This window comes from Strongylocentrotus purpuratus, unplaced genomic scaffold (genome assembly GCF_000002235.5).
Source record: "Strongylocentrotus purpuratus isolate Spur 01 unplaced genomic scaffold, Spur_5.0 spur5_scaffold_11, whole genome shotgun sequence".
NCBI classification, from domain to species: Eukaryota; Metazoa; Echinodermata; class Echinoidea; order Camarodonta; family Strongylocentrotidae; genus Strongylocentrotus; species Strongylocentrotus purpuratus.
Window position 1 is genome coordinate 12,900,942 of NW_022145596.1, and position 274,207 is coordinate 13,175,148.

Consider the following 274,207-nt stretch of genomic DNA (forward strand, 5'->3'; position numbering starts at 1 on the left):
ACTCTTTCCTTTCCATCTTGTACTTGTGACAACACTCCTCCAATCCCATCCTTACTGGCGTCTGTGTCAAGAATGAATGCACCTTCCGTATTCGGGTATCCCAGAATAGGTGCAGTAATCAATCTTCTTTTCAACTCTTCAAACGCTTCCTGACAGACAGAGCTCCATTCGAACTGTCCGGCACGGCGCTTTTCCGTGAGTTGATGAAGAGGTTTGGCTATACTAGCAAAACCTTCAACAAAACGTCTGTAGTAGGATGCAAGACCAAGAAAACTTCTAACTTCCGTCACATTCTTCGGCGTCGGCCATGTTTTTACAGTCTCGACCTTCTCTGGCTGTGTTGAGACTCCCTTGCTTGATACTTCGTGTCCGAGATAGGACACCTTCTTCCTGAACAGAAAGCATTTCTTTGGTTTTAACTTTAAGTTGGCTTGTCGTAGTCTATAGAATACTTGACGTAACCGTGAAAGTTCCTCTGGTATCGATTTACCAAAGATAATCAAATCATCTAAGTAGACAAGTAATGTCTCCCAATGCAATCCGGTTAGTACTTTATCCATCAATCTCTCAAAAGTGGCTGGGGCGTTACAAAGTCCAAAAGGCATCACGTTCCATGAGTAGAGTCCACCATCAGCTACGAAAGCTGATTTTTCCTTAGCATCTTTGCTTAAGCCTACTTGCCAGTATCCACTTGCCAAGTCCAGGGTTGAAAACCACTGCGCTCCTGACAAAGCATCCAATGTTTCGTCTATACGAGGTAGGGGGTAGGCGTCCTTGATCGTGGCAGCATTCAGTTGCCGATAATCCACGCAAAATCTCTGAGTTCCGTCCTTTTTCTTTACGAGTACAATGTTTGAAGCCCATGGACTATCAGTTGGTTCAATAAGACCTTTCTGTAGTAGCCCTTCCACTTGCTCCTTGATTTCGTCTCTCTGCCCAAAAGGGTGCTTGCGTGGTCGTTGTCTAATTGGTCGCTGAGTTCCAGTATCTATCTTGTGTTGTACCAAATTAGTCCTTCCAATATCATCATCTCCTCTTGAGAATACATCCTGAAATTCCGTCAATAACTTTGCCACGTCTTGGCGATACTGATCTGGTATTCCTTCTGTACTTCTCTTTAGCAAATCCCTCAAATGTTCCGGAACTTTTCCATCACCAACAGTGGTGTACTTGGGGACTTCTTGTACTTCACTTGTATCTATTACGGTCATCATAGCGATTGGTGTGTTCTTCTTTATTACTTTGTTGGAAGTAGATGGGTTGAATACTCTAACAGGCACTAACTCCTCCCCTGTCTTGATTAGAGTTCTAGCTGTAATGAGTCCTTTCTTCACTAATTGTTGTTGAACATTTCCAGCCTCTATTAAACCTAGGGTGTTAGATTTAATTCGATCTCCTTCCTTCATTGATCCAAGTATTACAGCTTCATGTCCTGCGGGAATTGTAGTAGTTTCTGACGCAGTTATGCGGCAGGATAGTCTTTCTCCACTTTCATTCTTGCACTCTACTTTGCCCCATTTTGTGGTGAGTTGGAAATTAGTCAGATCAATGCTAGCCCCCATTCTTGTTAGATTGTCCAAGCCGAGGATTCCATCACTACTCACATCTGCTACCAAAACTGTAATTACTCCTTTATTTGGTCCTATCTTCATCTCATGAGTTATTGCTCCATAAATGGCTAATGGTGAACCATCTGCTAACTGTGCACTTATGCAACGATGTTGCAGAGGGGGTCTATCTTTTTCATCTAATTGTTCATATGATCGTCTAGAAATGTAAGAATCTGAAGCACCAGTATCAACTAGAAATTTGTATTCCTTGTCCTGAATGTGCACTGGAACATAAAGACCATCAACATTTTGATTTATACTGGGTATGAAACTTGTCTTTGTTTTGCTAGTTTGGGTCTCAATTAATTTTGGACGATTGGCCGCGCCACGACCCTTTGGGGCGACCACTTGTCGTTTGACTGACGCTGATATCTTTGTCTTGACCAGTTAGATTCACCACTTGGATAGTTCCTTCCTCTTCGATCCATTTGTTTCTCACGGCATTCCCTTGCGAAATGGCCAGGTTTCTCACAATAGAAACATGTTTGGGTTTTCACATCAAATCTTCCTTGCGCTGTTTGGCTTGGTCTTTGATTAGTTCCTGGTTTCTTCACATATCCCTGACATCTTTCCTTGTTAGGTTGACTTTCCATAGCTTGGCCTAGGACTTTGTTGACTTCATCTTTGATCATCTTCTCTAGATCCACTTCAGAGCCGATTCCTCTATTGTAAGGAGGCTTAACCTTCCATCCATTCCTCTCAGTCTCCGTCTGTAGAAATGTCTCAGTGGTTATTGCTGCTTGAATTACCTCATCTAAGCTTGTTGCCTTAGCATGAAATATTCCCATACGAATCTCACTACTACGAATAGCATCAGTAAAATGAATCCTAGCTAGTCTATCGACCCCTTGACTTTCAAAGTTTGGATATGCCTTATCAGTTAGTTCCCTAATATGACGTCCTAGTTCCTGAAGTGATTCTCCTTGACGTCGCTTACGATTCCTAAGTTCCAACAAATAGCTTTCCGCCTGTTTGGCAGAAGAGAACCTGAATGACAGTTTACTCTTTATTTCTTCAAAGTTCCACTTGGTGCCTCTTTGTTCTTCAAGTAACCTCAGAGCTTGACCTCTCAAGCTAGCAGCTAGATACTTGGCAGATTCCTCATCTTTCCAGTTGTTGATTCCGCAACAAGATTCAAAGTGCGAGGCGTATTCTTTCCAGTCGGTACTTCCATCATACTTGTCCGGCATGATCAGTGGTCGATGAGTAGTTTCCCGAATTCTATCTTCTTTGGCATGGCGAATATCATCATTCCTCTTTTGTGCTTTCATCTGGTTAGTTTCTTCCTTATGTTTCCTCGTCTTTGATTCATCGACATGAGATATTCCTTCCTCGTCTCTATTTTGGATTTCCATTCCTAATTCCGGTCGTCTATTTGGTTTGAAGTTGAATTCCACTTCATCATCTGAAGAATCAGATAGTTCTTCCGTGGAGGAGTCTGGGCCAACAGTCCTCTTCCTTGGTTTCTTTGTCAACTTCATCATTTGCCCCATTAACTTCGTTAGTTGACTTAATATCCGACTTTGTAATTTCTCTGACCTACTCTTCTTTTTCTTTGAACTTTTTGTACTAGACATTGTCTCATCTGAGGAGCAACTTAGCTCATCTATTTCTTTCTTAGACTCTGGTACCTCCGCCATATTAATAATCCCACTTCTGACACCAAATTTGTGGCGGCCGCCCCCGCCTCCGTCTCCAACCTCGACCTCTACGTCGGGATTATTCTCATTCCCAGCTGGGGAAACTGATTCTTTATATCTGTCAGGATATTCGTCAGCCGACATTATTTATAATGCATGTCCGAGCGGTTAGAGTAATTAGATCTTATCTTTTATTTGAGGAAAGACGGGGGAAGCTACAATACTTATTTACGTTCGTTTCGTCGAAATATACGACTTATGACGGAGTACCAGTCAAGAAGAAAGACAAAGTGTTTATAGACTCATAGTTTCAGTTTTAAGACAAAAGAAAATGGTCAATTTTTATTAATGCATGTACTTCAAATATTTACAACATCTTTATATCACCACTGTCACAAATACCTTGTGCTCATAGTTATACTTAATGAATTTATACGATTGTCGTTATTATATTCGGATACATGTAATAAAGTAAATTAAGGCAATGATTCATTGGGATTTATGGGACTTGGGAGTTTTCCTCTTAGTTTAATTCCATAGCGTCATAGGGGGAGAGGTGGACTTAGAATATTCCTGCATCTTAATAATAGTGGTTCATTAATTCCAGCATCTTAATTCCAGCGTAGACTTCCTTGTGTACCTTTATATTCCAGGGAGGGAGAGAGATCTTATGTGTGGTACCAGTTCCGACGAGCGCCCAATTCCAAGACAAGTCCTTAGGTGGGGGGGGGGGGGGGGGGGGGAATTTCCAGGGAGAGACTAATAGTTCTGATTCCGACGAGCGTCCAATTCCAACTCCTCGCGTTTTAGAAATGTTACGGGTTATAAAGGCATAATGCGGACGTGGGGGAAATCGGTGCGCTAAGCGATCTTGGAAAGTACGCGCGCAGCGAAAATGGACTTAACATGAAGACTGTGCTAGTTCAGAGCAAAATATCTAAGTAAATCTCTTATTTTACCATTAATTAAATACAACACTCTGAATGACCTAGTTGCAGTAAATATTAACAAGTTACATTGTCTAAACAACTTTCCATCCAAATTCATGTGATAGATTGATAAACAATTACAGTATAACATCTTAAAGCATCTCAATAATGGATCCAAATGTCAATCGCTCGTATGCAAATTATTAACGTAAACATTGTGCGTCGGTGTATGATGACGCGCTTGAAAACAACAATCATTTAAGTTAGGCCTCTTTGTTACGTCACGACCGCGGAGCGGATCGTTACAGTATAATCATAATGAATCCCAGTGATCACACTAATTCTGATTTAATTTTTTGTTGATGGAATGTGTTAAGTCCACACAGGTGCGTACGCTGGATTTTTTGAAGGGGGGGGGGGGTTTTAACAACATTTATAAATTGGGCTGAAAATTTCGCAACGACTCAGCCAGCCGCTGAATAAGCGGGGGGGGGGGTAAGAGGACACTTTTTTTTTGGTTTTTGGTCTCGAAATTTGAAAATTTGACATTTTGCTCCGTTGGGGGGGGGGGGGTGGGTAAGGTCACCTTTTTAGGTCAGCCAAAAAAAAAAAAAAAAAAAAATCCAAAGGGGGGGGGGGGTAGTTTGGGGGGGGGGTGATGGGGGGGTTTACACACATAAAAAATACCAAAGGGGGGGAGTCCACAGCAAATTTTTGAAGGGGTTCTTTTCTACCCTTACGTTTATAGATACACCAATGTATTTTATACTTAGCTTTAATTATAACAAAAAAACAAAAAATACAACTTTGTCCGTGATCGTTGCGATCAACACGCTTGTCAAATTGGCTATCAGCAAATAGCTGATAGGAACTGTCGTATAGGTTCGTTTTATTTGTTGACAGCTCAGACAGACTGCACTGTGGCTAAGTTCTAGTTCTAAATACTTCATTCAACTTCTTGTAATAGCTTGATGCTACCGAGCTGATCTACATATCAGATAAATCTGCCAGCTGACATACAACGTTTACACGGAGGTAATATTTCCCAAAACATATTAGAACCATTAGTATGATTACTATAATTCCTTTTGTTTGTTGTGACTTTGAAGTTCAGCTGTGATACTGCTCGCCGGGTACTTGCGATCGCGATCGTATGCGCGGAAGTGAGTAGCCGAATTGTCGTCTGCTAGATTCAAGTACTAATATAGAATTCAATATTCTTTGTTTTTAACGTGTCATAAGGATGAAAATCAAACGTGTCAGAGAAATTCAGTTAACATCAAATACATCCTCAGTGTTTTTAGAAATTGTATATGCCTGCCAATCTGGCAGCGCAGCACACAGCTGATATAAAAACTACAAAACTAAAAAAAGTAGAGACTCTAGTCTAAGTTAGACCTAGTCTCTAGATCTACGTCTAGATCTAGTAGTAGATTTCTAGTATACGTGTTGTTTTTTTTGTGCGTGTCCCTTAGGCTAAGGCCTTATTAAATTTTAACTTAAAGACTGATTAGTATTATGATCTTTTATAGCATTTTTTGTTTGTCATTTCTAATTTTTTGAAATAAATAATTACAAGAATATTGCATAGAAGTAAAACTTATCTAAATTAGATCTAGATTAGATCACCACAAGAATGTGTCTCAAAAAATGCAGTTTACTTTAGCCTTTACACATAGAACTTAAGCTTACCGGTACATTGATTTAGCGCATGCGCAAATCGTTCATCCGATCTCGGCGAATTGCAGTCTCATTTTACTAGATTGGCGCCGACAAGGACCCTTCTCTTTGGCTATCGTTTTCTTCCATTCACTCAATTTGTGCGAGGAGCAAGCCTGCGATTTTTCTTCTTTTTTTTATACCAAAATTATGATATTTCAGTCAAACCCTCTATTTGTTACAATTTTTTTCAGCATCCTTAAAAGGTTAAGTTTAAGTCTTACATAACTATTTGTAAAGTTTGAACAATTCTTTTCGTCATATTTAAGGTAGACTACAAACTGGAAATTTATTCAAACATGTTTGTTGATTTTTTTATTTTATGTGTGTGCAATTTCATGTGTGCGTCTGTTATGTGTGAAGTGCGTCACCTGTTTAAAGCATGATATGTCAAATAATAATACGTATTGACATTGCCATTGTACTTAAGTTGCGCTTAAGTTAAGTAGGCTCTCTCTCACTTAAATTCGAAGCCACTTGGGCGGATCTGCCAATGACAACGCGTAAACTCACAGAACAGCGCTCAATGCGCAAAGTTCTTTGTGCTTTAATAAGTTCTCTTGAATTAATGCATATAATTACGGTATGTAAAGATAAAGTGAGCTAAAAAATATCATATTTATCAGCAGATGAACTATCAAATGTAAGACTTTGTCAAGACAGACAGATTTGTTTGCTTCAAGGATTAAAAAAAAACATAAATGTGTCTTTTGATGCAGAGGAGTTCAGTGACGCCAGACATAGTCTGAGTGGAACATATTCCTGAATGAATTTTTTTTTTTTTTTTTTTTTTTTTTGGGGGGGGTCTAAGATTTTGTAATCAAGTTGAAAAAAGAGGTGTATCAATGCTTTTCTGCATTTATTTATCATGTAGGCAAACAAAGCAGGGGGTGGGGGATGCAACCCCTTCCCAGACACACACACATAACAATTTTTATATTACAAATATTCATCTAAGGAAAAGAATCATGAAAACTATGGTTTGGAGTTCGCTGTTCTATGGATTAGCTGAGGCTGGACTCTAAAAAAACAGCATGCAGACATAAAAATGATGAAGAGTTTTGAAATCTGGCTTTGGAAGAAGATGGTAAAGATAAGTTGGATGGATTGAGTGACAAATGATGTAGTTTTACAGAAAGTGGGGGAGGACGGAGGAGTGTAAGTTAGTAATAACATGGAAGGAGAGGAGACAGAAGATATGGATTGGGCATATACTACAGCATTATAGACTCCTGAGAGACATCATTGAGGGAAAGAAGGAAGAAAAATGATTATGATGTTGGATGGTATCTAAGCAAATGATACATACCAAAAGATGAAGAAAAGAGCTGGAGACAAAAAAGATTGGAGTGTTTTTCATACTTAAATCCTGCTAAACAGCATAGCATCAGAGAGAGCGAGAGTAAAAGAAGGAAAGATGAAGTAATTACAAGCAAGAAAGGATAAAGAGAAAATTCTTAAATAGGACCACAAAATGATAAGTCATAAGGGGGGGGGGGGTGTCTCTGCATGAAACAAAAAACAAAAACATGATTGAATGATCAGTCATGTTTGTATGATGATTTAAAATGAGAGTAGAAAGTATGACTCAGACTCGGGGAAGCAACCTCTATATCACGTTCAAGTGACCTTGACCATATCAGAAGGTCTTCCTGAAAGTAAGAGTATGACGCTCTGTCGATTTGAGCATGTCTGTAGAGTCTATGTTTGGAGGCAGGATGCTATTATTAGTGCATCGGGCATACATGTCTAGTAGCTTACAGGCAGTAAACCCTTTACAGTCTTTATGGGGGCTAGATTAAAAGTCAGTCAGCAGCACCCAATAATTGGCACAGGTTTATCCACAACGTATTCACGCCTGGCGGTACCTGTGCTATAGACTAACACAGTCAAATTTTGATATTTACCAAATTCCTATTTTCAAATCTGGACATAACACTTCACCTGACCCTAGACCTAAACTGCACCTCAAGCCCTATTGCATTCCTAACCATATATCTGTGACTTTGATGAATTGCTGGGAGAAACTGCGACCAGAGCAGTTGTCTTCAGTCAGTAATGGTCTGAATTAACTGTGCTCTAGATTACCCTAATAAGATCATATTTAGGCTGTATGAACTTGTTAAAGTCGCTATAAGTTAAATCTAGCCTGGACTCATGTTGCTATGGATTTTGTGTTGTAACAAAACTGGAGTCTGTTCCTGCAGACTATATCTCTACTTATGTAAGTGAGTCATATATATCATGTTCACGTGTAGACCTACGTAAATGCAAATTTTTAACTCATGGTAATGACTATTCATCCTTTACATAAATACCTATGGCATTGGGAGGTTAAAGAATCTGATGCTAGCGAGAACAAGCTTTGCAGTACATAATAACTTTCATAGCATTCGGATATTGTGACAGAGAGACAGTGGATGACTCTTTAGGACAGAGCGGGTGAAGTGCTCTTTGTTAACAAATATTTTAATTTTGATATCTCTTTATTCACTTTGATTTCTATAGTTAGGGAGATATCATATTACAGAGATTCAATGTTCTGTTGAAATATGTTCTGGAAAATCTAAATTTATCATGTTATGAATTTCATATTTTTTAAGACTGTTTCAGAAATCTGCTATTCATGGATTATAAATGTCAAATACTCCTGTTGTTCACTTAGTCTGTCATATCTGTACCCCATATTACATTTCTTTTACCCTCCTCTTCTGTTCTCCAATCAGACTCTTGTCATGCTATTTCATATCTTTATGCCTTCTTACATGCTCTTTCATGATCTTAACTCAATATGTTCTATCTTCATTACCGAATATGAGACTCAAATATCAATTAGAAATATACATGTTTATTATTTTTGTTTCTCTGATGTATGTTATTTTACCAATTCTACTTTCTATTCTCTAATTGGAAATGCAGGTTGTTGATCAGTGAAAGCTGAAAAGAACTTTGTCTTGATGTTAGCTGCTGCAAGAATCCAGCAAGATAAGCTTACCCTGAAGGAGAGTGCTTTACGTTATCTTGACCAAACTGGGCAGCTAGCTTCAATAAAGAACAAGTGTGTTGACATCCAGCAGAGCAATGAAGTAAGGAAACTACTTCTTTTTCGTCAAAATTTACGAATCTACCCGTATTCTAATGTGGAATTATTACTTGATGTAAATGTAAGTGCAGGTGATACACTTATAAGTTACAATAAAGTGTCTGTCTCACAATTATAAGAAAAAAAGTCTCAATGTTTACGCTATGCTCTAAAATGTTTTCTGAGTAGTATTATTATGGATTGATAATTCTTAGTTTATTTATGAAGAAAATTAATTGGTGCAACTGGTGTGTTAATAGATAAAGAGGATTTTATGTAACATGCATTTTGAATGTTTAATCATGGAGACATCTAGGCATTGTTTATCTTAAAATGAAAATAATATAATCATATGATTACATTCTGATAGAAGAGTTCACAGGTTTAATTGAATTTTTAAAAGTCATACCATGCAAGTTCTTTTCTATTTATTTATTTTTTCTTCACAGAAACAAGTCCAAATTTACAGCTTCCTTATCCTCATCGATATCCAAGAATTATGCCAGATTGATGGTGAGTAACCCATTGACTACTGAATTTTCTCATTCTCGTAGACATTGAGTTAAGATTGACTTAGATGTGGTTGAAATTTGAAAAGTACCTTGTGTGTAAAAAGAAGTATCCGCGGTACCACTAAAATTCTAAAGATTCTCTGATGAAATATCGGATAATGCGGCAAAATTGTGCTAAAAATATAATTCAAAGATGGACATTTTGCTGTTATGGCTCTATTAATAATGTATTGTTCCCATATTGCTAATTTAGAATTTGACTATCTATCAGAATTCAGACATGTTTACATTGATATGTGTCATATTATAGCTTTTCTCTCTAACCCCTGCAACAATATCATGAGCATTTCCCCCAAAAACCTAAACAGAAAGAGCCTGAAATTACCTTTAAGTTACAGTGTACATCGATATATTAATCTTTTGCTGCTCATAAATATGAGATTAAATCAGGGATTTATCTCTTATATTGGTACAAGTGTGATTTTGGGCCATCGTAGTTGCCAATCATTTGTAAAGGAGAAAAATTTAGGCAAGGTGACAGATAAAGATTTTTTTTAAATGAATATCAATTTTAAATTTTATTGATCAAACCATGAGCCGTTGTTTATTGATGCCATGTTTTTCATTTAATATCAGCGGAACTCACAAACATGGTTACATGCAAGCCATCAGATGCATACACACTGTTTCAAGAAGTAAGTACACCATTTAAAAGATGGTACCATTTTCTATGTTACAGAACATGATAGTTAAATTTGCATTGTTTGCTAACCTTCACTGCACAATATATGAAGTTGTATTTTCAATCTCCTTTAGATGTGAAGTAAGATCTGTATTATGGTAGACAGAGAATGTGCTGGTATACTTTCAGATTTATAAAAGATTATCCTTATTAAAACATGGGAATTTCCTACCAACTTTTTGATAAGTATGATTACTGTACTATTTTCAATGGGAAATGTCTCATTTTCAGAAACAAGTATCTTAAAAGAAAATGAAATTCATGCTTATATGTATGTTATTTGAATTTTTCTTAAATGAATTTACATTTGATTTGAGAGTACATGTTGATCTAATGTACATGTCAATGTAGTTGTCCTATGTATTTGTTTATATTGATGTTTTTGATCAATCATTAGGTATGTAATTTTTACCACATCAAGTTAATGTTTTTAATGTATCATTAGGTATGTTTCACCGCATCACACACACTTGGAGTCATTCCAAAGAGCATCAAACCAACTCAGATCCACTGTAATCTCAGGCTCAATGGCCTACCTACACTCCCTAGGTAAGTTATATCCATTCCCATTTTCCCTCCTCAATATTGCAAATTTCTCTGTTCCCTTCTTGTTCAGAATTACTTGTATTGCCTGCAGTTATTTTGTCAAGAGATTGGAATGTATCTAATAATAATAAATAATAATAACAATATTTATAAAGCGCAACATATCCATCTCTAGAGATGCTCAAGGCGCATACAAATAATTTAAATTAATATTTAACATACTTAAGATCTATCTGGTACTCTGCGAATGTCATTTACTCAGTCGGAGGGATTCAATCTTTTTTTCATCTCCAAATCTTGTTTCTCAATTCACTCTATTATTTTTAAAAAAATATAAATTTTCTAGGACCTTGACTAGAACTCTTAATTGTTCCTTTATCAATCATCTTCAGCTGCCAGTTCATTTCCTGCGTTACTGCCAATGAAAATGAAATGAGTGTACGTTTGAGAAGGTGTTATATTCCTAATAATAATCTGTTGGTATTTTTGGTAATATGTTCATCAGTGAAAAAGTATTTATATGAGACCTTATGCTCAGCAAAAGATATTGTTTAATTTTCTTTGAACACAGCTATGTACTGCGACCAAGAGATTTCTTTGCATCCAAGTTTGCATCCCGCTTTTACCAGTTTGTAGGTGTGGTGTGTAGTATGACTTCTCCTTCTAAATATACGTAAGTTATGTACTATTATTCATTCTTATATTGTTTTTGTATTAAGTATGCATTGCTTAAATTGTCGGTGTATATCTCAGTTATGTAAGTCATAGAAAGTATTTTCTCTCAAGTATCTCCTATATTATTTAGTGAAGGATTTGGGCATGACATCTAATTATTTGCTCTCAGTAAGAACAAGGATGCCAGTTGTTCAATATATTTGCTTTGAGCCTCGTTGATACTAAAAGGCAAAACTTTTCAATGTTAAAAATTGCCCTCCACAAAGATATAAATAGCTTGATTTCCTGCTTTTGTTTTGACTGTCATCAAGATAAATGTATCTCTCAATGCTTTCCATCAAATGTGTTGACTTTTTAAAGAAAGACATTCAACTTAACATTTAAAAAATCTTTAATTGAGACATAAATGGCTTGGCATCATATTTTTTTGTTTTGACAGTCAATGAGCCACATGTCAGTGTCCAACCTTTGAATGCTTCTGATCATATGTGCTGAAATTAAACAGAAAAACATTGAAATTAACATTTTATGGTAAAATCCTTGCCTCTGTGAAGACATAAATAGCTTGATATCCTGTTTTTGTTTTGACAATCCATGTACCAAATATAAATTTCCTATCTCTGATTGTTGTTTATGCAGATGTAAAAAGAACTATAAAATGAATTTTTAAAAACCTTACTTTAATGAAGACGTACATATTGAGATATTCCTTCTCTTTCTAACAGTCGATGTGCCAAATATAGATGTCCTATTTCTGAATGCTTTGGTTCTGATGAAAATACGTACGTTAGACTACACACTGCTGGGGCCAAGGAAGCACAGACTGTAAGGTGATTATAAGTTTATGGTTTTTAAAGAGGCATTGATCCACGTATCAGTCAGTGTTTTTTAAAAAATGTTAATACAAGTTTTTTCAGTAAAATATAACTTTGGGGATTAAAAAATACAGTTTTTGAATTGTGTTGTGACAATCATGTTCCTTAGACATTATTTTTCTGGTAATAGCTGAGCTGCCAAAATAACTAGTGCTCAAATATATCGGGTACCCATTTTGCATCTACATGGAGAGAGGCAAACGTAGATTAACGTCTTGCCAAAGGATGTTAGTGCTGGGCTGGGATTTGAACCTTGTACCTTGACCACAGCACTTCAGTCACACCAACAAGACTTACAAAAGAGCGAAATAAAAGGATATTGCCCTGGAAGGCCAAGAGTTGATCGAATTGAGGTTTTTGTAGAGTTGGTTTCGCAGTGTGACTGAGGCATTGATTAGTCCATTCCATGTGACTCCATGTGACAGGATGTGATGGTACTGTCACAGGATATATGTATGAGGTTAAAACCTCACTCAGTCACGACATGGTAAACTGCCTCAAAAACAAACAAGCAAGCTTGGTGCTGAAAAATAAAAACTAGTGTCATGTTATGATAATAGTACATTAGCATTTGACCTTGTAATCCAGAATTTATTTTATTGTCATGACATACAATGGATTTATTTCATAAATTTTGTAGAGTAATTTTACATGCAAAACTTTATACCAATTTTCAAGAGGAGGGGGAAGAGAATTTACTCTTTACCATGAGGTGGGGCTTTAGAATTTTAATATTTGGGGACATTTAAGAGGATTAATATGCACTGAAAACTCTGATTATTGTAGTTGACTAAGAAAAAACTGATAAACATATTGTTTCCTTTTTATTGCAGGAATGATTTTCATTGCTTCTACTGTGGTACCTTGCTTGTTGAAGATGTTAATGGCAGAATCATTGGAGGTAAGACTTGCTCTGAACTTAAAGCATTATCTATACAACTGTTCATATAAACCTGGTGAATTCAATGTAGTAATTGATTTTCAGTAGTGGATGGATTGATAGCTTATAATACATTGAATTACAAACTGTTCTTATAGTTTTACAAGGGGTTCAAATGTTGCTAGAGAAATGTATTTGCTGAATCAATTTGAGTACAATGTGGCCCCATTTTTGTAAGAGATGGTTAACCAATACATGTTTTACAAAATATATGAGGTCAACTATTATGTGTCTTGTCATGAGACAAGGGCTTGGGCGATTACAGTGATCTATGATGCACATATCAAGCTTTCTAGCTAGGCAGCTGTTTTATTTGAGGCGCCTGACATACATGTACCAATTTGAATTTAAGCCATACAGGAAATAATCCATACAGGAAATAATCCATTTAAGGCATGATTGCTCTGATTACTGTAACGTTGGATAACTACCATGCAGATTTCAGTGTAATATTCATGTAGTAGCATTCCTAGACCACAATCACAGTTACATTTTCCATGTTACCGGTAATTACTTACTGAACCATAGCTGTTATTTTGCACAAATACAACATAAAAAATCCCACTGAACATTTTTTAAAGTGGCATAATTACATAATTATTTATACCCTTACCAAGTTTTGTCATTTCTGTATGTTAAAAAGTTTTGTAATTTTTTTTGAGTATGTGATTTTCTTTTATTATAATGTAAAATATGAAAGCTTTAATAGCTTACATCTAAAAGTATTCAACAAAGGCCCTTATTCAACCAATCCATGTTTGATTCTTATGTTACAAAAATACAAAACCAAACAAATTTTACAACGGGTATCAATAATTTAATCAATAAGTGCCACGCCTTGATTTGTACATATATTTATGTCTGTGTTATTCTACACTCTAGAACGGCTTGTCCTAAAGATGGTATGCAAGGATGCATTTTACGAAGCTTCTTGTCCTCAGTATCACCAATCTATAACAGTGTATGTGAGAGGTAAGCATTGGTATTTTGCTATTAATATTTTTACAATTTAAGTTGGAGTTTCTCGTAACAAAATTCTACTTATTTGATAGTTACATGTAGATATTACAAAATGGCATGGAAAAAAATGATTTCACTAGCTTTTACTCAAGTTTACCCCTTAGAAATTCAAGTTGTATGTAGGATTTTTTTTAACTCACGATAGAAAAAATAGGATTTAAGTTGGAAAAATAAGTAGAATAGACTCTAGTTAGGAACTAGGTAATCATCCAATTATAACTGTTGTAAATTTCTTGGAATTTGATTTGGGGTAATTAAACCTTTCCTTTTTATATGATCGTGTCACGATTTTTGCATATTATTTGTCACTTTATTTTATACTTCATCATCTTTCTCTGTTCTTTGACCTTTCAGATGACCTCATGCCCACAGTCTTCCTTGGTGGGTGTTTCAATGTGATTGGAATCCCTACTATAGAAAACCGTGGTTCTAGAATGTCGCTAGCATTTGAGGTGGGTATCACTCATACAATCTTGTATTGCTTTTTTTATAATCAGATTAACGCTTCCCTAACCCTCAACTCCCTAAAAACAAAACAGAATTTAGCAAAGATAAATTAGTAAAATATAACTTTGTTATTTTATTAAATCGCTCAGTTTTAATGGGATAAATTTCTCTGTTTTTATCACTTTTATCTTAATAGAAGGTTATATCGTTCAAAAGTGGTAATGCTGAAAATAAAACAACTGAAAGTCACAGATGAAAATCACAAGAAGCAAAGTTTGGGTCTATCGATATACAGTCAAAACTAATTCATTCATTTAGTTTTGTAGTGATTTGAGTATGTGAAAAATTGATTTGTCCCAATTTACATTTATTGAGAATGACATATTAAAGCTTACATCAGAAAGCTTCCAACGAAGGCCCTAATTTAACCAGCCCAACTTTTACTTTTGAGTCACGAAAAAACATCAAATTTACAAGGGATATGAATACTTTATTTGTTAACTGTATGTAGCCTTTTCACTAGTTTGAAAATAAAAACCCCATATAAAAAATGACATTCCCAGTGTTCATTTTGTTCATTCTTCATTTTTATGTTAAAATCATTGAGAATCTGTTTACAAAATTGCAAGAAAGTATAATTGTTGCTTCTTTTTTAAATCTAATTATCTGTCCTTTGTCATTTTCTGTTTCATTGACAGGCAAACAACATATTGTTGGTAAGTGTGATTTTTTTTAATGGAGATATATACAGTCAAAATATTGTGTACTGTAGTTTAAACTCATTAAAAATATGTTCATGAATGATTTCTGAATGATGAATGAAAGATGATCAGATTCCAATGCCAGTGTCATTGTTTTATTAGTATTTTATGAATGACATTTATCAATATTTATTAATGCACTAAATTTGTTGCCATTTGTAATGATGATCAAATTAATGTTCAGCTTTGTTGGTTACATCTACATCAATCCTTTATTATATAGCATTTATTCTATCATGTCAGAATTTATAGTATCATGATCTACATTTATACCAATGAATATTACACTAAGAATATATTTTCTTCCGCTCCCCAAGGTTATTGATGAAGGTTCAACCTGTATGAGAAAAGTTTCTAAATTTATTCAAGCCTGATTGTTTATTATTTGATCATGCTTTGGATGTATACTTTAAATAATTTCATGGCATTATTTTTAGATTGACCAGCCATCAATACCACTGATACCAAAGACTATTCCACAGAGGATTCACACACTCTATGCAGGTATGGATGTTTGATCTGTATTATTTTCAAACTTTACATACGTATTTTGAAATGAGTATTGATGCAAGCAACGATTTGAACATGATTGTATCAGTGAACTTTTAATTTGATTTCATTTGAATGTTTTTACCATTGAAAACGTGAGTTTCTCATTGTTTCTGGGTTGTGTCGTTGTCCTTAGAACTAATTATGTGACATTTGTTTTTTTTACCCCATTCCTATATATCCTAAGAGGCAAAAGCTGGCTAAGAATTTGAGTGTTGAACAATGGTTTGGAAATAGAAATGACTTACTGTATCAGAATTTAGAAATAGGCATCTTCTTTTTAATCAATGGAATATATTTAATGCCCAATTTAGCAAGGAAACAAGAAATGCTGGTGAAAATATTATGTGTGAAAGTTCATTAATGACACTTATTATCTTGAACAATGATGCACTATATAACACATTATTTGAAAGTTTCCTGAAAAAATAAATCATGAATCTTTAATGCATGGTTTTCTAACAAATATTGTGAACTATTTGTATCATATCCGCATTTACCTTCACAGATCGTGCATCATCTCCATGGAGTTTCAGTTCAAGCCTTGCCTACTTGTTTGCCCCTGACATAGCACCACCTGGAACCTTCCACAAACTGAAACTCCATCTTCTGCTAAGCCTCATGCAGTCAACACAATCTGAAAATGTAAGACATATTGTAAATTGAAGAACTAAGCTCCTCACCTGTGAGGTTAGATAGAAGAATCTTGTTTATTTTTTCTGAGAATGAATATTTTAATTGCCAAGGAACGTTGCCATTTAGATGCATAGTCAATGTGAACTTGTTGAAAAAGATTGAAGGTTACAGCCATTATTTTGAGCAGAACTGTATTTTGAGAGAAACTGTCAAGATGTTCTTCAACTTTGTTGATGATACAATGAAACAGGAGTTCTTATCATCTTGTTTAAAACTTTGTTTAAAAATTCTCAAAAAGGGTCAGTCAAAATTGTATCCCTTATCTCAATCTTGTTGCTTCAGATTGAAATGTTTCAACTGAGTTTGGCGAGAAATTAAGTCAGCACTGGTTTAATCTGGAATACAATACATTTTGTTTTAAGTTAGTCAAATGGCCAACCCTCTATTAAAAAAAATTGTGCAATTCCTATCATTTCTCAGATCCTAGATGTACTAGCTGTTGGCAAGGACACCAATGTACTCCACAGACTAATGATGCATGCGGCATCATTTGCTAAGCAGCAAATATCACACGCCTCATCCACGCCCATATTTGGTCACATCCAAAAGGACGCACAGACTGGTGCATGTGTCATTGAAGGTAGGAAAGATTTAAAAGACTGGATTAAAGAACATATTCAAATTGAATGCATGCTTTTTATACCTGAAATCTTGCAAGAGGCTATCCCAACATAGCAACAAGTGATACTATGTTCCCACCAAAAGTACAACCACTGTAGGGTCAGGTTCTGAATTTACTAATGTGTGGACACTTTAGAAATGCCTTTTTTTGTGCCTCAGAGGTGAAAAGAAGGTGGAATTACTCAGATAATCTGTCATGTTTCCTGTTCCAACTTCAAAAGGAAAACATTCGTAACTTTTTAGCTACATAATAAAGTTATAGAAAAGTTATTGTGTTTTGCTATTCATGATGGATATCTTAGTTTCACAGAATATTATTTTTATTTAAGTTAAATCGATTGTAAAGAATAAGATTGTATGGATATTGCACATGTGAAATTGCCCTGTTGCTATATATTTCTTGATGATTATAGAATACAATTATGATATCAACTGATCAAAGATATGTGATTATACTGATTTCTATTCACACCTTTTTTGTATACAGCTGGATCTGTTGTACTGGCACACCAGGGAGTCTGTTTGCTTGGCTGCCTGGATACATGGAAGAAAGATGCTAAGGAAAGAATGAGAGCAGGTAAACTTTAACCAAATTCTTAAATTACATATACTTGTTTTAAATGTCATAATGCATATGTAGTCCAAAGTGTTAGGGCAGCAAGGTAGCAATTGTCAAGGGTAGTATTTCACCAATAAATGAAACTTTTACATAATTGTGGCAAGCATCACATCATTCTACTTTGTTGTTGTTCAATAAAAGAAATATGAAATGGTTTTCATTTATTGAAACACAAGAGAAAACTGCATGCATTCAATAATTTGTTTTGCCTTTTCTACATTTGTATGTATGTTTGTTGATTTTTTTTCTTTCTAATGAGTTACAATTTCAGTTATCCATTAGTAGTTTTCCTTTCCCTATACTACAGCAACTGACAGCAGAACCATTTCCCTTGCTCTTCCATGTCGATATATACGCTGGTCCTCTACATGTATACCATACCTCTTGAATCAGACATTATTTATCTTCTGCATTATTTTCTCCGTACTCATATACACTGTATCCTTAGCTTGACAAAGACATTTTTAGTAATCCCAAAGTGCTTTTCCCCCCCTCCCTCCTACATATACTACAGCAACTGACAGCAGGAGCATAACCCTGACTGTTCCCCATACTGTAGATGCTGGTCCTCTACAGATATACACCATGCCTCTTGAATCAACCTTGTGGGCCTATAGTAGTCCCAATGTTAGAAGGCCTAAAGCAGATCTCTTTGTGGCACAGGTAAGAGGGCAATTCCTCAGGAGTGGTAAATGGATTAGAGCTTTTTCATGAACATTTGTATGATTAAAAATATTACAGAGTGCTGCTGCTTGTATAGTGACCCTCTCCAACAAACACAGTCACTTCACACCAGTTCTCAAGGCACTACATTGGTTGCTCATGAGGGAACGCATTGTTTTCAAATTCACTTGGTTTTATTTTATTGTGTCGATGACTCTCCTCCACAGTTCAATAGTATTTAATGTAATTTACATTCTTTCCAGATCTCTATGCCCTCTCTTACATTCCCACTGATTGATTTAACTATGGTAGGGTTTGATGGTACACTGATGTTATATTACAATGTCAAAAGGATACTTTTTATATGGAAAGCTCCAATGTTAAAAGAATGATGATTAAACAATCAGAGAATTTGGCATAATTTTGTATATAACTTGCATATACCCCCGTTGTTACATTGTTTTTAAAATGTGTTTCTTTTTCTCAATTTCAGGATATTGATGACATTTCCGCAAAGATTCCAGAGTAAGTTATGCTGTTTTATCATCTGAGATGCACAACACCATGGAAGCTTTGTATCTAAAACTAGATGGAACTTCGACTGCGCGCAGTCGAAATGATGCCTCCGTCATAGAGCAATTTTACAAACCAAAACAGAAGAAATTGTTCAAATTCAAGTTCAATTGTAATCCATTAACAGGTTCTCAGAATATCGTGATTACAAGCAATTTCTCATATACATATATGACCCTTTGATCTTTGACCACATGACCCTAACATCTACTCAGTTCATTGGCTCTGCAAGATACATACATGATCTAAGTTTGGGAGGAATCCATCAATCTGTTCTAATGATAATGCGATCACAAGCTATTTTTCATGCATAATGAGCCGCATGACCTTTGACCTTGACCTCATGACCCCAAAATTGAATCAGTTCATCAGCTCTGCAAGTAACATACATGACCTAAGTTTGGCAGGAATCCATCAATCGGTTCTTGAGATAACGCGATCACGAGCTGTTTCAGCATATATAATGAGCCCTGTGACCTTTGACCTTTAACCTCGTGACCCCAAAATCTAATCAGTTCATCGTCTCTGCAAGATACATACATGACCTTAGTTTGGCAGGAATCCATCAATCGGTTCTTCAGATAACGCGATCACGAGCTTTTTTGCATACATAATGAGCCCTGTGACATTTGACCTTTGACCTCGTGACCCCAAAATCTAATCAGTTCATCGGCTCTGCAAGATACATACATGACCAAAGTTTGGCAGGAATCCATCAATCGGTTCTTCAGATAACGCGATCACGAGAACGGGACGTACGGACGGACGTACGTACGGAAAACATAATGCCTCCGGCTACTTTGTAACGGAGGCATAAAAAAATATTTTAGCTGATACGATAGTAATGTCCCAATACAGTTTAAGGTCCACTTTGATATAATAATTATATGTGTATACTCTGCTGCACTGATGCATAATCAAGTCATTCTTGCTCATTGTTTAAAATCATGAAATTTTATTGACTTTTTACCTTAAAAAACGGTCAGTTATCATTTTTTTTTTTTTTTTTTTTTTTTTTTTAGGGGCGGGGGGTCCAAATGTTAGCTTAGCAAACCTATTACTCACTGTATGTTCTTTTGCATTCCTCCTCATTAATTTCAGCATGGTTGTATTGTATAATAACTGTGACCATATACATGAGAGCTGATTCATTTACCTATTCATTGCTATTGATTCTTCCTTATTTTTTAACTCCCTACAGAGGCTTCAGCATGGTCGTGATGTGTGATAACAGCGACCATACATGGGATGAGTTCAAGGAAGCAAGTCTTATCCATCAAGCTCTGATTGGTGCTATGAATGTCAAACAGGAGCATCCTCATCAAGCCATTGCAAATGAAGACTTTAAACAGGTACAACCAAGGTCCTACCCTCAAGTAGAGATATATTTTAACCCCAGTATTACGCAGTCAAAATTTGAATATTTTTTTCCCTTGGGGTAGGGCAATTCTTCAATTATTTTAGTTTAAGTAAATGCTAATAATTTGAAATTATTTCTGTAACTAGTCCTCACAAATTGACCTGTGCTACTCTGAGATATGCAAGAGTCAATCAAGTTTTCTGTTGAGGATACAAGTTTCAGAATTGTAATATTATGTAGCCTTTGTACTAGCTGCAAAATGCACTGCATTCTTTTACTTTGTAATAAACCAAAAAGCAAGAATTCACTGGTATAGATAGAAAATGTCATGAATAAAATATTGAGTTGATATAGAATGCTGAAATTTATATGTGGAATGATAGCTAGTGATGATCAATGGACATATGTATATTGTAAAATAATAATGTGCAATGTTGTTGATACTGCTTACAATTATAATTATTGTCTGATTATTATTATTATTATTTTCTTGAAGTACTGTAATGTATGACATAAGAGCACATGCTTCAAATAATAATTCTTTGCCTCCTTTCACAGTTCATTGAGCTTGCCAGGCAGCAGCCTGCAGAACTGACGAAAGTAGCCCAGCAGCTTATCCAGGGGTACTTTGTGGGGAGTAGAAGGGTGCGATCATCTGGTGTGAGGGGTACACCATTTCCCCCTGCTGCCCTCAAGACCCTGTAAGTTCATTCATATGTTCTTGCATGTCGACTATTTTAGTGTATTTTAAATTATTGCCCAACATGTATACAGTATTGAGCGGCGTATTATCCAGAAAGTGATTGATCATTAGTTGAGAAAGAGAGAGATTGAGGGGGAGAGAAACAGATAAACACTTAAAAACAGATCATATTCATTTTTACAATGCTTGTAATGTTAGCTAGTACCCTTTGTCAGGATCATATTCAACATGACAAATTTGTGAACTTATAAAATGTATGTCATTTCCCCTCTCTGTCATGTTCCATGTATATCAGAACTAGTATGGCAGCTGCCCATGCCAAGCTGTGCCTTCGTAAAGATGTCAATGAGAATGATGCTACGCTTGCCATCATGCTTTATGAGGAGTCCATCACCGCCAGATTTGGTATGTTTTAATTTTGCATGATATTGAGCATGATAATGATAATATAAGTTTCCAGGAAGTCCAGAAAATCATTTGGAGACAGTTTATAAATTTCATTGAGCATGCAATTCCATGGGTTTCATCCATGCAAGTTATCATGGGATGTGTATTCAATGGTTTGGATACGGTACTACCATGGCTCTATATGTAGTGTACCGTAATAATTGTAATTGTTTATTTTTACCGCGGCTGAAATACCGTACCGTGGTATAGTAACTCGGTAAATTTTTATAAGGGTCAGGGACTTGGTAATGAGGATTAATGCATTAATTCCCAAAGGGGGCTAGTGCATCGAATGGGTTTTAAACTTGGGACCTTCCAGTTACAAGATTCCTACTGTACCACTGAGCCATCACAAAATGGTTAACAGTAATGGTAGTCTCAAGGTTTAGTAGTCTACTGTCCTAAAATATGAACATGCTTTCTGACGTTCAATGAATGAAAAAGGTCACAGATAGATTTCTGCCTAATAAATTCATTCAATTTAAAATTATTCCTAGCTTTGTAATGAACTCAATGAATGAATAAGACATTGATCTGGTAATTCTAACTACCGGTAATAGAACAGTTACCGGTAGTCCCATAGTTTACGGTAATTCACATTCATATAATCGTCTTTTTTAACTCACGTCATTTCCACTAGGATACAAAGATTTTAAAATATAACTTTGATTGTTCATTTCAGGTTATTCGACCCTCAATGTGCATCCCATCCCACACTTCAGAGACAGCAACATGACCACCTATCTAGGCCCAGAGGTAAGATTCAGTCTTGTTGCCTTCTGTGCTAGAAGCTGAAAGTTTTTGAAAATGACTGAAATTTGTTTGGTCTTTTGTTACTCTGTGTATTGAGTTTATCTTCTCATTTGGCTGGTATAAACCTGCATGCAATAGATTTCTGTAAAATGATTATGATTAAATACTAATAAGATAAAAAGGTGAGAATGTTTTTAATGGTATTTTTGTTTTTGGGGGGTATTATGTAACATGAAAACTTATTTAATTCTTGTAGTGGCCATCATGGTCCCACTCCCTATTTGGACCATTGCCTACAGGATTTTTTTTTTTAAAGCAAATGAAAAGAACTTGCAGCTATTGAAAAATTGTACCGTAAAGTTCAAATTTTGAAAAATCCATCACATTTGGTCATGTGTTTTATTTGCTGTGTCTGCTATAAATATTTCTTTCATTCATTTTATAAATTGTACTTTTTCTGGAATTAGCTTTTCTTGCATGCGATACTGCTATTCGTTCATGACCTTCCAAAATGTATGCTATGCCTTACAATTGATTAAATTAAATATAACTTGTGCTTATTCCTTAATCTTGTTATCAACCTTTTCAGAACGACCTTCGAATGCAGCAATTCCAGGAGCAGTTGCGTAGATTTTGTGCTAATCATGATCCCAACTTCAGCATCCATAGTGCAGAGGATTAGCTATTCAAAATACATGGGATTAGAACACAACAGAGGAGAGTTGAAGATAGATGGAGCTGGAGACTCTTTATCTCATGAAAAAGATCAGTTTATGATGCAGGATGTTTGAGTATTGTCACAATGGCTTGGTTATTTCTCTCCTTTGATATTCATCCGTATTAGATTTTGAATCTACCAATACTTAAGACTCATACATGCATGTGGAGTTCATACATGTAGTTATTATTTGGTGTAAAATTGATTGAAATGACAATGATTTTATGATTATACACATGCATTTAAATTCAAATTCTAGTTATATTCTAGTTATATATAAATTCATAAATATAACCGGTTCCAAATGACTTTTATATAGATACGATATATTCTTTAGCAAAGTCATTTAACTGTGATATATTTTACTTTGAAAATAGTTTATTCATGTGAATGTACATGTTTCCAAATGAATTTTTGGAAAAGGTTAAAAAATGTTGATATCAATATTTTTCTGAACAAATTATATATTTATTAGTATTGGGGTGTACTGGTATATACTCCTTTATTAGAGTTTAGAAAACTATGTTTATTCTGAAGGTACGTGTATGTATTTATATTACGTATATGCATATATTACTTATAGATGATTTATTAATATATCATATGATTTATCGCAATCTGAATGTTTGCTTATGCAAGATTGAACTCGGAGAAGAGTGCTAGTATATTTGTAAAAGATTTTATCTTATATTTTAATGCAAATTATATATTTATTAGAGTTGGGGAGTATTTAATTGGTATTGTAGGTTTATTCTTAAGGGGAAGTCCACACTAACATTAAGTTAATTTTGATAAAAGCAGAAAAATTAGAGAAATAGATTAGTGAAAGTTTGATCAAAATCCGATGAAGAGTGAGTAAGTTATGAATTTCTGTAATTGAATTCTATCAAACACAAATTGGCAACGTTGTGACGTATCTTGCGAGGTCCCAACCATTTTCTCTGAACAGGAAAGTTCATAAATGACTATTTTCTTAGATGCTGATAAAAGAATTTTGTTCATGCAGGGGTTGTGTAGAAACCATGATTATATCAAAGGTATAGACTTGTATGATAAAATTATTTCTTGAGAGAAAAGATAAATTTAGAATTTTTTAGTACAAAGCAAGATATGTTGCAGTGTTGCCAATTTGTGTTTGATTGATTAAAACTTAAAAATTCTCACCTTCCTAATTTTTTAATCTTGTACATGTGCTTTCACTGATCAGTTTCCCTAATTGTTCTGCTTCTATTGAAACCAACTTCAGATCAGGGTGGACTTTCCCTTGAAGGTATATTTCAGGTACATTTATTCTACATAGATGGTTTATTGCAATCAGATTGTTTTATGCTGGGTTACAATAGGATGAGAGTGTATTTATATAAAAAGTTTATTGACGAAAACTTATTTGTGGTAAATATTTATGCAACTTGTGTTTTACATGCTATTATTGCCTTCTCTTTATCAGCTCTACTTGCCAGCCTTTTTTATTAAAATGAATGCCTTTGAGATGTGTACCTATAGATATGTGTCACATATATCCTTGTTTATACCCGATGTATCATGCTGTTAAGTTGTGACCCTATGCAAAATCCTTTCAGAGGCACCTTCAGAAACTATTAATGGGAAATCCCACATTTTTGGGAAATATAATTACTCAATCCAAATTTTCATGTACATGTAGCATTGAGGCACTTGTTACTTTCACTCTAATGCAACCTCCATGCAAACGTAATGAAGAATATTCTGTTGCAAAGCTAAAATGAATATCTAGGCAGTGAAGGAAATAAGTAACTCAACATGAAAGTCATAATGACCCATCATAGTGTACTTTAAGATTCATTCTGAAACAATTTATGAATTGGATTTAGAATTTTGTATTTTGTTGATATTCAATTTGTATTCCATTATTTTATTTCCTTTATGATTATACTTGAAATATATGCAGTGAAATAATTATTTAGTATGTTACATCCACGATTATATTACAAATGTATGTTATTAATTTCCATTTCTGATTGTTTTACATTTTTATAGGATTGTTACTTTTTTAATTTATGAAACAAAAAACGTTCCAACCTATGTGTCGTGTTAAATCTTTGAAGTCTGTGGGTATTGACACCTTATAGATATGAAAGACATTCACAACTTATACAATATTTCACAAATTTGAATGACAGTTGCTCCAGGTAAGCTCAAAAGCTTGGTAGAGGTTCACCCAACTTACACCATGAATATGACGGACAAAGAAAGCGGACAAATTATACAGTTCCTCAGGTAGACAAAGGAACATCCCTTCACTGCTATTATGTAAAAAGGTGAATATGAATGTGACACCTGTTCTTCACATTTTTACATAATAGCAGTGATGGGATGTTCCTTTGTCTACCTGAGGAACTGTATATTTTGTCCGCTTTCTTTGACAGTCATGTTCATAGTGTTAGCAGTGAAAGTTGTAAGCAAACTAAGTTGTCTCGCAAAAGACCATCACATTGTTTGAAACGAAGTGTAGCGAGTGTCTATAAGTAGAAAAAGATAGGCCTTTGCTTCTGTGTTTGCAAACAAATTTGATTTACTCAGTCACAGAATTATCATTCAGCAGTCTCAGAAGAAAAAGAAAGGAAGACTTCATTGTTTTGTACAGAGGAATATTTAGTGTTCACAAATCAAAATTCATTAAATACCGTACTTTTGTATATGACAAATAATACAACTACTTGTAGATATAAATCCTGTCTAAAAATAACAATGTATGTGGATCCAATTAAATAACAATGTTCCAAATTACACCCTACACAGTCAATTGTACTGCTAAATATTATACACACAAGAAAAAGAAGTTGGTGCTGAAGGACACAAGGTATGTGGTTTGCGTTTAGCAGAGTTATTTTTGTACCAATTGATGAATGCAAGAAAAAAGGTTGGATATGATAAAATTGCAAGTGTATACAGCTAGTCCTGTTATTTTTATATGGTAAAGGGAGAAGATAGAGTAGCATTCTTTTTTATTTTATTCCTATTTATTTGTGATTGTTTTGTGCAATAATGTAGTAGGCATGCAGCCAGCATAGATCCTACAGGTAACATGTTTACAATGTCTCAGTCTTTGACAAAATAAACCTTGTTCAACGTTGAGTAAATTTCCTTTTGTATTTATTTATTTCTTGTGTGGTTGTGAACACATGTAGATGATGACAGGGTGATGTAAACATACCCATACGGACTGTCATGGACAGATACTAAAAGGTAGATAAAAGAAATGTAGGAACACACCCAGATGTGCCCAGAATGCAAAAGATAATATCTATAGTTCTGTCTTCACATCTATGAGCATATTCTACCTTGTATGAATGATATCAATATCACTTAGCCTTCATGTATGTCTAGACCAAAAATAGTACCGGTATGTGTAGGTTGTGTCTCGTGCTATATAATAACGAGATTTGATTATTATGCATTTGGCATTTCTTGCACATCTACATGTATGCATTCCAATACATTTCCTTCAGCTACCCACAGAGTAATACACTTTATTGAATAGAAGAGGAGATATGAATAGCAATATACAAATGATTACCAATTTTTCTCAGAGAATTAAAGTGTATGTAATACTTGAATGCAATGCAATGACAAAATGGGCTAAACCTTATACCGGTGTACATAAATGGTGAAATTATGGGTTTCTTCATATTTTTAACACTGAGAAAAACACTAAACACTAACCCCAACATAAAACATAATCACAGACCTAATCACAACCCTAATCATAACCCTACAAAAAAAAAAGCCCAGAGCATACATGTATGTTGGATCACCTAGACCAAACTTCTTACATATTCAATGACTAACATATGTTTCAAACACATCCTAAAACAGGAAAATGATTGCACTTTGTATACAAATTCAAACCCAAATCGAATCTCTAATAAATATCCATTTATATAAAGGAATTTTTACTACAGCTCTTTCCTTTTCTCTCTGTAACTCAGTTCCTAACAACATATAATCTTCCTTCAAAGGCAGCAGTTTATTAATTACTAATTTTGACCACTGAATCTTAAACTTTTTTTTCTTTCAATAATATTGGAGGTGCTGTACATTCCTTAAAATGCTTAAAATAAACGGACCTCTAATAAAAAATCACAGGATGATAGTCGTACATTGAGATTCTGCGTATGAAAATCCATATTAAAATATCAAAATTACAATTATTTGTACACAGTTACACACAAAATAATAATGAGTGTTACAAACTTGAACAACTCCCAGTCACCACACACTCTTATCTTATCCAACCTTGACCATTTTTTTTAAATAAAAAGAGAGCATAATTGCATTTTGAATTTAGAGAGTAATATTCCTGACAGATGCTGCTTATTTGTGTGACCAAGAAATAAAATATGCTGGATATTACAAGCCTGCCAGTATTAAAGAGAATAGGCCTATGAATCAGTGATAAATTGGGGACATCGAGTCATAGACATTTCATTGCTCTTTATACTCAAGGTCTGTGTTATAGCCAGATATTTCATTAGTTTCATGTCCAGACTGGACATTAAATAGACTATTTGAAAATTCTGATCTTTTCATTAACTATATGTAGATGCCATTTGACAATTCCCGAAATTTTTGTGTAGTCAGACCATACAGTGTGCAATGGGCTTAATATGTATACAATTTTTCACAATCACAAGAATAAAATTCATACATCTCTGCACATATACACACAACATGTTTCCCTATACAAATGTAATAATGAATGTCTGTAAAACACAACTGTAAAACCAGACACTCTTGCGCTCCTGAAACGTTAATGAACTTCAAGATTCACAAGTTTCATACTGCGAAAGTAAATGCATTACGAACTGAAAACAGCACTGAATATTTATAATTCACAACAGTTTCATGTTGCAAAAGTTTAAGGTTTTACAGTATAATATAATGACTAGCCTGGGCGTAATATAGCATTTAGTGACCCGACAAGAGGTCAAAAATTCCAAGAGAAATTCCAAAAGGAATTCCATTCGTTTTAATATCATAGAAACTGCAATACTGAGAGAAATATCATTGAGTGTGAAAGTTAAATATCCTAGGGATCATCAAATGCTATATTTCACCTATGGCCAGTTATTTTGGGTGTATTACATGGTCTCTCTAGATACAGATTCTTGGTGACAAGTGTCAAACTTTCTTGTCTAATCTAAGTCAAAATATCACTTGTGCCAACTATTACTGTGAAAAAAGTATATACGGAACTCATAAAATTAATCCAAAAACCATCTAGGGCGGTAGACTTCTGGAACAAAACCTTACAAACAAATGTTACTATAAAGTGGGACTCTTTATGGTTATTTAAATTGAAATATGCTCGTGATAATTATTTGATACAATTCAACTTTAAATTTATGTATAATATTTTACCAACACCTGATAATTTATTCAAATGGAAAATCAAAGAAAACAATTTGTGTTACTACTGTAATAAACCTGGTACTATTATACATGTATTTTTTGAATGCGAAAATATTTACCGATTTTGGAACGTTATCGAAATATTATTATGTAACTCCTTCTGTAAAGATTTTAAATTCTCACCCATTTGTGTTGTATATGGTTTTCATGACGCAAAAGAAAATGTTATAGATATTGACCTAATACTTCATTATGCTTTATTTGCAATCTATAAAGCGAGTGTTGGAAGTCAATTTAATAAAAATGTAGTGACGAGAATAATAAGCAAATATTTTTTGTTTATGTTAGAATACAAAATAGAAGTTGAGGAAAACAGAACTAAAACAACGAATCTGAATATTATTAAGTGGAAGGAAACTATAACTAATTTAAAATCTGCTATTAAGTAAATAGAAATATAATTTGATTTGACCTCATTTAGACATGTGATTCAGTGATTTGTTATGAATATTTATGTACTATGATGTTATCCATGATTTTACCTGAATAAAGATTTATTTCAACAACAAAAAAAAAATCACTTGTGCCAACCACCTTACCCTCCTTTGTGCATGTTTAACCAAGCTGCCTGCATCTAAAGAGGCCATGTTACACCAAAAAGTAATCAATCATCTACTACATGATAACAGAGTACAAAATGTTATTTCCGTTTGGCTTTAATAGCCTTGTCTTTGGATTTCTTTGGAGCCGATGATCCTCCACCAAAGAAGCTTGTGGCCATCTCAGATAAATCTGGTAAATCTTGCTTCTGGTTCATCAAATTCATGTTCGACATTTCCTGATGGTAATAGAAAAATACATGTTAGCAATCTTTTATCTCGAGAGATCTTATTTTGGAGCTTCTGCATTAATGCTCAAAAGGAGACTTTATTACTTTTTTTTGCATGCTCTCACAGATTAGGAATAGCATGGAGTTCATTTGCAATCCTAAAATCTTTAATACTGGGATTTAAAAAAAAAATCCTTTCTTCATTACCAGATTCGAACCAATACACTAAGGAAGAAAGTCATTACTACGACTGAAAAGAAAAAAGTAAGATGGGTTTTCCAGTTAGCGGTACAGAGCCTCATCATAAAGCTAGAGCTTTGATATGACCAGGTATCTGTCTTTTCAAGATAATTTTGCTGGTACCAGCTCTTTATATTCTTTTGATTTTACCCTGATGTAGCAGGTTAATTTTCATGGGCACTAGGACCTTGTTATAGTGAGGTTCAGCTGTATTTTCTTTCTGACTTACCTTTTGTAATTCTGGATCTTGTGTGTTGATTAGCTTGGGTAGTATGACAATAAAGACTACAGGCAAAACCATCATAAGCACCTGAAAATCAAAACAAACATGTAAAAATACAAGCCATTAACTTTGAGATAAATTTGTAGCTCTCTGTATGTGGTTTTAAAGGGATCCGGTAACTTTGTCTCAGATTCTGAAATAAAATTCTGGATTTAGCTCATGATGCAATGATAATTATAAACCTTTAGGTCAGTCAGGAACCCCATGACTTTAACAAGCCGATCGCCTGTCTGATTATCAAGATATTTATGATTGGAATTACAAATTTTGAAAACCGTTCGCCTGACGGTTTTCATAACACTACAGTCTATTGGGGAAAACGAGTATGGTAAAACCGGTCACTCAAAGATTTTTACTTTTTTGAGGCACTTCTTGATCATTTTGAAGCGCAATTTTTTTAGGGCTTCAATATTACACCATATCACAGACACTGATAACACGTAGGGCCGTGTATCTCAGATTTAAAAATGTTAAACGATCCCTTTAAAGGAAATTATAAACTTGCACAATTTAACCTTTTCCACACTGAACCAAAAATTCAACTTTCAAAACAAAATCTAAAATGATACGTGACCACACTGTTAGGGTTACAAAAATAAACATGTCAGATTATGTCTCAAAATAAAAACAACTTACATCAACTTGAAATAATAACATAATTGTCTACATTGTCAAAAGCAGCAATAAAAAAAAATATTAAGTGACCCCATTTGCTTAAGTTTTGCATCACTGGGTAAAAAAAAATACTCCTATTTGACTGAATAGTGGTTCAACATATGCTCCGAAGACAAGTGCATCGGGCATCATTTTATCCAAAATGTAGGATTAGGGTCAAGGTTGGGATTTTATGTTGGGTTTAGGGTTAGAGATAAGTACAGTGTTTAGTTCATTGTTGAAGCTGGGAATGTCACTGGTGTATACCATTGAGCATAGAGAAATCGTTGGCATAGCATATGTTGTACAATCAACTCACCATAGGGTTTTTTAGGACATCCACTATTTTAAACTCTTCTCTCTTCTGGAAATAACCTGCCAGCCCCTTACTCCTGACTTTCAGTGGGTAGGCAACCTGTACCACCGACTTGCTGTCGACGTTGTTCACTCTCCTAGCCCTGATCTTGCCCCTGGCAGAGATGTCTATTCTGGTGGCTTCAAACATATACTTAGGATGAGCGAACTCTACGATGTAGGATCCAGTAGGTACGTCGTGAACCTCGAAACTTCCATCCGATCTATTGATAGGAAAAGAAAGAAAACAATATTGCATATTCAGTAAAATGATAAGAAATATTGAGATTTGAGACTCTTAAAGTGCAAGGCAAGGTAAGTTAAACTGTAACTTAAAAATAAATCATCATAAAGTCACAGACTATTTTGCTATTTGCAGCAAGGCCCAGTACGCTCCAAGTCCGAGTTACATGTAGCTCGACTCCGTTTTCTGAAGTCATTGAGCACACAATATTCAATAAAGACAGTAAGGATCTAAATATCTTAAGCAGACTAGCATGAACATTTGCAAAATGATGATGTGTCCTCATTTTGGGTCACATAATATGCTGTAGATTACAGAAAAATGCTTTGTTCCCTCTAGCAGGAGAAATGCCGGTACCCCACGCCATAATAAAGGCTTCGCACTATGGCTATGCGCTCGCAATTGCGTACATTTCACGTCCCCTTTTCTGAAAATCATGGATGGATCCGCCGCTGGGCTGCTGATGATAGGGAGGCCAATGCCCGGGCGTAAGGCTTCTACACCTACGATTTGTGCGCTCGTCGTCCACTTCAAAAAATTAGCAGAGAGAAAAAAAATGATGTAAAAATAAAAATTGATGAAAATAAGAAAAGAAAATACAATGATACATTTCACAACATACCTATAATCACGGATCTGTAACTGTCTTTCACCATTTGTTGACGATCTTGCAGATTTTGACGTATTTGAATACAATAATTGGGCTAGCAGTAGACAATGACGGACGGGCACAACCGACTAAGAAAATCCTAGAGGGCGTAGAGATTTGCTCACTAAAAACCTTCTCATTGGCAGAAGGTAGACCCTAAAAATATGGGATCCGTTTTGAGTAAAGAACTTTTGATAGAGATCAACATTTCAGATGTTCACAATTGTCACTTCTAACAACTAGAAAATATAAAGAAAAAAGATTATATCTTTTTAAATACAGATTTATACAAACTGAACATTCGAAGGTAGATAGAGTACAATGTTTATGTCAATCTTGCGTTGGTTTGAGCCCCATAGCTACAGCCATCTCAAAATGAGAAGAAAAACAGTGAACAGTGATCTCATTGTTCTAGCCAAATACGGCGGTCTTGCGACATCATAATATGAATATGTATGAGCTCCAGTCATATCGCGCGCCAGACAAATCTCTCGTAGTCTCACAGCACTATAGACTCGAGTGTCGAGCTCGTGCAGTAAATCATGCATGAGAAATGTTTAAAAAAAAGATATTTTAGTAAAAAATGTCTACGTGAGCAGTCTATATTAACCCTGTAAACGATCATCGGATCGGCCGCCGATACCGATCCGATCAGGGGTGATCGGGGAAAAATTTCCGATCGCCGATCAATTAAAATGATCGGGAAAAAATCGGCAATTTTTTTTTTTTTATGACAAAAATTTTCAAGTTTTTAGCTGTCAAATGCTCAAAAAAAGTTCATGGCTGGGATTATTTTGTCATTTGGAGTTGTTGTAGACAATTATTGTTGATATTAAGTGCCTTTTCATGACTTTGAAATTAATAATATTGGTCTAAGAGCAGAGGCAAAACATGCGGGCCGCCATCTTGGATTATAATGTAGGTTTGTTTTTTTTTTTTAATGACGAAAATTTTCAAGTTTTGGCTATCAAATGCTCCAAAAAAGTTCATGGCTGGGATTATTTTGTCATTTGGAGTTGTTGTAGACCATGTTTGTTGATATTTAGTGCCTTTTCATGACTTTCAAATTAATAATATTGGTCTAAGAGCAGAGGCAAAACATGCGGGCCGCCAACTTGGATTATAATGCATACCTACATTATAATTCAAGATGGCGGCCTGTATGTTTTGCCTCTGCTCTTAGAGTTCTGGATCTGGATCTGGATCTGGATGTGTACGATGCAGGGCCCTACTGGGCATAAGCGCATCTGCAGGAAAGAAGTGGAGGTTTCTGCGAAGGAGGGATAGGACCCAGTTTGCCTTTTGGGTGGTCTTTGCAACATGTTTCTCCCACTTCAAATCCTCTGAGATTGTGACTCCCAGGTAACGGATGTCTTGGACATATTTCAGGATGTGGCCACTAAGTTGGTAGAAGAAGGAAGACTTGTTGCAGATGCTCATGGTGTAGCACTTCTTTGTGTTAAAACACATGCCCCACTTCTTTGCCCAGGCATCTAGGGCTGCAAGGTCATCTTGTAGGATGTGATGGTCTTGTTGCTTCTCGATTTGGCGGTAGAGGAGGCAGTCATCTGCAAACAGTCTAACTTGTGACTTCACAATTTCTGGTATGTCATTTACGTAGCACAGGAACATAAGGGGGCCTAGTACTGTCCCCTGAGGTACGCCTGAGTCAACATGAACATCATGGGAGGTCTCCCCTTCGACGACGACCCTCATGTGACGCTTAGTCAAAAAGTTCCTGAGCCATGTATGGATGGAGCCAGCGATTCCATATAATGAAGAGAGTTTGTGCATGAGCTTCTCATGGGGCACCTTATCAAACGCCTTTGAGAAGTCTAGCACTGCAATGTCTGTTTGTTTCCTTTGACCCTTTGATTTGAGTAGATCATGGAGGGCTGTTATCAGTTGCGTTTCTGTAGAGAATCCTGATCTAAAGCCATGGTTTAGGGAAGTGAGGATGTCATTGTCTTCCAGGTAGTCGAGGAGGTGTTTGCATATGATGTGTTCAAGGAGCTTGCAGGTGACAGAAGTCAATGAGATAGGGCGGTAATTTGCTGCTTGGTGTACATCACCACTTTTGAAGACTGGTGTGATGTTTGCTTGCAACCAGTCTGTTGGTAATTCACCAGTGTCCAGGGAAAGCTGGAATATCTCACTGAGGGCTGGTGCAAGCTGAGCGGCACACTCTCGAAGAATAATGTTATAATAATAGTTAGACCAATATTATTAATTTCAAAGTCATGAAAAGGCACTAAATATCAACAAACATGGTCTACAACAACTCAAAATGACAAAATAATCCCAGCCATAAACTTTTTTTTTAGCATTTGATAGCCAAAAACTTGAAAGTTTTCGTCATTAAAAAAAAAAAAAATACCTAAATTATAATCCAAGATGGCGGCCCGCATGTTTTGCCTCTGCTCTTAGACCAATATTATTAATTTCAAAGTCATGAAAAGGCACAAAATATCAACAAACATGGTCTACAACAACTCCAAATGACAAAATAATCCCAGCCGTGAACTTTTTTTGAGCATTTGATAGCCAAAAACTTGAAAAATTTTGTCATTTAAAAAAAAAAAAAAAAAAAAAAAAAAAAAAAAAAAAAAAAATTGGCCGATTTTTTTTTGTCGCTCTTCCGATCCGATACCGATCAAAGGTGCGAGAGTGTCGCTCCGATCTTCCGATCCTATCAGAGCCCCAACTTACAGGGTTAGTCTATACTCTAATTGAGAAGTTCGGTTGAAAAGACATGATTGGATGATGTGTTGTCAAGTATAGCCGGTCGGAGAAGAAGAAGGAGAGAGAGAGAGAGAGAGAGAGAGAGAGAGAGAGAGATATCCATGTAGCTAGGGTAGGGTACGTATGCGAGGTATAATGCATATCATTCCGGGGATTAAATAATGTGTTGTGCATTGTGCTGATTTTGGAGGTCGTTCTTGTTGGTTGTACAGTAGATCTCCGACTGAAATCATAAGGAATACTCATGAGGAAATCAAGTTATTGGAATACACATCTAAGGTAAATATCAATGAATTATATCTATTTCTTTCCTGCCAATTTTGATATCTCTTCTTCATTTTTGAACCATCGCCTTCGGCTCGTAGTAGTAGAAGATGTAATCGTTCTCACATTGATGGCTGGATTTCAGCCTGCATCGGGGCTTGCCTGTGTCGGTGTGTACGTGTGCGACCGATTCAAGGCTAGCCGCTGTTGAGTGATTGTACTTTTGCGCGAAGTTTTAAACATCATGAACTTTGTCCTGACAATGACACGCCCATTCCCTCGGACCTGTCCAATTATGAACATAATTTTGCGACATGAAATATAATTGTTTCAAGGCTCTTACGTACGGATAGGCGTAGAAGGAAATGCCTTCAAAAGAGCTGGATATCTCCTATTTTATGGAACTTATGGAGTCGGCAGATGGGTGAGTTGTCTTAGTGAAATAAAATGCTTTCTTTTAATCTTTGTTTTATTATAAACAAATTAGACCTAGGTCTAGTAATTAAAAAGTTAGATTTGGGCATTGGCCTCCCTACTGATGATACTGAGCGAACCAAAATGACAATAAAATTCAGGGCTTTAATTAGAATACCCAAATTCACAGCAAGAATCAACAAATAGTAAAATAAATTATAGGCCATTCAGTCCCATAGCATAGTCAACCACCGATCCAAAAATTCATTCACAAGTTCACGCTATTTACAGCTCAGCTCAGCTGCATTACCAGCGGATTCTCACCTGACAAAGCCGACGAACGCGCCGCCGTCCACCAGCACTTTCGTTAGCAGTACCCAGTCTGCGGGCTTGACACCCGGCACAGAAACCTTTCCTTCGATCTTAAAAGTCTCCATTTGTTTTTCATCATCAACTTCTTCTGAAGAACTATATGATATACTTATAAATAATATCATGAATAATGTCCACTTATCCATATTTCCTGTTGAAATCTATCAATAAATGTAGACCTAAGATTTGCTTTTTCCTACTGCTGTATGTAGTTGGACTAGACTGAACTAAACATTTTTGGGATAGAATGCATGAATGGACTTTATTTGAGATGGAGCAAGGTCCCAAAGTCCCAAACAAGGTTAATTTTCATTAATTTACCCACCAAATAAAGTAAGATACATTTAATTTTATTCAATTTCATTACTAGTAAGGGGTCATTTCAAATGAAACAGATATTTCTTCTTCACATTTGTAAGGATTCTATATAGCTATTATAATACCCCCTATAAAATCAATGGAATGATCATATCTCGATGAAGAACAAGATGGCAGCGCCCATGTTGATTTACAGACGAGGGGGTGGAGCTATCATTCCAGCCTTAATTTCGTCTTGTATGTATGATCTTCCATAAAATGATTATTTCCAATATATTCAAAAGTCATATGAGAAAAATGTAATAAAGTAGATATTCAGATTGCTCATATATTGATTTTTTATCTAAAGTTCTATGCTCTTAGCATTTTATGTAGACCCACTAACTGATTATGACTGTATGTAATGTTAATGAAAAGTTTTGGATTTTGAAAAAGGAGGGGGGGGGGGGTCGTTTAATAAGTGTCACTGATTTAGATCTACTGCATGTGTAATTGCTAATACTGTAATCTTACAAATCAATGTTGAAAGAACTGCTTCAGTGCTTGTTCGAAGTTTGAACAAAAATAATATTTTTTGTTACTATTGTCATTGTTAGAGAAGAATCTCGATGATGCCTGGCGTACATGATCAATGTAGATCTACATCTTTTAACTTTTGAGGGATTCGAAGGAGCCAGATGCAGTCTCAGTGGAACATATTCCCAACAAAATATATAGGCTGGCTATTTGGTCTAGGTAGGAATATTTGAGGGAACCCCACCAAAGCCTAGGCAGTGATGGAGCTTCCTTGACTTCGCGACTTGCTTCAATGGTCCATCCTCTACCAATATCATACTCCATTGACCTCTGTAGGCCTAGACTCCTCTAGATATTTTCTAGTGTCTTTTAACAATCATATAATTGAAACATTTTTTGTGTTTGTCAACGTGGATTTTTTTTCTCAGTGAAAGGACTGAACTGCAAAGAGACTTTGAGACCAAATCGGAAATTCATTCCCTTCAAGGCGGTGTACTTTTTGCTATGGTCAGGTAATTACAGTACGACATTACAGCTCACACCTGTTAGTAGACTGTACTCTTAGGAGGAGAAGAACTGAAGAAGCATACATACTTTGATCATATAGATTAAAGAAAAAAAATGAAAATGAATATATACCACATAGATTCAAAAGTATATGTTTCTCCTTTTTATTTTATTTTCAATTGTGTTAATTGTTAAATCTATCATTTCTCACCATCTATGAAACCTGTATAGTTTAGTATAGTAAATCCGTATTTTCTTTAGAAGAGTTTATTGATGGGAAGAAAAAAAGGTTTAGAAGAATTAAAATGTAAGAGGATTAGGAACTGATTATTGCCCAAGGATGTTTATCTCTCTGTCATGGGAATTCCATATTGATGTTGAGAAGAATAATATTTTAAATAACTTTGACATTAGCAACTTCATTCAAGAATGTAAAACTGTTCTCTAGATTTTGAAAACAACTTTGACTCTGCAGTATCATTTTTTCAAATTTGGCTCTAAGGGTTATTTCCATTTAACCCCCCCCCCCCCCCCCCCCCCCAAAAAAAAAAAAAAAAAAAAAAAAAAATCATTTTTATCTTTCACTCATATTCTTTTTGCAGGAACGGTGAGTCTTATACCCTTCCTGCCAGTCTACATGTCATATGTAGGTCTCAATCCTGTCCAAGTTGGTGTAGCACGTGGCATTGAACCATTCGTTGGGAGTTTTTCATCTCCTTTGTGTGGTAGCTTGGCAGATAAGTTTGGCATGCATAGATTCATCATGGTTAGCAGTATTATAGGGACAGGGCTCCTATATGGGAGCGGTGTTTTTGTGTCACTTATTAATACAGATCCAGCTGTGAATTGGACAAAGATTTCCAATGCTTCAGAAGAGGGATATCTTGGAGAGCTTCGAATTAGAAAGATATCAGTAGAACAGCAAGAGATGGACTCTACCTCAAGTCAAAAGCTAAAGAATCACACAACTTGTGACTTTTGTCATCACTGCCTTTCAAGTCATATGCAGGGTAAATTACCATGTAATATTATGAAGATAAATTTTGATTCAAAATTAATTGCTGGAACAAAGCATCAAAGCCTTGTAACCAATGAGTATAAATCTTTAGTTTCATGTTGCCTCTGCAGCTGTAGGTTAACAGATGAAACATTCAATGTATTAGTGCAAAAATTTGCCACAGACTACAATGTTGTAGAGAGAATCCATGAAATGTGCAGTACTGCCAATAAGTCCTCAAAAGCCATAAATCTTAGTTCACCTTCAGATACTTTGTTTTCTCAAAGTAAAGAAAAAACTGAAAAGAAAGACAGTACACTCACGTTTGTTCTGATGTTGGTGATTGTTCTCACTGGACAATTTGTGTCCAACCCTGCCGTCCCTTTACTGGATGCAGCCACCATGGCACTTGTGAAAGAATGCAACGACAGAGGGCGGAAGGTGGAGTACGGACATCAGAGATTATGGGGCGGATTCGCCTGGGGTGTCTTCGCACCCCTCTCAGGACTCGCTATTGACACCTACTCTGCAGCGTATCCTGAGTCTTTCAACAAGTATCTTCCAGCTTTCATTTTCTTTGTCGCACTTGTTTTCCTGTCCGTCGTACCTGCATTGTGCATCAGCTTTCTTCCGCACCAACCTCCAGAGTCACTCGCAAGTAACCTCGGCACCCTGATCCGAAAACCCAAGGTGCTCGTCTTCCTGTACGCTATGTTCATCACAGGGGTATCTGTGGGTGTCATCAGTACCTACCTCTTCTTGTTCCTTGCTGAACTCTCTGGAAGTCACACCCTCATGGGACTGACACTTACCCTGACAAGTGTGGCTGAAGTCCCTTTCATGTTCTTTGCTACCAAGCTCATTGAGAGACTTGGACACCGTGGGGTCTTTGTTCTGACCCTGTTTTGCTATACGGTGAGGTTTGCTGGCTACTCTCTCCTGCATAACCCGTGGCTTGTTTTGCCCATAGAGCTCCTCCATGGCATCACCTATGGTGCTCTCTGGCCAGCTTGTACCTCCTACATCAACCTCATCACCCCTGACAACATGCTGACTTCAATGCAATCTATCACATTTGGAATCAAATGTGGTTTAGGTAAGCATTAGTTAAATTGTACTCAGTGGTACGGCTACAGGGGGCAGTCAACCTTCAATGGCTTTCCCACCCACTCCTGCCCCCCTCCCTCAAACGGAAAAGACAGATAAAATTAGCAAAGATAAGAGGAAGAGAAATAATGTGATAAGAAGATTGGATGATAAATAATTTCTAATGTAGATCTGTTTCACATCTGATTCATTAATTGTATCAAATGAAATACAAAACTAGTCAGACCGATTTCCATGGCTTTAAACTGGGCTCACATTATGGCACTGTCTCTATGAGTTTCTTCTATATTGACAGTGTACTGAAGATGCTTTTAAATTCTTTCTTGACTTATGTGGGCATGGTTATTAATATCAATACAGTGAGCTGACAAGGAACTTTACGTGGGGTTTTGGAGCCAGTGTGCTACTTAAAGAAACAATTTTCTTCATGCCTGCACACTATCTGTCGGGGAATGATCACATGATTGATCTCTAAATTCAATCAGAATCTCAGAAAGGCATTTTGTTAAACACTTGATCAAAACAATCACTTCTTACGTTGTCTTCCATTCTAACCTCCAACACCCCAAATCCCCAATCCTGTCCTTTCCTCCACATCCAGGTAACGGTGTGGGGACATTGCTGGGTGGAGTCATCTACCACCTTTATGGAGCTAGGAACCTATTCCGAGGATCAGCCGTCTTATGTATGGCAACTATGATCTTCTACTGGCCAGTGAGTGCTTATCTCGATAGACTAGATGAAGTCAGAGAGCGTCAAATACAGTATGAATAAATATGATACGATTTGCCTATGCATTTGGGCGAGTCCAAGGTCTAAATTCATTTGGTGTTATTTCACATCATATTTAGTCTGATTCAAACTCTGAGTTAGGCTGTTATCTTAATACTTGTAACCATCATTAAAATCTTAGATGTTGATGGTAACGCATTGGACCAAATAAATTTGGCTGGGCCATTTTGATGAAATAGTATTCAATGGACATGATAGTGCCTTGATTTTTATGATTACTTGCCATTTGTAATTTGTTATCTATGCTTTCTTTCATGAAGCTTATACATGTATATTCAGCGTGACCTTGTTATTAAGACAAGGAGTTTGTAATAATGAGGTTCAACTGCAAAACCTTTAATATATTTTTGCATATTCATTTTCAGTGATGATTTAGAATAAGAAAGAACTGAGTATTGCCCATCATTATTTTACTCTTTCTGTTTGAATCTGTAGAAATCAGTATTACCCATCATTATTTTACTCTTGCTGTTTGAATCTGTAGAAATCAGTATTACCCATCATTATTTTACTCTTGCTGTTTGAATCTGTAGAAATCAGTATTACCCATCATTATTTTACTCTTGCTGTTTGAATCTGTAGAAATCAGTATTACCCATCATTATTTTACTCTTGCTGTTTGAATCTGTAGAAATCAGTATTACCCATCATTATTTTACTCTTGCTGTTTGAATCTGTAGAAATCAGTATTACCCATCATTATTTTACTCTTGCTGTTTGAATCTGTAGAAATCAGTATTACCCATCATTATTTTACTCTTGCTGTTTGAATCTGTAGAAATCAGTATTACCCATCATTATTTTACTCTTGCTGTTTGAATCTGTAGAAATCAGTATTATCCATTATTATTCTTCTCTTGTCGTTTGAATCTGTAAAAATCATATTGCACAAGGAATAATAAATTAGTCGTCCATGATGCCAAATTATTTCATTCAGTTCAGTTTAAGTTGTTGATATCACTCTTTTAGTAGTAGCTATACAAACTAATTCCTGACAATGTCATTTGGAAATGTGTGTCCATCAATGTTTGGGTTAAAATGACCTAGTAATTTGGTCATGTTGTTTTGGTCAAAATAATAAAATGAAATAGCAAGTTCGGTAAAGATCTTGATTGAACCCATCACAAGCAGAGTTTGATGTTTGGGGGGGGGGGGGGGCACATACATGTAATCAATCGAGGTCAAAAAAAGGGGTCTAAAAAAGTTCAACCGATCTTGGAAAAATGTTGGGGGCACGTGCCCCCCATGCCCCCCCCCCCATCCCCCCCCCCCCCCCCCCCAATGCCTGATCACAAGGACTTTCAAGAATTCAGCTCAGGAAATGTCAATACCCTGTTGACTTTTGAAATGCCTATAAAAATCAAGTTTAGATTGTATATTACATCATTGTAATGTTTGCATATTTCAATAGGAGTTGCACCAGGTTATTGAAATTGCCTTATGTTGATATTGTTTTTAATCATTGTAATCATGTTGTTAAATTACTATTAAATTATTATATTCATAAATAAAAGGTTATCAGCAGGGCACTTGAAGTGGGAAAGTATAAGTATAATTTATTTTCATACATATTTAAGAAGAAAAATATATGTAAATGCCAAATATTATTAGCTTGAATTGTAAACCTGTGTTTTTGTGCATTATTTCATGTGACAAATGTAATCAAGTTTGCCTTGAAAATGTTATGAATGTGAGACCTAGATTGGAAACTGTCAGGGAGTTAGTGAAAGTGAAAGAAATGTTTGTGAAGAGAATAAGAATGAGAGAAAGAAAAAGAAAGAGAAATAATAAGTGTGGAGAGAATAAGAATGAGAGATGGAGAAAGAAAGAGAAAGCTTAAGAGTGGAGGGAACAAGAATGAGAGATGGAGAAAGAAAGAGAAGCATATTAAGAGTGGAGAGAATAAGAATGAGAGATGGAGAAAGAAAGAGAAAGAATATAAGTGTGGGGGGGGGATAAGAATGAGAGATAGAGAAAGAAAGAGAAAGCATATAAGTGTGGAGAGAATAAGAATGAGAGATGGAGAAAGAAAGAGAAGCCTAAGTGTGGAGAGAATAAGAATGAGAAATGGAGAAAGAAAGAGAAAGCCTAAGAGTGGAGAGAATAAGAATGAGAGATAGAGAAAGAAAGAGAAAGCATATAAGTGTGGGGAGAATAAGAATGAGAGATAGAGAAAGAAAGAGAAGCATAAGTGTGGGAGAGAATAAGAATGAGAGATGGAGAAAGAAAGAGAAAGCCTAAGAGTGGGGAGAATAAGAATGAGAGGTAGAGAAAGAAAGAGAAAGCATATAAGTGTGGAGAGGATAAGAATGAGAGATAGAGAAAGAAAGAGAAAGCATATAAGTGTGGAGAGAATAAGAATGAGAGATAGAGAAAGAAAGAGAAAGCACATAAGTGTGGAGAGAATAAGAATTAGAGATAGAGAAAGAAAGAGAAAGCATATAAGTGTGGGGAGAATAAGAATGAGAGGTAGAGAAAGAAAGAGAAAGCATATAAGTGTGGAGAGAATAAGAATGAGAGATAGAGAAAGAAAGAGAAGCATAAGTGTGGAGAGAATAAGAATGAGAGATGGAGAAAGAAAGAGAAAGCCTAAGAGTGGAGAGAATAAGAATGAGAGATAGAGAAAGAAAGAGAAAGCATATAAGTGTGGGGAGAATAAGAATGAGAGATAGAGAAAGAAAGAGAAAGCATATAAGTGTGGAGAGAATAAGAATGAGAGATGGAGAAAGAAAGAGAAGCCTAAGTGTGGAGAGAATAAGAATGAGAAATGGAGAAAGAAAGAGAAAGCCTAAGAGTGGAGAGAATAAGAATGAGAGATAGAGAAAGAAAGAGAAAGCATATAAGTGTGGGGAGAATAAGAATGAGAGATAGAGAAAGAAAGAGAAGCATAAGTGTGGGAGAGAATAAGAATGAGAGATGGAGAAAGAAAGAGAAAGCCTAAGAGTGGGGAGAATAAGAATGAGAGGTAGAGAAAGAAAGAGAAAGCATATAAGTGTGGAGAGGATAAGAATGAGAGATAGAGAAAGAAAGAGAAAGCATATAAGTGTGGAGAGAATAAGAATGAGAGATAGAGAAAGAAAGAGAAAGCACATAAGTGTGGAGAGAATAAGAATTAGAGATAGAGAAAGAAAGAGAAAGCATATAAGTGTGGGGAGAATAAGAATGAGAGGTAGAGAAAGAAAGAGAAAGCATATAAGTGTGGAGAGAATAAGAATGAGAGATAGAGAAAGAAAGAGAAGCATAAGTGTGGAGAGAATAAGAATGAGAGATGGAGAAAGAAAGAGAAAGCCTAAGAGTGGAGAGAATAAGAATGAGAGATAGAGAAAGAAAGAGAAAGCATATAAGTGTGGGGAGAATAAGAATGAGAGATAGAGAAAGAAAGAGAAAGCATATAAGTGTGGAGAGAATAAGAATGAGAGATGGAGAAAGAAAGAGAAGCCTAAGTGTGGAGAGAATAAGAATGAGAGATGGAGAAAGAAAGAGAAAGCCTAAGAGTGGAGAGAATAAGAATGAGAGATAGAGAAAGAAAGAGAAAGCATATAAGTGTGGAGAGAATAAGAATGAGAGATAGAGAAAGAAAGAGAAAGCATATAAGTGTGGAGAGAATAAGAATGAGAGATGGAGAAAGAAAGAGAAAGCCTAAGTGTGGAGAGAATAAGAATGAGAGATGGAGAAAAAAAGAGAAAGCATATAAGTGTGAGGAGAATAAGAATGAGAGATAGAGAAAGAAAGAGAAAGCATATAAGTGTGGAGAGAATAAGAATGAGAGATGGAGAAAGAAAGAGAAGCCTAAGTGTGGAGAGAATAAGAATGAGAGATGGAGAAAGAAAGAGAAAGCCTAAGAGTGGAGAAAATAAGAATGCCAAATATTATTAGCTTGAATTGTAAACCTGTGTTTTTGTGCATTATTTCATGTGACAAATGTAATCAAGTTTGCCTTGAAAATGTTATGAATGTGAGACCTAGATTGGAAACTGTCAGGGAGTTAGTGAAAGTGAAAGAAATGTTTGTGAAGAGAATAAGAATGAGAGAAAGAAAAAGAAAGAGAAATAATAAGTGTGGAGAGAATAAGAATGAGAGATGGAGAAAGAAAGAGAAAGCTTAAGAGTGGAGGGAATAAGAATGAGAGATAGAGAAAGAAAGAGAAGCATAAGAGTGGAGAGAATAAGAATGAGAGATGGAGAAAGAAAGAGAAAGAATATAAGTGTGGGGGGGGGGGGATAAGAATGAGAGATAGAGAAAGAAAGAGAAAGCATATAAGTGTGGAGAGAATAAGAATGAGAGATGGAGAAAGAAAGAGAAGCCTAAGTGTGGAGAGAATAAGAATGAGAGATGGAGAAAGAAAGAGAAAGCCTAAGAGTGGAGAGAATAAGAATGAGAGATAGAGAAAGAAAGAGAAAGCATATAAGTGTGGGGAGAATAAGAATGAGAGGTAGAGAAAGAAAGAGAAAGCATATAAGTGTGGAGAGGATAAGAATGAGAGATAGAGAAAGAAAGAGAAAGCATATAAGTGTGGAGAGAATAAGAATGAGAGATAGAGAAAGAAAGAGAAAGCACATAAGTGTGGAGAGAATAAGAATTAGAGATAGAGAAAGAAAGAGAAAGCATATAAGTGTGGGGAGAATAAGAATGAGAGGTAGAGAAAGAAAGAGAAAGCATATAAGTGTGGAGAGAATAAGAATGAGAGATAGAGAAAGAAAGAGAAGCATAAGTGTGGAGAGAATAAGAATGAGAGATGGAGAAAGAAAGAGAAAGCCTAAGAGTGGAGAGAATAAGAATGAGAGATAGAGAAAGAAAGAGAAAGCATATAAGTGTGGAGAGAATAAGAATGAGAGATGGAGAAAGAAAGAGAAAGCCTAAGTGTGGAGAGAATAAGAATGAGAGATAGAGAAAGAAAGAGAAAGCATATAAGTGTGGAGAGAATAAGAATGAGAGATAGAGAAAGAAAGAGAAGCATAAGTGTGGAGAGAATAAGAATGAGAGATGGAGAAAGAAAGAGAAAGCTTAAGAGTGGAGGGAATAAGAATGAGAGATGGAGAAAGAAAGAGAAAGCATATAAGTGTGGGGGGGGGGATAAGAATGAGAGATAGAGAAAGAAAGAGAAAGCATATAAGTGTGGAGAGAATAAGAATGAGAGATGGAGAAAGAAAGAGAAGCCTAAGTGTGGAGAGAATAAGAATGAGAGATGGAGAAAGAAAGAGAAAGCCTAAGAGTGGAGAGAATAAGAATGAGAGATAGAGAAAGAAAGAGAAAGCATATAAGTGTGGGGAGAATAAGAATGAGAGGTAGAGAAAGAAAGAGAAAGCATATAAGTGTGGAGAGAATAAGAATGAGAGATAGAAAAAGAAAGAGAAAGCATATAAGTGTGGGGAGAATAAGAATGAGAGATAGAGAAAGAAAGAGAAGCATAAGTGTGGAGAGAATAAGAATGAGAGATGGAGAAAGAAAGAGAAAGCTTAAGAGTGGAGGGAATAAGAATGAGAGATGGAGAAAGAAAGAGAAAGCATATAAGTGTGGGGGGGGGGATAAGAATGAGAGATGGAGAAAGAAAGAGAAAGCCTAAGAGTGGAGAGAATAAGAATGAGAGATAGAGAAAGAAAGAGAAGCATAAGTGTGGGAGAGAATAAGAATGAGAGATGGAGAAAGAAAGAGAAAGCCTAAGAGTGGAGAGAATAAGAATGAGAGATAGAGAAAAAAAGAGAAAGCATATAAGTGTGAGGAGAATAAGAATGAGAGATAGAGAAAGAAAGAGAAAGCATATAAGTGTGGAGAGAATAAGAATGAGAGATGGAGAAAGAAAGAGAAGCCTAAGTGTGGAGAGAATAAGAATGAGAGATGGAGAAAGAAAGAGAAAGCCTAAGAGTGGAGAAAATAAGAATGAGAGATAGAGAAAGAAAGAGAAAGCATATAAGTGTGGAGAGAATAAGAATGAGAGATGGAGAAAGAAAGAGAAAGCCTAAGAGTGGAGAGAATAAGAATGAGAGATAGAGAAAAAAAGAGAAAGCATACAAGTGTGAGGAGAATAAGAATGAGAGATAGAGAAAGAAAGAGAAAGCATATAAGTGTGGAGAGAATAAGAATGAGAGATAGAGAAAGAAAGAGAAAGCATATAAGTGTGGAGAGAATAAGAATGAGAGATGGAGAAAGAAAGAGAAGCCTAAGTGTGGAGAGAATAAGAATGAGAGATGGAGAAAGAAAGAGAAAGCCTAAGAGTGGAGAGAATAAGAATGAGAGATAGAGAAAGAAAGAGAAAGAATATAAGTGTGGGGAGAATAAGAATGAGAGGTAGAGAAAGAAAGAGAAAGCATATAAGTGTGGAGAGAATAAGAATGAGAGATAGAGAAAGAAAGAGAAAGCATATAAGTGTGGAGAGAATAAGAATGAGAGATGGAGAAAGAAAGAGAAAGCCTAAGAGTGGAGAGAATAAGAATGAGAGATAGAGAAAAAAAGAGAAATAATAAGTGTGGAGAGAATAAGAATGAGAGATAGAGAAAGAAAGAGAAAGCATATAAGTGTGGAGAGAATAAGAATGAGAGATGGAGAAAGAAAGAGAAGCCTAAGTGTGGAGAGAATAAGAATGAGAGATAGAGAAAGAAAGAGAAAGCATATAAGTGTGAGGAGAATAAGAATGAGAGATGGAGAAAGAAAGAGAAGCCTAAGTGTGGAGAGAATAAGAATGAGAGATAGAGAAAAAAAGAGAAATAATAAGTGTGGAGAGTTTAAGAAAGAGAGATGGAGAAAGAAAGAGAAATAATAAGTGTGGAGAGAATAAGAATGAGAGATAGAGAAAGAAAGAGAAATAATAAGTGTGGAGAGTATAAGAATGAGAGATGGAGAAAGAAAGAGAAGCATAAGTGTGGAGAGAATAAGAATGAGAGATAGAGAAAAAAAGAGAAATAATAAGTGTGGAGAGTATAAGAATGAGAGATAGAGAAAGAAAGAGAAATAATAAGTGTGGAGAGAATAAGAATGAGAGATAGAGAAAAAAAGAGAAATAATAAGTGTGAGGAGAATAAGAATGAGAGGTAGAGAAAGAAAGAGAAAGCATATAAGTGTGGAGAGAATAAGAATGAGAGATAGAAAAAGAAAGAGAAAGCATATAAGTGTGGAGAGAATAAGAATGAGAGATAGAGAAAGAAAGAGAAATAATAAGTGTGGAGAGAATAAGAATGAGAGATGGAGAAAGAAAGAGAAGCATAAGTGTGGAGAGAATAAGAATGAGAGATGGAGAAAGAAAGAGAAATAATAAGTGTGGAGAGAATAAGAATGAGAGATGGAGAAAGAAAGAGAAAGCATATAAGTGTGAGGAGAATAAGAATGAGAGATGGAGAAAGAAAGAGAAGCCTAAGTGTGGAGAGAATAAGAATGAGAGATAGAGAAATAATGAGTATGGAGAGAAGAAGAATTTGAGATAGAAAAAGAAAGTCAAAGCATAGGCTTGAAAAAAAATATGAATGAGAGATAGAGAAAGAATGAACACAATCAAGCAAAAGCTTATTATAAGGCGAAAAAACAACTTTTGTATTCAAAATAATGTGTAGGAAATTAGTTGATTTATAGTTTATAGGGCCTTTCCTCATTTTTATAAAATATTCTAAAAAGTCCGTTTGCTATATCCTTTGAATTTGTTGATGCCATCGCATTAATAATAAAACATAGAAATTAGCAAACCTTAAAAAAAAAAATTTCATAAACTGCCATTTCATCTTTTGATTTACCAACAAAAATACAAAAACTCAGGTATACATTTTCAAACTTTTTAAAGGGATATAAACAGGATAGGAAAGAGAAGAAGAGGAAGGCAGAAGAGAAGATGGAGAGATGACATAACATCATATACATGGGAACGGCCGCTTGGACTATAGGACAGCTAGAGACAGAAGAGAATGAAAATGTTATGAGGAGGGCTTTGTCCATACCCCGGCCCCCCCACTCAGAGGTCGGAATGACCGCATGCGTGTTGCCAAAATGTCCGGTAAAGGGGTACTTTTCGTGCGACAAAGTCCGGCCCGAGAATTGTAAAAAAAGGGGTGTATTTGACTTTTCACCCGGAGATTTCTTTAAAAAGGGGGTGTTTTTCTTTTTTTCTCTCATCTCTTTGGACTCCTAAGAAATTATTCCGAATTTAGGGGGGTACATTGAGCATTTTTCCTGATTTAGGGGGGTCTCCAAGGCAGGAAAAGCACGCGAAAAGCCCGCGAAAGGGGGGTTCGGAAATGTTGGCAGTCCTCAGATAGGGGGTGCTTTCAAAAAAAGGGTACGAGCATATGCGTACCCTAAATAACACTGAGTGGGGGGGGGGGGGGGGGGCCGGGGTCCATACAACGTCTGGATGAACTATAGCCTGATAGATAGATAGATAGATCAAAAGGGAAATTAGGTGAAATATTCGGTTTCGATTTGATTGCGATTAATAACCTGATATGGATTGTGCATGAGTTGACTAGTTGACTGAGAATTACATGTTATTCAAGATCATGGATTCAGTAAAAATGTGTTTTATCTCGGTAAGCGTTGGTATAAGGCCAAAACATTTCTTGATTTTTGGTAAAATATATAGGCACATGTCAAGGGTTATCCCCATTTTTCTTGACTTTTAAAGTGATCAACATGAAATCAAGCATTTGAACTGTAAATTGGTATAGTTGCGATCAAGTTATATTGAGACATTCATCAACGACACAATGAAATGTTACGGATCATTATACAAAAATAAATGAATAAAAAACCCACTAAACGTAATTTCAAAATAAATACACATAAAATTCCTCTCAAATATATTGGAAATGCTGAGCAATGTCTGAGAAATGTCAGACAGGAAACTGCTGATGTCAATACGGGGGCTTCGGAGCGCCTTTGAAATAGTGGGGGTGTACCAAAAAAAAAACCCCAACTCATATCTGTACAGAGTGACCTCAAAGCAACAACAAAAAATACACATAGATACATTTTTATACATTGATAGGCCTATACCCTACATTGTAATTCATATATTATATGGGATGGTCTTCGAGATTTTCCCTCAATAAATTATGTGGTCCAAGCTTTTTTTTTAAATTAAAACAAAAAGATCTGTGAGGTCGTATTATTGGTGTTATTTAGATGAAATCACCAATCCTGACGTGGTTTTAAGCACAATCTCATAATAAAAGAATGAATAAAACCTTTAATGTGCTTAATTAGATATATAAATGCAAGTGAGCGATATTTGGTGAAATTGGTTTAAACAAATTGCTTTTGGGGCGGCTACGAGAAATCTATTGTTTCGGGGGAGATGAGGGGTATATAAAATCATCAGTATGCGGGTCAAGGGGGGGGGGGGGGGGGGTTGTGCCCCTTTTCCCCAGAGCGCCAACTCTATGTTAATTACAATAATACATAATTATGTCATGAAAGTCAGTGGTATAGTCAGAAATCTCGTGCAACCCCTTGAATGCGCGCAGATCCGTTGCACTATCTGACAAGGGAAATCCCCTAGTTTTACAGCAGACGGTATAGTCTTTTTGTTCCTATAAATTATTACATCGTAGTCTTCTTCCCCATTTGCACATGAAATCATAAGAAAAAAGAAAAAAGTCATTTTTGAATATGAAACGAATGCTGGTAGATATATGTAGTTAATAAATGATTGCCTGGTTGATTTATATGAGCAATTGTTATTTTCCCTCCCCTGGAAGATAGGCTTGTTGTTCTCATTCTGTTTCAGCAGACGACACCGGTCGACTCGACTGCAAGGCATAATTACTAATAATAGTACATAGGCCTACTGCAGACATTTTGTGTGCATTTGTTCCCAAGGTTAATGTGTTACCACGCAAGCTTCCAACAACGGCATCATGAAAATATGAATCAGCCATCTGAAATAAAGTTTTGTGCGGTATCAAATTGTGTTACGTTGAATATCTCTTGATGAATTAGGAGCAGATGTAGGCCAATAATAGGCATTACTCCATTGACTTGACCAAGTGCTATCGTGTCTGGTGTGGGCCAACATCGCCCCCGGAGTTGAACGCATCCGCTTGCCCAATATCCGCTAACGCAGCAGTCCGGCGAGTCTTTGATTGGCATTTTTTTATTATGGACTTCAACTTAGATAAAAACACGAGGTTATGGTAATTCATGAATCCAGTAATTCAACGCAAATACAACATGGTTGTTCCTAGTCTGATATATAAAACTGGTGGAGCAGCTGTCATTCCAGCCATTTCGGAAGCAGGTAAAAATAAAACTATAGAAATCCATTATTATGCTTGCATGTAGGTCTAGTGCACTGTTCTTTTGTCCTGTTCTATACTTTTTTAAATATTTATTTCAACATAGACCTTTGCTCTGAAATTGTTTGTGTGTCTTTTGAAGTTCTATAAACTACTTTACTTCATTGAAATATCATGAACTAAACTTATTTACATTAAACAGGATATCTATTTTTTTAAACAGGGAATCCAATTTGATTGTGCACATGCTTCTGGAGCATATTAACAAGTTTAGTCATCTATTAATTCCATGACTAAACAGTCTGCTCAGAAACGAACTAGATTCATGTCAGAATCATTTAAATCTTTGAGATTAAGTTTGCACAATAAAAGGTTTGTTGATGTTTTGAGAAATATTAGTATACTTAAACCGAAAACTTCAGTCTCTCTAGTCGTCGGTTGTTCCACTGAGACTACGTCTGGCTCCACTAGACCTCCGATTCAACAAATGTCAGTTTTATTAAAGAAATGACCCAAATCAGATGGTTATTTCTGTCTATAGTATACTATACATTTGTGTTTCATTTCACAGTTTCTTTTACTCAAGTTGCCTCTTAACTTTAAAAAAAAATTCTGACTGATGTTGCAATGTTCACAAATCACAATTCAAGTGATTTCTGATATAGAGCCAACATTTGGGCTTTTTTATGGTCAACCTTCAAGGATATCTGACCATTAGACTCTTTTTATTGCTTTTTATGATTATCCTATCTGACAAAGATGGGAAGAATTGATAAGATCTGACATATCGTCGCTGTTTTCACGAAGTGACGGTGGTGAAAAAAAATTGCATTCACTTTGCGTTACGATTTTCCTCACTACCGTCACTTCGTGAAAATAGGGACGATATAATGGACTTCTGGATCCTTACCCTTATGCCTGTTAATTGTCCAAATAGCAAAATTAAGGAGTTTTCAACATATTTTTTTCTGAAATAAGGAATTCATACGATTAAGTACATTGTATATTTTTTTTATGATGAAAGATATTGCACCTCTCTTCTTTATCATGTCAAGTTACTTTTAAAAATTCATCAGACATTTTTTTTTATAATACAGCGAGCAAGCTAGAGAAACCAAAGGTCAACAAACTGTTCTTGCCCATCAAAGCTGTTTACTTTTGGATATTTTCAGGTGAGTTAATTGGGTGTCATCAATTTTATGATGTAAGTTGAGAGCCAGAAGGATGTAAACCATGTGTTAAACTATATGAGTTAATGACCTCCTGGCACTAAGCAGGTGATTAGTCTGATGCTATCTGATAGAGTAGAGTAGTCTGGCATACATAGGGTCGTAGTTGAGTGGTTTTGTGTGCTCGATTCCCGACACGGCACTAATATCCTTTGGCAAGGCATTGATCTATATTTGCAACTCCATACCCAGGAGAGAACTGGGGACCTGGTAGGATGACAAAAGCCTCTGTGTTAGTTTACATATGCCCTCGTAGCGATCGTTATGGTAGGGAGTGGAGATGGTGCACATTGTGTGTAAATGAATTTGATGACCAGGGTAAAAATATCTGTACAGCGCTTAGAGAAGATAATTTGTATGAATTAAGCACCTTTTGCACAATTTTTTAGCAAAGTGTTAATTGTTTAAATACACTGAACACTGCACAAATGCATGAATTCAAATTCGGAACTATTCCAGCTAGAGAACTACCTGTTCTCTACTTTCTACTTCTCATAAATTAAAGAGATAACATTACTCTTTAAATTGGCAGTAACTCAAAACTTAATTACAACAAGTAACAAGCTCAACTTTGCACATTGTGAAACTTGATACTGTTTTTATTTGGAGCTAGTTTCATATCATATTGCATTAAAATTTCGAATAAGTTTCACTTCTTAATAATTAAAGACCATAGCACCTGTGCATATCTGTACGGTAATTAGTTCTGTACACAACAACACCAAAATGCATCACATATGTTATTCCAAAGCTATTTCAGACAAGAACATCTTGAAGTAATAGTGACTAAGGGGAGCAAAAGATGGAGACCCATGCACTGGCGTACTTGTGATGGGGGGGGGGGGGGGCACTTGCCCTCCTAAATAAGATTAAAATATGGTTTATTTCTAAATTGATACCAGTGATTAACACATGTTGCTGAAATTACATGATTTTCCGTTTTTTTTGTGCTCACTTTTGCCCATTATGCCACCTGACGTTGATGCAGATTTTGTCCCCCCCCCCCCCATTTTATTGTGCTCATTACGCCACTGGAACCGTGTTTGTTGTGTCCTGTAGTAATTTACTAGTGAATTAATTACTGATACAAGGTATTTCTTTTTGGCCAATTCCCAACAGAATGATGAAGATAATGATAAAAAATAACTGCATTGATGACAGGCCTTACTATTCATTTTTTAAATAAAAAGTGGTTGAATTATTCGCATTGAATATCTTGTGAATTGCTTACAAACTTATATAGGAAAGATTAAATGTAAGATAATGTCTTCTACCATGTGAAAAGAGAAATTTTGACTTTTTCTTAGAACATATTTCTGCTTTGTAAGCCATTATTTTTCCTTTATAAATATGATCTTGGATTATTTTTAATTACTGTGTTTTCTTTGTTTACTACCACCTAGGAAGTGCCTTTATCCTGCCTTTCTTTCCAGTCTACATGACATACATAGGACTCAGCACAATTCAGACGGGCCTCATTCAGGGCCTGGTCCCATTCATTAGGAGCGTCGCAGGGCCATTCTGGGGCAGCCTGGCTGACAAGTCCGGCAAGCACAAGACCATCATGCTCGCCAGTATGATCGTTTCAACCCTCATCTACGGAAGCTTGGTATTTCTGCCTCTTCTGAATCGTGACAGAACTACAGTCTGGACGAATGTAACTGATGCTGGGGATAGAGACATTCATCATTTAGAGTTGATTGACGATGTGGAGTCCTTGGCAAAATCGTTAGACTGCGAAGATGTTATTCATAATAGCAATGATTGCAATGAGCTTGATGAGAGTTTAAAGGTGGACTTAGGACAATGCTTTCGAATAATATCTTCTAGTAATATTTTCAGCAATGATATAGGTATTCAAAAGAACAGGACTCATATTCCTTGGGGTATTCAAGGGTGCAACATGTGTCTGATGTGCAATAATGTTAAAGTGGAATTTTTGGAAAAGGGTCATGGTCTAAACGAAAAGTGCCATCAAATATTCAATATGTTTATGTCAAAGTGCTCTTCAAAGTGGTATAAATCTAATAGTTTGCATCAATCAAGTCCTGTAATTCTTGGTGTCCTCTACCAGGATGATCCAGTGTCTCCAAATTCTCAGCCGTTTAACAAAAACACCACTGCTGTGTTTGCCACCATGATGGCACTGATCTTCACCGGTTGTTTCTTCAAGAGTCCCACTGCCCCGATCCTAGATGCCACCACCATGGTGCTAGTCAAGGAGCTCAAGGAGGTTGGTATTGAGGCGGACTACGGGAGGCAGAGGCTGTGGGGTGCGGTCGCCTGGGGTAGCGTGTCACCCCTGGCAGGAGTCCTCATAGACGTCTACGCTACCAATGTCTCTTCCTTCAACCAATACCTTCCAGGATTCTGTATGTACGTTCTTGTCTACTTCCTGGCCTTTGTCTGTGCCACCCGCATCAAGGTCCCAAAGCATGTTCCTCCTGCGAAATCCGTCTCCAGCAACATACGTGTGGTCCTCGGTAAGGCCAACATCCTTGTATTCTTCTTCGCCATCGCAGTCACAGGAATATCTGTTGGGTTGCTTTCCACGTACCTCTTCCTTTTCCTCGCTGAGCTGTCAGGGTCACACACACTAATGGGTCTCACGTTAACCTTGACCTGCATATCTGAAGTCCCCTTCATGTTCTTTGCCACCAAGCTCATCGAGAAACTTGGCCATCGTGGCGTCATAACGCTCACACTCTTCTGTTACGCTGTCCGCTTTGGCGGTTATTCCCTGATCCAAAACCCATGGCTGGTGCTGCCCATCGAGCTTCTCCATGGCGTGACCTTTGGTGCCTTGTGGCCTACGATCACATCCTACTGCATCCTGGCAGCCCCTGAGGGGATGACCACTACAATGCAGTCTCTTGCTTATTCTGCCAAAGTTGGAATTGGTAAGCATTTATAATTGCAGAAGCCTTTATAGCTTTCATTACTGTAAGTGACCCAGTCATATACATATTGAACAGGTTAAAAAAAAAGATGTATTAATGACACCAACGTTCACAATCATTCAGATGTAAATGAATGTAATATCACTTTTCTTATGTGAATTAAAAAATGCTTCATTAAATTTATTCAAACAAGATCCTTTAGATTTCTACATGTACATCTTTTATTTTTTGTTGCTTTTAAGCACTTTTAAATAGCTTTGCTATATGTGTGATAATGATACTCAGCGCTTTGCATCCTTGAGAAAAGGGCAGAGTGATCCAATTATTCTCTTCCTTCTCCTCCTGTTTGTACTTGTTGTTCTTCGTCCTCTTTTTTGTCTTCTTCTCCTCTCCTACTCATTGTCTTCCTCCCCTTAGCCTTAATACCAACAAAAGTTACCTTTAGTTGTAAAATGGAAATCTGAACCTTTAAGAGGTCAAAGGTCAAATGGTTTTAACTCGTTCCATAAACCTTTTCTCATTACAGGAATGGGAGTAGGGACAATAGCTGGGGGTGTCATCTACCATGCATATGGAGCCAGAAACCTGTTCAGAGGGGCGGCCATCTTGTGCCTAGTGACCATGGTCTTCTACTGGCCGACCAGTTTCTACCTCGACAGACGTGATGTACGAAGGGCTCGACAGATACAGTATGAAGAAATCTCATGAATTTATATGTTCTACTAGTTTGGTCTTAGATGAAACATGTAAATAAATATATATATGATATATCATTTAATGACTATAGAAAATCAGAAGTTTTGTTTACACTGTTAGTTGACAGAGTGTCAATATTTAGTGTCAACAGAAAACAGTTGTGCCAATAGTACATTAAAGATAAACTTGAGTACTGGTAATGCGATTGCATTGTGAAAGAAAAGGTGTGGAATGGATCAGAAAAGTTGATCATATAGCATGTAAGTAATGGTGTGTTATGCAAGGTTCTAGAGTCATCAAAATCATCATAAATTTGGCAGAGTCTTCGTAAAGTAACAATCATTTACACAGATAAATGTATATGGGACAACACACATGGTGTCGGGGCTAGTACTACCCTGATTTCCTTATCTTTCTATGCTCATTACTCAGCCAGTATACATTTTCTTCCAAAATTGTTTGGCACATGACATTTATTTGTAATCTTGAACATTCAGTGTAAGTTTCGTTAGATTCTGTGAGAATTCATTTTCTTTTTTTACCAGAACTCAAGTTTATCTTTAACTGTCGTTTTTCAATTGTAGGTTGGGTTTGAAATATTTGAGAACACTGTAGTAGACAATCAATTTGATCTGTGCAATTTTTGCTTGCCTAAACATCAATGATAAATGTCAAATTTCAAAGAGATATGGAACCAAAAGGTAACCAGATCTTCTTCTTTTTGGGGGGAGGGGGGGGGGGGGGAGGGGGTGGAGGGGGTTATGGAGATATTGACTCCACTTTGTATACATCATTATGCTCTGTAATATTACTGATTATTATCAATGTCATCTGTTTCGAGCCAGAAGGGTGTCACCTCCGTGTTAAACTATATGACTTATAGTGTGTGAGTTTTATGAATTTAATAAATAAAGTTTACTTATTTATTGTATTCATATTGTATATCAGACAGGCCTACATGTAGTATTAGGAGATGGAAAGCCTTGATTGTCAGTCTCTTGGACAGATAGAGCCCCTAGCAAGCAATGAATCAAATAAAATTACAATTTTATTACCATTTACTACCAGCACTTCAAAATAATATATGTATTAATTGACAACAGGTCTATTTAACCCATTGAATACTACCTTACTGAATCCATGACATTTGCTCCGGCGACAATTGCTCCGCTGTAAATTTCATACACTAATCGAATGGCTAACTTCAACCCTGGATTCAACACTATACCCTACCCTAAACCTAACCCTAAACCTAACATAAAACCCTATTGAAACCCTAACCCTAACCCTACATCTTAGACGAAATAAAGCCCGGAGCAATTGTCGCAGGAGCAAATGTCGTGTCACCACCTTACTACCTTTCAAAGATAACCTGGACTTGAGTCTATGGAAAATGTATGTTAAACCAGAATCAAATTTCATCCAAATGGGTGAACAAGAGTGTCTTTCTATTTTTTTTAAATTGTAGGCCTTGAATGCTTACAGTATCAAGGTAAGAAATAGATTATAATCAGTTTGACTCATGTTTATTCTGTATTTACTCACGGTATTGTGATATACATGGAGGCTGGTTAAAACTGCAAGCAACACAATATGCTACTGTAATACATTAGTCAAATGTGAGGTGATATGGAAGGCATTATTAAATGTAAAATGGGAGTACATGTTATTACTGATGGAGGATAGGTGATACTTGGACAGTAGGGGGGGGGGGGGGTATATTCATTATTTTTCAGGGAAATTATGAATTTTCAAAGTTTAATGAAATCTTGATTTTTGAACTAAATTGTGCATATGGCTGTTCAGTTCATTTCCTTTAGCTTTCAACACTCGAGGCTGTATAAATACATATCAGAGACAGATGCTTATATACTTGATTAATAAATTGATTTAAATCAAAGCAATTCTTTTCCAAAATGTTTGAACTCTCCCTTTGTTCAGTTTAGCTAACTTTCCTTCATATTAATTCAACATTACATTACAGAATTACTTCAACTCAAAGTCCAATCACACAGTCGTAGCCTGCGCAGTTCCACAGATCAATTATTGTTTCAGATTCCCCATGGCAAAACTAAAGTAACTCTTGGGGACCGTGCTTTTGCTGTTGCTGTCCCCAAACTATGGAATAGCTTGCCAATAGAAATACGAAGCACTCCATCTCTCAATGTTTTTAAATCCAATTTAAAAACTTATTTGTTCAACTGAGAGATCTTATTTTGTAGAATTTAGTAAAAAGGAGCTCTTAACCAGCGCAGCTGAATATATTTTGTAAAAAAAAAAACTATATAAATTTATTATTATTATTATTATTATTATTATTATTATTATTATTAATAACATTCCTCAATCTAGTCATTTCATTACCCCCTCCCCCTCTCTCTCTCTTTGCTCTTTTCTTCTCCCAGCAAGTACTCTACTCCTGTCTCACAACTCCCTCATTGATTTCCTTCATTAAATCAAATACCACAAACAAATACTAAACAAACGACCAGGCTTGCAATATTTTTAATCAAAAATGTTTTAAGAGAAAAGCAGCAAAAGATAGCTTCTAATTAGCAAAGTTAAACGACACTATGACAACTAGAGTGAGATCCAAGCGAGCTCAAAACAAGTTCATAAGTTTGGATTCGTCATCAAAAGTGCAGTGAACTATGGAGCACATATATGTACGTGAAACATATAACATTATATACCTTATGGCCCTGCACAATCATTCTACATTATTACACTTCTTGTTTCATCAGATAGATTCATTTTTCATTTGACACAAAATAAACATTTTTTCTGTCCAACGGTGAGGCTTCAAAATTGCAGGATGAGAGAATTTATAAATAAATATCATACCATCATACATACCATCATAGATAACATCACAGCTCCTTTTGTTAAATAGTGCACAAATATAAGCATGTACATGTGTGTATTTAAATCCCCTAATTTAAATGTCTCAATGTAGTTCTTCATATACTTTGTCCACACTGAGAAAAGTAGTTTCCATCTTTACACTACACACAATCATGTACGCAAATTTAATTTTACGTTTTTTGTTTTGTTGTTTTCTTCTGTAATGGAGCAGTATCCAGTTGACCGAGTTAAACATCAATCCACAATGATTTCTTCTTTTTCTTTACCTGCAATACTGAATGGTTAATTTGTTTACTTTTCTTAGAATTCTTCCAGATGACTTGAATGTGTAATATTGTAAAATCAGAAAAATCGTATTCATGAATCTTGTACAAAATTTGCAAATCGTCAAATTAAAAAAACTATGGAAAGCTCCCTTGTGTTTAAAGCTTGTGAATGTCATCCGTTTCAGCAGCCACTAATACACGGGGCACACAAAACAAAAGGTAGTGTCAAAGCTTTCATCAATTCTTTATGATAATTAGTCCAGCAGAAGAAACAAACAACTTTCTCTGACAAACATCCAGCGACAAAATGTAATATTCCATTCGAGGGCGATTCCTTGCTATGTGTGACATACGACTTACATGTTCACACGTATGTCTTTTTCCCACCTATTTCATCAATAAATGACAACTCTTTGGAAATTAGCACTGAATAACGTTAGTGGTAACAGAAACAACATTAGTTAATCGTCATAATCAGAGGTTATTGGATAAAATAAATGGATAAAAGTCATGTTGTAGAGGGCACATTCTAAGGAATCGCCTATTACCATCAATATAAAAAAAACTCTATCCACTGTTTGGAATACAAAGCATACACTAAATTTGGAATACATCTGTTTTAAGATTTATGAATACAAAACGAGGAATACAAAGCATTGAAACATGATCTCTGCATAAAACACATACATTGTATATCCAAATAAATCTGAATTCTTTGCCACATCAGATATCTAGCAGTAATATAATTTATGTAAAACTTGTGAGCAATGAAAATGTCCATCATAATTGTCCATAATATGTCGACAAGTCAGCAGGCTCCTGTTTCATGTTGAGAGCCAGAGGATTGTAAACTACATGTATGCGTTAAAGGATATTAGTTAAAACCCTTCTGGCTCTAGAGAGACAATAACTGTTGCCTTTGTGTCATGTTTAGTTAATTTTTATAAAAAAATTACATTTTGAAGGTAACAAATTGACATAACAATGGCAAGAAGAAAATCAGCCTCTGAAACCCAAATACTGGAACACATAAGAAAGCAATGCTGCCTCACTTTTACAAAAGGAAGCGACTATTAAAATATGAGATAAAAAAATGACAACATCTACATGTACAAATAAATAATAATATGATAAGAAGAAAATATTGATTATCTATTCAGAAATTCCTGTCCATCTTTTACACTGTTTGAATGTCATGTGTTTGAAAATATTTGTAATTAGAATGAGAATATATGACAGTGTGAGATACATGTACTGTACATAATAAGTTGGTTTCTTCCCAAAGTAGAACAGAAGTTGAGATGAAACATGACTAACTACAAATTAACAATCTCTGACGTAAAAATATGAGTAAATAAAGTCTAAAGTCAGCCCATAGACACTTTTCACTTCATTATGCTTCATACGGAAAATGATATATAAAGATGAGTAATTGCTTCCAATATTGGCCATTAAGGTTGCCATTCATATTCATGTCTGCCAGTCATCAACTTTTGTAAATCAAATATGACAATTAACAAGACCACATTAGGAAGTGAAAGTTAGTTTCGGAAACTCAAGTACCACTCAAGTACCATGTCAATTGGCAAGATACAAAAGTCTTTTTTTACAAAATGACACAAGGCTTTGTCTTGTGAAACTAAATCATTTGCGAAACTGCAAGTACGTGACTGTTTAAGCTCACTCTATTGAAAGAAAAATGTCAGTACATTCACCGACAGTGAATTTTTTAGTCAAATGCCATCATTTATTTTTTGGTCTACATCCACAAGGTGAAATTCATTAAAGGCCCGCATCCCAGCTGTAGGTGAATCAAGGGGTTTGAATTCCTTGCCGTTTCTACAAATGCATATATGAGTAGTTGATCAAAGAATGGTGAAAAGGACATTTATTAAATGAGATGAATGATTTAGCTATAACAATACTTGATTTGCATTTTTTCCGGGGCTACAGCTCAGTTGACCAGACATCCTGGTCTAGATGGTCATCGGTCTTTAAGCTTCGGACAACTTTAAACTGAGGATTTGTAAGTCCAACAGCCTGCCAGACTAACATGTCTATCTCGTGAGCCATCAGTAGAATGGGACGTCTCCTATCACTTTATCTAAATTCAAAATAATCAATGCCATTGCCTGGAATAGCAAAATCTATTTCAGTTTTCAAATTCATTTACATCTTGTTTAAAATGTCCATAATACTGTTGAACCTGCTGAAGTCTTCATGATTGTGACAAACAAAATTGGAAATTGTATTTTCCTATTATCAAAAGAAATTACGTATTTTAGAGAGAGACTGTCATGTATTTTTGAAAAGGTTTGTGCATGTTGATTTGGAAAGGGAAGAACTTAAGTTTCATAATATTAAGCAAATGTGATATGATTTTGTTTCAGCCTTTATTTCCGTCCAAAACCATGACCCAATCCTTTTCCACCCTGCAATATCAAAAGAATAAACACAATAAAACCTGCAAGTAAACAAGGAAGAGTTCTCTTTGAACAACAGTCTACTTTCAGCAAACATAACGTTAAACAACAAACCCAAGTTCCCGATCTGATGAATGACAACTCATTAATATATATGTACATGTACATCACATTTCAAGGTTTCCAACTACATTTCAACAAGGTACTGCAACAACATTTCAGGAAATGAATTCATTCATTCATATTTTCAGAAGTCAGCAAAAAGAAAACAATAAATCAAGACTTGTAAATTTCAAGTCAATTTCACATTAAGTATTTCTTTCAAGTTTCATCGTCAGTAAGAGAAGCATATTAGTACAAGCCTTTTACAATAATATACAGAATTATATTAAAAACACAAATGACAAATAGAAGTGTTCAGTTGTAACATGAATGGGTGGTCAATTCGACATCAAGTTCATTTTATGAAATAAAACAGAAGATAAATAAATAAATAAAGAGAAAGATTTTTTTTTAAAATAAAATAATTCACCGATTCTAGACATGATTGAATCCACTTTTGTTGAGAGTAGAGAAACCCTTTGATTGTGGGGAGATTGACTCAACCATCAGCGTTTGTGACATACCATCACATATCTGCAGAGAGCCAGAAAGGTGTGAAGTCTATGACAGAGTGACAACATTCTGACTCTCACCTAGTCCAGAATCTGGCCGATTTGATTTTAAATACCTTCCACCAAGGCAATGCAATCGCCCCCGACTTACTCACTGCCAGCTGAAGATGGCATGATCCTTGAATTAGGATGCCCGGCGTGTTTGCTGATAACGCCATCTTCGGCGGCTTGCAGCAAGTGTTGGGAACATTATACAGGTAAAATATAATAACCGACCAGATTCCGGACTAGCTGTCATCCACAGACGGGGAGCGGTATGTTGCACAAGTCAATCACAAACGCACACACACACATACACACACAATATTAGGTCAATATCCACAACTATCACATCTCAAATGGTGAATAAAATAATGAATACAAATACATTTCTAGAATACAGATAGAGTGTCAGTGAGGCAGTTATCTGAACCATGAATTGCACAAAAAATACAAAACATGGGTCATATCTGTCTGTCTTGTTTTTTTTTTTGCTTGACATTTTGTGACCCTTTGCTGTAGTTAAAGCATAATGAAAAGCCAGAGTACTGTCCCTTCTCAATACTAAACCTGAACCTTCATCTAATCACAGAAATTTCATCAGAGTGATCACAGTTTTAATTTTTTTCACAAAAAAGCTATTATTTACTTATGAAATGGAAAGTTGAAATATGAAGGGCATTCTTGTTTTTATTTCTATTTCATTTGCAATGCTCTCTTTTCAATAACTGAATTCTTTTTGACTTTCCGAATCCAAATCATTCTTCACTACAAAAATCAAATTACTTGTATATGGCGAGACATTTTATTTTCTCCTTGTCAGATTAAAACAAAAAGAAAGAAATATCAAATATCTACAATAAGTACAAACAGGTAGGGAAGGGGATTACAAAACATTTTTTTTGTACGGGAAATTGAAATGTATCAGAATATCATTTCCCTTGGCATGTTTTTTGTTCACGCGTATGTATTCAATTAATAAATTGAGAGTTTGAAATATGATGATGTAATATAACCCTAAAAATACTTCAACCACTAAAGAAATCACAAATTTTTGTTTATTCAATCTGAAATATATGTACAAATAAGTTAGAAAAATGCACATCAAATGCAAAAAGGAAATCAGTCTTTCAACATGTACATATGATTTATATAACGTATATAAAATTGCAATAAATAAATACAAGGAATAAATGGCTTGTCACCAAAATCCAAGATAAAGCCATCAATATTGAACAAAATGTTACAAATTTTAATCTTTCTACAGCAAATATTTCAAATTCTGTTATCTGTTGGTAAAAACATGTCATGTCATCTCACTACAGAGTCTCAGCAAAAATTGGCTACTTCGCGATCTAACTAAAGAGCCTCAACTCCAGATGGTACAAGTATGTGAATTTAACAATGTCACAATAGCTTGCCCAGTGAAAACAAAAAGGTCAAAGGTGGTTTTATCATGGTGTTATGGTGACAGGCCATCAAAGGTCAAGGGTCAGAGAGGTCAACCGTTATAAGCAGATGTCTGTCTGGGTGCAGCCCGTGGAGGGTGGGGCCAGGAACACCTTTCCATTCTCGCAGATGCAGAGTTCAAACACGCCTGCTGATGAGGAAGAGGAGGAGCTGGCATCAGCTACAGGGAGGTTCCTCATTTCTAGACTCTCTGATTGAAGCATTATCTGTCAAAGAGATCACAACACACATTTTTTCAAAGGGCTATCTCTATGATTAGTGTTTTATCTGTAATGATATCAAAGACATGGATACATTTAACAACTAAATTATTCATACCCTTACCAAGTTTGTTAAGTGTGACAAAATTGATTTGTTTCGATTTATGTTTCTTGAGAATGTGACATATCAAAGCTTACATCTAAACGTATTCAACAATTTTTTTTTTCTTACACATCACTTTGTAATATCTCCCTTGGACAGCAAGTTTTTACTTTTTACTTCTTAAAGTGACTCAGTAACATTGTTATAGGTTGATGAAAAACTGTGTAATTTTTGTATGAAATGTTACTTATTATATTCCTTCTACTGTACTAACCCTCTAACATGCAAAAAATCCTGAAAAATTCTCAAACCACAAAGAAAATTATGGTTTTCTTGGAAGGCGTCTAACAGTAAAATCTCCCAACCATTTTTTGAATTTTCCCAACCGTTTTTCCATGAAAATAAGACGTAAGACAGGTTTTTAAAAATCTTTCAACACTTAAATGTAAGGAATGGTATATAGAGCCAATTCAATGCTTTGTGATGATTTACATTCACCTAGATTGTAATTAAGTTGTAATAATATAGTTTGGAGAATTAAGGAATCGATCAGATCAGATCATTATAATGGTCTATTTTCTTTCAAACTTTCAGATTATCTTTTTGTACATCTAATATTGAAGTAACTACCTTAGCACCATTTTCTCTCATCTGAACAATGTTATTAAGTCCCTTTAATGATAGGATTACTCCACACAACAGGTACTGACCCTTCCATTTGTGGCTCTGAGTTTTAAATCCGCTAGGCACGATGCTGAGAGGTCACCTGACACGCCTCGTAGAAACATGCGTTCTCCAGCTTGCATGTGGATACTACTCGTTAATGCTTCTACACTGCAATGTGAAAACAAATCAGATAACCGTGTTGAAGCTAATGCAAAGCATTACAAATAAAAAGTGAATGAAAGGGGGAAAGGAAGTATACAAATAATGGCCGATGGCAGTTTGCCCGCAAACTCTACTAGAAACATTTAGGGTGTTATTTGGAGAATCACCGGACATATTCACTATAGCCAAGTCTAACCTGGTTGGATAGTACACATGTGCTGTTTTGCATAAATTCTAGACACCATCTTTTGAATAATGTAATCATTTAAAAAGTAACTTTATCAATTCCATGAAATCATCTTAAATTTGTTTTGGGAGAATGGTTTTGTGCTTGGTGATCTTTCTTGGTTCTTGAACTTACTCTAAGCTTTGGCCTGATGGTGCTGTTACTCTTGGTGTTTCTACAGGACCTTCAAATATAGTTCCCTCAGCACCTGCACAAATAAAATAATTATGATAATAATTAGATCAATCTAATATATTAAGGCACTGTCATGAAAACAAAACTCTCAACAGACACACAATACAAAAACTATTCCAAAGCAAATGCCTCTTCAAGAAAACTTTGAAGTCGCCAACAGATAAAACAACACATCTTAATAATAAATACAAACACTAGAAAGTTAATTTGTGTCCTATCTAAAATCCAGAAAAGGACTAGATACTTGAAATTATATTTTTGTGTTATAATCTCTGAGGTAAAAGTAAGGGATTGATATTTTAAGAATGCTTCATGAAAACAATGACCACAAATGTCAGAGTAAATCATGAAACCAGTAAACTCCAAATCATCCAACCAACTCACATACCCACATTATGAAGGTTATTTTTTTTTACATTTTTAAAATTGTAAACATGTGAATAATTTATTTGTCCCTATTTATCTTTATTAAGAATGTGACATAAATACAACAAAAAAAAATCTACAAAAAAAAGTATTCAATTAAGGCCCTAATTCAACCAGTCCACCTTTCATTCTTGAGTTATGAAAAACACAAAAAAATTTAATTTTACAATGGGTAAAGCTATGGTCACAAATCTGAGCAGCGACCGACCGATCAGTAGCCTGCTCGGTCACTGCTGGAATGTAGGCATCGCCCAGCAATTAGGTCGCTGCCTGGGCGGCGACCGCCCAGGCACGAGCGTATTTTGGGCGGCGAGTGAAAAGTGAGCAGGCGCCGCCCAAATTTTAACTCCGTGCTAAAACTTTAGTGGCGACCGAGCGATGCCCTAAAAACAAGCGGTGCCTGGGCGGCCGCCGCTCGGTGGCCGGGCAGCCGCCGGGCAGAATTGGTTAAAAACTCGCTGCTCGACCGCCGAGCAGGCTACTTTTGGGTAATGTGACCATAGCATTAGTTGGGTTTTAGTTGCTAACTATAAGTAGAAAACAATATTTTTGTTTCTTTTACTGTTATTATGGATTTTGCATATCTTCCTTGCTTTTCAAAAAATTGAATAATACTAAATTTCTGTAACAGAGTACCTTCTTTATATTTTAGTTTTGTATATATCACATTTGATCATTCTAACAAATCAAATAGCCTAATAGACTCAATTGCCCTTACCTGTGAATGTTAATTTATCTGTTCCAATTTTAACTTCTTCTGCATCTGCATAGAATACCATGTTATCTTGGGTGTCGTATATAACAAATCTCTCACTGTGAGATGTTAATGTTTTATCACCTGCAACAGGGAAAGAAAAAGATACAAAGGATTATGAATATATATCAAAGTTATACAGTAGTACAATACCTATATCATTAGGCATGTCCCTCTAATGACACATAGGTTTTACCAACCATCATGATAGATGTTATCATGGGTCCAGACATGGTTAGCACTTGTGTTGTTTCTAAATTAAAACCTTCCTTTCAATAGCAAATCATCAATATACACTGTAATACTTATCCCAATGTTGTTATTATTGAAGTGTTCTGGGATACCATTTACTAAATCATTTAGTTTTACTATACAGCCAGAATAAGATCATGCCCCACATGTGTTCTATAAAATATGAAGCCTAAAACAGAGAGATTACAAAGCCTGGAATCAGGGCAAGAGGAATAACCTGAAAACAGGCATCTATGTATATTAGCTGGATCCCACTTCAAAATAACAGACTGCTGATCTAAAGGTGGAGTCCCCCCTGATATTAAGTTGGTTTTTAATTTAATAGAAGCAGAAAATGAGAGGAACAGGTCAGTGGAAGTTTGAGCAAAATCTGATTACACATAAGAAAGTTATACATTTTTAAAGTTGTCATCAGTGAAACACAAATCGGTAACACTGCGATGTATCTTGTGAGACCCTCTCCAATGTATGATCGAAAATTTACTTTAGGGAAAACAGATATTTCTGTTTTTTTGTTAGAACAGAGCAAATGGGAGGGAACCTGATTAAACTCACCTACTACAAATCTGCCTGTTACATTTGTAAGTCCATTCCGAGCATTGATACTCACATTGTGCCCTGACTGGAAGACCAATGGTTTATTCTGGATTTGGCAACAACAAAAAAGAAGTAAAAAGAAGTAAAAACAGAGAGGGAAAAGAAAACAGGAGTAAAGAGAGAGTGAGAGAGGGGGGGGGGGGGGGGGGGGGTAGAAGGAAAATGAGTGATGGATGGAGACAGAGAGAAAGAAAAGAGCATAATGGAAAATGTTATTTGTACTGTGTGAATTAATGTAAATTGCATGAATATCATCTGCAAAGTCTCATTAACTGAAACCAATCTAACAACAGAATTTCCTTCATTAAAGTTCTCACAATATCACAGTGACAAAAGTTTCAAGAAAAAATAAAATATGGAGTGATAATTACATGTCCATTACTTCTAATGCTTCCTAAACAATAACGCAGTTACAAAAATTGACAGAATTTTTTATTTTTAGAATGCTTTCATCCAAACATTCTGTGTCATCACAGCTGACAGGCATTGTATGATAAATTAAGAAATGATTACAAGGATGAGCCACTTACCTTAAAAGATGTAATTTGTGCAGTATAAAAAGCCTTGAGGAATTCTACAGTACCTTCTAGACGAATACCATCTTTGGCTATCTTGAATTTACCCATGCCAATCTGTTTAATACAGAAAGAGAAAACAAAATATGTTAAAAATTAATCAAATCTTCTTATGCAAATTACTCTTTCTGTACAATTGATGTATGCACACTTATTTATATAAAGCATGTGGTTGTAATGAAACAAGGCAAAGTTTAGAGAAATATATGAAACCATAGTATAACACACTTCTTTTCCATCTTCCTTGAAAACAACTATTTATCATAACTTAAGGCATCACATACATTTCTCACTCATAATATCAATATTTAAAATGAAACGGACTAAATATTCTGCTTATATCCCTAGTAAAGTAAAAAGTAAAATTTTTCCTTTTAGCAGTCAGGTATCTCTTGAGCCAAAGAAAAATGATTGAAATCAATCTACTTCTCCTAATCCCCACAGGCAGATCAAAAGAGAAATGAGAAATGAGAAATGTACATGAAAGAGGATGACAGACAGCCATACAAGATAGGTGACAGAGATATAGATGTGGGGGGGGGGGGGGAGAGAACTGATAAAAAAGGGAGAAACATATTGCATTTAAGCAAGAGAGGGATAGAGGGAGAGAGGGAGAGAGGGAAAGAGGGAGTGTGTGTGTGAGAGAGAGAGAGAGAGAGAGAGAGAGAGAGAGAGAGAGAGAGAGAGAGAGAGAGGGGAGCGAGAGAGAGACAGGGAGAGAGAGAGAGAGAGAGAGAGAGAGAGGGGGGAGAGCAAGAGAGAGAGAGAGAGAGAGAGGAGAGCAAGAGAGAGAGAGAGGGGGGGGGGAGAGCAAGAGAGAGAGTGGGAGACGGGACATTGACTAATAGAGAGGAGAGAGAGAAGAACAGAAGAAGGAGAGAGAAGAAGGAAGAGGAAAGGAGAGGGAAGAGGAAAGGAGAGGGGAAGAAAGGAGAGGGAAGAGGGGGAGATAACAACATGTTTATGGAAGAAGCATACAGGAGCAGGAGGAAGTATAGAAGGGGGATTGAACAGGAAATTTGTTCTTTCCCCCCATCACACAAACAAAACTCCCTAAGCTGACAGTCATGGTGATGAATCGCCCCTGGTTCAACGATCCTCTCTACAATCCTCTCTAAGATTCAATTTCATGAGATCTGTCATAGCTCCTCTTGTACCAATCATTTATCGAGGAAAAAATCTATGACTGCCCTGCTAATTTGCACTCTAAATGCGCATGATGTGGAATTGCTGATGAGCTAGATAATCTACTAAATTATTCATAAAAATGGTATCCTAGTTTTCTTTACTTTTGTAAGGTAAAATCTTGAAATCTTTCTCTCTTGATCTAGAATAATTTTGGATCAGATAGATGATGTATCAAAATATTCATGAAACAAGATCTTATTTTTCTTTGCTGCTTGCTGTGAAAAATAATGTGAAAATACAATAATTTTGAAGGTGAAGCATAATTTTGTTGGTTCTTTTTTTGTGGACATCCTCTCCTGAAGATCTCCAGGTTTTTCAGCCTCTCACGTAGTACATACATTTATGCCACCCTGATAAAAGAACCTATTCATTACTGCATAAGTATAGATCTTTTACAGGGTCATTTTTCGAAAGATTGATTATTCTAATACATAAAATAGAGTATTTTTGTATCCTACTGGCTCAATAGTTATCACATGACAATCAACAAAGCTTGTCCGAGGCTTGCTGACATAGCAACAAGTACTGTTTGCAGACTGGATTCCAAGTATTGCAGTCCATTCATTAATAACAGGTTCGTGAAATAACTCGTCCCTAGGTCCCCTGGAAAGAAACATCCATAAATTTGAATATGTAAGTATAAAAACGGTCTACTGGCAGCTTACGAGTGAGAAGTCTAGGACCCTTAGTATCCAGACCGTCAGGGCCAGGTTGACTGTGATGACAGCCATCAGGACCAGGACCAGCAGGTAGAGACATCGCTTCCTCCAGCCGTAGATCCCCACCTTGTACACTATCTCCGGCTCTCTGTGGTTACTGCCATGGTGGTGGTGGTGGTGGTGCTGACGTAACGAACCCTGTGAGTAGCTCGGGTAGCTTCCCCCATCACCCCGATTCATGGTGGCTGGGTGGAGCCTAGACGAGACAGACTAGATGGCTGGTACCTGCAGAGGGGTAGAAAGTGGAGTGTAGAATGGTCAGATATAAAGATATATTTCATTTGGATTTAGGAAGAAATGAGATGTGACGGTAACAGGAGTCACAAGTATCATTTACTTCTACAATTATATGTAATTTATGAAGTAGTAGTGTTGGCAGTCTAAGTAGTATAATTAGTAAGAAGAGCAACTGACAGAGCGTTGGTGATGGTGGTGGTGGTGGTGATTATGTTTATGAAAGTGGTTGTGGTTATGGTGGTGATGGTAATGATGGTGGTAGTGGTGGTGACATTGGTGGTGGTGGTGATTATGAATATGAAAGTGATTGTGCCTGCAGCAGCACAAGAAATATCCAGGACAAGTGAGTCAGTAATCGCACAAGCATAAAATGATCAAAATTCAATGATGATATGAGCAGATGTAAACAAGAAAAAATGTGATAACAAAAAAGTAATGCATGAACATCAGATTTAGTGTGATTCTAGGAAAAGTATCCAGAACAAAAAATATTGCTGTAAATATCAATTCATAAATAATAAAATACTGCTCGTTTAAAAAAAAATCTTTTCTGGTATCAAAATATATGTTTAATGACTATGCAACTTGGTGTACAGCCAGTGAGCTAAATTTTTGTCCTTGTATATTTGTACATATCAAATGATGGTGTATCCATTTTCCGTCTTACACATTGCATTATGGAGCATACGTTATGGAAGACGTAATACATTCACTATTCCTCATAATTCAGGATCAAAATGTTTCAAATAACAGAATTCTGTCATGAGATCAAGATACAGGCCCATATGCATAGCAAACGATCTCTGCATCCATTTCAGACAGTTCTACATGTACTGTACGGAGCCCTGCTGTGGCTGCATATGAATACGATGCAGATGCACATCCCCAAGCATCCAACTGTTCGATCATCACAGTTCTCATTGTATCACCGTTGCTGTATAATCAACACCTTGGATAATACATGCAGAGCTATTTAATACACACACTTGGTGTAAAAGGCTACTTGTAGCGCTATGGAGTGTGAGAATTGTTTGTTGGTTTATCTCACCGGTACTGTCTTCTCTTTAATCAAATTTATGTGCACTTGTTACAGAGTTACAGGGTGTAGGGCAGATACACATATTTGAACGTGTAGATAATTTATCACCAGTAAATCTACTTGCATTTGCTAAACATGCAATTATCGAATAGAAGTGAAAGAATGCAAAGCCAAATTTCAACAATATTATCAAAATAGATTTGTCTCTCAATTTAATTAGGGAAATCTTGAGTTATGGCAATGACAGAAAATAAAAAATGCAATCAGCAACAAAAAATAAAAATTCCACAAGAAAGCAAATAAATACTGATTGATAACTTATCACCAAAGAAAGATTTATAATAAAATTGAGTCAGTTGACTGGACTACTAGCTGAGCAATAGATCATGTACATAATGTAGTTTCAGTGAATTTTAATTCTTACAATTTGTTAACAAATGTTTTTTGAGTGTTCTTTACTTGTTTGTTTGTTTACATTTTGCTGATTGAGATAACTGACCTACAGCATGATAACTTATGACTAGTACCCTACACAGGTTTTTCTCCACAAAAAAATCCATCAAAAAATCAAGGTCTTCTATAGTGATATCCATTTTGCTTAAAATTACCCGTTTTTTATCATTTTTTGAAGCATGTAATGTAAATATCAAGATTATTTTTTGAAAAAATACTTTTTCCATCATATCTACCGATAGGTTGAAATGCCTGATAGTACCAGTATATAATATTCCCCTTACTAGCAAGTAGCAACCCGTCAATTTCTATCCATCTCCTACACTGTCTGCACACAGATGTAATGTAACATATCCCTTTCCTTACCAAGCGTAATGCATGGACAACTCGGATGACTCAGACAAATTGAGATTAAAATGAGTCTGTTAATTACTATTATGCAGCTGGGGTGCATCGTCAATGGACGCCGGCAAAGAGCATAACCTTCAGAGAGTCCGCTCATAATTGTTAAATTGATAACCAGGTGTCCAATTTGTGAGAGATGAACAAAAGTGTGGACAAAACCATGGGAATATACCCCTTATATAGTTCTATATTATGGTGTACTTTGTGAAAATGAATGTGCAGTAACATAATACATTTAAAGCTATGATAGAATTGCTATTCATGAGGTAGTCCTGTTACTTTACAAAAATGCTAAATAATGTCTTTTCATTTCTCTCATGATGTACTTTGAGCTAGAATTTTTCTTTCTGAAAGTGAATGACTGCAAAAAATGAACTATATACATGTAGCAATGTTACCACCACTGCACATGAAATTCTAGCAAATTCAAGAGTAGAAATTGCCTATGCCCGATTGTAAAAACTTTTAATGACCTTAAAAGTGATGGCAAGGAATGATCATTTTCTGCATTAAATTTACTATAGAGGAATTCTTTCAAGTGATTATTAACTTAATCTCTAAAGTAGAATTTAGGAATATAAAATAGTCTCTTTTAAAACTTGGGTATCAACAAAAACTTTGTGTTCCCATTAAGATTCTTTCAAACTGAAAGTTCATGAGCTAACTTTCTTCAATCTTAAATACACCTTACAACAAGAGCTGACCTACATGTAGATGTCAGAGGACGCCTTGAGACAAGATAATTTCCCATGTCCTAACAAACAAGGAATACATCATGATGCGGATATCTACCCTTCTTCAAAGATCGCTACATGGATAATCCTCGACTATAATTAGACCAGTGAGAAGAGCCACTCTGAGATTGTAAATCTCCAACTACAACCATCCTAAGACTCCTGAAAGAAATCTTTGTCTGTCTGTCTGTCTGTCTCTGTCTCTCTGTCTCTCTCTCTCTCTCTCTGAGTATCTTTACTGTAAAAACAAAGCTATTTTTATCCATAGAATGTTCATGAATTAAAAATGTTATGCCATAATTGACATAACAGTAAACAGTTGCAATTCATGACTTTCTTAATCGCCTGACAGCAAAAAATGGTTTGCTGCTAGGGCAAACAATATCTAGCTCTGCGATAAACAACTCTAAAAATAATTGAACTTTCAAGTGATTCTTCTTTTTTTCCTCCACAATAACAAGTTTTAAATGATTTTATGTTATTGTTTTTTTTCTCTACAATTGAACTCCTTGGTTCAACGAGGGCTAAACAACATGTCCCTGGTAACACAAGAGTTACATACAGGTATCAGATAAGATCTTTCTGTCTTAATGCACCAGGGGCTCATTTTCAAATGTAAAAGGGGCACGTGGGGATCATTTCAGTCAATTAGGGGAGGGAGGGGGAGGGAGAGGGAATAAAACTATCCTGAACCATATGTGTTATATCCCAATATATGAACAGTATGATGAGGGGGAAGAAGAGAAATGTACATGAACAGGGCCCGAACGAACTCCAATACCTCACCGATCCTGCACCGGGGGGGGATGACGTGAAGAAGATGATACAAGCCCGCATCCAGCAAGCCTGATGGCTATGTGAAGATGGATGGATGTACACAATGGGCTCAGTGAATGTTTACACAGGAACGTTCAATGTGGTCTGTTTGCCGTACGGTCGGCCGGGTCAATGGATAGATTGGATGAGAATATATCCCCGGATTGTATGGTATACCTTTCACGCAACAGTTCACCCTGTGTCAACACAGATCGGCTGCTTCATTACGAAAGTGTTTTCACCTCTCAAAACTCAATTTTCATTCCAATGCACTATAATTTCCTCATATGATGTAGCTATTATTTGGCCGAGTCATACAACTTGACTTAATAAAACATTTTACAATAATTCAATGGGGAAAAAATGTAGCAAGACTACCAAAAAAGGATTATACTTATTTTATGTTCAATTTGTTAACATAAAATGTTTTTGTTTGATAGTTATAAGGAAATTCCTTTTTATTTGAAACAAAAAGGATGACATGACTACATAATAAGCGCATTAAAAATAGACTCCATACAGAAACCAATATTTTTCATAGGCCAAGGTGTCATTTAAACTCACCCAACGATTAATGATTCATGAATACCTTATGAAGCAACATGTACAAGTACACATGTACTACTTTAATAGCTTAATAGAGCAATTACAGACTTGCGAGATGTAAACATGCCTATTTGAGCAAATGGTGTGAGCATTTCCTTGCGTTATTCATTAACCCACTCATTTCTTTTTAAGGAGCACTTCTTTCATAAACTGCATACGCACGTCTGACTAAAACATTTCCAATGTAAAAATAATACTAATAAATCATGACTATTAACTTCTCCCAGGCTGTTAGCATAATTTCCAGCAACCGGCAGTTGCACATAAACAGACGCATACCAAATGAGCACACACTCGATATATAGCAGTCCAATATAAATACTACACTTTCATTCTCCAGTGCCGGCACTCATCTCTCTGTTAAAAGCAATCTAAATGGAGCAGTGCCTATCGCTTGTTTACAGTGAGCATCGGTCATATATCAACTTTTGAGGGATATAGTGGGCACGGCGAAGGAAGAATTCTCTTATAAATACACATACACATACTTATTTAGCACTCAAAATAGTTTTTACTACTGCAGAGGAGGTGCAAGCATTGTACCACTTTTACTACAAAATAAGTATACCACTGATAAAATGTTGTAAAGTACCGGTTTACCAACTCCTTTATCTAAAGTAGATATAAAACAACTGCTTTTCAAATTTGCTGTCCAAATCAATGTAATGGGTCTTCTCTTGAATGAAAAAACATTGAATTCCAACTCTCAAAAACTATGACTGGTTTCAACAAAAATAAAAAAATGAATGATTTAAATTCCTATTAATATTGTGCATACTAAATCTCTCATCTCCCTCTATGAGAAAAATACACACACAAAAACCATCAGGATTCCATTTTTGTTTAAATATTATAAAAAGGCTAATATTAAAAACAAGCTGCACTGAATGTTCATAAACAAGGTTTTGTTTTTGATTGTGTGTGTATTTTTTGTTTTTAAAAGGAGAGTATTATTTGGGGTTATTCACAGTCTAAACTACATGTACATCACACTTGCAAATGCACATGCAGTCTTTATAATATGAGTATACTCTGAAGCAATCTATGGCACTTGATTGATCAGTTCATGCCTAATGAAATAGTACAAAAGAGCAGCACAAACTATGAATAGATTGCAAATTATAGCAACAACTCTATAACGAGCAGCTGACGAATAATGAATTACAAAATTATACGAGATCGCTGTGTAATCAATAACTGTTATTCCAGTGATTATCTGAATGAATGGAAGGGGGATAGAGAGAGAGAGAGAGATAGTCTAGGCACATGTACATGTATGACCCAACCCTGCTTCATTTTTTTTTAAAGCTTAGAAGAACAATCATGCATTTCTAAAAGGTTTACGAAACATACGTACATGTATATGTACTATTTCGTCCTATACAAGTATCTCAAAACCTACAAGTTACTTCTTATATTCATTTTAAAGTATATTTGCATGTACTTCTTTTATTACACTTACTTGTACGTATAGCAACATATATTTGAGTCACATAATCTTACATGCATAGATTTGACTTTCCATGCATTTGCTGGTGTATAAAAAAAAATAATAAAAACTTGTTGAAGTTGTCGCCTGCATGTGGCTATACACGTAGGAGTACCTTACAAACAGCATATGTCAAATACAGAATAAAGAGAACACACATCGTTATAGACTAATTAAAATTCCATGAGTGATGTTTACATGCACTGCATGAATCAAACAGCTGACAGACATTAAGCCATTTTGACATATTATTTCCATATCTCCATCGCGGTAATCCCCTTAGCGTAGGGTTCTCGGCAAGCCTCACGTTCCTGCCCCAGGGCGATTGCAACCTGGAGTGGAAAAAGCTCAAGAAAATAGCTTACGTCTGTGCCGATCGACTCGGGTCGGAAGAAGATGCAACACATTAACTTACTAGAAATCCCGAATATAAAGGAAATTTCAGTCACATGAATAATGTCATGTACCCTGAAATTTGACATCTCCACTGCTTATCTTTAACAGATACTGTTTTGTTGCATTATAATAAATATTTGTTTGTGCACTGATCTACAAGTTGAATGCACATACACTTGTAAAGGGCAGAGTGTTTTTTGAATATCTTAATTTCAAGCTCAAACATGTCATCATTGCCTTTAATTCTGAAAATGATTCCCCCCCCCTTTTTTTTATGCAAATTCTAACTCAAGAGAAATTTTCATATCTACCCAAGATTACAAGTCATGACTTTATTTAGGTGTTATATAAAAACTATGCAAACCAAATTACTATCTAAGATACTGTAACAGGAACACCAGATGTAATTAACATCATCTTATACCAATGCCTATTTTTTGTTGGTGGAAATGAGAATTAAAGGAAATAAAATTAAAAATACTATGATACAAAAAATGCAAACATGGAGGCTATAATTATGTGTAGGTGACTGGGTATTATAAAGTACACAACAATACAAACCTTTTTTTTGTATTTATTCTTTACACAATATACCCAGAATTCAACTTAAATTTTTGCTAAACTTTGTGCTTCTAATAGATGTTGGAAGTTGCATGACTAAAATAAAAACTATTGAAGTGTTTCACATACCTTCAAATTTTGATGTATGGGAATCATAAACTAAAATACACAGTTGAATTGGTTTGAAACTCCAAATATAATCACAACAATCATACTCGCACATATATGTCAGATTATATGCACACAGTACATTACATACATTCTAAAAGCTGCATGCAGGAAGTGCGTACATTTGGAATATGAACGTTTATTTAAACAATGCATCACATTCACTTCAGCCCACAGACTACCAATCATCTTAACATAACCCCTCATTTAATGTGTGTAGCTGACACAGCCTCAGGGGGCCTGCTCATACTTACTGCCGACAACAAAATAAGAAACTGAGTCAGCTAAAGTTCAACAACTCATAAATTGGATTGTGGTACGTGAGCGTAAAGGGGTGCGTTCCATCAACCGTAGCCATCGTCCTGAAAACGACTTTCTGACAAGAGCAACGTCTTTTCTTTGTCTAAACACTTCACTTGGTACATCTGCAAGGAACTGGGCATTCTTTTGCAGTGAGTAAATTGGAATGAAAACAGCGAGAGGTCTGATGCTGCATAAAATTCATGAAGGCATTTATAAACAGGTACTTAACATAAACTGAGTACAGAATGCTAGGTTCATTCACACTTTTCTTAATTTATGTTTTACCCTAAATTTTCTACAAAGGTCATTCTACTGGTTTAACAAAGTATTGTAACACAAGAGGCAAATAAATTTTTAAAAAACATATCTTCAACAGTAAAAAAAACTTTATCATGTGGCTGGCTGCTGCATGATCATATTTTAAAAATATCATCAATCCTAAATAAAATCATTCTGAGTTCTGATTACCATTTTTTGAGAAAAGCACCCATGGTAATAAAAAGAATAGGTGCCTTAATTTTTTTTCTTCCCATGTATACTTGTATTGTAACTGATGTTGTATCTATTTCAAAGTATATTTTATAATCCATTTTAAATTAATCTACATCAACTCCTGATTAATCCCATTTTATACTTTTTCATAAAAAGTATCATTGGGATTACTTTGTTTGACTTTGAAAGCATATCATCGGCCTCAAACTGTTCACACTGACACCCTAACATGGATTATCACTATTTAAATACAGAGTAAATGTACTGCAATCATTATGGAATAATGAGATAATAGCAGTGTGAACTTGGTATGGAGTGTGGATTCGTTGACAGCCTGTGAAGTCACATGCTACCACAAGAAAACATTTGATTGTTGTTAGTGAAATTGAACCAGGCACTAACACACAGCAGGGGGCTGTAAATCGAGCAATTTGGTTTTGACTTTGTTAACCCTAAGCTTACTGGCGCATATACATGTACATCTAGACATGTACACATGTACATGTACATACAAAGATACATCATATTGTTCCCTTTGTCCTACACTCCTACTCTTCTCTTTTCTTCTTTCTCTTCCCTCGTAAATCTATTGCCTCTATTCCTTCCTCAAAATTGTGTTCTAATTTTAATGCAGGTCAACAAATATACATGATGCATATATCTGATATAGATTATTTTTGTTGTCACCTCTCTTTCAATACCCCGACTTGTGCAAAATTTGCTATGGTGTCTCTAAATCTTATTTTGAAATAGGCCTACCTGTATACAGATCATGATTCCTGATTTGAAATTTGTTGTCAGCAATCCTATCCTATTATTAATAATTGCTTTATTATTTTATTATATAGAGCCCTGTTGCAAAAACCTCATCAAGTCCTGAAATTTAATTACAAATTTGCTCTCAGCCCATCAAATACAATGATTTCAGTAGCTTATAACAGTTATATTAAATTGTCATTGATAACAAGTTTTATGAAACAGGATTTAGTTTGTACAGGCCCTGCTGAAAAACAGGCTTGTGGCGAAAGGCAGGCATTTTTATATCAATTTAGATAAATACATAAACAAATAAATTTCATACAGAAATCTACATTTATGTGTTAATGCTCTGTAATTCACCTACATGGATGGAAAACTAATAGCAATTGATGAATGACCAAAATGTCAGATCAAAATGCTTGCCTACATGTACGTACCTGTACTGCAAAAAGCAACAATAAAACAGTCCAAGCCGAGCCAGTATCAGACATGTCCACAAGTCATATTTAGAAGCTGGGCAATGAGCATGAAATTCTCTCAATCAATAATTCAAAAGCCTGTGGCTCGTTGATGATTCACAGAATTATTGATCTAAGGTCACAACTTGAGATGATGGCCTCACAGCGACGCAGACAATAAGAAAGAGAGTATTCTGATGCTGTTTAATGCTGATGCGAAGAGATTGAACCATAGATAAACTTGACAATGATGGGATTTCAAACAATATGCAAGGATGATAGAGCAACAAGAACACTGTGGCTACCTCTAGCTCGTTGATGATTCACATAATTATTGATCTTAGGTCATGACGTGAGATCGTGGCCTCACAGTGACTCAGACAATCAGCAAAAACAATTCCAGGTGTTGTTTAATGCTAGTACTAATCAATTAAAACATGACGAACTTGAGAAACCTGAGATTTCAAATAATACACATGAATGACAAGTGTATCATTTTAAGGTTTTGGCTCAAACACTAACTTTTGAAAAATATACGAAAGCATGAGGAGCAGAAACAGCAAAACATTCTGCATACTTCATGTATGTAAATGTTGGTTGCCTTTTCAATTTCATATGAATCCAAGAATTGCAGAAGTAAAAAAAAAGATACATAAACAGATAGTAATGATTTCATCTTAAATTTCTTCACCAAACACATCCGCCATTGAAACTTGTATCCAATCGGAATAAAAAGACATTATTTATCATAAACCTATACAAAAATAATAATAGTTGAAATTTATATAGCACCTTTTTCACCTTTCCCACTAGACAAAAAGTGCTTAATTGTACAAATATTGATTTTAATGTACATTTAGTTGAATTTTACACAGAATCTGTTTCCGATGCACCTGTTTCCCCCTAGACTCACAACTGTAACACACTGTGGCTATATCAATTTGATGCTGGGCAGGCCGTGCCCTTCTCAATCCCATTCAGATGCCATATGAATTGAATTCAACCATTATCACACCAGACCCATTACAGTAATCAAATTTGTCCCACTCTCTATCTCTCTCCCATCCTTACTCACTGTCTCTTCTTGCCTTGGACTTGCTGCGCTGGTGCCTTCATATTCTTGCTGCCTTCACTGTCTAATATACTTATTTTGTTCACTTATTTTTTTTTTCTTTTAGTGTTTCACACCTGCTTATGTCTACCACCCCCACCCCTTCTCACTCTATCTCTCTCTCTCTCTCTCTCTCTCTCTCCATTGATCCTAACTAACCTTGTACCTGGGTATGATTTTAAAATGCTTCTTTCTTCGCCACTTTACAAAAAACGACCCAGAATTTGCACCCAGGAGAGTTGCTGCAGGTGCTTTTGTCGAAAAGAAAAGATTAGCAACCCATTTAGATTTTAGATTTGCTTTAGGGTTAGGATTAGGTAGAGCGTTTCATCCCCAATCGAAATCAAGAATTCTGTAACTAGAAAATTGGCCAAGTGCAATTGTGTCTTAGAAGCATCTATAAAATATCTGCAGTACTAACTATTTCTACTTCTCTCTGCTTCTCTCTCTCTCTCTCTCTTTCTCTCTCTCTCTCTCTCTCTCTGTAAATATGTTTGTCTTTCTTTTCTCCTCTCATTATGTTTATCATTCACTCTCAATCTCTTTACATATCTCCCTCCCTCTCCATCTCTCTCTCTCTCTCCAGCCTTATGTACGTCCACCCTGGATAGCAAACACATGTAATCTAATTTCACCGCATCTCTTGGTATAGGGGCAAAATCCAACCAGGCAACGAATTGAGTGAGAAATGTCAATAGAGCTTGTCTTCCAAGCGCAACACAATTTGCTATTTCGAGCCATCATCCGGCTCAATAAACCATCAAATCACCCAAACAGACAAATAAATTGAACTTTCCACTTTCCAGACACCAGCCTGAAAGGGGTCTCCTGAGGGAGGGGGCTGCCATCTAAATGACTAGGTACAATTACCTCATATCTACTAAAGATGGACATACCTACGGAGATACGGATCAGATTTCAAAATAGAAATCCATCAAGAACATAGTTGGGGGGACATTTACGTCATACGTTCAACTCTTGTATATTATTTGAGACACGTTCTATCTATGATATCTTTCTATTCACAATCTAGTGTGATGTTTACATATCTATCTTTATGTACATTTAATATGCATCATTTTCACACAGCGTCTCTCCCTCTCTTCATCAAAATCCCCAAAAGAAAAAAACAATGCAATAACATCATCATCTATTAAAGCATAAAACAACTTCTTATCTTTTTATTTACTTTTTTTATTTATTTTTTGTTTTTGTTTTTCGGAGGGGGTGATTAAACCAATTAGATCTACACTGTACAAAATATACAAGTCTAGATTGTGGTTTAGCTATACTGAAGCAGTGTTCTTTCCTGATGGAAATCAATCTTTTGGGGTAAATACACGCAGCTAAAGTAGGTTTTCATTCAAAATATTTACTTGTAATATAAGCTTGTATTTTAGTAGTACGGTGTAATATAGCTGTCAGAAATCTAACAGGGATATAAGATCTCCTTAAAATTCCTCCACCTCCAGATCTCTTCTCTCACCTCACCATCATGGCTTGTTTAAACACCTACCATGCTTCATCACCCAATATGCTGATGATGCCTAAACATCTAGGCCACCGGATCCAACAAGATGCGATGTGCCTCACGCAACGAAAACATCTTCAACTCCTAGCTCAAAGCCGCGGTAGAAATGCACTGGAAAAGCTTACATTACGGCCTGTCACTTATTCATGTACTGTACATGTATATAGTGCAGTTAGTGGGATTATAATACTTTTCTTTTATATCATGATTTGCCATTTTTTTCTTCCATGCACATGTGCATGTATAAATACCACAAAATATTGAGATAATAGTATGAGACTGAATGTTTGCCGTGTTTATTGACTGTGATTAAGGTGAGATAAGAAATATTGTTTGTGTAATGAGATTAAATATAGTATTGTTTTTTGTGTGGTTTTTGTTGTTCCATGTATGGACAAACTGTATTATAAATTACAAATCCTCTTAACTGAGATTTAAATCCTAATCCCCAAAACTAAATTATTATATGTGAATAACTAACAATATTTTCTATTATTTTAGTTTGATCAAGACAATATAAACAACTTTTTTTCCTTCAAGATGTGTGAATAAGCACAAACAAACAACAAAATCATCATTCAAAACGCATCTTTTCTGTGTGTGTGAATATGTAAATTGTAATGTAATTTTCTCCAGATGGATTATGTACATCCTAATGGACTTGTTTGTGCAGGTGGCTATTGCCCCTCCGGCTGTTCTCATTATACTGCATCTGTAGACACATTTTCCATGTCCTTAAAATCATTGAACTGTTTTTCTTACATACATGTAGCATGGGTGTTCATATATGCCCTCATTTCGTTTTGCAACAGGTCACAGAAACGCTACCTGCATGAAATATTTACATATAAATTGCGTTTGTATAACAGATCTGTTTTACAATGCTCTTTCTATAGAATATATGTACATCGTAATAAGGCATTAGCATAGTTTTCCTAATACCTGCATAAGGAATTTACTTGCCAATACCCTGTTAATGAAGACACAACATAACAGCTTACAATGCAAAGACATACCATACTGCTTTTTGATGAATATGAAAATATAGCATGGTCTTATTCAGCCTGGGTACGTGCAGCCTCATTAGTAGTGCTTCTCCTGAGGGCCTTGAAATCAACTGTTTTCAAAATGTATTCAAATAAGATTTGCCGATTTACCTAGCGATGAGCTAGTACATTTACATGTATTATTGTATCTAAATAGTCAGAATGCAAATTGCATATATTGGACGCTGCTATGTTAGGCAGACAATGCTCGTCCAACCTTACAACACAAAACGTATGCAATTGCATTCTGATATTGAAATACAATTTGTTGTATATAAACAGAAGTTGCATTATATTTAAATACATTACGAATATGACCTCATTGGTATTATTTTTACACCAGTATTGCCAGGCTCCTATTTACTACACCTAGGTCAAGAGGGACACATGTGGGCCAAACACCTTGTCCAAGGATAAAAACAATGAGCAAGGATCAAACTACTAGATCAAACCAAGAGCCTCCCATATGATTGACAGTCAAGACAAGTGTCTTCACCAATACACCAGTGCTCCAAACAAAATAGCTTTCAATCAAAAACACATTGGCAACTATTTAAATGGTAAATGCAAATGAAAATAAACATCAGCACAGTACATTTCCTTCACTTGTTGCACTGATGGCTTCTTTATCTACAAAATGGCTGTTTTGTTATCTTCCAAAGCAAAAGCAATACTTACTCTTTGGCTTGTTGACTCAGGACACTCTCCTCACTCAACTGCACACATCAATCCCCGTGAAAGAAACAGCTCACTCACTGAGGGAGACAAGGAATCGACTATCTCGTCAGTTGAGGCATAAAACGAGGCAGGCTTGCGTCTCGATCCACGATCTATAATGGAGACGACGCTGCTCGGAAAAAGCAGCAAGCCTGGAAGGGCTTCTTACAGGTGCAACCTGCAAATTTGAAAATAAACCATCAAATTCATCAATATCCCACAGGACGAAGAAGAGGAATAATGTTTATAGTAAAAAGTCACCTAGGGCAATTTCTGTCTCATGCACCAGAATGTTTCTCAAACCAGGCAGCATTCGCAGGTAGGGAGAGAATTGGGAGAATGCTACGACACGTCTAGGGTTTGCTTAAATGGAAAATGCCTGGAATGGACAAGTGTGCTACTCACGTGCGTGTGTGTTTAGTGAAACTGGGTGAGAGTAAGAGAGTGGTGCGAGGAAAAGAGAAAGTAGGAGGACCTCAAAGTAAACAGATGTGAGAGTAAAAGATGCATAGCAATGATAACATGCAAGAGACAGAGTCAATAGTCTATTTGGGAAGGAAATCAAGGGTTTTATGCTGAGCAAAGATTAGTGGACTGCTGGCAGACTGCTTTTACACAGCTATAGACATGAAATTAATATACTGTACATGTAATCAAATTGCTTTTCTTCATATCAAATATATAAGTGTTTTAGATTATAGGGATTATAAGTATAATCTGGAAGACCTAAAGCTTGAACAAATATATAAATTCAAAATATAAGAACATAAGAAAAAGCTCCCTTTAAATACATTTCAAAGTTTTTCATACATTTGAAAAGAAAGCACAAATGCATGACATGTACATGTGCACACTAACATCATTCAGTTATAAACCTATTTATCATAAATAAATTCATCTTCTACAGCATGACTGCAATGCCTAAATATATGTGGCTTGAAGATTTGACAATAAACAACTTGTAATATAGAGTACCTGTAGGTCCCCATATCATGTAATTCCTATTTTTGTGCAGAGAAGTATTGCCAGTCAGCCCTACAGTGTCCTAACGCCGACAGAACTGAGTAAAATGCAAATCATATGTAAATTGCAGGAAGGAACAATCCAAGTTAGGAACCCTGATGTAATAAAATCGTCACGGCAACACATGTAATGTACATTAGACGCAATACCGCTCCGGGCCTCCCCGAGATAGAGTGAGGCATTCAACGCAACACGAGGGCAGCGTGGTTTTTTTTCTACGAGTATAAGATTCGGTTACAGGTTTAAGCACTGGACAGCCATCATACGATCCGCAGGTGTCAAGTCCGCATTACCATGAATTTAGCATCCGCACTGCTTTGTCCTTCCCCCCGGTGCCTAGCTTCCTCCCTCTCAACACCTTTCGCTGCAATTTTTCTATAGGTAGTGCTTCAATTATTGCTGGAATATACATGTATGAACCAAATTTGCATAGATGGAGAGAGGGGGAGGGAGAGGGAGAGAGGGAAAGAGGGAGAAAGAGAGAGAGAAAAGTTGGGAGAAGAGAGGAAAAATAGGGAGAAAGAGACCTAGCAGGAGTTAGAGAAAAGGAAGAGAGAGAGAGAGAGTGAGAGACAGAGGGTGAGGAAAGAGAAGGAGAGACAGCGAGGGAGAGCAGGGAGATAAAGGAGAAAGCCAAGGGACAGAGTGAGAGTGAGAGAGAGAGAAAGAGAGAGAGAGTGAGTCAACATCCGCCCTCTCAATACTCTTGAAATGCAACCCAACACTTTATTCATAATGTCAATTTGAACGGCTTCCTACGTGTACGTGTAACAGTTGCACATAATACACACTCATCCACACTTACTTTTCTTCTCTGTGTGGGAAGTGCTTGCAGAGGGATCAAACGGAGAATACGAGAATACAATTTGTAATTGGGAAATAATTTGCCCTTTTACACCTATCTATAAAGAAAAAGCCAACAATTTTCTCTCCGTTTTCAACATTCGATTTTGAGATCAATTTGTATGGAGTCAATACCGAGCCAACATGCACAGATAATGTAGGAAAGATGCTAGTTTTTCTATTTTCATATTTATCGAGTAATTATACCATACGTACAAATGGTACACAGCAAGAAGATTATGAGATGTATAGACCGGAAAATCAATGCATGAAAATATAAACAACATAAAAAACTAGATGAAATTTTGACTGCGCGCAGTCGAAAATGATGCCTCCGCCATAGAGCAATTTAAACAAGTTTGGAGTTTAAATCTCCAGTGGTTCTTGAGATATCATGATAACAATCTCAATGTATGGAATTTCATAAGTTGACCTCTGTGACCCTTGACCTTTGACCTACGTGCTCCAAAATCTAATCAGATTGTCTTCCTATGGTGATACACACTATCATTAAGTTTGAAGTTTAAATCTCCAGTGGTTCTTGAGATATTATGATATGGTGATACATACTATCATTAAGTTTAAAGTGAAAATTCTCCAGTGGTTCTTGAGATATCGCAATAACGATCTCAATGTATGGAATTTCATAAGTTGACCTCTGTGACCCTTGACCTTTGACCTACGTGCTCCAAAATCTAATCAGATTGTCTTCCTGTGGTGATACACACTATCATTAAGTTTGAAGTTTAAATCTCCAGTGGTTCTTGAGATATTATGATAACAATCTCAATGTATGGAATTTCATAAGTTGACCTCTGTGACCCTTGACCTTTGACCTACGTGCTCCAAAATCTAATCAGATCGTCTTCCTATGGTGATACATACTATCCTTAAGTTTGAAGTTTTTACATCTCCAGTGGTTCTTGAGATATCATGATAACAATCTCAATGTATGGAATTTCATAAGTTGACCTCTATGACCCTTGACCTTTGACCTACGTGCTCCAAAATGTAATCAGATTGTTTTCCTATAGTGATACACACTATCACCTTCGGTGGCGGAGGCATAAAAACAATATTCATAACATCCAGGGCTGATGCCTACATATCATTTTCAACAACTGGCCACGTCTGGTTTGCTTCACAATTAAAAATGCAAACTGTTATTGATCTGCAAATTATTTGCTTCCTTATAATTTCCTAAGATAACCTTAGAGTGTACAACAGAAGTATGACACAATCAAGCAAAACTAAAGTGTACAGTGCAGTATTGTCTATCTTGAAAAATACACAAAATTGTTTCTTTTTATTATTATTTTTGATGTTTTATAGAATAATTTCACATCTACTACGGATAACATTCTACATTCCTAATATTTCCTTTTTTTCAAATTCAATAAGCAGAAACTGAAATTTATTAAAAATATAAACCAATACTGATCATAAACACTTACATTATACTCTGCATGCTCTATGGAAGGAAGTAGGAACACATCTCTGAATAAAATACCCCATCAGTGCATTTTAATTCAGCATTCCTCACCGGGTAATTGAATTCTTCTACCTCACAAATATGCAATTGACCATCGTCAATATCAATATGCATTGCATACACGTCAACAAAATATTCCCTCTCATCCAATGTCACGCTCTAAAGAAAGGGCAAAGGGGCTCTGATAGATTTGACTATTCAGTCTGGCAGCTAATATTTTGACACCGGGCGGAAGTGAACCGTAAAATTACTATTAGCAACAAAGGCTCCTGAATTAAGCCATATAGTGTTTATTATGAGGCTAGCCTTGTGTTTCAGACCTCACACCTACATGATTACTTAAGTATATTACTGAGACACCAGTTGGTTTAACCAATCAGACTTTAAAAAAAACACTAGCATTTAATTGATACTTCTTTATGGATGCATGTACTATCTCCATAAATAGAACAAAAAGAACATGTCGTTTAAAGGAAAATGATCACCAAATAGTTTGCAAAAATACTCTTCTTTTGTTTCTCTAATTTTGTACACACAAGTGCTTTTATACCATAGTCACATGGATAAGGCCAATGCCAGAGCAACAAAAAGATCCCCCCCCCCCCCAAAAAAAAAAAAAATATATATATATATATAAATACATAAATACAATACAATACCCCAAATAGCAGGATTAGAGTCAGATGGTAGAGTGACTAAGATATAACGAAATGCTAAATTGAAACTAAAACTATCCACAAATTTCATTTTTTAGTCAGTTTCTATTTTTCTTTGCTATCTTGCCATTCATAACACTTTTGCGTCAGAGCCCCTAAAATTAAGTTACATGCAAACCATGCTTTGAAGATTTTCTGACCATCACCATTTAAATAGGAAAGGACCCAAGAGTAAAATTACCAAGTTTAAGTGGATGCCGACTCCAAGACCCCTGAAATTCTGATGTAGCAGCTGGAAAATGGATTTGAAAGCCATGGAGAATCTTCATTATAAATTGATGGTCATTCATGGAATGATGAAGGTTGGGGTGCATTCACACAAGAAATAAAATTGTAGAATGAAATGATGTTCAAGGAACTCACACTGAGCTTAAAGAGAATGGGGTGTCATATGATGAAACATGTGTCAGAAGGAAGAGTGTATATCACGTATTTCAGTATTTAGTGAAATTTCTTGTGGCTCACCAGCAAAAGACAGCAAGATACAAATCAAAAGTGAACTTTTCAATCTCACTAATTGTGCTTTGTGTGAATGGATCTAAACTGGAGAAGTGAGATGAGAGCAAAGAGAAATGGATGGAAGAAAGACAGGCAGAGATGGAGGAAGGGAAGAGAGAGATAGAGAGAGAGAGAGAGAGAGAGAGAGAGAGAGAGAGAGAAAGAGGGAGCAATTATCGATGAGTCTACCCTAGAGATTATCCCAAGGTGTGATGATAAGCCAGGGATTATTATCACAGATGAAAATGCTCATCAAGCAAATAAATGCCTAACGACGAAGCCTAATGATGATGCATTGCGATGGTCCCCAATGACGTTTTTTTTTTACTACCATCCCGGTATCGTGCCTGGCTGTGTGCACCTACTTTATTGTGTGGGACGGCTTCCAGGGTATGTTTGAAGCCTTGAAAAGTGATATTCAATTCATATTTCTGTTCCATTCAAAGAAAAATCCTGATTTGTGATGAAATACAGCTTATTGAAAAGGATATTTTAAAAGAGTGGATTTATGATACTGTATTATGATAGATTTTCAGGTGGGAAGTTTGTTTCTTTTAATCTGATAAGTGATACCATAGATAATAACTTCAAACAAACTTTCTGATTTGTAACATTTGCTCAATTTATGGAGATTTAAAAAAAAATACCCTCTACTTCTGATACCATAGAATTTCAGATTTAGAGATTAAAATTTAAACAAAAGTTGTGATGCTAGATTTTCAAGAATAGAGACAGTAAAGAAATACATAACTAGAGATTTTTACATTTCCATTTTTTTAGGAAGAGTTCCGTCCAATGTTTTCTGTTCATCAAATTTCTTATTATCAAGGAATTACACACGTTGATGGATTTGTAGAAAGCTTATATTATCCAAGAAACTATGGATTTGTAAATGTACAAGCACATTTGATGATCATAAAGAATAACTCATCATTACCCATGGAATATTTATGAGAGTTTTGGAGCTTTCCGTACTTATTCCTCATCAGTATGCATTGGAATATTAACTTCTTCATCCTTCCTAAATTGCTATTATAGTTTGTAACATATATATTTAGGTCAGCTTTATCCATTTCCGTAACTAGTGCAAGCAAAAGAATATAATAACAAAATCCTTCCAACTAACGAATGATAATATTCAAATTTTCAGAGCCTTGATATAACTTAAGTCCTTACCAAAATATAAACATATTTCCAGTTTGGATTTGCAGCCCTAATTCACTACAAATACTAGTAAGTTTACCCCCCAAAATGGTATATACAATATACATGTACAGACTACAGAGATTCTAAAAGAGGATTAAATTCTACCATATATCTTGATCAAATTCAGATTGTTTTCAAACATCTATTAATGAGACATGCATTTTTTTTTATAGTACAAATTTGAATCTTTTATGCATGCAGAGGTTAAAAAGTCGAGTGTCAATGTCTTTGCTGGATAGCTTACAATCTACAGTAGATCATGTGTATCACGGAACTAAAAGCAAAAGCAATATATTGAATGTTGAGAATTGGAAGGTATTTTTTTCGTATTGTATCTAACTTTAACCAGCAAGAGTATGCCAAAAATTGTTGTGGTTCAATGATCTTTCTAAAATATATTAGTTTACTCCTTCCATTCTCTCCATGGCCCTTTCATCAAATTTCAAGCCCCTTTTCAATTACCTCCAATACAATCAATATTGAGGCAGTGGTATTGGTTTATGCTATCAGATAGAACCATAACTATGTGACTGAAACGCACGACCAGCCCAAAATGTCAACTGAATTTGGACATCATTACTCATTCACTTCAATCTTGTGCATGGTGGGGAGTCTTATGAATGAAATTTCATCACATCATTTGAAAAACGCTGATTGTACTTCTAAAGGCCCATTTACATTACAGAAAATTTAATTTGAATTTTTTTTAAAACTACAATTAGAGGTGCCGTGGTCGAATGGTTAAGTTGCCGGTCTGTTGATCACAAGGTCCACGGTTCGAGACCCACCGCAGCACTAATGTCCTTTGGCAAGATATTGATCTACATTTGCCACACTCAACCCAGGTGATGTAAATGGGTACCTGGCAGGAATTCTTTGAAATGCTAGAGCGCCGTAATGGCAGCACAACTGAAGCCGGGGTAATAATCTCCAAGTTTTTAAGCGCTTGGTGATTGTAATAAGCGCTATATAAAAACTGAGTATTCTTATTACTATTATTTGGGAAAACCACTTTGTTTTGTTTTTTGTGAGTTGTGCACATGCGTCACTTGTTTGTCACTGCTCTGCATGCGTTAGCATGGAAGCAAGGAGAGTCACAAGCCCCCAAAATGGAATAGTTCATGGGTGTTTTCAGTGAGAGCATTCACACTGTAAAAACTGGTAGGGTTTTGGCTGGCATTCAAAATAAAAACACACTTCAGAGAATGACAGAGAGTGAGCCCTGTTGTGTTACCACAGAAATGGTACTTGCATTACTATGCTCTGACGAGTGACTAGTCTATCCTGAGGCTTAGTTATGACAACCTCATCGCCAGTATCATGAGGACTGCAGACTAAACAGACATAACATGTCCATTGTACGGCACCCTCAACCCAAGGTTGTGTGTATTTCCGACAAAACTCAAGAATGTGAGTAAAAACAGACAATTTTTGTTTGCTGTATGAATGCAGTCAATGTGTATACTGTTTCACCTCAAAGCCTGATCAACTACAATGTAAAATGTATGACTGGATGAGAGTAGTATTTGATGTCTTGATAATTCAATTTGTTAGCTGGGGTTCCTCTATAATTCAACTGATGAGAGAAGAGAGATAGTTAAAGAGAGAGAAGAGAGATAGTTAAAGCAAGAGAAAAAGAGAGAGAGAGAAAACAACACCTCCGTTTAGAAAAGGGAAAACATAATGTAGCTACACTACACGCAATAATAATAACAATAATAACAATAATGGGTAATAATAATAAATTTAATAATAATAATAAATGATAGTGGGTTCTAGTATAGCCCTTATATCAGTTGAAATTGACACTCCTGGCGCTTCACAATAAGTTAACCCTTTTCCTACCATGTTCGCTGTAGAGTGAAATATACTATTATTCAAAATGGACGTTTGTGCATTGTTCTTTACCAAAACTCTACAAGTACAAGAATCTTGGTTGACAAGGCCAAATGAATATTGCATCGAACAAAACATGAGTAACTGGTGCTTAGCATAAAGGGGGATTGAAACAAACATGACAAGACTTTGTTTCTTTGTTAAAAAGGATTACTGTATAAAAAGACATACCTGGTATTTTGTTCAGACCTGAGACCTGTTCACATTATACCTTGTGTACGCTTCTTTGATTTTTGATAATTGCATGTACATACATGTACAATGTATGTACAATGTATTTCAAACACGTTTCTTTTATGGATTTAATACAGTGTGAATGAACCCAAAAGAAGGTCAACAGTACAGTACAGGTGTAATCTAGTGTTATCTGAACCTTGACGTCTGTACGACTGCTGCAATCACAAGAAAATAACAGACAATGACATTGACCATGAGATGGAATCCAGGTGTTGCTCACAGGCAGCACCATAATATGGGAGTGGTTTCTTCTTCTAAGTCATTACATAAAAGGTGAGATTTCATAGAGGTTATTTGAAATCATTGTTTTAATTCAACAAATAGGAAATATGCATAAAATACATTTACAAGTACGTGTACATGCATTTGACACGGGGCGGAAGTGAACCGTAAAATCACTATTAGCAAGAAAGGCTCATGAATTAAACTATATACATGTACGTACATGTACCGGTAGATGTAATTACACATACATCGGCCTACAGAATGTACTGGTCAAGAGATAACAAAATGTCTAGCTACATGTAAGTTGCACAAGATCCCACAATGTATGTTGTTTATATTGCATGATTGCATCTCACTTATCTATGTAATTAGCCTCACATATTACACACCAACTAAGAGCATGAGGCGCATCATGAGGTATCAACCATTTTGCAAACTCCAAAATTTAAACTGACAATCTTTTTGCTGTGGAAATGAGAGGCATTTTACTGACAAAAGTTGATTGAAAAAGATAGAACATACAGCAGTTTGGGTCAAATTATTGCTGGTACTATGAAACTTTATTAAAATAAATGCATAATACAGGCAGGCAAATGAAATCAATATTTAAGCCATTTGTAGACCTATTTTAAAGCAGATTAAAATTGGAATGTTGACATAAATGTATATGGAATGAGACAAGTCACAAACTTGATACACAGTGTAGTAACATCAATCGTTCCATTATCAATGACGTTTCACTATGATTTTGCAGTCCTGTTCATGTAGTATGTATATGTAAATGTACATTACAGAAGAAAAGCAAAAAACAAAATTCAATTTCATGAAGATGTAAATCAGCAGAATCCAAATCAATATGACAAAGTTTGTAAACCAGCTTATCCATCCTTAGTACCTCGAGCAAATGAAATATTGGAGATCAAGAGATATTACAAGAGAGAGGGAGAGGGAGGAGAAGATAGTAAAGAGGGGGGGGAGAGAGAGAGAGAGAGAGAGAGGCAAATAGAAAGGGGGAAATGGAAGACTACATGTCAGAGGAAGAAGAGGAAGAGGAGGAAGAGAAGGGGAAGAAGAAGGAGAAGGAGGAGGAGGAGGAGAAGAAGAAGAAGAAGAAGAAGAAGAAGAAGAAGAAGAAGAAGAAGAAGAAGAAGAAGAAGAAGAAGAAGAAGAAGAAGAAGAAGAAGAAGAAGAAGAAGAAGAAGAAGAAGAAGAAGAAGAAGAAGAAGAAGAAGAAGAAGAAGAAGAAGAAGAAGAAGAAGAAGAAGAAGAAGAAGAAGAAGAAGAAGAAGAAGAAGAAGAAGAAGAAGAAGAAGAAGAAGAAGAAGAAGAAGAAGAAGAAGAAGAAGAAGAAGAAGAAGAAGAAGAAGAAGCAGAAGAAGAAGCAGAAGAAGAAGCAGAAGAAGAAGAAGCAGAAGAAGCAGAAGAAGAAGCAGAAGCAGAAGAAGAAGAAGAAGAAGAAGAAGCAGAAGAAGAAGAAGGGCTAATGAAAGAGAATAATAACAAAGAAATCAATGATGCAAGGGGATGGACCCTCCAGGCACATCAATTTATTGGAATTTTGAAATCAATTTACCTCATGGATAGAACATGAAGCTTCACAAGCAGTGTGATGTTTCGATTCCAAACACGAGCAGACATAACACAGCATGAATACTGATGAGACAGCTCTGTTTAAAGTGTCGGTCATGCATCTCTTATTGCTACAAATACATGTTCCTTAGGACATCTAATGTATTTCTTTCTTGGACTACATTTCACTCTTGAAAGCAATGCTCAGTGCACTCACAGTGATCAGGGAAATGTGCCACTCCCTCGTTCAAGAACAAATGAAATAGCCCCTGGCTGGCTCCAAGAACATGTACAGTGTACTTACAATTTGTACTAGAATTTTTTATTTATTTTTTTTTTTGGGGGGGGGGGTAAAATGGAGAGAAAAAATTAAAAAATTAACTTGAATGCGACTGTTTTCAATACTTTCTCCGTAAAAAATACTCCTCTAAAATTTTTCTCCTTACTCATATATTTTTTCTTCTTCATGGAAGCAACTTTGAAACAGAAATATTGACAAGTTATATAGAGTTATTATACTCTTTGTCAAAAGTTACATTTCTTACTTTAATTTGTAACAAATCATGTACAGAAATGTCTACAATTGGAGCAAGTTTCCATAAAAGCAGCTATGTTTGATCTGAAATCATCAAATCAATCACTTGATTAAAATGGTTTGAAGCATTGTAACCACAGGGAGCAGAATGTTTGCACTATCATGTGGAGATTAGCAACTGAATCTAATGCCTGGGGTAATAATAATTACAATGTTAAGCACTATGAAACGTAGTATTAAACGGTATACAAGTGTGACTATTATTATAGCATAGCATGTATACATCATGCAGCAATGCCATCAAATGAATGTTTCCAACACGTCAGAGGTTCACGATAGGGAGCCAAGTGGGGGATGTTTTAAGGAACATGTAAAGCACAATTTTAAAACTGGTTTAATGCCAAGTTGCCAACCATGTCCTATGTTAACAATTTTGGTAATAAATTAAAATCTTAATGAATTCAAACATATTTAACTGCGCATTGCAATATAATAAGAAAAGAGCAGAAATTATAGAGAGCAATTATATTCAATCAAACAAAGAGAAGGGAACCAGGCCTTTAAATTTGATAGCTCTAATGCAGTATAAAGTCACTTGGGTATTAAACATAAAAATAGTTTACATGTATGTAAAATATGATGTTCAATGTCACATTCCTTGCTCTGTCATTTTATTACATATGAATTTTGAATCAGAGCCAGGCACTTTTGGGTGGTATTCATATTCCTACACATCACAGAGACATGCTACCTTAAACATTCTGGCGTATTTCTTAAAGAAAACTAATCTATGTGTTAAGTGCTGCTGCTTCTTAGAATTACCAAACCGAATAAAGCTGCAGAAAAGAACAAATTAGACGACAATCTTCTCTATCCAACAGAAGTGTGACTCAAACACCCCAGCTCTGACACGCCTAAGTGACACTGACGTCACAAATATGAAGGGTTCCTCAGACCATAAAAAGCATTTATTATTGACTCTGTGAAAATGTTTATACACTTGGGATGTGAAGTAACTTCAGAGGATTGACAGATCTCAACAAGAAGGTGTTATCTTTCTAATCAGCCTGTCTACGACTACGAGAGTTCATTGCAACCATCCATCCATCCTGTCAAAACACTTTCATTTGCAACTTAGCATATGGCTAATTCGAAAGAAAAAATAACATTCTTACAAAATTTACAAGATTTATACAAAACCTTTTTGACATTTTAAGTGGATTTATCGTATAAAAATGTTTATATGACGGAAAATATAGGGAGGGGAGGGGGGGGGGGACACATAGGAAAATGTATCTGTCTGCCAAATCCTGTCATTTATGTTTCCATTTTTATTTGGTTTCTATCGATTTTGGATACTAAATATAAATATTCACTAAACAAATATCCATCCTTCACATTGTATCTTAATTTTACAAAAAATCTGTGGAAGGGTAATATATTGGGGATAAATCCACAATATATTGAGTAAGATTGTCACTGACAGTTGATCTTTTTTTCAAAAGAAGTGCCTACTATATTGCTAATCAAATTTGAGAGAGTAAACTAATCCCTTTCCATTTGCTGCTATCCTATTCATTACTATTCATATCAAACCTCATAACTACATTACATGTATCTCAAATTACTATGTGGCATCATTTCTTAATTTAGTCTTTTTACCTTTAACCCCCCCTCCTCCACATTTCTTTCTCTGACATACACTATAGTTTGCAGGCACAAACCCTTGTTAGTCGAAAAGCGTAACAGTGTCTGAAATGTAAGACTATATAGACTGCAAGGTCGCCTACACTCCATAGGACATGTACTATAGCCTCTCCTGACACAACCAGTGACAGATAAATCAGACTGGGCTCAAGGCATCATAGAATTTTGTTTCAAAAGTCAAAATAGAGTCTGTTTCTGCAGACTACACACAATGGGCAATGCATCCTTGAAAATTCTGCCAGACAACAGCATGACACATTGGGTAGGAGATGAGTTACCATGGAAACAACATCATTCCTACTGTGTCTAGATTGTGAGGAAGAGAAAGGCCCTTTGGGGGGAGTCCATCTATAGACCCAATTCCCAATCAACATGTAACAGGAGCAGAGTAACTGAAGTAGAAAGCAATGTCTTGTATCCAACTGAAATGTGATTTATGATAAATAGCTTTGTACTTGATGATCCTCTTTTGATCAAATGATTGTCATTTCTTAACAGTATTGAAAAAGATATACACTGTAGGCCTCCTGTACAAAAATAGGAAGCTACGTGTACATGGATTGGTAAAGTTGTATAAACTATAATTAGGAACATTCGTACGCAAAGATGATGTTGAAATTCAATAGTAAGAATAGATCATGCATATTTCAATGTTTATTTTGTACATTTGAGGTAATCCCTTCTACTTCTGTAGGATAGAGTCATCATGAACTACAAACAAAAAAATTAAGAGAAAAGTTTAATCAGGTATTTTATTCTTAGCATTTTGATACCTAAAATTGGATGAAAATATTGTCATACATGTTAGCAATCTGAAACGTGAACACACATTTAAAGAAGAATAAACACAAGGCCTACATGTACTTGTAATCACATTGCATAGGATCTGTTAAAGGTCAAATATATATTTATGTCCTGTCTGTTACCTCACTAAAATGTTATGATGATTTTATTGCTAATCTATATCTTACACATCTGTAGTTAGCTAACATGTAACTGATATTATTTGAACATTAACTGATACAGCTGGCTATCAAGAAGTAGGTTTCATGAACATCCTCCAAACATTACACTGCTACAATTCAGTACAACTACAATATATTATGTATTGTTTACTGGACATGAGAGGAATCAATTTAGAATGTAGCTTGACACAGATGTATTTTGGGAATTAAGTACTTTTTTGTATACTATAATTATATGTTGACCATTGATAAGGATTTTAGCTAAGTGATAATCTTGTAACATGTCAATGTATTAGACAATGTATGATAATATATGACACTGTAAGAGTCCACAATTTTTTAAATATTTTTTTTAAAAAGATGCATCTAACAACAACAAAATTAGATGAAAAAAATTCAAGCAAAAGTAATGACTACAGCATGGCCTGTTGAGCTGAGTTGTTTTTTATTCTGCATGCATGCAATCGTCTTTAATTTGTATAGATTAATTGCAGAGAATAATTACACAGCTGTTCTGACATCACTAGTTACTAAAATTATCATTAACATAACCAGTTCGTAACCTTTACTCAACAACTGACAAATATAAAGTACTGTCCAGACTCTCATCTACTGAAAAACGTTTTACAGTTGCTCAGTAATATGATTCACCAATTTTATGAGTTTTACGTTTCTCTTCACAATCTGTTATTTTGTAAGCGCTGTGGTACTTCTTGTTTGAAGCGGTTCTCAATAATCAATATTATTATTATCATCATCAACATAAAGTAATTAATGTCAGGTGCAAACAGACCTCATTTCTACATTTGCAGGACAAAAAGAATGAGCCATAAGGTCAGTCTGGTCAAGGCACAAAATGGTTTTAAATCTAAATCCATGAATTGTATCAAATTTGTTGTCTGTGATACATGGAATAGTACATGTACATCTAAGACAACATTCTTCCAGAGTTGTTAATAACATTTGTATTGAAGAATAGTCTTAGATGATCACTAAATTCATTATCAAAATTATAATTCTTTTCTCAAGAATACTTACTCTGATAATTGATACAATTTTTGTAATCAAATGACATTATTTTCTCTTACAAGAAATGAAAATATAAATAGGAAAGTACATCTATGGGGCTTTCCAATATATCACACACACACACTACAGCTTCTAAACACATCTACATGTAGTTCAACAAAATAGTTCAACTCATTTTTAGTTTTACCTCCAGTTCATTCTCCAATCTCAATGTTTAAACAATTTAAATCCAGAGTATGATATTGATGCTAACAAGATGCATTTGAATCAACACCAGCTTGATTAACGGTCAACACCAACATAAAAACATAGATCCACACACTGGTAAACATGTTACATGTTAATACACATACTATAGCATACACAATCTCTGAATACAACTTCATTAAATTTCAGCAGTAAAATTCATACAAGCAGCATAAGAATCTCAAAGCTTATGACACTTGTAACAAAATTGATGGATTCATGCTACTGTAGGACTTAAATTGCTAAATGCAAACATGTTTGTAAACCTGTTATGATTTGATACTTTAAACCTGTCTATCAAAAATGACACAATTATTTTCAAGATGGAATTTCTGTGGAGCACAATTTGCCAGTTGATTAGAAGGAGGATTGGAGGAGGGAGGGGTCAAAATCAAAAACTTTAATCTTCGAACCTTTTGAAATTTGTATCATCACCATCATCTGCTTTTTGGTTTTCTTATTTATTTATTTTCTTCTTCATTACCTTCTCACCTTCTTCCTGTTTACATGTACATCTCTTGTAATCTTCTCATGCTGACAATGCTTCTTCTTTTACTTCCACTTAATTCTCAATCTCCATGCTTTTCTTTCATGCAATTCAATTTTCCCTTCCCTTTTTCTCCATAATTTGTATTGTTATACAGTATCCTGCTTTCCCTCTTTTTCTATTATTTTGTTTCCATTTTGAGCTTTATCAAACTAATGCTCTCTCTCAGTCTTAGATGGATTCCTCTTCTGATTCATCCTTTTACCTCCATTCGCTCCTCAATTTCCTTTTCAATTTTTCACACTCTTATGGTTTCATATTATTCTCTTGCATTCTTTGTTTCATATCTCTTGCTTCTTCCTTTACTTCCATCTTTTTTCATTTTTGTCAATACTCTTCTTTTTCTCTTTTCTTTCTTTTCTTGCTGTTCAGAGCTGGATAGATTTTTATTGTCAAAATATGTGATCCTTTGATGATTTGATCATAAAAGTTTGATGTCATATGGAATGGTTACACTCAAACTAGCTTCCAAGTTCCACATCATTACAAGAATTTAGCAATATGATTCCTTGATATAGTTTAGGCATTTCGCTTTTTTCCTTCACCCAAAAGGCATCAATCATTATCTCTGCAGAGGGTGTGATAGCAGCTCAATTTGAGATAGAGACCTGACCCGTAGTGTAGCTGAAACATTCTAGTTTCGGCATCGAGGTGTCGTGGTCGAGTGGATACGTCGCCGGACTGTTGATCACAAGGTCCGCGATTCGAGTCCTGCTGCGGCACTAATGTCCTTTGGCAAGACATTGATCTACATTTGCCACACTCAACCCAGGTGACGTATATGGGTACCTGGCAGGAATTAATTCCTTGAAATGCTAGAGTGCCGCAGTAGCCGCCTTGCTAAAGCCAGGGTAATAATCGGGGCAGCGCCAGGAGCATCACAACATGACGGACATGTGCACTATATAAGAAGGCACCATTATTATTATCTACATGGCGTAGGCCTAGTGCAAAAGGCTTAAGTTCTACTAGACTTGCACCTTGGGGAGTCCTTTAGCATGTTTGGCCTTTGGCTTTTGCCTGTGGCCTGTGCCTGTGCTGTGACAGTACAACAGTACAACAACAACAACAAAATTCAACACTTCTAAAGTTCTTCTAGGTCTAAATATCCTACTATTTATTTGAGAAATCGTGAGTCTGCAATGAGAGTCTATAAATGCCATAATAAGGAAATGATGTAGACATTGGTTTAGTGAATACATAATTTTAAATCTCTTAAAAGACGAGCTACAAAGTACAAACAGTATAAGGGAAAGTCTTCGGACCTAGATCTACTGCCATTGCCACGGCTACTACTTGCTGTTCATGACCCTAGGCCTCCGCCCCGCGTCTCTCCCGCTGGCCTAGCCCTTAGCGGCGAAATGCGACGGGGCTCGCGATGACAGCAGCTGCTGTCCGCGCGCGGCGACCTACCTGCCTGTTGATAAACATATTTATCATCTACCAAAAAACAGTGAATACAAAATACAACAAGGATATTAGACATTAATCATACCTGAAATTGATGAACTGGAAACCTCTGATGACAGATAGAAAGCAAATCTTGCCAATGAATCCACAGCAAAAGACGTGAAAACGAGATGAAGACGGCGATCAAAATTTGACCTGGAGAAACTGTATGGTAATCAGCAGTAGAGGGCGTTTGACAACTTGAAAGTTGAGACCCGAAACAATACTACTGCTGCAGTATAGTTTTCTGAAAAATATTTTTATTTTCATTTCACAGATGTTTTTCCAGGCATGGTCGGATAGGGGGCGGGGGGATTTTTTTTTAACAGGGAAGGGGGATGTTCTGAACAGGGAAGTGACAAAATGAATCATTAAGTCCACTGATGTCAGGGGAAAGATATGAGAGGCGGTCTTCTCATGCTTCGTTATCATCCCCTTATCTTGATTTTTTTTCTTGCCAGTCCCCCTTTGCCCCTGTGTACTTGTGCCTCTGAATAGATATTCTGATCAATATATCAAATCTAATCTAGTGTCACTATATTGCTTGTTTACTGCACCACATTTTGGTGGCTGTGTAGGACTAGCTATGTACAAGATATCTGATGTGCAAACACTGGTAAACAATTGCATTTTTGTAATCATTTCAAACAAAAATACAGAGAGTGCCCTTTTATGTTATCCTGACAGAGTCCATGATATTACTTGGGCAAAGTAAAGAATAAGAAAATTTGCACAAACACATATTTGCTATTATTTCAGATACCTTATTTTTCAGGAAATAACAAAATGCAATTGTTTATTTGTGTTTGCACAGATATCTTCTACAATTTCACAACAAAACCTATTTCAACATATAAATATTACATTCATTAGTTTTGCGGTTAACCAAATGGATATTCCTGGAAAAGACTTTTGGGTAAGCATCTTTCTGTCTCATCATCACTTCTGATGACTACCAGTCAACCTGTTTGAAACATTGAGCCCTCTCTCCAAACACAAGAACATTTATACCTCACTCTCCTACTTTCTTTACCTCTCTCTCAACACAATATCAAGTAGTTCTCCCCAGGATAAAACCAAAAGAATACTTCTCTCTCACACTCTCTTTCCTTTTTTATCCCTTTTCAAACCCAACAGCCCTTTTCTGCTCAGTACTACCCACATGGTGTAATACACACCACGATGCACAACCTAACCTTAAAAGATCATCTACAACATTCCTCCTCGGAATACACATTACACCTCTGTTTACTTAATGTCTATCAGTCTACATTCATGCTACTAGTACTATATTAACAAAATCTCAACGTGTTATATTGCAGTTTCCTGTAATAATCAATAATTAACACACACATGACTGACACATATTCAATATTTCAATAGAACCTACTTCAACAAAATCAAACATAGAACTATAAAGCAGAAATATAATCTGTGGGTGTTCACACAATATAATGCTATGTCAAGGACAGGTATGAAATTTATTCATAAAAACCCTTTTTATGAATATTTATTCGTGTCACATTAAAAATTTGAAATAAGTTCACATAGATGTAAATGTACACATAATATACATATATAATATGTACCGAAGTGACAATAATTCCACACAAGTAATAAACAAAAGCAAACAATATTTTCCTGACTGCCACAGAAAACAAATTTGTATAAAGACTCATTTACATAACTTCTCACGTGAGATTGTCTTCACCTATTTAAACATTATTACAAAATATGCAGTCTACATGAATTTATCAACGTTAACATAACTGAAAGAAAACATTCCAAATTACAATAACATCATTTACTGAAACCAAAAGAAACAAAAAAAAAAACAAATCTTCACCATTATTTAAGAAAATAATCATACAATCAAAAATTAAATGAATAAATCTTAAAAAGATTACTCCATACCCCTATCATGATACAAACAAATAGGAAAAAATTGAAAATACAGATGTAACCACTTAACACTTTGGTAAACATTTTTTTAAGTGATGAATTATAAAAAGTCACTTGATATCTGGACTATAGCTAAACTTTTATGTACTAAATCAAGGCATAATGAAAATCCACATATCAAATGAAAATCATGTGTAATTTTATTTTTTCCTGCCTTACATTCACTTACACACTTATTTTAAGTCTATGATAGTTCAAAAGTTCAGGAAAAATTGGGCAACTTTAACAATTCTAGGTAACATATTCATATTTCCCATCTCAAATAAGTGCTACTATATTTCTTTTGTATTGCAAGGAGTGGATATATCACATAATAGTGATAGTGCGATACCAGTAAACAATAGAGCATTCTTTTTAAAAGAACATGTAGCTTTATGACACTTTTACATGAATTAAATAGTTCTACGTCAACTATAAATCCTAAAGTAATCGTTGAAATATTTCACCCTAAATAGAAGCTCAAGCATTCCCTGCTGCTTATGAAAGATACACTTCTATTCTAAACAATAGTATAACATGATGTGTCTCTGTTATACTTGTGCTAGCTCATTTCTCTTTACAATAGTGCGCATAAAACAACTTTGAAAACTACCTACACCTACGTGAAACAAAATTGACTAAAATTGAAAAAATTTGAGAAGAAAATGCTGCAAGCATGGCTCCGAAGCGAAGTGTTGCTGATAACACAGATCATTTTATAAGGAAGCTGAAAAAAAAAAAAAAAAGAGAAAGAAAGAACACATTACAAGATTTTCAGATACTCTCTACTTACAGGAAAATTGCAATCTAAAAGATACCGTCAAATAGTTATTTTCGATGAAAAGCAGGAAAGATAATCATGGTGTATACAAGAATGTGATAATATTGTGGGAATGTTTAAAGGTAAAGACCAGTATTGGAAATGCCCCAATTTCAAAAAATGAAATGGAAGCTCGCATTACCAATCATGTGAAAGAATATGTTTTGACTAATACATGATGATAAAAAATTTGCCGGGAAACCGCCTACTAATTCATATATTTGGTAAATTTGTTTCTCTCATGGTCTGTGAGAGATATAGGGTAGTCCCATATACATCTTTCTGTGTATAGTGCTTGTAACTTTACGAAGAATGGGCCAAATTTCTTATCATTTTGATGATTCCAGGACCTTGCAGATGCTAGATGCTAGATGATCAACCTTTTCTGATCGATTCCACAACGTTTCTTTCACAATGCAATCGCATGACCATAACTGGTCTTTACCTTTAAACAGGTCAATCAAAACACAAATTACCAATTCTTCCAGAATTGCATACAGAGATAGGTAAACAAAAATCAAAGTATCACCCCATTAATGTTCAAAGATAGCAGGATGGATGGACGGGTGGATGAACAGACAAAATATACCACATATTCCATACATGCCAACATTTGAAAATCAGAAATCTGTACAAATTATGCTATTTAAAAAAAAAAGAGGAACAATCCTAACTCTCCTATTCAATACTACAGACAAATTTGTACAGGAAGAGGAACACCTGCATTAAAATGATAATTATCTTCTCCCAAAAAGAGGAATGTTCCTCTTTAATCTGAACAGTTGGCATGTATGCATATTCAAAGGAGACCTTGTTATTCAGATGTGCAAAAGAAAATTCTTACACATGAAATATAGGACCGCATGTTATAATGAAATAATACATCTCTTTCACGTTTATCTTTATCTTTATTAGTCACAGCAATGACACTGTATTTTGATGTATTGAAAGATATTTAGAAGAGTCGTTCTCAATAGAACAGTTCAGAGATAGCACATGTACAAATGACCCCCAGACATCCACTGGGCTTTTAAACATGGAGAAGTCCCACTTCGTGAAATTTAGATTAATGTCTGCCAAAGTGATGGAGGTGCTTCAAGAATACCTTTTGTTTGCTCTTTTGAAAAGAATATTACTTCCACTCATGTATCATAGAATATACTTTCGGTGCATAAAGAAATGAAGATGAATTTCAGGAATCCATATATCCGGCATTCATCTTGATGAATTTTATTGTTTTGTTTTTTACAAATGCCCTGTAATGGCTCATGCGCAGATAAAATCTCAGAACTGGCCTTTTGTTTATCATCCAAATCATATAATAAATCATGACCCTTTCAAATGCAAGGGGAATTTGAATACATGCAGCATGCAATGAATGACTTATGATAACGTATTTACCTGTATGGATAACCTCTGTACTTGGCTCTGAATATCGAGAGTAGGAGACTGAAGAAGAACACAACCAGAGCCAATCCTATAACTGTCACAACTGAACGAAACAAAAAACAGAAAATCATTAGAAGGGTAATATGATTAAAAGATGCAGTCAGATAAGCCATACCAATAACCATGTAGGAAAACAAATGACTTTAACATTACCAACACAAGTAATTCACTCTTCTCCATAATGACTTCAGAGGATGCACTTCCTGACATCGCCATCAGTAACAGCCTATTTTATAGAGCAACAGGATCGCAGAAGAGAAAAAGGTATTACATGTAGCCCCCAAGCCCCCCCCCCCCCTCCCCCCCTCATAGCGGATACCAGCTTACCTCTACGCTTCCTGACATCACCATCTGTAATAGAGTTTTTATTGAGCAAGATGATGCCACAGGTCACAGCAGCATCTGATAAAGGTGTTAGTTAAAGGAATCAACTATCACATGCCATGGGAGAAAATGTGTAAAGCATAGGCTCATAAAATATACTGTCTATCAAGTTATCAACTGCATCTCAAATTCATATTCACATGTATAGAAAAAATACTTACAACACTTTCCTTGAAATATACATCTGATTATCTTCCATTTATAATGAAGACATTAACAGCGAAACCAACTACCTGTACACATCCAACCAAGATAGAATTTATCTACATGATACTTATTTTATTAATTCTTTCCTCTATCAGATTCTGCCAATCAAACATCAATACAATGCATGCTAAACAGCATCAACAAAATGATGAAGTAAGCTATATACAAATGCCATGGGAAAATATACTATATACGCATCCCTATTATTGCTTATCAAATCTGTTAAATTTTAGTCATCAAATCACCTTCGACATTCACATAATATGGAATCAAATCATCTTTTCTTCATTATCACAAATTGATATTTTTTGTCAATGACACTGTATCAAAAGCATCTACTCTCAAATTAAAGAACAACATTTTGGTTTAATAGTCGGTTGCTTATTGGTCATGTTCTGTACATATTCAGTAAGAATTTCAGGGGTCCCAACATCCCACAGGGTGATCCTCTCTAAAAATGGTCCCCCACATATAATGCACAGGGGACATGAATTAGTCCCTGAAATGAGAAAGCACCTGGATTATGCTATCAAAATAGTAATACAAATTGTCTGATGTAGTAGAAGTAGTAAAGTTTGTGTCAAAGGATACTGAGCAGAATGACGATGTGGGTCTCAGCGACAAACTGGCCCTGACTGCTGCCATGGATGTAACTCTGGAAAAGGAAAAGAATGAAACATATATTCATTGCATTAACATTTAAAAGAAAATGGAATTGTATTTCAATGAATGCTACCTATCGACTGATAATAATAAATAATAATAAAACAAAAAGCAAACAAACAAATCAAAAATACAAATAAAATTTTTAAAATTCACCTTTAACTGTGTCGAAATTGCAGGCAAACTTTCTCATGAAGAGCAGGCCCCCGTCTTATAAAGAGTTGCGATTGATCCAAATCGTTCGCACGTCCTCTCATTAATTGCAAGTTTGCACTCGCTATCTATTATGTACATAGTTAGGGTTATTATCAACTCCTCAAAAGGCATGGCATCACTGTGGTTCCCCTCTTTCTTAGAAAGTTTAATAAAAAAAACAATAGAAAATAAACCTTATATGTTTATCATAATTCTCTGCTTACTTACCACTTGTCCATTCTGTGGGTTGCGATGAGCATAAGGCGGACCACGGATATGATTCCACATCTGACCTGATGTCATGGCAAATACAATGCTCTGAAGATGGAAAAACAAAGTATTTCATAATTATATAGAAATATATTAAGGAGACCGAAATAGGGTATTGTTTATTTTCTAACTGAATATAAGTGAACCAGAAGACTGCAACAAGGGTTAATGAACTTGAAATAGAATGGGCACAATAAAAGAAGTTGAGATGTAAAAAAAACCTGCAAAAAGAGGGGGTAGCAGATTAATACCTCCATGTGGAAAAAGGAAGTAGGCCATCAGTTTAGGTCAAATTTTACATTAAGGAGCGGAAGTGATTTATAAAATCTAAGTTGTTTCTTTGGGAAAATCTGCTCCAGTTTTGGATCCAACCCATTTGGTAGAATATTTATAAAATAAATTATAATTTGATACTACGCTATAGTTGATCAAAATGTTCTATGCAGCAAACTCTTTCCACAGAAGTGGGCAGCACTTCCTCAATGTGGATACCCTCTTAACACTAACACTACACTCTGACAAATCATAAGTCGGAGTACTCCTAGAGCATCAACACTTCTCCGGTGTGGTTAATCCTTTAACAATAACGCTAACACTATGCTCTGCACATAAAAATGCGGCATAGCTCTGTGTATATACACAAACCATAACATCAACACTTCACCAATATGGGTACCCCCTTCAATACTAGCACTACGATCTGACACATCATAAGTCAGAGTATTCCTACAGCATCAACACTTTTTCTCCAGTGTGGCTGATCCGTTAACACTAACACTAACACTATGCTCCAACACCTAAAAGCATAGCTCTGTGTATATACACTAACCAATCAGGAAACACCCTTCAATACTAGCACTATGGTCTGACACCTAAAAATGTAACACCGCTCAGTGTACACTTACCAGAGCACCAACACCCCACATGGTCTTGTTGTAGAGGAACTCCAGGTTGTTACGTCTGAAGTACAAGAAGCCTGCCACCATAGCCAGGAGGATGCCAAGGGCGATGGTTCCAGAGTAGTTGGGTGGACGGAAGATACGGATCTGAAAGCACAAAATGAGACAAGTTAAAATCTTAATCGACAGACCAGAATTTAAATTTGTTTTAGCTAAAAGAGGAAGTTGAGTTCTGGGAAGAGGTGAAAAATAATTTGTGAGCGTTTTCATTGTATTATGCAAGTGTGGAAGAACATCAGAAATGTTCCCTGAAAAGCATGGCTCTTCAAATGCCTTAATATTCTAAATATGGCATGTAACAGCATAAAAATTGAGACAGATTTTAATGCCACATGTTTGTGTAGTCTTTCATCCATATACATCTTTCTGTGTACAGTGCGTGTAACTTAATCAAGACTGGGCCAAATTTCTTATCATTTTGATGATTCCAGAACCTTGCAGTACACAACAATACTTATATGCTAGATGATCAACCTTTTCTGAGCGATTCCAAACCGGTTCTTTCACAATGCAATCGCATGACCAGAACTCAACTTTATCTTTTATCTTTATTGTGCATTCTATGATACATGAATCTATCAATAATCGACTATTCCTAAAAAAAAAAAAAAAGGTAATTGACAAATCTCTGTGTACTTACATGTACATCTGTCCTCTCGGCAACCCACTTGGCCAAATTCTCAGCTTGAAATCCCAACCTGCAATTAGAAACACAAAGTTTATGATTATTAACTGCTGATTATATAACACATACCGGTATAAGGCTTGAAACACAGCACATACTGACACAATATCTAAAATTGATGGCCTTCTTTTTCTTCTTCAGTAGACGTACAGGTCACCCTATTGTCTTCGATCTTAGAAGAAAAAAAACATAGTGTGATGATGTATCCCGATTCTCTTGATTTGTCATTTTTGCCAGATACAAATGTTTTAGACTTATAAAAAGTACAACAACAAAAAAGTGTTATATTTGTCGAGTTAGGTGACTAACAACAACTACTAGAACATTTGAATATAGTTTAATAAAAACAACATAACACACAAATACCAAGTATTTTCTTTTGTCTTTGCATTAAACTAATATAAGCCCTTATGTTTCTTGAGAACATCTTAAATTTAATGAATATTTATCATGACGCTACATACAAATTGCCTAGCAAAACTTACAAATAACTTGCAAATTGTATGGAAATGATCGATGATCAATGATTTTTTTTTTAATAGACTGCTAGGAAAAATTGCATATGCTTGTATGTAAACAACCAGGGGGACTGACGGCTGTAAGTCTTCTCCGGGGACTTGGTGACACAGATTAATGCCTTACCAAAGGACACTAGCAAATTGACTTGGTTTCAAACCCAAGATTTCCAGTTACGAGACCACTGCTCTACCACTGAGCCGTCACGCTTCCTCTTTAAGACTATTCCCTAATATCTAAAACTGTTGATTGCATGACTACTAATTTTAGCACAACTTACCTCTGAATGTCGTATGTGTCTCCTTTCTTTGACTTGCCTTTGGCTGGGAAATGGATGATACTGGGGGCAGAGTTGATCTTCAACTGTATTTATAAGCATGAAAAATTAACAAGAAATTTCAATGAAAGCAATGCACAGGGGCAATGTGGTCACACAAAAGAAGTTGTAGAAGTTAATACACAACAATTTAGTGTTTGTTCTGACTACACGAATCGTCACAACTGTAGAAATGCCTTAATGAACATTTGACTTTGGGATGTAAAAGTTTTAGTTTGAGCCCCAGCATGAAATTAGTAAGACGTTGGCACTCCTGACCCCAGTGTATTAAGAGATGGTACATGGTAGGTTTATTCCTTGAAATGCACTGTGCATACACAATGGTTGCCTGAGCTACATTGTATAAATGGGGTGATAGTCATTTTATTGTAGTTTGAAATTGAGAGGACATATTTAAAATGAAAGGAATGTCAATACCATCATTATCTGAATGAGTGATGGTGAGATAATTGGCCAAGAGATCCAAAACATTTTACATAATTTTTCTCCTGTTATGAAAATTGGTAGAGAAGAAGTAAAGACAATCTGCACTCACGCTTTTGAAGACATCAGCAGCCTCATCATAATCCACACTGGCAAAGAAAAGTCTGTTGGAGTAGGCTTGAGAGTAGCGCCATGAATTAGCCATTATCTGAAACTCCTCACCGACAGCCCTGTACCAAACAAGCAAGACAACCTCTGTCAGGGACCAATGGATAGCTATTATACAAATACTTAACGCACACTAATAATTCGGGTAAACCGACCTATTGGAATATACCTACAGTACAGCCTTTCAAGAATAAAGCGACAATGCATTATCTTATTGATCGCTGGATACAAAAATCAACTATAGCAACAGGGGCCCGTTCCTAGAAACCATCATAAATCTAACTTCTTGACTATCCCATTGTAACGTGTGTTAATTCTATAACACACGTTTCAATGGGATAGTCAAGAAGTTAGACTTATGACGGTTTCTAGGAATGGGCCCCATGTCTCTAATGAGTAATGGCAGGTAGAATACACATAACACAGTAGAGCAAGTGCAATACTTGTGATTACAAACTTAGAGCATGTCTTAGCCCTTCTAGTGCATAGTGCCATTTAAACCATACCTGACTTAAAGACACTATGTCCCTTTTGCAGCCTACATCAAATTCTGTAGAACTTTGCAGGAATATGTCATGTATGTCCTATCTGTGAAATTTAAACGTTAGCAGTGTCCTAATATTCAAATTATGCAAGGAAACCTGTTTACTTGCTAGACTTCACTGTGAGACACGATTGAGTGACTGACTGGCTTTTTTTCATCTTTGGTAATAACTCACATAAAATGAGCTGTAAAGGGTACATGAGCATTTGTCTACATCAATAACCCACTTCTTGTAATGGCCAAAATTAAACCGATTGAATCTTTGCACAGCATAAACGTATGACCATTTGGTACAATGGTCTGAAAAATCAGACTATTACTTATTGGCTCTATAGCTCCTAAGTCGATTCAACAACTAATAGTTGTTCTTTTCCCACTTGAATGAAAAGAATGGCAAATATGATTGAACATTTTTCTCAAAACACTTATATTTGTGATACAAGTTTTTCAACCTGATGTACCCAAAAAAGTTACACTTCATTTTTGGAAATGAAAATGCCACATTTGTCAATTAGAAATAGTTCTCCTGTAAAGAGCTTCAAACGCATGACACTTTATAAATGTGCAAAATTATGCTTTTCACATTTATTGATTCAATCGAGATAACTTCAAGACTTTAGGGAATTTCATAGTCTGGTGCTAGCAAAATGTTATGCAATGCATATCAGAACTTCTATTACTCTGATTTTAAAAGAAGATGGACAGTTCAAACAAGTTCTGAATAGTTGAATAAGAAGTTATCCTCATCCTCATCTTACACCCAATTGTGAGTCTTACTTGCATACAGAGCACTGCCTCTGAGGCTGCATGGCAGTCAGCATGATGACCAGGGAGTAGTTCCTTGGTGCACTCTTGGCGTAGAGTCTGTACTTGTCCCCGTTCATGCGGATGACGGCTCTCTTGTTGCCCCATTCTACCAGCTGCTTCACCCTTTCACCGAGTTGCTCCTGGAAAGGGGGAGGATGATGAGATTAAACTTTGTGAATTACACAATCCTACAATACATCATACAGTAAAATAATACAGGTCAAAATAATTTTTAAATTCTATTATACTTCACATTCATAGGTACGGGTTGATAGAGGCAATAAGCATGTCCTTCAGAATGTGAACAGGCAGCTCAATAACAAACCGTGCTGTAAGCAGAAACTGAACAAATTCTAAGTAAACAGAAATGCAAGTCTAGGGTCCGATCTACAGTACACCATGATCGCTTTATGATCAGTTAACTTTTCAAGTCGAAAATCTGCTATTATATCACTTTTGGGGGTTTACCTTTTTTTTCTGCAAGTTCATTAACCCCTGTGGATGAATTTAAAACAAACTGAAAAATACATTTTCAGTCTTTTGTATAACAGCTTTATGTAAGGGAAGTAATACAAAATTTAGCCATTGATCTGCAATACTGGGAGTCTGACAACACTTCTCAAAGATATGAGAGGGGTTGGGTATCCAGACACTAAACAAACATAAAGCCTTCTCTTGTGCCTTCGGATTTACATTCATCAATTAGCACTGACCATCATGAACATTGGTCCTTTATAGTCTTGTCAAACATAGTCTCTGAAGATTTATGAACTTTTGTTAGTAAATTGCTGCTTTAAATCAACTGTCCAGATATACGATCTGACCGGACACATTACCTCTGGGTATACAGCTTCAGATTGCTGTTCTAAACAAACTGTACGGATACACAACCTGTCCGGACACACAACATCTGTGTATATATACAATCAAACCTGCTTTAGTGACCACCTGTCTACAAAGACCACAATTTTTTGTTTCCCTTGAAAATGGTTTCACATTGAAACATGTACTAAAGGAACCTGTCTACAAAGACCACTTGTTGTGTTTCTCTTGGGCGGTCCCTATAGACAGGTTTGACTGTACATGGCTTCAGATATAGACCCTAGTAAGGTTTACTTACTTCCTTCTTGACTGCATAACTCTGCTGATCACAGATGATGACAGCCAAGATGGCTACTCCCAACAAGAACCCACACCTCGCAAACCTCATTCTGGTCACCTGAAATGTATTCAGAAACAATAAATAAATAATTACATACTGACATATATTCAGTTTAATATCTATATCTATATCAATTCTACAATGAATCGATTTACTTTATCTTTAGAATTCTACAATCAACAATTTTACTTGCACGCATCACGCACTCACACACTACCACTATTACTCCACCCTGGACAGCTGTCAACGTAGCTTTTTGGGTGCAACAAATTCAAGATTCAAGATTCAAGAATCAATTTACTTTATCTTTAGAATTAATGTAAAAACTCATATCATATCAAAACGTCTGCAAACTAAGAATTTTGAATTCTATGTGGAGTGGGATAATCCCAACATGTTATTGACAAACAAAAACATTTAAAAAATACTAGGAACTTTTTAAGAAAACTTTGATTTAAAACATGGTCACAAATTAAAATTGAAACTCACATTCACAAAAGAAAAATTAATTTGTAGGCCTATTCACACTGAAACTTAGTAAAATAGTCTTTTGGATGACCAAAGTTTGCACAGAATTTTTGAAATATTAGAAATGTGATGTTTGATCCATTATTTCTCATACTCAACTCAGTTTCATTTAGGTCTAGATCAATTACCACCAAATCATCAAATGGACAGCAAATGGGTGTGTGGCTTGTCAAACACTACACGGAAATGAACACTAGGGACTCACATACAAAAAATTCCCTCATATTTCCACACTAGCGCACAAAAATCACAGTTCACACGCTACAGAACACCTAGAAATCGTCTACAAAAACGTTTTTAACATATAAAAAGTATAATTTAACCTTTAATTTTAAGTAAATAACAAGAAAAGGAGTGACCACTCACCATCGCACAGCACACAAGTCAGATACAACTCAGAATGACCATAGTGCGCAAGCGCCATAAACAATATTCGATCAAGAGACTTTAGAATAAAGCCAATACACGGACTACATTCCTCATCGAAGCAGAGTGGCGCAGCGGAAGCGTGCTGGGCCCATAACCCAGAGGTCCGAGGATCGAAACCTCGCTCTGCTAAACTTTTTTTTTAATAATCATTTTCTGTATTTCATTTTACTATTATTATTAGTTTACACAAAAGTGAACGCTCAATGTACACTAATGTATGAAGAAATATACTAAAATTAAATCCTTTCATAGTTGATTTTGGGGGATTTTTCAGTTGCTGAGTTTATATTTACATTTACATTTGAAATTTAATCTGTATTCTTTCTGGTATATCATGTTTACTATACTCACCATGTAATAATGTTTTCATGTATACGTACGTCTTTATATGTATTTTTATGTTATGCAGGGCCCCAAGTATAACAGTATTTTAACTACTGATGCAGCTACCCTGTTGAAATAAAACGAAATAAATAGATAAACAAATTTATTGCATTGATGTTTAGATTTATGTTATATAGATATAAATGTTAAATGTTTAGATATAATGTTATAAACTACAGTCACATTGATAAACAAGGGGGTAAAATGTGTATCCTAGCCCGCCAAAAGCATATTACCCAGTGCTGGAGGAACAGTCGGTGTTACTCCCTCCCGTCATGATCTCGAACTGGGTAATAATGTTTATGACACAATTAATGAAGAAACTTATTCGATTTTCAAGGCTCAGCTGCCTAACCCCGCCCCCCTCGGATTAAACAAAAATGTCACTGTGCAATGTACTGAGTATGATAATTTATAACAAAACATTTGTAAAGAAAATATTTTTGGCTTCACTATACTAATATGAGTTTAAAATAACGATAACGAGGCTTAATTCTGTATAGTATTTATTATTGAATCCATTTTTTCTATAGTGCCCCCGCCCGAATCTTTCTTTATCATAATTACTTTGTCAGTCATGAGAGCACTTTAATCTGAGACAGCATTGTCCCATTTCTTGAATGAATGATGGTATTGTAATGTTTCCAATTATCAAACGTTTTCAAAGAGTTACCACATGTCATCCTGGTCTTTATACTAAAGTTCAAAAGTTCAAAGTTCAAATTTGTATTTCCATTTTCAACAAGAAAACTACAATTTGTATACAATAAATAAATTACAAACAACATTTTACAATGCAGTACAAAAAAGTATTCATAATGATAGTGGTGGTTATTTTACTTGACAGCTAAGAAAGCAAAATGAGCAATAAGTGAACATGTTATTTTTCTTTGCATAACAAAAAACATTATTAATGCTTAATAATAAAGTTACACAATTATAATATAACCGTACCATACAACCTAATTCAAGATTAAAAATAAAAATGTTGCTATACAGTCATATATGTCAAATTAAATGGCATAAATCACAATTACCATTCATTTTATTGATAGTCTTTTACACTACACCCCAGGAAAAGACAAAGACTGATTTTCACTTTGCATTTATTTTATAATTTAACTTCATTCTCAAAATATCCAGGCCAGTCAAAAGCAAATAACAAAACTGACGCAACCGGGCGGCAACGAATACATGCACAACGGGCAAAGTGCAATGTAATCTAGCAGACGGTGAATCATCTTAATCAAAAATAGACATGGTAATCTGGGCTGGTACAGAGAGCTCAATGTATCAATCACTAGTCACACGTTGGTCTACACTGTCTTATTCCATACCAGCTGGCATGCCCACAAATTTTTAACTCGATTCCGTGGCGCAACGGTAGCGCGTCTGACTCCAGATCAGAAGGTTGCGTGTTCGAATCACGTCGGGATCAAAACAGTTATTTTTGTTGGCTTGTTTCAGACGTATAATTTGCAAATTGTATTGTAAAGTACTTGTATGCCATTTAGAAACGAAAATGAGCATCATTATTTTGACTAATATCATTAATGAATATCATTATGATTATGATTATCATTTTTAATTATTATTATTATTATTATTATTTATTCGGCAAAGGAAAACATTACATATCAGTGTACACAATACAAAATAAGACATAGTTATCAACCATTGGAACGCCAGGGACAGAAAAAGTTAACTAAATTACTGTGGCATAAAGCCTCCTGTCCCAATTCCAATGGATGATTTACATAAAACAGAAATAAGAAGTTTAGCCTTGGGTTACCTTCAAAGTTGAAAAGTAATTAGGGCCTATTAAACAATTATAAGTGATGTAATTAAATGCAAAATGCGGTATCATTATTTCAGATACATTATATAATATTAATCAATTACAAACAAATGTATAGGCTAATTAACATTTGGCACATTGAATAAGTGTAGGAGATGTTGCTGTATATGGCAACATATTAAAATATAAAATAGCATATTAAATAGCATATTATAACCGTATCTCCCCTGACAGCAAGGAATAGAAGATACTATAGAAAATGAAAGGAAACTAAAAGAGACAAAGGGGGAGAGAGAGAGAGAGAGAGAGAGAGAGAGAGAGCAAAGAGAGAGGGAAAAGTAAAGCAAACAGAGAGGAGAGAAGTAATTATCGTTATTATCATTAGTAGAAGTAGTAGATGTAGGTAGTAATTTTACTTTATTAGTAGTAGTAGAAGTAGTAATAGTATATTATTGTTGATGTTGTTGTTATTGTTGTGATTCTCATCATTAAAGGTACTATGTCCCATTTGCAGGCCAAAAAAAATGAAAAGGTTAAATTCCAGCGGCATTTGAAAGATAATACTAATTTAGAACTTCCAAAAAGAAAAACGGGGGCCGCTAGTGAAGTCGGAAAATAACGACGATTAGTTTTCGAATCGACTTAAGAGCTATAGAGCCAGTAAGTAATAGTCTGATTTTCAAACCATTGTACCGAATGTTCGTACATTTTATGCTGCGCAAAGATTCAATCAGTTTAATTTTGGCCATTACAAGAAGTGGGTTATTGATGTAGACAAAATGCTCATGTACCCTTTACAGCTCATTTTATGTATGTTATTACAAAAGAAGAAAAAAAACAGTCATTCACTCAATAGTGTCTGACAGTGAAGTCTTGCAAGTAAACGGGTTTCCTTGCATAATTTGAATATTGGGACACTGCTAACGTTTAAATTTCACAGATAGGACATACATGACATATTCATATATCCTGCAAAGTTCTACAGAATTTGATGTTGGCTGCAAAAGGGACATAGTATCTTTAAGTTATTGAATTCATTTATTTTGTTGCGACATGAATAAGAAGCAGGCCAATGCGTAAAAGTTCTAAAGGGAAAATTTAAAGAAACCAAATCATAATATCAAATGGGAGACAAGGAAAAGAGAACTAATAAAGAACATCCGTTTTAATTATTCTCATCTTATTGTTGCAGTTTTGTTTATGGGGCACGTTTTGTTTATTGGAAGAAAATAAAATATAAAAGGAGGAAAAATTATGTGATCCCGACGTGATTCGAACACGCAGCCTTCTGATCTGGAGTCAGACGCGCTACCGTTGCGCCACGGAATCAAGATACAATAACTCGTACTCGGCCACTAGTAGACCCATTTTTGCTGGTATCTCCTTGGTAGACCCAAGTGTGACATGCGTGATGAGTCAACATTAATCTTTCATTAATCTCTTGTAATCAACTCCTTCCGTGCCACTAGGTTTTTGAACAGTCTAGGATTTACAATTTCTGAGTAAAATGTGAGGTTTTATTTGTTTTGTTCGATATTTAGCTTAAATTTTCTCTAGAAAGAATCTTCACAATGTCTGAACTTTTAAAACTGTTTTGGGAATAAAGAAATAGCTTAATTCATATTTAGGGGGAAATTCTTGAGCAGACCAATGTCAATAAAATAAGGGTCTTAACTTAAGAAGGTATTTAAATTTTGTAAGTAGGCTTTCCACTTTAATTAATTTAAAGTACTTATAATCGTTTTAAAAGATGAACGAAAACATCTTCATATTTTAGTTAAGATTTCAAAATTTGCTAAAATCAATATTCCCTTTTCTTCATTCTGTCATCATTTCTTGTTCACAACAGGCGAAGCAAATTATCAAGCAGTAAATATAAATGCAACCAACCAAGTAACCAGCAACCATTCTTCCTGCCTTCTGATATATCTGTCTATTTATTTATCTATCTATAATAAGAATGATAATAATAAACGATACTCGTGTAGTGCATATTACTATTCATTCCCTATGGACTTTGGAGAATAAAGAAGAGATGACTTTGAGCAAAAATAAGAAAATACAATCCAAATCAGATATCAACTGAGTTAAATTTTAATAGGGAGTCCACCCTGACACTAAAAATGGTTTTGAAAGAAGCATAAATGGGAGGAACATGTCCGTGAAAGTTTGAGCAAAATCTTGTTAAAAATAAGAAAGTTATGGACTTTTGAGGTTGCAATCAATCAAACACGAATTGGCAACTCTGTGACGTATCTTACGAGGTCCCCTCCTATTTACTTTATACAAAAAAAGAATATCGCGAGTTTCTATTGACTCTAAAGAGAATTGTCAATCATAACGGGCACCCAAGATATAATTATTTCAGCTTTATAATATGAAACAAATCTTTTACTTTATCAATAAGTAAGAAAATGAAAATTCATCTTCAGAGCAAATGAGAGAGACCTTGCAAGATACCTCACAACGTTGCAAATTTGCGCTCTACTATTACAATTTCACAATTTAATAACCTGAATATTTTTAAACGGATTTTGCTCATACTTTTACTAAACTGTTTCCCTTTTTTTTTTCCTGCAATTATTTAAATCAACAAAATACCAGGGTGGATTTCGGAAAATTGCTCATGAACGAATGAGTCATCCGTTTGTAATTGATCAACTGTGACCGCATCCGTAACAACATCAGGTATTATATCTGTCAATCTATCCATCCATCCATCTTTCTTGCTTAATTCTATCTGGTAATTCATCAATCTATTTTTCTTTCTATATCCTTTGTTTCTATATATATATATATATATATATATATATATATATATATATATATCTTTCTTTCTTTCGTTATATATATATCTTTCTATACATCTCTCTCTCTCTCTTTCTATAAACTATATATATCTCTCGTTCTTTCTTTCTATATATCTCTATCTTTCTATACATCTCTCTCTTTCTCTTACAACCCTATATATATATATATATATCTTTCTGTATATCTCTTCATCTTTCTATATATATCTCTCTTTCTATCTGTCTATACATCTCTCTCTTTCTACAATATTATGGTCTATCTCTCTCTCTCTCTCTATAAAGGCCTATATCTCTTTCTATCTTTCTATATATCTTTCTCTCTCTCTTTCTATATATTATATATCTCTCTTTCTTTATTTCTATATATCTCTCTATCTTTCTCTCTCTCTCTATATATATCTCTTTCTATCTTTCTATATCTCTCTTTCTCTATTTCTATATATATATATATATATATATATATATATATATATATATATATCTTTATTTCTCTCTCTTTCTCTCTTTCTATATATCTATCTACCAAGAAATCAACCAGCAAACCAATCAATCAATCAAACGACAAGCAATCAAAAATCAAATTAGTCAACTTTTTCAATCAGTGAAACAATCAATCTGTACACCAACAGATCACAGACCTATCTCAACTCACCAATCAATTGATAAACCAACTAATCATTGAAACTTTCATCAAATTCACCTTGTTAAAACAATCATGAGATCGATAGATAAATTAATTGAGACAAAAGGTCAATATCAATGTTCATTTTAACAATAGAAACTTGCTTTATTACCTCGTTCAATACTAACAAGGCTCAAACTTTATAAAAATTTTGAATACTGACACAGTTCATATTTCCCTCCTCCTCAACAATGTAAAAATTACATTTAAAGTTACTGCAGATATTATCAAAAATGTACTGTGAAATATGAAAGTATTTATTTTTCAAAGTAATTATACATTACAATTTACAAAGTGCTTGTAATATTTGACGAAAGTTGGAATAGATCTACATCCTTGTAGATAATAGGACAGATAAGTGAGCAATTTTTGTATCATAGATTACTTGATCTCTTCCATTTCAGTGCAGTATATATTTTAGAAATGAGAAGGAGAACATGTGTGACAGAGCAATTGAGAGAAGAGAGAGAGAGAGAGAGAGAGAGAGAGAGAGAGAGGGAGAGAGAGGGAGAGAGAGAGAGAGAGAGAGATGGGGGGGGGGGGAGTAGAGTACTTATGGTCAGAGTACAAATCATAGCATATATTTACCCAACAAAGAGATTGAAAAGTTTATAAATTAAAAAAAACCAATCTTATATACAATGTGTATTCTTAAAGGCCAAACAATTACGAATAATCTTTGATGTTCAAAGATAAAGACATATCTGTAAATGATTGGAAAGAACTTCATACTTGATAATCAATTTGGAAATTAAAACAATTTCTTTGGACATGCGATCACATACATTTAACAAAAAGTGTGTAGTGCGGGATAAATATAGATAAACTGTGTTTTTGTAGTGAGAGAATACATGGAGCAATTGTCATAAGCTAACATGAAATAAAAAGTCATTTGAATGAAATCATGCACATTACAAATAACTGCAATATTTTTAACAAAACATCATTGTCTCTGAACATCAATTTCAAATAAAGAAATTGAATACAGTACTAAATTTAGATAGGATCAACCAAACATTATGGCAATTCCAAGACTTCTCATGAAAACGTGATATAATCATTTAAGGAATGCGTATGTATGAGTAAAAAGTTTCATGGATAGGGAGCAATATATCATCTGTTGAAAGCCAGAAAAGCATTAACTCAGATTCACACAGAAATAAGGCCCTTTTGGCTCTCACCATATGATATAGCATTAAGTGACAATGCCAGATTAAAAAAAGATGTAAGTTGGTCAAAAAGGGTATTCTGGTATTTAGTACAGTACTTGGTGTCATATTGACCTTGATAAAACAGAGATATCCTTCCCTGACTGTTGGACGTATCTAAAACTTTGTGAATCATAGAGCACTTTTGTTTACGTAAAGGCAATATACCAGTGATTGCATATGAGATGCAAAATACATAAGTAGGCAAATCAATGGTTCAATGGAATTTGATCAAAATCAGTCTTAAGATTATATAGATACCTAGTTTGCATGTTCATGTAATTCATGTAAAGCAGTTAACATTTAAGATTGATAAAAATCATCAATGTCAATGAATACACATGAAAAATATTTTTATATAATTGAAAATACACTAAGAATACATATTTCCTGTCAGTGCTATTGCATGGCACATGACATTAAAAGTGCAAGTGAACTTTTTACTTTATAATAAATACATGAAAAGCACATACATAAAACTGTGACATTTATAAATAACTTCATATAAACAGATTGTCATCTTCAATACATGTGGTACAAATTCATTGAAAAATATCTTTAAAAATCTAGCAAGATAATGCAAAGATATCTTCCCAAACCCAAACAATTATATATTCAGCTATTCATACTTAACAAAGCTTGGACAGCAGTAAGTAATCTCAAGGCATATTTCAAATATAAAACATGACAGAAAGATAAACAACTTTACTAAGTGCCAAGTGCAATAAAAACATCTTCTTGTCTCATTCTATCCTACAATTAAAACTGCTCAAGTCTTAACAGAAGAACTAGGAAGGAGGGGTGCAAAACATTACATAACATCACCTTATTCAGACCTCTCATGTCAAATCAAATTAAAGCATGGAACTCTAAAACATAGCTATGAAAAGATTAAGTACAACTGTATGGGTATATTACATTTCAAGAAAGATGAACATTAAAGTTAACTAATTTGGTATCAAAGAGAACAAATATCTTAGCATAATAATAAAAGGAATGGCAAAAATTCATTACAATGTAATAACAGGAATGCAAAGTTTGAACACATAGTACTTAAATATTTGTTTTAAGTAAGAAAGTGCTGAATAAGTACTTATATGAATACATAACTTTGAACAATAAGTGACAAACTATATCTTGGCATCAAATATAAACTCTTGCAACATGTAATAATAACAATAACTTTGGAATAAGGCATTACACAAACTCTTCTTGTGTCAGGGAGGATTGAAGGACGATTTTTCCATTGCTTTCATGTAGCTGTGCAATGTCTTTGAACACACCAACAAGATTATCAAACCTAGGTCCCCACCCTAAGAGTCTCTCCAGACTCACATCTCCGTTGGTCTTTTCTTTCCTGGAATGTCCATTCTCATCCTCTGAGGTAAAGAGTGTGCTAAGGGAGCCTCCGCGCGAATCGAGCCGCTTCTGTTTAAGGGCACCATTCACATGAGGAAGCACGCTATCCTCCGCATGCTCGATTTCAGCAAGTCTATCGAGTATTGCAGCCTCGGTGCTGTTGAATCCTCCATGTTTTCCATACTCTGAGTCCATCTCAGAGCAGGTAAAGGAGTCATTTGTATCGTCCGATGTGGAATCGGGAGGTTCTAGCAAACGCGATGGATCACATGGAGTATCGATGGGGCGCTCTCCACCATGAACCCGGCTGCTGTTGGACGATAGGTCTTCAATAGTGCTAGCATGGCTGCCTGACATTAGGTCAGGCCTTGCTGTGTTCAGCTGAGCTACTTCTTCAGCTGTCAATCCCACAACCAAGGGGCTTTTACTAGTCCTTCCCTTTGAATGCGGTTGGCTTTTGCCATCGTGCGACAGGGGTGTTGTCATTCTAGCTGGTTTACCCCCGCTCCGGAGACTGCTCACGTCGGAGCGATGAGCTTGGCTGCGTAGCTCGCTCTGGAAGCTACGGTCTGAGTTGACAGGACTGCTTATGTTTCTGGCAGGAGTTGCACGGCCACTGCTTGGAATGGATCCCATGCGCAGCGTCGGATTTGCACTATAATTGGAATGGAGTCCTGGGCTACGTCTTAGCATGGCGTTTTGACTATCTAATGGGGTACTGTGTGCTAGCTCACTTCCTAATGGGTTGGGATTATGATGAGACCCAATGCTGACTGGACTCAGTCTGGCTGGCGATGCCTGGATCCTGGCAAGCATTGGGTTCTGGTTCTGCCTATGCTTTTTCTTCCTACGATTCCTATTTCCTTGGTCGTGGAAGTGTTTATAGTGATAGGCAACATCTATATCCGATGCTGCCAAACTACTCGCATTCTCTAGATCGTAGTGCTCTGCTTCATCCAATTCACGTGGTCTAAGGTTTTCCATTTCAAATTTAACATGCTCTCCTGTGTCATTTTCCATCATGAGGGAGTTGCTAGAAGGATTGCTGTTGTTCTGCTGCATGATGTTTTGCTCTATGATGTCTGGTGTCTGGCGATGGATCATCCCAGACACGTTCACCTTCCCATCAGGACCAATCATGGTGGCATCATCAAAGGTATCTGCAAGGAACCCTGGGTTGACCGATGAGGACAGGACTGACACCTTAGGATTCTGCAGAGCAGCTTGCTGATTGGCCTGCTTCCGCTTCATGTTGCCACTCCTCCTTCGAATGAAGAAAACAGCCGCGACAATGAACACAACCAACAGGAGCAGGATCACGATCGGGATCACAATGTAGATGACGTTCACTCCTTCTCCTTCTCTAGGTCCTGTTCCCCCTTCACAGTAGTCGCCGCTGTATCCCTCGGCACATTCGCAGGTGACCGAGCCTGTGCCGTCGGAGCAGACACCACCGTTTAGGCACACATCAGGTACACATGTCACTGGAACACAGGTGTAGTAAGTCTCAGAGGGAACACACGCCTCACCTTGGCTGCAAGGATTGAGGGCACATAGATCGGCAGGGGAACATCCTTCACCTGTACCAGCTGAAGGAACAGCTTCAAACCTCTGTGAGTCACCATCCAGAGGGAGCCCTTCACCATTCATCTGGAAGCCATCTAGACAGCCAGTGAAGCCTGGAAGTATGGGGGGAAAAGAGAGAATTTTTTTAAAAATACAGTCAGATGTATGATCATCGTTTTTTAAATAAATTCGTTCTAAGCAATGAATGATGTATCACGTCTCCACTTTTTGTTCTAGCTGACCTACAGGTATACCCGGTATATCAATTAAACATCCCTCATATTCAAACTATGGAATTATTCAGAATTATTTGAACTAGAGTAAAGCTAACTCAACAGGAAGTATGAAGCTAGTACTGAATACCTAATGGTTATTGAGAAAAGAATAAAACCAGAAAACTATATCAAACTGGTACTGGGCTCTTTTTGTTGATTTCTAACTCCAATGAGTATTGTACAATACTCAACTGTTGAAATAATTTTATAGTGTAGTATTCATTCTTCATGTGGCAACACCTGACATCTTTGTTCCCTTTCTCACCGAGTACAATCCATGACATCTTACCTTCAATACTCCTCCCATTGATCACAAGTGGCGTCTCTGCGCCACCCAACGCCATTCCAGTCAGTCCCAGCCCGGTGAACTCATGAGGGTCTGCAAACATGGCCGACTTTGGAGAGTTATCAACGGTCAGCGAGACTTGACCGCCGGACGATGTGAGGGTGATGTTGTGCCACGCCCCATCTGTCAGGGAGGATGATGGGATGTTGATGATTTGTCCGCTGCTGGAAGAGCCAGTCCCGTAGCTGTACATGACGGAGCCATTGGAGAGCTAATTTAAGATGAAAATAGAAGAATATGTCATAAAGACATTTGAACTAATTATACATACTGTTTTGAAATGATATGCTGTAGAATTAAAAATATTCAAAGATATAAACCACAGTTCACAAGTCATAAAAAGTCACCCAAATTAAAACAACATGAATGTACAGTCCACTATATTTCAGCATCCACTGTTATCATAAAGACTGCATTTGATTCCCTTCACCCTAGTTTCCTATTGACACCATGTGTAAAAAAAAGGGAACCAGTACAATTATGCATTCATCTCCTGTCCAGGAAAATGGCAACTTTTAGTCCCTTGAATGGTCCTTTAACAAAAGTTTGAACAATTGGCATTTAAAGGGGGTGTAGCATGGCAAATACTGGTTAACGCCATCTACGACTTCTTTTGAACAACTGCACATAAACAAATGGACTTGATTAACGGTCAGCGCGTCTGTAGTCGTATTATACCCAATTGGCCCTAAGTCAGGCCACGAGAAAGACACGTAGTATTGTCATGCTATACCCCCTTTAAGAAGACTCTCAGTGGGATGGGACTTTACCTGTAAAGCGGTGAACTCTGCATCGGAGGTGACATAGAGCAGTAGGCCATCCTTGACACCGGTCCTGAAGGAAAAACTGACTGTTTCCGAACCACTGGCCCTCCTCCTCCTCCTCCTGGTCAATACCTTAGCATCATCGAGCAGAGCCTGGCGCTTGTAGTCCTCCTTTACCATGTAGTCCACGCGGCCACCGCCTCCAAATGACACAGAGTTGTTGTCTGTGAGGAATGGTGGAATAAAAGATGACAATGATTTAGATACATCTAGAAGACTAATGGCAATAAGAATAACAGAGACACAGATAATGTTAAAGTCTAACTTGGAATAAAAGAAACAGGCAAGGGTTTGAGAGATATATATTGATCCCTAAATTCTAAAAGAACCTCATGAAAACAAAATCTATAAAGATACCATTATGCACAGAAGTAGTAAGACATAACTGGTGAATCCAGTTTGACTCAAAAGTAGTCTTCAAAATTTGTCTTTAGTATAAAGCATCAAAAAGTTGCAAAAATATATTTCTCTGGTTTACTTGATTCAATTCTTGACAGATCAGTTCTTGACTAACAAATACAATATTACATAGGGTTTCTTTACAGCTTCCTTGGTTTATTTCCAGTTTCTAATTGACAAATAATTTGAATTAAATCCGAGTTACATACTGCTAAAGCAAAAAATTTATAAAAACTTCAGTATCCAAAACTAACCTTCTGCGCATGTTGCTCCCGACGCCATCTCATCGCAGTCACACCAAGTCTTCCACCAATCATCCACGCAGACGCTCCCGTCAGAGCAAGACGTCTCTCCGCATCCCTCTCGGATACACCCCTCTACAAGATTGGAATGATCCCGGGCATTGCTCATGCTCAGTCGCTCCCCATTCACCTCGATGCTGTTCATGCAGCCAACGAAGTCCGCGGCAGATACCTGGGAGGCGCGGGACGTGATCTCGGCGATGTCAGAGACTCCTCCCACGGTGAGAGGATTGTTATCGAATGCAAGAGATCTGGAAGGAAAGAGAGGAGATGAAACTTAAGTGATAAGGTTCATTTTGTTGATTAAAAGTATTAAAAATACAAATAAAGAAAAAGTACAAGTCTTATACATCTTCATTTTAAAATGAAGTTCAGGGCCCCATTTCACAAAACTTTCCATCAGTGACAAATGACAGTTTATGTTTTAAGCTACTGAAATCCTTGCTTCCGATTGGTTATCAGCAGATTTGTCACTGATTTTTTGTCATTTGTCATCGAAAAAGGGTTTTGTGAAACACCCACCAGGACTGATATAAAATTTAGCCCACAAGTCCAGTAATATAAACAAAGGATACCTTAATTATATATTTAAATTTTGCTTACATTGTAGTTTCTTGGGAAGCTCTGCATGCATCAGTAGACAAGCTAGGGCAATCTTCATCAAGGATGTTCAGATCAACACTCTGGAGGAGAAAAAAAGATTACAAACATGGATAAAATATATGAATTCATCGTGCAATTATTTTCTTGTTACATGAAATGGAAAGAAATGTCAACAATTTTTACTTTCACAAAAATTAATCATTCAAATTGTCATCAATATTGGAATGCAATAAAAAATATAATAATAATTCATATTCAAACATTAAGAGAATGAAGTACCAATATCAATACATGTAAAACAACGCTACAAAATCAAAAGGATCATAATTATACACAATGAAATAGGAAGAAAAAAAAACACCTTCATATTTGAGCACGTTTACAATAAACCCATTCAAAAACAAACCATGATTTATGATGATTGATATGTCTATAAAGTACAACAGCTCCATGAATCATTGTAATATGCAATTTAGCATTTTACCATATACTAGGTTAGATGTCGGCAACTGTAACAGCTAGTGTTTCTCTCTCATTATGTAATTAAATGTAAAAATGGGAGGAGTTGATGCACTGGAGTACGTGCAAGGATCCATGGAATAGCGTACACTGGAGATCAGTCATTAATTACTCCGGGTAATACCAGAAGCTGGGGAACATTTAACCTTTGCCCTCATGTGACCCTTACAACGTTATTTATCACTGAGCCCCTAAACAGGTTTCGCCTGTCAAAGACGCAAACAAACAAACAAACAAGAAGAAAGATGCAGACGTAGGACGCTTTTAGGATGATAAATATTTCCATGATCGCGTTGCAATTGAATCAGTTTTCATCAAAAGACATTACTGGCAAGGAAGTATGTTGATGATTAGAGCAGTGGTACGTGGTTTTCTAAGGATACAAGGGTTATTTTTAAGGGTGAGATATTACGAGATTACATTCATGTGCTTGACGACCTCCCCAAGGAACATGATCTCAACCTAAGAATGAGGCAGGAAAACAGGTGCTTAATGTAGCATACGCGGTACGCCGTCATAGTGAACTGACGTTAACAACTGTCTTGGGTTTTACTTGATTGGTCTGATCAAACTTTCAAAATATATATATTCTCGTTCACATTGTTTATTCTTTTGAAGACATATGCACGATGCCCAGGTGCGTAGCTCCAGGCTCCACTCATCGCCATTAAAATACTGACGTTTACAACTGTCTAGGGTTTACATGAATGAACCGATCAAACTTCTTTTTATAAAACCCATGACAATTTTTTCTTTAAAAGATGAATATTGCTCTTGTTCTCCTTGGTTGCTGACCTGTTTAGACCTATTCCAATGAAAAAATTATGTTCTCTCAAAGAAGAGTTCAAAGCTTTTCAGACAAAAAAATCTTAGCTTGCAGTTATTTTCAATCAAATAAATATAGCTATAAATGAAGCAGAAAAGGAGAAGGGGGAAATGGTTGAGGAAGGTTTACACCCAAATCCTGAAAAGATCCACTGTTGATGAAAAAAAGCTGGCCCCATCCCCCTGTAATTTTTTTTGGTTCTTTTGAGTTGCCTGAAATGCATGAATCAATGAACACAATATCCAACTCCAAAAGTCACCCTAAGAATACATTCATGTACATGTTATTTCTCTCATTTATCTTCTACTTTGTACAACAAAAAATAAAATCATACAATGTCATAGAATTAAAAGCAGCAATCTATAAATTATGCACATAAGGAGTGAGTACAACTCAATTTTAAATCCTCTGAATTCATCAAGTGTTTTTGCTGATCCCTGCACCATTCATAGACAAGTACCACTTGATGACCTAGTTAACTGTGAGGGAGGGAGTGGATAAATATGGCTATAAAGTGCACTGTTTATTGCAAGTGATGAGTTGAATGCCCGCCTCGGCCACATAAATCATTCTACGCTTCACTTCTAGATACAACTAGTAAATTTTCTCCTACACCAATAAAATCATGGATCCATCGCTTGCTCATAATAAGTCATTGTCACGTTCGAAATTATCCATTTCTTTTCCTTCTATGGTCTTTTTATCCTTTGTTTTAAGTCCTGCAAAAGGCACGTAAGTATGTGTAAATAAACTTTGTGGGAATGTTTTGACGTCAAGGCTACAAGCTTTTGTCCTGTCAACTATAATTCACCGAGTTAATTTCACGAATGAATGCTATACCAGGAAGAGTTGAATTAATGCACATACTGAATGGAAGTTAATATTGTTAAACTTATGAAATGATCTTTTCAACCACCATGCTTCAGAATTTAATCGCCTGAAAGTTACTTTTCAAATATGTATGCTTTATGATGTTCAGCTGTCATATTTCTTAAATGTTTGGTTTTTCCTAATTTAACGATCAACCAGAGGATATTTATTATCTTTTCGACACTTCTGAGCGTTATGATTCCTGGGAGAACATTACTTCAAGTACTCCTTCACCCAGATCCAGATGTTATCATAAACATCACCCCATGATACAGTCAACTTCTATACCTTTACAAGCAAGCCAAGAGCTAATTAAAGAGCTACCGGTAGTGTGGGGGGTGTTCCTACACTTGCTCCAAGCTCTATTTTGTCAAAATTATAATGTTCAGGTTGCAAATGGGTTTAGATTAGGGGCGGGTTTGGAGTTCTGATCATGACATTTGATTTTTTGTTTATAAAACAGAAAAATTGAAGGAATCCATGACAAAAAAACCCAGATACAATCAACCAAATCACCAAATTACCAGATCTAGAGATCAACTTTAAAGGAGCATGCTTTTAGCAAAAGAACATACTGGTTCTGTAAATGTGTCATCATTGAAGAGGAATGAGATGAACTTGAGAAAGGAGACGTTTGTGAAATCTAGGGGCCCTGTGTCACATGACTTTAGAGAGAATTTTTATTGGTTGGCCAAAGTGACAATGAGATGACCCTATGCCTCATAAATTCCACTTTATGTTGGTTATTCGGGGCAGTGGGGGTAGGTATGTGATGGTATTAAATAGCCGATTTGAGCTGCTTGAAAAATTGGTGATATCTGATTGTGAAGAAGTTGTGCAACTTTCTCTTTGTATTTAATTTGTAACAGACAATATTTTCTTTCATTTACTTCACATTGATAGGAGCATTTAGAAACGTACATGTAGCTTTTTATTGGGTATATACCATTCGGGATAACCAAATTTGACTGAAAAGGGACTCATACACATGCTGGAGGCCAATATGTTCGGTACAACAGAAATCTTTGAACATAGAAGTGTCAGAGCCTGAAATCAGGAAAAATACTGAAATGTGATGTCCTGATTTGTTCATTAACCTTTTTTGAAAATATTCTGGTGAACCAGTCTAGACCTAAAGAAGAAACATTCACAGTTCAATTTCCTATCGTTGCAAATTTGAAATGAATTCTTGATATGAAACATCATCCAAATACATCCAAAAGTTAGTGAAAAATGTTGCTCGCAAGCAAAGAAAGCTTTTGATAGATGTTGTTTTGTTCAAGAACCAGGGAACCTTGATATGGAAACCATATGATGCGGGAACGCTTGGTGGTCTCGTTTTAAAGTGGGAGTTATTCTGAACAAGAAACCAAATGAGATGATGATGATCTTTTTCAGGGGGAGATCCTTTTGATGACAACATAAATAATGTCAATACAGCATTCAAAGCGAAGAAAATAAAGTGGTCAAAACTCTCTCGAGTCTTTGCAAGAGGTAGGTAGGGTTAGACACGGTGATTAGATGTAATACAAAAACAACTATTTTGGTCCCCTTGATTGAATTTCAACTCTGGAAATTTTGTGACTTTCCCTTCTATGTCTGATAAACAAAGAGTACACAGGACCTCATTTGTTTTTCATAGAAGTGACTTAACATATGAAATTGCTTACAGTCCATCTGCTTTCGCATTCCAAATAATCCATACTAACGATGATGATGATGACGATGACTATTAGTACTGCGATGATTGTTTTAGTACATGGCTAGACGGGAGACCGCCATAATTCAGAATCACTAGGGGGATAAATTGTTGCAGCTGGAATATTTGGAGTTATATCATGCATCACTTATTACCCCTCAATTCCCCCTCCTGTCCCCCTTCTAATGCCCTCACACCTCCAACCTCCACCCGACCCCCCTCCCCCTCCCAAATGTTACTGCAGATAGAGAAATAAAAAAAAAACTTTCTCGGGATAGGTATACAGACCATGAAATGTAACAGAGCAAACTAAGCAGTTCGGGCTGGCTGAAATGAACACCTTTTTTCTGACACAGAGTTCATGAACAGGTAGTCCATCATTACCACTCGTGTTCTCAATAATAATAATTGCAAAAGATATTAGAATGTCTCCTATCTACTGTTTTATCGTCAGTGTCTTGACACTTCTTCATTTTGAACTCTCACCCATATTGGGTAGTAAAAATGATAACAAGAACTTCTTATGATGAAAAGGTGATTTTATTGCTCTGCTTCAAAGCAAAACATTCGCATTAAGGGTATTATCTCAACTTTTGTCTGGCTATGAGGTAAAATTGTTTCAAAATAACGAAAGATTGCAAAGCTATCCATCAAAATTAAAACATTTCTCAAATAAAAAAAAAGGTGAATTTGGCTTTTGGCTCCTTAATTTTGCTGAAAAAAGGCTACAAATTTCTCTTAACCCACTATATGACAGCCATAGTGCTTGAAACTTCCCAGTTTGATAGCATTTCACTACAAACTCGGGCCCAATTCATAAAATTCAACTTCATTTGAAAGTGTTTAAGAGGCCCTTTAACAGGTACATGCCATAAAGATCTATGGATAATTTCAAGGGACATGAACCTACCCCACACCATAAAAAATTATCTGTACATTATCCTATCCTTCAAGAATGAGTGAGAAAACACATTCTCTTGTTAATGTTTCTGTAGGTCACCAACATGATACATAACCTAACCCCCAGGAAGAGAGAAAATGATGGATTCGGTGCTAAATCTTCCCTCTTTTGGCATTTGAAATAAGCAATTTTTATGTCTCTATTATTATCTTTTCATATTATGTTCCACTGAATGAATGTGTCCATATAAATATTACTGCCTGTGTCTGTGAGCTCCTTTCATCATCTTTATTGTTAAACTTACTTTAGTACTTAAAACAATTTTTTTGGTACTGCTTCATGGTTATGAACTGCTCTTCTGCATTATTGTAAAAAAGTGAGATCCTCTACCAACTTGCAGATGTTACTGAAGACTGTGGCATCAGTTTTCCATGAAAATTAAAACATTTCCCGGAAACAAACTACCATATGGTAAACTTCATATCAATCTCATCTGCTCCGTTTCAGAATCAAATTATCTTCCCCATTTCTTCTAAAGGAATTCAACAATGTATACATTTATGAAAGGAATCACGCTAAAAGGGAAAACTTGAGATACGGTTTATTGCTTGAAACTTGCATAACCCTCACCATCCATTTCCCTTTTTTTTTTAAATACTTGAAATGGTACAGTCAAACCTGCTTTAGTGACCACCTGTCTATAAAGACCACATTTTTTGTTCCCCTTGAAAATGGTTTCTCATTGAAACATGTAATAAAAGTACCTGTCTACAAAGACCACTTTTTGTGTTTCCCTTGGGCGGTCGCTATAGACAGGTTTGACTTTACTTTCAATAATACACAAATACTTCAATAAATAGGAAAAGCATTCTTACCATTCCTTCCAGTCTGACTTCCACCTTATGCCAGTCACCATCACTGACAGGCTTGCTCGCAGAGATGGAGTTCTGTCCAGACCCGAAGTTGAACGACAACTGCAGCCTACCATCCAGGATCTCCAGTGCCACAAATTTGGCATTGCTGTCAGTGAAGCTGTCATGGTTATAGAACAGGAGGGCCTTGGTGGAGACGGTGGAAAACTCCAGCAGGATGACAGCAGAAGTGGATTGAAGGGCAGAGCTGGAGATGTAGGACCCAGCCTGGAAGCCGATGGTGTCATACTGGCAGCGGTTACCCCAGTGGCTGTTGTCACATTGGCACACGAAGGTGCTCCCGGACTCAACGCAGCTTCCTCCATTCACGCAGGGACTGGTGCTGCATGGGCCGTTCTCGCAGTAGACTCCGGAATAGCCTGTGGAGCACTCGCAGTAAAAGCCATTGATAAGGTCTTGACATTCACTGTTGATGCAGGGATTGCTGGAACACTCATTGATCTCCACTTTACAGTCTTCTCCGTTGTATCCAGGAGCACAGACGCAGATGTAGCCTCCGATAGCATTCTGGCAGGTGGCACCGTTCTTACAGGTAGCCTGCCCGCAATAGTCTGTTGGGATCTCACACCTTTGACCACTGAACTCAGCTGGGCAGGCACAGGTAAAGCTATGGCTGGTCTGAAGCCCAACAAAGATGACTGGGTCACTCTCTGTGATCAGTTCCTCTAGATTGATGTTGGTCTCGTGGCTGCAAGTGCCACTGTTGAGACAAGGACTGTCTGAACATGCCGTGTAATCAATTGTCTCGATGGTGATATCCGATTGACTCTCGAGTGTTGCCTCATTGGCCTCTAGAAGATCTACAAGGTCATCATGCAAGAGGTGCTGACTCCCTTGCTTCTTGATTGCTAGGACAAGATCAACCTTGTCAAGATCTGGATGATCAGTGATACTGAGCACAATCAGAGTTTCCCTGCTGCCTAGAAAGGCCGACAGTGAAGTCTTGAAGCGATCATATGAATTAGCCAAGAAGGCCTCTGCACTGGTGTCCGCAAGGCGTAGCGTCACGCTGTTTGTGAGTGTGTCATTTGTAAAAGACTCATAGACCACACTGAAAGAGGATGTCACACTCTGATGTGAGCCATCATTACCAGATACTGATAGATCAACCACAGATTCTGTTGAGTGAGAAGCTGAAAAGAGGTCACAGTTTGATTGGATGGAAAACTTTGATAAATCTCCACTCGTTATCTGGCAGAAGAAGGTGTCATCAGTATCTGGGTCTATCGGTTTGACAGAACCGATGACACCACCAGGGAACATAGACTGGAACATCTTCACTTCAATACGAGCCTGTCGCAGAGTAGATGGGTTGTCATTGCGATCTGCGATTGTGATGTGGATAGTTGACGTTGCAGACATTGCTGGAGACTCTCCATCGCTGGCTTCAATTTGGACATAGTAATCAGATTTGACTTCCCTGTCAAGTGTCTGGGTTGTACGTAGCTCATCTCCAACCAACCTGAATGCAGAACTGTCTGGAGAGGTGAGGAGGGTGTAGGTGAATTGAGATGGATCAGGGTTGGAATCAGGATCTGTTGCACGAAGTGTCATGATAAGCTCGTTTGGAGGTTCATTCTCAAACACAGAGCCTTCTGCAGCGTCTCCAATGAACACAGGGCCGTTGTCATTGACATCATCCAACTCTACACTAACTACTGCTGTGCCCGTCTGCGGTGGGTTTCCTGTATCAATGGCAGCAACCGTCAAGAAGTAGACACTCAGAGTCTCACGATCGAGAAGACTAGTTGTTGTTATTCTGCCAGTTTGTGCGTCTATATGGAACGCATCTCCTTCGTTACCTCTGAGGATAGAATAGTTGAATTGACGGAAGCTGGGTATTTCATCATAATCAGCAGCAGTAACTACAGTAACATCAGAACCTGGAGGTTCACTCTCAAGGACCCTGGCCTGGTATTGTTCAGAAGAGAAGACAGGAGCATCGTTACCGTCATTGACATGGATTATCACTTCTGCCTCGTCAATATCAGCTCCAGTTATAGGTCCCTCATTTTTGGCCAAGACTGACAGTAATACTGTGTCTGCTGTTTCACGATCAAGCCTACCATTTTCATATGCTACAGTAATCTGCCCACTTTCAAGGTTGACATTGAATCCTTGCAAGTTACTGCCACCGATGAACAGATAGTTCACAATGCCATCATCACCAAGGTCGTCATCTGTCGCAAGGACAACGCCAACAGGAGCGCCATCTGTAGCATGTTCGTTCACATAGAAGTCATACTGGTGCTGGGTGAACTGTGGATAGAATTCGTTCTCTCCCAGCAGTGTCACAATGACATGAGCATAGTCAACCATAGTAGCTTGTTCATTGGTAGCAGCAACTGTCAGGTGATAAGTGGTCTTCCCTGTTTCATAGTCTAGGTTCCCTTGTGTCAGAATAAGTCCTGTTTCTGGATTTATTGTAAAGAAGTCTGTGCCATCCCCTCCAGAGATGATATATTCAAAGTCTGCATTAGTGCCTGTGTCGGCATCTGTTGCTGTCACTGTTACAACAGGTGTAGCGCTGGGTGAGTTTTCAAAGACATCAGCTCTGTATTCTCTGGGTAGAAAGAATGGTGGGTTATCATCCACATCTGTGACTGTGACAATCAAAATGGCTGTTGCTGATTGAGAATACATGGCTCGGTCCTCTGCAGTGACTTGAATCTGGTGTTCATCTGACGTTTCTCGGTCCAAGCTCCCCACAAGACTCACGATTCCAGACACTGCATCAATGCTAAACAATGCAGCATCCGCTCCACTGATGGAATATGTAATCTCTCCGTTTATTCCACTATCATCATCTTCGGCACGGACAGTTGCGACATAACCTCCAACATCTTCAGCAATAGAAGAGCGATAGGTGTCATCATCAAAGACAGGAGCGTTATCATTTGAATCGGTGATGAGGAAAGTGACTGTGGTTTCATCTTCCTTTTTAATGTTACCGTTGTCAGTAGCCTTCACAAGCAGCTGGTAGGTAATTCCCACATCTCCGGCTAAAGATACTCCTTTTGTCAAAATCCAACCAGTGTCTGCCTCGACATCAAACTTCTCTGTTCCGTTACCATCAGAAATGGAGTAAGTGATGGCTGCATTGGATCCTGTGTCTTGATCAACTGCTACTACTTGGAGGACGCGTGTATTTGATCTAGTGTTCGCTGTCACAGGTGAGAAGTAGGATGGGGTTGCAAAGACAGGAGTGTATGAGTTATCTTGTGTAACTGTTATGATGACACTTGCTTCACCATATAATGCAGGTGTGCCACGATCCACAGCAAAGACGCTGAAGGTGTAAGTATTGGGATTTGAGGTATCTTCGGGTGAGGGTACGATGTATGAAATGGGAGGAACAGGGAAGATCCAGCCCCTGTTGTTGATAGTCTCAACACGGAAATGCTCTGTCATGGTCTTTAGGATATAGTCCACCTGGCCATTATCTCCATCATCTGCATCTGTAGCTGACACGGTTGCAATGACATTGCCTGAAGAGAAAAAGATCTCGGGATAGGTTGTATTGATAGAGTTTTCTGTAAACACCGGGGCATTGTCATTTGTATCTTCGACACTGACGAGCACCTGTGTTTGCACCTCGTGAGACGAGTCTGGATCAAATGATTTGACAAGCAGGTAGTGGACAGCTTCATCTTCAAAGTCTAAGGAGCTGTTCAGTGTGATTTCACCAGTAATTGGGTTTATGGCAAACAGGGATGATTGTCCACCAGCTTCTATTGAGAACTGGCTGAGATTATTCTCATCAGGGTCCGTGGTATGCAGGGTTACAACGTGAGTGCCTGGGGGTGCATCCTCAGGGATGGTGGCATCGTACATTTTGGTGAAGGACATTCTGTTGTCATTGATATCTGTAACTGTCACAACCACAATGGCTGAGCCCGACTGTGACGGGTTCCCACCATCTGTAGCCTCAACTGTGAGTATGTAAGATGCTACTGTCTCCCTGTCCAGGGGTTGAGTTGTTGTAATTACCCCAGAAGAGCTGATGTCGAAAGCATTGTTTGTGTTGCCTAACGTGATGGCATAGGAGACATCCCCGTTGCTTAGGCTATCCTCATCGGTTGCTGACACAGAGACTACTTGGACCTGTCCACTCTGTTCCTCCACCACACTTGTAAAGTAGACGGACTGGTCAAACAATGGAGCATTATCATTCACATCCAATACTGAAACTTGCAATTCCACAAAGTCGGATAGCTGGGTGTTAGCCGTGTCCGTTGCTGCAATCCACAACGAGAATGACTTGCTCTCCTCGTAATCAAGCTCCTTAATGATGCTCACCTCACCACTCTGACTTCCAACTCCGAAATGCTCACCATGGTTACCCCCAGCGATGGAGTACGTCACAATGCCTATCGCGGTCACTGTTGTGACCGTCATACCTGTCATAACGTTTTCGCCGTAGCTGGAACTCGTACCGGAGAATGGGAAAGTGATGTCTGGGAATGAAGCAGTGCTGAAGATCACTCGAAGCGAAGCCACTGCAGAATTCTGTCCACTCGCCACGTTCTCAGCGGTAATCTGGAGATCATAGGGAGAGTTCTCATCAGTGAAGCCCTGTGCGGTGATAACCACACCTGTGTCTTGGTCCACAACAAATTTACTGGTGTCTCCACTTGTAATGCTGTATCTTATGGCCGCGTTATCCTCAAGGTCAGTGTCGGTTGCTTGGATGGCTGCAACAAAGCAACCTGTAGCACATGGAAGAAACAAACAAAAAAATCATTAATTTTGTTTTCAGTACATTTTAATGTCCCAATTCAATATCAGCATGAGCAATTACATTTCTGAATGATAAAGGTTTGCGATTGTAGACCTCTCCATACATGTAGAGACAGCATTCAGAAATTGCTCCATGTTTTGCTCATTGCCAATCGATCTTAAAGAAACATAACTTACTCAAATGAGAAAATCTGAAATGTAATAATTCATATCCATATACAAGTATAGACATTTCTAAGAGAATAGCTTTCTCAAATTGCTTGTAATAAAAACCAGTAACAAAGAACAAAAGTCAAATCAATGGAGACATTACACAATTTTATGAACATTCTTTTTCCTGGATGTTTATGATCAACTAAAAGTGGAATCACCATAATTATGTGAGGGTGATTTGGATCCAAGGGGAAATAATAAAGTACTAAATGAAAAACTGACATATCATATTGTAACTCATGACATATGGTATCTGGTGAAATATCACTTTTTGTCAAAATCTCAACAAAAAAAGTATTTCAATCTTTTTATTTTATATTTCTAAATCAAAACTGTTAATTAACTAACCTTGTTGGGAAGTAGCAGGTAGCGTGGCAGTGTAAGACGTGGGGGAGAAGCGGGGAGGGTTATCGTTGACATCAAGCACTTCTACACGGACACTTGTAGTTGCCAGGCGCGAGGGACCATCATCGACGGTCACAGTCAGAAGGTATGATGACTGCACCTCCCGGTCAAGCAGCCCTGTCGTGAGGATGCGACCTCCCAGTGGGTCGATGGTAAACTTTGACCCAATGTCGGAATTAAGTCGGTACCTGCAGGGGGATAACAGAGAGGTGCTATTTATATTGCTGTTTGGCTGTTGGTCATTACTATAGAAAGTCAACTAGTTCTGAAGTATCAAGTGTACAGAATCATTGCTTATACTTTTAGTTTCAGTTTTATTGTTCATTCCCAACAGAACAGTAATTCTGACAAGCACCCTCACTAAAAACCAATTTTGTTAATATTTCTTTTTATGAAGTGATTATGTGACTTTCATAACTTTGTACTTACAATGTATACATGGTGATCTAGAGATTCTAGATTTGACATTGTTTGAGTTTGAAGATGGTTTATTCTTTTGATAAACAATTCACAAACCTTGCCAATCAAACACTGGTAACATTTAATCCAATTATTTTAGAATCAGATGCAACATGAATTATGAAACCTTGAGAATTCCAGAGACTAGAGTTACAACTCCATGATTGAAGCTTTAATGATGTCTACCATCAACAAAACCATGAAGGTACAAATCGAATCAAAATTCAATGGTTGCATGGAAAAAACATGTTCATGGGTGCCCACGTACCTCAGAGCTGCAGTAGCATCAACATCAGTGGCTGTAACTTGGATGACAAAGGTATCGGCACTTGCGTCTTCAGAGACTGTGGCTCGGTAGAAGTCAGAGACAAACTCTGGGTCGTGATCATTGTCATCGTTCACTGTGAGTGTCATAGTTGTGCGTGTCTGATGGGACGGCGTTCCTATAGGGGTAAATGAAAAAGAAAACATAAGATTTGTTAATTTGAGCTTCGATTGATGATGGATTAACAGTAGATAGAAGTATATATCATTCAGTATGAAACTATTATTTATCATTAAACTAAAATGTTCTTTACAAAGATGAAAACTACAGAAATGTTCTTCTCATTAATTGGCATTTAATAAGCTACAGGGTAGACAAGATCGATTCCTTCTTATTACTTGTCTTCTCAAATATCTTAGGTAATTAATAAAGTAAGGAAACCTGTAGAAGAAATTTTAGAAAGAATTTTGATTTCTATCCACACATTTCTTTTTAAAATGTGATCAATACAAGTAAATGAGAATAGTGGGCAAAACAAAAATATGTTCTAAACTTGAAAAAGCTGGGCTTTTACTATTTACATACTCATTTTGGCATCAAAATACAAAAATGAAAAATCGTTAGCGTCATCCACGCATGGAAATGTCCCTAGAAAAGTATAACAACAAAACCCCTAGTCCATCACACACCCAAAATTGGCAATATTTCCTTCATGGATGAACTATGCCACCATGAAAATGATCACAAGAAATGCGACAGGTTCTGGTTCATTAACAGATCAATGGTGAGGAAAAAAAGAGAGAGCAAGAGAAAAAAATTGGTAGACAAAAGATTTTGAGATAAATTTGCTGCAAATTAGAAGTGGCAGGCTCTGAATGGTAGCCTGTGGTAATGAATGGTGCGCTGAAATACCCTCGTCAAGTGAGCAAGGGGTATGGGAGGTGACATGGATTGGAAGGACAGCTGTGGTCTTGGGGTTCTTGAGCTGCAGTGATTTAACGGAACACAGGTTATCATAGCTGAGGATTCCAGGTGCCTTATACCGTGTAGATCGATGCACCTGTTATGTTTTATCCTCCAGGTTTTCTAGGAGTGTAGGAAGCTCTGTATATATATATGTACCTTTTGGCTTGTCCCATTCCTTACAACTAGCTGACATTCTAAAGAGAGGAAATATATACTACTGGGCAGGTTATAATAAAATAGAAGACTATTTTCCAAAAGATCATGAAAGATGAAGGCTATTAATTTGCCCCCCAAAATCTTGAAAAACCACAATTCAAATAAAATTCAGTGGGTTAATTGTAGGTTGTTGTAAATTCCTAGGGTTGTTGTAAATTCCTAGGGTTTGAGGCCAAGATCACAAGGAAAAGGCTTTGTTTAAATTCATTTACGTTCATTTAGTACTAGGAATCAGGGTTTAGAAGAGAACCAACATTTTGAAACCTTCAGATTCATTCATTATTGATTTCTGTTTTTTATCATTTGTTCTTGTCAAGTGTAAAGCATTAGAATTGTATGATATGGAAAGGAATATACCTTGACAAGATAGCCATTGAAAGGTGACAATGAACTCATTTGAAATGGTGTCCAATAATCACTGATTTGTACGGGCAGTTAGCACATCCCTTTGATTTTCTTGCATCCTGTCATCACACAATGAACTAATCAATCATATTGTATGATACATGCTGAATTGTATTCAAACTACATTTACATATTCCTTTCGTGGTGAACTACAGCAACGCCATTGAAATAAAACCTCAAGGTGGAATAATCATCATTAAAGTTTATTTATTTTACTCCTGCTTCATCCCCCACAGGTGTACAAATTACTTTCCATAAAGCTGGTTTATTTCCCTCACACAATACATGATTAGAGTACCCCATTATCACAAGGCTAGAGCTTACATTAAGAATAAGAATGAATATTAACAACAAAGCCAACTTTTAGTGATTATAATGCAAGCTGACAGTGCATGAAAATTATGCTGACATTTTCCTTGAACTTCAATGTACCATCTCATACTCAAGCACTTTGCTCATTTCATTTCTTTTTTGAAAATCACGTTCTGAAACAAGTGCTTCACTTCGCTTGATACAGCCTACTTGTAAACCCCATCCTCTTCACGAGGTCATTAACACTGGAAGTAATTCGCATGTCATCATGTGGTTTACAAGTCTGCCGGTATCTAATCCTCGTTGCCTTTGCAACGCTGTAACGGTCTGGTCGTTAAACTTCCCAAGGCTCTGGAGTGATCCTGATTCGGGAAGATCGGTCACGTCGCCTCTCTCGGAGAGAGATGTTAGCGATACCTTGTCAATATGTCTCTATTCAGCCCCATATGCCCCCACATGGGATGGGTAAGAAACACCTTTGCTGTGCAGGGCAGTGTGAAATATGCACATAAACTCTCTCCCCCAATAATAGTAATTTCCTTCGTAATAACTTGTGAATATGGGTATCTTATTTCAGCATCTAGGATTTGGGATCTATTCAGGATCTAGCGAATAGATATGGAAGCGCCAAACACCCACTTAATCAAGATGGATGTATAAGGTAGTTGAAACATATGGCATTACAAAAATAACAAAAAATCCCAGATATGTAATGCATACTACCAGTAAGTTGCCATAGTAACCAAATCAAATTATGTGTATATCACATCCTCTATTCTAGTTCGGTCCTACTTCATTACAGACTTGTACCATTAGGTGAAGACGAAAGGACAGAAATATTGACAGTACATGATCATTCATACAATTCAAATACCAGTACTATACTTTACTTTATCACTATAAATATGGAAAACATAAATGATCATGCAAAATTTATCTCCATAATTCTTAATTCATATCAATGAATCCATGCAATCATCACTGATTATATTCCTCTTTCATGTTGCCTCCCTGATGCCTCCTCCCCCTCCCTCTCCGTACATAATCCCTCATGACCTATGACATTGACCCCTGACCCCACGGTGGATCATGGAGCAGTCACGGAGAGTTGGAGAACCACCGCTACCACGTACACCCGAGGTCTTCAGGCGGTACCTGTCATGTCAAGGAGTCTCGGGTGAGATAGCATAACTATCTCCTCTGCTAATTATTTGTTGGGGTGAAAGTACTTTTGTGATACCAAGGGCAGGGCGGGCATCACTCCTCTTAACCCCCCCCCCCCCCAAAAAAAAGGATAAAGATGATCTCTCTTTAGATGTCAGAATAAACAGCTGCATCAACAGTTGAGGTGGTCTATGCAACCCCTTACCGATATTCTTATGAAAAATGAGTTACATACATGAATAGGATCATCATCGACAACCACATTAGTCTGTACAAATTCATATGTGGATTTGAATGATGTGTTGATATGTTGATCAAATGACTGTGGCAACCCATGATGCTCTTGTGACTTGTGCTATGATAATAACTTTCAATCTTTATCAAACTTAAAATAACAATTGTCAGTTAACAATATCAAGCACAAACACCCCCTCCCTTCAGGTATTAAGATCATACAGACAAAAATAGTAATTACATAATTAATTTTGTATTGTCAATATTGCAATTTGACAAATTCAATGTAATGTATGCCTAATGATATTGAAATGATATAATGTTTTTCTTATTTCATAAAATGTATACTGAAAGATAACATTTAATTGCTCCAGCATACATGAATTACCACTATTTAAATAAACAAAAGCATAATTTATAAGTAGAAATAAATGAAATTAAGATGAGAAGATATTGATGAAATTTGAAGTTTGACTGTATTTGAACTTGGAATGAAATAGGCTTTTGTGCTAATCACTTCCCCTCATAGGCTTGTTGGAACTATGCTCAACATGGTTGGTTTATACTTCCTTAAAATAGCAGAAAGAGTTCAACTCCGTCCAAAAACCTTCTTCCTGTCACATCCTTCTCTCTTCACCTCATCCATCCAATCGAAGGAAACCTTACAACAAAATATTTATTCAAACCTACTTCATTCTTACATGGAAACAGTGAAAAGACTCAGACATCAACAAATAAACATTCTCCTAAGCACATCTAAGGCCTCATGTCTTGTCACTTCTTGAAGGCCCTAAAAAATACCGCAATTTAAAGACTATGCAGTGTTTATGGCTGCAACGTGCCGTATCAAAAAAACTGGGCGATTCAGAGAATTGTTCTTGCCTCTACCCCCTTGTTTTGTTTGGGCTGAGGGTCGGTGAGGTTTGGGGGCCTACGTGTGGAAACGCAACCAGGCAAGCGGGATGGGGGAATACTCGGCTCTGATCTCCTGTCATGTCTGCTATTGTCCCTCCATATTTCACTGTCGCCCAGCAGAAGTTCCACTCCCACTCAGACTATACCCAGCTACCGGTACAACCGACAAAACATGGAAATAAAAACACATGATCCACGGCAATTTGCATGAATATCAGTAGCGGCGGCGAGTGGAAACATTCCTACTCACATATCTATGCTTTCTGGGGTATTGGGTTTCAATGGCATAATGAAGAAATGTGATTGCCCGTATTAAAATACCAGCAAAGTGAGAATTTGATGATATAAATCTTATCCTCAAGATGCCTCCTAGCAACTTGAAATACATAACTATCGTGTCATCATCAATTTGAGATGATATATCTTTCAAAAATATGGTTACAAAGCCTTGAAGCCTAGCTGTGCAACCCCCAAAAGTATTTTTTTTTTTTTTTTTTTTAAATAAACAGCCATTCCTGCAAATAGCATTCAAGTACCGGTACATGATTGTATGTACATTGCAGTATGATTCAAGTGCTATACATATGTAACTGCATGTACATATATTATTATTGTTGCTAAAATATCTCTCTTCTTGTAAAAAGAGGGACAACATAAAGATGAGATTTGCTCAGGAATAGTCCAAGTATCAATGTTATCTACATGATTAATTTGAATAAATTGAGATATAAAGTTGTCTCAGGAACTACTTCCTGATTGCTTATTATATTTCTTCTTTCTCATATGTCTTTGCAGAAATGTTGCCCATTATATATCTTAATTTGATTCTTTGTGTATTTCTTTCCTTCTTTCTCTCTCTCATTCTCTCTTTCTCTCAAAAATTTCTGTTTGTCTTCCCTCTTCTCAGACTCTTTCCCTTCCTCCTTTTCCCTGCCTCTTTCTCTCATTCTTCCTCTATCTCTATCTCCTTCTTTCTTCCTGTCACTCTGTTTCTCCGTCCCTGTCTTAGGGTTCGGGTAAGAATCGCAGGACTCACTAGCATCAAATGGATGTGTAATAAAGGCCATCACAGGTCGGCTGAGTATCATTCAATATCACTGACACATCCGTATATTCGCCTCTGGAATTCCACCGCCTGATTCTGTTGACCCAGCCCTAGCGCGGGTGAGTGAAATTTATGTTTCCAATTGCTCCCCGAGTTGGTTTAAATAGCGAGATGATGTATGCCTAGCACTAGTCTCCTACTGTATTATGTCTATATTGCATGAAACTTCGCACTCTCTTTTCCCCAGTGATAACCTTGGTAACCATTTTCATCCTCCAGTACAAAAATGAAAATAGCCAGATACAGAATAATTTCAAACATCTAAAGCCTTAAAGGTAATACAAAGTTTTGGTATGGGGTCGTGAATTTGGTTCAAATGAACATATTGGAAGCATATGCGATCCTACAATATTCACTGATCGTTGTCGCGGTCGAAATCGACTCTTAAGTTATGAAATTGTAAATAATAAACACTTTATGTTGCATAGCTCCCTCTCAAGGTCAAATATTCATTAAGCTGTAAAACAATGTTTCTTGACTAAAATCGACCGATTAGCTATTCCCGTTCGGAAATTATATACCACAACTACATATTCTGAGATTTTCATGGTCGCAGCTACCATTGTACGGCCGTAGGAGCTATTTGAAATTTTTCAAAATTTACCGGGAGCACCGGTAAATCTTTATATTCAATTTTTCTCGAAAGCAGAAGTGTTTTAGGGGCTAAAATTTCTAGTCCTTTTAATTCATCCCCAGAGGCATCCAAATATATCAAAATTGTAAAGAATCACTATCCACCCATTTTTCAAAATTTCCCAAAACTTTGTAATACCTTTAAAGTATTCATTTTATGTGATAACAATAAATAATAGAAATAGCACAAAACTGTGAGGGTAGAGAAAAAGGGAGAGAGAGAGAGAGGGGCCATGAGGGAGAAACATATAGGCTAGATGAAACAACAGAATAAAAAGCACATATAGCACTGTGCATATGCGGGCTACTGAGAATCAAATGTGTTGTAGCTCTATGCTCACACCGTCCAACGGAAGATTCAATGCCATATCTAGCTCCAACTAAAGATAAACTTCATCTTGTTTGTACATGTAGTTTACTTTGCACCATGCAGAGGAAAAACATGCATGATTGTAAGTTTATCGGCAAGCTCGTTCACTTCCTATCATGTAATGGGGTTTGGGGACTACGTCCATCCATCTACTATGATTATTCTGCCTTCTCTCCTGCATCTCGAGTTTCAAGTATCCGATGATGATTTGCAATTCTGCGGCAGCCAATTGTGCGACTCCTCTGCCCTGGTAATCTGCATAATGAATGGCTAGATGCCTGTAAAGCTGCTGCAAACACTGGCAATCACTAGCCATGTACCCTGACAAGTGGTCCATAAGAATATGACAGACAAAACACCTAATTTCTGAGAAATACATGTCGTCATGAAAAGTCTTCATCTTGGAATATATAATGCCCCACGCATTGTTCCTGCTCTCTTTCTCTATCTTTAAGACTGTGTTGTACAAATACAACATGCTTTTGCATACAAGATCTGTATTACTGTGTCTGCGCATTCTGTACAAGCTCGCTCCTATATTTATTTGTCATAGAATTGTCCTGCTTTTTGCACGATTTATTACAAATTATTTTGTCTTGTTTTAGATCAAATTTCTTTCATCATTTTTACATCTCTTAAAACACCTTTTAATGCCACGAATGATACATTTTGTAGAAACATGTTCCCAACTGTTTTTGAATAAACAACTCAAGGGCAATTGCAAAACACTCTGTTATAGAATCATGTTTGGATTACATAATACATCACTGTCACGTTTACACATTCCAATAAGTGATGCACAAAGCTACCGAGTTTGCCTTAGGTCGATTTTTAAAAAGTAGTTTCTATCGTATTATGAAAAAGAAAAAAACTATTGAAAAGAAAGTAGGAAAGTAAGTCATTTGGATTTTCCTAAAGCACTATTTTTCCTCACTAAAAAAGCCCCTAGACCCAAGTCTCACCACCTCTTTTAGCTTGTCAATTTCAGTTTACCTACTTTCCCATCCATCTTAAGAAAACATAATTTAGTTGCAAGCGGCAAACACTCTCTTCTGCCTTATCCCACTCACAATACATGTCCGTTAATGTTTAAACTTTTGAACAAAGACGATCACCACCACAAAATGAAAATCAATTTTCTGCTCCAGTTCCCCAAACTGGCCTCCAAATTCAAAGCGAAAAAAAGGGAGTGTTAAAAGGTAAAATGCTATTGTATGCTAAACTTCATGCCATGGTTGGAAAGTCCCCAGGGATAATGTAAGTGCACTTCCCCTTATCTAGGATACCTGAAGTGCAATAATCCCATAATATTTCGAGTTTTTCACACACATTTGAAAACTTCACATCTAGGAAACAAAACATCATACTGTATTTCATTGTTTGTATTTAAAAAAATATATATTATTGAAATCTAACACACGTGCACTTTTTAGAGATAATGAAGTCAAAAGATTGAAATTTTCAGAGTTTCAATAGGTTCATATGTTGATTTTTTGAAGCAAGAAGGACCATGACTCATATACCGTAACACATGTAGAGTTAATGCCCTCATCGCTCTTATTTGACAATACATTTAAGACAACAAAAGAAAACTGATTGGATTCAATTATCGTAAAAGATAAGGATACGGATGTGTTACCATAATAAAATTATTATTTTGCTCAGCATGAATTTGGCCTCACAAGCTAACATGATAAAATCTTTATAAACACAGTAACACAAGTGTATATATGTAATTTGATATATGTTATGAATTCAGTTCACAATGCTATCTTGACCAGCTATCTCACTTGTATTCATCCATTTCTAAATAGATATTGAGCGCTTGTATAAAGGTTAAGGGACTTTTAAAAGGAATGTTTAACAATAGGTCCCCAATCAGTTTCAAGAAGTACCCAGGAACATTTGAACAATTTGCTTTTTTAAATCGAAAGTTCATGTTACTATTAAGTATTAGAATTACATTTATACTTGATGAAATCATAACATTTCCTCAAGGGTCCTACTGGGGATACAAATGCAAGTTTTTTTTAATCAGACAAGAGTACAAAATTGTGACCAAAGCTATATTATACTACCAGTAAATGTATAAGCACTGTTCTGATAAGAAGTCTACAATTGAACCAGGATTCTGTTTAATTTTCTCATAAAAGGGGAAAGGATTACAATTTGTTAAAAGCCATGCAAGAAATACTTTAACAAAAAATAATATATGAAATATATATTCCTGCTTCAACTAGTATTATGAATTGTGTACTTCTTTTCTGCTAAACATACACTGAAGCAAATATTTGTGTGATTTATCAATATTCTATGCCATACTTAAGAAAGTCCTTTTAAAACATTCTATATTTGAACAGAAACAGCAACAGTGTCTGGCAGAAGGAACAGCTCATATTGGACAGTATGAAAAGATTATTTTTTAAATCTGCCATGATTTTATAGTATCACTTCCAGAAGAATTTTACACTGTTACAACTGAACAAAATCAGAACTGTGTCTGCTTCCCTTCCATTAATTACCATTCATCTCTAAAAGGTCAGATTTATTTTAAAAATGTAATTATCCACATGTACTGTTTTTGTAATCTGAAATGGAAAATTACAGACCGAGTGAAACCTATTACGAAGGCAAAATAGAAAATAAGACTTTTAGAAGTTGCAGGGAAATTTGCCCCCTTCCCCTCCCGCTCATGCAAATACAAATAAATTAAATACACTGGCTACAAATAGGGAAAACACATTCCATTTACAAAAGGAAATAATTGTGATCAATACAACTTTTATACAAATGTACGTTATATGGATAACCCTTATTAATGGGAACCCAAAACAGTGTTACAGATCTCAGTCCCAAATAAGTTTGACCTGGGGTTTCAAAATTCTTCATACTGACCTCATATATAAAATTTTGTTGTTGATTCCATCAACTCTGTACACTGAGGCAAAGCCCTTTACCAGAGAACAATTATTAGATTAATCATTGAAAAGTTTTATTCAAATTGTAGTTAATAATCTACCCCAAAATAGTTATTGTATCTAAAAAGAAGTGTGCAGCTTTCACAAATTCTTGTGGTTTTCCATTTACAAGTACATGTTTATTCTGAAAGAATAAAAAGGAAAACAAAAATGTTTTCCAAAGAAATGAAAGGTTACAAATAAACAGAATGGAAAACAGAAGCCAATTGAAAATATAGACTTAAAATATTGTTTTTCAATCATCTAAAGATAACAAGAATTTAAAAAAGTAACTTTGGGTCCATTCACTGTAAAGTTTTACATTTTGGCATTCATAATCTAACATATATCTAAGGCTCACCCTTGCAAAGTAGTGTGGAATTGTCAAACAAGAAAAGAAAGTATGGACATTTCCTCACTTTTTATTTATAATATCTCGGACAAAGCAAGAAATGCTGTCAATGAAACAAATTCTAACTATTGTTACTGACTAATCACTAATGCCAGAGATTGACATTGACTTGCATATCGTCCTTGTTTTCACGAAGTGACGGTAGTGAGGAAAATCGTAACGCAAAGTGAATGCAATTCTTTTTTACTACCGTCACTTCGTGAAAACAGCGACGATATGTCAAGTTTGTGTGCAGAAGACTTATTCTAAAGAATAAACTGGAGAAGAAAAAAAAACACTCCCTACAGACATGACCTCTCGGTTGTTGACCTCAATTTACACTTCTTGCCCGTTCATATCATTCTTAATCATATTTCGGCATCATTCAAATTGGCAACTCAAGTGGTTTTGTCTTTGTGGTGTTTGACAGAGCTAAGGATGAAAAATGATACCTGTTACTTCTGGTGTTGGTTTTGGCTAGACATGATGGAGGGAATACACATCCAACAAAGTTCACCCTACAGACTATACCTCCTCAAGAGATAACTAAATATTTCAGTCTTAATCCGTTAGGGAACCCCTTCTTACTCTTTGCGCAAAGATATTTCTATCCCCTTCAAAAAATTGAAACATCAGCATGGAAATTTCTCAGCTGTCATCGATAAGAAAATGATTCTTATACCAAATGGCACTGTATAATTTCTAGTACACATCAAACTTTTCTTAGCCATACACACGAGGGAATAACCCGTCCAAATGGTGAATGCCCTGGCAACAAAACTTTTGATTAACGCGATACTTTCAAGAGGTACCGGTCTTTCCCCAGGTCTTTTTGTTCTCGCTTTGCCCGAAGGAGCGACCGTCAACCAAAGAAAATTTCCCCCCTTTGTGCTCCACGACAGTTTGTACAAAAAGGCCAATTTGTGGGATCTTGCAGACTTGGAAGTGAAAAGAGAAGGGCTGAGCCATGGTTCGTTGGGCTCTGTGACTTTTGGGGTGAGAGGCAACTATCAAGTTTGGATAAGACGGTTTAAAGGGACACATCAGGGGGGAAAAGTCTGCACTAAAATGTGCTAGATTTCTACACTCGACGCATTCAATCTTGGCCCCAACGCTATAACCTAGCTATAATCTTAACCCTAAACCTACTCTAAAACCTAATGGCAACCCTAGACCTAACCATATATTTTGATGAAATAATGCCTGGCCTTGGGGAACTGTCACTGGAGCATATATGTTGGATCATCAAAATAGTAACAATAATGATAAAAGAAAACACAATCTAAACTAAGATCGTGATTATCAATATTAGTTCAGGAAAATTCAAAATTCTGGGAATTTGAAGCATGTTTAGGCCATTTCTTCTAATGAGTGAAGCATTTCAAGCTATCATTTTACCATAAAGAGTTTGATGACACTGTACAAGTCACAAAGGTTGTTGTGATCTCTCTGACTCTCTTCAGTACATTAAGTTTAATGAGTAAAATTTTCAATGGGGAGGCAGTGCTGTTTAATCCCCTAACAATAACCCTTGACCAGCACTGACCAGCTATGAACCTCTGAATGATGGCATTATTAAAGTCTTATTTATAAAGGAAATTACTCTCTTTCCTTTATTGCTCAATATCAATGGATTGAGTCAAATGGTTCCCTCTTCCACCTATTCCCCAAACGTCAAACCCTCAAACCCCTTTCTCCCCAGCCATGGTATCAAGTTTATGGGAATAAGACCCTCCTTTAGTTACATTCTATACCTCAAATAAGCCTAATCAGCTTTATGCCAAACTTACAAATCAACGCTGGTCCGTTCAGCAAACACTGGTTGCTCTACAGCCAGGCTTTCAGGGGTTTACCAATGAAAGGAAGTGAGATTATTGGAATAAAAGTGAGTCTTTTACCTACAAAAGAGAACATTTCAAAATTCTTTTGATAAATATCAGGACTTATAGCACTTGATCCATACACAATAACTTCCCAAATGAAATCTCAAAAGAAAATTCAGCAATTTGTAGGAACATTTCCAAACTAGGTTAAGGACCTTATCTCATACATTGAATCCCTCAAGGTTGGAAAATTTATGAGAAAGCGCAGATTTATTTTAGGTTCTAGAATGCAAATATTACCAAACAATGAAACAGATTTGATTCTCATGGGATATGCTGGAATGAAAGATTAAAACATTCAGAAGTTTGGAATGTACAAAAATAAAATCAGCAAAGAGCCAATCTTTTGCACAGGAATACGCTTTCAATCACAAATACATTCCAGTGGAAATTTCTTCAAGGCTGTAGTTAAAAATTGGGATACAGAATATATTCTTATCAAATTCATTTTTTTTCAAAGAAGGACAATTTGTCACAGAAAGTTTCTTATAATAAAACAATATAATGAAACATCTGAAAAGAAATGAAAAGAAACTTGATGAAACAGATTAAAAAGAGACTACCTGATTTGATTGGAGAACATGTTTCTTTAAAAAATGATCCATCCCTGTTTGTTGACAGTCGAATGATCCTGAAATGATCTTTATCCCTGGGAAGCTATTAAAGACCAATCAGACTCTCTTTTAGTACTTTCATGGTTGATGATTTTGATACTTACTGTATTGCATAGACATTAATCATTCCATTTCATGATACAATCGATTTACATTGTATTTATATATATCTACCTATTTTCACATTTTAAAACCTCTTTGCCATGAATAGAAATAAAGATAAAACACCCTACACCGGACTAAACTTTTAGGTTACTGTTTTGCATTATTTTCACAGGTTTTTTTTGTGTGTGAGGGATAGAAAGAGGGAGAGAGAGAGAGAGAGAGAGAGAGAGAAGAGAGGGAGAGTGAGAGAGAGAAGAGAGTGAGAGAGAGAAGAGAGAGAGAGAGAGAGAGAGAGAAGAGAGAGAAAGAGATGTTGTTGTTATTGGTTTAATGGCGTTTGATTCTCCATTGCTGACTGGATGATTTTCATCAGGCAGAGCTAATTTTCTTTTTAAAGCATTTACTATGTGTGAAAAAATGCAGATTGTGGTATATACATATAAATGTACCCTTCTGAAATATGGAAATCAAAGTGTATGATTGGGGCAACAAGTTGTTTAAAAGTTTGGCTTCTATTCTTATCTGTCAACATTTCATCAAGGTATTGTTTATTTCCCCTATTCTTCTGTCACTGAAAATTAACAGACATAGTATTTGTACATCTGTGCGAGAAATGGGGATTGGTAATGAGGGATGAAAGTGAGTGGAATAGCCCAAAGCAAAATGATAATTAATAACAGGACCAAGTTTGACAAGCGACAGAAAAATATCCAGAAGGGCGAAGGGGTTATTGGAAAGTGTTGATATATATGTTGATTGCTATCTTAATCTTCCGTAACTTACTTTGGGCTCAGTCCTAGACCGACATTCTGAGCTTACATGGGTTTTTTTCAAATGACAAAACCTAACAATATAATGCTTTGTTCATTACAAATATAAATACAGATGTCTAAAGGACTGAAATAAGACTAGTGGTGAAATTGCATGCTGAGAAGTAAAGTGTTGATTGGTTCTTGTACTTTGGTGATGAATTTGCTTAAGTTTCATATCATGTACAATGTCCTGTACATAACAAAACAAAGAAAAACATATCTACACCAATAGGCCTACCTATTTACATTTTCAATTTCATTTTTAAGTATGTAGCTAGTAGTAATCCTTGTTAGATGATATAAAATCATGTACCTCGCTGAAACTTCTCTGACAAAAGACATACCACATTTCCTGGTGCATTGAGTTTATGAAATATAGTTTTCCTATCTGTCTTGACCCCACACAGACAATGACAAACTGGGGTCATGACCTTCCGGGTCCATTTAAACATGGGAATTTGAACGTGATACACGTTTACACAATAAACATGTCAGTCATACCCATCTCGGCATACATGTGGGATTAACAAATCAAAATAAAGAAATGAATGGAGATAGATATTATATGATCTGCCTCTTTCAAATGAAAGTGCTTTCTATCTGGTCCATGATACATCAATATTGAATGAATTTCAAAATCTGTATTTTTATCAATTTAAGTGTAAGCTAATTACACATCAAAACGACTCGCAGAAAACAAAAGAAAACACAGAACCAAGGTCCAACTTGGGTTCTGTGTGTGCGGTTCTACGCTACCGGTATTCTCTTTTTTTTCATACTCCTTATTAAATCAGGCAATAGAAAGCCGAGTTCAGTTTTTAAAGGTTGATTTTATACATTCTGTTATACATTCTGTTTTCAGGTGATTGGGACATGTACACTTTAAGATACCTTGGCAGCTTCTTTATGCAGTGAACTGTTGTGACTGATAGAAAAAAAAATCTACTAAACTAACTTCCTTCTCAAATGCCTGACAGGGATTACACCCAAGGGTCCCTTGGACAAACAACACTAGATAAATGCAGGAGGGGGGGGGGGGGGGCAGTGGTGGAGAAAAAAAACCTAGGCCAAGTACACTGGGGTCACGCTAAATATGATATCATTTAGGGTCACATATGGGACTAAGAAGCCAAAGATTTTAAAGATAAACATTTGTGTAGTTCTAGGACAGCAACCAAGGGGGAATTTAATTCACCTTTGCCACTTCTGGAAAAGTTGATCTTGAGGGCACAAGTTGGAGAAAATTGAAACTAAATTCATCTGTGTTATGCACATTTTATGACTAGCCTGCTAGGCCTAGCTTACATTACAGGTAGTATTAATGACTAACATATATATCACCGGCGTTAAGATGACAATTCAAATGAATAAAAAAAAAAAATAAGGTTTAAGTTTAAGCATATTTTTTCAGTGATTTCTTTTTAGACTCATAACTTTTCACAAGTAAAGGACCTAAATTGAAAAAGAAGAAAAATCATTCTTTCTTGCCATAATGCAAATCCTATAATCCGATTGAGTCTGCTCAAGAATGAAAGGAAGTAATTGATATTTCCTTGATTGATGACTGAAGGAAATAATCAATTTCAATGGATTGGAAAAGGAAATAATCGCAATGCTTGCAGTTTCCAGTTTAAAAGAGAATCACTCATCAATTTCGTCTATGTTTCACATGTACAAAGAGTGTAAACTTTTGACCTTGGCTGTAATAAAAGGTATCATTTCCACATCATTCAAAGTATGATTAGAAAATACATCATATTTGGAATTCTCATTGAAATTTAGATATATTTCTCTTCAAAATTAACAGGATATTGTAAAAAAAAAGACGTGATCATGTTTTAATATTTTTCTTTGTGGAATTAATCAAATGTGGTTATTCACCTATGATTGCATGTACAAATAGTTTGTTGTGAGTAAGATGTTATTTCATAGACAAAGATAAATTAGTCATATACCATTGAATCAACCCAATTTGGGTCTGCATTCTCATTACCTAAACCACAAGTCCATTTATTCCCTATACTGCATGTGATAATCATAATAAAAAGTTTTCTGAATTCCCTTTCCAATTACAGATCAAATTACAATCACTATACCCTGCTTACAGTGCCAAAACTTTTCTTTGGTTGAAATTGAAATAATCCACTTATAATTTGATGGGTGTTTTTACACTTTTAGAAAATAGTGGACTTATTGGATAATTTGTTTTCTTACTACATTTCAATAAATCATACATAATTGAAAAACAAATCATGGAATACCTCACTCTTTTCACATACAAAGCAAGGGCTTCATAACTACATCTAGTACTACTGCATTCATGAGCAAACATTACTTGTCTCAGAAGCGGGCTATTCCATTTCGTGGCCAGGGGTAAGGTGAGAACAAGAATGTCAGAGGTCAAAGTTGAACTCACATCTTCTGCGTTTCAATCATCACCCTCATTAGGAACGTACAGATGTGAGCTTTGTTTGGTAAGAAATGTGCCTAAAATCCCCGTCTTGGTATACCTTTCTCCCGCTGAACCCTAAAAAACTATTTCAAATAATCCAGGATTTCTTGTCAAAAAACCATTTCCCCCAAGGATCAGGATCTCATCAAAATGCAATCCAATCAAACAAAGTCTTGATTTGAGGGAATTCAAAATGACTTGATTCAGTGTTCCACAGCTGGACGAAGATGCCTCAAATATTGTGAAAACATCTCATTTATACAGCCAAGTTCGGGCAGGAGACAAAGACCATGACTAGTTTCTTTTGATTTCCTCTGAATGCCAGAAGGAGTGACTGTTCCTTTGACTATTAAATAGAAGTGGTACCAGTTTTCTTACTTTTTATCCTATGTGCTTTGCTATTTGACCATGGTGGTTTATGGATTATTGCCAGATAAATCTTCAACACAGTATCACCAGAAAAAAGCTGATCCAACAACTCCATCATACCTCAAGAAAAGGCAATTTATGGGATCAACAATATTATCTCTCCTTCAAAAAAAGTTAGCTTTTACAAATGTGTTCTTAAACAAGGTGGACAATTAAAACAAGAGATGAAAATATAGAAGGAATGTATTGATTCTTACCTGAGTCTTCAGCAATGACGATAAGTTCAAACTCGTTCTGGTCCTCGTAATCCAAGACATTTGTGACCTGGATCAGTCCGCTGGTGGAACCGATGGTGAAGAGTCCATCGTAATCGGATTCCAAACGAAAGTTGATCATCCCATTCACGCCACTATCAGCATCATCTGCCCTGACTTGGACAATGTCTGCATTGGGGAGATTGTTTTCCATAATCGAAGGAGCGTATGAGTCTTCAAACACAGGTGCATTGTCATTGACATCGGCCACAGTGATGGTCACTGTGACGGATGAAACCTGGGTGGAGTATCCCTGATCCTGAGCACGAACGGTCAAGGTGTACGATGACCGTTGCTCATAGTTCAAACCTGCATTAACAGAGATCACTCCAGTGACTGGATCGATAGCAAAAGCACGACCGCTGTCACCACTGAAGATGGAATACCTGATGATAGAGTTCAATCCCTCGTCAGGATCAGAGGCTGTGACCTTCAAGAACTCCAGACCAACGGGTGTGTCTTCATCCAGAGTAGCTTCATAGGGTGTCATACTGAATGCCGGGGCATTGTCATTGACATCGGTGATGTAGATTGTGAGGTTCATGGTGCTTGACTGAGGTGGGGTGCCTTTATCTGTTGCCTGCACCAGGAGAGAGTAAGAGGATTCGGTCTCACGATCCAAAGGACCAGTCACTTGCATGTTGCCTTCAACTCTGCTGACAGCAAAAGGCACACCTGGTGTCAGCAGGTAGTACTCTACATAGCTGTTCCGCTCCACGTCATCATCCTCTGCACGTAGGACCATGATGATGACGTTGGTACGGGTGTCCTCTGCGATTTCAACAGAGTCAGGATTGGTGAAGCGAGGAGCGTTGTCATTGATGTCGGTCACAATGATGGACACCTGTGCTGTGCTAGACCTTCTGTCCTCAGGGTCGAGGGTCATGTCTGAAGCAACCACTTCCAGGTTGTAGAAGGACTCTGGCTCTCTGTCCAGGTTCTTGATGGTCACTATGGTTCCATTGGGATACACTGTGAACCTCTGAGATGGGTCACCTGAAGCAATGCTGAACTGCAGCTCTCCATTCGATCCTGTACAGAGAAAGATGAAGACAACAAGAAACAAAACATATTTAAAATTCCACAGTAAAAACATATTTTAGAAATATATACTAATATTATTATTTCTGTCTGTCTTAATCAAGGCTAGCTGTCAGTGTGTATCATGACTTTAATTCTGACCTTGCATGATAAACAAAGTCACATTCGAACATCATCCTAGAAGAGAAAAGCTGTCACTGGTTAACATCGCGATTCCTTACTTTTTTCCCCAAAAACATCTCCCATGTTTCTTATCGATTGAACATCAAAGCTAGCTGAGCTCTCTATTAACGTCACATGCAAACGGCAATTAGCACCTTCACCCTTGTCCTTCCACACACTGCAGTCATTTGATTGGAACAATCTTGTTCAAAACATTTGATATTCCGAGGCAATCCCCTTCATATCCCGCCTTACCCCCCAAAGAGGGTCTAAACCAGTCCAAGTTCATCAGAACCAGGTCTCATTTTTCACTGACAGCCCTCGCTCTGAAGGTCAACCCTTTTCAATTTGGTGGAAAATTGTCATTCTGAGGGATAGATGACAGAGAACATCTGCTTTAAAAAGATTGGAGATCAAGGTTCACATAAATTTGATGTATAGTGGCATAGATTACCAAACATCAAAAACAAACGTTGCAACTTTTATATTAATTTCAGCAAAATCATATCATCATATATCATCTGTTTTCCAGCCAGAAGAAGATTAAATCATACCATTTTTACATAGAGTCAACACATTTCTGGCTCCAAACAAATGATATTCAGTTCAACAAAGGCTAAGGTATTGATTATAACTTTAAATAGTACTACTTTGTCATATCAACTTCAGTAAAGTATACAAGATACCTTGTACCCGGTATGTCCCCCGTCAAGTCATTGCAAGACATGATGTTGGATTTTAAAAAGCCGAAAAAAGATAGTGGGATGAGGTGTCCGAGTTGGATAATTCCTGGAGCTATCTAGGACAGCAGTAGACCACATCCTCTTCGGAATCTAACCATGATCTAACGTCTTTTGATATCATGTTCATTGTGAATGACGAATCTAGCTTTGATTTAAATTCATGTGTCATATGTACTGGGAGGATACAATGGGAGCCTCATACCTTTCCTCTGACTACCATCCCCACCTGAACTTTGGAAGGAAGCGAAAAAACAAAAAAGCTTCATTGCAAATAGTCCGTACCTCAAGGGGACGCTCGTTGCGGCTGCTTTGTTATCGACACTGCATGCGCCCCTTAATCTTCAGACAAAATGCATAGGGGTGTTTCATGGGCTCAGCGACAAATTACAAGGGTCCTTATGTTTCAAGCTTAGGTCAAAGAAATGAAGTCACATTCCTGTGACTTGGAGAGAAGTTTTGTCAAGATAGGGGCTCTTGATGTAATTTATTCATAATTTTGACATTCCCCTGATGAACGTCAAGATCTCCCGGCACTGATGGAATGATCCAATTCTTTTCTTTTTTTGCCAAAAAACAATTTGAGTTCTAAATCCCTAGTATTTCTAGCCCACTCTTCTGTTTGAAGTTGCAAGATGTGTTTTGATATTGTTTTTAGTGTTGCTGGCGACATGGTTTCTGATGAAAACATGATATTAATGCTTTTGGGAGAGAGATTTGTCAATTATTGAATTGATGTTTCCTCAATTTACATCTAATTCCTCCATTTATCAAAAAGCAATACAAATGTAATTTTCTTTTTTCATTTATAGATTTGAAGATAGCTTAGGTGTGAAATTCAGCTGTCAGACTTATGACAAGTTGATCAACTTTTGTCTGTATAAAACAACATTTAAAGACACAAGAGACACTTCATGTGAATTTGCCCCTGAAGTAACATGAAAAAGCCCTGGTCCCTGCAGAACTTTTAGGTAGCTCCTGTATATTTCTTTACTAGAAAAGAGTCCCACCCCCCGTTTTTGAAATTATGAAGATCAACATAAGGATATTCTGAGCCGGAGGGACTTGTGAAAATGATGTAAGATGGGGAGATCATAAATTTCCATATAAAAAGGTTGCTGGGAGGGTACTTTTATTTATTGATGCAAAAGTAAGATGACATTTGGCCTTGGCCTCATTATCTTTTCTCACTTATCCCACAATAGAACAATGATCTTCTTTTCCCCTAAATCTACAGAAATATGACAGGGTATGATCGAAGCATACTTCCTTTATCCTGCGAACATCATGATATGATTGATGAGGCTAAATCCTGTCTATTGCCGTTTAGAATCTGAAGATGCTCAGCCCTGCTTAAGCTAAGCACAGTCCCAAATACATCAACACACATTATCACCTACATGTACAATAGGATCAGTATGATAAATTACTTTTGAATTCCATCTTTACAAATACCATAGCCGGGGTGGGGGTCATGTTCTGGTTGCTTCATAGTGAATTGACAAAGGGGGCAAAGATCCAATGATGCTATTCCCTCAAAGCCGTGATCGATTCATAGCTCGTCCTATTTTAATGCCATGCCGAGCGATACAAACACCTGAAGTGTAAAGCATACCAGGTACTTGTTTCCACCATCTTTTTTCTCTCTATCTGTCTGTCTGTCTGCCTCACTTACTAATTTCCATCTTTCTTTACAACTTTCATCCCTCTGCACTTTAATAGATTTTCTGGATTAACTCTGCATGCGATTGAGGCTGTATGATAATGTACTACGGATTAGCTAGAGAGGCATACAGCATTAGAAAGGCCACTGCGTTGCCTGGTATGTTGGGATGAAATATAGTTATTTAATCTCGATCGCAGCACAGTCCCATATCAATATGTCATCAGTACGGAAACATTCTAAAAAACACCAACCTTCTTTTCCGAGCACAATACATTTGCCATCAAGCATGATTAATTACCGGGAAGTTGAAAAGAAATGAGTCAAAAGATGTTCTATAGCAAAGGAGCTCAGATTTGAAACTTTATAGTTAATGTCACACCTGACATGAATTAACATGAATAACATAATCTCATGTTGCCAAAACATTAACACATACATCAATTTGTGTAAAATGCATGCACTGCCCAAATATCTTGTTGAGCAAAGCGTTTACATATAGTACCACAGTTAGCCTCTTCTTGTGAGGTAATGTTCCCACGTGTAATAAATGATTTTGAAATAATAGTATGAAAGGTGCATTGTACTTTTTAATTTGCAAACAAAAGTAATCATACTCTGTCATTTTTGTTCACTAAATGCTTAGTCTGTAACTACAGACTCTGGTTTGACTATTAATTAAAAATCATGTTGTTCCTTGGGAGAGCCCTAAACCAGCAGCAGCTAAGTGCAGGGCTGATACAAAATATTCTATAGCTTTAGTTCAGACCCAGTGTTTGATATAAAACCGACAATGGTTTCCACATGCAAACTACCAAAAGTTTGCTACTGATGTTGTATATTAAAAGATGTTGCATTAAAGAACCAAAATATCTATGTGGTGTGGCGCATTTGGCAGAGTGCAGTATCATCTGGGGAAGATAAACTTTCCACTTTGATACACATTTTTTCGATGACAGAAGCAAACTAGACACACTGCAGGAAAATTCAGGAAATGTATTTCACCTCTCTTGTTAGCAAAGCTTTTTGATGTCAATCTGTGCATATTTGTCAACAGTGACAACTTTTAGCCCCAGTCTGTACAAGGTCAGGTCCTATACCAGAACAAAACTGTTACTCTTGACCAAAGGACTTGTTTGAGGAACTTGGGGAAGGGAGAGCTTAAAAAACTGGGACAATTTTCAAATTAACGCAAGCCTACAGCTACCTGGCTAGACTCCTGCACCTGCAAAGCAGATTAGGGTTGCAACGATTCTATGAAAACTGTTTGATTTGAGGTATTCTCCTTGAGCTGGAATCGTGGCTTTAGACTTGACTCTGCAACCGATGAAAAGCGGGATCAGGAATGCCTAAGGTATTTGGTGGAAACCCCCGACTGTGGAATGCAGGCTCCCGAGCGATGATTGGGAAGGGGTGTGGAGTGGGTCTCGGTAAGGGGTACGTTTGGCCGAGATTGACAAGATTAGGGGGCATTTTTTTTCCTCCAGTCGACAAGAAAAAGGCCTTCGCAGAGATTCGTAATTGGCCCCCGATTATCAAAAACATTCGGACAAAGGGTCTGTGTTCTATACTGGCAAGCTGATCATAATCATAAACATTTGCCAGTAGTATATTGATGAATCAGCATAGATCACATGGAACTAAAATCCACAAAAATTGAAGATTGATTTTACAGTACACCATATTGTTAAAAGTGACATTGCTTTTAGTCTTTGTACTACTTCGTACAGTGAATCAAATTGTGAACACCGTTTGCTATGGACTTTTTGGTCTCCACTTAGGTTGAATATGTCCACAAATTAATTGTCTAAAAGTCATTTCGTAACCAATGCTATATTTGCTAACTTATCTTTCGGTGATTATATTTCAACTCTTATCCTGCTCTGATCAAATTTTGGAACCAGCAAAATACAGCATAAGTCAACTTTTCTGACACTAACAGTGTCTGTGGAACATTATGCTACCAAAAACTTGAAAATCAGTTCCCAGCAAACAGAGTGTTAACAAAACAAAACAAAACTTCCCGTACCTGAATCAAGATCAGTGGCGGTCAGGGTGACAACGGAAGTGCCGATGGCCACATCTTCAGGCACTTCTTCACTGTAGTCTACCGGGTTGTAGACCGGGTTATTGTCATTCACATCCTCCACATTGATGTAGACTGTTGCTGTTGAACTCCTGGGAGAGGATCCTTTGTCTGTAGCCATTACAGTCATGAAGTAATGCTGCTTCTGTAATTTTTATTGTAAAGAAGCAATTGGTAGAGTTGGTAAGGTTTATTAAAGTGAGGGTAAGAATAATTAATTGTACGCTAGGACTACTAGGAATAGTAACAGTATTTTTCACTCCGTTTTCTTTAAAAAGTAGTTAAGGAACTATCAAAAGTTTGTTATATTCATAGCATGAATCAATCTTTGGCAAAGGCTGAAAAATCCTTTATCAACTCCTTGAGATTTTTCTCCTCTGTAGGTATGTCATATTTAGATATTTAGAATATAGACATGATAGAAAGAAAATTGTCATTTCAAATTTTTCTTCATTAAGCTGTGTATCATTTGTTCCTAGTTTTACTGAAATGATTCTAATTTAGAATGATTGATTTCATGTCATTACCACTTCATAGTCAAGACTTTGTTGTAGCCTGAAAGCTCCTGTGGCAGGATCCAGATAGAAGACGTCTTCCCCAGGCGCTCCTTCTTCCACGACAGAGTAGGCAACCTCCCCGTTCAACCCTGCATCAGGGTCTGTTGCTACGACGACACCAACATCCTCACCCACCATCTCATCTTCCGGAACCAGGAAGGAGTAGGTTGACAAGGAGAACACCGGATCGTTATCGTTCTCGTCCAGGAGATTGATGTCGATAGTGGTCGTCGAGGTCAGCGTGCCATCGGACGCCTGGAGCTGGAGCTGGTAGACGGCAGAAGACTCCCGGTCGACCACGCCCCTGGTTCTGATCTGCCCGGTGGTGGAGTCGATGGAGAAGAGGTCGGTTGCACCATCAACTATGCTGTAGAAGATGATGGTGTCCAAGTCTGCATCCGTTGCCATGACAGTCTTGACGGGCGAGTTTGATGCCACATTCTCTCTGATGGAGGCGGTATACGGACCGTTGGTGAAGACAGGTGCATTGTCGTTTTCATCAAGTACATTGACAGTTACCTATAATGATAAGAAACAAAACAAAGAAAGACATTTGAGTGAATTTGCAAGGCATCTTCTTGTTCTCTTTGTTCTTGTAATAGTACCACAAACATAATACTCAAATCTGAGGTGTGTGACAGGGGCACTATGTCATCTATGCATGTATATTTTCATGGTTTCCTAAGAAAATCAACGCTGACCTTGGAAGCTAAGTTGAACAAACCTTGGTTAGAATGGGGTCTTCGGATTGGATTTCCAGCCATAAATATTATTAGAAAGTGGGAAAATAGTGCAATGTTAAAGACAATCTAATTTGTCATGCTCTCCTCAAAGCTACAACAAGCTCCCTGCCCTTCACCTCCTGACCAATGTTGGTGTTATGTTCATGAACTTCCATGGAAATTGTAAGAAAACAAGATGTCTATTTGGGTTGGAAAGGGTTAAAAAGTGTTTTCTAAATATGTGCTGCACCAGAGCATTGTTTTCTCACACACTTCACTCATCACCGGGACCTATGAAACTCCAGATGCAGGCAGTGCTGACAATGGGGTGGAGGGGAATCCAGCATGAACATTCAAAACATGGATAGCCTTTCAATCATAACATTTCCACTCCTGTTGCTACTCTCGCCACTCTGGGAACAACATTACATGCCGAACCCGTGACTTCTGCCTGAGAAAATAGCCTGGAAGAAGTCACAGGTATTGTATGGCAGGTTACCATGACAACCACCATCCATCAACTCCATCTACTTAATCATACCATCCTTGTTCTCCTTTAAATTTTTCATTTTTTTTTAGATTAGGGACAGAAAGAATGGGAGAGTGTAAAGTCTTGCCCAGAGGGGGTATATACACTTCTACTTCATGCTCTCATCATCAATCATCGACTGAATCATCTGCTCAGAGACAGAGGGTGTTAACTCATATCATTTTACACGGTGTTAACACCTTTTCAATGGTGTTAACGCCTTTCTGCCTCTTAGAAGATGATATGAGAAAGTGTATAGCCAAAGGCTGGGAATAAAAATAGATTGGGTAGCATGATACCAGTTTTCCATTACATGAAAGCTGTCTTGTAAATTTGTAACGTAGAGAATGAAAAACTTGAATATACAGGGAATGGGGTTGGGTTCAAGTCAAGGCTATATTGGCCGAGGTTATATAATTGAAGTGTAAATGTGTGTAAATGTATGGAAAAAGAGGTTAGATGCAGAATTAGGTATCATTGTTAGGTTACTCTGTAAGTTTTAAGTTTCAACAGTCTATTGTCTTCTTGTTGAAAAAATGTAAAACTATAAATTATATATTTCATCATGACATTCATATTTTAACATCTCATTCATAATTTACCATGATGCTATACACAATGTTTGAAGGTAACAACTTTCAAATACACTGTATTTATGGGCTTTTCATGTAAACTAGCATTATGCTAAGGATATAAGTTTCACTTGCATAATGCAACATTCTTGCTACGATTGATGTTTGTTTGTTCCTTTCTTTTCTACCTTTCCTCCTCATTTAACAACCAGGAAACTGTGAGAATTCCTCTCAAAATCTCTGCTAGATTCCTTTCTTATCAGCTTAACAAAGGACTAAGCTGGGCTGAGAAAAAGGAGCTACCAGCTACCTGTTGTTTACTAGAATAGAAGCTATTGTTCCTGGTCTTTTGTATCTAATCACCGAAACAGGTTGAACAATTATTCGAAGAAATTCCTCCCTTACTTTCTCCCACTAAGTACATGTAATCATCGTTGGCCAGTGCTATTAACACAACTGAACAATGGAATTACAAGACTAAGCTAAGGCAAGCTCTCAGCTTGTGGAGAAGAAGAAAAGCAGTTTTAATCCAACAACTTTTCCACAAAAAAATGTAATTACACAGTTACCACAGATTCTTCCTGGTTTACTGATCTTGTAGCACTCCAGAAAATGATCATAATTGGGGGGGGGGGGGGCAGAGATAGAGCGAGAGAGATTGGTAAACAGAGACTGGTAGGAATAATCTCTACCAAACCTTGTGAAACTTATTAGTTGGTATTAGTTGAGAAGAAGCTTTTTTTAGCTGGTGCCAACAGCTTTCGAACAAAAGTTGTAAGCTGATTACGGGTGTATTATTGTATTTCTCCTGTTTGTTCTGATTTTTTTAAAGATGTAAGCATCATATCCTGCTATGCTTAATCATTCTAAACCTGTGCTAAGACTTGTAAGAATTTGAAATCTTTTGTAATTGAGGACCGCTGATTCCACTCAAGATCTTTTCCATTGCAGCTGATCCTTGCGTAAAGAATTAAAGGAGACAAAATGGCACTTAATAAGTCATTTCTTTGCTTTTCAGTTTACAGCATGACAGGTGAGCTATGAAAGTCCATCTTCCTCATCGGCTTCCTATAATCTTCTTTCCATATTTCAAGTGTGACTCATACTTGCTACGTCAGAGAGAATAACTTCCAACCAACTACTGATTTACTGTAAATAACTTGGTGTGGATGACTACGTCCATACAATTAAATTATAATACTGAAAGAACATAGTAACAAGACTGATTAAGGGAAACAAAACCCAGTACCGGTATCTCCTCAATTGTCCCCATATTAAAGCCAGAGCAAAATAACTATGCAAAACATACATTATGGATTATATTTTATGGCAAAGCTGTAAAGCTTTCCACTTGTCAATTTAAGCCCCATAGGAAGCCTCATTAAGTATCTCAGCATGAACTTGACTACTACTGGTAGTTCACTGCCCTTACTTTGAAGGGAAAATGTATTAAGCTGTACAGACATACTCATTATTATTATAAATTATGAAATGTATACATGTATTTCAAAATGAAATGTCTGTTGAGAGCAAGAAGGGCAATAATTCTGTCTTAAAGTACATTATATGAGTAAGTGCAGTTCTGGCTCCTAACAGACAATACAATGTACCGGTATACATTTCTGCACATTCCATGGAGACCTATAATCTTTCTTTGTCTTCTCTGAGAAAATTCTTTTGTGGAAATGTCGACATCTTGAACTATCACTTCGCTTTTCTCGTTCATCATCCCAACAATGACAATTTATGGCTTGACTCTAGCACAACGTATCATAAATAATTCACAGGTTGGGATACTTCAATCACTTCCATTTCTTGTACACTCAAAGAAACAGATAGTCAAATGCAAACGTGAACCAATTTTTATCCCCCACAAATTAAAACAAAAGCAGATCATCAATCACTTTGGTTCTAACATCTTGAATCCTTGGCAATGACTGTTTTGATTGCCTTTTTCATGCCATAAACGAAAAGGGTATTTGGGAAACAGTGCAATTATCACTCTCTTTCTTTTTTTACTATTCTGAAAGACACCATACTATCAAAAAGACTGAGTGTACAAAAAAGGTACGAGGTTGGGTCCAAGTTCACATCATTCGCATAAGCCTTCTAAAAGTCTCAGTTACTTATGAAGAGAAAATAGACAATGTAAATCTTCAGATCAATCATGCAGGGGCAATTTGTTGACATGACTTTCACCTAGTTCTCGTCTCACCTTGGGTAGGACTCAAAGAAAATAGAAAGAAGGCATACTTTTGGTGTTTTGAAAAGAAGACCACTCGATAGAAACGTAGAAAGAAGGAATAGTTTTATTGTTTTGAAAGGAAGACCACTAAGATCTCACAAGATGCCTCATGGCTAGGCGAGGGTTTGCACTTTGTGGAGCTGCTAAAACATGCTATTGTGAAATACGCAAAAAAGGTTTTGACTTTGGTATTTAAATTACTTTTGAGGAGCAAGCATCAATGGAAGATAATTGGTTTGAAACTTCTTCTAATACAATGAAGGATAAGCTTTACCTTGGGGAATATTGGAAAGTGTTTTTCTTCTGTTTAATGACCAAAAGCTACATTTAAAAGAGGGATTAGAGAAAAGACTGGCAGTGGTATACTTTGTGATATTTTTGTTTCCATGGAGAGTCAAAATCCACAACCCAGACTTACTTATAGTTTAGCAAGATCATCATTAATACATTTGCAGCAACTACTTTAAGTTCCTACTTTTTTACTTTATTTCAAATCCTATACATGAATGTTTAAATGTAAACATAAAGAATGGGAAGATCTGAAGAACACGCCCACACTGTAATATAAAGATGGGAAGATTACAGAGGCTCCAAGAAAGGATCTGGGAGAGGCTTTGGAGTTTGGGAAAGGCTTCTTCTTTTCCTTCCAACCACCAACCTGGCCAAGGGGTGAAGGGACAATGGCAATCTTATGTAACAAGAACAAAAGGGAACCTCGGACTGCTGGTCTGTGCCCTGAGGGGGACCGCCAAGATCCTAACTGTTGTCTTCATTTAAAGGCAGAGGTGTATGAAAGAATGCAAGTGCCCCTTCCCTTCTCCTTTGCATGGTTAGTTAAACAGACTGCATGCACATCACCTTAATTGAAATGGGCCTATCCAAATTTAAAAAATGGGCAATATTCTAGATTTTCTGCACTTTAAAATATCAATTATGTTCCTAATGTGAAACCTATTACGTGATAAGTTAAAAGTAGGAATTTAATTTATCCATGAATTCTGATTAAAAGACTAATCTGAAGATCCATGTTTGTGAGTAACTTCTTAAGTGGATAACATGGCTGATTGGACAAGAATGTGAAACCTCTCCATATTGATTTCCATTATTCTACCTTTGGATTTTAAGGTTGATTTTTACTTTAAAAAAGAATGTGAAGCCTTTGTTCCTTTCGAATACAATACATTCATACTTTTTAGTGACAATACCCTTAGGCTAATAGCATTCAGATGTCTTATGTGTATATCATCTCAACTGACAAAGAACTGTTGGAACCGATGACGATTTTACCACTCCAGCATCTTCCAGTTTGTGTGGCTAATTGCATGACCATTACCCCAGCTCTTGATCAATTTCTATGAAAATTCAATGTTTTTCAAGCTTTTTCTGTTGAAACATGGACGTTTGAATAGTGCTACGTAATCAACAAAAAGGATATTCCTAAGGTATCCCTCCCTCAATTAAACCCTAACAAAGCATGGATTTCTAAAAGAGCTGGTTTTCTGTTCATGTAGTTGCCTTCGAGCCTTGAAGAACTGAATAAGAATTCATCAGTGATTATATCCAACAGAGAATGAGGAACAGCACTGTATGTCTTTCTCCTCTTTGATGTAAGAGTTATTTTCCTCCTGACTAGCTGCCCCTAAACAAGCCCTGAGCATGATAAATGATGCTGGTGAGAGATCATGGTTTGCGCTTTAAAGACGGTAAACATCTTCAAAATAAATGGTGTTCTCTTTCTATGCCGCCAATTTCCATAAGTCTGAAATTTACATTGATGCATTGATTGTTATAAAAGATATTTTTGTGCAAAAAGATATTACACGACTACTGCACTTTATAAAGATGTTTAACCCTAATGATACAGAGTTATCATTAAAAAGGGTGCATTTCTTCATTTCTAAAGTTATTGTCATTTTAATAAAAAATGAAATAGTACTAAATAGTACTGAATGGACATTTCAGTAACAAACTTTAATCTTTTCTGTCAATAAATCAGGAACGCTCTGATCTTGCGTCTATACTCTATGGTCAACATATAGAGTGATAGACACAATGGGCTTTAAATATTTTGATATTTAATTTCAGGTGTTTTTTGCAGTGAGAGAAATTATCCACGTGACCACTGAGAGGGACTCGTCATAATCCCAATCTTGTTTTTTTTTTCCTGATTAAAGGTCTGAAAATATACTGTCAGCTTGGTTGAGTAATAGCTCTAAGTAATGGCTGTGCGCAAGCTTGGGTATTATTAAGTCGGCTCTAACAAAAGCCAACCTGCTAAGCATCTTGTACCCGATAGAAATCGGCCTCAAATTGGCAGCATTCTTGGGAGGATCTATCAGGGCCTTAACTTTCTTGTCCAGGGATGGGGAGATGGATCACTGTCGCCAGATTTCCTTCTTTGTCTCATTCAACAGAAGAGATATAGAATCAGAAATAAGGGGCTAATACAGGCTTCATCTTATCCTGACAACAAGAGACTTTGGTGTCTCTTTTGCTCAGCTTCTCAGCAAATCTCCAGGAAAATAGTTACCAGTATATCAACAACAAAAACCTGATTGGAGGATAACTGTCAGACTACTATTGGCCCTAACAAAAGAAAGTGATTAATTTGTTAACATAATGACAAGATACATATCTTACATATTTGACCATCTTGTAGTAATTATGTATTATCTATAATATTTTGTAATTTACCCCCTTTTTTTGGGGGGGGGGGATTTAAAACTACAGATGATTATGATTATATCATTAGACAAGTCTTGCTAGATACAGAATACCCCCATACTAAGCATAAAAGGAGGCAGGGAAAATTGATAACCATAATGATCATGTTGGAGTTCCGTTCATGTAGACCAAAAAGATATTCGTTCATGGTTAATTACCATAAGCATCATATTCCAAGAAAATGTAAACAGAATACCTGTAGGACTAGGCCTACATGTAGGTGAAAGGGCCAGGGGAAATTTAAAGAACGCTACCCTACTCCTCTTGAAAATACACGTGTAATCTGACTTGGGCCATCCATCCATCCTCCTATCCATTGAGGAGGGGAACAATAAGATGGTGTACAATGGTAGGCAAACAAACAGAGAAGGGGAACCCAGGCTACTAATCTATAAACAGCTCCATGATGTCCTCCAAAGAGAGTACAGAGTACGGTCCATATATAGCCTTCGGTCCATTCTGCTTCCATACTATCATGGATAGTGGGTCCATGATAAGATCAAATCAGTCTTACGAAATGTGCTACTTGTAAACAAGGGTGATTTTCATGGCAAGAAATTTGGCGAATTGCTACAAATTCTTTGATAATAAGTCGCGATTAATTGATTTCCTGTTGTGAAACTTTAGCAAATTTAAATTACTCACAAAATTCATGAATATTTCATGTGCACATAAGTTTGTTGTGAGACAGTGTACAATTCAACATGCAGGGCTTGCCACTGACATACACTAGGGACAAGGGCACCCCAAATCTCCATCCTGACCCCCCCCCCCCCCCTCCCCCAGAAAAATATTTTTAAAAAACATAAGAGTCTACAATAGGGCATATGCATACAGACACTATAAACATTTTCAGTCTGGACCTCCTATGAATACAGTTATGTGGAGCCTTGCAGATAAATTGGTACGATTCATTATATATACTTATGATCTCATATAAGTACAGAAAAGTGTAGCTTACAAATTCCCTAATACAAGATATTTGCATTCATTTTTAAGCTGTTAATTGATCTTAACAGATAATTATGATCCCATATAAGTACAGAAAAGTGTAGCTTACAAATGCATGATCACTTCCAAATTCCCTAATACAAGACATTTGCATTCATTTTTAAGCTGTTAATTGGTTCTCTTGTCCTCAAAGAGATCACATTCCACACCGCTTACTGGTGCTCTGACGCAATTTGGGTATTATAATAGACTACTTACACGTCCACAGGGTCAAGCATGATTAATGTCCCCAGAGTTTATTAATGTGGTCTACAATTAGGTGGCCGGTCTTTGTTAAGATCAATGGAATTGGATGTCATACAACATGAAGCTCAAAAGAGAACATCTGCCTTATAACATTTCTATCATCGTTAAAATTGAGAGCGTCTGTGATAACAGACAACTAAACGTCACAGACGAGGACAAATCAATCGGGATCAATATACTCTCAATGTAAAAACAAATTTCGCATTGGGCTCCAAGCCGTTCCTGCGGAGGACTGCGTATGAATGTGGTTTGCGGGGACAGTTCAGTTACTATTTGAAAAGGAGGCCCATAAATGCTAATGATGTTTACAATTCAAGTTAAGGTCCGCAGATCCTCATGTCTACTTTGAGAGTTCTGAAGTAGCGTTCTGGTAGTGTTTTTAAATACTACACTGGTCTGTATGGGGCTCATTCTCATGCAAACTGTGTTTGTATAATACTGTATTTTTTTCAAGGCTCTTTTTGAAACATTCTGGAGCTCTTTTGTGAGTTTTCCAGAGATAAATCACTCTAGAAATTAAATTTACCCTTAATGAGCAGTGTTTGTACAATGTGTCTTTAACAAAACTGGTGAATCACAGACCCAACCCCAAGTCATTGCTATCTCCCTACACCATCCGCTTTAATATGTCATTTATAACAAGACGTGCAAATAACAAACATCTGAATCAGGTATTAATGGTCTACCTCTGTTCTTATCCGAGTCTGACTCCATCTCTTGGAGCAAACTGTCTGGCTGTTTGCAGCTCAGTGGTTTATATACAGCCTCCGGAAACCATGGATGGGTTTATACAAAAAAGATAGATTTACATTTGGTTTTGGAGAAGAATCATCAATTTCTAATCATTTAGCATTGTTTACTAATGGTTTTCAAGACAAAGATACTTTATCATGAATTCTGATGAAGAATTACTGACTTTCAAGAAAAGCTGCCAATAAGTCATTTATGATTGTTGTTTAACCAACAAAACAAATCTTTAAAAATAAGAAACACTGAAAATAATTGTATACCATGAAAACTATCAACATAATCATGTTCTTTCTACATGTAAACTAATTCACTAAATGATCAGCAATCAGTTTACTATGAAACTATCTTGAAAAATAATATTAATTTGTAAAAAGCCTTCATCATTACATGTTGGGGAATTCTGAAATAATAATTTTTAAAATTTTTACCTGAACCCCTGATTTTACAAGTTCGAAAATGATAGTAAACATTTACAAAAATCCAAGCATTATTCAAATAAGAGGTTCATGCCATGATCACACAGCTTCTGATAAGAGCCAGAAGGGCATTGACTCATATGCAGAGATAACACCCTTCTGGCTCTCAACAGGCCATATACAGTTAGGCTTTATTTCATCATGGACCTACTGATATCACACAGGGATACTGGTTCATGGGAACCTTCCTGATAAGCTAATATTTGATGAGGGCTATTGGACATCATTAAGTCATTAGCTAAGAGCTGATGTCTTTATCAAGGGTGTCCACACTACCAGCTAATCTGAACTTGATGATACATGACCATCAATGGAGGGATTTCATCATGGACTCAACTCATTCAAGTCAAGTTTGTGTGTGGATATCTTAGCACCAAACAGTGATAATGACCAAACATGCTGGCTCTTTGAGCAACACAATACAGCTTTTGGAGCAAAGATTTATCCAAAAATAAAAATAAAAATGGGGGAACTGATTTGGCTTTAAAAGATTCATAAGATATAGGCCTGTATGAATATTTTTAGCTACATGTACCGGTACATAGATTGAGTAGAAATGATATCAAAACATTACAATTATGATAGAAATACAGTTATGAAGGACAAATTCATCCCCAAAATATGAATAGTTAACAATGGTAGGTTGATTTTATGACCTACAAACCTATTTCATTTTTTAAAAACATTGTTCATCTAGTAGTCCTTCATCTATATTTTCGCGCATACAATTCTCACGGTTTTAAATGAAAATGAAATTTATACAACAAATGTAACAGAGCATACTGGTATTAAAACTGCAGGTACCCTAATTCTTCAAAGTTTAAACACTACCTTATATTTGCACAATGCACATACCAAGCATTTTACCAAGATAATATTAACAGTAGGAGGGCACGGCTGAATAATATGGTATTTTAATCATCAGTTACACGAACATTACATGGAAGACAACATATTTCACGGCTGATCTTCCCTTATAAATGGTAAAGCATCTAAACCGGGGTAGAGATTAGTGAACTCAGCACGAGATACGCTTCGATCTCCCATATAGGCCCCATGTTGAGCTTTCCAGTGACTGGCAACAACCAACAGAGAAAGAGAAAACTCCTTCCACAAATTTGACACGAAAGGTGCCGCTCAACAACATTATTGTGCTTGCTTTGCTCAGATCTCGCCCGCCTTCTATGGAATGGAATAATACACGGATTTATGACATTGTGCCCCGTTAAAGCAGGTGGAATTAATAGATTCAATAGCAATTTTTTGCAAATTGAATTTAGGTTCTGATACCTACACCTTATTGATAAACTGTGTATATGCACAATGGAAACCGTGTATGAATTGTATGGCAAAGTAAAAAGTGTACTTTTTAGCTTGCTTTCAATCTGATGGATTTTGTATTTACAATGTATTTCAGTTGTACATGATATTTCAGAGTACATGTTATTTTGGATTAACACCACCCCCTTATTTGTCCTTCCACACTTGTTTATAAAAAATCTTTGTGTCTTGCTCTCCTCCCATCTTGCCTTGTTTCCCTCCCTCAAATCAAACAGATGTCATCACGCAATCAATTATCATCAAAGTTTTGACAAGATATAAGTACATGAAGATATGCACAAAATTATCTCGAGTTATGCTGCGGATCCAATACACATGTACAACGGCCTGAAATTACAGGCAAAGTCCATTTTGTTTCTCTGATGACCGATGTCGGTCCATGGTTTTTCACAATCTCTGTCTTTATGCAAAAAGTACATGTACATGTGCAACGAGTTTGCACGCAAGACTCTCATGTTTCGACCGTCACCATGGAGATCCCAAACTGAGTCAGTGTCTTTGCAACCGAACACCTTCAGGCAGGCACATGTAGAATATCAGGTGCTGTATGGACAAAGGACCCTAAACTGACCAGTCCTCCTCTTGAAATTGACCCTTACAATGACCTCACAAATTGATTCATGGTTTTCTGTCAGTACTCTGATCATAATGACCACTAACTGACCCAATGCCATTGGCACTGCGGATCCTTTCCTCACATGCAAGTCCCTACTTAATTTTATGCCATCAGGGAACAAGTCTACAAGTCTTCAACAAAAGTGCTGACACATATACGAGTGCTTGGGACTACAGTACAGAAACATTTGCTCTGGTTGTATAATAACGCTTGAAATAGATGCTTGAGGTCAGATTTCAACCCTGGATAATAACAAATTTATGAGAAACATTCTCTAAGACTATAATCACTTCACCAATTTTAGAAGGTAGTGAGGCGTGTAATGGAGGTCTGAAAAGAGCACATAAATGTTCACAGTTTTGAAGGCTATGCCACAAGACCACATAACTACTATTACATAAAAATGATTGTGCAAAAAACATTGTGGTTGTATGACACCAAGTAGGAAGGGTAATGGGGAGGGCAAAATAGTTTGGCATAAAACATTACCTCAAAAACAGGTGCAAAGAGTCTCGAAAATTGAACTGCATGGAGAAAACCTAACCCCCATTACAACATAAACCAGATGTACATTGAACATTGCACAGGGGGAGGTTATTAGGAGTGATTTTTTTCTTTCTTTTTGACTTGATCAAAGAAATTCGGTACCCCCTTTTTAGATGGATTCTTTTGAAAGGCGACACTAGCCGTAACGGCTGAAGGAATGAGCGGGGCAGCGGAGCCTGGAAAACAACATTAGCGGTGACATTTGATAGAATAGGAGGAGAAATGGGCGATGGAATCCAGAAGTTGGCGAAGCAATCAGACGGGTTCATAGGAGAGCATCGGCAGAGCGGGTGGTAGACCAGAAGAGAATTATACAGATTCCCAGCCTGGGCTTCCCATGCTCATATATTATCATTCAGTGTTATGATTGAAGGGAATTTATTTCTTATCAAACAAATACTGTTACAAGTTGAGGAAAATTGACACGATTCGAAAGGTTGGGTGACAGAGGGAGAGGGAAAGAGAGATGGGGTGGGGGATACAGGGTTAGAGTAGAGGAGAGGAGAGAGAGTTAGAGAAAGAGAAACAGACAGGGAAGAGGAGGGAGCAAATGGAGAGGAGATCAAAATATATAAAGGGAAAGAAAGAGAGAGGCAGACAGATAAAGAGACATGTATATAGGAGGAGAAAAACAGTAAATAGACAAAGGGGAAGGAAAGATGAGAAAGAGAAAGAAAAAAAAAGAGAGAGAACATGAAACTTTGAGAGGATACAGAAAACAGGCAGACATATTTACCTCTCCTTACACGTTCATGTACACTAAGGGGTAATTCAATTTACTTTCAATCATAGCCGTCATTCAAACTTTATTTCCTATTCTTATTAATACCTGAGTCATGAGATGAAACATTTTCGGTAAACTCTGAAAAACATCCCTTCCCCTATTTTGACAGGGTAAACAAGACCTGAAAATAAAAGCCTCAAAATGCAATTTAAACCAGATAAACTTTCTTTGTGTGTTCCTCCATTTCATAATGGGACAAAAACTTGCGGGTTATGAATATTGGTCTTTTTAGCGACTCTGCTTGCGCTTGGCAAATTTATTTTCCAGTTGCCAAGTCGCAAGCTCCCCAAAGTATGTCAAGTGTTGGTCAAGCACAAGAGGTGCAGATGACACAGCGTTGAAAGTACACAAGACGGGGTCTCCCGGGAGAAACTCACAAAGAAATGAACACATTCAGGCCATTCCAGATGCATGAGAAATACAAATTTTAAAAATTCATAACTTATTGAAGTGGTTGTGACTTGGGGTGCAGTTAATAACAGGTGTGAGGCAAAGAGTAATTTCTGTAAGGAATTTGAAAATATTAGCAGACCAAAATACAATAACCCGTCCTTATATTAGAGAAAATGAAGGAAAAGGTCCCATTTGAAAGAATAAAACAAATAACCACAAATATCCTCATATTTTTGCTCTGGGAAAATTTGTTATTTTGTCATTTCTCTACTTCTAAGGCAATATCATTATTATACTCTGTTCTGAATGAGTAATGTATTTTCCTATTTTGTTACTAGTATTTGTCAAAACCTTTGAAACTCTAGGCCTATACAATTACAAATGGCTTCAAACAAATTTCTTTCATGTTTTGATGAATTTTCATACCAAGTGGGTATGACATTGTCCATAAACTCTATCATTTTGAGCTCAAAGGAGGGATCACTATTTCGCTGCAAGCAATATATCATTCTTTCGAACAAGATAAATGGCCGATGCCCCTGCATGTATTAAAAATATGGATATAAACTGAAAGGTTAAAGCATAGAGCAATGTGTAGATAGAATGAATGCTAGCGATGCATAGCAATTTTTTCCCCTCAATTATGGGTTACCAAGTTCACCGGAATATAAATTATTTGAGCATAATCGCCAAGAGCTCATTTGCGAATAATCATCTGTTGAGAGTAAGAAGAGCATTAGCACTGTTGAAATAAAAGAGTTAACACCCTATAGAACAGCTCTTATTTGGTGATATTTACAAGAATGTTTACATGTAGGCTAAATATCAAAGAGAAAATGGCAGTAAATCTGTAATAAATCCTTGTAAGTTTTAAAACATAATTTTTAATATTTTACTTTAGAATCAGAGACGAAAAGCTGTGATATTATTATGCAGTTTCACAGTTCACAGGATGCTCATATCAGTAAGGTCGACAGAGGTCGATACTTTGCATTGGGAGCCTAAAACATTCAAACTTGTCTTGTGGTAAGCTCACAACAAGATTAGCAATGCATCAAATATCTCCATAAATGTCATGGAATTCATCTACTGCTATTATTCACTAACCATGCAATATATCCTTCCTTTAGTAAATAGTGTAAAATTGGATTTTGATATTTTGATAACATCAGTATACCTATTAAAAAGGGGTAGTCATTATCTCATATAAAAAAATGTCCTCAGAGGCTCAGATACATGGACTTTACTCCTGATTTTTTTTTAATATGAAAAATTGTTATCAATGTATGATTTTAATTTGTTTCCGTCTATTTAAATTCAATGAAAATATTCAATTCCATAATTTACATCAACATAAGCATTATGAGCAACCCATTGAGAAAACCAAGGTGATGCAGCCTAACTCCTTGGACAAACAAGCAATTTTTACTGCATATTTTGCAAACCTTGCAACTTACAACTGAAAAGGACAATTAAAAAAAAAAAGCTTCAACTTTACATAACATCAAGAATAGGAATCCCACATTACAAATGTACTTACAAGTTTAAAACAATATTCCATTGAATGTTTAGGCTAGAGGTGTAAAAGCAGAAAATTGGTTTCTGTATTTTCCTTATTTTAATCCTATGGAGATGTACTTAAACGTTGACCTTAAATCATTCACTTCAATGAGCTGAGACTGTGCCAAGTCACATGGGAGATTTTAGAATAAATATCCTCCGGCAGCAATAAAGTTAGATTGCTAAATATGAGCTGCGTTGCCAACCCAACGCTATTACAGGTCTTCATCGCTATCTTCCAGAAGACTTACCACAATAAATGTGAAGGCACATTGAATTTGTTTATGAAAAGCTGACAGCAAGGAATCTGGTTAAAACCCTTCAGGAAGTCTCTCTGAGAAGAGACAAATGAAATTACTTTTTGGATATGTCTGCTAAATCACTGAAAACATGCTGACCAGCTAAATTCATCTATAAATTCAAATGCTTCTTTTTGAAAAAAACTGTTAAATTAAAATTTGGCTGAGGAAATAAAAAACAGTTTAATAGGCCTACTACATAAAAATTATTCTTCCATACATCAGGATCGATATGCATATTCATATACACTGTAGAATATGTATCACCTGCTCGGAGCTAGAAGGGCATTAACTCATACAATTCAACACAGGGTCAATGCCCTTCTTTCTCACAATGAGGACATAATTTCCCTGAAATCATTTCTTGTTACATAATTATCTCCACTTGTATGATTTCCTTGATGCTTAAAGGAAATACATTCAAACAAAAACAACTTCTAAAAAAATTCCTGATAAAAATTGGTTTTACAGGGCAATATGATCACAAAAAGGTCTTTGTTATACTAACTCAAGCAAAATTTATGGGCAAGGTATATTATTGTCCAGTGTCCGTTCTAGATCTAAAAACTCACCTTTTTTTTCTTTAAATTTCCAGGCAACCATTATTACTTTACATCAACAGCAAATATTTTGCACAAGCTTTAATTTGACATACAAAGAATATTTTGAAATGAGCTGAATTGCTGAAGCTTTGAAAGTGAATGGAAGGAATCAATGATATTGTGTTCACTCTTTGCTCTGTTATGTTTGAATTTCATGACTGTATTTATATGAATGGGTCACATATTTTCATTTTAATTATACCAGATTTTGGAATGTTTTCATCTGACTTGAGGAATGCTATTCAATTTATTATCATTGAATGCAGTATACTTTCAGCCACAATGAATGAAAGGTGATTGTACCAAACATGACCCACAGATAATGAATGTTACTCCTTATGGGTAATAATATTTGTACAGCTATGACAAACATGTATGGCAAAATACTTCATCATGCTGTGATAACTGGTTTTCAAGGTTTCTCAAAAAACAGCTAAATTTCTCCTTTAATTTTCTATCCTTTCTACTTTGGTATACCTCCTACTTATGAATTACACATTACCGTAAACTAGTTTTCTTTAAAAAACTTTAAAAACTTGATACAATAGTATAGCTAATACAAATCATTATTTGCATAAAAGATACCTATAAAATATAAGCCCAGACAAAATGACCCCAAATGTTTGTTTTTTCCTGTGAGTATGACAGGTACATGTACACAGGTGATTGTCAACATTAATATCAGATTATAATCTTAAAGGCCTGTAATATAAGCTCATCGGCCTGCGATATTTAGGTTTATCACACAATGAATACAATACAATGCCGTTATCACAGTGACAAAATAAAAATGAAAGACAAATACTTACAGGTAGTATGAAAATTGTTTGTTTGTTTTATATGACTGCCACACATAAATCCTAAAAATGCATGTCATTTTTCAATCCACTGGATCTCCATTTCTATATTCTCATAATGATTGAGATCATGCAAATGAATGTTAATTAAAAAATAAAAATTACAAAATAAATAAATATATAAGAAATTGTCATTTCTTGGACAAACCATTGACTTGAGAAGTTGAGGCATTTTTTTAATTCTAAAAAATTCTAAAAAAATATAGGTACTGATCAGCAATTTCTGCAAGTCACTTCAAAGGTATGCAGCTTTATATTTATTACAACTGCATTCAGCTATCATCAGGGGGCCTAAATGTAAATATGAGATGGGATATTAATACTTCTGCAAATTATATTTTATTTCACAAATTAAAAAAAACATTCAAGTACCTTTATTCTTTACTACAAGGTTTCATGACTCCATGTCCTCTCTAGAAGACATTTTCTATGTCTCATGGGCTTACTTTTTCTTCTAACATAATTTAGCACTGCAAATATGCACGCAAGTGGTATAGGTTACATAGGGCTAGAATCAAGCATGGTTTTTGTTACAGATTGGATGAAATTAAAGATTGTAAGAGCTAGCATCAATGTGATGTTGTTACATTTCTGTTCTCGAAGCAGACTCATTGATCATGATAGAGCAGAAAGGCATAAAATGGATGCAGATTACAGTGGCCATGGTGGTTTGAAGTTGTTTTTTAATAGTCCAAGTAGAAGAAAGAGAATAGTGTATGTGATTAACCTTTTGTGTCCTCTCTAAATATACAGTGGTAGTAAACAAATCGCATTTCAAAACAGAGAGGTGGGTGCTCTTACATTTCATACCACATTACTTGAAAATAATACATTTTTTTTTTTTACTAAGGCCTTTTCTTACAGTAATAGACATACATTTAACTACATTTTTGTAGATCAAGTCACACTAGTATTGCATCATAATATCTGTGTGCTTTCTTCATAGTTTTTAGAGGGGGCAAGTGAACATTTTTGTTGTCGGGGGGGGGGGGGGCTAATTATCTATTGTTTCTATTGAGGTATTGAGGAAATGGACTAAGACTAAACTTCAAAATAATTCCCTCACTTACACAAACAAATACAATTTTGTTTAATTAAAGAAAACAAAATTGTGGGTTTGTGAGAAATTCCTTTTCATCACAAGTGGCATGGGTCATTCTATCCTTTGCATCAGCATTTTTTTACAATTTTTTTATGTACAATTTGACATAAATTAGAGTCATTAGAAACCACTGACCCAGATAAGTCTTACTCGTGACTAGTTCCAGAACAAAAGTGGAAGAGTAATTGATCCCCAATCCATTTCCAAATCGGATCCAAATATTGTTCCTGGCCAATTGTTTAACGGCCATGACTTTGTAACTCCTGATTTCCCGACACCTGAATGCTCTATTGAAAGAGGTAAATACTTGTTGTAACTTGGTAAATTAAGGAAGGATACCATATCAGGCCCACTTAAATCGTCATCAATCATTGTGCTTGTACCAAGGAAAAAGTCATCTGACTTTTTTTCCTGATGCATACTTTGCATGAAGTGTTTTTATTCCAATTTCCGAATGAAATAGGGATATGTGCAGAATATTTAAATGAATCAATGAATTATTCTTTGGGAGCCAGAAGGGCAATGACTCTGTGTTAAAATGTGTAAGAGTTATAATGCCATTCTTGCTCCGAGCAGATAAAATGAAATTGATGCTTTGATGAAACTGTACCGTCTTGAACTGAGATGTTGATAAAATGTTTTGAAAAAAAAACATGATCAGCACCATGTAGGCCTGCATGTTTATCAAACTGTATTACCTGTTGCTGGGCTTCAAGTTTTTGCTTAATCTTTGACAAAAAGCCAAGTCGAAAGTTCACTTCGAAAGTCAAAATCTGTACTCTACAAGATATTTTTGTTTAATAATTCAGCTGAGTATATTGAATCACATTTCTTAAACATACACAGACATATTAGGTCAAGTGCTGTTATTTCCCCCATCTTGTCCAGTTTGATAAATGGGTGAGGTATGAACTTTACAAACACACCGGGAACATACACCAAATATTTGCCCATTATTCGTGTGTCAAGTGCAAAAACACTCTTCAGATTTCCTCCCTTTCAAGTTTCCAATTCCTTCACTTGAAATCTTATTTCCATCTCATTAATCATATCAATATATGCAATCTTTTGTGGCAAATAAATCAGTTTACCTAAGTGATTGAGGGAGTTTTAAAGATGAATGATGGTGAAACACACAAAGGAATGCCAGATAAGGATCAAAACATTAGGCCAAGTCCACAGTCCTGTATGAAACAGTGAAAAGGGAACTTTTCAAGGTCATACCTAACATACTTTAATCTTTAATGATGCGGAAAATCAATCCCAGATATTAAATCCATAACTAGTCTTTCTGAACCTGGGCCTGTTTCATAAAATTTGTTATTAATAACAAGTTACAATAACTGTTATAAGCTACTGAAATTGTCACATTTGATTGACTGAGAGCAAATATGTCATAGAAATTTACCATTTGATATTGATGACAAGTTTTTATAAATTGTGTATGATAATCATCACATCAAACCAAGTTTTTTTTCTTCCCCCAAACAAATTTGATCAGGACACATTGATCTGAAGGGAGATGCATGTAAGGGAGATGCATGTAAGGGATATCATGTAAATGAAATATGGGTACACCTGCACAATGTAAATATAAATGCATATAAACCTAAGATTAGCTCCCTAATACAAATTGATTATCATATTCACGTTGCTGCAGGCTTGCAGCCACACAAATGTAATACATTAAAAATAACTTGAGATTTTATGTTTTACTTTTTTTAGCGGACTCATTTTCAAGTCAAGGTGCACACAGAAATGACACAATGGTCTGTCAATACCGGTATACCGGTACCTATAATTTTCCCACAGACTTGTGTTTTATATTTAAAATCTATTATTAGGAACATAATGTAAGTAGGCAATAGGCATCACAAACAAACTGATCTGTTTTGCTCTAACCAAAGAGATACTCTTTGCTCTAACATACATTGTACATGTATTTGCAGTTCACATGCTTTTTCATGGTACTGATAGGGGCAATTAATACTGGTTGTTGAAATACAGGTACACCTACACATTGTAAATATAAATGCATACAAACCTAAGATTTGCTTCCTAATACAAATTGGTGATCATATTCATGTTGCTGCAGGCTTGCAGCCTCATAAATGTAATACATTCAAAAGAACTTGAGAGTTTACGTTTCACTTTCTTTAGCGGACTCATTTTCAAGTCGAGGTGCACACAGAAAAGACACAATGTTCTGTCAAGATATTTCCCACAGACTCATGTATTATAGGTCTATTATTATGAACATAATAATGTAACTTGTAAAGTAGGCATCACAAACAAACTGATCTGTTTTGCTCTAACATACATTGTACATTTATTTGCAGTTCACATGCTTTTTCATGGTACTGATAGGGCTAATACTGGTTGTTGACTCAGGACTATTAAGAACAGTTTAATCACTTAAGACAGTTTCAGACTATGTAATTACTGGACTTAACTTAAGGAACTGGTATGATTCTTAGATTATAAACAGCAGTTACCCATTGATAACAAAAGAACCCACTGCCATTAGCTACCAGTGGGACTATGATATCTTCCCCCAGACAAAAGAATTGATGAACAATGTACTCCTCATTTACTTAGGAATTTGTGGAGAATGGGCAGATTATAAAGCATTTGTTTAGTCTGAGTGGCATCATTTCTATGAACAAGGGCTCAATGTTGGATAAAATACACAACCTAATAAAAATTAAAACTCAGCAGCTCATGAACTCTTCAGGACTGCATTTCCACTAATGTGCACAAAACAGCACACCATTTTAGAACCAAACTCAATATTGATGATTTTGTACCTTTTAAAAGTTTTTACTTCCAAAAATTCTATGTTTAAATAATATTTTAACAGCTTAAACAATGTGTCATGTATGCATTTATTTCTGCCATAAGTGTCATATTTTAACAGGAAAATCAAGCTGATCTAGACTAGGTTTTACACCTAGCCTACCGGTATGTATTCTTTGTACCAAGACCTACTGTACGTGTAAGTCGTGTATAAGCTATAGGATAAAAATGTGGATTATCTGAAGGCCTAAATTTGTTGATCTTAATATTGGCAACAACCACATACTGTAAAATGGCATCAGGCCTATACACATTCAATGATTTTCATCTATAATCCTGATCTAAAACTCCTTGAATTCTAAAGCATCTAAATGAATAGGAACATTCCTAGAGGGTTTATAAAAGACCAATTTCCGCTGCAATGTTTTCTTAAATCAGTGGCTAAACACATTTTTTAATCCACCAAGAGGCAATACAGACCTTGATAAGAAAATGCTCTGGATTTATATTCAATTATACATTTTGTAGAGATGATAAGATGATTTAGTGCTGCATGGGTGGTGAAGGGATGGCCAAATAGGCAAGGGGAAAGGGTTTCAAACTTCTTAGGAAGAATATGAAGGCATTTGAAGAGCCACGCTTTTCAGGTAACATTTTTTCTTTGATTTTCTTCCACACTTGCATAATAGCAATGATTAACGCTCACAAATTATTCTTCACCTCTCCCCACAACTCAACCTTCTCTTTAAAAAGAAGGAGGTATACCTACCGTACAGTGACTGGTACCCTGTAATGTGTTAGCTGAACAACCAGAGTGGTTTATTAGGATTAGGATGAAGGGGGTGGGCAGAAATCGCTGGAAATGCACCAAAAAGGGCAAGTCATCTAGTCTATTTACAATGTCTAATGTACATTCCAAACTATACACCCTACAAATATATGTAATTCAAATATAACATTCAATTAATTCATTAATTACATATTGAAAAGAGAAGCTATAATTAAATAGTCCTTAAACAACTACTAATCTCACAAATTACATCTACGGTATATTCACTTGAGCATTGGTGAGAGACAAAGAAAGTACAAGGTGTAAGGGCTAATTTTGACAGCTGAGAAATGGGGCATGCACAATAATTGCCTCACTAATTGTATTCAATGACAGACGTCAATAACCTTCTCCTATTCTAAAATGAAACAATGGTCCTTGAAAAATCTAGTTTTACCAACAAAGAAGCATGCTGTGTTCATTTGAACTTTATAAAGATATTCTCCCATCCACTCAAGGATTTGTATACATCAGCTCATTCGCCTGAATGATGTCATTGACAATGTAAGTAAACAGTTAATAGACAAAAATCCTTCAAAAATGAATCAACTGTCAAATCTACCCCAAATCCATTTCCACAAAATCTAATCAGGAGCCAAGGATTCTCGTATACAAGATATCAGAATACTCTTTGTGAAAATTCATATTATATTTTATGATACAGATTACTGGGTAGGGCATCATTTGTCAATATGTTTTGTTCAAACACATTAGAAATATTACATTGGGAATAACGGTTGGAGAAATTATGCTAGAGGAGTGGTCGATGCATTGCAAACTGCTTCTAAAATATTGTTTTTTCTCACAATGCCCTAAAGTATTTTAGCCTTGGATTAACTCCTTTCCATTATAGGACCCATTCCTGAGAACAGAGTTGATTTAAAAAAAACTAAAACTGGCTGAAATAATATAAGGCCAGATCATGTCGGTCTTCAGAGTTGACACCCTTATGTCTCTCAGCACACAAAATCATATTGGACAGCAGTATTGAAATTATCTCACACTCAAATACAAATATGAAGAGTATCAGTGATACTATACAAACTGTATATATCATCACAATGAAGTTTCTCCCTTGTAATAACTCAAACAAAGCGCAGGGAACTATATATATTTTACAAAGTCAAGAACAAACTGTTCTACTTTCACGTTTGCTCGCCCGTCTGGTTTTAAACACACAACCTTTTCTAGATTTTCTCACAAATTCAAATATTAAAGAGTAAATAAATTATGATGACACCATAAATGCTGGACAGGGCATATGCACCATATAGTGAAGCAAAGACCATGAAACTGAACATGCACAGATTGCAACATGTAGGCCTACATGAAAAATCCATGTACATTGTTCTCTGGCATATTTACATAATTGTAATGCGCTTTTAAATGCAACTTACATTGTTCAAATCAGCCTTATCTTTAATGTATCTTTTTTTATGTTTGTGTCTATTTCAGATCAGATGTTTGGGAAGCAAATACACTGTCTATGCTCAAAGATAGGAAAGATATACATGTACATATATGTGCAAGTCATGCATGGTTCTGTTGAATGTGTTGGGTCACTTGGGTGTGTCTTTTTTTGCAATCTACTCAAAAACACATATATGTATCAATGTCATGTGAATGACATGTACACCCATGTACTTCTTACAGTAAATATCCACAATTTTATTTCAAATGATGAAAATACAGGCATAGTGAAGCTGATCATAATTTATATGGCTTACCTCTTGATCCCTAACTTCATCATAAAAGTCAGAATATCAAGGTCAATAAATATATTCATTGGAAGAACAAAAAATTGAAAATCATCCAGTGCTTATCATATTGAAATATGCTTACAAGTACATATTTGTTGACCACTTGACTATATGCATACTGTGTAAATATACCAGCATATATATTTATATATTAAGGTCAATAAAAATTATTTAGTCATTTTTAGCAGCTCTCCTTGTGGCTAAGGTATTTGATTTTTTGATCATCATAAATATTTTTGCAACAAAAGAGATTTTGGGACTGAATACAGCCATGCCCGAGGGCTATGGCGGATTCCACAATAGAAGGTTATCCGAAGCTGTCCAATTATTTTGTCCAGATCATGTGGCGCCTTTGCCGAGTTTTTAGTGCCTGGGTTGAATACAAAGGTTTACCAAAACAAATACTTGGTGATGTGAAAAGTAATGGAGATAATAGTAGAGTATGCTTAGATGAGCACACAAGCCTTTTCATATCAAAACAAATATGAAGCTGGCTCAACGGCAAGGTGATGGAAAAGGAGAGATTTTTTTTTTTTAAAGGAAAGAAAAAAACTGAAGGTGACGAGAAGGGCCTTGGCAAAGGAGTTTGCACTACAAGCTCAACCGAATAGACTTGAACAAATATCTAACTAAGCATGCCAATACTGTGGCAAACAGTCAGAAACATATACTTATTTATTTATTTTCTAGTGGATAAATAGCTAAAAGAAATTGAAAACTAAATACCGGTAGGTAAAATCTTGAAAACTTGACAGATGACAGGCCAATAAAATCATAAATATTTTCCAAATACACGTCAGCTACAAAAAGTCAAAATAATTATTTTTGGAAAGCTGCACTTTGCAAAACCTATAAATATTTCTTGACAATACAATTCATTTATAGAGAAAAACTATAAATGTCATATTTGGTATGAGGAAAATTATTAAATACTAATGATGAATGATTTTTCAAGAGGCTCAGCATTAAAAATTTACCCACCAACTTTACAAGCTGAATAAAATTTTAATCCATTTCAGGAAGAGCTACAAGAAGGTAATAAACATACTTTTTCCGGGTTGAACAAATACAGTGTCATTACATTGCAAACATTTATAATAAACGATGCTTTCGTTTCAAATAATTGTTCACATTGTGTCTTTATATTCAATTCAACTGATCTTATCTCAAAGTCACTAACCTAAAGATAGGTTTCTTCTCCCCCCCCCCCCCGATCCCCCCTTTGTTGTAATTTCCCCATATTTTCTTCCAAAATATGATAAAGGGATGTGCGTCAGCCCTAGCGGCTAGCTCACTCATCAACAGTTCTGAGTGTTATGCACAGTTACAAACTGCGGTATTTTGGTACCGTGTTTAATGGCCTATTTATTAGGTCATTAAACAATACTACCTGCTATCAAAGACAGAGGCAAGTAGCTGATAAATTCTTGCGTACTTGTCTCATGCAAGACAATGACATGAAACAATTTCTTGAAAGTGACCAATAAAAACATGGTGAATCACAGGGAAAGAATGTGTCTGTGTTGGTCAATCAGTGCAAGAGTTATAACGATTGAAGCTCTTAATTATTTTTCCCCTTTGAGTTTGAAATCATAAAGAAAAGCAAGTATTCTTGCAAGTGTAGATCAACAGACTAAACAATTGTAGACTGCAACTTTTTTCTCAAATACATGCACATAACCTAGGGCTCATTTGCTCTACTTACATGTAAACCTTAAAAGAAAAAAAAAAAATCATATTTTCAGAGGGTCAAAAATGGTTGAAAACTTATGTGCTTCAAGATGGCATGATTCGTGTTTGCATGTTATATTTAGTTCAATGAACTAAATGTATATTTAACCTGCAGAAGCTCAAACAAATGTAATTCTTCCATCAAAACATATAGCAAACGTAATTGCAATATGTATTGTTGAACTTCATGTACAATTAACCTTTGAAGTTTGACTACATATTAAGTGAACTTAAGAAGTAAATTGTGTCTGCATGTACCTGTACAGTGTAAAGTACACAGATCAACAGGTACAATGTTCAATGTGTGCACATACAGTGTATACATACTGGGGCGATGTTGATGTTTAATGTCTATAATAATGTAGCCATTGTCTGTTCAGTGACATTGCCCTCTGAAACCAGGAAGATTAATAATAATAGTACGAATAATAGATTTGTCCCTTCAGAGCGAGAAGGACATTAAATCTATTAGAGAATACCGATAGTTAACAACCCTCTGGCTCCAAACATATGATATGCTGTTCTTGTATAGTGCAAGATACGTGCTTCCAAAGGAATACAACAAGTAGTGATATTATATGTATACAAACTTCTACAAGTATCTGTCTGTACACACTGTACATGTAAGATGTAAAAATAAAGTAGACCTACAGGGTTGTATGTGAATACGAATTGAAAATCGTTTTCCCGATGGAATACATGTACTATATGATTATGTGGGATCATTCGGACTTCAATGATGTTTTAAGCTTTATATCTCACATTCTGAATAGAGATTACGTGCATGTACCCTCACACCGAGTATGTGGGCACATGAGGGAATTCTTCTTTTAAAAATCTATTATGGTTCCAAAAACCAAACTCCATTGTCTGTCTCCCTAGCTTTTCATGAACACAACTCTGCCCCGAGCTGTTTTTCCGCTGTCTGCTTACTTCTTTCCATGCCGCATTCATGCGTTGCTGCGTCAAAGTGAAGAGACAAAAGTAAACCACCCAGTCAAAAAGGGGTTAAAAATTTGTGAAAAGCATGAATTACATATATGAGATGGGACCACAGTGACAAGCAACATGGAGCCTGCGAAGTCACACTCTGTTTCAGAATTTGAAGTACAAAACTATGCAAGTAGAAGTTGAATCGATAATATTCCTATGGTCCATGGTATGGGCATTTAAAAATTGTATCCCCTGGTTGTGGGAAAACGGTTCAACTGGTTAGCTTTTGAATGAGGGCAACAGATATCCCTTTTCTTTATAGAATAGGCTTAGAAATGTAACTGTTGTGCATGGCAACATTTGAAAAAAGGGCAGAATTTGTGAGAAAATTGTTGTCAAGTTTTTCTGTGCTTATTGTTTAATAAGCTCTGCTGCAGCCAGCCTTGGTTGGCTTGTAAATAATAATGCTTATTGATTTTTATTGAGCACAATCTTAGGAAAAGATTTCACGAACTATAGTCACTAAAATCATGTTTATGGACATATTTGATAAAATATGAGCCGCAGGTTGAATCAAATTGCTCTAGATTTAGATATATGGCACTTTATTATGTTTGGTACCAGTACAATATATAGGCCTATACGTACAATGGACACTTTGGGATTTCAGAAAAAGAAAGACCTGGAGGGGGCAAAAGACACACTGTAAATATGCTATTTAGGCTATGTACATGTAAGTATACATGTAGGTTTGAAAACTCAAGTGGGGACAAAAATCAAGCGAACGGCCTGAAAGAAAGGAAAAAAAGAGGACAAGTTCTGCAACAGAAATAGCACTTGTAAGAACAACTAGATTTCAGACTTCTCTTGCTCGCCTTGCCACAAAACAAACAGCCAAACCAAACAAACTTTCTACAGGTCCTTCTTCAACTTGTGTCCCATCCATCAAAGACTATACATAGGGACGTCGTCGAAAAGAGAGAGAGAGCCATTCCTCTCATGACATTTGCTTGCTTTCTCTCTTCTATTTCTTTTTCTTCACCCTTTTCCACATGAAGTTCCAAAAATAACAGACCGGCAAATGGACAATAGAATCAATGCAGCAGACAATATCTCCTTTTATTTGAAAAATTTATTTATAAGAAAAAAGGTTGGGTCAGTGGAAGGTGGTGTTGAAACTTCTTCTGCTACATTCGGTTTGAATAGCACTTGTATCCTTGTCAAGGTAATGGCAAAAAACGGTCGAGTGACTCTGAATAGATTTTATTTGTGCTCCTGTATTGTCTTTCATCTATGCTGCATTATCATCTACATGCAGAAATAACTTGGGCTTTCAAAATGCTGGCATCTCACATCGCGTATTCCTTTAATTAATACAATCTGTTATTACTTATTAGTAATGAAATCAGTATTGTGAAATCATTTTCATTAGAAACATGTGGATGAACCTGACTCGTCCCAAACAATTTTCCTTTACATTTAAAAAAAAGAGCATTTATCATATGGGCCTAAATTATGTGTTTTATATGTACATCTAGAAAGGGGGAGAGGGGTATGGGAATGCAATAATCAAAATGAATTACCATGTACACGTACTGTACTATAATGTCAATAGAACCACAAAGACAGCTCTGTGACTGTAACACAAGGCCTCCTGAAAACCCCACCAATATTTTACACCTGTGGTGGGCACATTCACACCTACAAAAGTTCACCTTTGGAGAAAAAATTACAGCAGCTCTGTTTTTCATATATTGGAATAAATATGAAATTGGAAGTGATGAATATTGATCATAACAAACAGATGTTGCCAAGCAAATTTAGAACTCAACACATCTATTGTTAAACGAGTGGTCTGTACTTGAGGATCCCAAATTGTCGCTGGGTTGAATAGAAACATGAAAGCAATTAATGTCAACAAACACACATGAAAGTAAATTTGTAACTACGTGCATAACAATTTTAAGTATTGGCTTTCAAAAGCGAAGAAAATTTATTACAGAAAACTTTATTGAGCCTAAGTTGTTGACATTCTATAAGTATATGGCACGGATCCTCTTTGCCTAGTTCTCTCCGCACTCAAGTATACTGGGCCAAGCTCTAAACCATTGTTCGGTCACAATTTTTTTGACAGCCTTTCTTTCAGAACCCTTGGGAGATACACTACTTCATATATCCTACGTGGGTTTAGGGTCGGCTAGGCAAGTAAATATTATGCTAGCCGTTACATGGACGTGTGCGAGCCACATATGAATTGTGAGCCAAAATTAGAAAACTGAATAAAAGAAAAATATCAGCCCTGCATTGTATGCACTTATTCCCCCTAGGATTCTGTTAAATTAGCAACCAAAAGCAAATTATACAGATAACAACTAAATTATTCATACCCCTTGTAATTTTGATGTGTTTTTTTTTCTTTCTTCATTACCCAAGAATGAAAGGTTGACTGGTTGAATTAGGCCTTTGTTGAATACTTAAAAGGAAATAAATGTTACTCAATGTATGTGTATAGAGAAATAAATGTTATGATATTTTTTATCTATTTGATGAGCAGCTTAAATGTTAAATAAAAAGTTCAAAATAAATTTACTTTTGATTTATCTTTTCAAGTAGGTAAGGAAAAAAAAGGGCCATGTTTTCAACACTTTGTCATATTGTTTCTTTCTCAGTCCTAGAATTTCCCACAAAAAGTACAAGAGGGTCATAACAAGCGTTTTGGGTAACAAAAAGAAACAAAGTAAAAGATCCATTCAAATGAAATATTTTGACTCGTCAAACCTCAAGGACATTGCTTGTCACAATTTTGAAGAATTTCCCATTTTTCTCATTCAGCGATTTCCATTTTTTTTCCCCAAAATGCAAATTTTTTTAGGCTTAAGTTGGATTTTTGTATTTGCATCGATCCTAAAGTTACAGCCTAAATAGCATGTCAGCGATACATTCTTTTGTTTTAAATGCTAGGCTTCCTGGGAAAAGTTTAATTGTTATAAAGACATTTTTGGCTCGCACCCATTTTGTTTTGTTTTTACTAGAGGTCTTCGAGAGATTACTAGAGCTATTTTAGAGGATTCCAGAAAAAAATCACTCACTGCTCTGAAGTATTCCTTTTCTGTGTTCTCTGAATTTATAACTTTGAGAAGGGAATACTTCCATTTCTACCATTTCTGTCACTAGCTGCCAATCACGTGAACTCACAGCCACACACCTGGGGTTGTAACCAAATAACCCCAGCTTTGGTCCTTATGAACACACGCCATCGCACCTTATCCTCCCCAGAGGTAGACGACAGTCTTCTACCTTGCTGAATTCCGTGAAGAACGCTCAGCTATTCCTTAAATCGGTCTGCCCTACAATTTCATGCGAGAGTTACAAGTAGTTGGCAGATGGATTTGGAAAATGAATTCTCTTCAAAGATTTTGGCTACATGTACATCCATATGTTTTATTGTGATTCTACACAAGTCTCAAACGATGTCAAGGTAAAAATATATACATGAAATATGATGTACATGTATGTACTATGTAATTAATTACAATGCTTCACAAATTTCATCAACAAATCCTCAAACTTGCACAATAATGTGCACATGTCAACATGAAATATACAGGGTATATACATGTAGGTCTACACTACATAATTTATCTATAATGTAAACATTTGTAAACTAAAAATAAAAGAGGAAAATTGACAAACTTATGAAGCCAAAATTGTATATTGGTACCTGGACCCCTACAGTGTACCTTAGCATAGATCTGATGAAATATCAAGGATAATTTTACATCATTATTCATCTACACATGTAGTGTACGTGTGTACACTTCCAACAAGTCATTCATATATATATTTTTTTCCAATAACAGCTAACACGTCTCACTGTACATGTCATAATGCAGTCCTAATCGAAAAAAGATGAGAAGGCCCGTACACCCAAGCACCAATATGAAAAATATTAATGGCATTGGTGTTGGATAGCATCAAAAAATCGGAGTAAACATGAGAACATGGTTAGGGAACATAATGCTGGCCGACATCTCAAGGTTAAGGGTATATCCCAGGAGAAGGTTTGAAAACAAAATGCTATGGTTTGAACCTTGTCAGGGAGGGTCTAGGGCAGATCGAGCCTGAGAAGATTGAGCCAAATTTTCGGTACCAATTTCTTTCTTTTTTTTCTTTTTTTGTGGGGGGGGGGGGGGGTCAGTTTGAGGGATAAACAAGAATGCGAGATTGATTTTAGAGCAAACACACTGTATGATATCATAAATCCGCTAGTATTCTATTGCACAGACCATTTTACATAATTCTTAGTTTCATCAACATTGAAATGTATTTTTTTTTTTGTAAACACTTGTAAAAGATTTTTGAGAAATCAACTGAAAGTCAATGTATGATTTACATACTCCAAATGTAAATTGTGTCATGTTCAAACATTTCAATAGGTGAAGTACAGGACTTTGCAACTATGTTCATGACACCTCCCCATATATATTGACTTTGAAATGAACATGAACAGTCGTTCATAATTTTTAAACATGCTTCCAGTTTCTTTGAAGCATTAGCAATATATTCAACTAATCTACAGAACATTTCTTTTTGCATATAAGTTCTATATCTCTGTGAATATACACTGTATAGTAATTTGTCTGCATCACACAAGGTCATTTAAAAATATCAACTAAAACCTTTTCCATTATTTGGTTTTTCATTGATTCTACCCCTAACACAGCGGAATTACAGACTGTGTACAGTGCAATGATATGGATCACATAATGCAGAATGAAATATTATTTTAGCGGCTTTCTTTTTGAAAGAGAAAGGCTCAATACCCTTTCAGCGGTTTTTAGAAGTTAAGAGCTGTTCAGCGGCAGGTCAAATCTTGATGGGGTTTCTGCATTGTCCCCTGCATATCATTGGTTTTGCCCTTTGTGTTCTAATCAGACTGGATTCTCACTTCAACAATTTACCAACAAACTTACAAAAATTGCCTATTTTTGAACACGATGCCATGTTCCTTTGCACCAGGAAGGTATATATTTGTATAGATTGAATCTAACTGGTTTTTCCCTTTGTGTTCAAAGCAGGGTGAATTCTCACGTTAAAAATTCAACAATTTATCAACAAACTTCAAGATTGCTTTTTTTTAAAACATGGTACCCTGTCCTTAAGTACACTGTACTAGCAAAGCAGTTGTATCATGTGTAATAAAAAAAAAACAATCGTTGCTTTTTCACTGCCATTTAACTATTGAAACTTAAGACTATTGTTGTTTTGCCTTATTCATTTTAATTACCACAATCATGACAATGTTGGACAACATGTACGCATACCTGAAACATATATCTATCTTTTTTTTCCTTTTTTCTTTAAATTCAGTACAGCGATGTTGGGAGGCTTCTATTCCTAAATTCAGTGTTCAAAGTTGAGCAGATATAAGAACCTAGCAAAGGAATAACCAGTGTATTGAATCAAGACTAAGCCCAAACAAATTATGTATTCCATGGCACATTCCTGAGTGTGAATTGCACGAATGTTCAAATTACACTTCGTGCCTAAATAGCGTTCCTTCCATGCCCCACATGTACCTCACACAGCGACCAGAACTTCCAATTTGTCTCATTTTCTTCCATCGTTTTCAGCATGAAATCTCACAGATATCGGATGAACACATTGCAAATGTTGTGCATTCCATTGATTTGAAGTACATGAACATGTAGTCTGTACTGACAGACATAAAGTTAAATTGATTTAAGCCTTTAATTAACAAAGTGATAGCATTTGCCTTTGTCAAGAAAATAAAACCATCATTCTATCACCAATATACTTATAGCCTACATTGTATAATGATACATGTACATACATGTCCATAGAGGTCTTCATATGCAGACATACTGTACATGTACATGTAAGAAAATGTGAGCTAAATTGATGTACCAAAAAAGACGCTGAAATGCATTTCTAATCTTCGTGCATATTCACAAAGAGGGTATATTCAAAGCAGACTCAGGCTAAACTCATAGCTCGAAATTACCAGTTGCCTAAATGCCATTGGCCACCTAAAATCTCAACTTTGAAGTCTTGCTTCCATTGCCTGGGTGGCAAATGAAAAAATTCCTCAAAATTATTTTTTGTTTCTCATGTGAATTTTAAGCAGTTTTCTGTAAAGACCACCAAATTGAAAGTAACAGACAACATAAACAATTGTCTTGGTTGTCAATCTATATGAAAAGTTAAGCAAGAGCCCTGATATTTACTGTATTTTCCATTTATAATTGAGTGGTCCAGTGCTCAGTAAATTTACATGTCAATTATTTCACGAATTTCAAATTGATTCACTCTGGCATTACAACGGAGTATAAGCTACCAATTCACTAAACTCTGCAATAAGTGACTGATGGGTTTCCCATTTTCACGTCAAAGCAGTAATTGGTTTCATTTGCTTTGACAAGTGATGAATGATTTAATTTTCTAACAATGCCATCAAACCTGTAATGAAAAAGCTCTATGTTGCCCTTTCATTTGACTTTCCTTTCAAATATGATAAGTCATGTGGTCAATTGTGAGCCTGCAAAAATTTACTACTACTTTGAATGCATGTAAATTATAATGAAATAATAGCAGTTAATCAGACTTAATCTATATACATGTGTCTATTTATAAAACTATCTCAATTTTAGTCCAGCAATTATTATGATTTTTTTTTTTAAAGAATGAAATGCTACATATTGCTTTCACAAAGAAAGTGTGCACAATTTGACATACTACAGACTACAACAAAATTAAAGATCATTAAAGTCGCAGGAAAAATTGACAATTTCAAACTTTAAAAATGATTTACTGAGAAAATCTCATTTCCATCCATCGAAAAAAACAATAACAGCTGAAACTGTATCAACACTTCATCACACGCAAGTAGCTTGATAAAACGTGTGAACAAAAAAACCTGGCTACTTCTCCAATTTAGGATCTTTTATGAAAGTGTAATAGGGCATCGAGAAAGTAGCACCTTACATAAAAAGGAGATTTTTATCAATTCGATGTCAAAAGAGGAGTTCTTGATTTTTAAAGTACTGCAGTGCTGTGTTGTGGTTTGCAAATGTATTCACACTGCCAGCCAGCTGCATGTTGATGTAGACTGCATATATGCCTGTACAACTGTGTCGGTGGAGAGCCAGAGTGCCGTTGAGCACTGGCTAAAAAAGCTTGTTACAATGGTTCCTTCTTTTTTTTAAGTGGCTAAAAACTATATTGAGAGTTTTTGTATCACAGCTCTGTGATCGTCATTGCAGATAATGCACATTTATCAAAACAAAATCATTGATTCTTGTCATCATAATCATGTAATTATAAAGAAGTTTTGATAAACTTCTAGAACATTTATCTCCCAGAAATTGTTCCCATTATCTTCTTTGTCCGAGTCCAATAAAAATTGAGGTTTGGTCTCTCAGTGGGGGTCTTGTCATAGGAAATTGACTCGACAGGGGTCTATGGTATATGGCCAGACTAAGGGCTTTTTTTTACAAAGAAATGGGGAAAAAGTCTACAAATTGAGCAATGACAACAGATATAATTCATAGAAAGCTACTTGAGAACTACAAAACATACAGTTCACTCGTGATTTTTTTAATGGTCCCATTATAACTATTTCTTGAGGCAACTTTCAATGTTTTTATTAGTTTTGTTACCTTGTATTGCAGTCCCTACTACAGTTTGTAACTTTGTATACACAATGTAACAATAAATCAATAAATGATCATTAAATGTTAATTCATTTGATTCAATTGCTTCCCACTTAAACCCTTCTAGCCAAATTAGATTTTTTTTTCTTTTCCCTTTCTTTTTTTGGGGCCACAGGAAATGCAACTTGCAATTCAGGACTATTTAAATCACATTTCATCTACATGTATATCAAAATGTTATAGGAAAAGGGTCACTGACTGTACAATGCATGTATAGATGTGCACATTCACCTGTATATTCTAGGACATGTTATCTATATAAAGAATAAAGTGTGTTTAATCTTCGCTTTTAACTCTATATAACGCTCTGATGGATTTTTTAATCAGGAATGAGTTGATCTGACAAATGTTTTGTTTCAATTCAACCCCAGCTGGATATTTGTGTTGATAAGGGGATTGTGTCACTGTATACATGGATTGAGATAAAAGCCATGGATACTCAACACTTCCAAGCTCATTAAGATCAAAATCACTACAGGCTACTGACATCAGAGGTCATTGACTTGCAACCTATACAGACTGGTGTGATAACATTTCTCTGTGTTCTAGAAGTGGGCATGTGCATTTTATAATGTGCCTTATTGAACTGGACATTGGAAAATGGAAACCAGTCTGCTTTCTTTACAAATTGCCACAAGATACAATTAGGACTGTGAGGAGAACCTTCATAATTAGTTTTCTTGAAAATGAATGAGTAAAATAATATGTACACCCCCCCCCCCCCCCCCACAAAAAAAGCTTAAATTGATTAATTTGTATTGTAACACATATTTCTAGAGCAATTTTGAGTAAAAAGAAAAAGGTATGATTTAATGAACACATGTACATGTACATGTAGGTCTATTAGTTGGATGTTCCAAAAACATGTGAACTACATTGTAACTCTCACCCTTCCTCAAAACAATCTATAAGCAAGAGTATATTAATTAGTATGAATTATTGAAATATGTGAGTGCTTGTACAAAGGGGTTTGAAAAAATGCACAGCACATAGTTTTTGAGGGATCACAATCTTGTAAAAGTTGATGATAAATTCAATATGCCAGTGTTAATATGTAAATTATTGCTAAAGAAGAGAAAACATTCATATAATTATAATACAATTAAATATAATTTTGAATAATATTTCCCTCACAACCTAGCCTTGATAGCTGTAAATGCAGTTATAAATAACAAGTGTACAGGATTTTAATCTCATCACCACACACCAAGTCAGACAGACCGAGAGTCAATAAATACAGGTGTGATAAACATACATTTGCGATGGAAGTTCATAAGTTTGGTCATGACTTAGGAATGTCCACCCACTTAAATGCATGTACAATACAACTTACATATCACTCTACAATGGTATATTATTACCACTGATTCTTTACATTACTGCAAAAGTTGTAACAATTCAATTTGTGGTTTATGTGGCTCAGTGTATGTGCATATACATGAATAGTTGTAAAGAATTTGATTATTTTGTTCAATCTACACAAAGTAATTTCTTTCTTTCAAAAGTTAGTTTATAAAGAAGTCTCCAAAGTTATGTCTCATTCTTTTTCCTCATTGATACATCTATCAATTTATCCTGTGAATAATTTATACTACCGGTACACTATAGTTAGTTTTTATGTGGTTTATTTGGTATTGTGACATCTCTGAAAAGGGGGGTATATTTTCAATGAATCTGTCTTCAGCTTCTCAACAGCTCTGTCCACAGTTTCTTTTTGTCACACATTCAACTATTCAGAAAAATACATTAAAAAAAAATGCAATGCATTAAGTGCAATGTAGGAAATAAATTCTGATTTGTTTGTAATATACTGGGTAATTTCATAGAATGTTAAGGGGAATATAAGGACTTTTTAGGCCACATTGTTTATGATACAGCAAGCCAAGGTCCTGTACTGCCTATATGAAAGTTAGAGCAAACTTTAAATGCAAATTTCCATGAGGGGATTACGACACCTCTGCACACAGAAAGTAACACTTTTCAAGACACATCCTCATTCCAGTTTTCCACGTTTCAAATAAAGCCTAAATGCAAACCCAAACTGTAAAAGAGGATGGTCACTATTCAAATACTGGCCGGCATACTCGGACAATTCCAGCCGCTTCCTAACACCAGCATGCAATTTTCACTGCATCTCTGCTGGAATCTACAAGGGGAGAAAGTCGCTACAACTTGTAACAAAGGGGTGAAATTTCGACACCAAACATTGAATCTTTCCTTGCATTCAAACTTAACCCAATTTGCAAGGGGAAGGGATGAGTAAAGTCTGTTATTGTCTTGGGAGTTGGGAGGACGATGAGGGGTAGAACAGTTGGGCGAATCCTTGGTTGTTTTCTTCTTCGGGTGGCATCGGATCTATGATTCAACCACACTGAAGACTCACACACAAGAGAAAAATGTTACACCGTCACCACAATCAACAACCGTGTCCTATTCATATGGTAATGAGCCCCCAGCCTATACCCCTTTGCATTGCGTGCCTTTGCTGCGAACAGCGCCTAGGCTGTTACAGTGTGGAGCTGGAGCAGAGGATCGAGGCAGAGAGAAGAGAATGAATAGATTGTGGTAGGTGTTCTGTGAAAAGAGAAAGCTGTTCAGTGTTAGGCCCAGCACACTAAATTGAAAGACTAATCAATACTTGGGCTTAAAGAGTAGTTTTCTTCCATTGTCAGAAGATGGCTTGCCAGTATTAAAAGGCCCCCAAAATAGGGGTATTAACTTGAACACTATCTGTGTGCCATGTATTAGAGATCCAACCATCCACTTTGACCAACTGTAGTAAACATATATGGCGATTCTACTGTGGCGACTGTGTGTTAATCTGTGTGAAAATTATAATTACAAATGAAGCATTATGTTGATCGAATCATTACTTTTAAGTTAGAAAATTTAATATCACAACAAAAAGTTCATTTCGAATCAAGAAAAAGCCCAAAAGATTTTAAATGCCAAAAATCTATGAATTGCAAGTACTTATGAACATGTACATGTATCGGTATGCCCAAAATACATAACATTTAATGTGCCACACATGCTCAAATTCCTTTTATCATATTTAAAGGTGAACTGCGATTTTATACTAATGTGATCATCACTTCTCTTCTTTCTTTTCTGTTTTTACATTGAATAGATTTAAATTCAGATAGAAGAAAAAAGTTTAGAGAAACATTTTCTTTTTCTCTTTCTCTCATCACTCTGTTCTTGAAGTTTCTATCCTAAATAAGCGTAGGCAGATAATACTTGCATTTAAACCTTAGAAATCATGTCTAAAATGTCAATTACTGACAGATTAATGGGCCTCTGAGACACTTTAAAATGTTACCAATGGATAATTCATCATTTGCTACATGTTTACGACTTTACGGTAGCTTATTAAATAAGTGATTTTAGTGTCCAAAATGGATCTGGTATAGGTGTTCAAAACTATAAACCAATAAAACAAGTCAATCTGGTAAAACTCTCAAATGCGTGACTTTTATTGGATGGGTGGGCAGGTTCTGTGCTCAATACAAGGATTTAAATTGTCAATAAAAGTGTCTAAAGTGAAGAGCATCTTTCAACACATGGCCTTGACTGTTAACATCTTGTAAGCACATCCATTTGTGATATGTTCCAGGCATCATGGTTATCTAGTTTCAATTCAAATCTTTATTCAAGTTGTCCTGCTTAACAGCTTAGTTCAAAATCTGTTTATATCATTTGGTCACAGACCCCGACTTTGGCAGACAATTGTACTACCACTGGTGTAGGCATTATGTCTTCTGTATTATTTTATTTTACAAACAAGTTTATGGTTACAAATCAAGATGATGGCATGTCTTCTTCCGTTGAGAGCCAGAAGGGCATTAACACATAGGGTCATGTAACAGTGACTTTACCGTTCTTCCTGCTATCATGCAGCTGATGAAACTGTAGAGCTTATGGCACTGGTTTTTTTAACATATACCAAATGTGTCCACAATGGGGTCTGAAATGAAATCATGTTTACTCACTTCAAACATGTATTTTTAGGATCAGGACTATTCATATTTTTGAGAAATGCAAATTTTGGACCTTAATCTATCTTCTTATTTATTCACCAGATATGAATACTTTGAGTTTTTACAATTTTATTGTGAACTATAGCATATCTAATAACTGTGATATAAAACTCATTTGCTATTAACTTCACCAACAAATATGTTGGTCTTTAAGAATATGTTTCAGAGATTATTCATGCAAATTTTTGAGTTTCTATCTTGAAAAATACAGATTTTGTGTCCCTTGAAAGTGAAAAATAGCTCCAAATTAGGGTTTTGACAATAACAAGTTTTTATTTCAATAGGTAAAATGCTTTTTTCTTAGGTCAAACTTATTTTATTATAACAACTGATGATAAAAGTTAAATACATCCCAAAAAATTGGGGAACCAGTGCATTGCCTAATAATTTTCATATGTCACACCACTGGTGTTTCGGACGTTACACACTGTTAACATCATAACTTTATTCAAGTTAATTGCTTTTCTTTAGGTATTATTGACCTAAGTTACATTAATTGTTTGCAGAAAAATATTTTTTTAACATTTATTGAAAAACTTGTGTAGTTTTAATTAGTTTTGCACATATACCTAGTTTGTCTTCATCGACTACTCAATTTATGTAAGGTATACTGTTCGTTTCAGGAACGTGTAGTTAAAAATGCTTATGTGATCTAACAAAGTGAAATATGGAGCTAATAGCAATTGTAGTCATCACAACTCCTAGAAATTTCACTTTATACAAACATACTCTCTTTTGCAGGTTATGAACAACAGTGTACAATATATGCTATAGTTTGTTTCGGATGTTACAAGATGTGAACATTTCAATCAGATCATCAATTTCTTCAAACTTTACAACATAGATGTTTAATCTGCTTGCTTTGTACTTTGCCTTAAACTAGATTCATGTAGTGTGTCATTCAATAATATCACTATCACATACATGTACAGTATGTACAGTGTAAGCAAAACATTACAAAAATACTTTTAACAAATAAAAGAATACAAAAGTATCCCCAGCCATTTAAGTAATAAGAAATATGGGAATCCTAATTCATTGTACATCCCGATATTTTTGCATAAATTTGAGGAAGTTACTATATCTTTAGGATCATGAAATGATCATTAACATGTACATTTTGTTATGAGGGTCAAGCATTTGAAAAGTATTTGTACATAAGGCTAGTACATTTGAGGGTAATTCATCCAATGAAAGGAAAAAATTATGAATTAATTAATTTTGAAGAGGCTACACCTTATTTTCATGTTCATGCTTTAATTACCCCCACAAATTGGTAATCCATTTTCTTGTCATTTGGAAATTTGGCAGATCTACATCTATGTCAACATTATGTTGTACAAGTTTCTATAATAGGTATTGGATACTGATTACTGATTATTGTTTTATAATGGAAGCCTTTGTGCTCATCAATTGTACATGTATGCAACCAATGAGTGTGTCATGTAGTGTGCAAGCCAATTTCATAAATCTGCTTGATAAATTGTTATCATTATTAAGCGTAAATGCCAATTCCAGTTTTGGATAATGGCAGTAGCAATTCTTTCTACATAGATTAGTTACATGTACTGATCCCTTTTAAAAAGGTATTTTCAGATGAAAATACATATTTCTCATAAATTTTTAGAAAAACATTTTAATTTGCTTGATTTTATCAACTTCATATACCTGTATCATATCCATGTCATGACCATGCACACTGGGTATTGCTTAAGTGGGTGATTTTGATTTTTGTAACCTACCAGATAGTGTAAATTGACCATACAATCTTTGGTTATATGACATCATTTTGAACAACCTCTATAAAAATGAAAACCTCATGATTTGCAAACACACACCAATGTAAATAGCAAAAGGAGAGGTTGAACAAATGAAATTTGCTATTCTCACATCTATCATTGCCCCTCATTTGAACTAGTTAAAGTATGAAAATGTCTGTTAACAGTTTAATGTAACGTCCGAAACGTGCTAACAGCATACCAGAAAGTGCTGTTAAAGTGGCTGAATATTTGTTATGAGTCACTTTTGTTGAGATTTTTTCTGATAAATTACAATTAAGGATATACTGAAGCAGCCAACCATGCCTTGCATCACAAAGTGTGGCTTCAATATTTTATGTTTTATAAGTCAATTTTGCAGAAAATTTAGATATTTTACGGATTATTTGATTTTTGGCATCATATTTCTACACATTTTTATATTTAAATCTGAATAAAATCATCAAAATAGTGTTTTTAACAGGAGTGTCCATTGTGAAATGGTAACTTACAGATATGATCGAAAATTAGGTGAAATTTGTCGACTTTGTGTTAACAATATAATTGTGTAATGTCCGAAACACCATTCTTGTGAATACAACAAATTAATGGATTTGAAAGACCTGATTTGTGTTTTGACTTGTGTTAAGACTTATAATAACTTATTTCATAATGATTTATTCACTCTAGATACCTTAAAATATGGATTATTATCATTTTATTGGTATTTTTTGTTTCGGACGTTACATTTGTTTCGGACGTTACAACTGTTAACGGAAAATTGGTTTTAACTATAAAATAGTATTGTAGTAATGTATTGCAAATTTCTTTGTTTTGGTGGGTAGCTATCATGAGATGTTAACAAAATGTAATGATAGATATATCCTGCTGTTCATATATTTTCTGCTACTTCAACTTAAAAATTGTTTCGGACGTTACAAAACTGTTTACGGAAAATGAGACAACTTTTTCAAACTTTGAGTATATTTCTAATATAAGCGCTACTATAATTAAATTACATTTTCTTTTAATATAATCACTTGGAGCAACTAATAAACTCACTCAAACCATATACAATCTCATTAATTTGTTGTTCTAGTGGGTTAAATGAGGGTCTACATTGTTTACGGACAATGTAACGTCCGAAACGCCATTTTCAATTGCACTTTTCCATTAAAATAGGGGAGTTGATTCAGATTACTGTTAAGTTTCTTTAAGATCCACTCATGCTCATTAATCATCAATAGAAAAAAAACATATTGTTTGTGGCTATAAATTTTTTTCAGCTCCGACCAAAGTGGCATGTCAATTTTGTTACAAAATTCCGTAAACAATTTGCTGTTCAGGGATATCTCATGCGCATAAAGCAACGATGAAAATTTTTCGTTAAGCTATGGGAGGTTAACCTAGGTCCATGCTACAAGAAAAAGTTGTTACTGATTTCTAATTCTTTATCTTTGGAAAGTTTCAGGCTCTCAAAGGGCCATTTAGGTATTTGGTCATAGTTAAAAAAACCAGTGCCTTATCTTTAAAGTAATATAAAGTGAGTCAGGTTTAAAATCTTTTTTCTTCTTTTGGGGATTTGGTTTAAACATGCTTGATTTTTATTTACATACATGTGTTTTCTTTTTCATAATCAAGATTTTAAGCTTGATTTTCAACTCCCATCTATTTTTATTTGAATTCAAAATTTTGTGAGAACTGGAGAATGTCCATGTAGTTCATCATCAACTGAGTTCTCAAAAATGAAGTTTGAACCAATTTATGATATCAACATTGGAGTGATCAAAAATCACAGTCCTTTGTTATATCATTAAAATGTGGGTTAACTACTGTATGTCACTGATATATTTGCATTGGCAGTTCACTTCAAAGTTCAAGACATTATCTCAAATGACTTGGTCAAAGTCAAATAGCCCTATGATTGACATTAGGAAAGAATTCAAGTTAAATCTATAGGGTATAGTAGATAAACTAACACTGCACGTGGTCCAGCAACATAGAATGGTGCTCATTACCACCTAAACAACATGATGTTAATCCCTTTGTTGCTTTAATCTGGATTAAATCCTTTATCCTGGTCATTCATGGTCCTTCACAAAGGGTTTATAATTGCTCTTTAAAACTAATGCCTTAATCCACACTCATTTTATTTACACCAATTCTAATGGTAGTAAGTGTATCATAATCCCCTGAAAACAGACAAAAATTGCAACAAGGATATTCAGCCCTGAGTAGATTCACGTACATGTACATGTACATGTAGGCCTACAGTGTACATGTTGCTTTGTAGTGCTACATCGTATATAAATCCATGCAGTTACTAAATGCATATAAATGAACCATAGCAGTACATTTAAATAGTCAACTAATTGTTTGCTTGTTTTTAATTAAGCCACCATATAAAGAAGGAATGAATAAGGCCAAAAATATACAATATACATGTATAAATAAGTTTGAGAATGTTGGATACTTTCTTGGAAAAGGAATACTATATATCCATTCTTTAGGAAGTCTTCTTCTGTAAGAGTGTGGTAATGATTAATTTAATGACAAATGCCACTTTGCTTTCTTTTTGCACCCAGTATATTTAAGAAGAAAACATGTTTTTTTTTAAAGTTCTAATGTAACGTAAATAGATGTTGGTAACCTCTTTAAATGACATCATCTGCCCATATTCTAAATGCATCTGTAAATTTAGACGAAGGCCAGCATGTACTTATGATTCAATTTCTAGGCCCCATTGCCATCATAACAAATGTAACTATCAATCGAATTACAGAACCTACATCTACATGTACATGTACAGTACATGCTTTGAAAAAAAATACTATGCTTCTGTGTGGCTTTCATCCCAAACGCTGCTTTCTAGACCAGTACATTTCTGACACACCGGGATTTAATCAATATGCTCATCACATAAACACTTTCAAAAGGGGGCAGGATTTGGATAAGAACTCTCAAAAGGGGGCACTCTGAGCAGGCTAAATTACAGAATTAAAATGCATGGAAAGCTCTTATAAGCAGGGGTGGTGAATAGGTCCAGCTGTCTGCTACCAGAAAATTTCCCTCCATTAAAGCTCCCATAGAAGTCCATCCATACCACACACAGCCCAGACAGCAATAATCCCTTTCTGTCACTTGCACAAAGTCCCAAAGGGATTTTTTTTGTTAAATAGAGCTTAATCTTTTACAAAAAATGTCCAGTGAGAATAATTTTAGGATTTGTAACAATAATTCAAAATCACTGCATCTCTCTTGGAAGCTGCAATGATGTCCAACACTGATATTCTTCACCTATAAGTAGGCAACCTCTCAAGAGATTGTGAAATATTATAATCCAATTCTGCAACGAATTAGTAGCATTCTTCAGTACTGAAAGAGAGATGTTAACGTATGCAATATTCATATACAGTCATGTAGACCATTTGATTCCTAAATACCATTGTACAGTATACATGAACTGTACATGTTCAGTATGTACACGTAGGAGGCATACAATATAAGCATGTTTTCAAATTACCGTTGCCCTAGATTTAATGAAAAGAATTGTCCTCTTTTCTTTTTGAACATGCAAACAATATGAATAAATAATAGGAATATCTGTAGCTCTGAAGTGACCAAAAAATTGATATTTGCTCCTACTGTATTCAAACCATAGCCCTGTTTCCTAAAACTTAATATCAATAACAAGATAGGCTAATTTTTATAAGCTACTGAAATCATGGCATTTGATAGAATTTCAGCATTTGTTATTGATAAGAAGCTTCAAATGAAACAGGCCCAGACAGGTGACAAACTATTAGCTCGCACGCAATCTGCAAGAAAGCAGTGGGGCAGAGCTTTCTGTATGAGTTCACAGAGAATATATCTATTGTCGCCTCTTAAATATGGTGACAGCAACTGAAATTCTGTTTAATGATGGTCCCCTAATATCTGTGTTCGCCTTTGAACTGGGGCTGATGTATGCAACAATTAAAATCCAACTATACAAAGGTTTCCAAGGTCACTATTCAAAGGGCGTGATACTTGGTAAAACATGTTTTTAATTATGTTCAGTTAATCTTAGTCTTGGTATCACTATCAAATTATCAATACAATGTAACATGTAGGTAGCATATTTCGTCAAGGGCTCAATACTAACAGGCGCCCAGGACATATCGACCAAGAAAAATAAGTCCAGTTCCCTAAATTTTTTTTTTTTTTTTTACATAGAGCTCATATACATTGTAGACTGTAAGTGGTTCACTGGGCCCCCTCCCAAACAGTTAGTGTGAAGCCCTGCTCATCTCATAAAAACAACTGTCAGAATTAATGTCCATCGTTTCTACTACTCCCCTTTAACCAAGACTCCCTCATCGCTCTCTCTCTCTCTCTTACATTCCCTGCACATTCATATTAACAGTTAGATTGTGAAATAAAAATATCTAATGAACCCCCAGTACTTTTTTAGGGCTACGGGTGTATGGAAAAATAATGTCAACCATTACAAGTGAAACAATGAAATAAAGTATGTGCAAGCAATCATGCTTGATGTTATTCTGGCATGGGTTTTGCTTGTTACCATAAAACCAGAAACTTAATCCTCGGTCACAAATGCCATTACGAACTGCTACGAACGCCGTACGAACGATGTGCAGACAATGGAAATTCGGGAAGACAATGGAAAAACAGGGAGATTCGTACGAACGCATCGTTCGTACGAACCTTTGTGACCGTAGCTTAAGGAAACATGAAAACTTTCATAAATTATAATATTAGTGGACCTCTCCCCAAATTTTTTTTGTACGTACACTGTAGATCTGTACATGTTTCTTTTTTTATGGTATCAGTGGTTATAAAGATAAAATTATAAAACCAATTATCTTACCTGCACACTTGTGACATGAGAAGATGAAGAACTTGTATCCACAGCATAGACAGTTGCCACCAGGGACGATCCTCCACCCAGGTCTTCACGGTCCAAGACAGCATCAGTACGTATAATTCCATTGGTAACGCTGGCCCTGATCAGGCTTCCCTTATCCACCCCTCCTGCAGTCACGGCAGAAACGTAGTACCTCACCGTCGCAGAGCGGCCATCAGAATACTGAGCCACAACAGTTACAATTTCAGTTCCTGCAGGTTGATTCTCACGTACAGATCCAGTGTAGGTGTTCTGGACGTAGTTCAGAATAGAGCTCTGGCCATCTGAGATGATAATGGCCAGTGAGAAGGGTGTTGATTGCTGCTGAGGGTTGCTTCCAGCATCGTCAGCTCGGATGTCCAAGGAATAGATGTTGGCTGATGAGGGGATCGGTTGTGTCAGAGTCAGTTCACCGGTGATCAGGTCCAGTCTAAAAGGCACCCCAGTAGAGATTAATGTGTAGGTGACCTGGCCGTTGACACCAGTATCAGGATCATCAGCATGCACAGTGGTTACTCTGGTATTGGCTGATGTGCTTCTGGATATGGCAGCTGCCTGCTGAGAAGTAAACCTTGGTGCATTGTCATTGATGTCTCTGACAAAGATGACAACATCAACAGTGGCAGTACGTCTGCTTTCCACAGGTACAGCAAGGTCAGTGCCATGGACAGTGAGGATAAATTGATCTGTTGCCATAATTTCAGATTCTCTATCAATGCGACTATTGGTAGTGATCCAGCCACTCTCTGGGTCTATGGCAAAGAAGTCTCCTGAAGGTCGCTGACTAGAGATAGAAAAGCGTACTTCACCGTTGACACCAGAATCTGAATCAGAAGCACTGACTCTGACAACTTCAAATCCTTCTGGTTTTTCCTCATCGATTTCAGGTACTCCCACATAGGCAAAGATAGGACTGTTATCATTGCAGTCTCTGATATTTATGACCATGGACACCACAGCTTGAAGAGAAGGACTGCCACCATCACGAGCTGTTATGTTCAAGGAGTACTGAGATGTTGCCTCATGATCAAGGTATCCTGTAAGGTATACTTCTCCAGAGTTAGCATTCACTCCAAACACTCCATCAAGATTACCTCCAGTGATTGTGTAAGAGATCTGTCCATTGCTATTGATATCCATGTCTGTTGCTTGAACACCACCAATGGTATCACCAATTTGGAGACACTCTGTAACCTCAATTTCTCGCTGCAAATCTACACTAAACGAGGGGCGGTGATCATTCTCATCCAGGACTGTGATTTCTACTTCTACAAATGATTCTTGTGGAACAATTCCTCCATCACGTGCCTTTACCCTCAGAACATAGCCTTCAGTCACTTCACGATCTAAGGGAGCAATGAGGACTATCTGGCCATGGACATGATCTATGTGAAATCGTTTTTCTTCGTTTCCACTGACAATGCTGTAGAGGATATAGGAATTATCTCCCACATCATCATCGGTTGCACTGACTCTGATGATTAACGTTTCATTCTGTGCCAGTTCTGAAACCGAGGCCTGGTAACTCTCACGGTTGAAAACAGGAGGGCTGTCATTAATATCCACAACATGAATGTTCACATCAGCATGATCTTGAAGCTGTGGTTGTCCACTATCATGGACTCGAACACGAATAGAAAAGGTAGTTGGCTGTCCAGCTTCAACAAGGCTTTCACGGTCAAGGCTCACTTTAGATGTTATGGCACCAGTAACAGAGTTCAGTGTAAACAGAGTATGATTTGCTGTGAATGAGTAGGTAAGTTCTCCATTACCACCAACATCATTGTCAACTGCATGGATCGTGCCAACAGCTGCACCGATATCATCTTCCTCTGATAGGTAGAAGTTGTAGGTGGCATTGTCAAAGAATGGTCGGTTATCGTTTTCATCAAGGACAATGATTTCCAGCATAAGGGTAGATGTCATGGATGGCACACCACCATCTGTAGCTTCAATGGTCAGGTCATACTGGTCAACTTGCTCCCTGTCCAATGCTCGCTTGACATAGACCATGCCATCAGGGAAGATCCCGAAGCTGTCTGTGTTTCCACTGGTGATGCGGTAGGAGATTAGTCCGTTGGTACCTTGATCGGCATCTGTGGCCAAAGCATGGATGACTATGCTGTTTACAGGTATGGATTCTGTTAGTCTCAGAGTTGTGTTGATGGAGTCAACGAAGACAGGAGCATTGTTGTTGACATCTCGCACGGTGATGAGAAGGTTCATACTGGAAGACAGGGGTGGGGTACCATAGTCCGTTGCCTGGATTTGCAGATTATACTCCTTCTCTGGGTAGTTTTGCAGATCCTTGTTCAAGAACAGCACTCCAGAAGTATGATTGATGCCAAAACGGTCATCAAAGTTTACAGATAAATCATACAGGATCACATTGTTTGGGGGACTGTCTGCATCAGTGACTTGTGCTGCATAGAACTTGTTTCCAACAGCCCAGTTTTCAACAACATCCACCTGATCTTCCGGAAGGGCAAACACTGGTGCATTATCATTAATGTCCAATATCTCGATCTCAACAACAGTCTGTCCATTCTGGGACCCATCAACAGCTAACACAGTCAACCTAAAGGAAGCTGATTCATGTGCTTCTCGATCAATTGAGAGCGTCGTCTTGATAACACCAGAATAGAAGTCTATCACAAACAGTCCATTTGGATCACCATTTACAATCACGTATGTGATTTCAACATTCAGATCCATACTTGTAGCTAGGACAGTTCCAACTTCAGTGCGATTTGGACGATTCTCTTCCAGTTGAAACCTGTAAGGATTCAGTTCAAATTCAAGTGGATTGTCCAGTGTATCAGTGACAGTAACAAAAATTGTCGCAGACTGAGCAGCAGCCTGTCCACTACCATCTTGTGCAGTTACTGTCAGGGTATATGAAGATTCCTGTTCCCTGTCCAGTGACTCTCGTGTGGTAACGTTTCCGGAATAGCTGTCAATCTGGAATTTGGATGAGTCTGACAGAGAGAAAATGACAGCTCCGTTAACACCCACATCAAGATCTGTTGCTGAAACCACAGTCACAAAGAGTCCAGCTGGTCCATTCTCTATCACACTGGCATAGTACTCTGTAGGGTAGAACTGTGGAGGGTTGTCATTTTGATCTAATACAGCAATAGTGACAGTAGCTGTGGCCTGAAGTGAAGGGGAACCACCATCTGATGCCAAGATTTCAAGTTCATAGGAATCTTGTTCTTCACGATCTAGGGGTACTGTTATTTGCAGCAATCCACTCTCTGGATCTAGACTGAACATGCCCGAATACTGGTCACTGCTGAAAGTGTAGGTTACATCTCCGTTTACCCCATTATCTAAATCGGTAGCAAGAACTTGAATCAGATCCCTGGCAGGGGAGTTCTCTTCTACAGTCTCACTGTATGAGCTCTGGTTAAAGACAGGATACTCATCATTCACATCCTGTATATCAATGGTAAGAATGGTGGTGTTTGCCATGGGTTCCAGTCCTTGATCAGATGCTGTTATTATCAGGGTAACCTGGGCTGCCGTCTCATGATCCAGCTTTTCTCGCGTTGTCACAAGTCCAGTCCCATTATCTATCTGAAACCATCCATACTCATCTCCAGTTATGGAATAGACAATGTCAGCATTTATACCTTCATCAGCATCAGTAGCAGTCACACTTTTAACGAAACTGCCTACCTGGATCGATTCCAAAAGGCCTGCGCGGTAGGACTCCTGAAGGAACATGGGTGCATGGTCATTCTCATCCACCACATAAATGATGATGGATCTGTAAGTTCTCCGAGGTGGTGTTCCCATATCTTCGGCAGCAAAGGTGAGGTTGTAGGAGGCTATTATCTCCCTATCAATATTAGCAGATGGAGAGACCCGCAGGAGGAAGAAAACATCTCCAGTTGGCAATGAAATAGAAGTCCCTGAAAAGTCATTCCGATCATTGCCGCTGTGGATGCTCATGGAAACCCTTCCATTTTCTTCCCTATCCTCATCTATAGCTTTGAGATTGAAAAGGGGTCCCGGCAGCATGGTCTCACTGATGCTTGCAACTCCACTGGCTTCAATCTCTGGAATAAGCACTTCAATGACAGGACTGTGATCATTTTCATCCTCGACCATTACATTCACAAATGCAGAGCTTGATTGGGAGGGTGATCCTTTATCTGTAGCTGTGACTTCAAAAAGATATCCATTAGCAACGTAAGGTAACTGGCGCAGAAGAGTGATCCATCCCGTATCAGGATCCAAGGCAAAATTGTCCGTTAGCTCATTCTTCAGACGGTACACAATGTCACCATTCGATCCTTGATCAATGTCGGTAGCGTTGAGGTGCACTACCGATGTTCCAGCTGCAGAGCTTTCATTGACAGTAGCAAAGTAGGTTGTTTGGGTGAAAATTGGAGAGTTATCATTTACATCAGTGATGGTGACATTGACAATGAGATAACCAGTCCTAGGGGTTGAGCTGTTGTCAGTGGCAGAGATATTTAAGATGTAAAAGTCCTCCGTTTCCCTGTCTAGAAGTGAGTTGGTTACAAGTGAGACTGTGTACTCTGCATCTTCACGAGGACGGAAAGTTTGAAGCAAAAAGGCATCATCTCCACCGCCACTCACGCTCTCAATTAGATACGTGCTGATGTAGCCATTACTGTCTTTATCTGCATCCATAGCTGATGGAAGAATCTGAACACTGCCACTGTGAGCATTCTCAGAAAATGACAAACTAATAACAGATTGAGGGAAAACTGGAGAGTTATCGTTCAAGTCATTGACTGTTATTTTAATATCCACTATATTTGTGCCAGAAGATGTTACTACTGCGACTGGAAGTATGAACAAATCATTGGGTAATAACTCTCTATCAATGACGTCTGCTGTGGTGATAATTCCTGTAGTACTATTGAGATGAAATTCATCTGGAGGAGTAGATAGAAATGAATACGAGTTGCTAGTTGCACCTTCCTCTGCGACAGAACCAACGTAAGTTCCATTCGGTTGATTTTCGTCAACAAATAAGTTTATGTCATTTGTAGTTGCTCTGTCATCTGCTTTTGCTATTCCTGGAAATATGCACAATAAAGTCAAATATAGCACCAAAGCTCCAGGCATCATGTTTGTCCATCTTTTCCTCCTGGACCGCGACATTGTTTCAAATAAGTTCGGGCTTTGCGAGCCCCTACACACTGTCCGCTCGTCACCACACATCTCCCCTCGAACTCTCGGCCGACCAAACATCCTGAATACGGCGGCGTCTCTTACCGGCTGCCCAGCAAGCGTCCCTAGTTAAGCCGCAACACAAGCTGCAGGCCTCGGCTCCGCGGGTCCACAACACAGTTTCGTTTCCATCGTCCGTAACGAAATTAATAAAATGTCACTTATGATCGTTCCCGTTCAGTAAAATGTTATATATTCCGACATCTCCGTGACCTAGTGTGCACTTTCATGTTCATGTATCTGTTTTTTCAACAAAACGACATAACGAAATAGAAAAAATGTCCGAGAGTGCACCACAAAACGCGAACGGTTTCTCTCACTAGCAGCGGCGATCGATAAATAACGCACTACATGTTAAAAATAGAGACTGCATATGCGCACTGCATGCATACTGCACTGAACGTGTGTTGTTTACGAACCGAATATCTGCGCTGGTAGTACAATACTCAAACCCCAGTGATGCGGGCAGTCGTTCGATGACTCTTCCGGTAGGCTTAGTAGCTGGCTGGAGGAAATAAAATACAAAAACTACGGCCTGCCTTGATTGCTCATAAAGTCGATGTTTTATCTATGATTTTACATTGGGCAAAATATTTTATTAAGAAGCAACTCGAAAATAGGAAAATTGTACGGTTATGCAAATTAGGAAGGGATTCGGAATAACTAACTAAATACACTATAATCGCATCTCAACTTTTCTTTCTTTTTTTTAATCATTATTTTCTCTTCATTCCAACAATTAAATCAAAATTTCTTATTATCAGGATGTATAACATTAACATTACTTGTCCATCTTTGACCTTCCAACTAATAAAATACGGACACAAACCAGGTCCGAACAGAGAGAGATCGAGGGGTGCATTTTAATGTTCAATATAGATAACAAAGTCATAGAGCATTAGTAAACGAAATAAACTATCATATAATAAATTTGTTTAATTCGCTGATAGGAGTCATAGGACGGACGAAGGCGGTGTTGAATTTGATCCGTCTGATCCATGAGCCGGAGGGAGGCATGATCTGGCGGCACTTTAGTTCCCGGCGAACCCCCTCACCCCGCGAATGTGAAGTTCGATCCTGCTGAATAATGCTGAATCTATCTATCTATCTATCTATCGAAATAGTTATCATTGTCATGTTATCAATAGCCATTATCTCCATTTTTTGTATCACTGTAGCATTCCCCCCCCCCCCCACACGTAGGTCGTTCGTGGGATTTTTTTAAAGTATGAACAACTATGGAACTGACCATTTCGGTTATCAGTTTATGATGTCATTGCCTCACCATTTATTAATTGCTTTATATATTTTTTCCCCATTAATTTCCCTTTTTATCCCCGGAAAGCTTGATTTCCCCATGCTTTTGCCCAGGTTTTATGATCATTGCGTGCATGACATTTCACACAAAATGTTATTAACTTTAAAGAATGTATACTATTTACAGAATATTTTATATTCATAGTCATTGATTTCTATATAAAAAAATTATGAAAATTAAAATTGTTCATGATTTTAACTGAAGAAAAAAACTCTATATTAGCGCATCCACACAAAAACATATTACTATCAATATACTATACTATCAATTTAACTTGGATGCTGGTATGAGGAAATAAGATTTCAGGGTGAAACAAATTTATATTATCAATATAAAGAAAACAATTCGTGGATAGTGGGGTAAGGACGTCACAGACTCATGAATGAGTGGCCAATTTGTTTTGTGATTTTCAAAAAATGTTCATGTCATTAAAAATTCATAACGTGTCCGATTTTGCTCAATTCTTTTTTTATTGGTTTGTCCAATTTTTCTTCTTGTATTGAAAGTAAGTTATTTTTGGAATGGACTTGCCCTTCCCTGCGGACCTTAGGCCCTAAGGTCTTTCACTCGGTATCAGCTTCTCCTTCTTTCGTCTGTTAATAATGATAACGCAGCTAAATAGTAATAGGCGAAATATTGATTTACAACATGCTGGATTTGTTTTAACATTCATGTTGGCTGTTCTGAGCAACAGTTCGAATATTTCACATCGGACATTTTACAAAAGGAAATTACAAGTTCAAAACACGAATATTAATCGTCGGGATATGAAATATGTAGTTATGCAGAGTTGCAGACAAACAATAAGTTTGTATCACTTGTTTAGCCAGAGAAATAAATACACGCTTCTCTTCACGTCCTTGTCAAAAAGGGCAGGGTTCGTCTAAGTTATAATGCAAGTCCTGTTAGATGGCGCTATTCCAAAATATGCAAAAATGCTTTACGAAGAAGGGAAGAAACAAAATTGAGAAGGCCTACTGCATGTATTCTCAAATCATTGCCTAATCGAGTTTATTCTCTCTTACTTTCTTTCTTTCTTCCGTTCTTGCTTCATATTTGTTTTATTTCTTCCTTTATTTTTTTTTATCTTTCTTCCTGTCTTTATGTTTCCCCTTTTTTTTTCTTTGAATATCCTGCTTAAAACAAAATTACTAATAGACAAAGGCAATATTCATTAATTTGATGCTGAAAACAGAACGATGTAGTCCTACTCACCGTTCTAAATCATAAAGAAAAAAAAGAGGAAATAGATAAGATTCATAATCACTTCAAAAGCATGAACTTGAACATCATTTAATCGACTTCTAAGGAAAAGAGAACATCCTTACACAAATAGAGATGGTTTCAGAAATGACAACAATCTAAAGAATGAACCAAAATTAATGCATAGATTGACTATTTGTGGACGAAAATCGGAGCATCAATGCAATCCTGTTGATCCGTCATAAACGGCATAATCCAAATCTTTCCACCACTCTTCACGCCCGGCCCCCCCCCCCCCCCCCCCCCCCCCCCACTCAGAGGTCGGAATGACCGCATGCGTGTTGCCAAAATGTCCGGTAAAGGGGTACTTTTCGTGCGACAAAGTCCGGCCCGAGATTTGTAAAAAAGGGGGTGTATTTGACTTTTCACCCGGAGATTTCTTTAAAAAGGGGGTGTTTTTCTTTTTCTCTCTCATCTCTTTGGACTCCTGAGAAATTATTCCGAATTTAGGGGGGTACATTGAGCATTTTTCCTGATTTAGGGGGGTCTCCAAAGCAGGAAAAGCCCGCGAAAAGCCCGCGAAAGGGGGGTTCGGAAATGTTGGCAGTCCTCAGATAGGGGGTGCTTTCAAAAAGAGGGTACGAGCATATGCGTACCCTAAATAACACTGAGTGGGGGGGGCCGGGCCTTCACGATTGTTTTTCAAGTTCTGAAAAAGAAACAAAAAGTGCATATTTTCTGATTTCTGAAGACAAAATATATATCTTCGACATGTTCAGATCAAGATTTGAGTTTAAATGACTTTTTCCACATTTCTTTTAGTGATCAGATTTTGCTAATGTGACTATATTTATCGATATGAGTGAAGGTGATTTAGGCCTCATTTTCCATTTCTGTTATAAATCTTCCTTTCCTTCCTTTTCCTCTATTTGTTACCGTTTTCTCTTTATTTTGCATTTTTGGTTCTTATTTCCAAATGGGAGTATTTTACGGGCGACCGCCTTATCACCCCCTGTCTGCGCGTCTAAAGGACAATATTAATAGGATTAATTATTTGGCAACTTACAAAAATTAATACAAAATTAGCAACGAGTGCTATCCCCTGCATTTTAAGAATAAGAACATGAAAATAAAAGGGTAATTTCGATAGGCTAGTGCTGTACACCATGATTACACTAGATGGCGCTCTTCAAGTCTTGATATTTTTCGCTGCTCCTCATTACGCCATATTAAAGCACTAGATCGTTAGTGCCAAGTACAAGTTGCTGAATTATTTAAAGTCGTGTAGATGTCAAAATTACTGTAGCGATAAAACAATACAGTGAAATAAATAAACTTGACCTCGCCCATGGATTAAACTCCCTTGTGAATTTGGGCCATAATGTTTGACCAAAATGGTGAAATTAAGCCAATGACAAATTCGACCGAAATTAGATGACGAATTTCATCTTACCATAACTCGAAATCATTGAACAGATGAGAGAAAAATCATCCACAGGTAAAATAAAAATAGAAATAATAATGATAACAAAATCCAGCTATATTGGAAATGTGAGACTCGATATTGTAGCCTGATATAGTTTCGGCTACAGTTGGGCTACCTTGTCGGCAGATGTGATGAATTAATATGGTATAGCAGAGTCCAAGGGCGGGGAGTGGCATCAAGAAGTAGGCTCTGATATTTTCCATTCTGGGAATCCGAGATAAGAACAAACCTAACCCAATCATGATTTCTATGAAATTTAGTCAATATACAATTATGTACAATTTCACTTGAGATTATTTATCGAAATTCTTTGAGATCTTGTTAAAGCCCCTGCCAACCCTTTTCTTGGTTTTTTTCAGCATAAAATAAGTACAGGTAACACAAATCATAATCACTATTTTGTGTTATTATAATATTATTCCTACGAAGTTTGAAAGGAATCGGGATAAAGAAAGGGACCTATTTGTTTTAATGAATATTCTACATTTAATACGTATATAGTTATGTACAGGCCTAACTTAAATTAGGCCTATATGAGGAGATAGGTTGCTCGAAAAAGCTCTTCAAAGATTATGATATGTGAATCAGTAAAGTGGGGACAATAAGTTAGAAATGAAATCTGCTGTAAGAGGTGCATTTATAAACGATGATAGAAAAATGCTTTGGGATGATCGATACGCGTCCTTGATATAGCATACAGCAGAGAAGAAAAGAAATAGAGATTGGAGTGAAAGATAGAAGACATACGGAAAAACAGATAAGTGTGTCTGTTTCACTTTAAAATATAAAATTTCCCCACTCTAAAGGAGCAGGGGGTATATCCACCCCGGCCTAGTCAATCTGCCCCTTCAAATTTTGACCATCTAGTACCGCGCGTTTTTCATCCGGGTGCAGCGAGAGTATTATTATATCGAAAGTATGTTTTGGAGTAACTGCATGATGACAAATATATATATATATACAAAGATCTCGCTTTCAGGCAGTTTCAAGGTAAAGACCAGTTATGGTCATGCGATTGCATTTGTGAAAGAAACGTTGTGGAATCGATCAGAAAAGGTTGATCATCTAGCATCTAGCATCTGCAAGGTTCTGGAATCATCAAAATGATAAGAAATTTGGCCCATTCTTCGTAAAGTTACAAGCACTATACACAGAAAGATGTATATGGGACTACCCTATATCTCTCACAGACCATGAGAGAAACAAATTTACCAAATATATGAATTAGTAGGCGGTTTCCGGGCAAATTTTTTATCATCATGTATTAGTCAAAACATATTCTTTCACATGATTGGTAATGAGAGCTTCCATTTCATTTTTTGAAATTGGGGCATTTCCAATATTGGTCTTTACCTTTCAGGCAGCAAGGTCCATGATCGTCCCCATAATTATGATGATATGATGATATTCAGGCAGCATGCAACATGGCTCCCGAATATAACCTTATTTATAGAATATTAAATCAAAATGAAATTTATACCACAACAAAGTTTCTTTTTTGCCTTATTGCTTCACTTCTCGCATAATTGACAACTAAGCGGACACATTTTTTTTTTTTTGGTCTCGAAATTTCATAATTTGACATTTTTTGTCGTTGGGGGGGAGGGGGGGGGGGTAAGGTCACCTTATTTAGGTTAGCCGTGGGTATAATTTTTTTTTTTTTTAATTTTATTTTTTTTAAATAATAATAATAAAAAAAATAAAAAAAAACAACCAAAGGGGGGGGGGGGGTTTTAGGTTTTTTTAGGGGGGTTTACATACATAAAAATACCAAAAGTTTATATAGGCCCTCCAATGCGGTAAATGTAGAAGCAAAACGTTGAAAAGTAAACTAATTTATTAAATGCAAAGATACAGATCGTTTTGGTATAACACCCTTTGATTATGCACCATACTCAGGCGCGTACGCAGGGGGGAGGGGTTAACCCCCACCCCCCTTGGTATTTTTAATGTGTGTATTTGGACGAACCCCCCCCCCCCTTTGGTAATTTTTTTAAATTTTTTTTACAAATAATAATAAAAATAAAAATAAAAAAATATACCAATGGCTGACCTAAAAAAGTTGACCTTACCCCCTCCCCTCAACGGAGCAAAATGTCACATTTTCAAATTTCAAGACCAAAACAAAAAAAGTGTCCTCTTAACCCCCCCCCCCCCCCCGCTTATTCAGCGGCTGGCCGAGTCGTTGTGAAATTTTCGGCCTGATTTAAAAATGTTAACCCCCCCCCCCCCCCTTGAAAAAAATCCTGCGTACGCGCCTGACCATACTTAATATGTGGGAAACTGCTGTTTTATCTGCCGCCGGGTATATTATGCGAATGTGTGGAATATAACTTCGATCCCTTCAATCAACAGTTCAATTTCTGTCTATTTATGAGAAGAAGAAAAAAAAAAAAGGGGGGGGGGGGTGAATAGCCAGAATAAGTTGACAGATTTGTATACAATTTGTGAAATATATATATGCCAAAACAATATAGTACGGTATATACCAAAATGCAGTGAAAAATACACATGAACGTAATAAATGTTTACACGAACGTAACAAAAATTGCCAGGAGGCTGACAACTCTTTCTCGAATAAACAGCACGATCCTGTTTCTAAATTTGAAAAAAAAATCAACCATCTGTTGAGATGAAAGCCAGAAGGAAATTCACTCATAATATTTCACCTCAGTTTCGTTGACCCACTTCGGACTCTTCGTAGACTAGCTGAGTTTATTTCACATAGATAGAAAAGTAGCATATATCATTTTATGAGATTGAAAAGGGATTGAACATCACAGGCGTCAACATTTTTTTTTCAAAGGGCAATATGACATTATGTAAACCGTATCTCATCTCTTTCCTCTCAATAAATACTAATTGACTAATCGACATAATTACATTTTGTTGCTGATCTCCGACAAAAGCGGAGGTAGAAGAAGAAGATGCAGAGCAACATCTTTTTAAGCCTGCATGGGCGGATCATTATGAGCACTACTTTGATTTTCTTCCCAATTCGTGAGAAAATATTTTGCGGCGAATTAGCCGGCGAATAAGCGGGGAGGGAGGGGGTATTGAGCGCAAACAAATTGTTTCTTTTTTAATACTTTGCCAGGGGTGGGAGCCCGTCTTCTTCTTTAAAAAAAGAGAGGGTTTTTTACTGTTTTTTATGGCCAGGGGTGGGGACCGGTACCCCTGGATCCGCAACTGGTCTAAGCTGCCCCTATCCACACTCCGGTATAAACAAAGGTATGACCCATTTCAATACCGCAATAATCTGCCAAGTGATTGCACTTTATTTTTTTGCAGCGTTGTTTGTATATTCTAGTTTGACAACACTCACATAATTTTTTTAGAACTAGCGCAACATATTGCGGCAGACATGAGAGAATTTGGGTATCAGCGAAATTCAAGCTGATATCTCTTTACTACTGTATAGGCCTACTGTACGTGCATTTGCATAGCGCATGTAGTGAGTTTTTAGTTCACACACAATAACAATCACAAAGATCTTCACCGAGTCTAACTTGACTGGAAATTTATTATTTTGGAAAACCTAAAGTCGGTTCTTTTCATCCATACGACGGAAATTTATATTTTGTAAGATCATATGCTTTGATTTCGTTCATGTTGTGTGCTGATTTTCTTTTACCTTTAATGTTAAAACGGGTATTTTGTTCAACATATCGAAATTAAATTCACACACTTTGCACAGAGATAGGCATTGGCGGTGATGCAGTATACAGACTGCGTCGCCCTGCTGCGCTGCCCGTGTGAACGTGAACTGAGTCTGCACTAGCCTTAAGGGCTCTCTCGAAATGTTTTTTTAATGATATCATTAAAAAAACATTTCGAGAGAGCCCTTAAGGCTAGTCTGCACTGTGTCTGTGACTGAGTGTGGGGAATCCGGCTGTTCTGTATGAATGATTGTGTTGTGCTTGTACTCAAGTTGTACTTGGTCTTGTAGTACTTGTATTTGTAAGTTGAAGTTGTACTTGATGGTGAATTAAATCCCTTTAGCCGCTCACTCGGGAAGCTAAACGGGGATGGTAGTAGACCGAATTTTCCGTCTCTTTCGTTCGTTAGCCTCTTAATATTGGGGTAGGGTCGGCTCTCTCTTTAGAGACGGAAACCGTCTATACACATTCCCTTGATAACGCCACGGCCATTTCAGGTCGTAGTGTTTTGCCCCCAAAATCCCCCAAAATGTCATTTTACCTCATGCATTGATTATTTAAAATTAGGAGAAGGTTATACTACATCGGTTCCACTTACCAACTTGACTGAAATAATCCGTTTAATGGTCCCTTTTAAGGAAATTATGGGTCAAAATCGACATCCATGTTGAAATCTTGCAAGCCGTGTTAAACTCTCGCTGCGCACGGAGTCATCTAAATCAATCTCATCCCTTTTAGTCTACGCCGAAGGCAAAACGATTATGAAGGAAAAACTGTGATAACGCCATTACGAACGTGTAGATGGCGCACAGTTTTTCATTTTCGGACCAGTGCCCTTACTGTTAGTGTAAAGTGGCTTAGGACTTAATTAATTTAATTATCAATGTACTATGGTGTAGGCCTAGATGAAAATATCCGTCTGGTATGGTATGGCATGTGGGTAATTCTTTAAAAAAGTTTTCTAAAATTGACATTTGTCAACCTTCCCCATACACAAAGAGGCAGTCAGTTGAGCTAGATGTACATGTAGTCTTCTCTTAGCGGAACAACCGTCGATATTAGAGACTGTAGCTTTCAGTCTATATTAATAGTGGTCACGCCTGACCTTAATTCGCTACCCCCCCCCTAAAATCAGCAAGATTTTGAAAATCTGAAACTACCAATAGAAAGAGTTGCCTTGCCTTGCAAAATATGCAAATGCAAATGCAATCATCTTTTAATTGATTGATAGCTTTTTGTGATTAATCGGCTGTAAACTCCTGTGCGTGAATTAAGGTCTCTCTTTTTTTTTTAATTGACTTTTTTTTTTACTTGCAGTGCATTCCGATCAGACATCAAAATTTGAGATTGCAAAATTTTACTAATGCGATGTTAACAAAATTTATATCTAGGGTCCAAGTTGACTACCGGTATAAGACAAAAATTGATATAGATCAAGGAGTAGGGCATTGTATAGATCAAGGAGTAGGGGTAATAATACATATCTGTAAAGCGCTTTGAGAGGGCCTTCGGTCTTGAAAAGCGCTATATAAGAACTAACTATTATTATTATTATTATAAAATGTAAAATTTAAGAACTTTCTGATCATTTGTTGCATGTACCGGTAGTGAGCTAGTCAAGACCAAAATGCTAATAATAAGTAAAAATTTTGCCTCCAAATCAACATTTATAAAACAATGCTAAGGTAAACTAATTTAGGTCAAGTAGTCGGTCCAATTTATTTGATTGCATCTACAGTGTAACTCTAAGCTATCATTTTTATTCTTTCAGATATATGACAAGGATATCACTTTGATGCAAGCATGAGGATCTTGCCCCCATCTATTCAGGACCTGCCCAAATTTTTGCACCATCTATGGATCATATGTTTCCTTCTACCGCCTTCATGGGGTCAAAACTACGACCTGTACAGCCAGTCGGACACCTGGACAACGGCCATTCTCATCCTCACCTACAAACACCCAATCTCAAAGAACCTCACGACGGAGAAAGAAGAAAATGGCCGCTTTGCCACAGGGACTATAAAAGAAGCCAAAGGCATTCTGCTGCGACCATCGCGAAACGTCTACGGTTGTGTCGCCCTGCCAAAGAGCCAGATACCAAAGCAACCTTGGATTGCGCTGGTGGAATATGGGAATTGCACGCCTGAGGTGAAAATGACATTAGCTGAAGAAGGAAACGCTTCCGCTTTATTGATGATAAATGCTCCGGAGGTAGACGCTTCTTCAGTAGATTTTAAAGGTAGGTTTAATTTAATTTGTATTCATTTAATGTGTTCGGGAAAGTCTAAGGTATTTAATCTTTTTTTTCCCCCAGCTGTGAAAGAGTGTGGGATCAGGAAGTGGATGGCATAAAAGGGAAAGAAAGACAAAAGAATTCACGGAAAGATATGAAAGAAAGCAGTAAGCTTGGTCTAAATGAGGAGGATACTCGAGACAAGAAGAAGTGGAGGGATACAAATAAAACAAAGAAATATCTTGGCCTTGGGTTGGCCCTTCAAATCCGCCACCTTCAATGGATAAAAAAGAAACAATTATTATTTAGTTTACTGCTTACTTTACACTTTTTTTGCGCACCTAATCAGCGCCATTAAACATGATTGCCGCAACAACAACAGCATGGCCTAATATGTACATGTATGTATGGATGGCACAGGGCAAGCTCATGCCCCAAATTTTTTATCCCTGATACTATTCTAGCATTGATTAACATAAACTGCAAATACCATTTCATACATGTACCTGTGGTGTAGGCCTACCGTAAGTTACATGTACTGGCGAAAAATATCAGAAAGTGATACACTGTACCATCAGGTAAGGTTTATATTACAGGAATACAGTGATCCTGCATGTACATGTATTTGTATGCAAACACATATCACTTGCTGAGAGCCAGGAGGATGCTGATGACTAATGTATTCAATACTTTCTGGCACTCAACAGATGATATCATGTTTACAGGGTGGGATGTCTATGTACATGTATCATGTGCATGTAATTAATCATGAAGTGAAAGCGATCATTGCAATTCATCTGGCGGTTTGTATTTATGATGGTATCAAGTTAACGACCAAAAGAATACTATAATGCACGAGGTGAATCAACTTATGACCAAAACAATATACATTCATGATGTGAATAACCACAAATGTACAGTTCATGTACCATGTACTTTGTAATTAATCATGAAGTGATCAATGCAATTCATCTGGCAGTTCGTAGGTATGATGGTATCACCGTATCAAGTTAACAACCAAAAGAATATCATAATTCATCATGTGAATAACCACAAATATACTTGTACACGTATCATGGGAATATGTATTAAAGCCATATTGTTCTAAAGTCAGATGGGGCAAGTCACAGCCAAAAGAGATTCATTTTTGTTAGTAGACAGACAATGATCCTGCTGAAATATTTTCAAATGGTTAATATTATTAAAGGAAGAGCCTAAAGAGGAAGAAATAAGTTTGAAAGTCAATTTTTAAGGCCCAAAGTGATGTTCATTCAGATTTAACTTCAATGAACCAAATTCTCCCTTCCCCATATACATGTAAATAAAAACAAGCTAACGTAAGTGTATTCACAAGAACATCCGGTCAAAACAGGCCCCACACTTCACTGTCAATAGCACTAAGAATGAGAAAATGCAGTTTTGCCGTAATATATAACCATGTAAATGTATCCAAAACGTAGGCCTTCTGTATGTAACCCTGCTGTATATTACAGGCAATTCTTTAAAAATACCGACATTACATTTTGTTTACATTTTGAAAAATCATTGATTTAAAAAAATTATCATTTACACTACTGGAAAGACCCATAAAAAACGTTAAAACATCAACTGATCTGTTGGAGAGTAGTGTGAATGCGCCACTCGTCGGTGCCCTGCATGTGTTTAGCATAGAAGTAAGGAGAGTCACGTGAGCAAAAATTGGTATCTTACTGAAGTTTGCATTTACACTGCAAAAATAAGTGAAAATTCAGCAGGCGTTTACATTGCAAAAACTACACTCCAGAGGTGTTATCATTGATTTATCAAGAGCGAATAAAACAGTGCAGTGCAGTGTAAATGCACCCCTTGAAGAAATACTGATGATACCTAGGGTGTAAGGTCAGAAGTCAAATATTTGTGACCTAGCTTTGTTTACATCTCTGTTTCATTACTCCACCTAGTTTGCTCTATGTATGTAGGCCCAGCAGTGATAAAGCACTGAGTACTACTACTGACTACATTTGTTCACGTTCATTGTAGGCCATCTGTATTTAAACCCGGTTAAATCCTGCATATTGTAACTCAAATAACATCTGCCCAAAGCCAGGTAAAAAACATGTTTTACTGGTGAGGGTAATTATGAAGTCGAATGGTGGTGTTCAAAAAATTGATAGCCTCATTTTTTTTGCCCTCATATATCATGTGGCTCTTAAAAAACGAAAGTTTACTGTACAATGCACATACAAATCAAAGGACACCTCAGTTTCATGATATACAAAAAGGAAAAGAACTTTTATTAGTGAGAAATCAGTAATAAAGAAATGTACACCTTTGCGAGAGTTTTCGGAGACGGACCTGGGATACTGCTCCCGTAGTATGATGGTGGCAAAAAAACAAACAAACATGGCGTCCGAATATTCAAGTATTCGCTTCTAAGCCTGGGAGTGTACTCGGGTACCTCATTACACGGTTGTGCACAGCCTTACTCTCAGATTTGAATAGGGACAATTATCATAGGTGAAGGAGCATTTATTAGAGGTGGTACTGGGCACTTACATGTATACAAATCTTGAACAGGCACCTATTAGAAATAAAAAGAGGCACTTATCTGAAGTAAAAGGGGGCACTTTTTTCACGTAAAAAGAGTCAGTTTTGGGATACTCTTAAAAGGTGGGGGGCACTGGTAAATATATTGAATGTCTGATACTAAATCTGGAATAATCCTTTCAACACAAATTTTGTATCCATTTTTTCTTCTATTTAGGGAAAATCCCTGGCATTATTTTGAAAGCTGAGCACGGCAAGCGGATAGAAGAGCTTGTCAAGAACGTGACGCAGGTCATGATCGAGATCACAGAGGGACCCCAGGTCATCACTCGTATAGAGGTCAAGAAATCATCGGTTCTCTTCGTCTCAGTCTCCTTCATCGTTCTCATGATTGTCTCACTGGCATGGCTTGTATTCTACTACATACAGAGATTCAGATACGCTCAGGCTCGGGGGAGAACACAGGTAATAAATACTTGCATACTCTTAGGCCCGAATTCACAAGGAGGTTTACATTTAACACATGGTTTAAACCCTCATTTACATTAAACCCATGGTTTAAAATTAGCGCAAAATAAGCGCAACAAAGTCAAGAGGTCCAATATTAGACGCGCGCAAGGCAACGTACGCTTAATTTGCGCTAATTTTAAACCATGGGTTATGTACATGTACATTGTAAATGAAGGTTTAAACCATGGGTTAAATGTAACCCTCCTTTGTACATTTGGGCCTTAATGTTTATAGGTAGCTTGTTTTCATGTAGCCCATTTATTTGGGTTGCCAGCCAGCCAGGCAACATCGAAAAAGGCTGAGGCTACCAAATTCAACTGCCACAGATATATTTTCCTGCCATTTTAATACAGTTACTATTATCATTTTTTTAGATATATCAAAACATCCATTTTTCTTATCTTTTACTAAGAAGTAGTCTGGATGTTCTGGAGGATCAATGATTGTCAATAATAGACAGTACATCCCTAAAAGTAAAAATATAAGTGTTATTTAGGGAAAAATCTACATTTATTTCGAAACCGGTAAGAAACCTGTGTTTTCAAAAGTTAAATATTACTGGTATCACAGAAGTGTTAGTGTGAATTTGTTACTTCATGAACAGTAGCAGAGAGATTCTTCAAAAGTTTTTTAATGGATTTACTGTTTTTGTCAGCATCAGCAGTATGATTATACTAGCTCCAGTTATTTTGAAGAAATAAATGCTCTATAATGAATCTGCCATCTGTTTGGAAATAATGTACCACCTTGAGACTGTGAGGGCCCCTATAAAATTCCAGTCACATCCATTCCTCTGGCATTTAGCATTACAACACTCTTACAGTATGTAGCCCCAGAGACCCCAATAGGGCCACTTTTATGAAGGAGGCAGAAGTACTCCTTCCCACACACCCACCAAGGCATATAGTTTGCTGGGGGGGGGGGGGGGAGGGCAGAGGGGCACTTGCCCCCTCTCATAGTTGATGTTTAAACAGTAGATTTTTTTTTAAATTGACGTTCTGCCAACAAATTCAAACACTCAAAGTAATGTTGTTGACAAATGTTAGCCTGTCTTCCCTTTTCATTGTATTATTGTTTTCATATTCCCTTGGGTTGCTCCCATCCCTGCTCCCCCCCCCCACCTTCCCACTTGACAAAGGTTAGCAAGGCCTATCCTCCAGGGTGCTGACTTTGTCTCATTTCAAAGCAGTGTCTTGTACCACTGGAATAATAATTGTGGAGATGTAAACTCAAGGACATTTTGTTGAAAATGAGTCTTGTATTTGGATCAGAATAGGGCCCAACTGCCTAGACATATGATTTCAATAAGTACACATTTTATTTTTGATTTTTTTTTTGTAAGGGGGGGGGGGGTGATTTTTTAAATTGCTGTTGTTTTGGCATGATATTTTTTGTGTAGACTGTGTTATTCCCAGTTGCCTAATTAGCAGTTATAATCATGGCTTTAAAAAAAAGAAGGGAAAAAAAAGCTTAATTCAAGGATACAGCCCCATACATATTAATCCCTGTGGATGTTGTCTTCTCATTTGCAGGATGACATATAATTCAAGTCAATATTCATCTGTAATATCCTTCTGTCATCCTGAATAATATCTAAAGGAAGCAATTTCTGCAGTTTTTTATATTGCTAAAAAAAAGAAAAAAGGTTAAAGATAAAAAGAAAAAGATATTTATAAACATTATGTGAACAGTACTAAAGCGCTGTCGATGATAGTAAAAACAAGTTGATAACATTGAAATCAGTTTGTTTAGAAAATGTATTTCCTACCGGTGGAAGGGGGGGGGGGCGACTCTTTCAAGTACACCAAAAGTTCCCCTTTTTACATAGGAAAAGCACCCCTTTTACTATAGATAAGTGCCCCTTTTTATTTCTAATAGATGCATGTTCCATATTCTTATAAGTGCCCCTTACCACCTCTCCTAAGTGCCCACTTCACCTATGATAATTGCCCCCATTCAAGGCAATTCATTCTAAATTAACAATCTAACGTAAGTTTTTTAAATTTTGTGTTCTCTTCTCTTTTTTATTAAACAGAAACAATTAGGAAGAGCAGCCAAGAAAGTTATTGCTAAGCTACCCTTAAGAACAGTTAAAGATGGCGATCAGGTAAGAATGTTCAAATGTTACGAAACCTGCTTATCTGTGAATCGATGAGATGATTTTCTTTTTGTCTATTCAAATTAAGTGTAAAAATATATTTTTATTCACCAGAGCCCAACTAAATGTATGTTCAGAGTTTTTTTTTTTTTTTTTTTTTTTTTTTTGGGGGGGGGGGGGGGGGGTTTCTTCTTCTGATGTTGCCTTTAATAGCAATCATTCGACAGAATTTTGGCAAGTCACTTTTCCTCCTTTTTTGTACAGGGGCATTGTGAAGAGTTTATAGGGAGGATTAGATACTCAATGTCCTTGCATTTTTCCCCACATTAAATGTAATTGATAGGATCTTTAATTATCCTCTCTGCTATTTTTAAAGCAAATTGACCTTCAAAAAAAGTGAGTGGCAATGCTGCACCTATTGTTTATTCATCTTGATATGATGTATGCAGGAAAAAGTAATACCAATAAAGAGGATAAAATGCTTTTTACTTCGTAAGCGCAATCACAAACTAGGGTCTGGAAACTTAAATTTGTTTACATACATGTCTAGACACTTCAGTTTGGTTCCGTATGACTCTGCCATGATCAAACATGATAAGGATACTGTGTGGAAGTCTTATTTATTGTCTAATTACTTTATCTACTTATTCGTTAGAGTTGGCTAATGATATGAAAGTCTTGTCTTTTGGAAATGTCAAACATAATGAAAACCGCTTATTGCTGCAAATACATGTCTCGATCATTTCATCCATGACTTTACATCGTTCGTTTAATATTCATTCTTCTCACGATGCACGCTGTAGGCCCTACATGTACTCGGTTGAACCCATGAATGTTAAACTAATTTCCATGATGAATGCAATTAAAAGGAACATTATCTACCTTCTAATCTTGCCTTGTTGATAGATTACGTGTGATGGGATTAATATGAAAGGAAATACCGAGCTTGTTTTCCAGGATACATGTAGATGGCAAGTCCAAAGGTGTACGGTGTATGTATCACGGTGGCTACCATTTCAAATATCAACCACCTTCTCCCTCAGAGGACCACTTCTTTGGAATTTGGAAATTAACTTGATAACTTCGCTGACAACTACCGTAATTAACGGTGTATTAACCGCACTTTTTTCTCAGTAGAGTAATCGGTGTGTTGACTCACCACTCGGAAACTAGAACAACACTCAAATTTGTCTGTCATCTTGGTTTGAAAGTAATCTTTCTGATAGATCTCAATATATAGTTTATAATAATAATTCCTACACACGGTGTACCACAAGGTTCTATCCTAGGTCCTTTACTGTTTTTTAATTTACATTAATGATCTTACACATTCAACCCACATGGGTTTTTTAACACGGACACGAACAAGACAAAAAAAAAAAATTAAGGGCGAAAAACCGGAGTGCAGTTAATATCTTTGGGTTTTTAACCCATTGTCTGTGGGAAGCAGTAGGATGCTGTATTAAGCCTATGGGATGAGACAATTAAGTAGTCAGTGGGTTACCTTAATAGGGTAATTGTCCTAGTTACTTTTTTGTTGTTGAGGGGGGGGGGGGCGTAGTTGTCTTGGGGTAGTAATCAGAAGTGGTGTTGTTACAGGGTAGAAGTCCAAGGGGGTACATGTGCATGTACATGTAGTTGTCTTAAAATCCTTCAAAACACATCATTGATCCTTCCATATCAACTTTGATGATTGCGTGTTTGTAGTTTGCACAGTGAATTGATACTTCCACCACTAAAGGACTGCTTAGATACCAACTTGTAAATGTAAGTATGGATGAGGCGGTTTGTTCAGTCCAGCTTGTTGCTCATATATAACATGATTGATTTATCAGGATTTTTCAGCTGATATCTTAATGGATTCAGGCCATTTGTCAAGCTTATTGGGGAAGACCACAGCATAATCAGAAATGGAAGACCCTGTACTGCACGATCTTCCTTAGTAAAAACTATATATTCACATGAGCTTCTATGGCGGAAACATTTACATGTATGTGTATCTCCATGTTGAGATGCGAGTGTGTATGTTTCTCATTCTCATATTATAGGAGGGGCTTATTTTTAGATCAGTTCTGGTTACATGTATGTAACTTTCATATTTTTTTCCTGCAATTGTAACATGTTAGTGACCTCATTATATTTGTAATGACTGTTATGTACATTACATGTGTCCTTAATTAGACACATTGCCAGAGGTGCCAACCAGTACGATTTATTCGTATTTAGTACGATAATAAGAGTGGAATACGATAATACGATATCACCTCTTAAAATACGATTTTTCAAAACAAAACCATTTTTTTTTTTTTTTTTTTTTTAATATTTTTTTGTAATACCCATAAAAACCATGGAATCGCATTAAAACATAAACAAGTAAACCCCTGCAGCCCAATTTTTTTTAAAAATTTTAATGAAAGAGCAAACATTTTACTTGACTGTACGTACCAGTATCACATTTTTCTGAAATTTTACTGGCCCGGGGCCAACCGGTCATTGGTAGTGTCGAGTTTTCGTGAAAATCTGATTTCTCTCTCCAAAATCTGATTTTTTTTTAGGATACTCAGTCTGTTTTTTTGTGTCAAGAGGTTGGCATCTCTTCATTGCAAGTTTCAAGGGGATTTGTGAGAGTTGTATTGTCTCAACTGTTGAGTTTTTTGCTTCATATTATCATCAAATATTAAAAGCGGGCATTGGGTTGTATTCTGAAAAACATTCCATCTTTTCATTTGATCATACATGTACATGTAGGGATTGTCATAACAAATCTAGATTATTAGGCAGCAGTGGTAAATGACCACTTATAGATAGCTGTATGCACATATAGTTCATTAAGACATCTGCACAAACATTAATTATGTTGCAATTAAATTAGTCATGACAATTATTGATCTCTTCATGAAGAAAGAGATAAATTATTTTTCAGAAAATGTTCCCTTTTGATAATATTCATTTTGAAATTATTCATCACTTCTTCAGTGTTTTATGCTTTCTCAGCTCAAAGCTCTATCTTGCTCTTTAGGGGTTTATTGTTCTTTTTATTTCTGTTCTATACTCCATTTCTACAATCTTATTCATTTCTCACTCTCATACTTCTACATGTACACTTGTACTGTACCTTCCTAAAACATTACCTGGCATACATTATAAACCTGGTACTGATATCATCCTTTCATTATAATCATACACGATGTTGACATCCCTATTCCCTTGAGCTGCATGCAATATTCAGGCCACACTACATCATTGCTTGTAGATGGCGCTGATGCAGAAAGAACGGATGGGAATTGTTTGTGTAACAGGCCCTGATAAAATTAATAGCTTTTTATTAAAGTATGAATTATGAGCCCCTTGCCTCTGTTGCTGCCGAGATGAATCGTCCGCTGCCTGCAAAAAAGCCGTAAGAGCTGTAGTGTATATTGTTTTTTATGAGATAAGTCAATATTTCTTTGTAGAGCTCTTTATGATATCGGTTAATAAGTAATTTATTTCTGAACACTTTCATGTCATATAATGAATCAAATAATGAAACATAATGAAAGAAACAGAGATTTTAGCATATTTCAGAATAGAAACTAAATTCAGAGTAAGGGTCCATCGTTTGTGTGAACATAGTAACGAACAGAAATTGTGTGATTGCTGGACATGGGAAGTATAGAGGAATTTAACGCACTCTTTGCTTTAAAATGAATTCATGCCACTTTCAGAAACATACATTTTATGTAAGGTTTCCATTAGATTTGGGTTCTCTTCTTACTCCCAAGCACTAAATCATGATTCATTTATAAGCTAATAGCATGTCAGAGAAACAACATGCTACAAAGCCAAGGTGAGAGATGGGTGTGGCAGTTTTGTACATTTCAGCCGCCGCAAACGGAGATCAGAAGGAAGAAGCAAGAAATGAATGTAATTATCTTATTTACGAACTACAAGGCGAGCCAGGGAGAACGATTATGGCGATGACTCATCAGAAAGTAAAATCCAAAAGATGCGAGCCATGCAGGCAAATTGGCGGTGCATTATTACAGTATATCCTTTTGAAGAAAAAAAAGATATGAATTGATAAGAAATATGAAAGCAATATTGAATATTACTATTTTAGCGTTATTAATACTATAAGGAGATTAGTTACTATCAGGAAGTCATTATTTTAGTGTCATTGAAGTGCAATATTTCAATGCACCATCAAGATATAGGGTGAAGATAAACATGTATATTAAAGCTGCAGTTTTATTTGTCTCTTGACATGTATAAAGTTGTCTTAAGAATAATAATAATATGTTACATTTATGTAGCACATTACAATAACACCTTTCGATGCATATTGATGCATAGATTGGGGAGTTTATTCCTTTTTTCAAGACATTTGAAAGAAATTCAGTTGAATCCTATCCATTACTGGCCTACGAATTTTCTTTATTATGGTGGAGCAAAAACATCAACCATCACCAAACAAAAAAGGCATCACAAAAAGTGAACGACTAAGCTCTTCAAAGCAGAAAAAGAGCTACAAAAAAATAATAGCTCTGGCGAATAAGCTGAATAGTCAAGAAAATCAGAAGATAAGAACTGTCTTGCGGTTATCTAACTTTCATTATGAAAAGTCCAGAAAGAGCTCTGTGAACAAGAAAATAATATGCATCCTGCTATGTTGTAGAGCTTGCTAATTTTGGAATCATCCTTATTTGTCTTTCTTTTTGTTTCTAGAATCTCACTTTTAATATGGCAATACAGTATTAACAGAATGAGCCCCTGTGTTTTTTCACTGTGAAATAGTACAGCTTGCTATGATTTTGGAATCATCTGTATTTATTTTTTTTACCAGTTGGAGCATTTTTTCTCAGTATCTAGATTTCTTGTGGTTATGCTAATCTTACTTATGCATGAAGGAAGAGCCACCATGGAATATATGCGAGTTTTGTTGTGCGGTCTCCTAGCCATCCGCAAGAAGGATTGCGGCCTTGGGCATGCAGATATCTCATCTTGAGAGAGATTGCTTATTCCATCGTCGTCCCCCCCCCCCTCCACTCTCGTTTCTCGTATTCAACAATTATTCCCTGGCCCGTATCCCACTTCTTGGAAACCTTTGCCATGATGTTTCGCAAGCCAACACGTTTACTGCGTGTTTATATAAATCGCGAGGGATAGAGAGAAGTGGAGGCGATCGGCTGCGAGGGTCATGACTTTGAATTGTTGAATGAAAGGCAAGAGTTAGCTGTGGCTGTAGGCTGCTATGGGGTATGTGTAATGAATGTGATAATAGCTAGTGTAAATACATGTGCATATAAACTCAAATGCAATAGACTCTGTTTGTCCAGCTTCCATTCAAATTTTTGGCAATTTTCAGAGATGATTCTCATTTTCTGACCTTAAAACTCATGGTTGAATCCATTCTTTGCTTTTTCTGAAAACTACTTTACCGGTAGTTAAAATAACTTTATAACATCATCCAAAATGCACTGATAACTTACGTGTAAATTTGTCCTCAGAGATTTGTTAATTTTTGTTGTTGGAAGTTGGCTGGTATGTTCGTCTCAGTATACGAAATATTTGGAGTATTGTGTATCTTGAATGAGATGTAGTTTAATTTTTTATTAATTTGTCTTATAACATACAAAATATATCCAGTAAAGTTTGAAAAAAGGGATCAATATTGATTATTGTGATGAAAAGGGGAAATCATTATTTTGATTTTGTTTGAATTTGTGTGGTACAAAGAATTCGAAAATTATACATAATTTGTCAAAGCATTCTAACTTTGAAAAGAAATTACAATGAGATCATGTCTCAAATGATATTGCTTCACACAAACTTTGGGTAGATTTCTCAGCACCTATTTAAAAAGCTACTGTACACTGTACCTATAACCACCGGTACTTGTGAGTATGACGTGAAGACATTTTCATCATTTGCATGCACTCACATATGATATCCCAAGCCCACCTGAATAATTGTACTAGTTCTTAATATTCTGTTTCATTTCATTTCTCAAGCATCGTTAATTGATGAGCATGGTACAAACTAATCAATGCCTTCCCCATGCATCCTTTCCCAGAAATTGTTTCGTATACGTCAAGATATCTCTAGCCAAAGTCATTCCCCTACTCCTCCCACACACAACTTCTCAAGAACTCATCATTTCTCAAGAAACCATCATTTCTCAAGAACCCATCACCCTTTAGGAAAGGAAGATGTACACTTTTTTTTCTTTTTTTCCTCTTTGATAAAATCATCTTTATTCAATATTGCTTTCGACTTTACAAAACATAACAAAACATATATGAATATACATACAGTACATAATATAACCAATAGAATCAACAACAAGAATATAGCTGATTATACAAGATAATTTTTTTGTTGTTTTTGTTTAAAGCAACACAATGTTTTTCCACCTACATGTATTATCAAATGATACAAATTTGTTATTTTTCACCTAAATGTATTGTTCAAGAGAGCGATAATACCTTAACATGCATTTAAAAGAATTTAGTGAGAGTACGCTATTTTTGCATTTGTTGGAAAATATATAGTATTTGGCATATATAATAATGAAATTAAATTGAACTCCAACGTTTCCATAAAACCCAAATAAGATATTAATTAGATAGATGTACACTTGGTATTTCTATTCCCGTGTTCAGATTAACAACAATTGTTTCATATTGCTATATGATGAGTAAATACCTTTTTTTCTAGTCTGAATGGCAGGTAAACGAAACAATGTGTAAAGAAACGTCATAAAGTGTAATGCATGTTTGAGCCTCGCTTTGAACAAAAACTCAATAAAGAATCAGAGCCCTGTTCTAGTCTAAAGGTTTTATCGTAGGAAAGTTGTAAAACTGGGCGTTTTAAAATCGTGACTGCAAGGAAGATCGGCCAGCTGAAATATTCAGTCGACCTCTTCACAATAAACAATGTTGTTTTCTAGTCTGTTTGCCTCTTTCACAATATAATGATTCTTTATACGAGTTACGTATATATATATTCCTTATAATCTGAACAGTCTGTATTAAGTCAGGTTCTCTCTATCCAGAGAGTTGGAAGTTTGTCATGTTTTTTCTCTTCTCTTTAGTTTTCTCCTTTTCTTGCTTCAATCTTGTAATGGAGGTGAAGAGAAAGGAGGAGCCATTAAACCTAATGGTGCATAACAAGAGGCAGTGAAAGATGGATTACCTACTCATAAATTCTGATCACTAGAGGAGATAATTTAGCATCTACATGTTCCACTTTAATTGTCAGATATAAATATTTGAAATAATAAATTTAAGAAAGAGAAATATGATACAGATATTTAATGGCATCATTCTGCCAGTACTTGGAAGAAACATATTCAAAATGAATTGCGCTCATGAAATCATGGATTGATACATTTTTTAATGTGTCCTAGAAAATGACATGGTATCATATTATTGTGGATGTGATACAAAAGATAATTTTTGTATTTAACATTCTGTTTTCGGTATAATGTAGATCAGAAGAATGTATTTGCAGTCTACAAGAGATTTGATGATTAATAATATGGCAAGGTTAAAATCTGGATCGTGATAAACATTTGATTTGTCTGCTCCTCTTCATTATGATCATACCATGGCTTGTGGTATTACTTTCTTTTGATAATCACATTTTCTCCGTAATAGCAGGAGAGTGAGAAAGCTTTGAGAATCGTTTCCTTGACAACAGCAGCATTTTGACCTCCAATTTTTCTATTTCTACAACATTCTGTCAAGAAAAAAAAAATCACTGGTTACCGTGGAAACGCTGGGCAACACGTACGTCTGCCGGCTGCAACATATTCATGGGAGCCTTCTTTGAATATTCTTCATCTCCGGAGTTATTGTTGATCGGATCTTTTACAAATATCTCACTCATTATCAAACAACTCCCACATCTTTATTTGTCGTGATTATATCATTTTGATTGACGAAAGTACTTGACCAACTCAAAAGATTTGTTTAATAGGGGCAAAGTGCAATTCAAAGATACTTGAAATGGAATGAGAGATATATGAGAGCTTTGTCTCGTAATGTGTGTGTAGATACACATTGCTATGCTTGAAATCTAGAAATTAGTGCAAATTTTCAAGAATTCATATACTTTATGTACAAATATGTTCATGTGAAACCAATGTGTACATGGTTTGCATTGAAGGTATTCTGAATTTTGGTGGTTGTGACAAATTTGGCACGAGCTATAAAGCCTTTTTTCACAAACTCAAATTTAAGATTTGTTATCATGATTCAAATCTTGCTTTTTGTTGGACCTGTCTACCTACATTCTGTTAAATTGAAGTCCAGGTAGTGGTCTTTTAATTTCAAAGTTATCCTGTACATAAGTTAGGGACCGTGTGGACGCAATTGTATGAGTTATGAAACTTTTAATTTATTCCTAAAGTTATTAACCATGAGCGACCTTAAGGTTAGTGCGATAACTATGAACAGCTGGGAGTCCTCATATGAAGTTATGCAAGCTTGTAGTTAATGACTGCTTGCTATACTTCGTTAAAAACTTTGAACACTCGTTGTTTTAGTCCTGTTTGAACCCTCCTTGTGGTTAGTGGATCATGGTTTTATAAATTCTAGGTTTTTTTGAAAACTGGAGGTTCTGTGTGAACATAGGAAGAAAAAGCAGATTAGTCTACTTACTCCCTCAACTTTGTACAGACAGGAAAGTGAGAGTAGGGAAAACCCCTTTTCCACTTGGGAACAGGCTGAAGCCATAAGTAATTTATCTTATTACCATCACATAAGTGGGATAATTGCTTTGGTTTTTGTATGTATGTAGATGTACAGCAGTAGGCTGCGATTATAAAGGTCATAACATCCTGTTTATGACAATGCTTTCATTTGAGTATTGTGTACCTGATACTAAAAAGTGGTTTTAAAAGGAATTTAGAACAGACTACATTGTATATACATGTAGCTACAAGTGTATAGCTACCGTATATCTTTTGTTTTTCCTGTATTGCCCAATGTGGTGACCAATGGCATTCTTATACATGGTTGTAGAAAATCATGGTTTCGAAAGGAATTTTGTACAGACTGTATCTCTAGCTATATTTATGGATTGTCTTTTACCTGTATTGTCCAATTAAATGGTGAATACTGGCATTCCTGTACTAGAAAATTGTTTTAAAGGGAATTTTTCACAGAATACAGCAAAAGATGTAACTTTTATTTTTTCCTGTATTTTCCATTTAAGTGGTATATGTATATAATGACATTACTGGGAATGTTTTTAAAGGGAACTTGGGACAGATTGTAGCACTAGCTATCACTGCATTTATGGCTCGTCTTTCTTTCCTGTATTGTCCAATTAAATGGTAAATAATCGCATTCTTATACATGGTACCAGAGAATGAGGGAATTTGGATCATATCGTAGCTATATAGCTTTTCTTTTTCCTGTATAGTCCAATCAGCATGTAACTAATGGCGTTCTTGTTCCCTCCCCATCCATTTCTTCTTTCCTCACAGGAAATGGTTGAAATCGAGGCCTGCCCTATCTGCCTAGAGTTTTACAGAATCAGTGATATCCTCAGGGTCCTGCCATGCAAGTAAGTCAAAGTGTTATCTTCACTTCTAAATTTCAATCAGGGGTGAAGTTGGAAGTATAACTTTGCGACATGTTTGGGCCACAACACACCAAGAGATCAACTTCAAATAGATGTGGAAGAAAATGCAATAGGATAAGATGGTACATACTTTTTTACAAACTTTTTCCCTTTCTGATTGAGGTCTCTAATGGTCATCAAAATTCTCATTTCAGAATCGAAAGTATTAATAATATCTGTCGAAAACCAGAAGGTTATTGATTTGTATCTCTCTACAATGATCTCATTATTGTGGCTCTCAATTAACATTATCACTCAAACCATATTTGTTTATAGTATTGGATAAATTTTGTAATAAATTGCTTGGTGACTACTGCCTACTGAAGCACAACTCAGGTACCTATTGACTAATATTCATTTTTCTTATGTTGAAATGTCCCAGTTGTGAGTATTTTGCAGGAAACAGGATAATTGAGGATAAGAAATGACATACTTTTTTGAATTCATAGATTCGTTTATTGTGTGGAAAAGATGCAACTCCAAGTGATGTTTATTTTGTATTTTTATTCACCCCCCCCCCTAATAAAAAATCTTGAACCTGTATACTGACTTTGACTGGTGACCGTTCCTTTCTCTCTTCTCTTTCAGGCATAGCTACCACAAAACATGTGTAGACCAGTGGCTGGTAGAAAATAGAACATGTCCAATGTGCAAGCTCAACATTCTCAAAGCATTAGGATATCAGGTAGGTGTGACAAGGCCGTGTAAGGGAATCTCATTGGTGTTGACATTTTATGCAGTCTGTTCCCTGTGCATTCTGCAAGTTGTATCAACTACAGACTCTTTTGTATACCTACCGTAAAGGCTTGTTCAGACATGAAGCCGGAAACCAAACCACAGCGCTCTTTAAAACGTTTTTTTAAAGAAATTTGTAAATAAAACGCAACTGCACATAACAACGGTCCTTTGCATAATATTCACTGTGAAATATTGAGCATATTTATACACTTAGGTCATCAAGAAAAAATAACACAGTGGCATACCGCGTCATATTTGAAAGAGGCTTGTAACCTGTCTATAATGGACATATGATGGAAACAGAAAGAGTAGCCACTGTAACCTGTGGCTTTTCTAGGCAGGTTCTACAACAGATTAGATGACTGCTACAGACAAATTACCTTCAGGTGGCTACTACAACAGTTTTGATTCAACAGCAAACCTATATAAAGACCACCTGACGGCCAAAAGAAAATTTGGCCTCTGTCTACAGGTGGCCTTTCTATACAGGTTCTATTAAAAAGGAAATGCATGTACATATAAATTAGTAACTGTGTCAGACACATGGCCTTTTATATAGAGGTGGCTATAAGAACTAGAATACTTTGACTGTACAATGAACCTTGTATTAGCTTATGGCCACCTAAGGGAAACATAAATGTTGGCATCTTTAGACTAGTGTCCTTTGTAGACAGGTTACACTACATTTCTTTTTAGAGGCAGATAAATTAGATGGCCACATTAGACAGGTGGTCACATCTCCCAAGATTATACAATGCTGTTAGATTTTCCATGTGGAGCTTTTTTTAATTAGGTATAGGAAAATGAGATATTCATTTTCTTTTTACATTTCCCACTACTCGACAGTACCTTCATAGATGGACACTGTCAGTTGATTTACATGCATTTTAAGCTGTCGAGAGGAATAGAGGAATACCATTAAGCCATATCGACCTGGGAATACATACACATATCAATGTCAAGGAAAATGGGGCAGTCACTGTTAAAGAGAAGGTTGAGTACTGGGAAGAGGTGAAAAATAATTTGTGAACATTATCATTGTTATAATGCAAGTGTGGAAGAACATCAGATAAAAAATGTTCTCTGAAATGCATGGCTCTTCAAATGCCTTAATATTCTAAATATGGCATATTATAACAGCATAAAAATCAGGACGGATTTTTAAGCCACTTGTTTGTGTAGTCCCAAATACATATTTCTGTGTACAGTGCTTGTAACTTTACCAAGACTGGGCCAAATTTCTTATCATTTTGATGATTCCAGAACCTTGCAGTACATACCAATACTTCTATGCTAGATGATCAACCTTTTCTGATCGTTTCCACTACGTTTCTTTCACAATGCAATCGCATGACGAGAACTCAACTTTATCTTTAACACGAGTTGCATTTTGCGCTCTCTCTCCTTAAAATGGATTTTTATATGAATAGAAGGGACAAAAATCAGTATTTCTCTCATGCATCAGATTAGCCACTGTAGGTGCACGAAGCCATGAAGATCACTAAAGTCGGATGAAATCTTATCACTTACCATGCATCATCTTATGCTAATTTTGACCTTTTTTCCTGTTACTTACCACTTTATTAGTACTAAAAGCTAATGCTTTGTACTGTATTTATATGAAAGACATGGACAAATAGGGGGCACGTGCACATTATGAATGCTTAATACTATGATGGTTTGTTTTCATGAGATAATTTTCTTTCTCCATAATTTTGAGGGAAAAAATGAGAGATATAATAAAGGTCGTGTAGGGATATTCACATACCAATTTGCATCTAGATTGGAGTAATCAAAAAAGGAAAAACTTATAGCAACCTTGAATTAAATCTCTTGAAAGTTGAGGCACATGTCAAGGTTTACTAGCAAGTACATGAGAGCTGAAAGCATCCAAGTCACCAAAAGCTAAAAAAGAGGGTGGTAAGAACAAAAAATTGCCCTGTAACAAACTTCTCCTCATAGAGCTCCCTTGGAGAGAGATTTAAAAAAAAAGATTTACGTTTAGACAAAATTAAAAGGTTACTGAAAGTCTGAACTTGTCTTGCAGACAGAGCCAGGACTTTCGATCGAAAATTCTTGGAAATATCCTCCGAAATCTCCCAAAGCTTTCCATACATTTAAAAAGTATGTTCACAGTATAGTCGTAATTATGATCAGCATTTACAGCGTAGATCTTTTGCACTCGAGCATTATTTTTTGTTCGTTGTTTTTCATGTATAATTAAGGAAACAAATGTATAGTGAGGTGTTTCTAATCCTCAATGTTTACTTCAATTAAATCCCAATCAAAGTTCACTGGAACATTGTCAAGCTTACATCAATGGTTCGAACATTCATGTCACATGTCTGTATGAAGCAACAGCTGTGTAATCTTTTTGCCCTTCATAGCAAGAGGTTTTGTATCTACAGTGTAAGGACACACTAGTTGCCAAGTTACACATTTAGTTTATGCACGATAAGTGCCCTTTTTGTACACGAGAGGAAAATTTGTATTATGAAACGCATGCTTAAAGGGGTTACATATGAGATAGTAATTGCATAATAAATGCCCTTTTACACAAGGGGAAATTTGTAATGCAACGCATGCATAAAAAGGGCTTTACACCTGAGCCATAATCGTATGAATAATTGCCATATAGATGTAAAATAGCTGGGAAGAAGATAGTGTAATGTTCTTATACATTAAGATTGAATGTGAATTGTAAAGTTGGCCCAAGGTGCAAAACATTGCTCAAAAATCTGTTCTGCTTTTTTTTTACCTGAAGACTAATTGACTCTTTCTGGTATTGCTAACATAATTAAATAGTCATTTCAAGTTATTTTCCATTTTTTAATGAAATAAATGAAAAATAGGCATTTTGTATAATTACAAGATTTTGTATGAAAGATAGTAGAATGATGGATTGCGTTCTGTACATTTAGAAATAGCCCTTTAATACTATAACAAAATCCCAATTAAAGTTTACATATTTATGGGTGTCAATCCTTCACACTTTTATAGTTGCAATGTCAGTTAAAATCAGAGCCAGATTCAGCACCAATAATCATTAACAAATTGTTTATGACCCATTTCAACAAACTTCATTGATTTAATTACCTCACCTATTTTATTTATGATTACAAACAGTGGTTGTGGGAATTGTAAATCTTAATACATGCAGTGAAACAAATGATAGGAGAGGTAGAGATGACAGAGAGGAAGATAACAATAGCAGGAAGTGATGTGCATGTAAATGAAATGTTGACTATGCTACATGTAGGCTTCATGTTCAATGTATTGCTCGACTACCCACGACTGACTCTCCATGCCAATTTTAGTGACAGTCAGACACGGGTGTCAAATGACACGATTGGCATCGTTTAAATCCACTTGTCAAATCTCTTGAGATGATTATCGCACCAAAATGCCTGTGGCATTAACCGAGTATACATCCATTTCTAATTCTCTTGAGCAGTAAATATCTCTTTTTTTTGTGGAACTGTAATTAAATGGCTACGTTATCAGAGATTTATGAGATAAAGCTGCTAATTCCATACATCCTAATGAACTGAACATTTGCTGTTCATTAATGTTATTACAGTAACATGCTTACGTTGAGTTCCTTTTCCACTTGACAAGTGTATGTCAAAAAGTAATTGACTCGCTTTAAGTAGCAAGCTCTTGAAATAATTGAGCTTGATGGTTTTAAAGGGATCCGGTAACTTTGTCTCAGATTCTGAAACAAAAATCTGGATTTAGCTCATGATGCAATGATAATTATAAACCTTTAGGTCAGTCAGGAACCCCATGACTTTTACAAGCCGATCGCCTGTCTGATTATCAAGATATTTATGATTGGAATTACAAATTTTGAAAACCTTTCGCCTGACGGTTTTCATAACACTACAGTCTATTGGGGAAAACGAGTATGGTAAAACCGGTCACTCAAAGATTTTTACTTTTTTGAGGCACTTCTTGATCATTTTGAAGCGCAATTTTTTTAGGGCTTCAATATTACACCATATCACAGACACTGATAACACGTAGGGCCATGTATCTCAGATTTAACATTGTTAAACGATCCCTTTAAAGGGGTTTTAAAGGGACTTCACGCTATTAAAAGAGATTGGTAAACTTGTGTGTGGGTGTTTTATTTACTTTTCTCATCGTGATAACCTACTCTAATTAATATAAAACATTTATGTGATCAAAGATGGATCGTAGGGGCAGCACTTATCTAGAATATAAATACAAAACATAGAGAGAGCTATGGAGATAGCTGTTAACAATTTAATAATATAATATTGTTGACTTCACTGTAAACCTTGCACAAAAATTGTGTCAGTACACTTTAATGTCAAAATGTATCAAGTACCTTTGTAAATGCTAGTATCAAGTTTACTCCCAATATTGAAGTCCATGTTTATATTTTCTGTCAATCAGAGTCTGATTTTAATTCTGTTTGTTTGAATGAATTATTTATCTGATGAACTTTGGGGATTTGGATGTTATTTCCGATTCAATCTAGTTATGTCTAAGAAGAAGGAAGCATGGGATGAAAAATTAATATATGCACGTCCTACAATGTGTATTGTGTCATAAGGGAATGAAAGCAGTATGTTCAATCAGTATTGCATCAGTATGTACATCTGCATAATAGTTTCAGGATTACATGTGAGAGGGTTTGCACATGTTCTCATAGACTCGGTGAGAGTCAAACAGGAGATCAACATCTGTAGAATTATGTGATGTCTGTAGTTAAAGGTGTCATGTAGCCGCCTCCTGCGTAACATTTGAAATGACATTACCCAACATGAGTTCAAAGTGTTATAGAGAGAAAGATAAACAAGAAAAACTAAAGCTGTTCCCATCTCTTTCAGGTTACATTCAATGAAATATTTGATTACAGACCCTTTCACATTTCAGCAAGCTACGTTGTAGGGCAACCTAATCTCCCACTCATAAATTATTTATTTCCTTTTAAACGAAACGTGTTTGTAGAAGATTATGCCAAATTTCATGCCACACTTTATTTTTGCACTTACCAGCAGACAGGGAATCGGAACAAATCTCTCTGTACTGCACTGAGATATAATGATCGTGACTCAATTTCCAAATTGAATTTTTCCATAATATTGAATAAACTAAACTAAATCAAGGGAGAAAGGCAGTGAAAAATAGTCAATAGTAGGCCTACATTAAATAAATCAAATAGCAGTTTGAGTGTCGATCAAAACTCAGTCAATTCCTGACTCACTGAGCAAAATTTAGTTTACAGACAGAATTTTTGTTCATAGAAACACTGGCAGAAATTTCAACTAATTTTCGCAGTGTAAATACCTGCTCTCAAAACATCAGTGAACGATTCCAGCTTTTGGTCATGTGACTCTCTTCGCTTCTGCGCGACTGTGTGTGCACTACTCACAAAAAATCTGAATGAGCAAACAACGTCATTTTTTTCTTCCAGTAGTGTAAATATCAGCCCACAAATTCAACGATTTCTAAAAATAGTGTTTGAAATGTGTTAATGGGCCTATATATATATCCCCCCTACTAAATTTGCTTTAACTATCGTTTCATGGACATGTCAGTCGAAAGTTTGATTTGCTTGATTTGATAGACAGCTTAATAACAAAGAAACAAAGACTTTTGACTGTCATAAACTTCATTTCCATTGGTGTTTTATTAGATTTAGGGTTGATTACTGATTAACCAAGGCTGATAAAATAAACAAATAACAAAATTATCAATGTTCAAGTTGGAATAGCACTGTTATGGATTAGTAGATATATGTAATTGTACTTAGTCATCAAAAAAGGATAAAATGTAATGTAATCATGCACAAGGCATTATAAGTTGACTAGAATTTTATTGATTTAATTATCACAATAAAGCTCCTGAACCAATTACATTTGGCTGAGCTTGATAAAGCTTTAGTGATTATTCTTAGGCAAAATGTTTTGTGAAGAAAAAATAGGTTTATAGACAGTGTGTTTGAAAGAAGGCAATTCTGCTTTCACCTGGTACGCAGCAAGATTCTATTTATGTTAGATTGCCCTTTATCATGTCCTGTTACGTATTTTGATATGTTCCAGCAATTTGCTATTTTTTCCTCAAAAGGCCTGTCTTCATCAGCTTGAGTTTGCCAAATAACCCGCTATGTTCAGACTCCGGATATTATCCGAAGCTCGTAATTGCGTATTCACCAGACTAACAAACTAGCTCAGACGGGGGCAAAATAGCCCGCTATTTCCTAAATAGCGGGATATTTAGGAAACGTGACCAAGATTTCTCTGGATATTTTCGTGACCAAATATCTCGCTAATTGCAACTGCAGGCTAATGAAGACGCAAATTAGCTGGATAATTTGCGATCGGGATAGTTAAAATAGCGGGTTATTTGGCAAACTCGAGCTGATGAGGACAGGCCTAAAGAATATCAATTAGAATTTATAACAAGGAAGTCCTTTATTGGCTTCAAACAAGCAGGGTACTTACTTTACAGTAGGGTGATTCACACTTGGATCAACCAGTAAGACAAGCTTTTAGCCATGATCACACTTTTTTTTTGCGTATGAACAGTGAGAAAGTACATGTACCAATTAGTTAGTTTCTATTACTACTATATTACAATTAGTCCCTATAACTACTGTAAATTGTTGATTGTAATTGGTTATTAGTTATTTTTGTCAATGCTGATCACCTCTTTGTATGCACTCTGTCATTGTAATATCATCGCAATCGGGCTTTGATGCCGTGATGTTCTTGTTGTTGTAATCAATAAAAACCATTATTCTATCTAGATCAAGGGATTCAAGTTGGTTATGTGGGCATATTTGCCATATGCATTTTCTATAACAAAGGTTAGTGGAGCAGTCTACAATCAAGGACTTTAGGATCGAGTGTTCTTTTTTTTAAAAACCCCATCTGTGAGTGGACATATATTTGAATAATGATTATAATCACCCTCTTTTTTGTTTGTGTGAACAGGGCCTATGATTTTCAAAGCAGCCATCGACAACGATATCATGTCATTCCTATGAATAGCAACATGCTATCTTTACACTTTAGACAAGCAAGGACAGCCGCACCAGGCTCCTAGCTATCCACATCAAACTTGTAGAGTGGATAGTAATTAATCCCTCTATCACATTGACCCCTGCATCCCAGTGAGTTGCCAATTTGCCCATGCTTATCAGCTGTGTGTCTCGGCATTAAACGCTATCAATACTTTGAGCCTCTGAGCATGGACCTACTACATGTAGTTTGTAGGCACAAACCCTTGTCCGTTGTTGTGGGTAACAATAGGCCTGTCCTCATCAGCTCGAGTTTGCCAAATAACCCGCTATTTAACTACCCCGCTATTTAACTACCCCGATCAGCCCGCAGTTGCAATTAGCAGGATATTTGATTGAGAAAATATCCTGAGAAATGTTGGCCTTGTTTCCAAAATATCCCGCTATTTGGAAATAGGAGGCTAATTTGCGCCAGTCCAAGCTAATTTGTGATGAGCGTATCGGTCTGGTGAGGACGCAATTTTGAGCTTCGGGATAATATCTCGAGTCTGAAAATAGCGGGTTATTTGGCAAACTCGGTCTGATGAAAACAGGCCTAGTGTCTGCGCCAAGAGACTACAATAGGCCCTGTACTTTAGCCTCTCCTGACACAGCCAGAAACTGACTTGTCTAATCTCTACTCAAGGCTTTATGAAATTGTGTTAAAGTGTCAAAATGAGACACAGCCAGAGACATTTCTAGGCTCTCCCCAAGGCTTTAAGAAATCGTAGTGAAGATTTAGATTTTATTTGACTCTATCGACCCACTTCAGGGGTATGAGAACACAACATATTTACAATACAATACAGAAAGATTTAAAACAAAGTAAGATACAGTTTATAATAATAAAATACATACTGTAGACAACTAGACATATATAATTATATACATGTAGTAAATTGTCAAATTAGGGTCTGTGCTTGCAGACTAATCGATACTTGCCCCTCATCCTCTCCAACTGCTGCGGAATGCCCTGCACTCGCCTTCACCTCCTGATTTATGACAATGGCATTGGCCTATGAACAAAATTATCTTATCTGCATAGCCTGTAATTGTCTGCTTTTCATATTTAAGTCATTGATGACAGTTCGTAAATTTAGAGATGGCAGTTGGCCACATTTATGTGTGAATGTCTTTCAACTTGAAAAGCAGTCGATAATGACATCCATAAATGTGCACCAAATAATTTATGTGATATCGTAAAAAAATTATTACATTCCAAGGCACTATTAAACCAGTAGTTAAATAGTGTCTTTGTGAATACAAATTTGAAGCCCTGTGTATAAATTTCAGAAATCTGCAATTTTTCTTGAAACTGTCACTTTTTGTCTTTATCAAAATGTGTGCCTCTTATATTCAAATAAAGTCTTTCTTTCACTTCTGTATTTCTTTAGAGTTTAGGGCTTTCCCTTGCATTAAAAGTATCTGTTAACTCCTTATTTGCTGAGCTTAACCTTCACAAATTCATAAATCAAATACTTTTTATCTGTTCATTTTTTCTTCTTCCAACTTTCACTTGTATCCCATTTCACATTTTAGTTATTTGGTCCTGTTTGACAGTAATATTCTGCTGTTCATTTCAATGTGGAGGTGAAAATTTATCTCATTGGCAAAAACGTGTTACAGTATAATCCAGCCTCTTGTCAAACAGATCAATTTATCTGGATTGCATGTCTTTGTTCGTATTTTAACAAAGGGAAGTACAGAGAAAACATACAGGAGCTGAGAATGATGAAGCTGAAGAAAAGTGTCTGAGAAATTTTCACTCATTTAATTAACAAAAACTCCTATTGTGTCAAGTAGTAAGGTCTATGTAGGTCGAGTATTTTTCTAAGAAGAAAAGAAGGCCAATGGAAAACAGTGTATGGAAAACATAGTTTTGCCAGACATCTCTTTATTTACAACCGTATTGTTAATTTAGGTTGATATGTTACAAAGAAAGAATGTGTGATTGGTATAGTATTGTAGTGAACTTTGGTCAGAGGGTGGTATAAAAACACATAAATAATTTAAGACATATTGGAAATAAAATCATTTATAAAGGCTTGATAGTTGAAAGTACAAAATTATAATCTAATATACATAATGTAACACTAAAAACAGAATAATTTTCATTTAGAATCTGGGGGGGGGGGGGGGGGTGATATACAGTTACGACCCCAGTGAAGTATTATGATGTATGCTTTGAGTTTTACCATGTAGGCTAATGAAAGAATTGACCTTTCTCATAAGTAGAAGTGTTATAGCCAATTTTTGTTTTGTTTCAACATTGGACAGGTGAGATGCAGAAATCAAGTCCTGCCTACTACTAATGTCCATATGCAAGGCACTTTATCTAATGTGCCTCTCTCAACCCCGGTGTATGAATAGATATGATAGGATACAAAAGTTTAATGTTATGTAAAATAGCAACTATCTAGCCTGTTTCTCATTGAGGTGGACTGTGTGCACTGATATGATAATTGAAACTATCAACTGGGATAAAATACACCCAAATCCCTTGTCCTGTCACAATGCCAAAAGTAACACGGCGACACATAAAATCAACTAAATATTAGCCATTTGGTTAAGTTTTCATAAGACTCCATTATCCTAAAATCAATTTGTCTAACGTTTATCAGTAGTATAAAGGTCAAGCAAAGTAAACAAAAATATTTGACTTCTGACTTCTGGTATGAATAACACTCAATAAATTGAAGAATGCTGCGTTTTTAATCTTAAACGATCAGTATCTAAAGTCAACAGATTATGTTTACTGGCAGTCATATGAGGCAAAGTCTCTCAAACTTTTTACAACATTTTATAATTGTTATCATATGTAACAGATAGGTTCCACACCAATTAATTTTCAGCTCCTAGTCCATGTACCTTTGCTTGCTGTATCAGTTTTCATGGACGGAGAGTGCATTTGAAGGGAAGGCAATACATTCCCAAAGTTCATGTTGAACCAGAGCCAACATCGATGGGCAGAAAGGAAATGGCTTTTTCCAACATGGTGTAGTCTAGAACTGCTCCAATAAAGCCTTGTTCAGATATATAACAAAATGAACCTTGTTAACAAATTGGTTGTGTGACGTGTGTCAACCTTTAAACATGTTAATGTACATGAATTCTTCAACATACTATAGTTTAGATCTTCTCTGACAGAGCCGCTTTCAGACACAATGCAGTAAACTACCTTAAAATATATAGTTCTGAATGACTTCTTCAACATATTGTAGTCTAGATCTTCTCTATTAAAGCCTCTTTCAGACACAATGCAGTAAACTACCTTAAAATATATAGTTCTGAATGACTTCTTCAACATATTGTAGTCTAGATCTTCTCTATTAAAGGCTCTTTCAGACACAATGCAGTAAACTACCTTAAAATATATAGTTCTGAATGACTTCTTCAACGTACAGTCCACTGAATAGAAATTCCTGTTCATACTTGACTTGCAAAAAACACCTATAAAAACTGCTGCAGTGAAACTTGTGTGTATTTTATCATTCAACTTCTTCAACTTTTTGTTTTAAAAAAAATGCCCAAAAGATTCCTCAAGTTGAAGACTATACTGCTGCTTACCTTGAACTTGTACTTAGTCTGTTAAGTAACGAGGCTCTAAGGTATCAGGGCAGAGGGAAGAACAAAAGGAAAAGGATGGGCCAATTTTATTGTTTTAAAAAACATGACAGCTGAAGTTTGTTGTTTAAAGGGAAATAGTAGCATTGTTTTGAAAGTATTTTTAGACGACACCAGTGTATGTAATTGTTCTAATTTCTTGTGAGAAGTAGATTTCGTATATATTTTTTTCACGAATATCTGGATTTGGATTAAATTTAAAGGAATCATCAACATTAATAATGTATGTTTTATTATTGTATAATGTAGGTGTTTGTCATTAACTGTAGAGGAAACAAAAAGGCACCCACGTGAATAGTAACATTTCAAATAAGAAACTGTTCATTTTGAGGTAGCTTTTAACATATATTTTTGGTTTGCGCGATCAATATAAAAGGCTACCAGGTTATCATTTTTAAAACTTGAAAAAATGTAATGAAGTAAACTTGTACTAATACTACGGGTATACTTTAATCTAAACCAGTAATTTTGTGAATGTTTAATAGCTTTTTCTAATTCTCTGATCTATCAGCTTTTGTTTACATATTAATTGATGCAAAACACCCATTATTTCAATATTGTTGGTCAAATCATATTTTTGTAATGAGCTTAAAGTCTCATAGGCTATCTCATAAGTCTTTCTGTTATCTCCATCACAGGCTAATAATTTGCAGAATCATTAAACAATTGTTATCAAGCCATAATTTTGATGAATGATTTTACTATTGTCAGTCATCAAGTCATAGTTTTGATGAATCATTTAAAAAGTCATTTTCCTTTACTATTTCTTGTTGTCTTATTAATCCTAGATGCCAGCAGCACCCACTGAAGAGGCTCATTACATCTTGGAAGTAGGGCAGATCGCGTTTGGCTCAGGTTTGGACGATAGCAATGAAGCCGGGAGCGGGCAGCACGTGGAGCCAGTGCGGACACTTCTCAGCAATTGTACGACCACAGGAGGGCGCTATGTGCGGATGGTAGCTGTCGAGCACGACCGCCATTCTGACGGCAACGAATCGGTGGAGAGCCGGAATGGATCATCTAGTTCAGAAGGTTTGTGTTGTAATGTAACTGTCAATATCTGCATTGAAGGAATTTTAGAATACCTGACATTTTAGCCATTTTAAACCAGGAGTGGATCATTTCTTGGAGGAGGCCGGTGATACAGTAACAACAAAAAGCTGTGTTTAAGGGAAACCAGAAACTTTCATTCCTTGTGGCCTAGAATTTTTAATATACAATAATCTTAATTGCCACTCTCCATTCAGCTGAAGTAAATGGGTACCAGGTTGGAAAAAAAATTCCTTGAATGCTTTAGCGCCTTATCATGGCAGCTCAGCTACAGCCGGGATAATGATATGATACTTTGTATTAAGCGCAGTAGAGTATATTCAGACAGTCGCTGCGCTATAAAATGGACCCATTGTTATTTTTTATTATTTTCCCTGGTAACATGCAACCCTCTAGTGTTGGGGTTGAAAGGATTCCAGAGATTCACAAGGGGTAAAAGTAGAGGAACAGTGGTCCTCCTAAGATTATCCCTGTTGGCTTTCAAAGGGTATTATGGATTGACAAATGGTGTCTCCTTTAGGAACACTCTAAGGTTACCTCTGTGAAAGTCTCATGAAAGTTTTACATTATAATGACAAAATGGTCCGATTTATCCAGAGAATCCGCTCTGGCAGTATTGATACTGCTCTTACGAAGAGATTAACAAGGGGCATCTTATGGAGGAATAATGGTCCTTAATAGGTCATCTTTGTGCACAGTTGTGTTTGATTTGGCGACGCGGGTTTGAAACCAAGTCGATGTGCTTTAGCCCTTTGGTAAGGCATTAATCCTCATGACCAGGTCCCTCGTAGAGGACCTAAAGCTGTCCGTCTTCTGGTTCTTACTAACAAGCATTTATGCTCTCTTAGCAGTCAGGTGAAATAACCACCACTAAACCTAAAACATGCAATTTAGATGTGTTGCATGAAGCATAATGTTATGTTTTGCAACAACAATGTTTCCATTCACTGCAAGCCAAGGTGTATAAACACAGACAAAGAGCCCATGTTTTTGCAATAGGAAGTAGTGATCTTCCTGCACCTCTAGAGCTCCCTGTTCTTGACAAGGAAACGGGCCGGTTGGTTACATTAACACATGACAGGGTGGCAGAGAAGTCTAGTGGTAGATCCAGGATATGTAACCAGTTCTGTACCAGTTTCTACTATGACGTGGTACTAAAGAGAGTTATTTTTTAAATTTTTCCCTGTGAAAAGGGAATAGATGCATACATTTTGAAACATGTTCTGGGGTTGTTGTTGTTGTTGCGATTTAATTAAGGCAAGTCAGTCAGTCTATGACCATTATTGCCAAATACTGTATATAATCAAGATATATATAAAGGAAAATCTAAAAGTGAAGCCAAAAGTAAATTGCCCAAATTCAACTCTTGAACTTCAGTTTTGAAAACTGTTTACAAGGCTTGTGGGACTGGAAGGGTTACATATGAAGGAAATGATTTGTCATTTTAAGATAAGTTGAGGTGTAGAGACCTTTTTCAAATGATCGGTGGAAGGTTTGGGGTTATTTTATATATCATGTTTTTTTTTTTATTCATATTTGTTGTACTGAACATAAGAGGTACAATTAAATTTAGACCTCAATTACATTTCTATTCTTTTCAATTCTTTCTTCTTTGTAGGAATTCTACCTCCAGTGACGACAACCGTGGAGCTTCACGACCCGAACTCCTCCTCCCGGAACCTTGCAGAAGACGCCTCGGTGAACGGCGCAGAAGAATCCACCTCGCAAAACCTTGTAGAAGAGACGCAGGATCCTGGGCATGCAACATCTGTTTAGTCGACACAAACAAAGTCTTATTTAAACATTTATGTATAAAAAAAAGTGTGACATTTAAAACCACACTAAAACAGGGTGTAATATACGTAATGTCAAGTAACAGAGAAACAGCTTTGCACTTTTTTTTTCTTCTTTTGGTTATGTTTTGTCATTTTCTGAAATAGTACTTAACCGATTCTGTGCATCTGTTCTCATATCGCTTGGCATGTTGTATAAATCTTGTTGTATTTCAAAAAGTTATTATGGATTGATTTGACAATTGAATTCCATGAATTCTTAATTCTGTCAGACATGTCATGTGTAGATTCTGCAGTTTGTTTGAAAAAATAGAATAGGATAAATAGTGTGTTTTATTTCATAATGTGATGATACTGAATGAGATATTATAAATTTGTAATTATTTATACACTTGGTTTGTAGCTTCAAATTGATTATAAAAGCTCCATCGTAGCTACTGATATAGTGTTGTAGGTTGACATCACAATTCTTAGCGTTTGAAAGTTAAGGGCCGTGAGAAATTATTAGATTTCATTTTGGATTGGCTGATAGAGCAGTCTTGCATTTTTGAAAAGTTTTGATGAGAAAGTTTAATTACGATTCACATCTGGGTTTTCATTTCTGTAGTGGCAGTCTGTTTGAATTTGTTCAAAACGTTTAAATTGAAGACATGCTTAACAGTGGTAACACTGATCTCACTGGCTGAAAGATTTCTTATCAATTTCATTTACAGCATTCATGGATTTAGAAAAATAAACACAATACAGTTTGATTAAAGGATGGATCCTTGACTATAGCATTGCAAAGTGTGATAATTTAAATCATGCTTGATTATAATAATTAAATTTTGATTTATAGATTGCATACTTGTTAATAATTAATGCTCTTATGCACTTAATATATATAGAATAGTTCACCTATTTAAAAGAAAAAAATGAAACACTATTGCATGAAATGGTTGGATGAATATAGAACAAAGTTAAGGATATGATGAGACATTTTATAATACAGTAAGTTGGTAGAAAAAATGGAAGCGTAAACTGAAAAATCATCATGTACCTAATTATATCTATTTATCTATTCAATTATTTTAATTGTTTTAATTGTTGATTTTTTGGTTGTTATTGAGATAAACAGGTGAATTTTTCTGCCGCTTGTATGATTTCCCTATGTACTTATTTCTGGCTGAGTTAGATGTTGACTTGATTGTAACTAAAGAGGGCAGCAGATAACAATATGCAACTGTATATTTGTGAAATTACATAGGATTGAGTTTGGGTAAAAATCTGTCCTATCACACTCTTCTCCTTGATATGTAAGAAACACAATTCAAGGTTGATTCAAGGCCGATTAATTCAGTTGTCAAATTCATACATCCTTGTTTAGCTTGAGAGATAGTATACCATATTGTCAGATATATTCTTAATAAATAATAATAATACAATATTTGTAGAGCGCATAATAAACAAATTTTTTCTATGCGCTGTACAAGCATGATTGACAAGAGAAGTATAATCACACAAAAGGAATCAACAAAGAGAAGTATACAAATCTTATGATATGAAACAGTATTTTGTGCAACAAGAAGTCTAGAGACATCATAATTTTGAGTTTTATCAGATATTATTATTCTCATGAGTTAATATTTTATCATCCTTGCAAACAGACTGCAACCAAATGGCAATTATATGACATGCTCTCAGGCCTAGGTATTGGTTTATATTTCCAAGTTTAATTTGTACTTTTACATGATCGTGTATAAAGAAGCTTACAGTTCCCCAATGACTACTGTTTATTAGTGCAAAGCATTAAGATTGTTATGAAATTTATTATCAATTTTGCACTTGAACAGGGGGTTATTTTGGCAGAATAGCAATGGATGACTTGTAATATTTGATTTTGGAAATATATTACATTTTGAAATGGAATTTATATTGATCAGTGAGGCGTGGATTCAGAACCACATATAATATAACACATAAAGAAAAAAAGATGTGTAAAAAGGATTTTTCTTGTGGTTATTTTTTCTTGCCATTAGGTAGAATTATTTGCTATTAAACTAATGTGCTCACTGTTAACAAAATTATGATGGTAGATACATTTGATAATAATTAGACATGCCAAAATGTGGATATTTTTGTGTTTTCATTTCTGTATTAAACCCCCCCCCCCCCTGTTGTAAACAAATAGAGAATCATGTCTGTCTCAACAGAGTACTGATATATATATTACCATAGTTTGTTGATTTGTATTGATTTTTTTTTTTTTTTTTTGGGGGGGGGGGGTGTTGAACTTTAGGGTACATGAATGTATAGAGAATGGTCGGTCCATTTAAAGATGGTTTGTACATGTATGTATGTGCACTAACAAAAGACAAAGCCATGTTTGCATATTAATACATGTATGCCTTGTATATACTGAGCTTTTTGTTTTATAAGGTGATGTGCTTAAAAGTTGAAGAAATATGAAATATTTAAAGATGTTAAATGTCAATAGACAACCTCACCAAAGATTTGCAAAATATTCAGCAAAGAACAAGGATAAGGTGTTTGTATGTTATCTCTGAATACAAATACTGTTGATACAGCTGCCGTAGAGAAGGGATATATTTCTTTCATTACGGAAAAGAACGAACAAAACAGAGCATGAGGAAGAAACTCTATTGAGCGCCAGAGGGGTAGTAGCCCTGTGTTACATGTATGTACATCTGTTATTGCCTTTCTGGCTTTCAGCAGTTCAAACTATCCATGTGTGATTCCTTAAACAGCCATACTGAGAACAGATCATTCAGTGTGCGTGACAGTGAGTTTATCCCACTTTGTAGCAGTGTACGTTTTATTTAAAGAAAAGGTTTATAAATATCTTGTGAATAGTTAGCACTACATTGCACAAGTAAAATGTCCAATAAATTTATCATCTGTCGGGTCGGGGAGCAAGAAGGGCATTAGACCCTGTCAATACTCTTAAATGATATGTGTGAATGCATTTCTAGCTCTGTGCAGATGTTATCACCATTCAGGATGCATATTAAGCTTTTTATAAAGTGAGATGAAGACTCAAATTGCAGCTTGTGGTATATCACTGGACTTACGGTAGTTGAACAGAGGCAGATCCAGCTCCAGGGGGACTTTTAGGGTGAATGGCCTCCCCCTCTCCCCCCCCCCCCCCATCTGCCACACCAATTCCACAATTGTATAACTCCTTTTCGTCACTGATATTTTTAACCTTTGAATGTAATCAGTTGCTCAGATCAATTTTAAATACTGAGAAGAAATGTTCATTTGTACTTCTTGAAACATGGCTTAAATTTTTCTATTTCAATTTGATATCATAATCCTATCCTCTTGTGAATGAATTCTTTATGTAGCAAAAACAAGTCAATTACATATTTTCTACCCCCTCTTATTTTTGCAAATAGTTGCAAATCAACTAGGTATGTGCTGAAGGGCTCACAATAGATAGTAGAGCAATATGTCATAGTTTAAAGTTAAACAAATCTTATGAAGAATTTAATTCATTATTAAAATTCATTTGAAACAAAAACTGAGCCTAAGTTTGAAATAATGATTAGATCAAGATTATAAACCCACTGTTTGTGCTAGGTGAGGGGATGATCATATCCATTATTTCAATTAGCAGATTATAACATATTTATGGTATTACTGTGGTGTTATTCAGTCATATTAGTATACAAGTTATATGAAGCGTGTGAATTTTGCTTTCATGCACCGGCGTTGCCAATAGCCACTATGCATTTGAATAGGACTGTGTCACATATTGTCATTGGAGAACCAGAAAGGCACTAACTCTTTGACATGAGTCAATGTTCTTTTTGCCTGTTTAGAGCCAGATGGATATTAAAGATAAATTCCAGTTCTGGTAATGCGAATGCATTGTGAAAGAAAAGGTGTGGAAAGGATCAGAAACAGATGATCATGTAGCATGTCAGTATTGGTGTGCACTGCAAGGTTCTGGAGTCATCACAATCATAATAAATTTGGCCGAGTCTTGGTAAAGTAACAAGCACTGTACACAGAAAGCTATATATGGGACAACACACATGGTGTTGGGGCTAGTACTAGCTTGATGTCCTTGTCTTTCTATGCTCATTACTCAGCCAGTATACATTTTCTTCCAAAATTGTTTGGCACATGTCATTTATTTGTAATCTTGAACATTCAGTGTAAGTTTCGTTTGATTCTGTGAGAATTAATTTTCTTTTTTTTCCAGAACTGGAGTTTATCTTTAAGTTGACATAAGTTGACATTCTTCTTGTTCTCTAGCTATCTGTTGAGATCCAGAAGGGCACTAATTATCTGTTATTGAACAAACTGAGTTAAATTCCTTCTGGCTCCAATTAGAGGATAGGTTGATGGTCATGTGACAATAATGAGAATTTGTACTTAAACCAAAGCACTCTAAATTACAAACACTGTGCAATTGTATGATAAAAGAGAGTTTGTGTTTTGTGTCTAGACTCTAGAGCAATATATGGTAATCATGATTTATAATTATTATCCTTTGGGGAGTAAAGTGACAGGCCACACATGTAGATTCATCATAGAACAGTTATTTGATACCCTCGCTTTTTTTTCTTCAAATCTATAATAAAAAAACCAGGCTTATTTTTGGCAATTAAAAGCTAATTAGCTTAAGTCAAAACTATTTTGCTGGCAAAATGGACACTTCGAGTTCAGTTGTTTATGTAGTTGCCTTTACCTTAGTTTAAAAATAGCATCATCATGGACATATTAGATATAGGAAAATAAACAAAGATTTGTTGACACACTTATGAACATTCCCTTGTATGAAGCAGTTAATAAATGAGTATTGCCAAACATAGTTTAAGTGGCAAATAGCCGCTGTTGGATATACATGTATGTAGGCTGACATTTTGTATTTTCCACCAAGTCTGAAATATGAAGTTTGCCTACCAAATTCTGGAATATATTCTGGGTAATTAAAGCTAAACATTGAGTGATGGAATAAAGAATTATAAAATGTTTTCTTAGAGTTCATTTGGTTGATGAATCAGTTAGTTGATGCTTAAAGTCTTATTTTGTATCTATCAACATTAATTAAGGAATCGTATTTCATTTGATTATATGTACAACTCTACTTAATATAACAATGGAAAATGTTTAATTTTACTTTTACTGGAAAATAGAGACAGCGTGTATGATGATAAGTAAAATATGATAAACCTTCATTCAAAGTGATAATATATCATCTGATAAAAGCCATAAGGGCATTAACTCATTGACTTTTACAGGGTTATTGCCCTTCTGGCTCTCAACAGACCGTACATGGTATGTTAAGATCGTACAGAAGCAGTTATATTGTCTGTTTGGAGCCAGAAGGGTGTTAACACTGCATGCATAAAACTGCATAGATAAAAAAGTAATTCTTTTGAGAGCCTCAAAGTCATTCTTCTTGCTCTCTCTCTCTCTCAGCAGACCAAATAAGAGTGTTATGTGTTATCAGATCCCTCCATTACCATTGTATGTGCTTTGCTTATGATTCAGATTCTCTGCAAAAGAAACCCCCAAAAAGACAAAATGTCTTCTCAGAGCCAGAAAGGCACTAACACTCAGCTGCCTCTCAACAGAAAGATTTTTATTGAAAACAAAAATTCAATTTGTTCTTTCATCTGTATGTGCTTTTGAAACCATTCAACACACAAAGTTGATAATGCCCTCCCCCATCAAACAAACAAAAAAGCTGCATGAATTGGCAATCATACAAAAAATTGAAATCCAGCAATACTAATTTCATAATATTTCCACAAGTTGTCTCATTGTCACATTTGAGCCAGATGTTCCTTATCAAGTGATTCGACAGGTTAAATGTGTACTTTTTACACCAGAAAATAATCATGTTTATGACTTTTTTCTGATTATTCTCCCTAACTGAATCATTTGAAAGCCCAGGCTACATAATTAGTGAATTGATATGTATAATTTTAATATATATATTTTTTCTTTTAGCATTGAATGTGACGATGTACATTATAATAATTTTTGTTTGTACTGAAAATGATCAAATTGTGCTGTAGACATTGTCACCATCACCAATGTGTATTTTTGTGTAACAACTTTGTTGATTGCGCCCAAGTAGAAGATATATGTCAACATGTACATAAAGTGAGTATCAAATATTCATGTTCCATGCTCGATTTTGAGGCCTGTAGCTTTTTGTTAAAAGTTGATGATTTGAAAGATTAGTTTTAGTAAATTATATATTGTTGACACTGAGCACAAACAAACACACACAAGAGTTATTAAATGCATTTTAGGACAAATAAAATACGTCATTATCTGTGGTTTGTTATTGAACTTGAGTTTCCACATTTTCTTTTGTTTACATCTGTTTGTTTTTTCTTCTATTCTTCTTCACATTATATTGGGATGGAACTTTTTTTCAAATTTCCTCTCTGAATTCCAGTAAAAAACTAAAAAAAACATTTTGGTAGACAGTTACAAATGAATTTGTGGTGTAGGTTTGATAAACTTTACATTTGGTCAATTATTTTTTTTAAAGAAATGCATACTATTTGATTGATGCCTCAAAATCTTTGTGAGGGCAAGCGGTTGGCTTGTGCTAGCTTTTGATACTTTCTTTTCTTCATACCCACTTCAAATGAATAATTAAACATTTTCTAATGTATTTCATTTAACAAATACTGTAGAGAAATGCATTTTAGTTATGCATTTGAAGTGGGTAGGAAGAAAAAAAGTAGTTGGAAAGTATCATAAGCTAGCACAAGCCAACAATGATGATGAAAACAATAAAAGAGAGACGAAATGAGAGGGGGAGAGAGAGAGTTGGGGAGAAGGAGGAGAGAAAACTGGAAGATGGAGAGAAGATGAGAAGATACGGGGGTAGTCAGGGAGATTGAGCTAGAGATAGTGGTAGAATTACATGCTATATTACTATTTAACCAATTTCGGAATAATATTAAATGACAATTCATTTACTGGTACAATAAACTAGCTTCTATATCTTCGGGATTTGCAACTGTTCAGGAAAATAATTTCAAGAAAAATCAGGCCCCCAATCCATCATTCCAAGATCTAGCAATTTGTAATAATTTCCTTATGGCAAATTCTCTCCTGACTGAATAGAGAAACAAAAAACAACTTTACTGGTGAATAGGAGTACTTGAAATGCAGAGTGTAAGTTTCTTTTTGTGAACAGGATTAACAGTTCCAGAAAATATAGAAGTGCCACTTTATGTAAATAATTGGTACAAGATCACTCCACCTCCAAGCAACATGAAAACAAAAATGGATTTTGCACCTTGGAAGTTCTAAAGAACCAGCGATCTATAAATGTTCGAGCATGTTTTCTTTTGTTGAAGACATGTATTATAGACAGAGACGATGAGTATACCAAAATAAACTCGAGTCGGTTCAGCGCACTGACGTCCAACGGGGCGCACTCTGCCGTTTTGTGAATGCAACCATAGTTACAGACGAAGCTTTATCGGGGGGGGGGGGGGGGGGTACCGTTCACAGAGTCTAGTCTACTCCAAAGAGACACAGTGCGCTGATGGCCACATTTTGAGTAATATTAAATAACAAATGGAGAGAATCACGAAATATGTTACCGATATTATATTATACGATATAAATTTGTATATTCTGATATTAATTTTGATTAGAAAATGGTGCAAACGAAACGGGATGCTCCCAAATTTGCATTATATTCAAACAAGAGACAGAAATCCAGACTACAGAAAATCGCTCGGTTTGTGTATCATGTGTGTACAGTGCAAAAAAGGTGGATTGATTGATTGTTCGTGCATAATACATATCGATAAGTAGGCCTACGCAAATCGAGGTCGGGTTGAATTGCACGGTGCAAATTGGTGTAAACTAATTTCGAACCAGGACCAAAGCCAATTACTGATTTGGCAAAATTTCATGTTAGAACATTTCTATCGATGTAGGACGTTCACAAGTGAAAGTTTCTACAAAGCACCTTTTGGGCATGGCTGAGACGGATCAGGAATATCAAAGTGAATATATTTTGAGAGATTTATTGCGAAGAACAGTGCAGTGCAGTGGAAGCCAAAAGTCAACACCTTGGCTTTCCAGCTCCAGATGAGTGTAAATAGTGAGTGTTGAGTGAGACTGGTCGACTTGTGCACATATCGACGAAACAAAAATTAAAAACTCATTTTACAAACTATTATTTTCATGAATAATAATACCATGCCATCGATAAAGAGGCCGGGAAAGCCATTTAGGCCATCCTCGGCATCCGCTAGACTTGAATCCCGAGCTCAGCCAAGTTCATTTGAGAATGGACGTCCCGCCACAGCAGCTCCGGGGCTGTACGGCCAGGGAAGGGGGGCAGGCCGGGGAGCTGGCGGGCGTGGAAGTGCGACGAATGTTGCACCTGCTAAGAATACCAAATGGATGATGAACCGAATGGCGGACTTGGACATTGATGTCAAAGCTGAACAACCAGCTAGGAGGATGACTCTTGGAGCTGTGGATGGTCTGACTGACAAGGACAAAGAACAAGCAGCAAGGGTTCGCCATTATGCAACTTCAGCACCTCCTGGGACATCACTCAAGGTATTTTACTCCGAGTCCGAATCTGACATTTATTTACTCTGACTTTATGACTCTGACTCTGAGCCAAGTCAATAGATTTTCTCTGCTATCAAGTATCTGGTCTTTGTTGTTTTTTAAAATTTTAATTTAGAGTCTATTTGATTTTAGAAATTGCTCCATTAAAAAGATTAAACAGTGATGTTGTTTTGTTCTGATCATATTCATTTAATTAGTCTTCATAGTATACTAGTATATCAGTAGATCTATGACTGTAATAAAGTTAGGCATAGCTTTATCCTCACAAGAGGCCTTTTTTGCCAACAAATTTAGTCTCACTTGTATTTAATTTTATTAGCAATACCAACGTACATTAGGTTGTTCAAAATAATTTTCAATTTTTATTGACCTTCATGATGTAGACCTAACACACCAAGGTTTTTACATGTAGAGTCTACATGTATTTTGTCTTTGATTATGATTAGTTTGAATCTAAATTGCTGTCCATATATACTACAGTATGAAATATCTTGCCTTAATTGTTTCAATAAAAAAAGTGGTATGAATTATAACATGATGCATCTACATGTACATACATGTATGAGGGGGCACAGGCACATGTCCCCTCCAGTTGAATGGCATACAAAAAAGGGGGAAGGGAAAAAAACATGGGGCTCGGGCGACAAAATACCCAAAAGGGCCCCAGAAAGTCATAAAAGAGCCCCCCCAAAATTTTGAAGTTAATCATGCCTATTCCACTGTCATAATAAGAAAAGGTTTAAATTACACTTTGTATTTTCACCATAAGTTGACATTTTCATGGAATTAACCTGGACCATTCTTTTTTTTTCCCAACACAAGCAAAATACTGTCAAGGAAATAAATAGAAAAGTTTCCACATCCTAAAAAAACTCAGATTTCTTTGTAATAAAAGTCTTTAACCTGGTCCATGAGGAAGAAGAGATAATTGATTGACTTGTCAGTAGTAGTCTGATTCTTTGAGAAGGATTAGTTTTGTGAAGTTGATTACATTGAGTAGATTAAAGATTTTCATCAATTGGTCTTTTTTATGAAATTTGGACAAAGTAGGGATTAAGACAGTATAAATGGAAGGAAGAGTAATGGCCCATCGACTCTTTTGTCATTTTGGGGGTCTGTAAACCCACATTAATTTGACCCGCTCCATCATTAACGATAAGGTTGAAAGGTACTGATGACATCTTGGATTATGAACTTTAAAGGCACACTGTCCTACTTGTAGCTACTTGCTCCCTCTAAATAGAAAACTTCCCCAATCGGTGCCGGTTGGTCCCCCATGATCCTCTTTTTCTTATGTTAAATGAGAGCTGAATCAATGAGATAGCCATCTGTCACAGTGACCTCGCTGGCTCGCTGGGTGGTCTAATCCCTTCTAGCTGAAGTAGTAAAGCCTGCCTTTAAATGCATGTGGTTGACATTACAATGTCAATTGAACTCTTTTAGTCCGTCCACATTTCTAATTAGGGATATTCTACTTAAATTTCTAATTGTTAATGTTGTTGAAAGTAAAATATCTAAATGTAATTAGCAAGTTTAGAGACTTCATGTCAGAATCCATTCTGAATTTTTAAACCTAATGCCAGGAATCATTTTAACATGTAAATTATATATTATGGAGTATCTTAGAATAAGAATATGCTTTGTTTATATACAGTTGTACCCTGTTGGGGTGTATGGAAATTAATGATATTAATTTGGTTTTAATAGGTTAGAAGCATAAAAATGAGAGGAACAGATCAGTGAAAGTTTGAGTAAATTTTGATCAGACATGAGAAAGCTATGAATTTGTGACCAATCAAACACAAATTGGCAGTGCCCCAACACTGTTAAGTACAATGTGAGCTTCTCTGAGTCCTCTCCAATCTGTTCTATACATAAAATTCAAAAACTTTCATTTTCTCTGTTATTGAAGACAGAATATATTTTTTTCCTAACAAGTCAAATACAAATATATTTGCAATAACTTACGTGTACATGTATAATTAGAATGCATGTATGATTTATATTTTTCTAGAGAGAATTCTTTTCCCCTTTTTTTTTGTTGTAATAAATTTACTTACCGTTCAGCAATTAGGAGGGGATCTGGCAAAATACGTCACAGATTTGCCAATTTGTGTTTGATTTCTTGCATGAAAATAACACTCTTTATTTTGTTTTGCATTGAACTCTATGCAATTTTTCTGGGGCACTTTTATGACTTTCAGGGCTCTTTTTGGCATTTTGGGGGCTAATTTGCCCTGAGCCCCCGTGTATCTTTTCCCCTGGTAGAGGCTAAACTATATTCATATGGATCATTGTATACTTTATGTGCTTTAAAAAAAAAGAGTGTTGGAAATGGAAATAAATGTAACCAAGAGAAACATTTACATACATGTACAACTTATCTGTTCCATCAAATTATTGCTCGTTATAAAAGATAAATATAAAGATGGTCTAAAATTATTTTAGTTCCTTCTTCGATTATGTGATTTTATTAAGTGAAATGTGCAGCATAATAAGCATACTGTTTTTAGAGCAAAAAACAACAACAACAAACAGTATTAGTCTGTGTTACAGACAGTATCCATTTTGTTGACCCCCCCCCCCCCACCACACCCCCTTTTTTTTGGGGGGGGGGGAGGTGTTTTCTGTTGCATTGTCTCATATTTAAATCCAGTGAAGCCTACAACTGTACTTCATTTGTATTATTTTTTATCTTTGTTTGAAAAGCTCTTGATTAAACCATTGTACCTATGAAAGAGTCAATCACTACATTATGGATTATATATATTGTTTGTCTCTTGCTCTTCCAGTAATCTGCATGTTAGTTATAAATGGAGATCGGTCTTTTGGGGGAACTAAATGACATCTATCAAATTGGGAAGCCACAATTACCTTGAGTGTAATAGCCTCAGATGGTTAGCCTACTGTTTGTTTGTTCTACTCGACTGAATCTAAGCAATGTCTGAAGCATTTGCTCTATTCTACTCCTTTGAATCTGTGACCTATTAATATGAGGAATCATTCATCACACTCATCAAAAGAGGAGTTAGCGGACCAACAGAAGGGTACCAGCAGAAGGGATTGTTGGCTGCATGCTCCCAGTCGGTTGCTATAGGACCAAGAGCTGGGTAAAACGTTACGTTGGTCCCACAACATTTGAAAGTTTATGATTTCTTTTGATGCATTTTAGTCATGCAATGAAGGAGAGCGAGGATTTCTGTATGGTGAGATATCATTAGGATCTACATTTATTGATAAGTTCAAGTTCGTACAAGTTTTTATTGCTGCAGTTTGGGGCCAGTATGTTTACTTGGTCTGTACGCTTGATTGCTGGGTAAACTTCTAAATTACCGATATATCTGACTTTCTGCTTGCTTAGTAGCCCTCGTAGGGGTGTCAAATTACCAGAGGTCAGGATTTTGATGACCTGTGGTCCCAAGATTTTGGAATGTGGCCCAAGTGTAATATACCTCCGTTGTTTTCACGATGTGTGCTGAGGTAGGCATGCACATGTACAGCTTTTTCAACAGAAGACTTGGTGTGACCCGTGTGTGTGACGAGGTTTATGTGCAATGGCTTTCTCTCAGGAATCGTCGCTTATTTAGTACATTCTTTATTGGAAACCAAATCTTAATGAAATTTACATCATGTGGAGCGAGATGGTAAGATATTCATCAATCTGAACTCACAGTCGCCAGGGAAGATCTCTCGATCGTCTCAAAAGCATATCAGAAGCAGGGTCCTACTTGTGCTTTGAAAGAAGGCGCTCGTCCATGCCTCACTATATCAATGTGTTTATATGCGTTGCTATAGAGATTTGTAATGGAGGCAGTGTCTGGACTCTGGAGTCATAGTTGTTGAGTCTAGAAGTTAGAATGTGTTATTCTTACTTGTAGGCTTACAAAGAAAACACTACACAGGGAGATTTTTTTTTTGTGTGTGGGAAAACTGGAAATACATGACACGATAGGCGTGTCTGCACTATCTCGAGATTGCCAAATATCCAGCTATTTTGAACTATCCCGATCGAAACTATCCAGCTATTTGCGTCTTCATTAGACCGAAGTGGCAAATTAGCTGGATAGTTGGTCGGGATAATATCCCAAGATATCTCGGTCTAGTTTGCAAAATATCCTTCTATTTCCGAACTAGCGGGATAGTTTGCGACCGTCTTCATTAGACCGAAGTACGGAGTCAATTATCCCGATCCCATCATGCACAACGATTTCCGGTTCGCACATGCGATCTATACCGCTCAGCGCTGACCTCGCAACCACTGACCTCGGGTAAACACGGAAAACCGCAAACTAGACCGAGATATCTTGGGATATTATCCCGACCAACTATCCAGCTAATTTGCTACTTCGGTCTAATGAAGACGCAAATAAGCTGGATAGTTTGCGATCGGGATAATTCAAATAGCTGGATATTTGGCAATCTCGAGATAGTGCAGACACGCCTATTGTAACTTGTGAGACTTTTCTTGAACCAGGAGGTGATAAACCACATTTGTACATGTAATCCTTTAATACTATGTTTTTATTTTTTCTTTCTCGATGTATTCACAGATTGAAGAAAAGATTAACCTTGATGACCTGCATGGCCTGAAGAAATTCTTTGAGGTAAGATTCAGTTTTCCTCAATGTCATTGAAATGTAGGCCTAGAGATAATAGAGTAAGAGAGAGATAGAAAGAGGGGGGGGGGGGGGGGGGGGGGGGACCAAGAGGAAGAAGGGGATGCTTTAAAATTTGAACAACAAACTCTGTATTCTTTAAGATTTCTTGAATATTTTCTGTGCCTTTTTGTTTCCATACACAAACAAATTTATGTGAGATTTATTATGTTTTTTTGTTTGTTTAATACCAACATCCTTTGAGTCTACATTGTATGAAAACAACGCATTTCATTGGTCAGTAAATATATATTTTTTCAATTGTTGCAATGTTTTCCCTTTAAATGCAGGAAGCTGATGTGGACCAAAGTGGAACCTTGTCACTGGATGAATTCAAGACTGTCTTACGAGGTTCACTCAGCCTTAGAACCAAGGTATGCGTTTAAAATGTCTTCTTTTGTTTTAGCCAGCAGACGTATACTATGGCACTCTGCTATCCAGTAACAAGTCAAAGATTAAAACCCATGCTAAAAGTAGAATATCCTGTCCTTTTGAATGCCAGACTACCCACTCGAATATAAAGATGGAGACAACCCCTATACCAATTCTATTTTCTTTATACACTGTATACTACTTCAGTCTCTCATTCTCTGTTTTATTTACTCTACCTCACCTGATATATATTTTACCCCACATGAGTGAATATCCATGCGGGGAAAATATACTCATTTACTCTTTTGATCGTTTATCTCTCTGTAAGTCGCAATCAGCCTAAGATACTGTCTCATAATATCTTAATCAATTTGGCTCTGGAAAATTAATTCAAGCTTGACATTCCTAAAAAAAAAGAGGCTCTGGTATAATTTATAAAGGAATTCATACATGTAAATGTACAAATATAAAGTCAGAAAATGTCACTCTTTTTAAATTGTAAATCCCAAAACGTAAGGGTTCCAGAGAGAGGGGGAGGGACAGAGGAGCAAGTTTTACAGTGGTAGAGTATCCATACTCTAGTAATTTAAAAGTTTAAGCTAGAAACGTTCTCGCTATCTGCATTACAAATGAAAAACCTGACACTTATTTTTTGATAAATTAGTGTACAGGTCCTCAATTTTCAATTCATTGTAAAGTTAATCAAATGAACTTGTACATGTATGATGTTATTTTGTAAATTTATCACTTTTCAAATCTATCAAACCATCCTGTCAAAGCACATTTGGAATAACTTAGATCTATACCAGATAGGATTTTGAGCAAAATTTCTTTGTCTCATTTCATTGATCCTGAGAGTGATACAAATCTCTTTATCACCAGTCTACCTAGTGACAAGATCTTTATCTCGACTGTGGGAACAGGGGCTATTTGGTCAGATGAATTTGACACTACTTTTAAAAATCTATGAATTTTATTTTATTTTTCATTAAACTCATTTGCTGAATATATTTGTTGTAAAAAATTGGACGAAGGACTTCATATAATTTTACCGACCTTTATTGAAATTAACTTCATGAGGCATGATTTTATTCCTTTTCATAACTTGTGTGTATTCAACTGATATACCATTTGATTGAGCCATTTCAAGCAAGACCCCATTCTAAATACTCAAGGAAATCCACCTTATTTTGCATGATTTTCAGGATATTGTATTCAAACTTTAGATCGGTATTAATTTGATAGGTTTTGCTGCCTTTGGTGCAGAAAGGGCTACAGTATCTACAATATCTTGCACATTTATATCATCATTTGAGTCAAATTTTGTTGTTCTTCTAATCAGATAGTGGCATGAAGTTCATTAAAAAATAATGATACTAGAAAGATGATGCTAGGGTTTAGACTACTAGGGATAGATTACAATATATGTGTAGAATACATTTTTGTTTTTCATTAGGCTAATGAACACCAGCATGCTAGTTATAACAGCCCAATGGCTACTGATGAACAGGCATGATATTGCTCCATTTTTCCATCATCCATCATGTCGTCATGGATACGACCTTGGATCGCATCACCATAAGTGCAACTGTCTAGTCTCATGTGCTCAGAGACAGAAGGGTGTCAAACTCTTTATTATGATATATGAATTAATACCTTTATTGCTCTCAGCTGTTGATATATATGTTGGCTTTGACATGACACCTTGATGGAAAGGGAAGTCACTTTGTGCAGGTGGTTTTTTTTGTAAAGGTTGAAAAAATGGATAGGGCCATGGGTGCTATCTTGTTACATTGGTAGAGGCGGGTAGGAAACCGGTAGGAAACTGGTCTATTTTAAACCAGACTCTATGAGTTCCTGAAAAGCCTTCATGAATAAAAAATTAGTATGTATATCATCTGTAGTGAGCTAGAGGGCATTATCAGTGTGTTAAAGGCTATGAGAAAATGCCCATTTGGCTCTTACATATATATGTATATATAGCAGATACACTAGTATGCTGATTAAGAAGAGGATCCATTATACCTTAATTATAACCTATTGTCGGTCATAGATTGTTTATTTTTGGACAAGGAGAAGTGAGTGACCACAATTTGTCCTCTATGATAAACTTACAAAGTTTTTTTTTTCCTTCTTTTTTTTTCCACCCACAGAATGATGAGGAAATCACAAATCTCTTCATGAAAATAGATTTCAATTCAGAAGGAACCATTGATTGGGTAAGTTTCTAAAATCAGTCACCCCTCCCCCCCCCCCCACCAAAACAACAAAAATTACTAAAAGTGACAAGGTTTTCATCTATAATTCATAGTTTATCTATGTGGTTTTAGATTGAAAGATATTTATATACCACATGTAAAGATCCTAGGTCTCTGATTGGTCAAAACTGCAGGTATGAAATTCACATCTGACTGCTGGGCAGGAAAGCGAAAAATATTAACTAGGCATTATATAAGTCAACTTGCGCGTAAAATGCAAGGACTCAAGAGATGCACCTGAAGTCAACAATGGATGCGCACAGTGGATACAGGTAGGTATCCCCTTCATGCACCCCTCTTTTTTGTTTTGGTATATTTCACCACATTTTCAAACACGTTTTGAACAGGATGTTTTGTCAAAATATTTTTTTTTTGAGAATCCACTATCTGGATGCAGTATATAAAGCAAATATTGACTGTTGAATTTTTGGGGCACCGTTAATGCGATACATGTAACTCCTAGATGATCTTGAAACTGCACTATGCCCCTTGACTTCATCTTGGGGCCAGTACAGTTTCGAGATCACCTTGGGCTATACCGGGGTAGTTTTATCTGTGCCTCTTGAAGCAGTCAATATTTGTATATTATATACCTCACTTAAGTAATCCAGCCATCTGATTGGTCGAAATTGCATTCATAAACTTCAACTGTTCCTGTAAAATTCCCGGTAACCATGCATAAAACATTTAATATTTTTAATAACCATGGTTATTAAAAAAATAGGTCAGCCTCCATGGTTACCCCATAGGTTTACATGTTAAAAAATGGTTTGAGCGATCGAGGATACCGTATGTGTGCGAAGGATTGGTCGGTAATTTCAATACAATTGAATCTCGATCGATTTTACCGACAATTTTATCTTGCATTGTTGACATGAAGACGAAAATAAACTTCCAAAAACAAAAAAACAACATCTGCCGATAGATCTTGATCTAAGTTCGTGCCAATATGCATTGCAAAAGTAAAAGAAGGGTCCGTTTAATGGAGCTTTTGCGAAGCATTCATCACGCCGAAGCCGGTTTCAATCCATTTTAATGTATATATTGTACAAAACTGCCATGCATGTGAACAGCGCGCGATGGACGAGTGGTGTAAGGCGTTGGTGTAAGATTCATCACTCATTGTACGCAAGAGTTCGACTCTCACCTTCGACAAAAAAAAAAAAGTATTTTTTATTTTTTATTTTTTAGTCTATTTTTTTTCGGCATATAAAAGTATTAATGACTGCTTTAATATTCGAGAAATAGTTGTTTTTATACGCTCTCGGGAAGGTTACAATTGGGCTATTCCCCTCGGCACGCCTCGGGAATAGCACAATTCAAACCTTCCCTTGAGCGTATAAAAACAACTATTTCTCTCAAAGCAGTCATTAATACTATAATATAATATGGCAAAGAGAACATGTACATGTAGTTTAAATAACAATACTTTGTTTGCCCTTTTAAATCATTATTCATGAAAAGATGGATTGGATGGGCGGGAATGCATTATCTAATCTGTATAGATTATATAATTCTGTATATTATTTAAACATATTTGTGGCTTACACCCAGTAAATAAGATTGATTGATCGATCTGTATTGAAAAACAAGTCAGAAAAAAATCTTGGAACCAGCGGGACTTGAACATGCATTTACTGCTTGCCGGGCAGTCTAACAAATCAGACAAATCTAACAAATCAGACAAATCAGACAAATCTAACAAATCAGACAAAATTAAACAAAAGCTGCCAAACAAATATTGATGAAAGCTATTTGAAACTGCTTATCCGATCTGGCTACTCAATATCGTATGATTTTGCCCCTCTCAGAGCACTGGAAATATCCTTAAATAGCATGCACCTGCATTCCTTAAAGGAAATGAATACACAATAAAAGAGGTGACAGAATATTGAAGTTTTTTTTACATCAGCTAAAAAATGAATGCACAAAAGATGTAATGTGCCTGTATTATTCATACGTGCGAAGGATGAACATATATATATTTATTTTTCTGTTACCATGTGCACATGTTCTTTCCAATAAACCATTGATGATCACTAGAACTTGTTAAAGTTTATACACAAATTATTTGTGTGAGATGATGATGGTATGAAACAATGTATTTTTTACTTAAAGAATGGATCTTGGGCAAAGTTTAAAGGGTCATCAAAGTTGTAATTTACCACCCAATGATTTGACAACCAATAATCTTATTTACATTAGCTTATTTCTCTTATTTCTTGGAGTTCCTGAGTGAAAGTAGTTTTGTCCATGTGTTCAGAGCTGCTTTTATTTAGTGTCAGTCAAGCCCTCCTCCACATCTTAATGTTAATTTTATTTGTGATCCAAGCTCTTATTTATTGTAAACTTGTTGTTACGATGCACAATTCTATTTAAAGTACCTTCATTAGCAAATATCAAGATGAATAAATTCAAGCACCCTGCAGAAGACAAAGATGAAAGTATTTGTCCAAGAGGGCTGTTATTAAGTGTCAGTCTAGCCCTCCTCCACATTATCGTAAACTTCTTGTTACAATGCACAATTCTATTCTTATATAGATTTAGCATCAACTAGTGACAAATATCAAGATGAATGAATGCAGAAGACAAAAACAAAACTTGAATGTGGTTTTCACAAAACACTGAACAGCGCCCCTTTGCGTTAATAGCCAAAACATTCACGACCCTAAGGGCAGTTTGACAACCAGCCCCAGTCCTTCTCCTTGTGGGTTTCTGACCTTAATAGCTGCAGGTACCGCAAAATCAAAAATGGGACAACCTTGTGTATTTAGCCAAATCATCAACACAATCGTTAATGTCATCCGTGAGACAGAAGATAATTGATTTTTGATGGGGGAAAGACCTTGCATGACGCAGGCTTGTATGCCTCATCGCAGAAATCATTATGCGTTTATGAGACATTCAAGCTCTACCGAGCAAAACAGAATCGACATCGTGTTGCCTTACAATAGGTAGCTAAGGCAAGTGTATTGATTGGTTGTTTAATAATCAATGGTGGGTAGTTGAAGTGTAAGTCACCGTTCATTAGTGTCATTTCCTTGCCTGATTTGAGCCGAGATTGTAACTGAGTGAATACTATTGCTAACATCTGGTTGTAAGTTGATTGTTGCTTTATTCTTTTTATTTAATTTAATGTCTATCTATGCCAAAACGACCCCCCCCCCCAACAACAACAAAAAATGCTTGCAAAAATAATTATCTTGATCCCCTGTATCATTTGTTATAAACTTGATTAAGCATTTAATTCAAATGAAAATGTAATTTTATAACTAATGTGTTAGATGTCGCCATTAGATCTTGATAAATATCCTCTCATCATTTAGCAATTTCCCTGTAAATTTACTGATATTTGTTTTGTTTCTGGCTATGGTTTATGTTTTGTATCTGTCTATATGTTTTGTACCAATCATTAAAACCAAATAAAATTCCTGTTGATAAAGTGTATCATTAACCAGTTTTGCTAGCTCAAGAAAAACTCTAACTTGTAAGCTTCCCCATGTGCATCATTCAAATGTTCCACAACTTTCTTCCCCTTACAATATTTCATGCAAATTCAGGGTCAGTCTCATAGATGTGTGACTAAAGAAATTCATGTTTTTAATTATTTCCCTCTGCCACATCGGAACAGGATAAGTTTTGTATGGAGCCATAGAGCATTGACCAGTCAAACCTGTCTATAGTGACCGCCAAGGGAAACACAAAAAGTGGTCTTTGAAGACAGGTGGTCTTTGTAGATAGGTTCCTTTATTACATGTTTCAATGAGAACTCATTTTCAAGGGAAACAAAAAATGTGGTCTTTGTAGACACGTGGTCACTTAAGCAGGTTTGACTGTATTTCATAGACATACAATTAAATTAATTGATATTTTTTGTAATTAAAAAAAACTACTTTTCTGTTCGTCCAGGATGAGTTTTGTACCTACATGCAGCTTGAGTATGAGGAGAAGGAGGACGCCTATCTACGTAAGAAGGAGGTGGACCTCCACACCCCTGCTATCATCCTTACCTCGCCCCACAGAGATCCTGTACTCAGAGTCACCAACATGAGTGATGGCACGTGTGTCACAACAAGTCAGGTAAAATATTATACTAGGAGAAGATGGAAAATAGTAGTAGTAGTAGTAGTAGTAGTAGTAGTAGTAGTAGTAGAAGGAGAAGGAAAAGGAGATGAAGAAGGAAAAGTGGGAGGAGAGAAAAGAGAAAGAAGTAAAGACGTGGTAGCAGAAGTCATCATTAATTCATACTTGTAGTGGCAGTACTGGGCAGTTGTAGTAGTGGTAGTAGCAATAATGGTATTGTACTACCATAGAAAAATAGTAGAAGTAGTAGTTGTATAATTAATGGCAATATAGGTAGTAATAAATAGTAATAAGTAGTATATAAGCATTACACTGTAGTCATTCACATGAACATTACGCAAGTGGAGTACTTGTATATTATAACATTCATTCAATTATTTTGTTTCATTCCATAGGATGGCACGATAGCTTTTTGGAGTGGCAATATGGAGTTGAAGAGATGGAAAGCGGTCATGGTAAGTATTGAATCATTGATATTCATCATCCAAGTACCCTTTTCAAGTTCTCTTTAAAACTGTAACTAGAAAAACCATTCATAAACGGGCTCATGACAGCACTTCATTTGTCAAGAACTCACCAAATAAATCATGTGAGCTTGATCCAATCCCAACAGATTTGGTTAAGAAGTGCAGCACAGTCTTGGCACCTGTCATCACAAGCATTATTAATGCTAGCCTTAGTTCAAGTATTGTCCCACAGGTTTGTAAGACAGCTGTCATCCATCCAACCTTGAAAAAATCGGGCTTAGATCAGGAGTGTCTCAAGAATTACCGCCCAATCTCAAACTTATCTTTTTTGAGTAAAATGCTGGAACGGGTTGTTTTCTCACAACTGACTGCATATTTACGAGATAATGAATTGTTTGACCCATGTCAATCTGCCTACAGGTCTGGTCATAGTGTGGAAACATTACTTGTCAACTTAACTGATACTATTTTTAGAGAACTGGATTGCGGTAATATTACTGCTCTTGTTATGTTAGATATGAGCTCAGCTTTCGATACAGTAGATTACTCTATCCTGACTCGAAGGCTGAAATCATTAGGTATCAAGGGTACCGCCCTTAATTGGTTTATATCATATCTCTCTGAACGATCTCAGTATGTAAAAATTGATAATTCTACCTCTAGTAAAACTACTATGAAGTATGGTGTACCCCAAGGTTCGGTAGGAGGACCACTGCTCTTTTCTCTCTATATGCAACCAATCAGCAAGATATTTCACAAACATTGTATTAGTTACCATTGCTACGCAGATGACATCCAAATTTATCTTTCTTTTAAACCTACAATGTCTTCACTGTCCTCAGCCGTTTCAAAACTTGAAAAATGTCTAGAAGAACTGAAATCCTGGTTAGTATCTAATGGCCTTAAGCTGAATGATGATAAATCTGTGTTTTTATTATTAGGTTCCAAGCACATGTTAGGGAAGGTTGACTATCAATCGTGTCATCTCCATATTGGAAAAACGTGTATCACTCCATCAAAAACAGCTCGTAATTTGGGTGTAATATTTGATCAGGAAATGTCCTTTCGTAGTCACATAACACATATTCAACAGAGTGTAAGGTACCAATTACGTAATCTAAGTTTCATAAGAAAGTGTTTATCTAAACCTGCGGCTGAGATCTTAATTCATGCTTTAATTTCTTCTCGTTTAGATTTTGCAAATTCATTGTTCTGTAACCTTCCAAAAAAAGATGTCACAAAACTGCAACGACTTCAAAATTCTGCAGCCCGCCTATTAACATTCACTAAGAAATCTGATTCCATATCACCAATTCTCCGTTCTCTCCATTGGTTGCCAGTTGAAAAAAGGATTATTTTTAAAATTATGTTACTTGTACATCATTCAGTTTACTCTCTTTCTTCCCCTGCATACCTGAGCAACTCTGTTTCAAAATACAACCCCACACGAAGTCTTCGCTCCTCATCAGACACACTATTACTTAATACACCCAGAATAAAACATGCTTGGGGGGAACGGGCTTTCTCAGCCATGGGTCCAAAACTGTGGAATAAGCTCCCTCTAAAATTACGTCAACTGTCATCGACAGAAACATTCAAATTACAACTAAAAACCTATTTGTTTCTTTCGTTGTAATTATTGCAATATTTTAATTTACTATGTCTAGGAGAATTCCGAATTTGTTTTTCGGTTTATTGTTTTCTCTTTCTTATGCCTGTTACATGTACTCTTTTCTAAGCGCCATGAGCACCGAAAGGTGGACCTGTGCGCTATACAAGTAGCCACTATTATTATTATTATTATTATTTTTTAAAGCTTGAACATAGACAGCTTTGAGTTGTTTGTAAAGCCTCTTAATTGATGATCAAGTGCCACTAGGTGATTTCATTTCTCTCAAGGAAATTGTGAGGTTTATCATTATTTTTTTAATTTGAATATAAACAAAAATTATTGATTCAAATGCTAGTATTGAAAAGAACTGAAAAGAGAAGAAGGTGATATCAATGTATCATTTTTGCACAACTTCGCCTTTTTTTTCTTCATTCATTCTGGCTTCATAAATGTTATTTGATCCCATGTACCCTACTAAATGTATGGGCTGTGTGGTAGTCAGCTGAATTACTTGACAAATTATGTAATTATGTAAACAAAAAAATACATGATTTGGTAAGAGAGGAGAGGAAAATATATGTAAATAAATATATAATTTCATCGCTTAATGAGCTGTTAGAACTCTTTTAAACTCTTTCAGGTCGTTCATTTTTATGTACATGTAAACAGTCCCGATGTGGTTTCATTTAATTCCCAAACAATTCATATATATTCCCATGTGCTTTGTGAATTCAGGTTGATCAGAACACCACAAGACAGAAGCCTAAATGGGTAACCGACTTTGTGATGATGACACAGTTTAACAAGATCATTGTAGGAACAGGGTAAGATATTGTTTCATTTTCTTTGTTTATATCGAAACTTTCATTTTTGTTTAAATCAAAACATGTATGACAGTTACTCCAATGGGACAGTTTTCACCAAATATTTTTGACTGGTTTTGGTTTTAGTTTTGACAGACAACAAACAGGCACTTCAGTTTGGCTACTGGAAGACAGTGTATCCTATTCATATTTCCACAAATTTCTTAAATTATTATTTCAAATCTTAACACAGATTTTCTTTTTTTTGGTGGTAACAAATATAGATTTTTTAAACAACATGTATAGTAGAAAAAAACTTTAGGAAAAAAGACTTTCACCAGCAAGTGAAATGAGAAACTAATTCATGAGAAATAGCTAATAAATTACATGAAGTGGAAATTTCAATGCTGATAAATCACAGGTGAATGGCCACCAAATAATCAGTATTCACTTTTAATCTAAGTGTACATGTATGTGGAGTTACTACTAAATGTTAAATTCCTGTTAATGTACCCACTTTTAATTCTTTATTACAGTGACCGTGAAATTCAGTTTTACGAACTCTCCACCTTTGAGCCATATTGTCAAGTGACTGGACTGGAGACTACACCTCTCAAACTAACATACTGGTAAGCACTGTTTAGTTTCATGTACTGATATTCCTATTATTGAGGGTTTAACCCTTCAGCCAGCTACTGCCCTTTCTGTTACTCCTATAACTGCCGAAAAATGCCCAGTGCCCATTCACATTCTTGTTCTATTGCATACAAAATTGTGCAGTGTTGCATAGACATTGTATTCTCACTATGCAATCAACATATTTATACTGTTAAGAACTCAATTCCCCAATTTTCTTCTTTTCTTCATCTTAAAAGAGAGTCACATGGACGGTAATGATTTATAACTTTTGCAGTCTATCACCGTTGGCTATTTTCTTGCCAGAAACTAAAGTGAATTGTAATAATTCATTGTTGAATCATATTGCTGCATGAAAATTCACAAATCTAGACTACTAGCCAAAGCCATGAAAAATTCATGTCTAGTTCTGCAGTATGTTCATATGTAAACTTCTTTTAATATGGGTAAAATTATTGACTTTTGTTATCATTTTTCTGAAAGCAAGATTTCTTGAATTGATGTTTTGTTTGATCCCAACAGTGCTACAGGATTTGATGAATGCTATCTGATTTATGGAGATAGTGAAGGATGCATCAACATCATCATCATCAATGGAGTTGGAGAGACACTCAGGTACATATTTAGTCAATTTTTTGAGGGCAAATTTAATTAAAATCATAAACAATTAAATTGATATCAAGACCATGATTTGTTTGAAATTAATGTTACTGTGTATTCATGGTTTGGAAGGGCCTTTTTCATCCACTTTCCAAAATATAATCTGAAATGAAACTTGTACAACTTCTGTATCGTGAGAGGATGAAACTGGAAGACTTATTCAAACCTGTACTTTTGTTATCATTTTGTGTGCGTGTGTGGGAGGGGGGGGGGGTTGAATAAAAGAAATAAGTGAAGAGGAAAATGTGTCTAATTTTCAATGAATCTTGCTGTTTTATCTCTTCACTAGTCTATGTGTTGATTTAAAATGGATTACAGTTTAAATGATTATGCTATTAACTAGTAGGATTATGATGTTTGGAGCTAAACTTGTAGAGAGTACTTTTCCCAAATATTCTTTTCTGTTACTCCTCAACTTCTTGCGTTTCAGAACATGGAAGAAGCTGCCCAAGACGGAAGGCATTGCCAGCGTGACCCTAGAGAAGGTCGCACATTCACCTTTGACCCAGTTTGTCCGATGGAAGGTTCATGATGACTGGGTCGGAGATATCAAGTACTATGACGATATCCGATCCATCATCTCCTGCTCAAACAGAGAGAACACTGCATTAGTAATTGGTATGTTACTTTTAGGCCTAGTTACTTTATTCTGTAAGGAATTCTTTGATTTCAGAATTTTGGAAAGGCCTTGTACATTTTATTGAACTATTTTGTAATTGTATTGCAATTATAACAGGATTATTGTAATGATATTGTAATCATATTATAGTTAGTATGATGATTACTTGCAAAAATCTAAACTTTTGTGCTTTAGATTGTACAGGACAAGCTTGTATGGGTCTCTTTCAAACTAGATGTAGATAAATCAATTGGTATATCTGTATTTGGTGCAGTCAAGCTTCCTTCATTGGTCAACTGTTTAGAATGATATTATAACTGGTCTTCAGAGACTTCGTTTATTTTGGGGTTTTCCTTTGTGGTACCTATAAATGAGACCACCCATGAAGACTTTTAGTGTCAGTTTCCCTTGAGTAGTCATACATGTATGATTGTCTTTAATTCATTAATAAAGACGTATAGTATAGTAGTGGGTAATTCGACACCATTCGGGTGTTAACAGGTGTTATAAATAACAGCTTTAAGACAAACAAACTTTATGTAATGCCCTGCATTTTCCACCCATCCCTCCATATAGTAAAGTCATTATCTTATATTTCCCTCAACCCAAGACTATCTGAGAGACTAAGGTATTTCTTGATGGGACTACCGGTTTGCTGGGTGTTAGACTTGTGCACCCTTTAATGGTATTTCCACCAAGTCTGGTGCTGGTGTCCGCGAACTATGACCTTCTGCACCTTCTACTCATCAAAATTCCTATTTCACCCCGATAGGTTGCACTGTTGGAAGTACCCACGTCGGGTCCAAACTAAAAGACAGCAAGGAACACCTGCCCCGCCCAACAACGGCCGACAGACGGGCCAAGCTCAACCAGATGCATTACAGCCACGCCAAGAAACGACTGGACAATGACGAGACGGTCTTCAAGATCCACAAGGGGGTGAAGACCTTTGACTTCTGCAAGGAGAAGAACCTGATAGCGACCGGTGGCATGGATCGCATCCTTAGACTGTGGAATCCATATGTACCAAGGTGAGTGCATGAAGCTGTCCTGGGGAGTGTTTCACAAAGATCCTAAGTCCAACTTGACTCTAAGTTGGACTTAAACATTATGGAGAGCCATTTGTAGCCTTAAAATAATATATATTCAAAAACGAAAATTTCAAATATTTTAGCTTTTTATTAATTCCACATCAAGAACATGAAATCTCCTTGATAATAGAAATCATGACTGATTTGAATTAAATTATATGCCTTTTAAAATAACATTTACAAAATATTTTCAAATACATATGCTAACGGCTTTCCATCTTAGAGATAAGTTCAACTTAGGATCTTCGTGAAACACCCCCCCCCCCCTGTTATTGTAGAAAGTTTTTGCATACTACAAAGAGTTGATAACATAAGATTGTTTACTGAGCAGCACCAATTTAAAAATAAAAATGGCTCTTCTATCTTGGTACAGCCAAACTAAGATAAGATGGTGTGCATGGGTGTATACCGAATTGACTTATCTCTGATGATTACCGTTGCTTGTTCTTCAAGTGTAGTATATTTCTCTGAAAGGAAACCTTACCCCTAAGGATAATTGTAGGTTTGCTATAAGGGCAATTTTATTCTTACCTTTTGATCCACAATATTCCCTACGAAAATGTAGAAGAGATATATATATGCGTTGTTAATCTGGTGTCTTTCTAGACATGTTTTCTTATCTTTTTTTATTACACATAACTCTCCATTGATCTACCAGAATAACTAAAGCTTTTTTTTGAGATGAGGTTTCTCTTTTACCTATTTTTATTGAATTAATAAATCAATTATTAAAGTGAATCGAGAGTCATCTGTCATAAATGTACTTGGTACATGTACATGCGGGAATCAAAGTTACTAGACCGGATCTGTTATTGATTGTTAATTTGTTAGACTTAGTTACGGTTGCGGTCTGTAGTTAGGTTAATCAAAATGAAGGCTATATTTTAATGAGAAACTTGATTTAACCTTGTTGGTTAATGTGGTGAGGTACCGGTAGATTTTTTAGATGCAAATCTGGCTCACGCTTTAGTTTATAGTCTTTTGTCGACAGGGGCATATTGGTTCTTGATGGCAGATTTTGTTGATAATGCCCGCTGGTCTAGAATAAATTCATAAGGCATGTGATTGTTAAAAGGGAAATGCAATCTTTTTATTTATTGTATGGTTTTATGATGAGGTTCATGTAATAGATGAAAGATGAAAGTTGTGTGTGAACCTAGAGAGATACTGCAGTGCTAGGTGTAAAATTATAGATGTAATATTCATCATCACGATTCCAAAAAAAGACGATTAAAAAAATTTACTTTGTCTCTGGCGTATTAAAAGTTATAAAGCATCATTTTCAAATGCAGTTTATAAATGCTAAATTAGTGTCAGCGTGCCTGATTAGGTGTGAATACAGTGACTAAAACTAGTATCTCTTGGTACCTACATTTTTGTAAATCTTCAATCTGTTTTTACCTTTTCAGGGTAAATATGCAGGAAGGTACCGGTACATGTACCATTTTACATTTTTCTAAAATACAATGTAAATGTAGTTGAAGTAAAAAATGAAGTATCGGTTAAGGTACACATTGTAGGACAAGAAGATCTCACTTTTGTTCAAGTGGAAATCACTTCCTTTTTATTGTTTGTTCAAATTTTATGAACATTCTTGCGGATGTGGGTGGGGGGGGGGGGGGGGGCCTGTCCCTTGTTCACCTACATTGTACCTTATTGCATATATCACTCAGTGTTTGTTTGTTAGTATAGTATTAATGACTGCTTTGAGAGAAATAGTTGTTTTATTACGCTCAAGGGAAGGTTAGAATTGTGCTATTCCCCGAGGCTTGCCGAGGGGAATAGCCCAATTGTAACCTTCCCGAGAGCGTATGAAAACAACTATTTCTCGAATATTAAAGCAGTCATTAATACTTTTATATGCCGAAAAAAAAATAGACTAAAAAATGAAAAATGAAAAATATTTATCATTTTTGTCGAAGACGGGATTCGAACCCTTGCGTACAACAAGAGGTGTATCGAAAACCAACGCTTAGACCACTCGGCTATGGCCCGCCGTTAACATGCTTGGCAGTTTTCTCCAATATATACATTAAAATGGATTGAAACCGGCTTCGCGTGTGATGAATGCTTCGCAAAAGCTCCATATACGGACTCTTCTTTTACTTTTGCAATGCATATTGGCACGAACTTAGATCAAGATCTATCGGCAGATGTTGTTTTTTTGTTTTTGGAAGTTTATTTTCGTCTTCATGTCAACAATGCAAGATAAAATTGTCGGTAAGATCGATCGAGATTCAATTGTATTGAAATTACCGACCAATCCTTCGCACACATACGGCATCCTCCATCGCTCAAACCATTTTTTAACATGTAAACCTATGGGGTAACCATGGAGGCTGACCAACTTTTTTTAATAACCATGGTTATTAAAAATATTGAAATGTTTTATGCATGGTTACCGAGAATTTTACAGGAACAGTTGAAGTTTATGAATGCAATTCGACCAATCAGATGGCTGGATTTCTTAAGTGAGGTATATAATTTTTACTATTCATCTTGTTGATGTAGAGAATACTTTGAATAGAGTTTTCATCATAGCCCCTGTAATGTGTAATGCTATATATGCAGGACCTTCAAGGAGTAAAAGAGGTGTTAAGATTATTTCAGTTGAGGGGGATAAAGATGCGTACAAAAAAAATCAGTTATCCCTTGCTTTGTATCGCCTCAAGTTTTTCTCATTCTGAGAGTATTTATTGTTTGGCGGTCAGCTCTGTTGGACAAACAATGGCCACCAATTGCAGGTTTGAAAAGTATGAAGCTCGGATCAATAATGTGATATTGTGGATAGGGGAAGCTGAAATAAACTGAGATATATGATTAAATGAAGTTAGGAGATGGCTGCGTGCACTCATGTGGTAGAGCAGCTGATATGGTGTTGTTCATGTGTTTATTGATATGGAATATGTTCCATAGTGGATAT

General features: G+C 36.1%; 10 protein-coding genes and 3 non-coding genes across 16 annotated transcripts in view; 7 read left to right on the forward strand and 6 right to left on the reverse strand.

Annotated features, from left to right (window-relative positions):
* The first annotated feature begins 5,102 nt into the window (after positions 1–5,102).
* Positions 5,103–23,280, forward strand: LOC100890707 (minichromosome maintenance domain-containing protein 2). 2 transcript variants are annotated; one of them, XM_030980676.1, is made up of 22 exons: positions 5,104–5,214; positions 8,818–8,984; positions 9,430–9,493; positions 10,129–10,187; positions 10,680–10,783; positions 11,352–11,453; positions 12,181–12,285; positions 13,164–13,231; positions 14,153–14,242; positions 14,645–14,742; positions 15,436–15,453; positions 15,936–16,002; positions 16,556–16,692; positions 17,164–17,323; positions 17,852–17,941; positions 18,498–18,646; positions 19,140–19,171; positions 20,421–20,571; positions 21,138–21,280; positions 21,578–21,687; positions 22,412–22,485; positions 23,072–23,280. In XM_030980676.1, the coding sequence occupies exons 2-22, from the start codon at positions 8,856–8,858 to the stop codon at positions 23,162–23,164; spliced, it is 2,043 nt and encodes a 680-aa protein (XP_030836536.1). In that variant the 5' UTR covers positions 5,104–5,214; positions 8,818–8,855; the 3' UTR covers positions 23,165–23,280. The 2 variants fall into 2 exon arrangements, with proteins under 2 accessions (XP_030836537.1, XP_030836536.1); XM_030980677.1 differs by lacking the exon at positions 14,153–14,242 and having other exon boundaries at positions 5,103–5,214.
* Positions 23,281–29,167: 5,887 nt separating this feature from the next.
* Positions 29,168–35,834, reverse strand: LOC589408 (ER membrane protein complex subunit 7). Its single transcript, XM_789050.5, has 4 exons — positions 35,589–35,834; positions 30,917–31,175; positions 29,890–29,970; positions 29,168–29,429 (listed from the first exon to the last, which is right to left on the reverse strand). Exons 1-4 carry the CDS (start codon positions 35,780–35,782, stop codon positions 29,292–29,294), a joined length of 672 nt encoding a protein of 223 aa, XP_794143.2. The 5' UTR covers positions 35,783–35,834; the 3' UTR covers positions 29,168–29,291.
* Positions 35,835–36,116: 282 nt separating this feature from the next.
* On the forward strand, positions 36,117–40,169 carry LOC589433 (major facilitator superfamily domain-containing protein 6). The gene is made up of 4 exons (XM_789073.5): positions 36,117–36,191; positions 36,899–36,982; positions 37,580–39,070; positions 39,683–40,169. Exons 1-4 carry the CDS (start codon positions 36,125–36,127, stop codon positions 39,853–39,855), a joined length of 1,815 nt encoding a protein of 604 aa, XP_794166.4. The 5' UTR covers positions 36,117–36,124; the 3' UTR covers positions 39,856–40,169.
* Positions 40,170–49,846: 9,677 nt separating this feature from the next.
* Positions 49,847–55,356, forward strand: LOC762789 (major facilitator superfamily domain-containing protein 6). Its single transcript, XM_011666750.2, has 4 exons — positions 49,847–50,089; positions 51,185–51,259; positions 52,720–54,216; positions 54,743–55,356. Exons 1-4 carry the CDS (start codon positions 49,993–49,995, stop codon positions 54,922–54,924), a joined length of 1,851 nt encoding a protein of 616 aa, XP_011665052.2. The 5' UTR covers positions 49,847–49,992; the 3' UTR covers positions 54,925–55,356.
* Positions 55,357–60,252: 4,896 nt separating this feature from the next.
* LOC589456 (zeta-sarcoglycan) lies at positions 60,253–98,341 on the reverse strand. 2 transcript variants are annotated; one of them, XM_011666747.2, is made up of 9 exons: positions 98,203–98,341; positions 81,935–82,151; positions 68,599–68,877; positions 66,701–66,802; positions 66,129–66,216; positions 65,286–65,405; positions 64,082–64,154; positions 63,603–63,726; positions 60,253–62,795 (listed from the first exon to the last, which is right to left on the reverse strand). In XM_011666747.2, exons 3-9 carry the CDS (start codon positions 68,830–68,832, stop codon positions 62,628–62,630), a joined length of 909 nt encoding a protein of 302 aa, XP_011665049.1. In that variant the 5' UTR covers positions 68,833–68,877; positions 81,935–82,151; positions 98,203–98,341; the 3' UTR covers positions 60,253–62,627. The 2 variants fall into 2 exon arrangements, with proteins under 2 accessions (XP_011665049.1, XP_030836538.1); XM_030980678.1 differs by having other exon boundaries at positions 81,931–82,151.
* Positions 98,342–99,629: 1,288 nt separating this feature from the next.
* On the reverse strand, positions 99,630–110,682 carry LOC577399 (tumor suppressor candidate 3). The gene is made up of 12 exons (XM_777630.5): positions 110,581–110,682; positions 109,645–109,743; positions 108,495–108,664; positions 107,118–107,235; positions 106,526–106,608; positions 105,685–105,742; positions 104,991–105,131; positions 104,044–104,133; positions 103,549–103,612; positions 102,694–102,768; positions 102,319–102,409; positions 99,630–100,824 (listed from the first exon to the last, which is right to left on the reverse strand). The coding sequence occupies exons 1-12, from the start codon at positions 110,581–110,583 to the stop codon at positions 100,809–100,811; spliced, it is 1,008 nt and encodes a 335-aa protein (XP_782723.3). The 5' UTR covers positions 110,584–110,682; the 3' UTR covers positions 99,630–100,808.
* An 18-nt stretch (positions 110,683–110,700) lies between these two features.
* TRNAM-CAU lies at positions 110,701–110,772 on the forward strand. Its single transcript has one exon. It is a non-coding gene; the product is annotated as a tRNA-Met (tRNA).
* A 1,621-nt stretch (positions 110,773–112,393) lies between these two features.
* On the forward strand, positions 112,394–112,465 carry TRNAW-CCA. Its single transcript has one exon. It is a non-coding gene; the product is annotated as a tRNA-Trp (tRNA).
* Positions 112,466–114,082: 1,617 nt separating this feature from the next.
* Positions 114,083–114,154, reverse strand: TRNAW-CCA. Its single transcript has one exon. It is a non-coding gene; the product is annotated as a tRNA-Trp (tRNA).
* A 2,243-nt stretch (positions 114,155–116,397) lies between these two features.
* On the reverse strand, positions 116,398–158,033 carry LOC580453 (protocadherin Fat 4). The gene is made up of 11 exons (XM_030980680.1): positions 157,465–158,033; positions 156,881–157,082; positions 151,189–152,277; positions 135,032–135,206; positions 134,248–134,492; positions 128,890–133,655; positions 123,200–123,279; positions 122,549–122,847; positions 121,842–122,059; positions 121,015–121,282; positions 116,398–120,563 (listed from the first exon to the last, which is right to left on the reverse strand). The coding sequence occupies exons 1-11, from the start codon at positions 157,900–157,902 to the stop codon at positions 118,723–118,725; spliced, it is 9,621 nt and encodes a 3,206-aa protein (XP_030836540.1). The 5' UTR covers positions 157,903–158,033; the 3' UTR covers positions 116,398–118,722.
* A 27,103-nt stretch (positions 158,034–185,136) lies between these two features.
* Positions 185,137–206,931, reverse strand: LOC115922231 (protocadherin Fat 4-like). Its single transcript, XM_030980681.1, has 3 exons — positions 201,315–206,931; positions 188,503–188,506; positions 185,137–185,709 (listed from the first exon to the last, which is right to left on the reverse strand). Exons 1-3 carry the CDS (start codon positions 206,584–206,586, stop codon positions 185,691–185,693), a joined length of 5,295 nt encoding a protein of 1,764 aa, XP_030836541.1. The 5' UTR covers positions 206,587–206,931; the 3' UTR covers positions 185,137–185,690.
* Positions 206,932–214,014: 7,083 nt separating this feature from the next.
* LOC580394 (RING finger protein 150) lies at positions 214,015–247,832 on the forward strand. Of its 2 annotated transcripts, none has more exons than XM_780453.5 (8): positions 214,015–214,154; positions 216,003–216,473; positions 219,211–219,458; positions 221,539–221,610; positions 231,074–231,153; positions 231,799–231,895; positions 243,394–243,637; positions 245,274–247,832. In XM_780453.5, exons 2-8 carry the CDS (start codon positions 216,035–216,037, stop codon positions 245,429–245,431), a joined length of 1,338 nt encoding a protein of 445 aa, XP_785546.1. In that variant the 5' UTR covers positions 214,015–214,154; positions 216,003–216,034; the 3' UTR covers positions 245,432–247,832. The 2 variants fall into 2 exon arrangements, with proteins under 2 accessions (XP_785546.1, XP_030836543.1); XM_030980683.1 differs by having other exon boundaries at positions 214,017–214,115.
* Positions 247,833–253,228: 5,396 nt separating this feature from the next.
* LOC100890858 (WD repeat-containing protein on Y chromosome) overlaps positions 253,229–274,207 on the forward strand; it is a 40,437-nt gene continuing 19,458 nt past the window's right edge. The window contains exons 1-11 of the mRNA XM_030980684.1: positions 253,229–254,013; positions 258,579–258,632; positions 258,974–259,057; positions 261,209–261,274; positions 265,223–265,393; positions 265,792–265,851; positions 268,211–268,299; positions 268,815–268,907; positions 269,437–269,529; positions 270,005–270,192; positions 270,966–271,224. Of these exons, the coding sequence (XP_030836544.1) occupies positions 253,630–254,013; positions 258,579–258,632; positions 258,974–259,057; positions 261,209–261,274; positions 265,223–265,393; positions 265,792–265,851; positions 268,211–268,299; positions 268,815–268,907; positions 269,437–269,529; positions 270,005–270,192; positions 270,966–271,224 (1,541 nt within the window). The 5' untranslated portion in view covers positions 253,229–253,629. The remainder of the gene's footprint in view (positions 254,014–258,578; positions 258,633–258,973; positions 259,058–261,208; positions 261,275–265,222; positions 265,394–265,791; positions 265,852–268,210; positions 268,300–268,814; positions 268,908–269,436; positions 269,530–270,004; positions 270,193–270,965; positions 271,225–274,207) is intronic.

Coding starts and splice junctions, on each gene's coding strand:
- LOC577399 (XM_777630.5), bottom strand. Junction 106,609..107,117: donor CTGCTGATGTCTTCAAAAGC/GTGAGTGCAGAT, acceptor TTATAAATACAG/TTGAAGATCAACTCTGCCCC. Junction 104,134..104,990: donor TGTGGGGTGTTGGTGCTCTG/GTAAGTGTACAC, acceptor TTCCATCTTCAG/AGCATTGTATTTGCCATGAC.
- LOC762789 (XM_011666750.2), top strand. CDS start 49,993: ATGAATCCAGTAATTCAACGCAAATACAACATGGTTGTTCCTAGTCTG. Junction 50,090..51,184: donor TCCAGCCATTTCGGAAGCAG/GTAAAAATAAAA, acceptor TTTATAATACAG/CGAGCAAGCTAGAGAAACCA. Junction 51,260..52,719: donor TTACTTTTGGATATTTTCAG/GTGAGTTAATTG, acceptor ACTACCACCTAG/GAAGTGCCTTTATCCTGCCT.
- LOC589408 (XM_789050.5), bottom strand. CDS start 35,782: ATGGATAAGTGGACATTATTCATGATATTATTTATAAGTATATCATAT. Junction 29,971..30,916: donor ATGTCCTAAAAAACCCTATG/GTGAGTTGATTG, acceptor TTTGATTTTCAG/GTGCTTATGATGGTTTTGCC. Junction 29,430..29,889: donor AAGATCCAGAATTACAAAAG/GTAAGTCAGAAA, acceptor TATTACCATCAG/GAAATGTCGAACATGAATTT.
- LOC589433 (XM_789073.5), top strand. CDS start 36,125: ATGGCAGCGCCCATGTTGATTTACAGACGAGGGGGTGGAGCTATCATT. Junction 36,192..36,898: donor TCCAGCCTTAATTTCGTCTT/GTATGTATGATC, acceptor TTTTTTTCTCAG/TGAAAGGACTGAACTGCAAA. Junction 39,071..39,682: donor TGGAATCAAATGTGGTTTAG/GTAAGCATTAGT, acceptor CTCCACATCCAG/GTAACGGTGTGGGGACATTG.
- LOC580453 (XM_030980680.1), bottom strand. CDS start 157,902: ATGGCAACGGATGCAGACTTGGACACCATCATCTTCTACAGCATAGTT. Junction 133,656..134,247: donor ACCTGCTACTTCCCAACAAG/GTTAGTTAATTA, acceptor CATGTGCTACAG/GTTGCTTTGTTGCAGCCATC. Junction 122,060..122,548: donor GGGAGCAACATGCGCAGAAG/GTTAGTTTTGGA, acceptor CATTCCTCACAG/ACAACAACTCTGTGTCATTT.
- LOC589456 (XM_011666747.2), bottom strand. CDS start 68,832: ATGAATCGGGGTGATGGGGGAAGCTACCCGAGCTACTCACAGGGTTCG. Junction 65,406..66,128: donor AACAGGCAGATTTGTAGTAG/GTGAGTTTAATC, acceptor TCCCTGTTGCAG/GTGATAAAACATTAACATCT. Junction 63,727..64,081: donor CCATCAGGCCAAAGCTTAGA/GTAAGTTCAAGA, acceptor TTCACATTGCAG/TGTAGAAGCATTAACGAGTA.
- LOC100890707 (XM_030980676.1), top strand. CDS start 8,856: ATGTTAGCTGCTGCAAGAATCCAGCAAGATAAGCTTACCCTGAAGGAG. Junction 9,494..10,128: donor AGAATTATGCCAGATTGATG/GTGAGTAACCCA, acceptor ATTTAATATCAG/CGGAACTCACAAACATGGTT. Junction 22,486..23,071: donor CCACCTATCTAGGCCCAGAG/GTAAGATTCAGT, acceptor CAACCTTTTCAG/AACGACCTTCGAATGCAGCA.
- LOC580394 (XM_780453.5), top strand. CDS start 216,035: ATGAGGATCTTGCCCCCATCTATTCAGGACCTGCCCAAATTTTTGCAC. Junction 219,459..221,538: donor AGGCTCGGGGGAGAACACAG/GTAATAAATACT, acceptor TTTATTAAACAG/AAACAATTAGGAAGAGCAGC. Junction 243,638..245,273: donor TGGATCATCTAGTTCAGAAG/GTTTGTGTTGTA, acceptor TCTTCTTTGTAG/GAATTCTACCTCCAGTGACG.
- LOC115922231 (XM_030980681.1), bottom strand. CDS start 206,586: ATGTTTGGTCGGCCGAGAGTTCGAGGGGAGATGTGTGGTGACGAGCGG.